The following is a 288,358-nucleotide window of genomic DNA, read 5'->3' on the forward strand; positions in this document are numbered from 1 at the left end:
TGCCACAGTACACAATTGAGCAAATTCTAGAACCAACACAGGAATTTGTTTAGGTAACCAACCTAAATGGGTTAGGTAACCAACCAGAACGGTTAAAGCCATAAGATATTTCAAACATTTGCTTATTCTTCTTTTCATAGGTGAAAAACTTGGGTGCCAACACAGCGGGCAATAATATTAGAAAACATGTAGTTACAGAGTGCATTAGGTTTTTTCTCTTCTTAATGTTCAGATACTTCATTTCATGTTGGATGATTCAAAGTATCCTCTACGTAAAAAGTTTAACTCAAGATCTTGTAGTGTTTTCCAGTGAAGTTGTTTGGCAAAATTTGTTTCTCTGCACAGATATATAATACCCATGCACACAAGAGATTTAATTATTAAAAATATGGAGGATATGGGGAAGGAATTGCATAAAGTTGCCAAGAATTTTGTTGCCTTTTTCCAATAGGCTGCACTTCTTTTAGGACTTAATTCTGCTGGTTGATATTTGTACAATTTGTTATTTGTGCTACACAAAACATGTATTCTTACTATAGCCAAATAAGGCCATTTTATGTGTTATCCATTGCACATACACACAAAGTTTAATGTTCACAACCGTTTTCTTTTCTGCTGCTCGTCTAAGTATTCTTGAGGATATGCCTGTAGATGAAAGATTATCTGCTCAAGAGTAAGTTTGATTTAAGGAAGATTTTAAATTTTACGTGATAAAGTCTAAAGATAAATGAGCTACATAAGCTTTTATATCATTCATATAGATTAGGGTAGAGTTTAAATAAAAACTGGCAACTTTTGCTGTTCAATCCAGTAAAAACGTATTTTGGAATTCTTATATTCTGAATGTCTTACTGTGTTTGCGTCATATTTATTATATTATCCTATCTTGTGCAAGTACTTGCAAGAAGACATCTTACAGATTTTGAGGAATGACCTTACATGTAAGTTGGCTGAAGAATTCCTAAAAATGCATTCGCTTTGGGGAAATGGATGTGTTGAGGAATAAAGGCATTAAAAAATCAGCATAGAAACTTTAATAATTGTTTTAGGGAACTATATCCTAGAAAAAGAGGTAATACTCACACAGAGAATTGTATGATTGTTAGCAAAACAGTGTTTAGACAGGGCAAAGGAAGTACATTGCCAAGGTGAGTAGTAGGCGGTTCCATTTGAATGAGAGTTGAGAGTGCCATTCATAGGGCTAGATCAATCTCCAGTTTTCACTGGGCAATTTATGAACTAGGTCTTACAATGAGTTAACTTAGGCTTGAAGCCTCGCCCCATGGCACATACACAGAGGCAATTTCATCCTTATCACTCTTGCATTTTGAGGCCCCTCATTTCTACTGCTGATGGTTGGCTTCCAAATAGAAAGCATAATTCAGTCAATGTTCAGGAAACCAAGGTGGTTTTGGTTATAAAACACAGTGTGTGAAAGAGCCTGGCCTCTCATGTGTCTTTTTCAAATTTAGTCCTTCGGTGATGTTTTTCTAATTTAAAGCTATTGAAGTAGATTCCAACATGTATTTAAACTGTTAGTTTATTGAATCTGGCAAAAATAAAACTGAATCAATTTTGTAAAGAAAACATATAATTGGACTATTCAGAGATTCCAATGTGTAACCAATCACTTTTTTTTTTTTTTTTTTTTGCCAGCTTTCATTTGCATTTGCTAGCACACATGAATTCTGGACATGTGACAAAAGGTCTGGCTTTGCTCACTGTTTTGACATTTGATACTATAAAAAAGAGAAAAGCTCAAGAACAAGCATCTGTCAGTTAATACGTTGAAGGATCCATCTTTTCCAGCAATAATAGAAGACTACATTCTGTAAATTTACATTTGAAAGCAATCCACCTTTTAAATTCCTGTGTAGTTCTATTAACATATTGGCTTTTGCTGTCGCTGTGCTTGTGTACATACTGTTTGTCATAGCAACATATAGTTATACTACCAGCAGCATTTGATTAATACATAAATTCAACATAATTTCTTTGATACTTAGGGACATAAAAGATGCATGTGGTTTTGCCACAGCCTCTTTTCTTTTCAGAAGTGCTAACAATAGAGTGAAAAATAATGAGCATACTGTTTTAAACAGTAGGTTTACGAAAAGAAAGTAAGTCCATTATCTGCCCAAATTATTCTGAAAGGTCATGATAGTATTTCATACTGGATAGTAATGCACTGCAATTCTAATGTAGCATTACACTAACAAATTAATTGGAAAAGAAAATGAAGTGAGAAAAATCTTTTAGCGCTGTAATAGCTCCCATGTTTCAAGGGGTAGGCATTTCAATGCTTTACTGAAATCTGTAAAAGGTAAGTAAATAATAATCTACTGTTTTCAACAAGGTCAGACTGGCTGATTAGGTGTTGAAAATGTGAGAGTATGGGAATACTTGTGGTTAATCTTAATAGTTATTCAGAAATAAGTATATGACCAGGACTTTCCATGAAAGAAGCCAGACAATCAGACTGCAAAAAGGGTAATCGCTACTTTGCTCTTTGCTCCTGGAATTAAAAAAAGGATATGAACTTTGCAAAGTCTATTATAGCCTTCTCCCCCAAAAAGATTAAATTTACTGTACATTCTAAAACTACATATTTTACAATCAATGTCTAAAGTTCTAGTACTAAATATTTAAAGAAAAAATTTGCCTCGTTCCATTAAGTGCCACATCAGTGCACATAGTTCCACAGCTAATCCTGAGTAACTCAATTTTGTGTAACCTTAAATACAACAGAACCTTAGTAATGTGCTCTTTCTTTTATAATAAAAACAAAACAAACTTCAGCTTCTGTTTTATATGCAAGTTGAGATTCTTTGCAGTAATTCCTTCCACATCTGCTCTCCAGCTTTCAGGTTTATAAAAGCACCATCTTCCAATTTCCTTTCATCAAAATATCCATATGCTGTGTTTTATAGACATGTTGGTACACTTTAACACCAAGGCACTAATTACAACTTGGAATCATATGTTAAGGCTAAGAAAATAAACACGTGGTTATGAGGCATCTAATACTGAAAATCCTGAAATAAAATTACTCAGAGTGATTACTCAGAGCAATAAAAGTACACCTGAAATTATCACAACAGTGTAAAACTAAAATTGAGAGGTAAAAAAAAAAAAAAAAGTAAAAAAAAAGTAAAAAACCCAAAACACAACCACCACCAAATTCTAAACAAATGACCTAAGACCATGTGCAGAAAAGTCGCAATGCAGATTATGAGAGTAAAACTGTTGTTAAAGAACTAAATTGCTCAGGAAAGGGGCTGGAAAGAGAAGAGCATTTTTCCAAAACATAGATTTCTAGTATTTCTGAATCTGTTGTTGGTATCTCCTCCTGATTTCAAGTTTCTCAATTAATAGCGTGTTGTAAATGTCATTGGCTTTCCAGTGAACAGTCCATTGATGGGAGCATTTCAGGGGACAGAGAGTGTAAGATGGATGATCTCCAAGTCACATTAATCTTCACTATATGCAGGATTAGAAGAGTTTTGCATTGTCCTGACCAAAATGCAGTGCTGTATTCCCTTTCCTGTGTGCCGTCACTGCATAGCCAATACTCCTGTGTCCTTGAGAGTACAAGCATAGCAGCCACCCTCCCTTCCGTATCTGACAGATGAGAGTGTAAGCACGACTGAGGAACTGAAGGTAGCCGCTCTTTACAGCAAATTGTATGTAAGCATGGTATGATCTATATAAAAATTAGGGGGGCTAAAAATACCCATTAACCTCAAGACAAAGAGAACTAATCCTTCATGCTTCTGTCTAGAAGTTCCTAATGCATTAAAAATGTTTCAGTAGGAGAAATGAAATGCAAATAATGCTTTCTCATCAATTACCTACCTGGAACATACTTATAAGCATGCATATGAAAGAGTAAGCATGTTTTCTCATAAAAATGGATCAGTAAAGACTGCAAATAAATGTTTTCAACCCTGTAATGAAGCTCTAAATATCCAATAAAAGGAGACAAAAGGCAAATTAGAAAAACATGCTGCAAAATACCTGTGGACATCGCAAACCTTGGAAAGACCAGAGTCCCCTAGAAAATTTATAAGAGCTGAAACAAACTGGAAAGTATATTCCTCTTGAAAACAGTTTGTTGATCAAAACTCTGGCATCTAGAGAGCTACAGTCCAACATAAAGTAGCATCCATCACCTCAAAACCAAGGTTTCCAGGTTTCGACAAAGGCATATTAAAAAAACAAAATTGTGGGCTTAATACTAGTTTTCCTATTTTCTTCCATGCTAACCCTGGGATACAAGCTGTAATCTAAAGCAAGCAACACACTGTCGAGGGTATTCTTACATAATCAGCAGAGAACAAGCTGTTCCTTTTCTTCCTTAAATCTGTACCAAATCACACAGGCAGGGTTCATCAGGATGGTTTTGCCAGTGAGAGAACAAAGATTTTCCCCCAAACTTTGCCTTTGCCTTTCCTCTCCCCTCCCCTTCTAAGTGAAAATGAGATACAGAAGGCTATTCTCTAAAGCTAGGTCAAGATGATTGAAAGGCTACCTTGTTATTTGTAGTCCTCCCATAGAAGATTTCAGATAGTAGTATTTCTTCATCACTCTCCGTTTTTGATAATGAAGAAAATGTTTTGCCATACGGCAAGAGTAAAGAACGTCAGCTAAGTGTTTTCATATGGACTGCCTACATATGTTACTACAAATAGTAGCACATAGGGCCCTATTCATATTACATAAAGATAACGTTTAATGAGAAAATTGAACACACATCTATTACAAGGCATTGGTTGGCATGAAGTATTTCTGGTAAAGTGATATAACCTGCCACAATCTGGATTACTTTAAAAGCATACAACTTTTTCCTTCACTTGCTGATCAAAACTAAATAGCGACTGAACAGTTTTTATGGGAATGTAAAGGAATATTTGTTTTAAGAAATAAATTACAAATGGGAAAGTAAAAAGTAAATACTAATATCTGATTCACAGTGCACTCTACATGAAATAAAATGCACCTGCCACATAGCCTTTCCAAGTAATATTAAATAGGTTTTTCTCTCCTTTAGCATTGCTTAGCTTCCCCAAAACTCTCCAGTACTTCCTATTAAATAGAACACCACCTACCAGTGCCAGCTAACACCAGCAAAAAATCCTCCAGTCAGCCTTCCAATGGAAAACAAGTTAACAAGTATTTTTCCTAGCTCACTGTAGTAGTTAAATGTGTTGCTTCCTCCCTTTCTAACATTTCCCTCTCTTAAATTAAGCTGAAGTTGGACCATACCCAGCTCTATCAGGCTTCAACCATAGTGTGTCTATGCTAAAAAGCCTGCATGACTTCCCCACTTAATTGGCTGGTCTGAAGGAAAAGGCTCTTCCAGCCCACCTGGTCCTGTCCATACCCCTGTGCTGTGGTGACCAGCGCAACACAGTTCCTGGGAAACCCTGGCATTGGAAATATTTGGCGGTAGGACCCCGGACATGAGGTGCTAGAAGATGTATAGAGTCTCCTTGCCTCAGCACCTGCACCAAGAACCTGCTCAAGAAAAGGTAAGAGTCTCACCCCAGCCCCAAAATAAAAATCAGAGTGGAACAGAAAATATTTTTGTAAATCCCCAATCAAACAGAAGAAAAACAGAGGGCAAGAGTTACAACCTGCTGATCAACTCATCAGACAGCATATGTGCTCTATTTTTATGCAAAATCAGAAATAGTAGCCCAAATTAATCCTAACTCCTCACAAATTATCCCAAAGTATTTAATAGCAAGAATGCACTTTTCACTACCCCCACCCCCCCTTTTCTCTGTTTTTTTTAAGAATGCTTAGGTCATACACTAGATATACAGACTGTATCATATCCAGTAACATCATTACCGATGAGATGTCTAATTACATTACAACATATCTCCCAGTTCACTGACGTTCACATGAAGGTGGCAGGCCCACTCTCCCGTTACTCCTCAGGACTTCAGAGGGTTGCCAAAGTCCTTCTATACCTGCTAGAGTGTTTTGCTCTGAGAGGGGGTGCAGGATGCAGTTTAAAACATCAGGAAAGAGTTTAAGAGATTACTCGGGGGTCTGCTGAGCAGCATTCTGTACAGTCATTTAGGTGCTTCAGTAGCGTTTGGACTCCTATTTAAATTCAGGTATTTACACTGTGTACACCACATTGTACTGAAACTTCTACTGTCTAAAACTGTGGATTTGGATTTTTAACAGGGGTTAGTTTAACCTTGTGCATTAAGGAATAAATTAAGAAAGATAGCCCCACCTACTGACGGAGCAGTCACAATACAGGGTGAAAATTAACTTCATACTGACCAGAAAACGTGGTTTCTTTCCAGCTCTTTTTCACTCAGACCCCAGAAACACTTTATACCAGCAGGGCAAGAACTCAAATCCCTCGTTTTCCCTTTACTCAGTACATAAGTTCAGATGACAAAGTAGTTCATCATTATCCTTTTCAGACTCTACTGCTAATTGATAGGATAACATAGCAACTTCATTCAATGGTGTCAGAAATTAGAAGTTCAATACAAAGCTAATTGAAGAATCAAAAGAATTAAGTGAAACCTCTTTGAAAGGTTCATCTGCATATTGTATCGCAGGTACTGCTTCCTGTGCTCAGGACTGTCAGAACACTTACAAAGTCAGCAAGGGGACAACTCACACTGCTCGTAAGTATATTGCAACTTTAGTGAAGTTTGTTTTCCAAGTAATAACAGGAATGCTTTATACTTTCAAACCTTTGACCCCTTTACTCTTTTAGTTTTGCTTGTTTGGGGTTGTGGTGGGGATTTTTTTGTTTTTGTTGTTTTGAGTTTGTTGTTGTTGTTTGAGGGGTTTTGGTTTGGTTTTGGGTTATTTTTGAGTGGGTCAACATAATTCTAGAATTTTGTTTCAACAGTCTTAGTATTTAGCAATAGGCCTCATCTTTTCATGTGCTATGTCACTATCCACTTGTAAATAACAATTTTTATCATTGTCTACCCAAAAAGCTCTTTTCCCCCTTGCATTAAAGCTTAACTTTCTATACAGTTGTTCCAAAGATCCTACAGAAAAGCCAATAGAAAGTTGCAAAGTTTCTCCACAAAATTCTTTCACAATTAGCCTTCTCCTGCCTCTGACCAGCACAGTAAGCTCTCTTGGAAGTACTTTGGTTTCCCTTTACTTTAGAGCCTGAGAAACACATGATTTCAAGTCATCCTACAATGAGTCAACCTTTGAGAAGAGGGTGCTGGATAGACAGGCTAACTAGTAATTCCCTGCTATGTGTTCCCTCATCTATATTTTCCTCTGTAATGCTAAGCCAAGTCACACCCAGAAAAAAAAAAATGCGTTACATGTACAAAGCTGTCAAGCACACTAATACCCTTGTTGCGTTCTATTATCTTCTGCTTTTAAAAAACCAGACAGCACTGCAGGAAGAAGCATGATTATAAGGATAATAATTTCTTTTTTTCTTTTTCTTTTTTTTTTTTTTTTTTTTTAATATTTAGCAATGGTGGTGGTTTTGCAAATGAGATAATTTTTTTTTCTGCTTTTTCCTCTTCGGTGAAAAGTTAATTTAATTACTGACATACTAGATAATGGGAAGCACTAGGATGAATTAAGTATCACCTTGTGATAGAAGGGACATGACTTGAATTAAAATCATGAGGTAAAGAAATAACAAGCACCCAACCAACCAAAAACCCCACAAAAACAAATTGTCACTTGGACACTGGAAAATTTATCTTTACTGACCTCACAATGCCACAGTGCTTCCAGTTAAGAAACTGCTGCATGGAAGCTGATGGAGCTTCTTTTCTCCTCTAGCTTGTTGCAAGGCATAACAAGTGATGCAGCATGTTAACAACAACAGAATTTGATGTATATGTTCCTATTTAACAGGGACTGTTTGATTAACAGTTCTTTCATAAATCTTTTACAATCACTTCATTCAAAATGTGTTCTAATAATCAATGCAAAACCAGAGATTAATTCTTCGGGTTCATTTTATTAGCAATGATGAATATAAATTTCTTACGAAAATATTCTTAACATTTCAATATGTAAGAATTGTCTATAAAAATATACTACTACATAACAAAGCCAGTAACTTCTACAAAACGTATCATCCAACATATATTTAGCAATATATAGGACATAGTAAAAATCCTTTAATTACTTTAGGGTATTTTTACCCCCTTTTTGTCAAACATTAACTCAAACAACATATGAAATTACTCATTCTGATATACAGAAGTGTTATCATCATAGAAGTCTATGTATGTTCCACCTGAAGTTACCTGCATCTGCAGGAACATAAAGCCACAACGTTTCTTTGGATGGACAGGCAGTTATGACCACAAAAACATTCTGCCAGTAACTGCAATGTCCTGCTGATGTCAGTGTTGCACATCTGTTGTCAACATTGCCAATCCTGAATTCATGCAGGGACAGAGGTTGTGGTTCTACTACCCTTGTGGGACTGATGCCACAGATAAGCCTACTACCATGGTTACCATGGTTAGAGAACTGGAAAACAGACTCTTCCTGGTTAACTACTGCTAGTTAGCAAGGAAGTGACTTTTTTTAAAGGCTGCCTCTCTAGAAATAAACTGTCTTCTCACAGACAGCTCTTGAACAAAAGATCAAGGAAGAGAAAAAACTGGGAGGAAGTATTCATACTAAATGATGATCAAGGGTAGTATTATCCATCTTGTCATTATCAATTACAGGAACTGACATCTTAGAACAGTTTTTGGAGCTGGGAAAGACCCTATTTTCAGGTTTCAGAAGAAAAATGACACATTGAACTAGTTATTTCACCAGTGCTGTTATGCTGAGGTTACTTCTCACCTGGTGTTAGACAAACAGAGGAAATCCATTTTAACTAGGTAGACTGCTCTTATCTACACAATGAACTTGTCAAATTCTTAGTGTAGATGTATTTAGAGAGCTTTTAGAGCATACTTTGACAACCAACTTAACCTGAAGAAATTGGCTGCTGCACAGTGACAGTACAAAGCTTTTTTCAGCCATTAGCTTTCTATAGAAGAGTTGGGTATATAAGGCTTAAGGCTTCTAAGTCCCACCGAGGACGACAGATGATTATAGTGTTTTGCATAGTAAAGAACACAAGAAATATGCTTGTTGTTACCAATGCATCGCTAAATTTTTTTACCCTGTGTTTATGTGTAAAACAACCAATAATTAATTATTACTCTTTCTATTCAGGATCCACTGAAATCAGTACATTGAATTCATACATTGAAACTCAAGAGAAATAACTTCATAGCATAGCAGTTGCAACAATATTCCATCATATTACAAAGGAGGGACTTCCTATCAGAAAAGTACATTTATAGAACTTAAAAATACTGTAAAGATCACAACAGGATACTACAGGCGACAAACATTAACATTATGTTTTTGACGCAAAGCTGAGAAAAGTAACATCTGACCCTGAGAAACTTGCAGTATTGAAACTTAAAGCTAAAAAAAAATTTCAAAAGTAGAAATTGTCGAGAAAAAAAGACACACCAGAATCTGAAAGATTCAAGGCTCAGCCAGTTTCATTTCAGATTCTCCTAAAAACCCACAACATTTTACAGTATCCATACTTTTGTATCATTTCATTCTCCTTCATGGCTTCCAACTAAAATTTTGGTTTGCAATCTACATTTGAGAGGAAGAAAAAAAAACCAAAAATTGAGGTGGTTGAAAAAAAAATAAGCTTAAATGTCTTCCATTCCCAGTATCACCTAGAAAAGCTAGTTACAGAAGCTAGCTTGTCATGCTTTATGACTAGAGAAGCCCTAGTCAAGTCCTTCGTTCTCATACAAGTTGAGTAATTCTGTAACACATTGATCAAAATCAAAATAATTTTCCAAAAACTAGTGTTCTCCAACATAGATCTTGTGTAGATTATTACTCAAATAACTTAAATATTTAGGAAGGTTTGGGAACAGCAACAGGAAATAAGTGAAGCCATAAGGAAACCCTATAGGTTTGGACAAAGTAAAAAATAAATAATCTGGGGGGCTTGGCACTACATATATGAAAATATAATGAAAGTTTCTGCAAGAACTTGAGAGAAAAATTACCAATCACTGTATCGAGTTGTTGGTTTCAGGTCAGCTTATTTTCTACACTTACTTACGTGTTAAGGGCAAGAAAAGAGTCATTTCTTCAGCTGCCTGTTCTTCTCCACTAACTGTAAACAAGTTTCATTGAAATCATACGACCTAAAGATTTTTTCGATGTAAGCTTCCACATTATTTTTATTATGTACTGACAAAGCAGCATTCATAAGCTGTAATTTAAACTACTATCTAATTCCCCTTCCTAATGTTTTCACACTGTCATCAAGTTCAGGCTACTCTGGTTTTGCCCTCTCCAACCACCCACTAAAAAGTTACACAGCTGGATCAGCTCCCAGGGCTAGCTCACCACATAACCATGAGCACTGAGCCAGTGGGAGGGAGCAGGACTAGCTCACAACCCAAGTTTACATCAGTCTGATCTGCTTTGGAACCACACCTTTGTGTCAATTCAAACACATGCATATTAAACATGAAGTGAAGCAATAAAAAACGCTGTCTATTTTCCTTCCCTCCCTGAAAGCAGTTGCTCAACACCAATGATGGCTGAGCAGCATAAGAAACAATTCCAGATTACAATTTCAAGTATTAAGTAAAATGGGTGCCAAACTGGAATTTTATTATTACATCAGGCTTTAAAGAGATGCGAAAGCAGTTTCATACTACTCCTGACCTTGTCAGCAGTAGCTGAACTTCAGCCTTCACGAGAAGCAAGGAATGCATGCTATAAGCATGATCTGATTCTATCACTCAAGTGAAATCTGCTCATGTCCATAAACATATACAGATTCAGGGTGCTGGTTTACATACAGGATCTTGCACAAAGAGAGCTTCTCACATCCAGACACATCTCAAAGTACTACACACATTCCAGTCTTTCAGGACTCAAGTTCCAGGATCTGCCCTGCTAGGATGCAATGCTTATTGGCAAAAGAAAAGGTATGTGACTAGACATCTGTAAATCAAAATAAGAAAACATCCACCACCTTTAGTGATTTTGGGGAGGGAAAAAAAAGAAAAAAAGGCACAGCATTCTCTTTTAGAAAAACACTAGAATGAGTAAATAACTGAAAACCTCCTCATGATACAAAGGACCAAATAAAGATCCAAGTTAAAATCTTCTTCTAGCACTACTGACAGGACCCAGAAGTACATTAAGACTCCATGTGGGAAAATACCCTTATCTGACACTAAATGTATATTCCTCCTCAAACATGAAGGATGCTAAGATAAATAACACAAGCCTTTTTTTCTTAGTATTTATTGCTATTACGATAAAGCCCACGGAAGTGAGAAGATGTGCGAGAGAAGTGACTAAATGCAGATTTAAAAAGGCCAGCTAGAAAAATGGGGCTGAAGCTGCCCACTAGCACTGCCTGATGTGGTGTGGATGCCTCCACATCACGAGACGTTTACGCGTAGCTCCATTCTGCCATCAAGCTCTCCCCAAACCTGTTCTGTAGAATCTCTGCTACTACCTTGGCCAACCTACATTTTCTGTGAAACTGCAATTACTCTGCACTCTTGTAAATTCTTAGGAAACAGGCAAAAGCTTTGTGGTAAATCCTCCTAACTTCATGAAGGCCAAGACTTAAACTTGGTCTCATAAAGAACTTTTGTACAGAAGAATCTAAACAAAAGGGTCATAAGCAGCATTTAAAATAACCTGTATTAAATACCTAAAAAATATAATCTTTTGCATAGAATAAAGAAAAGTGCAGCTACAGCATAACATTCCATACCACAAGAAATGGCTAATTTACGAGTGGTATATAATTAACTGTTGTCTCTCATCATTGAGACTGCAGCAACTAAAGACACGCTTATTGGGAAAGTCATGTTAAAAAAAAAAAGAAAAAAAAAGAGGGATTAGGTTATTTCATTATGTCTTTCAAGCAAGTGCAAATATTTAAAATTCTTTTTAAAAGAAAGTAAAGCTGAAGATAATTTTCACAAGTTAATTTTCTCTTGATATAATTTGGAAAGACAAAATAGCCTTTCTTCTTTCAGAATCCAAATTAAAAATAAATCCCCATTTGGCATCTGTTTTGTGTGGGAAAAAAAAAAATAGAAAGCTTGTAAATGCACAAGTTTTATCTGTTCCATAAAAGTTGGATGTTTATAGGATTATAACTCTTTTTTCACTTCTAACTTTTGTACTGCAATCCCTCTGCTAATCAAGCACAGAACAGTATTAAATAAGCCTGGGAGACTGATTTCTACTGCTCAGAAGAACAGAGAAAGGGTCTAAGAACTGAATCAGGAGTTTTAGGAAAATAAAAGCCAAAAAATTATTGTCCACTTTTGATAGGAAGCAAGCAACTTTCAAAATTTTTTCTACTTCTCATATTTGCATGCCTAAGTATGAGAAAGAAAAGTATATACCTAATCAGTTGTTAACACATCTTCGATTTTGTTTTAAAAAAAAAAAAATCAATTTATTGCCTATAATCTGGTACTACAATTTGGTAAATGATATATTTAAAATAAATAAAAATAAATATTGTGTATATATATTTCAAAATTGCTTGTTTTTGTAATGAATTAGTGTCCGCATTGTTAGATTTCATTTTCTTTAGCTTTCTTCAAGGTTTGTCGCCACTTACGAATAGCAGTTCCAGAACTACTCGCTACTACACAAAGGGCACCACCTACGGTCCACCAAGTTGGCAGATGATTGAGAAAAAGAATTTGTAAAATAAAAGCAAACACCACATCCATTGTTTTCATTATGGCTACAGGTCCAGCTTTCTCTATCTGTAATGCTTTTGTGAGAAATATCTGACCCCCTAACCCTAACAAGCCTATTAATATTAGAAGAACCCTATCTTTACCACAGTGTGGTAAATGCCATTCATTCATAACAAACAATGCTATAACACATCCAATTAAACCAATGACAGCATAATACCAAATTGACAAAAAATAATGCACGGATTTTCCCACCTTCCTTAGTATAACAAAAGTCGAAGCTGCAGATACTGTGCTGATAATTGCTGCTATAGTTCCTTTAAGGTGCTCTGTGTAACTTCCTTCAATCCCTGTAACGTTTGACCCAAACAGAAATGGTGGTCTGGCAATAAGAATCACTCCAGTGATGGCAAAGAGGGTAAAAAGAAGATCCCAAATACTGTACTTCTCTTTGAGAAAGATCCATGCCAGCAATGATGTAAAAACAGGACTGCTAAAAGTTATAACGGTGGCATCAGCTAGTGGCATGACTTGGTAAGCATAGTAGAGAAGAATCATTGCGCTAGAGCCAAGGAATCCTCGGAAGAAAAGAAAAACTCTTTTACCTTTTGGTCCCAAAAACCCTGTTCTGAAAAACAGAAAAGTCATATTAATATTGCTGGCTTGCTTATTTCATGACCAACATTCAATCACATTTAAATGTACAGACTCCTCTAGACTGTACACACCTTCCTCGATGAAGGTCTTATCTCAAATATCAAAATATTTTTAACTCTGACCACAGACCAATTTATTCCCATCACCACCCCCAATCACATTCAGAGTCCAGAACCTGTTCTTCTAGTTATTAATTTTTCTGCTTGCAAAATAACCCAAGCATATCTACGAATTACCTTCTATTTTTTAAGAATACCACTTCATGGAAGATCGACACATTTGATATAATCCCCGCAGAAACCTCTACAAATCAGGGAGTCAAAGATTTTCAGTTTCTGAATTATATTCAGAAACTATCAACTGACCCAAAACAATTGCAGCTATGCAACTGAAGTCTGAATTAAAATAATCTTGCAATCTGATTTAAGTGAGTGATAATTCTGGATCTATTTTTAAGAAATTACTTTAACTACTTACTTGTAGTATATTAACCCAGGAAGAACAAATGCCATTTGGAAAATACATCGAAATGCACTCACTTCCACTGAATGTACATCTTCTATTTTTTTAAGAAATAAAGAGGCCACTGAGAAAAGGAAGGCAGACAGTACGGTATAAAACAGACCAAGTCCTGGACATGCAGCTTTCTTCTTTGTTCCTGCAACAGATAAACTCCAGTTAATAACGATCCATTAGAAGATTTCTCAGGTTAATCAGCTCTACATACTGCAGTGCTCCATACATTTGTAGCTATTCTTGTGGCAGAGGACAGGGGAAGCAAAAGAAACAAATGCATATATTATGTGTATTTATGAGACCTGCCTTGAAAATATATTTCACTGACCACCACGGTCTCCTTTTTTTTTTTTAATCTTAAAACAGGAGATAAGAAATGAACTCCAACACTTTGGATGCAAAACTTCTCACATTTCCACATAAGTTAGTCCGCTTTACTTCTTGGATATAGACTAGTTTGGGTGATTCACTGTAGAACTAGTATGATTCTGACCACCACCCAAGGACCAACAAACACAACAGACTGCAAAACAGTCCATAGTCAGATTCTGAAACACTGGAACTTACCACCTTGGGAACTGTCTGATTATTGAGGAAGTTCATAGAATCATAGAATAGTTAGGGTTGGAAAGGACCTTAGGAGTTAATTAAGTTTCACAAGCAACAATAATTTCCTTTCTCACAAATACACACACATAAAAATTGTGTACAGAACCTCACTTTTGTTATATCCCATGTTCATTTTGCACCTAAATCGCCCTAAATTTGACCTAGACCTACAAAAGTTTTATGTAACATTTTTATTTTGCTAAGAATCCAAATATTTTCTTTAAGTAAGTATTATTACATTACCATTAAGTATACCTTTTTTAGCAGAAGAAATTTAAGTGACTAATTTTAAAACATCATAGGCCTGCTTAAAGTACTGATAAAGTTCCATGAAGACCATTTAGAGACTTCCTGAAGTAGTTTCCCAAGCCTAATAGCCTCTATTCAAGCTTCCCCACTGCCTCAGGCTCTCTTCAGAGACATACTCTTCCTTGTTCCACTCATCTTCTCCACCCTCAACTATTCAAACAATAATTAAAGAAAAAGAAGAAAGGCTAACGGAGAGGGTGAACTGCTGCTGACCTCAGCAGCGTCCCCAAAGAAACAGCCTGTTTTGCTATTGCTTTGCTGCATAGGAACAGTCTTTCCACTGAACCTAGAGGTGAACAGTATGGAAGAGAACCCACCTAAAAATCTGAGTGGGATGTTACCTCACTATCTCTTTCTTTCTGCCTGCACATTGGGAGTTATCTTTTCTTCTACAACACCCTCTAAAGCTAAGAACAGGAACTCCATGTCCCTGAGGCATGGATGTTTTGACAACAGGGTACCTCATCTCACATTAGTGTGGGAGCCTGTGGGACTTACGGATCCCCTAAAACACAAAATCAGCAGGGCACTGCTGGGAGTTGCTTAGCAACTAAATATGGGTTTGAGGGGCTTTTTGTTTTGTTTTGGGTGTGTGGTTTTTTTTAAACTAACAAAACTTGTCACAAACCAATTTGATCCTCCTTGAGATGAGCACTCAAGGCTGAGAAACTGCACTCACTACCTAAGAGCTACGTCTGGGCTAATACAGTGTATATAGCATTGGTTCTGGCTTCAACAGTTCTAGAGACCCAGGCTTTACAACCACAACCAGAATTTGAAGTACGCAAAAGGCCTGCTTTTCAAGGAATCCAGCCACACTGCAGCTGAAAATGAATAACAGTTTCTGCCAGAAATATTTCTATTAAGCAACAGCCTCTTACATAAAAGTGACTATAAAAGCCATTACCAACCAACACTGGACTGGGATATCTACCAGCTATGAAACAGAGTGGATTTAAAAAATGTTCGTGAACTACATAACGTCCTAATCCGCACAGTCACGCAACAGAACTACAAAATCAACATCGTCTCTAATATTAAAGCAAGAGGAATCAGACCGGCCTATAACTGAAATGGGAAATCCAAACCCAGGCTGGCTTATGGATGAACACAGCACAAACAGAACTATTAACTTTTATTTCAGGCATGATAACTTGTCTGATTACTACAGAACGCAGCCTATCTAAATAATGGAAGTGTTGAAATGGAAAACCAATCAAATGAAAGTAAGCTGAAAGGATCTTATACCCAGAATTAAGCTTGGGATTTGAAGGAACAAAGAAAAACCAGAAGGAACTCATTTTTGTAAGCTAGCCAATATACCAAACCTATCAGAAACAGTATCTTGTAATTCTAGAATTTGAATCATCAACAGCTCATATTGCCAAAACATATACTCAGTACAATGAGAAAGTGTTTTATTTCCTTTTAAAAATAAAGTGGTACAAGTTCTTCTACCAAAACCAAGAACTGCAATTCTGAAGAGTACTCATTTCAAGATACATTGTAAGGATAAGTTAGGTTAAGATAACATTCCCACCCCACAAAATATTAAGCCTCCAAGCAATAGCCCAATGCCATCAAAATACTCAAGCACTCATGCTTTTTTAAAAAAGTGTAGCAGTCTGAAAATGAAAAAGTTTGAAGTAGCACCCAAGCCCTCTCTGCTGAGTGGCTGCAAATTTGAGGTTTTCCAGTTTTATTCCTTGACCATCTCCACATGTAAGGCTTTCCAAGAATCTTTCACTCCTGTTTTAAGTACTAGTCACAAGCCTCCCACTGCGCACCATTTTCTGTGTAAATTCTTGTTGCCTGTATTTTAATGCCATGCTTTCTTGAAAACAGCTTTTTTAATTGCAAAATGCAGAGAAGAAAATCACACTTCTCACATTACATGCATCTTGAGTATAGTAGCAGAGGCAGAAGAGTACTGGCTGTGGGGAAGGTGGTCACTGAGAAGATGATTATCCCAGACCTTCTGTAAAAGAAGAGAGTGATCCATTCTTCACACTGTAAGAACCAGGTGAACACCTCTCCCACAGACTTTGGGAAAGTGCCATGAGCACAACAGCCTGCGCACGAGCTAACCGTGGTCATGCAGACAAGATCTAGGTGTGATTCATAAAGTTCAGCCATTCAGTTAAAAAAAAAGTTTGATGAATGAAGACGAGTTTCTCAGAATTACAAATGTGGAGGTTTTTTTCCCCAAGCATTGCCTCAGAACTGATGTGAATTTCACTGGTGAAGCATGCTATCTCTTCTGGCTTCTCCACAGCTCACCAGCTAACAAAGACCGGCATTTAATCCATTTTCTGCTGGAAAGTCAATTATAGTCCATATTTAACGAGAAACACATTTTTAGTGAAGTTGTTTAAAAATTACACATGCCAAAGTACTTCAGATAACTTCAAAAACTATTTTAAGACGGCATTTGGGTTTTAAGAGGAAGCCCCATTAAACTACCAAAAACATGTTGTGTATTTCGCAGTAAGTTTGTGGCTTTAACAATTCAAAATGACCAAGAAGTGAAGCACAGATTAAGACAAAATAAAGAGTAACCTCACACTAAAGCAAGGTAAGAATTACCAAGGAAGCCACAGTTACATGGACTTGTTGAACAGCACTCATGCCCCTTCTCAACATATTTACCGCGCCAGAAGTTCATGCCGCTAGAACGCACCTCGATTTACTGAAACCTGTCGAGACTTACTTTAAAACTTCGGCAACAGGAAGGTCTGTTTTCCCAAGGGATAATCGCTACCGAAGCCACAAGCAGCAGCTCGCCCCTGGGTACTGGGAGTGAGCGGGGCGCGGCCAGAGCGCTCGTCCCGCTCCCGGCGGGGCACCGCGTCCTGGTCCTAGCCGAGCCCGGAGTGCAAGCACAGGGGCTAGCGCCATGGAGGACGTCGTTCCTGCCGCTACACTCGATTTCTTCCCCATGGGCTGGCTTGTCCGGTAAAGAGGATGGGAAGGAAGGAGCGAGGCCGCACACGCTCGCAGGCGCCCGGTGTGCCCCGCCGGGCACCAGGTGTGGGCCGCCACAGCCGGGTAGTCTCGGCTGCCGCCTGCCTGCCCCTGCCCGCGGCGCGGCGGGCTCAGGTGCCGGACGCCCTCTGCGGCCGCCCCAGCTCGCTCTGCGCCCCGCCGCCGCGCGCGGTGAGCCCCGGTGCCCTCGGGGCCGCTTCCTCTTCCTCCGCCCCGCCGGCAATGTCACCCCGAGAGCGGGTTGCGCTGCCAGGAAGCCGCTGCGCCCCCGCCCCGCCGGCCAGACTTCCCCTCCTCACCAGGTGCCTTGCAGCAGCGCGGCCAGGACAAGCCCGAGCAGCAGCTACAACCGCGGCGCTCTTCGGCGCCCGCTGCCTCCACGCCGGGCGCCGGGCAGAGGCAAGGCTGCCCTGTACCCGCATCGTCCTCCCGGCTCAGCGGCACCTCCGGCTCCTTCCCGCCCGCTGCCGGAACAGCGGCGGCCTCGCCGCCCTGACACAGCACCATGAGGACGCCGGGCTGCCCGCGGTGGTACCGGCACAGCACAAGCCGGCAGCCACCTGCCCTCCTGCGCATGCGGTGCCACCGCCCAGCGCAGCCCGGCTCCCTCCCGCCCTCCGCCCGCCCCGCGGGTGTACGGCGCTCCGGGGCGCGGGGGCTATGCGAGGTCGCGGCTTAACCACCCCCCAGCCAGGGCCCCGCCTGGAGACAGCCAGGCTGCCAGTCATCCTTCCACAACAGCGACCTGCCTGGGAGCCCGAAGAGAGCCAAGCGCCTCTCCCGGGACAGGAGGCAGCGCCCTGCCGGTCCTTCCCCGGCGTCCCCTTAGCCCGCGGTGGACTCCTGAGAGGGATACGGAGCTCTGCCCGGGCAAGGGGCCTTAGCAGGGACGAGCGAGGCCGCGGTGCCTCGGGAGGGGGAGCTCTCACCCCGCCGGAGAGCGGCGCGGGGCCGGCCCCGCCGGGTGGCTGTTAGGCGCGGCCGGAGCCGCGGGCGGCGGCGCTGGGCTGCGCGGGGTGGCACAGGCCGCGGGTCGTGCTGTTGCCCCGTGTTCCGAGGCGGTGCGCTTGCAGGGAAGTAAAGCTGTGGTAAACGGTGACGCAGAGTTACTTCAGAGGCGTTGCTGCGTCATCTGAGCGCCCGAAATAAAGTGTGTAACTGTTGAGTACGCGGGACTGACACCTCGGGGTACCGGCTGATCGGCCCGAGCGCAGGCAGGATCTGCACGGGGACAGCCGAGATTCATTACAGTCTCTCCACACTCCGTGTCACAGTGTGAAATCCTCCCGGTGCAATCTCTGCACCGATTTAAATACGGCTTTAAAAACATTTAAATACGTTTAAAACCGGCTGCCTTTCAGCGGGCTGTTAATGCGTAATTGCCGTGCCAGGGAGCAGTGGCCGTAGCATCACTGCAAGAGCTGCTGCCTGCACCCGCTGCCCTCACAGAGGTCAGAATGGAGATGGGAACCTGGTGGGTGATTTAGTCATTCTGTGTGCGTAGGAAAACCCTCACAGTGTTGTTGGTAGGGTACAAAAATCATCTAACCGCCTTCCCCTAGTACGTTTTACGTAAAAAACCAGTGCCGCCTCTGTCTTTGGGCAGGGGAATCGGAGAGGGGAGCTGGTGCAAAGATACACAGACCGGCCTCTTTTCCTTACCCATCGAAGACTGCAGAGAAAAAGCAGCGAATAAATTTCAAATGCTAAAATTCTTCCCTTTTTAACAAGTCGAGCTGTTATCAATAATTAGGGAGGAATTTCTATTCAAAGAAGAGATTTATGCTCACACTAATCTTACAGCTGCATAAATTAATCAGTGTTTAGTTCTTTATTCTTAACAAGGGGAAATGTAATGTATAGCTTTAGAAAAATAAGTACTAAATGGTAAATACAAGCCATTTCGCACAGACTATTTCAAACTTCTCCTCAAACTACCTCATAAGAGTTATTTCAAGCTTTCCTTGTCTCTGAGTTAGCACATTTTATAGTCCATGCTAATCCACCAGAGGCCATAAATATTTCATTATCTCAGAGCTAGCATTTGATTAATGTGACCAGAATTATTTCACAAATTATTCTTAACTAAGAATTAGATGTGTTATATCAATTATTAAAAAAGAGAAAATAAATCAATTAAAAAGTTTGTGTTGAAATCAGGATTAATTCTTTCTACAGATTTATATTATCTGAACTCCTCTTGCTAGAAACCAAGAAAATAAGTATCTGCTGCACTAGATATAAATTTTTATTAAAGCTTCTGTCAACATAGTCCTCTACAAAGGCCACATTCAAAGCTCTATGAAGTCTTTCCTTATGGAGATGACATGGCAGCTGCATGTCCCACAAAGAGGAGAATCAGGCCAGCAACATTTCCCAAAGAGACACCCTTAATTACTTCTGCCAGATGCACTTCCCTATCCCTCAGGGTTTGGTTTAATTTAGAGAGGGAGGTGCAAATAAACCTGGCAGCCTGCTGCTTTTCCAAGAAACTTACACTTCTCTGTACTCTGGAGCAGCTTCTACAGGTCACTGTTCCATGAGTAACACAAAGTTAGAGTTGCCCTTCCCCCAGGGGAGTTTTGGTGAAAGACAGCGGTGGAGATCCTGCCTCTCACCAGCCATCCTGGAGTGGCAATCCCGTGGGTCTCTAGGGGAAAGACCCAACACTTCCCTTGGCCAGCAACCGAGAAGCAGGCTTGCAGAGCGCATGCACCCACAAAAAGGCCTGTCCTTGTGGTCACTACATGAGTTACCTCTGTAGTCAGCAGCAGCAGAGCAGCTGGCTCGTTTGAGCTTTTGGTGAAGAAAGCCAGAGCCAAAACATTTAATCTGCAGTACAGACACAGAACAAAGGTTAGTGAGTTCTTATGATTTCTGGCTATTTATTTATATACTTTGTTAAAATGTGCAGATTATGTGTTTTATAATATTGCCACTATGAAACCCAAAGTAAACTTTTTAAGTGCCACAGTGCCAAATACTGTGCTGTAGAGAGTTTCAAAGAGACTCTGCAACAACCCCCTCCACACCCCCCCCACATGTCTGGCTTTGAAAGGGAACATCTAAGGGCAGTGTTTGTTTATGCCAAGATTCATAAAGTGTTCTGTTTGCTCCTGGTCAAACTGCCAGGCTTGCCTCAACTTGAAAGCTTCCAAGTTCTGCTTATAAAGTACAACAGGCTTCTCTGAGTAAGGAGGCAGAGCAATTGCAGCTGCCCAAACCAACCAGTAGGCAAAAGTAATTTGCAGTCACGCTGTCGTAGACTGGAAAATTAAGCAGCTGCATAAATGTGACAGGTCAATGTTTTATGTGGTCCTTTCAAGTACAGATTAAACCTTATCTGTACAATACAGTGCTCAGAACTAGCTGTTCCTTTCTCCAGCACATTGCCAGCTTGCAGCCAATGGCAAAGCAGTAAGGACCTCCTATAGTACCTTCCCTAATTGCAAAGCCCATAAGAAAAAGCTTTAGTCAGCTTGGGCAATCTGACCATTGAGAGGAGTTGGATGAATGTTTGCCCTAAAAGAGTTGTGGTCAATAGCTCCATGTTCAAGTGGAGACCAGTGGCAAGCGGTGTTCCTCAGGGTGGGACCAGTGCTGTCCAACATCTTTGTCAGCAACATGGACAGTGGGATCGAGTGCATCCTCAGCAAGTTTGCTGACGAGACCTTTCCTATGGAGGCTGAGAGAGCTGGTCATGTTAGGCCTGAGAAAGAGAAGGCTCTGGGGAGACCTTATAGCAGCCTTTCACTACCTAAAGAGGACCTACAAAAAAGTTGGAAAGGGACTTTTTACAAGGGCATATAGTGATAGGACAAGGGAGAATGGCTTTAAACTGAAAGAAGGGAGATTTAGATTAGATATTAGGAAAAAATTCTTCACTGTGAGGGTGCTGAGGCACTGGCGTACGTCGCCCAGAGAAGTTGTGGCTGCCCCATCCCTGACAGTGTTCAAGGCCAGGTTGGACGGAGCTTTGAGCAACCTGGTCTACTGGAATGTCCCTGTCCATGGCAGGGGTTTGGAACTAGATGATCTTTAAGGTCCCTCCCAACCCAAACCATTCTATGATTCTAGAATGGCATTTGTCTGGTTTCCATAATATTGTAAGAGCAGAGAGGGAGCCACGTTCTCCTGCATACTTACTACTCAGAGTTTTCTTGGGTTACTCTTTTCAAAGAAGGAATATTCTCATCCTCATCCAGAATTTAAGCAGACAGTTTTGTCATTATAAATGCCAGGAAGTGCTTTGTTGCGGGCTGACCTACAGACCAGACAGGTACTTAGTAAAGTACTGTAATGAGTCTCTGGTTTGGGTCTGTGTGCCTGGTGAGGGATCCTTTGGTGTTTGGTTTCCATCTCCCTGCCTGCAAGTGCTGTCTCTGGCTTGTCAGAGTGGCTTTTCAGAAACTCTTAACTGGCACAAATGACAAAGCAATTACGTGAGTTTTGTGGAGAACCGTGGGAGTTTTCTATGAGATTATAACACCTTTATCCACTATCACATCATTCCTTTAATCCACTGCTGAAATACCCTAATAAGCTTTTTGAAACACTGCTGCCTCTTGGAGGTTTAGTGAGAACTAAATAATATAAGCCCAGGGATCCCTGGAACTGAACAAGCCCTTCCTCACCTCACCTAAGGGCAGCACTAAGGGCTCTGCAGAACACTAGTGGAAAAAAACAGCAGGCTGGATTTCTGGGTTCTGCATGTGGAACACTCTGATGACTTTTATCCCTTATGATGAAGTTTGCTCTTAACACAGCTGTGCCAGCAGTTAGGTATTGCTTAAGCTATAAAAATGATAGAAGATTTAAATCAAACCAGCAATCTGTATTGGTGAATTTTATTCTGTAAAAATGCTAATTTTTTTAAGATCTTGATATGGGATTTAAGTTGTCTAGCAGTAAATTCATTAAAACTAATATAGGCTAGTGCAAAGGAAGTAATTTAAGAAACTTGAATTCATTCCTTTCATTCTGAAAAGGTTAAACAAAAAAATAGGTAAGAATAACTTTATCTGCTTCTGAAATGGATCCAATTCTTAAGTGCATTGTAATAACCATTTACCTCTGCACCTGAATGCCATAAACCAGATGATTATTGCAGCACCAAGGAGTTTCATTGTCCCGGTCATTCATTCAAACTTCTGGTCAACCCAGAGTTGTTTGGGAATCACAGAATAGCTGAGGTTGATGAGCACATCTGGTGTCTTAAAAGGTTGCCTAGTCCAAACTCCCCTGCTCAGAGCAGGGTCAGCTAGAGTTCAGGACTGTGTCTCTTGGTGTTTTAGATATGTCCAAGGACAGAGACTACACCACCTCCTTGGGCAATGTGCTCCAGTGTTCAATCCTCCTCACTCTTAAAAATAAACAAAAGTTTAAAATGAATGAGCCCTTCTAGACTCAGAGCTCAGTGAAGATGTGGTCCATATGAGCTGCTACCACCCTATCAGAATTCCAGTGCATGTCTTAGTGGTTTTTATGTCCATCTCATGTGCTAGAAGAGACACATATTTATCAGCTTCCCTGTTAAGGTGAACAGTGAATGATACTCTGTTTTGCCATCACCACAAATTGTTTCCACATGTATATATACAACTGTTGTACAAAATTTAATCTTATGTCGAGAAACATACTCAGATGATCACGGTTTTCTTCCTCCTGAGTTGGTGGTGGTACTGAATAGTACTATAATAATGGGAGATAGGCGAGAACATTGTAACAATAGGGAATCCTGCAATTACGGTCATAGAATCATAGAATCATAGAATAGTAAGGGTTGGAAAGGACCTTAAGATCATCTAGTTCCAACCCCCCTGCCATGGGCAGGGACACCTTGCACTAAACCACGTGGTCCAAGGCTCTGTCCAACCTGGCCTTGAACACCGCCAGGGATGGAGCATCCACAACCTCCCTGGGCAACCCATTCCAGTGCCTCACCACCCTCACTGTAAAGAACTTCTTCCTTATATCTAATCTAAACTTCCCCTGTTTAAGTTTGAAGCCATTACCCCTTGTCCTACCACTACAGTCCCCAAGGAACAGTCCTTCCCCAGCATCCTTATAGACCCCCTTCAGATACTGGAAGGCTGCTATGAGGTCTCCACGTAGCCTTCTCTTCTCCAGGCTGAACAGCCCCAACTCTCTCAGCCTGTCTTCATACGGGAGGTGCTCCAGCCCTCTTATCATCCTCATGGCCCTCCTCTGGACTCGCTTCAACAGCTCCATGTCCTTTTTATGTTGAGGACACCAGAACTGTACGCAGTACTCCAAGTGAGGTCTCACATGAGCAGAGCAGAGGGGCAGGATCACCTCCTTTGACCTGCTGGTCACGCTTCTTTTGATGCAGCCCAGGATACGGTTGGCTTTCTGGGCTGCAAGCGCACACTGCCGGCTCATGTTAAGCTTCTTATCAACCAACACCCCCAAGTCCTTCTCTGCAGGGCTGCTCTGAATCTCTTCTCTGCCCAACCTGTAGCAGTGCCTGGGATTGCCCCGACCCAGGTGTAGGACCTTACACTTGGCTTGGTCAATATAATGGAGAGATCCTGGGGTTCTTTTTAACTGTATTTTTCAGATTGCACTATTACCAGTTGCTCTTCAGAAGACTGAAAGTACTGAGACAAGTACATCAAGGAAGAAGCAAGGAGTACATGTAACAATAATCTTCAGTGGTTTTCAGAATGAAAGTTTGGGGGTTTTTTATTTCTGAAGAACTGAAAAATAATGGGTAAGCAGAACGATATTGAAATGTTGCTTCTATACTGAAGCTTCCAATCCAGTATTAAAGATGTGCTGCTTAGCACATGGTCACATAAAGGTCATGCAGCATCTATCCTCAGATGGCTTAATTGCACTGCTTGCTAAGCAATCAAGTTTCTGTAGCTAGTATTGATGGGAGGATAAATTAAAAATAATTTTCCACATACACAGAACATTCTAAGTTTTGTGTTTTCTTTCTTGTATTTCTTATAAACTTCTGAAGAATTTATGCAAATCTAGATGGTGATCCTTAAATTAAAAACATTATGAGATTTTTTAGTTCTCTTTAAGCATATGGAAAAGGCTGGGGTTTTTTGGACATCTTGGACAAAAAAAATCTTTTCTTTTAATCTCTTAATAAAAAAACTATCTGATTCTTTCTCTTTCCTTCTCTATAATTTTGTGTCCACTGAAGAACATAAGCATCTAAGCAAACTAATAGAGTGAACTTCTGTAGCTCACTTGAAGACAGGAAAATCCATGGTAGAACTGTTTTTGTTGATCATGAATGTATTTTCCCCAGCCCAGGCTCCTGTAAGTCTTGTAAAGCACAGTGGCAGGTGGCATTCAGATATTCACCCTGGTGCTCAGAGGAAGGAGCAGCACTTGCTGTCTTAACTGCAGTGCAGTTTTACTGATTGTTTTTAACATGTAGCAAGTATATTGTGCTAAAAATGCAAAACTTGACAAGTTAATCTCAATGAACAGAGGTTTTAACCTCATGTGTATCTCAGGTGCATACATATATATGTGTGTGTAGTTATTTTATACTGTGACACAGCGAAGATAATTAACAGAATTCCTGAATGCTTCAAACTAGCAGTGCTTGATAAAACGTATATTGCAAAGCTATTATTTCTACTTCTTTAGGAGAATCTATGTTTTGAATATAAACATGGCAAAGCAACCAGTGTGAAAGCCTGCATTTGGAAAAATCTTTCTGGCAAAAGAAGTGCGGGTGGTGTTTTACTCAGCCATATTTTTTCATTTGGTTGCTTGAAAGTATCTGAGTCCTCATTATTTTTAAGTTGTTTATTGGGGCCATTTAAGCAGTGAAGAGCTTGCAGCCTTGGTATGTTCCCTTTCCCTTACTGTACTTTCTGATATGATGTGTCAGTACTATTGCTAGGAATGCAGAACATCAAGAGATTAGCTATAAACTAACTAAAGCTCTGTGCCCTTTGAATAATTCTTTACTCAGAAAGAGTAAGATTATCCAGTGCATACAGAAATGCACAGTGAACAAAAAAGAAATAAGAGAAAATAAACAAGGAATCCAGAAAAAAATCCAAACCATAACAACACCACCACCAACAAAACCACAAAAAAAACCCCAACCAACCAACCATTGATGTCATTTAATATATGGAAGAGAAGAAGTAAGCATCCCAGCATTTGTGTATGTATTGCCCTGGGAAGGTGCTTCTGGTAAGCATTTCCTCCTGGTAGTTGCTTAAATTTACATATTTCCAAAATAAAATGCTTTCTTTTGGAAATATCTAAATTTAATGTTTTGAGATTTTCAGTCCCCAACATTTTTTTCATTTCAAATTATTTCCTAAACCTGTCCCAATTTCTGGGTAATTTGAAAAATTGTGTTTTGCAATTTTGGTAGCTACATATTTTTTTGTACCTTTTCCTTGGTGGGGTTCTTGGAAATCACCTAGGAACTTGTCCTGTCATTTAGTGCAAATTGCCACTTATGTATGGCAGAGATTACTATCTAAGCTCATTCGGTCCAGCTACCACAGCCAAAGGGCTTGGAAGAGGGAAGGGCAGATACTCTTTGAACTATAGATAGAGAAAACAGGAGTAGGCAGCAGGTATCAGTTGCCATTCTGCAATATGCTTGAATAGAAATAATGTAATCATTAAATACATGCTCTTTCTGAATTACTCAGCAAATTAGTAAGCAGACAAGGGAAGTGTTTTCTTCCTTCTTCATAGCAGTCAGAACTGCGGAGAGAAGAGAAAAAGAAATAAAGAGTTATATAACTTTAAAGTTCATGGCGATTTTCCAGAGATTTCTTTTCTGGCAGGCAGTAGAGCACAGAAATCAGATAGTAGAAGTACAGCTTGAGTGCCATTGAATGTTAGAGCTCCCAAGGAGCAGTGGAGGAAAGTGGAAACTGCTCGCAGTTGCCACTGATAATTTTTGTTTTGTTTTGTTCTCTTCTATTATGCCATTTGTGGCTGTTAAAAAAGATAATTTGCTCAATTAAATTTTTTCACTCTCACCTTAACTGGTTTTTTACAGCAATAGGAATGACTGAATGTCATGGAAGTTTATCTTCATAGAAGGGAACTATTTCAATCAGCTGCATTTCTTGGCACTTGCGCAGTACCTTTCCTATTCCGTAAGATATCTGCCTGGGGCTGCTCTGTAGGGCAGGAAGGGGGAAACTTCCTTGCTTGCAACTATTATCAATTGTTAAGCATTCCTTTACATGCCTTACATGCCTACATCTCCTTGAAGGACACTGTTCTTCCTTGGCTTCTACTTTTCCCCAGAACAAAAAGTACACGCAGTGTACATAAGCTTGTCACAGGTGATGGATCAGTATTAGTGTATTGGGACTCTATCATGCATATATAAATTTATAGATATGAATGATACATTATTTATATAAAATACATTTATGTTCCGTATTTATATAAATATATGATATATAAAACTCTAACATGATTCAGCCTGTGTCCCTCTCATCTTGTTCTGACATGCTAGTGCAATGTCTGCTTCTCTCATTTTACTTGTATTAGTATGTTCAAAGGGGAACGATCTGAAGTGCAACCCTAACTGTTGTTATGGGAGGAAATCCTTGCAACACGGGTTTTAAAGCCCTTTCCAAATGTCAGTCTCAGATATAGGTGGGGTCTTTTTTGTTTTCATTATTTTTTAAGTGAAGTCAGTGCTCCTTCATTACCTCCAGGAGCTGTAATGCAGAACAGCATTCCTCATTATAGAAAAAGCCCCTGCTGCTGCCTTGCATGCAGAATGTACCGATTCTAGGCATTTTGCTGTCCACAAGAATACCTCCTTAAGGCAGGAAGCATGGTTTATTTTCTTCCCTTGCTGGAGGCTGAGAGGGTATCCTGGGAAATCATTGTGCTGTATTTCCCATACTCTTAGTTCTTTATAAGCATCGCTTCTGGCCAAGTAGGCAGGACTTCAGAGCACATAAACCCTGGTCTAACTCCGAATGGTTATTTTTATGTCCCTGTAACCGCAGCTAACTCAGATCCTGCTAACAGTGCCAGTGTGGCAGCCCCTCAGGAACGGGCTGACCAAGCTTTTGCAGAGTGTGCTGATCTCTGCAATCTGTTCCTGGCGCCCCAGCAAGTGGACACTAAGTGAGCTTGGGTTTGATGACACACGCAAGCTGATTACTCCCTCTGAAATACCAGCAAAACTGGGAAAGTTCCGAAATACAAGAGCTGGTGTCCTCAAGACCCTGCTGAGTTGTCCTTGTCTCTGGGAGGAGCACCTCCGGTCCATGGCTGTACTTCAAGGAAATTGTCACTGTTGAGGCACACATGGAGCTTGTTCCCTTCTTCCAAGGGCAGCTTCTGGGCTGTCTGCTCCTTGTGCAGGCATAGGGAGGGTTACAAGGGGCTCTCAGACCAGGAAATGGAACTTTGCAATGTACTGGCGTAAGAGAGCTCTGGTTGTATATGATGATGTAAGTGTAGCATAGTTTACTTGTACTAGTCTTGCCAGGTACACTTTACAGTTCATGTCATTGAATGAACTGATTATTTTGCAATTTAACCTAGTTACATTTTTGTGTACTTTTAGACAAGTCACAACCACCGCAGTAGTAGGATTTTTTGAGAAGCAGTTGAAATTAGCTTCCTTTTGTCTTATTCTTAGATCCCTTGATAATGTCACTGTTCTCAAAATAACTTTACAGAAATTTTGAAATGAGTTGTAATTCTGGAACAAACATTCATTTCCTATTTGGTTCAAGCTAATTCAATGTGATTATTGTACTGCTGTTGTAGCTTGATGTACTCCAGAACCCTGTATAGAAAGGCAGAGCTTTCCTAGTGGCTACTGTATCAGATAATTTTTCTTGGTCTCAGCCTTGAAGTGAGTTTAGTTTGAAGGAGTTACTGTTGTCTTAAATGATGACAAGGAGAAGTTAGAGATAGGGTTTAAGACTGGACTAATGCCAGCACATATGGATTATTTAAAAGCAGTGGACTTTTATTGGTGTTTGCAGTTTATAATCCAGGTAGCTAATGCCTTCAAATGTAAACATTAGAAGGATGTTCTCTTTTCAGTAATGTTCTATATATCAGAAAATTTGGACATCCACAGGTGCAATTAAACTTTCCAAAACCAAACAGATTTCCTGACCACAAGCTATTATTTCTGTTCCAGCTTTGTCCTTTTTCTTCCTTTGTTTTGCACTCTGGAGCAATATACTTACTGGTGTTTTTCGTGAATGGGCAGTATCATTATGTTACTGTATATGGAGGACAAAAGGGAGCAGAATAGGGTTTTCAGATTTCACACATTTTAAAATTGTGAAATTTGGGGTTTTTTCCTTCCTTCCTTCCTTCCTTCCTTCCTTCCTTCCTTCCTTCCTTCCTTCCTTCCTTCCTTCCTTCCTTCCTTCCTTCCTTCCTTCCTTCCTTCCTTCCTTCCTTCCTTCCTTCCTTCCTTCCTTCCTTCCTTCCTTCCTTCCTTCCTTCCTTCCTTCCTTCCTTCCTTCCTTCCTTCCTTCCTTCCTTCCCTCCTTCCTTCCTTCCTTCCTTCCTTCCTTCCTTCCTTCCTTCCTTCCTTCCTTCCTTCCTTCCTTCCTTCCTTCCTTCCTTCCTTCCTTCCTTCCTTCCTTCCTTCCTTCCTTCCTTCCTTCCTTCCTTCCTTCCTTCCTTCCTTCCTTCCTTCCTTCCTTCCTTCCTTCCTTCCTTCCTTCCTTCCCTCCCTCCCTCCCTCCCTCCCTCCCTCCCTCCTTCCCTTCCTTCCTTCCTTCCTTCCTTCCTTCCTTCCTTCCTTCCTTCCTTCCTTCCTTCCTTCCTTCCTTCCTTCCTTCCTTCCTTCCTTCCTTCCTTCCTTCCTTCCTTCCTTCCTTCCTTCCTTCCTTCCTTCCTTCCTTCCTTCCTTCCTTCCTTCCTTCCTTCCTTCCTTCCTTCCTTCCTTCCCTCCCTCCCTCCCTCCCTCCCTCCCTCCCTCCCTCCCTCCCTCCCTCCCTCCTTCCTTCCCTCCTTCCTTCCTTCCTTCCTTCCTTCCTTCCTTCCTTCCTTCCTTCCTTCCTTCCTTCCTTCCTTCCTTCCTTCCTTCCTTCCTTCCTTCCTTCCTTCCTTCCTTCCTTCCTTCCTTCCTTCCTTCCTTCCTTCCTTCCTTCCTTCCTTCCTTCCTTCCTTCCTTCCTTCCTTCCTTCCTTCCTTCCTTCCTTCCTTCCCTCCCTCCCTCCCTCCCTCCCTCCCTCCCTCCCTCCTTCCTTCCTTCCTTCCTTCCTTCCTTTCCTTCCTTCCTTCCTTCCTTCCTTCCTTCCTTCCTTCCTTCCTTCCTTCCTTCCTTCCTTCCTTCCTTCCTTCCTTCCTTCCTTCCTTCCTTCCTTCCTTCCTTCCTTCCTTCCTTCCTTCCCTCCCTCCCTCCCTCCCTCCCTCCCTCCTTCCTTCCTTCCTTCCTTCCTTCCTTCCTTCCTTCCTTTTCCAAAATTGATGATTTGTTCTTGTGTTTTAGAAATTACTCCCTCACAGGACAATACTATTACCTGGTTAATCATAAGGTACTTTGTGACTAATATTTCTGCAGCTCTAATATTCAACTCTTAATAATAAGCTTATAAAAAGGCTGACTTCTGTTCTTCCCATGGAACTCTGTGTCTGTCAGGACTTACATAGCTAAAGCCATAGCTAAAGCCAGCCAAAGTTGTGCAATTACATTTTCAAGCACTTGCAAGTACTTTGCCAAAATTTTCTAATTGTTGACATCTTCAAAATATATGTTGCTGGTATCTTCTAGATTTTTCAGTGTTCATTTTCTCAGTATTGTAAATGCTTCTGAACAGCTAATTCATATGTACATCTTATATATTTGATTTTGTAAATCTCAGCAGCAAAGTTGAGCTGATTTCTGAGCAATGTGTCTCAAGGATTGAAAATAGGAAATGCCACACTGGAGCGCATTCGTTATCCAGCTGCTCGGCTGTCCTCTTGTCCAAAATGGCTACAACCAGATGCTTCTGACAGAAGTGCAAGGAACCTCCTCTTCCCTAATAATTAAAAAAATATTTTAAGCACTAAAAAAAGGAAAATACAGTTTTTATGGAATTTGTCCATGCTTGACCATTGAATGCCACGTGCTTGTTCTCAATGACTGCCTATTGCAATGTATGCCACAGTTTAATTGGGGGAGAGTGGGAAGTATTTTGGTTTATGGCTTGGTGTTTCTTAAAGTCAGGTGTCATCTTGTCCACACTTTCAGTGAGTTTTTCCACATTTATCTGAGTCCTTAATCATTCTGCAGTGTGTTTTTTAAGATGGCTACATTAGCAGTGCATGCAGTATCTCAGCTAAGGCAACAGCATTGGTTTGCCACAACGTGTAGTGTTGTATTCTCCCTACTGTCCTGCTTTTGTCGTAATATCTTGCTTTTTCCTGTAGCTGTATATTGAGATCAATGTCTTGCTGAGTTGTTCACAACAATGTCAAGTTGCCTTTCTCTACTGCTAATTTTAAACCTTGCAAGCATTTCTTGCCCATGGATAATGTTTTGAATTTTTGAATGTCCTGCTTGTTCAGTTACCTACTTTCTCCCGAAAATTTACACTTCAATTTTCGATTATTATTTCAGATATTCAACCAGATATAAATGTGGATCTCAGTGGTCTGAAACTCCAGTGGTTACCCCATGAATTTTTTATAAAAATAGACATGATATTCGTTACTTCCAGTTCTTTTGCACATAAATGGTTTTTAATGAAGGACTGTGTATTCTTAGCAGATCAGCCTGTTTATTCTGAAGCTCTTTCAGCATTCTTGGATATTCACCATCTGGGCAGGTTGACAACTTGCTAACATACTGCTGTCGCTATCCAGGCCTTCGAACAGGAAGTGAGAATGGGTCAGAAAGTCCTTTTTCAATTGAAATAATTCAGTAGGAAGCATAAAGTAAGGCTGAGTTGAAAACAACTTTGGAGAATTCAAAAATTGATTTGATGAATAGGAGATTGGGAACAGTAACATAATTATTGCCATCATCCACTTTAGTTTATTTGGAGAATAAATAAACAATTATATGAGTATAAATATGCATATTCGGAGGCAAATTGCTTTCTACTGCAACAAATTTGAAGACAGAAGTATTACACTAGCATAACTAATTGGAAAAATTTGGAGTCTCAAAGCAGAAATACAACACCACTTCTGTATAGCACACTGGAGGTCTTTGTAGCTATAGTTCATTTCAGGAAAATTCCTGAATAGGAATAGGGTTAGGTTGGCCTCTGAGCACTTTGTTTAAGTGAACTATAAACAGAGACATGCCTGTAACACCAGCCATTAGAATTCAGAGTCATCAGTAATGAAGAAAAGTTGCCATTAGCAATAAGTCAGGCAGCGTACCACAGCTTGGTCTTGAGGAATTGAACTCCTCAAGACCTCAACATTTATTGGTTAGCTCCTGACCACAAAAACATCTTTAGCCATTCTAATCAATAGGAGTCTAAATCACAGCTTTACTACCATGCTCAGGCCTCCAGATCGCCAAGTATGAGAGGAGAAGGCTTGCAGGCCTATGAAAGGTAGCTGCAATTGCAATACTTATTAACAAATTGGAGAGAAAACCTGCTAGACAGTGGGGGAGGCATTAACAGCTGAGTGAATTGAGTGTTCAGGTTTGCGTTTTCCATCTGCTGAACCTGGCTCAACTTCTTTCCTGCCCTGGCAGGTCCCTGGCCCTTTCAGTGAGCAGTAGCCTATTTACTGCCCCATTTGTGTCACCACAAAAAATATCTCCTTGAAAGGGAAGACTCCTGGAGTCTTGAGACTTGAGACTTTTTCTGTCCTTAGTTGTAACATTTTGGGCATGCTGACTTCTCTGCTTTCTCTTGGTGCTATTATCAGTAGTGTTCATCAACAGTCTGAGGACTGTTTGTTACTTCTATGGTTTAAATACTCTTTTATTTTCCACTGAATACTAACACAATATATTGTAATGCTCATATACATAAATACAGCTGTTTGTTAGACATTTAGCTTCCTACTAGAACGTATCAAAGCATATCACACATATTTTTAACTATGTTAATAATTGTTTCCCATTCTCAAGTGTACTTTGAATGGCCATTATCACCCCTTCAAATAAAGTTAAAAAAAATAACCATAAGAGAATTAAGAGAAGTTATAATTAAAATGCAACTCCATACTCCAAAATAATACAATTTCTCCCTATTTCTGTTTGGTTTGTTATCTTACGGAACAAGATTTTTCCTTACTGAATTTTCTTCTTAGTAGGTAGAGTGTCTTTTGGAATATTTTTTCGATGGAAAGTAAGTAGAAACAAAAAACCTGCATGTCCTAGACATTACAACAATTTAAGAAAAGGCTACACATGGTGTAATATCAGGTATTCTGAATGTATTTTATATATCCATTCCAGAGTAGAGAAGTGCATGTTCTTTTGTTTTTGTGGTCCATTAAAAATATAATGAAGTAGTTGTAAGAATACAATATGATTCCATTAACAGCTTTTTCTGTCTTAGACGTTAACATGACTAATCAGCATCAGGGATCAGCAGCATCCATTAATGACCTTCAATACTGTCTTCTATAATACTTTTACATGATCTGTCAGTCATAAACAAAACGATTAGGGAGTTTGGAAAATCCACATCCACAACTACAGAAGACAACCAGTCAGCAACAAGTAACAGGGACTTTGCTGAAAGAAATGGATTATTTAAACAATGTGTAAGAAAAGTATCAACGTATATATGATAAAAAGTTCTATTTTAGTTTTTGTCTGGGACTTCCACTGATACCAGAAGGAATACTGAGCAGAGAAACAGGGCACAATATGGCATTATGCTCAGAGGAGCTGCTAAAATGCCTAGTCTCTGAAATTAGGAAGAAACAGCACAGGGAGCCACCTAATGAGCCTTTACAGTCTTCCACATTAAGAATTATGAGTTCTGTTCTAAAAATATCCCAATTCCTTATGTGGTGCAATGAAATGCTATGCTTGCACAAGAACAAACCGGCTCTAGTCCCTGTGAATCTCAACCTGACATAGAGAAAGGGATTTTCAAAAGAGAACAGGTTTAGACTGAGCATTTTATAGTGGTTAGCTGACCTTCCAAACATGACATAGGCATTAAGAACTTCCCAAATCATTAGTCCTTAGCTACAGGTAAAATTTCCTGAAGGAATAACCAAATTGGCAACACAGTTGCATACTTCAGCAGATTAACCCAGCAGATTTATCTCTTACCAGCCTCCACTGTACTATGGCTAGTTTTACAGGTATCATGAATGTAAAATTCGAGTGACTCACACCCTTGCAGGCTTTTAAGCTCTTCCTTTAAATCCAGGAGTGGGTTCCCATAAATCCATTGTATTATTTCAGAATAAGTTAACTCAGGAAAACAATCATGGCACTGTTATAGCATAGGGCGTGTAGCTGGCTGGCTCTGAAATATAATTCCATGAAACATAACCTTCTCAAGGTATGATTGTGAGGAAATATATTGGGGTATAGTGTTCGTAAATAAATGTTGGTATCAGATTAGCAAGGTTATCCAATTCCAGTTAAATTCAGCCAGACGTCCATAATATGTCCCTAATGAGAAGGATACATAGCCATTATCAACTTAATTTGATCGAGAGTGCATGTAGGCAAGTATAATGGGAGAAATCAGATCAAAATCAGTGCACATAATTCAATAGGACCTTAAGTAAAAGACCAAAACAAAAGACAAGATGAAGTAGGAAGCACTTCATGATTTGCTGGTGGATTGGAGGTTGGTTCCTGACTTTGCATTTCATTCCTTTGCCACGCAGGGTGGATTGAAGATGAAATGGACAAACTGAATTGGCAATCAGAGATGTGCAGGCAACATTGAGAAATAATAAAAGATTATTTAGGTTCATCTGGGGTTTGAAATCATGCTCATATAAAAGCTAAAAATTTATAAAAGAAACCTGTCAAGCTGTCAAGCAAGTGATATTTTATCAAGATGATTTGGGGAAATGTATTTATTAAGAAAAAATTTGGAGGTTTCAACTCTGAAAACCCGTCTAGTCACACTGTGACTACTTAAGATTCTATGACTACTTATGATTCCTACTTATGGAATAGGTAGTTATTAAGCCACATGCTGTCCAGAGCATAGGCAGCTATGGATAAAAAGACATCATAAAAATTAACTTATTAGAGTAGTATTGTTCACATGGGACTTTTTAAATTTTCAAGCAACATTTAATATAAAAGAACTCTATTCTTTATTACAAAAGCATACTATTTAGGAGTGGCTTCTTAAAAAATACATGATGTGTCTTTTTTCTTCATGATTATTTGTCTGCTGCAGGTCCTCTCAGCAGCACCATAACGTTCTGTCAGGGGTCTCTGTGGGTACAGGGAGCAGCCAGCTTGCAGAATCAGCTTGCGTGGTTAGCTGACAGGCACAGAATGCTAAGTCTTATTTGCCAATGAATGTCTGTGAACATTAGAAATGGTAGAAATGGGTATAAAAATACACAGTGTTCATGTGCATATTTTAAAGATGGCACTGGAGCACAAGGCTTCCTAACTTCAGGCGAAGCGCAAAGGTGTCTAAAATCAACTTGAGCTCTCTTCTCGAGCTGCACCAAATGAGCTTCAGCAGCAGTGTGTTTCTCACAAGTGATGTACTAGATGTATGTAAACAAAAGACTATTTTGAGTTTGTCATAGATTTTCATGCCAAATTCAGACTTGGTGTAATTTAACAGATATAGGTAGCTCTCCTGGAGTTGCATATGCTACACCAACTGAATTTGTCCTGCCACGTTCAAAGTTCCCTGAATTTCAGAAGTATCTGTTACTAAACTTCACTGCAGGGTAGTGGAAAAAAATGACTTCACATTCACTAGCTTCATTCAGAATAATGAATAAATTCATTGAAGATTAAGTAATTGCAGTTACAGTGGAAAGACTTGACAGGAACACACAGAATTCATGCAAGTGATGTGTGACAGTTCAGATATAGAAATGATGCTAGCTTAAAAATAAGCTGTGCTTCTAGCTCTCAGCACAGTAACAGCCCCAGTGTTATACCAGAGACTTGATCTGTGCCGCTCCAGCATGAGGTGGAGAAAGACAGATTTTTACATCGTCTTTTATTCTGTTGATTTCTTTGTATATTTTTAGAAAAACAGGTACTTCCAGCTATACACAGTACAAAGCCTCATCCTACAACTGGATCTATTATAACTGAACCCTCCTTCCTACAACCAGATCCATATCAATGAACACATTTTTCTGGGTGGAGTGCTGTTTAAGTGGTTGAAGCCTCAGATAAATGCAAGAATATGTCCAGGTGGTAATTTATAGGATTATTTTTATCAAGAACGTCTTGGTATATCTAACACCCACCTGATCTTCAATATTGTGCGTCTTCCACGCAATACAATACTGCATTGGGCAATATGCCTTCTTGGGTTTATTTTATATGTGTATATTATATACACAAATAAAAGGTATCACCTGCAAATAATATTTGGAATGTGAAAGACACAAAATGTAAACATTTTATTTGGCAGTTGTTTCAAACAGGTGAATAAATAAATGGAAAAGTACATCTTAATATTTTTTATAGCAACAGATGCAGTTGCACACATATTTACATATTGTGGATGCAAAGAACAGTTAATTTAATTTCTTTTTGTTAAAAAATGCAACTTCCAACATCACTAGACTTGACAATTAGAGATGAAGATACTAGTAATACTTTGTTCTAGCAATCGCAACTTTTAAAGGCATTCATTTGGAAGTAAGATAAGAGAGTCATCATGCATTTAGTTCATTTTGTCCACTTATGGTAGAAAGTCTGATGTAATCTCAGAATTATGAGTGTCATGCGCTTAAGTCAACTATGACATGTTTATAAATCAATGTAGTTCCCTTAAAACTTGAAGCAAAGAGAAAATCTCGTTTATCGATGGAGACATGTATGAAAGATCTCGGTGCCTGTACGTTTAATTCTTGAAACTTCACAAATTTTGCCTTTTCAGCATCCCAATAATAGACTTGAGTGAAAGAATAATCACTTCCAAGAATGGCATATTGATAATTACTTATCTGAAGCGGTTGGAATACCATTGACCCTCGGGATGGCATCCTTTGTAAATCCAGAAATGCTGAACCACCCCATTTCATTACTTTAGAGTCCCCAATAAATCTTGTTAAGCAAATGTATACATCCTCTTTCACTTTGAAATGTTTCACTGCATATGCATCTTCCATATCTTGGATATCAAAACGCTTAACAAATTCATTCGTTCCTTTGTTCCACTGATATATTACAGGTCTTTGGGAACTACTTGACAGAATTAAATGTGGTTTGCCAGATATTTCAAGATACTCCACATCAGTATCTCTGTACCAGGCGTGCAGAGACTGATGGGAATAAAATCCATTCCCATTCCATTTGTAAACCGTGGTGAAACCAGCCTTTGAACTGTCTGCAACAACAAAATACCAGTCTTCAGCAATCCTGAAAGTTTCAATGTCATTGGGTTTTCGGATTTTAAGGATTTCAATATCTTGAATTTTTATAAACTTATTAGCAAAAATATCTCTTTTATATATGTGGGAGCCTCCAAACAGCTGTGCGACAATGACATACAGCTGACTCTCAATAACTATGGGTTTACACACAACAGTTGAAGTACCTGTAAAAAGAAAAGTAAAAGACAGGGTTAGCACCACATCTCGGATCAGCTGCCGTAATGTTATTTGTTGAGCAGTGTTCATACCTGTAATGTTGTCATAATTCCTGAACATTACTTCTACATGGTCCCATTCAAGAAAGATGCATTTTCCGGTAAAAGGCTGAGCAATAACCACATGTTCATCATTCATGTATGAGAAAGTATCTACTGACAGAGATTGGTATGGCAGGGATTGATAAACTTCAAATTCTGCAAAAGTGCACACAACATATGATAATCACAGAGATACTTTCCATACTGTACTGAAAAAACGTCTGCTTAACAGATACCATTTTATTACAAATTACAGTATTTCACCACTAGTTTGATTTTCCTGTTGATAAAGGAGCACTGCAATTTGGTTTTTGATCTTTCTCAATTAAAAAAGCTGCTGGTTTATGTCCCAGTTCTCCAAATCTTTATATAGCATATTAAAGTCTGAGTAGAACCTGCAACATAAGACCCCACCTCCCAAGTGATTTGCAAGTCAGACTTATACCTGCACAGAATTCATATTGATTTTAGTGGAAGTTCCATCCATTACTCAGACTTCCTGCAAAAATGGACCTTAGTATAAAAAAAATATAGCTTTGACTTTAATTTAACAAGATTAAATAATTTGAAGCACATTACCTGTAATAATGCAATCAAATTCTTTTGGAGAGAGGCTATTGATTTTGCGCTTCTTATATTCTGGTGGACTTTCACAGTAAATGTCTTCAACTGTTGCGTTGGTGCTGCCCAGCCATTCCACTAACCATTTCAGTTTGCAGTCACAATTAAATGCATTGCCTCTAAGATCTCTACAATAAATAAATCATGCATTGAAAATAAGTATTTAGCTGATGTATTACTCCTTGTAGGACATCAACAAACTAAGCTCTTGTTAAATATGTGCCCTCTTGCTTATTCTCAGTTGATGCCTTCCTGACTTAATTTGTCCAGACCCATAGTTAAATCTACATACCGGAACCCACACAGACTTAATTACATTAAGGTTATCAAGAAGAACTTAACTTGATCAGCAGGAAATTTTTGTTGATTTGTGTATTTACAGATACACAAAAGCCTACCTAATTGTTGGCCCCATATTTTGGGAGGTTGTTTCTTTTGGATTACCCTTTCTCAATAAGAGCATTCTAGATAAAAAAGGTGGAATTAATGTAACCTGATGGTCAGCCAGTCAGTATTTGCTATGTCCTTTACATATACTCATTTAGGGCTTCATGAGACACAAGCAAAGGTGTTCTGTTCAAGTCTTACAGCTGTCTACAGTCACATTTCAGATCGTATGTACAGGAACGAGCAAGTGCCAGGACCAGACTGTGTAACCACCTGGCCATGATCAGTCTTGCCAAGTAATGCTGCCAGATACACTGACCATCTCCACATCTTACTACTGCAGCACCACACTATAAATTCAGCCTACCTTGTTAACACAGGGAGCATGCAAAGGACATTCTGTGCTCATTACCCTACATCAGGTGAACCAGAATTGGTGTGTTGTAAACAGGACATATTTCAGTGAAGCAACTATACGATTTATATGTTTATATTTTGTATTTTTGCTGGTATTTAAGTTATATATTTTTAAAAGTTCGTGTTTTGGTTTGATTGCAGTTAGATTTAGTATGAGATGGTACTTACTAAGACACATGCTTTTGTGATAAAAGATAGCCTTCCCAGAAATTGCTTGCCCATAGAAATGTTACTCCATTAAATACCTTCCACCTTCCCCTCATGCCATGCTCTCTCATGCATCCCTAAGGATACTTCCTTCTTATTCACTATGTCTAAATGAACATGCGGCTCTCTTACACAACTACTAACAATATTACTTATCTTCGTAACTGGTGGAATATTAAAAACTAAAGCAAATTATCAACAGTAGACAAAACCCAAGCCTACCCATATTGGGAAGTAGATCACATTACTGGCTGTCAGTTTGAATGGTTATTCAGAATGTCCTCTAAAAGAATCTCATTATATTTTTAGTATAATTAATAGATTAATTAATTGCTTTCTTACACATTTGTTAAAGAATCCAAGCCTTTGAATATGTCTTTTGGAAGCGACTGGAGGTTATTATTTGCGAGACTCCTGCAAAAGAAGATACTTCAGTATCAGTGCTAGTTCATGAAATTACACATTTTTGCAAGGTGTAATACTGTGTAGGGTTTTTTCTTAAGGTAAAGAACCCTGGTATTCTCCAGCACTTAGTTCTAAAAGATTGCTTTTAAGAACAGCTCATTTACTTTGTGACTTTTCATCCACTAAAATGCCATGCCTCCTTCTGCTTTCTCGCTCTTCAGCAGCCTTGCAGCATTTACAATACTTCACTTAGCAGGGTAAAAAGTGCAATCACCTCTGGTGTTTTGCCAACACCATTATGTTAAAACAATTAGTCATGATTGGATCTACTGATGTTTTCCTTACGAGATACCGATACATGGTGTTCATATTACTGCAATTTTCCCACTTTCTTGTATCTTTTCTGGAAGGGAAATCTGAATACTAGGTTTCATTCAGTGGACTTAGGTTTAGGTCATAATTTTTGGAACTATGCATTAATAGACAAGAAATTGCTGATCAGCATTCATTTCTTTCCTGGAATGTGCATGTGTGTGTTTGAGTATGTGTGTGTGAGACCAGCAAAAACCTGCTGTTAATTCCCAGTTTTTAATGTTGGGAAACCTTGCCTAAATTCAGTGAGTATTCTAGCTAGTAAAAGTGACGAGGAAATGTGAACGGGCTTTGAACAAGCAATATATTACATTTCAGCTAGACATGTCTGTGTGAATCCACTAAAGGTCTGAGTTCTCTGAGATGTCACTGAGGGCATGACAGGAAAAGAGTAATGTAGGTTATAGCTGAGGCCTCTTTTGATTAACAATATTATCTATTACTTACAAGAAGAAATGAAAATAGAAAGAAATCGTTCTAGTTTAAGATCCCTGTTAGAATCTGTAGCTAGTAAGACTTAGTAAGACCTCTTCTGTTGTCGCTTGTAAACATAAAAGTTATTTATTAACTACAATTTCTCTCGCCAAGCAAAACCACTTGGGCATATACTTAATTTCTCGAACAGGCCCAGATATATTAGATCTGCTGCCTCATTTAAAATTGTTTGTCTTATCAGGAATAGTAACTATGAGATGATGCCATTAGTCCATTTTGACTTCACCACTTTCAAAGTACATCTGATTGTAACACTGTTTGGTGTACGTATCATGTGCTTCACTCATGCTTAATTTTACACTCAGGAGCAATTCTTTAGAAGTCAGGTAACTCATATGGAAAAAGCTAAGTAGACGTGCAAGCTGAGGCAGGTTTAATGCCCTATATATTATTTATATATTATCATGCAGCAAACTGACAGGGATGATAGACTTGAAGTAGCAGTGGTTCACCACTGCCATGGGAATGTAACCGACAGAAAAATTTATACGAGGTTTGTGCATTTGCCAATTTTTGGATGAAAATTATTCATTTTATATTCCACTGTTAAAAAGCATACTTATATATTAGGAAACACTGTCTTGCCTAGATGGTGGTGTATCTGGTATTTGGCTTATAATAAGAGAGTAAAGGTTGAACCAAAAATGCAGTTAAACTTATGGTTGCAGTTCTGAAAGAAATGCAATCAAAATTACATATTGTGCATAGAAATTACTGTCCAATCCTAACTAAGATTTTGACATTAAATTAGTAAATTAGTAGAAGAAATACTCTGAGCAGCAACTGAATTGTGTTGCATAACGATAAATACTAGATGGCTCTGTTTTACAACAAGGGCACACTATAATTATCAAAGTTAATTGCATTATAAAAATACAAATGTTTGGATAGCTTACTGCATTGCAAAAGTTATGTTGTGAACAGGAAGTTAACAAAATAAATAGACAAAGTTCATCTTCTCCTCTAACTTCATGGAACTCATTTGCATGCTTATTTACTGTGGTTCTTTCTAATATATTTTACGCACACAAGTACTCTCCTGTTTCTCAAATGAGAGATGCCTCAGGGTGCCAAATGATTATTCGTAATGTGTATGTGCAATTTCCCCCAAAGGGTGGGGAGTGGTTCTGCAAGCAGATTAAACTAGTCACATTCTGTGGTTAATGGACCTGCCTTTGCAGTTATTTTCCGCAAATTTCTCATTGTCTTCATGAATAGCACTCCATGTGCAATAGCAGCATGATGCACAAATCTATGTCCCAAAAATGTGCATGCAACCACATGCAAACCATAGTGGCTCCTCACTCATGGTTCTAGCTTTTGCATATGTTTTCTCTTACGAAACTGCTGAAGCACCCCCAGAATCCAATATAACAGGCAAGACAAGATGTTACTCTTGGACTGTATGCTCTGTATAAAAGAAACTGTGCCTTCCTCTGTGTTAGGAAAGCAATTTGCTCCCTGGCAGTAACAGCTACTAAATAAATAAATGAATATGATCAATAATGTACCAGACCCATTTGTGAATATAAAGCTATTCATGTGCATAAATATTTTGAAGATAGGGTCCCAGTTACCAGCCTTATCCAATTATCTGCCTTTTTTAATAATACTGTAAGTATGCCTATACCTCTAATATGGATTTTTATGGGATGTGCCCAGCCTGTTTGTATACCTTTTTCACTCTCCTTTCTCTTTCCTCTTCCTCAGACACAGAGGTATTCTATAAGTAACTTTATCTACACGAGTAGTCACAGTAGGCTTGGGCTCACAGCTCTGAGTCTTGTCTGTTCTGACCAAAAAGGGAAGAGTAAAGTGTTTTATGGTACATTTACTATGTGGTGAAGAATGTGGTGAACTGCAATTCAGCTATTATATTTATGCATTAACTATTTAAAATGGAACCTTTGCTTTCTCTCCTGTGTCAAAATATATGAAAGAAAAAGTTAAATGACCCTGTTTCAAAATCCTCTTGGAGGTTATTGGGTTAAGGCCAAAAGGTCAGAATCCACTCCCCTGCCTCTGGCACACACCCCAAGATATATGCTTCAGAATGCAAATGCTCAGAGCTGGGTACAAACCCATGTCAGGCACACCCGAGAGGTTTCAGCCTCCTTTTTCTTACAGTATTCTTGTAATTTTTTATGTTTCCTACAGTACATATTGTATTTTCAATAAATTTATTGCTTGCTAAAATAAAATTATTGCTAAAAGATAAACTTAATGTAAAATAAGAGACAAAAGCCTGTCTAAAAACTGTCCTGCTAGCTCAGAGCATGAGTATGCTACTCTTGTGTTTGCAGTGGAATGCTACAGGTATTTGTTGACAATGTGCAGTTTTACCTACTGAGCACAGCATGAGAAATGCCTCCACTGGTGTGAGCATGGGAAGCATTGCTCTGAACAGCCACATTAGCATCCAGAGTGCCTTTGACTAATTTCCACTCTTGGCTAATGCAGCAACGGGGCTGCAGCATATCAGAGGGCAAGGGTTAGGCGTGTTTCCAGGATAGCTGAAGGGCTGAGCAGCAACACGAAGAATGTTAAGAAGTTCCTTGTGTCCGTGCATGACAGATCCTGACCATGGGATGCTCTTGCTCCTGTGCAGGAGAGGACAGGGTGCAGAGCAGGGCTTTGAAGCCAATTCTGCTGGAGTCTAAAAGCTGCTATGCCATACAGTTCAGTGGAAGAAGTGGATCAGTAAGTTATAATAAATGCATCTTATTGCAAAACTTCTATTTAAAAAGGTGGGAAATTTCAAATTTTATTTAGTCAAATTCTGCTAGATACACTTAGTGGCTGAAGTGCACACTACAGACATTGATGGCCTGTCCCAGGAATGGCTGTCATATTCTCCTGGGTCTGTGCCAGACTGGGGTACCTGGGAAGAGGCATGTGTCCACCTTTCAGCCTCTCACCACCGTGGCACGTCAGTGCTGACCACAGCTCCCACCTTCCTCCTCTCCAAGTCCCACTCTGGGACTCCCCTCATTAGTGCCAAGTCCCAATCTGGGACTCCCCTCATTAGTGCCAAATCCCAACGCGTTCTGCTTTCTACCTGCTCCTACATACTCAGCTGGAAATCCCCAGTGCTCTGAGCAGAGAAAGTCAGGGAGCTACTGCCAAATATGTACTGCTTGGAAGCTCTTTGGGTCTTGGCCTTCTACACATACCACAAGTTTGGAAGTCTTTGGTGGAAACACAAAGATTAACATTCTAATTAAAGGACTATTAATACTGCTTAAACAAATGTGAACAGCTGTATATCCAAATGCAAAATTCAACAACACAGTGGTTCCGTTACTATATTAAAAATACCAAGTAATACATTCAACCACTTTACTTACAGGTGAATTAAAGATTTCAGTCCTCTGAAAGTATTTCTTGAAATTGACTTAATGCTGTTGTTCTCTATGAACCTGTAACGGGTCGTAAAGTCATTCTGGTCAAAGCAATGCCTGGAACTTGGAAGCCCACCCACTCTATTCAACAATGCCAGGAAATATACTTTTGTCCACTCACAAATATTCTAGATGAGGAAGGCCCATGAAAGCATCATCACTAATAACATCAAAAGTGTTGGATGTAAACAACCTGCATAAAGAGATGCAAAACAAAAGACCATTAGGCTATTAGCATCTTTAGAGTTCAGCAAGCCATGGTAGGCCAGATTTCCACTGCCTGGTTTCATGTTTTTTTCTGTGGAAGCACTCCAGGACTGTATGGCTGATATATTGCACCATAGTCTGGGTCAAAGGGAAGGGCCCAGCAACTTGTTGCTTTGCTTGCTGGGGCAATCTGATAAAATTCCATTGACTTCTGTGGGATGTAAACATGGGTTTATCATGCCAGTAAAACAATGGGATCATACAAGCGCCATTGGAGACATACTTGGTTGACAATGAAATGTTCAAGTACTATGGAGGTCTAAATTGTCTTGAAGAACACTTATATTTGATGACAATATAGGGAATGTATTCAGCTGGTTAGCCAGACATCAGGTTGAATTCGCATCACTGACAGGCAGGAAAATCCCTTAACTTACGAGTTGAACTTGTGAGCATATTTGACCTGAGGGTACTAAAAAATTACTGAGAAAAAAAAAGGAAAATCTCTTAATTTAATCAGTGTTCAAATCAGAACTATTTTTAAGACCACATTATACCAGCTGGAGATAGTTCTTAGTGCGTGCATGTATTTTTGATCCATCTAGCAGTAAAAATACCAGCAACACATTTAATTTTATGTAATTTTGTAAGCATTAAAAGTGGACCAGTGTGATTTTTTTCCAGCTTTATTTATGCTCATCAGCCATGTTTGCATTTGCCCATTTTACTTCAGCTCTGAACTGCCACACCCTTAATATGTTGAGGCATTGTCAAGTACAATGAACTTTGCCTGGTGGAATACTAGATGCACATCTATATTTTATTCAGTTAAACCTGATGGATAAATAGATTTACACTGTGACATCTTTAGGCATTCAGGAATGCAAGATTTGCAAGTATGAATTAATACACTTAATAAGACAGTTCATCTCTTATTTTGAAATATGCATTAAGAATAAATTGCAGTTGATTTGTTTTCTCACTTAGCTATTGCAGACTGTGCTTTTTCCACTTCAAATATGTAATCTTATATGTGTGAAAAGTATAAGCATGAAAATCTTCCTTTTTGTTAGAAACAATAAATACTTCTCCTTCTTAGAGAAAATAAGTATTTTTGTAAAATCTCTGAATCAGAAGACCAATTTAGTAAATCTGCTGTCTGTAACTAATTTTACTTTTCTGATGTGATTTCACCGGACAATTTTTCCTTTTCTGCACTCTACCCTCCTAAAGAACACGGTGGTATCTTTTTAAATAGTATAGCTATTTTAGAGATTGTCAGGCTTATAGAATAGGTCTTGCACTTGGTGAGCTCATTTGCCTCCCATCTCATACCTTTCCCCAATGGCTGTATCACACATATTTGATGCACAAAGTAGCTTTTCTCCGAGTCACTGACCTCAAACATTAGATTTGCGTGATCTGTGACCCACCAGCCAGCTACTTCTGGGGACAGAAGCTGAAGATACTGCACTGTACCTAGGGACTATACTGCTTAGCAGGAACTGTCCGCTGCTAGCAGGTGCCATGATTACCTCCTTTCTTTCTGTGGGCTTTCATGTCATCAGTTTATAAAAGCACCCTGAGCACGTTGCTGATTCACAGTTACGAGTGCTGGAGATGAGAGCAGGGATATTTTCTCTATATTTAGGGAACACTCCTGCTGGCACTTGTAGGTCCTTTGTATTTTTGTTGTCACATGAAGAGCACAGAGCATACCATCCATACTATTCAAGAAGCTCTTCTGGCCCGGGACTTACACGTAGTGTTTAGCACGAGACCATGATTTTTCCAGAGACCATTGGCACTACTACAGTAAAAATAGTAGTAAATAATAATAGCAGCAGATATATTTCACACTCAGAAATGTGTGACTGTCATACTAGAGATACCAAGTTACACTTGGACTGCAAAAATGTAATGCTGGAGACTATTACATAGAAATATAGGCTGCTAAATTTTGCTATTGGCTAAATTAAACCTACTGATACAGCTAAAGCTAAAACTTAATTAACCTGAATTTTCCATATTCTTATTTCCCTTACTATCTTCTGCCAAAGGTGGAAATTTTCCTTTCCTGTGTACAAACTGGAGTACTGAGCCCACAGATACAATCCTGCCTCCTGTGGTCTGTGTTTAAGGAGTTGTTTGCCTCAGATCAGCAGCCTGACTTCCCAAAGATGGCAAGCAGCTCAGCTACCATGTTAGAAATATATCTGGAAAACAGATCACTCGTTGAAGTCCATAATAGAACAAAACCAGCTTTTCTGGGGTCAGAGCTTTTGTTGCAGCATTTATTAACAGCAGCTTAGAACATGCATTTCAGCCTATGGCAGACCATGCAAATTCTTACCATTACCAAAATGCCATAAGCCATGGCCAGACCCCACTGTGCCAGGCACTATAATAACTCAAAATAAGATGACTGTGTCTGTCCTACTCCACCCTACCCAATTCTGCCTCCCTGGCAGCGGGATCGTTAAGTGTAGGTGGCATATCGTAGCCAAGAGAGACGATGTCCTACTCACTCTCTTCTGATACAAGCTCCATCAATGCTGCTATTTCAGTTTTCCTTCCTTTGAAAGGCCCATTGCAGGAATTATGTGAAATGTGTCCCTTTTGTGATCTGTGACCACCTGGGAAAAGCTCCTCCAGTATAAAGCACTGTGGAAAAGCATTTAGGTTTCCATAGTAACTGCATTTACCTATTTACCCTGTATCCAAAATTGTACAGTATGTCTGCACCTCCTTATCAGCTCCACTTGAGGTAGCAGAGTACAGCTAGGGTCAGGGCTTCAGCTGCCGGTGCACCAGCAGTTTAATCCAACAGCCATAGGGTTCCAATACATTAGCATTACACCTCTGACCACATCTAGAGTGCACGGGAAGTCGGTCCGGGACAGACGTCCAATTTTGGTTTTGATCACATCAGGGAGTCTGTCCTGCCGGATTTTGGAGACAAATCTGGGTGTGTGTCAGGCTGGCAGCACATCCACTATAAACAGTTCAGGTTACACCCCCTCTACTTCTCTATAGCTCACAATTATATAATCCTATGCCCACATTTCCAGGAAAGCCTGTGAGCCTGTAAAAATCCTATCTAGAAATGCATCTAGTAGTTAAACATCCCAAAATATTCTCTCTCTGCATATACCTCATTGCAGTATTTGATTTTGAAATAACTGCTTATTTTTATTTTTTTTTTTAATTGGAAGAAAATCTTCATTACTTTTTTTGCTTTTTTCAAAGAACATGAAATAACAAATAGGGTCAAATCCAGGCGCTATGAAGGCAAAACTCCCACTGAAGTGACTAAACTTCCACAGAAGTCAATGGCAATTTTACATGGAAAAGGACTTCAGGACCTGTCCCACTGCAACGAAGGGTCTGATCTGAGGGGTTCAGAACTCACAGTTGGTGGGAGTTGCAAATGGTCAGCTTTGTATTGGGATCAGGCCCCCTGACTGCAGAAAAGAAACATGAATAGTTGTTGCAATGCCGAAGTCCCTACTGTAATGTTAATTAAAGTATAATGAAGATAGCATACATTCTGTCATCAAAAGCTTCAGCATCTAATCATTCAAAGTAGCACTGACAACAGATAGCCTTGCAAAATACGAAGTAGATAGACTTTGAAAAAATTAAACATGCACTATCCTTCAAATTCCTAAGAAGTCTTGTATTTTGTCATCTAAAGAATCTTCTCTTGCTGTTTCTTATAAAATTAATACTGAGACCCTTTCTAAAATATTTATGGATACATATACATTTCATAAGAAAAATTGTATCATATAAATATTTCTCACAGAAGCTGCAGAGATGGTGTGAGCAAAAAACTCCCTTCTGGGATTTTAGTAAAAGCAGATCTCACAAAGGATCTGGAAAGAAAAAAAAAACAACCTTATATTAATGTAGTCTCATATATCCATGGTTATAATACTGATCTGGTCATCACAGAGAAATTTATTTATGTAAGTAAAAAAAAAGAAAAACCAACCAAAAAAATGAATGTCACAGGTTTCATGTACTATAGAAGAAGGTATAAAATGGGATGTGTGCACATACACAGACAGACAGACAGATGAAAGAGATGTAAAAATCAGGATTCAAGGATGAAGCACAATTTTAACACATTAGCTGATGATTCTGAATGCTGGAGGTACTCCCTGCAGCAAGCATCCTTCTGTATGCACTGAAAACACCACACATCCCAGTTCATTTTAAATCATAAATTAAATAACCAAATGCTTACAGCCCTTACAGTGAGATAACATCAGGCGGAACGCTGCGAGGAATAGATCTGGCATTTTCACATAAAGCATTATCTTTGGTACAAGTACACCAGGCAGGACATTTTGGCTTCACTGGTTTCTTCCCTTCAGTCAGCAAAAGCACAGATAAAAGGCATAAGAAATAAGCAATTCTTCTAAAGGGTCTGCTGGCATTTCCCATTCTTTTGATCCGCTCTCGTTCCAGCCAGTTGAAAGAATATCCCAAAACATGAACAGGGGTTCTTTATTCAGCCATTGGATGTCTTTCTATAAGTCCAGGTCAATATTTGTCTCAGCTTTCTCAACCCTTTTCTTTCTCTTTCACTCTGTTTTTGTAGTCAGAAACCTGCAGCTGATCTGTATGTTTCCACTCACTCAGGCAACGTACTGCTCAGAGAAGAGACCTGCGAGGTGCTGTAAGATGGGGAAAATCCAACTGGCTGAAGGGAGAGAAAAAAAAAAAAAAAAGGGAAAAAAAAAAAAAGACTTGCATCACCACAAAAACACTGAGCACAACACGGCATTAGATTGCAAAGTGATGTAACTGAGAAATACACTGCTTTCTGTTTTCACAGGGAGGCCCTTTCCCTGCTGCCAAAAATAGTACAGCATTATGTTTTGCTGGTGGGTGGGTGAGGGGGTGTGGGGGGAGAAATCAGTCATCTCCTACTGGATCCCTACAACCTCGTGAACCTCTGAGAATTATGCTTCACATATTGCAAGCAGCAGAACTGACGGCAGTATCCACAGGAAAATGAAATCGAGTGAAACCATCAAAAGCCTTGCTGCAAAAGCTGTTAGATTAATTCTTATCCTTAGCCCTTATTGCACATATTTGTATCACTGAAAAACAAGCTGCCACACATGGAAAATATTACAATGTATGAGAGAATGCCTACAACTGTCATTCCTAAACAAAATATTTTCTCATGCAAAATAGACCCCAACTGCCTTTTTTCTTTTTTAATTTTTTTATTTTTTCTTTTTTTAAGAAAAAGAACCATTCTTATTTGTTACATGTTTTCTGAGCTGGTAAAATAAAGTGGATCAAAATGGACAATAATTAAAAGTTCAAGTTAAAAAATGTATTTGCTTGGGACTAGTTTGATCATTTTAGACGGAAGGAAGAAAAAAAAGAAATTTGTTATTTAAACACCAGCTATGTTAAGCCTGTAGTTAAGAACGGACCTTCCTCGAAAAGTGACAGGGTAGGGACAGATCTTGATGGTATAATGAACCTTCATAATACTGCGTGGAGGCTGCAGTTGAAATCAGTGCTAGGTGCAGCATGAACACTGTGAGATAGTCCTCAGCCTGATGACTTTACAGTAAACTACATTAAATATTTTATAGGGAACTTAAGCAGCACCTAAGTGTTATTACATAAAGAATGGTAAGACAAAACTAATGAATGCCAAATAGCTGGAAAGCCATATGGGATTATTTTATTTTTTTCCAACATAGGATTGCTATTAGAAGAGTTTTGCAAACTTTAACAGATCTTGACACTTCCCCGTCAGACTGGCAGCACTGTTTATGTTACACAGATCAAAAGCCTACTAGAGTTGAACCTGTGGTACAGGAGTTTAATACAGTTATGTTCACTATGGGCTCCTTCACGTAGGTGCTGTCTCCTCAACAGAAGATACTTGATCTCCTGATGAGGAGATCCCTCTTGATGGTAGATTTAGGAAGGTAGATATGAGGAATAAATTCTTTACTATGAGGGTGGTGAGGCACTGCAACAGGCTGCCCAGAGAAGTTGTGAATGCCTCATCGCCTCATCCCTGGCAGTGTTCAAGGACAGGCTGGATGGGACTTTGAGCAACCTGGTCTAGTGGGAGATGTCCCTGCCCGTGGCAGGGGGGCTGGAACTACATGATCTTTAAAGTCCCTTCCAACCCAAACCATTCTATGATTCTATGATTCTGGTTACTCCTCCTTTGATTCCACAAGGCCACCTGGCTCTGGCCCATTGCTCCTGCTCTACAGGCCATGGAATCTCAAGACCAACACTGGGCCATGTCTGTCTCCCTCAGGAACAGCGCCAGCAAGGCCCTAGTGCATACTCAGCAATGGGTGCCCAGCAGGAACTTCATATGCTGTGGGTGAAAGATGGCAAGGGGGAACAACACCCTGAAAAACTGCAAGAAACTCAGTGCATAGCTACTAGGCAGGATGCCAGCGTTGCTGAATCCTTGCCCAGGCAGTGGCCTAGGTCTGTCTCCCCGGGATGAGAGGAGACCCACAGAGCTCATGCCATGTGGTGGGACTGCATCCTCTGAGGGACTGGGGATGGCCAGAAATGTCAAGAAAGCTTTCAGAGGCAGAAGGCCACCTCCAGAGGCCATGCTGGGAAAGGACTCCAGTGCCTGTGCATGGGCACGCTCCCTGCCAGGCACCTGTGCCTGCAGAAGAAAGGGCAGCTCACGCTTTCCCAGCTCCCTTGCTCTCTGTGTTGTGTTTTGTAAAGCTCTTTATTAATTTAAGTGCAGGCCCATGTTTCCACTCTTAAGAAAATCTTCCCTGTCAGCAGTCTCTCCTGAAGCAGGACTGACTTCAACTAGGAGTGACACAGAGCTGTGTTACTTCTGAGCCCTTCCACCTTCAATAAGAAAACAGTACAGAATTATAGTAACCAAAGCACTGAAATCATTGTAAAGCAAATACAAATGCCTTCCCCTGGGTATAAAGGTTACTTCTTGCTCTGGAAATGATCTAATTGTACAACGGGGAAAGAAGCTGGACTTGTGGGGCTTGCGTAAGTAGGGTACACCATCTCCTCCGCTCTGAGATGTCCAAAGGCACAGACTTTGGTGAGGTGAGAACAGAAAATTCTCTAACTTTTTTTCTGAAAGAGAAGAAGCCTGTTGTTGTTTGTTTATTCCTGGCAAAGCTACCCATTGCCATGGCAATATTTTGCCATTGATGGTGAAACCCCGTGTTTCATTTCCTTCAGCTCATTCACTGAAACCCGCCATCAATTACTTAAGCATTTCTTTTTAATTAATACTCCAGCCACACTGTGAATCTCCTGAAAACTTTGCAGTGGAGTGGGTTTGGGGTAACGGAAGCACACTCTGCAACAGAGCAGTAATCCAGCTTCACTTTTGTCCACGCAGAGAACTGCCTGGAAGTTAGTCTCCTATTCCAAACTACATGCCAAAACAACCGCTTTTTCCAAAATTGCAAATATTACGAATATTTATAACAGCTCTGTCAAAGGAAAGGCATAAATCACATTTTCCAGGGTCCTTCTGTGCCAAGCTCAGCATCTCATTTCTTGCCATGTAGTAGTTTAAAAAGAAATGGGTTCATGGAATTTCGGTGGCATAGCTCTCTCCAGGCATTCCAAGGTTTGGCTCACCCTTTGCCTAGGCCATCCCTATTGGTTCCTGGCTAAGGGAGCAGGCAGTGCCTTCCTGTGCCCACACCCCTAGGTCCCCAGGTCCCCACCAGCTTGTTTTTGGTGGGTGTTTCAGGTATCAATTAGGCACAATGTGATTCAAACTTATTTATTTCTCTCTCAGCAACGTTTCGGCGGGCGGAAGGGAGGTGTGAGGGAGTTGTGGCTTGCGTTACTCGGTCTGCTCTAGCGGACCAATCTTCACCTCGCCGTGCACCGGCGGTGCTCGCTAGCAAGACATGTTCCAGTGCGGGCAGGGGTACACCGCGCTGCTGGCTCGGTTTCGGTGCCGGGCAAGCCAGCAGGTCCTGAGACGGACCTAAGCGGGACACCCAGCACCACTGCCCCGCGGCCCCGGCGTGCCTGAGGAGGTCGCGGCTGAGGGGACCAGGCGGGGCTGAGGGAGTCGGGGCTGAGAGGGCCGGGCCGGGACTGAGGAGGCCGGGCGGGGCGGAGGGGGCCGGGCGGCGCTGCCCTCACCCGCGCGGTATCCCGGCAACCTGCCCGCCGCAGTCCCGCTCGCTCGCCGCGCCACCTCGGTTTAGCCGGAGCAGGTCCAAGGAAAAGCCCCCAAGGAGAAGGCGCGGAGGTCAGGCGGGGTGCGCCCTTGCCCTGGCTTCCCCTGCGCCTTCCCCATGCTCCTCCGGTGCCCCGCGAGGATTTGTGCCTTCCCGGTAACAACAGGGAGTGACACACCGCTGCCCTGGGCACGGCAGATTTCCGTATTTCCTGCGCTTTAGTACTGTGCTGTGATATCTCACCTCTTTAATTCTGACCAGAGCTAAGCCTTAGTGACTTAGCGACCACATAGGCGCTCTGGACGGTAAGAATCAAATAGCTTATTTCTTCCATTGTCTCCAAACTGTTCGGTAACAAAAATTTTTTATAATAATCATGTAATGACAAGCTTGGTGCAGGTATATGGCAGTCAAAAATAAAGATACTTTAGCTAGCTGTCATTAGCGGTATTCATCACCTACCATTACTCGTGTTCCTTGGTCAGACTTAGCACAACTTTTGTGGCTTGGTTTCTACAGCAAACATAGGCATTTCTTATTATTAATAGTTACTAAAAATACGTTTTTAGCAAGTATTCTCGAGTATCTGGTTAAAATGTGAATACTTCAATGAGTAAACCTGTTTGCTAAAATATTTGAGGAAAGCAAACACAAACGGCCAGGACATTGAGCCAAAATTTTTTTTTTTAATATATTTAATACTATTTTTGAGGGATTAACTCTTCTCCATTGACTATATTTGTATATTTGCCTTAGCCCAATATGTTTTCATTACGAGCATATGACAAAATTTTAATAAGCTTCCCGTGGTTTCATGCTCACTACATTTCCCTTTGCAGACGCATATGCTGTTAGAGTTATCCTTTATTTCACTCTGCTTTCAGAAAACTGTGTTGCCTTTTCTATGCTTGGGATGAGCTGCCTGCATATACGTGGCCTAATCCAAACTCCACTGATGATGAGGGTGAGACTTTACTGAACTTCATTGTGCTTGGTGTTAAGTCCATAATTTCACCCCACACAGATGCACAATAGTCCAAATCACACGCCGATATTCATGAGCCTCCTAAAGAACAAAACATTGTCATTGCTGTGTTACCACTGTGCTTGGAGCAGAAGGATTTTGAGATCAAAGACTCCTACATTTCATGAGTCTGAGTTTTTGCTCTCTCAGTGCCACCCTTTTAAGAAATTCTGCAGCAAATGGCAAATCTGAAGCAGCTGAGACCAAGGCTGTACTTTCAATAAACAGAAGCAAGTCTTCTGAATTCTAAACAGTTCTGAAAAGACTAGGCTTCCTGGTGGATCTGGCACCAAGAGCCATTGCCAGGAAGAGGCCTTCTGCAGGTTAGGCATAATAAAACTCGAGATGCCTTTACAACAGCTCACAGCACAGACCAGCTTGGGAATGATCACAGGGCTGCCCAGAACGTTTTATTTGGAAAGTTCTTCTGACTTTACCCTGTCCTGTTATACAGGTCTGTTATTACGGGTATTCTTCTTTATTACACAACAAGAGTTTCATTAAAAGCAGAACCATCAGGCTGGACCCTGTGTCAAAAAGCTGAGGAAATGGCTACTTTATTGCTGCCAACTTCAGAGGAAAGAAAAACTTGGAGGGTGGCCCCCTTTCTCTTGCATAAAGTAGCCAGTTCACACTTCTCATACGCAAAATTGTATGGTTATGCAGAGCACCTTCTTCACTGAGCACATCCTGGTGACTGTGCAGGTAGCACTAGGACTGCTTGCTGGCTTAGGTACACCAGAATTTGACCAGTGACAAGAGGTATGTCAGGAGAGATGTACTGTTATCTGTACTGTTAGCATTCTCTGAGAAAAACAGATGTGCAATGTATTTCATCCAATGAGAAGCTAGACAAAATTAATCTGTTTAGGTTTTATTTTCTTACAAGCGAGGACTTCCAACATCTTTATGATTCTTGATTCTTTATTTTTTTAATTGCAGGTTTTTAATAGTAAAGAATATTAAATATTACCTCGAAGACACTTTAAAGTGATAGGATTTCTACCCATTGTGATTTTTAAATGGCTCTCTCAGGCTGGGAAGGACCTTGGGAGGATACCTCATGCAACTTCCTGGGTAACTGAGAGTGATAAAGGCTAAGCTAGGTAAGAAGTAGCCAAAATGTACTATGTTTTGATATCACATTACTTTTAAATCACTATCACAAAATATTAAGGACCTAATCCATCATCTTTGAACAGCTGATACTGACAATACTTCTGAAACGAAGTGTGTTTGCATGTTCTGTGGGATACTCATTCATGCCGGTCTGACTATTTTCCAAGGTAGGCAAGTAAGTGCCACAACTCAGTGGCTTTACCTTGTGTAAGTAAAGAACAGAACAAAGTATCAAACAGAAAAATCCATTAACTGTCACTCAGGTCAGACATAGACATAACCTCAGTTATTGGATTGGCCCTTCACTGCGAGAAAGAACCCACAAATCCTATAAATCTTGTTATGTAGTCAGCCCCAGTTTCCTCTGAGGTTGTCTATTCCTGTTTTTCCAAATGAGATTTGATGCCTCTATAAATCCCAGAGCCAGAATTCCTCAGCTCTTCCCCAGCTTGTGCATTGTCTTCCAGCAGAGTGGGACCAGTTTCTTTCTCAGGTTTTTAAAAGGCTCATAGGCTCTGTTACAAAGCAGTGTGCTTTGCAGCACACAATCCAGCAGCCTGAAGTTAACTGCTCTCCTGAATACTAGCCACTTTTCTCCATTCTTAAACAAATAGTTCCTGTTTTGTTTCTATTATCTCTGTTTTGCCTTGAAAATGCTAACAATGGATATTTGGGGAGGAACAGGAAGCATACAAGCTCAAGAGCAAACGAGAGCCCAATTCAAAGATCATGAAGCTGTGCTACTTCAAGGTTCACAGCAGGAACTGGGACCACACCTAATACAAAGGGAAGTATTAAGAAAGGAAATAATAAAAAAGAACACCCGTTTTTCACTTCTTGCAGAAATCTGAACTTTCTCAATCTTTCATGAAAACTTTCAAGAAAATTTGCCTTTAGTTAATTTCTACTCTGATAAGATCAACATCTCATCATGTGTGCAAGGCTGGAAATGGGGATACTTTTCAGCCAGAAAACACGCCTCTCCACTTCAGCGGCTCTAACGTCAGACTCACCACCTAGCATGCATCCTACTGTAGTAGTGCCCTCTATATGAACCTCTCAGGCAGGAAAAGTCATGTTCAAATATGCAAATTACTTTTTTGCCCTTTTTTTCCCCCCTACATAGCCTGATCAGACGTTAAAAGCATGATACTACTCAGAGAAGCTATGCTGAATTTATAATTGGAAATGGTCTGATGACTTCTGAAGAAACTGATGTGGTGATATTGAGAAGGTATTTCTGTGCAATGCTTTCCTTAATGGGACAGTTTCTCACTTCCGCACTCTTCCATGGGCTCTTGGTTCTGCTCTCTTCCACAGGTTGCTACCTGTGCTTCTGGCCCTAATGCTATTCTCTAAACTGGGTTAAATAAATGGTCTGGTAAAAGAACAAAAACCAAACCAAACCCTAAACAAGCCAAAATCCTTCCAAAACAAAACAAGAATTGCTAAAGCAATAGGACAAAATATGAATCTCATAAAATGCCCTAGCATTTAGCTAGTGTTTAAAAGTTATCATCCAACTGGAGGACAGACCCTCAACAGGTGTATATGAACTGCCACTTGATAATTATCATCTCCACTCTGCCAGCCCCTTGCACTATTTATTAATCTAGTAATGTTCATAGGAGGTATCCTTCATGCCTACAGTAAAATTAAGAGGGATAGAAAATCCAGTCCAGTAAGAACCCTGTATCCAAAACAAAATGTCCCAGATTTTCTAGCATGAGCAAGTGCTTTCTACAGACCCAAAACAACATACCACTGTCACTGTAGCTAAATGCCATTTAATTGGCAGCTAGAAAAGTCTATAATACATTTCTTCATGGAAAAATGTTTGAGCTCTTCCAGTTTGCCAAGATGCTAATTAAAAACAGACGGCATGTTATAAAATCCTTTCCTTGACCTGCGCTCTCTTATATTGCCCTTCTGTACTTTTTTCATGGCATTGACTCCCTGCAGAATTATTCTAATCTTCCTAAACTTGTATTTATTTTTCTGTGGACAGCAAAAAAAAATAATGAAATGTTGTTTATTTAAATATACATAGGAAACTTATTTGTTACATGTCAGGCTTTTGAGGAGAGAATCTTTACTTGTTAAAAACAGTTTTCTATATCCTGAATAATTCACAATGAAATAAATCTTAGCACCACAAAGTCACTGAAATAGTTCAACTACAAGCCTCTCTGGAGTGCCACTGACATAATGAATTGCACAATGAGAAAGACGTGCCTCATCAAACACATTATTGTTTCATCAGTGCTAATCAAAATGCTTTACAAAGCAGGAATTTGGATCAGCACTGAAACATTTTAAGGGGTTGGTGGTGGTAGCCCCACAAGTGTATTTTACTACTGTTTTTATTGTTCTTAACAATTCAAGAAATTTGGAAAAAATACCTTATTTTGGTAAGACTTAATCGCTTTTATCTCAAAGAAATACTAGATCTGCTGACATCCCACCCTACCCTACCCTATGGTGAGCACACTGCCACTGCACAAGCCCAGCACAGATTCTCCATCAAATAAGATACTGTATCAAGCTGAACGCCCTGGTCCCTTTTTCTTGTGAACCACATCTCCCTGCAGACGAGACTTTGGAGGGCTGAAGAAGTCTGCCACATCTGCTTGCTCATATGCCAACATGCTATCTACTTGGTAGAGCTTTAAGAAATGTTTTGCTCTTTTGGCTGCTGGCTCTCTCTCTCTGCAGTGGGAGAGCAAAACCAGCACAACATCGTTATCTAAGAACTGGCTGTAGTTTTAAATGTAATTTTCATAGCAACAGGGAGATACATGTTTTAGTTATGACTGCTCAGAAGCTACAGAATTTTCCCTACCTTGAGTATGATAACATTCCCATTTGAGCTTACAATGCTTCCTATAGTTCACTTTTCTAAGACAACAATCCAAATTCCAGCTGCTTAGACACCGATCACTTTCAGGCATCTGCAAGTTTCCACTGTTGCTGCCCTTGTGATTTAGGCAAAGAGTCATTAAAACTGGAGGGCCTAATTCCCAGCCTCAATATAATACATCAGTAGGAAGTAATAAGCTCCTTCATGAAGCAATATAGCTTTCCAGCTAAATAAATGGCACACACTACTGATTAAACAAAGGCACATGTGGATTTTTTTCCTAAACAATTGCTTTTTAAGCAAACAGATGAATATGTAAGAGAAAAAAAGAGAAGGACAAAAAACCAGGAGTAGGAATCCAGAGAGCATCACAGAAACCAAGATGTTGGACCCCAGGCACTGGAAAGGGGGACCTGAAAGATGTTCTTGGAGCAAGTATTGGCTGAAAAGAGCTCGGAGCTGCAAATAATCTCCTGCTGTTCAATTTGCTATTTACTCAGGGAAATGAATGCTATACATTCTTTGCAAATAAAGACTGAATCAAAGATGCCCAATTCCATTAACAATCTATTTTCTATTTTGTATTTTCTATTGTTTTACAGAACAATCTGAAATAATGACTTTTTAGATAATTGCTCAGGTCAGAAGTAGTAATAATGTGCTACTCTATGTTTCTGACACCTCTGTCTCCCCTCAGGGAGGCACATCTCCATATACACATTAAATATATTAAAAGCTCTCTCTCTCTCAAGAGCTATATATAGCTTTTATTCACAGGCGAGCACCAGAACCACTTATTCATTCTTTTCATGCTTTACCTGCTGTTTTCAAGGCTGCCCTGATGCTAAAAATAGCTTCGCATATTAGAGGAGGGTTGCTATAGATTCAGAATGGGTGATGTTAGGAAGACAGCTAAATCCCTCTTGCCAAGGACATGAAAGATCTGTGTGGATGCGGCTGATGGGCAGCTGTATTATTTATTACCTGTGACCTGGGCTGTGGTGCCCTTTCATAAAGACACTCAGGCTCCAAGGCTGGGGTATTTGTGTTGTTCTAAGACCACACTGAACTGCAAATCAACACAAATCATGGATGTCACCAGAAGTTTAAGGCTTTGTTTTTCATAGTGTAGCGTTAGATCACAGTACGACAGTACTGTCGTGTATTAATAGCACATTAGCTTCTTTTTAACTGGGAAAACAATTTAATATTCTGTTACATGGGCATATTTCTCTGCAGGCACTGATGTCTCCAAGAAAGAAAATAAAAAATTCTTCGGTAGCTGTTCTTACTACAGAGTTGAAAGGATGACAATTCATCATCTATCTGATTACTTTTAAGACAGCAGTGAAATCACATAAAAAATTGTACTATGTACGGTTGTTTTGAACTTCTGGCAGCGTGTCCTCTGACAGTGCTGACAAAGCTAATGTTAATTTTGGAAGTTATCTTCCTGTCTACAATTTAATGGATAGTGCAAGTGAAAAACTGCTTATACATAACTTTCCAAGTCATTTACTGCATAAAACAGTGAAGTGTGCTATAGATTTGCGCATTTGATTGTTTAAGGTTCTGAAACCTACATTTTCAAAATCTGTCTGACAAGAATTTTGGAATCATAGGAAAGATTTTGTCAAGCTTGAATATGCAGAAGTTTGAAGACTCTCTCTAGAACATAGTTATCTCTATACTTTGTAATTAAAAATATCTTAAAATATTTTCCACCTTTTAGAAATCACTTTTCTGCATTGGGAGAATATCGCTGGTTGCATCCTTTCAGGATGATGATAATGAGATTAATGGAGATAAGCAAATGCCTGAATAAGACTTACTTTTCCTTCATAACGTAGTAAAATCTTTCCAAGTGGTAGCAATCTGATCTTGATTTTGAAGGCAAGAAAGAACGGATGGTGAAACATTGGTCCTTAAAGTAACTCCTACCTAGAAACACAGGAGTTTTATTCCACCATACACATTAACATGAAGTAGTCAGAAGAATATTTTCATTTTGTTAACTCAGATTACAGAAACCTGCCAAATACGGACTCTGTAAAAGGCTGAGGTTCAAATAAAGTTAGTTGTACAGGGAAAGTGTGGCATGAATTGACTAAACCAAGATTATTTGTATATATTAAAACAAATCCTAATATAACTTTAAATAATACAATCTTTTAACAACTGCATATTTGAGGACAGTATAATGCAAACATAAGAGAAGATTCCTCTATGCTAAAGGAAATGGTTTTTCACTCAAAACTCACTTCACATCCTGACCCTTATCTTTCATGTGGTTACATTTTATTTCCATTCAAGAAAGGCAGTCATCTAGATACATAACTGTTAACATTTTAACATATTGCCTGCAAATTTAATGTGGTTAGAGCAAGTAGCGGAATCTCCCAAGGTACAAGCTGGAGTATTTATTTTTACTTGCTATACTTTCCTCAGCAGTTTTTTGATTCTGCTTTTTACTTCTAGAGTTGTGGATATTGCAGGGCTCACTGTTGCTGGCTATAAGAAAACATAACTTGATATTTGAAACTAAGACTAATTGTTCCCATTTAGTATAGTTATCCTTCCCGTTCCACTTAGGTGCCATGGAATGAAGAGTATCCTGGCAATACTTTCAATAGAAAGGTAGATACTATTTCAGTACTTTATGTGTGAATGATATCTGTGATTAATTAACACAAAATTGTATTTAATTTGAAATATAACCCCTATTATTTCCAAAATCTAGCAATCAGTAGTATACTTTTACTAATGAATGGTCAGTTCTAGCAGAATGGCTGATGGTATTAATTAAACGATGTGTCACAGTGGTACTCTATAAGCAGGTTCATTAAAAAAGTGAAATAGGAATTTTTACTGATCCACCCTACTTGACTGCTCAGAGCAGCCTGTATCCTTCAGTTTTCATTGAATGATCAGCTATAGATCACCTCAACCCAGATGCTTTCAGCCTCTATGTACAGTTACTATTTTACTACATAAGTAATCCCACTGAAATCATAAGGTGATTATATTATTACAACCTATTATGCATTTTTTACCTTATTTTTTTAAATCTGTGATATTTCAAACATTTGACTACACCACTGTATACTGCAAATAAACTCTGCTATGAAGTATTTTCTTATCTTTAGGACAACCAGTGGAAAACACTGTGATGAACATGCCTGACCAGCTACATAGTACAATTTGCAAGACTGACCTTCTTGATTCCTGGATGAAGATCTCAAATTTTGGTTAAGATGCAATACATCTCAATTTTCTGGAACACGTATGGAGGAATGAGACGTTATTTCTCAATTACATGACATCTTAAACTAAGACTCTGAGGCACTGCTCTCCAGGTTTTCTAGAATGCTAGGTACATGAACAGTGATTAACTGCTTCTGTGACTCAGAAGAGAGTGACTCGTCACTCACTTTTTATATAGAAGACTTCAGATTCCATACATTCAATTGGAAATGATTTGTACCTTTCCTCAATTCTCTCCTTAACTGAATATTCTGAATATACATACATGGTAGACATTATGCACAAAAATGCCTATCAGGAAACAAGGGAATGCATATCTTTTCCATTATAGTTTAAAAGTGCAATGGACTGTAATTTTGCTCACATATTATTTTTATTTTCACAAAATAAATCCAGTGTGAAATGATATACTTAAAAAAACCCCAAAAAACCCCAAAACCAAAAGCCAACAAACCAAAACAAATAAATTGCTTGGTTTCAGTTGGTTGTTCTTTATATTTTTGCTTTATTATATTTTCCTTTTCTTACTTATTATTTTCTTTAATTTTTTTCATCTGATATCAAACTAGAAAAAAACAAATTTCCCTTTTTCTTGGATTTATGTATTTCAATGCCATCAGTTGCTTTCCACCATAGCAGATCTAGACATAAAGTAGGATTAGGCATTCTTTGCTTTCTTAGGAAAATGTTCATACTTGGGGTTATTTAAGCATAACACACTTCTAAAATCTCCTCCAATGAAAACTGGAAAATGTTGGAGGACTTAGTTTCTGTATTCCATTTATTTCAATGCAAGTTGATAAAATTAAGAAGTAGTATTTTGTGCATATTGATAATCACTTTTTAATTAAATTCTTGATAGACGTGTTCATGCATGCCTACATGCATGTGTAATCTTTTAGTGTGCTTTGTTCTCAACAGAGCTGCCAAACTGTAAGCTCTGGAGACCAAAATTACCTGCCACACAACAAATATGGCACTAGCAGTAACAATTAAAGGACACCAGACAGGAGTCTACATAATGTATCTCCAGGGGATTTAAATACTTTACTTAAAAAAAATAACCAAAAACCCAAGCACCAAACCTTAGAGATAACATGGGAGGTTGCTTCCAAGATTTTATTTTTTTAAATGAAAATCTGCTTTATTATTTCCATAACTGAATCAGTCTTTCTAAGGTCATACTGGCACTATTTACAATACACATCTTAACAAGGGCTTGCAACCTAGTTTATTTTAATGATATTTTTTGAAGTTAACAGAAATCTCAGGATCAAGGTTGTTGCTATGAATGTTCCCTTAAGTACAACAGAATGAATGAACAAAACAATCTGGTTTTCAAGATATTATGATAAGATTCTTACATAACTCTGTAGTCAGAGTTAAGAAAACTAAAATAGATGTTAAAAATTAAGTTAGTTATTCATGTATCTGTGATTCATTAGTGTGTTAAGAGTGTGAGTGATGCTACCATCAAATAAAGTGTTAAGCATAACTTAAACTACTTCAGACCATGATAATGAAGATTAAGGTTGCTCCTCTGCCAACAGTAACAAAATCATTATTTTGTGAACTGCGCTTAAAGTTGAGAGGCCTTATCTGCATCACAGGAGGTGGGGCTAACGGAATAAATCAGGTTAAACTATATTTTCTAACTCTGTGGCCTAAACTGGGGTTCTATTTACCAAACTGACCAACTAAGAATAAGGGTGCAATTTCCTCATATTTTGCTCCTTGGGAGATTATCATATCAACTGACAGTTTCAACTCCACTTCTAATAAAATCTCTGCATTTTTTTTTTTTTTTTTTTTTTTTTTTTAAATCCTGTTGGCAGAACAAGCTTAATTTGGAATTTGAGATGTGCACTGTCCTCTTCTTGAGCTTTGCCTTAGTGTTTATAAAACTAATTCTCGAAGTTTGGTCTCCAAGTAAGTGCTCTGTAGACGGCCAACAAAACCACTTCTTTAAGATAGTCTGACAGTGCATTAAGCAATAAGTAGTTGTGGAGGTTTGCAGTGATTTCTTCGCCCTAGAAATACAGGAGCCTGGAATAAGAAAAGTCCATGGGTCAAATTCTACTTCACACAGCCTTCTAAAATTCCATCATCTGTTGGGTCTGCCTTTAGTTACACAGAATTGGTGACAGATTTTTAAAAGAACCAAGTTTTCTAAATTGTTTATCATATTGGAAGCCTTAAGTGTTCCAGAAATTCTGTCCCCACACAGTGTATCTCCATTGATCTCCAATGGTGTTAAACAGGAATAATTAAGAGCAAAATTTCCACTGATAATTGGAATTTAGGAAATTCTATACTCCTATAATAGGATTAGATATCATATTATTATATCTATTTTATCTTATTAACAAATACAATGCAATACAATGATTGCAGTTACTTATATAAAGGTCTGAGATTTTGGAACAAGGGAGGAAACTGATGAACAATCAGGTGCTATCTTTTCAAAGGCACTTTTCTAACAATGATTACACACTGAAACAGTAATTGCAACTTCAAAATAGCATAAAACACCACAGCTGCTCTTGAAATAATGGACATAGCACAAGCCTATGATATTTTCTGTAACTGACTCTATACTGGAAAAGATTTTAAATCCAGAAGTGCTTTTATTGAACAAATTACTCTGTCAGCCAAACAAATAAAACTGCATTTGCCTTTTAGCACAGCAACATTGACATCTAGTGGCTAGTTAAACTCCACATTTGATATCCTTTATGACAAAAAAACATGGAAAATACCGTTTACTGAATGTGACAAAATAAACATGCATTGCAACAGCCTGCTCTCTTTACATAGCCTCTAGATGAATACCAAATGATGGTAGCCTTTAATGACCAGTCTGGAGTAACCAGTCCCAGTGAAGAGAACTGGTGAGCATGAGCCATTGCCCCTCAGCACAGCCTCACTGTTTTTTCTTGATCGTCAGCAAGTCTTAGGCTTGGGAGTCAGCTGCCTGACTGAAGTGTAAACCTTGCTCTGGATGCTTGCTGTGAGGCATAGTGCATCTGCAAAGTTTTACCCAGGTACCTCTAAAAGAAGAACTACAATTACTGAACATGATGCTACTGGCATATGTGAATGTCCATTTTTAGTTCTACTTTACTTTCTACAAATTACTAGGGGGCTTCAGAGAGTAGGAGATGAAAATCAGGAACATGACAGATGCTGCGAGACAGTTCGTACTATGAAGACACGAAAATAAATGTTTTGGCAACCTACTTCATAGACATGTAGAAGATAGCAAGGTGCCAACATCAAATAATGTTAGTCTAATTTCCTCATTTTTCAACAAAGTAACTGGCTTAATGGAGAAAGAGGAAAGATAAATCTCAATTTTACTAGCATTCTTGATGGTTCCACATTACTGTCTCATAATCAAACTCAGATGTACATGACAAAAGTACATGGCCCCTACCAGTGGTAGCTGCCTCTTCTGGCCTGCTGGCAAAGCTGCTTGATTTGCTTCATTTAAAATTGGACCCATTTTTTAATTGGCTAACCAAACTAATTTTGACCAAACAAATCAGAGGCTGTTGAGTTTAAGCAACTTTACCAGATCTTAGGAGGCAATAATCTCCTGCAGAAAGGTTGGACTTGATGATCTAAAAGGTCTTTTACAACCTAGTTCATTCTAAGGCTGGGGTATTTCTTCCTAGCTAAATACTTTCAAGGACAAAACAGCTATGCTTAGCATTTATTAAAATATAGAGAGAACTCTGAGCCTGAAGGAGAGCAATAAAACATATAAAAGTTCTCAAAAATGTAACCTATATGGAAAGGTTGAAGTACTTTCATTTCCTTAGATTCAAAAAGGTAAGACTGTGGGCATATATGTCTTCCAATATTTAAAGATTTGTTATTCAAACGATGATAAATTCTTTCTTTCTGTACCAACTAGTGTAGGGCATTAAGAAATTATCTCCAGTAGCAACAAAGGAGATTTATCTTAGCTATTAGGAAAAAAAACTATATACCTAAGAGGTTAATAGATTAAGCTATTTATGCTGTGAAATCTCCTATACTAGAAGATTCTAGGAATGGCTCAGTAAGTATATCAGAAATGATTTTTTGAATTTTGCATCTCCATGATTTAATACCTTCTTTTGGTACATACATGTTGATAAAAGTATTAAGCATTCTGGATACACTAGGTCTCAAACTCAGCCCATTTCTAGATTTAGGGCAGGAATAAAGTAAGAACTACAGTGATGTTGTCTCCTTTGTGGGCCATGAAGTTCAGGGCTACTGTAATTTAAGAGTATAGTTTCACATTACTACTAAGCTGATCTAACAGAGTGCTGCTGCTAAAAGGTCTGCCCTTGTTTCTCACCTTCCCCTTCCCTCCTGTCCCAGTCTTCCATCCCCAACCCTTTTTTTTTGCACCACCACTGTTACTCATCAGACACTACAGCAGGATAGTCAGAAGAGCTAGAATGACAGAAATTAAAAACTGCAGTTCAGCAGAAGTGGTCAGATGAGCACTAGCAACAGTTCAAGAAAAGGAATGCTCTCTTCAGCGGCAGCCAACCCATAGATGTACCTGTTACTGAAAACTGTGCTCCTAAGGTTTGGTCGTAAAATCATTGAAATGCAACTTAAAACCATAGCACCTACCACCCTGCAAAGAGTTATGCCCACCTCTTCTCTTCTTTCAGTGCTGTGGGACTTGTACGAGAGAAGTATCTTTCTTGGCGTCAAAGCATACAGATGCTAGATTTAAACTATGGAGATACTCCCATAGAATCAAACCATAATGCATGTACTAAGGGCTAAGGACAGGTTCAGTTTCAAATTCCAGTTGGCCAGGAGGCCATTTCTGATCCACTTCCCCAGCTATAGCTTACTGCCACCCACATATAAAAAGCAGTTAGGTGATGCCTGAAAGCAACAGTCAGATATCAGAAAAACATAACATAGTAAGATGAAATTATCTAGTTGATATTCTCAAAAGAGCTGTTTAGAAAATAACTGCAGCATCTACAATGGTTGCAACAATTGGACTTACTGCAGAGTTTTCCTCTGTCCAGAAACTTATTTTTTCTATATGCAATCTTTTGCAGACACAGCACAATGCCAAGAGATTCAGGAATTGTAAATCCTTCCTCTACCTTTTCCACTTTTCTTCAAAGTGCATAATCAATGATCTGTTGGCCCAGTTTCCAGAATCATGTCAGGATTCATTCACACTAAAGCAGTCTGTCGTTTCCGTAAGAGAACAACAAAAAGATGCCTGCTATTACAGTTTCGTAGGTATACATTATTTATTTTGAGATATTTAAATTATTAATTAGTATAATTCCATTTTTGCAACAGTCTCTGCTCCTTAGAGGAAACGGGCCACATTCCATAGGATTTCAGCATAACATTGCATACACTCAGATAAGCATATTGCCATACAGTTCCTTTCCACGGGACACTTTAGCATCACCTTTACATCCCTTCAGAGCGATAATAATAAAACGAGTGACACAAATACTAGGTCAGGAGAAAAAAATACTTTTGTTTTTAAAATAGATTCAGTAGCCAAGGTAAAGAAGTACACTATCAACTGTGGCATGTGATTCCCTTACTGTGTAATAGCAAACAGCTACATTTTACAACTTAACGTATTTTACATTAGTAGCATTTCAGTTTTGAAATTTTCCCTGTATTAAGTGTATCTGTGGTTTAAGACTCCAGGAATCAATAACACCACTGGAAAGTCTGATACAGTCCAGAAGAAAATATCTGTGATGAACTAAAGCATTTCAGACCTCAGCAGTCAAAATGCTGGTTCAGGTATTGTGCGCCCTGATCTTTGATGGGAAGCAGTATCAGCACCTTGACAGCTACTTGCTGTATTTGATGACTTAATGTTGAAGATTGGCATTTCCCAGCTAGCTTATGAGAAAACAGTTTTAGCTTACAAAGCTCCTTCCCCTGATGCAACCCACGAGCTCCCAAACTCTATCACCCAGTTGCCATTGGTCCTCACAGAGAAAGTGGGTCACATACTGCCTTTCCCTCTTCTAACTGCGAGATGCGATTGAGAAGAACAGAAACCGTTAAAACATGTGGAAACCAGTGTTACAGATTACCTTGCCGACGCTGCCAGGGCGTTACTGCGGCCGTGCAGGAGGTCTTTGCCGCGCTGAGGGCAGCGCGCACACCTACTGCACGAAGCCCGGCCCCGGGGGACGTCTGGCAGCTCCTGCCACCGAGGAGCATCCACCCAGAGCCCTTCCCTGCCCGAGGGGCCTCCTCCAGAGCGACCCACTCCTCCCCGACCCCTCCCCGCGGGACCCTTTCCGCGGGGCCCCGCCGCCCTGGTGCCCGCAGCCGGCTCTGAGCCGTTACTCGCCCAGCTCAGCTCCTCCTGCGGGACTCCCCTGCCCGAAAGCGCCGGTGGAGGGGCGAAGCAGGACGGGATGGACACAGGCTCGCTAAGACCTCCCTGGAAACCACTACGGCTGGGTCCTACCTTCCCAGAGGCGGAGACCGCCGCAGACGGCGCCGCGCACCGGGCTCCCGGGCAGGGAGACTCCCCTCGCCCCTAAACATGATAAGCGGCTTTCCCCTCCCCTCCCCTGCCGTCGCAGCTCGCCGTCCCCCGCCCGCCAGCGCCCCGCCGCGCTCCGCCGGCTGCCCGCGCCCCTCTGCCCTGCGCTGCGTCGCCCGTCGGCGGCAGCGGCAGGCAGCCGGCGGAGGGGCCGTGCTCCGCCTCTGCCCCCAGTTTCCGGGAGGGGCCCGCGGAGCAGCGCCGCGGTCGGCAAGCAGGGCCGGGCGGCGGAGGACGACGTGGTTCTCGCCCGCGTTCCCAGCCAGCTCTCCCTTCCAGCCGAGCGGCCCGCGCCGCCGCCATGGTGCCCAACCAGCTGCGCCTATCCGCGGCCGTGAGTGGGGCCCGGGAGAGAGAGGGAGGGGGCTCGGGCAGGGGCGGGCGGCGGACAGGCCGCGGCCTCCATGGCCTCCATGGCGGCGGGGGTGGGGCCGGCAGAGGGGCCAGGCCGTGCCTGTGCGGGGAGGGGGCCGTGCGGCGGGCGGGCACTCGGGGGGCCGCTGCTTGTGCCGGGGTCGCCGGCCTGTGCCCCGCGGCCGCCCGAGGGTGGCGGCGGGCCGGGTTTGGCGGGCCGCGGAGCAGGGTTCTTTCGGGGCGTGAGAACAGCTTCGAAGCCGTGTTGGACACACACGGGCCGCTTTTCGGTGTGATTTTTCTCCGTGGAGCCCCACAAAGCTCTAATCCTCACCGTCGTGGTCTGCTGTTACGTGTACTTTACTCCTGCTTCTCCTTCCGTAGCTTGAGAGCTTTAATAAAGGGACAGTATTTTGTATGTGTCTTTTCTCTTTGTTAGGGGTGTTCACTGGGTTGTATATGCAAATACTTCTCATAATTAGTTTTACAAGGAAGAGTAGGTTTGAAGCTAATTGTACTTACTCTCAGGTCTTTTCGCCCAAGTGGGAATTGCGGAGTCTCAAGGTAGGAAGAGTGTTTTTGCAGTGAACGCTGCTGGCCCTCAGCATGGCACCCTTTATCCAGCCAGGACTGCTCCCCAAGCCCTTTTCTCCCTTCAGACCCTCCTAAAGTAGTTTGTTTGTACCAAAATGAGCTGTCAGGTCTGTTTTGGGCCACATCTGGGCTGTGAGCAGACATCAGCAGACCTGTGTGCTGGGCAGATAAAGGGAAGGATGGGAGTGACGCTCGTGCGAGGAGTAGCAAGATTAGGGCTGAGGTCAGGAGGCATGAGTTGGGATTTTGTGTATAGGATTGTTTTGGGGCCCTCTCCCTTTTTTTTTGAACTGCCTTTCTGTTCAGCTTTGTGTTGTGAACGGGAGAGTCAACATGAATTATGACATGTTTGTGTCACTAGTGTGTGTTTATCCCAGTGGATAGGGTTAAAGGAGATGCTTTTTCTGGATGCTGTCCTGGGTTCAGCTGTAGCAGTCATTTTTCTCCTTCTTAGTAGCTGGTGCAGTGCTGTGTTTTCAACTTTAGCCTGACGGATGCACATACCACCTGTAAATGCAGGGCTGTGGAGTCCACAGTGTCCTGTATTGACATCAGCGGTTGACATCTCTGTCCGTTCCCAGTTGCGTACAGTCTTCGTACATTTTTTGGGTTTAAATTGCAGATTTTTAGGATCCCTAAGTTAGTGGGCTTGGTTCTGTCTCCAATTGCTTTGCTGTTAATTAATCCAGGATGTTGGGATTACTTAAATGTGATTGTAATTTGGTTTAGTTTTGTGGTTTCAATTTGTTTTCTTGTTTGGGAAAAAGGAAGTTCAAAGTTGGTGAAACAGACAAAACACACTGTACCATTTAACTTATGTAGCTTTTATTTAGGTTTATGTTTTGACAAAATGTTTAATATTTACCTTACTAACATACTAAAAGTATTCTGTGTTTCTAACAAATCCCATCAAAATGAAGATTATATTAAAGGGTTTATCAAATAGTGAAAGTAGTTATTCTAAATTTTCTTGACAATTTTGCATGTCCATGTCTACATACGCCTGTTAAAATCCACTAGCTTAGGCACAAAACTTTGGAATCTGCTGCTCTTTTACTAGAGTTAAATATTAGGTACATTCTCCTTGTCTGGGATTTTTGTTTGTGTTTTTTTGTGGAGAAGGGGAGAAATCAGTCTTGAAGTTCCACAACATGAAGCAGGTGCCTGTTTACACTGTCCTTCCAAAATGGAAAGATTCATTCATGGATGAGATTCTTTGATAGAGTTCATTTTTATGTTTTACTTAAAAGTAAGGTCATCTTAATGTAAAAGAGCAGCCTCTCAGGACCTAGTCCTTGGCCATGCCTGCCCCTATATTCACAGTCACAGCTTTCCAAAAGGCAGTCAGCAGCTTCTGAGAGCCCTACAATATGACTCTGTTGGAGCAGCACTTTTTTTTTTTTTTTCATTTGAGTCATTCCTGGGATCAGTGGAGCTGCTCAGCAGGTACGTCTGCTGCTTTCCTGGGGCCCATTGTCCAAGGGCATCCACTATGGGAAAATCTCCTTTTATTTGAGCTTTCTCTCTTGCCTGTTTTCATACTTCATCTGTCTCATGTTGACTTTCATGCACGTTGTGTTGGCTTGGACTTTCTCCCCTTTTGTGTGTGTGAAGGAAGCTCTCAGTGTTCATCTGGAAAGCATTACTTTTGCCATTCAAAACATTCCTGGATTGACACGATATTTTTAAAATGTAGAGGTCAAGTGTAAATATATTTGCTGCACACTTGGAATGTATTCAGCCTTTTCCAAAGAACAGATAAGCTTCATTAATAAAAGTAGTGACAGGCTTGCTATGAGAACCACCTCAGGTAGGAGACCTGCATCTGAACTGTGGGTTATCATGCGTCTGTGCTGGAGGCCTTTGCACCATTGCTGCACTTTTGCCAGTGCATGAGGTCCACTTACACTGCCCACTGCAGACATCTGCCACACTTTTTTAGGTAACTGATAATTTTTGTGTCTCCTGGGAAAGTTCTCATTTGCTTTTGTTCAAATTATACACATGTATGACAAGCCAGGTCTTCTTTAGAAGAGTTCAAAAGTGGAAGGAACATCACAGTATTAAAGCAAGGAAAAAAGACACAGATTATTAGTGTTAATGTAAATGAATTAAAAAAAAAATCTTAAAAATCAATCCTTCACCATCAGTGTGAAAAGATAGTGTTTTACATACTCTGCATGATACAGACCAACAAGATACAGCTTGTTGATGTCAACAGAGGATACAGCTGAGTCTTCAGCGTAGCATTGCTGGTAAGCATTTGCAGTAAGAGAAGGCACCTTGTCAAAATCGTCCAGAAGAGATGTGGTTTTTTGGCCGATTTTGCCCTTCTCAGGTTTTTGTCTGAGGAGGAGTATGATTGTAGGTAATATAAGAATCAGCAATGTTGAATCAAATACACTGGTTTTCTAACCCAGTTCCTTTTCTCATCCACAGTCTGAATTACCAAGATACTTCGCAAGCATGCGTCGAACCTTTCCCCATGCAGATGTATAATAACCATCCCTCTTGTTTTTAGCTCAGTTGTGTAAATGTTCCAGTTTGTGAATGATTTTTTGGTGTCGGTGCCAGTTTACGCAGTTGCCAGCTGTGGCTGCTGGCTGGTGTAGCTAGTTGTGGGGCTCTGGATGAACTGTCAGGAAACTTACCTGGGTTAAAATGATCCTTTTTTAGGTAGGATCCTTGGATCCTTTGTAACTTGGGTGAGTTGTTTTATCTGGTTTATGAGTAGTTTCACAATTGTAACTGAGCAAATGGAACGAAGGTACTAGAGTAGGAGTGAGGGAGAGAAGGTGGGATCTGCTTAAGCCATTACTTCTGCTGAAAGAATTGGACATGTAACTATGCTTTTGAAAAATGGAGGTGATCAGTTAGTGCTTAGTCATTTGATGGTATTAAGATATGGGATATTTTGGGTTTCTTATATTCATTAATTTGACATTGTAATCTTAAAGTATGTGGAAAAAAGATTTAATTTCATGGTAGGAATGTTTTGCTGATTAGATGATACATATTTGCAGGCATATTATTATTTTGTATTTTAGTTATCATTTCAACCAGCTTTCCAGCTACCAGTATAAGATCTAATGTAAATTCTGTACCACAGCCCAAGAAACTTTTGTTTCCATCTTTAATAATAATGTGGGCACATTGGTTGCTGTCCTCCAGCCCACTGAATGAGTGGCTCCTGGGGAAAATACTTACCTTTTTCTTATATAAGAGAGATTATTTGAAAATAAAGACCAAAGATGTTTATCATATTTTTGGTTATCTGCATCTATGTGAAGATTAAATATGGGGATATCTACACATAAATTATTTATAAAGTGATCTTTTGACAGACTGATGTCTGTCTTTGCCCTCTATTATTTGGAATATACTCTGCATTTCTATTGGATTTGGTTTGGTGTAGACAGATGTGAGAATTTGCACTTGCTCACTTGCTTTCTGTCTTTTTCGCTTTTATTTATGCATGATGGACAGTACTGATTTCTATTTATTCTGTGTCCATATTACATTAGCAGGTATGTTGACTCTTGTCTATTTTCAGGGACGTGGCCATGGAGGCTATGATTCTGATTTTAGTGATGAGGAGAATGGAGAGAAGTCTGTGCAAAAGGCTAAAAGGTAATGTAGTACAGAATTAACACTTTGAATTATGTGTTGTGTGCAAATGGCCTATTACTGTGTATAGAAGATTATGCCATGGTATGTAAAGCGTGGTGTTGAAATGGTTTGAAATGCTTTTTGAAAAATCAATCTCTGATTCCTGCATCTCCTCATGTCAAGATTGCCAAAGCCTGTTGTCTCCCAGGGGCAGCTGATTAAGGTCCGTTCTGCCACGTCCATCTGGTGCCTACATGCCCCTCAGTCTTGGAGGAGAGTGCTTCATTTTTCTAAGCATTAGTATCAACTGCTGGGGTTTGGCTGCACTGTTCGCTTCACTGTGATCCATCAGGACGCGTAGAACTGCTAAGAGAGCAAGGGAAAAAAGGCCAAATGGCATCAGGCTTTGTAGATATAAAACACCTGCTTGGAGGAAACGAAGAATTGGTGCTGCTGTTTTATCATTTAATTTGTGAAGAGGCCTAGGAATTGGTGAACTGTGTTGTGCTCGATCCTTGGAATGTAACTATACATCTCCTGTTTGAGATGACCTTTGCCAGTTCTTTCAGTGGTTCACACAATTAGTGACCTTGACTTTTGTAGTCTGATCTCACCGTTACTAGTATTTTTATCTATTTATGTATTTATTTTGCTTTGACACCATAGTCCTTTGACACTTTCTGCACCGTACGGAACATTTAGCCTACATTGTGCATATATTTTTCCTACCTTTTTCTGTTTCTCCCTTGCTCTATTACTGGACTTTGAGAAGGCTTTCTGGAAACTTTCCTAGGACTCTTGCATATTTTCCTTTGTAGTAAAATTGAAAGAATGGGCTTTGCAGTGTGTGACTGCATTCTGGGAAAAAAATTTCATGTTTTAATCATTGGAATAATAGCAGGCATTGTGCTGTTCCATTTATTTTATAAATGTAGCTGTTCTCCACTAAAACAGTGACTGGTTTTTTTCAGTTTCTTTATACCATTCCACTTTCTATTCTAGGTGGAATATTAACAGGAGCCTTTCAAAAATATCATCATTACCCTTGTTCTGGCACGCTACTGCTCATTCCCAGTTGGGCTTTTATGTGGGTTCACTGTATCTGGCTATATCCTTTTCTTGCTCTATGAAGATACTTCTTTTCACTTCGTGGAAAATAGTAGTCTAAAGTTTTCTCCATATTCCTGTTTTATGGAGACTCCTTATGGGAATTTTGTGCCTACAGATCCTTTCGAGCAAATGATAAAACCCCTGAGTTTCTAGAGGCCTTATTCCAGAGCTTGAAGTATGAATTCCCTGGCTTGCTTTCTACAGGTTTCTGGCTTCCATTCTTTCTGCCAGCTGATAATTATGGAAAAATCTTTTCTTCACCTCTATGAGGAATGGAACTAACTAAATATACCTTTTAGCTAAAGTGCATCACTTTAAATTTTATTACTTTGTTGAATTCTGAAAGCAGTTTTAGCTACCCACTGACAAGTATGCTTCACAATGCAGTATTAAAGTTTTAAATGAGCGATTCTTTTGATTATACTGAGAGAGGCAGAGTTGTTTAATGAGGTGTTGAGACATTGGCATGAAAGGGTGGGATAAGGTTACTAGCAGTTGCTCTTATTCAGTGAACATACTGTCCTTTCTACTTCCTACTTGGCTGTTAGCTGAGATTTATAGAGCTTTGCATGTGGAGGGAAACTGGGGAATCTTAAGGCTTTTTTCACTGTAGTTTTATAGTGATAATATTGCTAAAAATAAATATTACGAACTGCTGTTTAAAGCAGTTTTCTTTAAATGCTAACTGTAAGCAAATGCCCTTATTATTTTGTTCTACAGATGAAGTAAAGTCTAAGCTAATGTTGGTTCTGAAGTTTGGTTTTATCCCTGTAGAAACTAGCCATATAGCAGGTTTTGTTACTCAAGCTAGTGCAGACTTTGGCATATGCAAATTTTATTGCTTATGTAAAGTTCTTGACTAACTTTTCTTCCTTTATCCTTCCTACCTTTAGTATAAAGGAAGATGGCCTTCTCATAAAGCCATTCCAAAAAGCCAAGCAAGGCAGCGTGGTTCACAGACAATTCGCAGCTGAAGAATGGGATAGGTATGTTCTGTCTGTTGTTTTTGTGAGACATTTTTTCCTTAATGTCAAGACAGCTTTCACTCAAATATATTTGTTATTAACAGGGAAGAAGCAAAAAAAAGAAGATACCACTTGATAGCAATGGATGCCGTATCCTTCTGTTTCATTTTTCTTCAAGTTTGAAGATGGGACACAGATTATCCCTTATGGTGAAATACTGGGATTGCTCAGTTAGCACAGCAGTTGACAGTGTGGCACCAGATACTGAATTGTTCTTAGAATTAGTTTCTTTTTGTTGCTCTGATGACTGAAAATTCTCTAGTCAGTAGAAGCATTGCCAGATTCTTCCTATAAGATCATTTGTCCTGTTTGGGATGAAGTTACACAGTGAATTTTATTTAGACTGGCACAAAGACACTTTGCTGTTTCAGTTGAGTTTATACAGAACGTAATTCTATATAAGGCTGCTATGATCTATGGACAAATACATTTGCACTGGAAATTTAACAATGCATTAGCTAGTTCAAAAGTCTATTCAAAACAGCCTGATCTCCAGTAATATCTTCTACAGCTACTCTAATATAAGCCTGTTTAATATCATGTGAAGGGTTTTTTTAATGTCTTAATCAGATTTCACGCATAATTTTTAACTATTTTTATAACTACTATCTTATTTAGGTTACAACCTTTCTTCTTTCATTCAGTTTTCACCTGGGCCAAGCATTACATGTTTTGACTTCAGTGTATCTGAAATACCATCAGTTCCCTGTTTGTTTAAATAGCTGTTCTTCAGCAGTAACAGTTAATAAATAGGAAAGACTAATTATATATGGAAAGACTTACTTAAATCTGGAAACTGCAGTAAACAGACAGTAACTTCTCCTAACCTGCTTGGGATTTGGCCAGGCACTACGTAAACCATGGTATGTCTGTAAAGGGGACATATCTTAAATCAGTCCCACTGACTTTGTAGACTGTCATTAGCGACAGAAAAGCCTGTATATGCTGGAATGACTATAAAACTTATTAGTAGAGACTTTTATGAGTTTCTGCTAATGTTTTTGAGTGGTTCCTATTTAGAACCTTTACTATTACGCAATTTAACACCTAGTAACTCAAATAGCAGCACAAAATAGCATGTTGTGTTAAATGTGCTGATTTGTGCCAGTTAAATCTTCTGGCCTTGCTTCTCTGTGTCTTCTGTTTGTGGTGGAAAGAGAAAAGAAAAACACATACTGAGGTTAAATTAACTTTTTGAAGGCCTTTGGAAAATAAAATGTTTTCTCAATAAAATTCAAATGCATGTCAGAATAGTAGGTTGATACAGATTATTCAAATTGATGCAGTATTTGCTGGGATCTGTACCAGAAGATGATGTTTCTTAATTCGCTGCTTCAGAAACACCATACAAGTTAATTGAAAATATTTTTAAGTAGCCATATATGATGTTTTTATTTATGAAGACACTTTTTTTCTGAGTAAGTAATTACGTATTTTTGGTCAAATTATGGTAGAAAATGTGTTTCAAATCATGTCTCTGAGGCCAAAATGTTCTACAGCAAGCATTACATACTGTCCCATTAGTTTCATCTCTAAACCAAAGAAGATAACTTTTATTTGAATGCTGATGATAAAATGTAATAAATTATTCCATTTTAGAAGCCAGACTATTTACATAATACAAAAATACAAACCTGTTTTAAACTTAAACTGCAGTATGAAGAAGCTCTTGTCTAACTTACAGCTGAAAAAATGGACCCAGTTTCTATGTATATGCCATACAGAGCATCTTTGATAGAAGTTTATAAAGGTCTGGCAGCTGAATGAGGTTGAAAGATGAAATTGCCTTGAATTCCTGTATTTGGAAAAAACAAAAAACCAAAACCTAACCCTTCTTTCTGTTAAGTATATAAAAAGTTTGTATTTTTTTGTATTATTTTTAAACGATGTTAAAATAAGAGAAAGTTCTGAAACCATCCTTAATTGCTTTATTCAGTATGAAAGACATAAAAAGTTTGTGAAAGACTACATTTTGTACTATGGTGGCAAAATAGAGGATTTCCGACGTTCTGGGTAAGAACCATTGGCAATATTTCCCCTCATGCTCCCAAAGCTCCCCTGTTACGTAAAGCCATTAAACATATATTGTAGCTTTGTGGGGAGAGGGGGGATGTGGCTGTGTATCAAATTACTAATTCTTTTGGTCACAAATAGTAACTGCAGTCACTGTAAATAACCAAAACACAGAATTGCCTAGTTTAATTTTTGGTTTGTTTGGTTTTGTTTGTTGAACTGAATTATTCTTGTTTTGTTATGTAAAAGGAAAGATGACAGGTTAGCATTTATTTTGTGTGGAGGGTACATTGAGAAATATCTGGCAGTAACTTCAAAATAACAATCTGAAATACTTTTGAAATGCGCAGAATTGCTATCCGTTGTCCAGAATAATGATAACCTTCTTTAGGGCTGTCTGTAGCTGCCTTCTAACATTACTGTCTTCAATAAAAAGTATAAAAGGTATTTTCAGGCATGATCAAGTCATCCCATTTCAGTGGCCATTTTCCACTGTGAATTTTTCATTAGGGAAGAGGTATGCCAGGGAATACGTGTTTTGATAGTTTTATTCCATAGCAATATATTCCTTTATGCAGTGAGGTAGACATCACAACTGTGACATACTGGTGTTTACCAAATTGTTATTTGACTGACTTTTCATTTTAATGTTACATTGTACTAAAAAAAAAAATGTGTCCTTTTATAGAGCAAATGACAAGACGGATCTTGATGTTATTAGAGAAAACCATAGATTCCTGTGGAATGAAGATGATGAAGCAGACATGAATTGGTACCTGGAACTGTTATAGAACATGTTGTTTTTAGATCACTTGTACTAAATTTGTGGTGTCCCCTACTAATTAAGAATTACTGTGCATACTTAGTGATAATTCTTTGATCCTTAATGCATTTAAAAATGAAAGATCTCATAAAGGTCAGTGCAAAATTAATTGATGACAGCAAGAACTAAGAAATGTTTATGTGATCTCTGAGATCCAAATGACTGTTTTGAAAACTCTGAAGGAAGCCTAGTTTGAAAAAAATACAGTTTAATTTGTGCTGTAGATGCATTTTAGATGTGTTTTTCCAGTTTTATGGAAATTATCCCTTAGCTCAGTGAGTGTATTTGTGTTGCATTTTTAGGCTTGCAACTTGTGTTCTTCGGATTAAACAACATGTCTTTATCTCGCTAATGTCATTACAATGTAAAACGAATTGTATCATGTTGTGTTTAATAAAAATAATACTTTTTCTTACAGGGAAAAGAGGCTTGCAAAGAAGTATTATGATAAGTTGTTCAAAGAATACTGTATAGGAGATCTCAGCAGATACAAAGAGAATAAGGTACATTTCAGTATTGTAAATCATTTTGGTTTTAAAGTATGCCCTTTTTTAAAAATTGCCTTGACTGTGGATATGTTGTGAATCCAGAATGTTAGTATCCCTACCCTAGAAAGAGAATTGTGAGAACTTGTCAAGTTATTTAATAAGCAGCAGCAGTTTGAATCTAAGCATTGTTGCTGCCCCCAAAATGTGCTTCTGTGGGAAGAGGAGCTTTTCTGTCAGATGGTGTTTTATGAAGAGGTACATTGTGTATAAGGCAGAAAATGCGGAGAGGTTAAGGAGAGAAGGCGATAAAAGTTTGCCTGGAGAGAATCACTAGATGAAGCCTAAAAAAAATCCCTGGGAATGTTACTATTAAGGGGAAAGAAAAAAAAGACATAGTCTAAAAAGAGAGAGTTTTGTACTGGGATGTTGGCAGAAACAATTTTGGAAATGTCTGTTCTAAAACAGTTTCTTTTGCTGGTTGTTCTTTTCTGTTTATGGAAACAGGATTTGTATGTTCCTTGTAAGTAAATAGAATTTAAGAGAAACAGCCCAATTCCAGCACCAGTTTTTCTTAACCAGAACAACCTTTTGTCATTTTGAAGTTTCTGACTGACTAACCTCTCAGTCAAAAAGAATGCATAACATTTCTATTGTGATTTTGCAAAGAATGTTGCTAAACTCAGATGTGTCTTAGTGTTGTTAGCACATAGTAACAACCCAGCCCTGCAAACAGTGGCTATATAAAGTTCTTTGAGACTATTTATAGCATTGAAAATTACGTTCACTGGTAAATGTTTTCAAGGACTGGACATAAACTGTAATATTAGGTAGAAAAGATGACAGCTTTCTAAAGACAATTGGAACAAAAAAAATGCAAAAATTAAATGAAAATTAATAAAAAGTGAAATTCTGAAGAAGTCTTCCCTCCTTTTTTTTTTTTTTTGAGTAAATTTTATTTTATTTTCCTATAGCTGTTTCATATCCCTCAATCTCCAACCCACCCCCCCAGCTGATTTTCCCTTAGCATGCTTACAGATTTTGTTTCTTTCACTACCGTGCCAAGTTTCCATATGTTTGCTGTCTTTTGTGGGAAACAGTTCTGCCCCAGTTTCCTTTTTTTTTTCGTGTGTGTGTGTGTTGTGCAAACAGTGTTTCCCTGACAGACTTAAAATGTGGCTGTCCTAACTCTGAGGTCACTCTGAATTCCTATGTGTGCTCATAAGTCATTACCTATATTTTTGGAAATGCCATGTCAGCATAACTCTGCTGGATCATGTAATTAGTTCTCTTATATTAGGCTATGTTTTCTGTTCTCAAACACGTTCTGAGCATGTCTTTTCTTAGAAATTCTTAGAAAAATGAGAAAAATCTCATTGTTTCTAATTACTGATCTGTCCCTGTCCATGTCCATGTTTGGTACAGCAGGATATCAAAGCAGGTTTTTTTCTTGAAAGTCAGAAATAGGCTGCTGATCCCATTCACACCAATGGAATGCAGTCTGTGCTTTCAGATTTTTTCTGCCTTGATTCTTTTTCTGCATTGCCAGAAACTGGAAGTTGGATATCTTTAGCCTCTTGTGCCTTCTGTTTTGCAGTGCTGGTGCTTTGAGAGGTACAGGGTGTGTTACAAGCTTCTCAGCTGGCCAGCCTTTTGTATGGTAATTGCTGTTGCTTTATATGATGATGCTTCCTCTTAATATAAGGAAGAAATTTTTTACAATGAGAACATTAATTCACTGGAACAACCTCCCCAGTGACGTGGTAGAGTCTCCATCACTGGAGGTTTTCAAGATGTGGTTGAACAGGGTGATATGTAACCTCATCTAGGCTCCCTTTCCCACAAAAGCTTAGACCAGATCATCCTTTGAGGTCCCTTTCCTGGACTGTTCCGTGATTCTATATCCTGCTAAGTGGTGTCAAAGTAAAGTTGGAGACCAGTTTTCTGTGATGTTTTTAATGTATATTGTCCTGGGTTCGGGGCTTAAACAATGACATATATATAGCATAGATTGAGACTTGCATGTACATACCCGTCTGTCTTTTCACAACTGTAATTGGTTTGTTACTGGTCAAAATCTTCTAGCCAGCTAATTCTTTTAAAGACCTCTGCACAGAGATTGTATCTTAGATCTCATGTAGAACTTTTATTCTGAGAAAAAACACTGTTTTCCTAAGTACTGGATGATGATAAGGACCAGTGCTATGCGAGGGGTTCTCTTGAAAAATAAGCAAAGTACCTTGTCAAAGACCACAGCTCAAAAGAAAACAGAAGACCCAAGACATACGAACCCCCAATGCCACAGCTGCTCTTCAGTTGCTTGTTCAGACTGTTTCCCTCACATATGTGCATGCATATACACATATGCACACACAGAGATGGCTGGGACTCCCCTGGTCCCATAGGAGATCCCACTCTGTGCTCTTGTCATTAGAGATACACAGGTGCTTTTGCACCCAGACCTGGCCAGTGGTGACCCATTCACCCTCCTTGCTCCCAGACCACTTCACCTAGCTGACCGCTAGTTTGCCTCAGTCTTCACTAGTGCTCACACACTCATTTGCACACTTGCACTCACCTTGCTGACTGCAGGCAAATGGAACCCTGTGACCCACGGTCCCACTTTTCTTTATGTAGTTAGGACATAAAATTTTTTGCTTCTCTTTTAATGAGAAATGCCAAGGTGACCCTCTGTTGTGAGGCTACTTAGAGACACTGGAAGAGTGTGCTCTGACAGCTCTTGCTTGTGATGGGTCTGTTACTTCTTATATTTTCCCTAAATCAGAATTTTTAGGTCAAGGTTGTCTTTGAACCCTCAGTGTATCTTGTCTGCAAGCTTTGAGGCTGATAAATGACTGTCTGCATTGTCAGATAGTTTAGTTCTATTGTCAGTTTTGCAGTGCAGTAAGGAAGAGTGCTCTGCATGTAAGTTTTACTTCGATACACATTGGACTAGAAATGTTATCTTTGTTGTCTTATTTTCCTAGAAACGTTCTTATTTGCTGTCTCTCTGCTTTGTTTTGTAGCTTAACAGATTGGAAATGTCTCCTATTTGCTAAGAAATGAAATCTGTCTGACACCTGGTCATTAAACAGAATACATTTTATACTTTGTTTTGATTTCCAGATCATTTTCAGATTTCTAGGCAAACTTGTCTTCTACTTGGTAGAAGACACTTTTGCCTTTGTCACTTTTTCAGCATGGAGGCTTTCTTGTGAAAATAAAAATATTTAAAATATAGCATTTTTCCACAGTATTGTCTAAATTCATACATTTCTTTTTTTGTGAAAGAGGTCACTAGACATTAGTTGCTTCTGCAGCCAATGCATATTATACAAGCAATCTATATTTAACTTGGGAATTTTATAGTTTATGGATATTAAATGGCCTTTCACATTGTTAATACTATCATTTCTTACTAAGTTAACCATTTGATACTCTCGTAAAGCATCTGTTTTGATCTGCCTTGTAGAAATAGCTCATTTAGGATCATAGGTCATTTAGGATCTTGATGAACTCATTTAACAAAGAAGATGAGGCAGAATCATAGAATGGTTTTGGTTGGAAGGGACCTTAAAGATCACCCAGTTACAACCCCCCTGCCATGAGCAGGGACACATCCTGCTAGACCAGGTTGCTCAAAGCCTCATGCTGTCTGCTGATGATGCTTTTGCATCCTTAATATTGCAGGCTGACTGTTCAACATTATACCCTAATTTTTATTTTTCTTATACAGTTTAATCTGTTCCTGAGATTTTTAGCTTAGTTAGAGGAATTCAATTGTATTTGATTTTTATTTCATTGTTTCTTCTTAGCCTTGGCCACTCTCTGTCATTTTCATTTAGTTGGTGGAAGAATGATTGGCAAAAATGGATGTAGATGAGGACAACCTTTGTCCTAGGTGTACTTACAGGTGGTTCTGGCTACCTCTTTTATTTTGCTTATTTTTCTTGATATCATTACAGAAATACTCTGTAAGGATACAATATCATTTACATTGTGTTGAGTCAAGTTCAGACTGTGAGGGAAAATCTGCGTAAAAGTCTACTCCAGTAGCAAATAACTTGGTGATTGGTGAAGTAGCAGATGGACTATGAAAAAGCAAACACACAGATAAGGTCAGATTGTTCTTTATTCTTTATTGCCAGCAGCACACATGTTCCAAATTGGTGCCAAAATACTGTTGACATTTAATAGTAAACTTGCAGTATTTTTCAATTGCATCACAAGCTTTTCAGAATTAGAAAACCTTGTAAACCAGCAGATACTCTTTGAAGAGCGAAACCAATTGCCATCACTCTTTGGATGAGCTCGTTCCGTCACTAATTCTACATTCACAGGTGTATTTTACATTCTGTTTTCACTGAACTGTTCAGCACAGTTTTCTCAGCACTTGGTTTTTACAACTGACTTCTTTTTGTTTGACCCAAGCTTGAGTGGTATAATGGTACTTCAGACCACGCTGCAGGTTTGCAGAGTAGGCCAAACACAACCCAATCCAGCCTTAGCAAACTGTCATACACAGTATGATAGCAGAACCTGATCTTCTGTGATTTTTTTTACCAGTGAAAGCAGCAGGTGTGAAAACATTGTTTATGTTATAGTACAAATTCAAAAATTAGTGGACTGATTTAAAGAGGAAAGTATTTTGTTGGTGTACAGATTTTTAGACATCTTCTATGTAATATATTGACTTGGGGACAATCAGTGCTGACAAAATATTTGGCTGCTGATGTCTTTCTGCTAGGTTTTTTTTAGCTTTGTTACTAAGGTTCAAAGCGTGTATATGAAAGTATGGCATATTTTTAAAAGCCAAGACTTTAGTTTATATGGTTTTTTTTTCTGATGTTCTTTGAACCACATACTACTTCATACATGAGAACTCCAAGCGTTGCCCTTCAGATAAAGAATTATTATTGCATATTGAAGTCCACACACAGCAATAGGTACCTGTACTTCTGTAGAGTGTTTAAAACTGAATTGGAAAGATTGAAAATCAGTACAGCATATTGCAGAATTTATACCACTGCATCTACAAAATGCACATTTGTGTGGTTTCAGGCTGTCAGTGCAGCAAGAGAAGGTTCATATTCAAAGGATGCTTTGGAACCTAGGTGCCAAAGATGGCCTTTGCAGCCATTTTTGTACCTCTTGGATTTTGTAACCTTTCTTCTCCCTCTTGCCTGCCTGTCTTTTAACATAAAGTACAGAGTCTTCTGTGCTTTGCTCACAGTGAAGCAATTTTATCTTCTTGTCATCTTGTGTTCATGAATTTTAAATGAAAATACAAAGTAGCCTTTTTTGGAGAAGTTGTATACCTCTTTCTACTTGTTAGTGAGAATATAATTGTTTTTCCAAGCTGTTCACACTCCCATCTTCAATCTTTTCGCTGGGGTACTTGCCATTTTGAGAGGTTGAAGCAAATTCTATTGGAAAACAAAAATAGTAGATGAGTTATCTACAGGTAAAGTTTCTAGGCAATGTAAAGAGAAATACAACTTAGTTGTTGGTTGGTTTGGTTTGAATTTTTTTGCCTTAGAGTGTAAGAGTGATCTATTGATAATGTGCTAATATGACTTTTCAGTATTCCAGTGGTGTTTTCAGTATGGACAAAATTGCAAGGAAGTATCTAGTAAAGCCAGTCTATCCTAATTTCCTATTTGTTCTTCTGCATGCTGTGAAGCCTTTTAGAAAGTTGCTGTTTGAATTGCATGTGTAAATTGAAATCATTCTGGCGAGCAGAGGCAGAGACATATTTTTAATTAACAGAGCAAGAAATGAAATTTTACTAACCAGAATTGAATGGATGAACCACATGCAGGACATCAGTCAACGGAAATTACCCTTACACTGAATGCATTGACTGTTCACAATTTTGGTTCTTATCTTAACAGTTTGGATTTAGATGGCGACATGAGAAAGAAGTAATTTCAGGAAAAGGTAATGCTGTGTTTAGTTTTATATTATTTTTTGCCTTAATGCTTTTCTTGCTGCTTTTTGGCATATTTTTGTCAGACAGTACTGGTAAGTTTATCGCATAATAATGGACAATTAATTGACCTAATTTCTGACTTTGCTGGTGTATGTCACATAGCTCTAGAGTGCACACTGATTAAAATTAAGAGAATGTGTGGTTTACTTTCACAGGGTCACATTTTTAATGAACACCAGCATAATGCATTTGATAATGTAGCTTTTCATGGATATTTTTTTTAGCTGCCTTTCTCCAGGAGTTCTGTTACCTCATTAGTCTTTGATGCCTTTAATTGAAGTTTCTCAATACTTTTCCTCAGGAAATAATTTTCTTAACTGTTTCTCCAGTGCTGTTTTGCAAAATATTTACTTTTTAATTAAAGTTCCATGTGTGATGTCTGGTTTAGGGTAAATTGGTTTTGAAAGCTTTAGTGGGGATGATTGTCATGTCTCCCAATCCTATTTCTAAATCAGTAGCTTATTCTACCTGCTTATGTGTGTGAGTTCTTACTTATGCGTTATGGGGACATTGCACAATGATCCCCATGTCATGGCGTGGGCACATGGAATTTTTGAATTAGCCAAGCAAGGAAGAAAATGATACGATTCTATTGCTGTTCCTGTGGGTAGATCTTCATACACGTGTATGGTTTTCAGAAGTCATGCATGCACACACAAGAAGATTGCATGGAGTGATACTGTTGATCAGAGCAGTTCTGTAAACAGCTCTATTTATTATAATATATTGCAAGAAGTTAGAAATATACTTTTTTTTTTTAAATGTATCACTTCATAGGAGGCAGTATGAACATTATTGGGTGGGGTTTTTAACCTATAAAGATTAAAGCTTCTAAAGATGGTTGTAGTCATCTGTTACATTCAGCATTAAAAGATAGTTACATTTGATATAGATACATGATTTATCGATTGCTTTTTAAAGATAATTAAAATTAAATGAGAAAATAATTTATGAACAATTATGTCTTCGTGCTGAAAAAGAATTTAAAGCTGCATTTACTTTTGATATCTGGTACTCCGTATTTAAGAATGTGGGAGAAGGTGCAGAATTACATGTTTTAAGCTTTTTAATGGAATCTTAATGAAAAGCATACAGTAGCAATATAAGAATTGAGAAACTGTATCTTTCACCACTAAGGGGCGCAAGAATTCAACCTCAGCTCGTGTATTAGATGCTCATTTCAAGTGCAGTTTCAGATGGTCCTTTAAAAAAAGGTGTGAATCTTTAATGCCTTTCTTTTGCTGTTTTAAGTGTAAATCAGTAATATAAATTGCTTTAATTAAATCTAATAAAGCATTAATACCTACCTGTCTGATAATTCATATTTAAAAAAGGAGAGCGGGTGCTTATTGTATCTATGACAATAATAGTTGTGATGAGAACCACTGCTGGTGGACTGCACTGTGTTTTGGGGTATGTTAAGAAGGGAACACAGGAATGGGTTACTCACATTTGATTGCTTTGTTTTCAATGTCTGTCTTCATAAGGTCATGGAGGGGAAGAAGGGTTCAGATGAGTGAAAGGAGCAGCATTACGTGTATATTGTAATAATTGTACATGTAATTCTGTAATGTAATTCTGGCATATTGTAATATAATTCTGGCAATTGTAATGTAATTCTGGTAAATGTAATTCTGGTAAATTCTGGCAATTGTAATGTATTTCTGGCATAATTGTAAATGCCATAATATTTCTCTCCTCTCCTCATCTCCCCTTCTTTCCTCTCTTCTCTTTTCCTCTTCTCTCTTTCTCCTCTCGTCTTCTCTCATAAGAGGTCATATTGGAGATTGCTGTTGTACCTCCTTAAATTTAAAATATAATCTTAATGGTGGTTAATGATGTAATAAATTGATAGTTTCAATAAATGGTTCCACAAAATGGGCATTTTCTTAATTAAAATCTTAAGGTAGAAGCCCTACTTTAAGTTTTATAAATCAGTGAATAGTAGGCACATGATTAGTTAAATTAAAAGCTTTTAAGCTGTTTAAAAAATATATTTGGCATGCCTTCCCAAGTACTTTTTCTCTACTTTCAAAGCATGAATAGTAAGGTATGGCATAACATTTTATAATAAATGGTATTTTAGGCAAAGGACCTAAAATATTTTCAGTAGGAAAATAGGAAGCATTGGGTAGAGGTGGATTAGGACTTTTTCAACAATATACAGAAAGAGTAAAGCTGAACATGTGGGTATATGTGCTATTTTCTACTTATTTGTATTTGTTGATTACATAGTGAAATACTCAAAGCAGCCCTATTATTTGGCAAAATAGGGTTTAATACCTGCAAATTCACCTGCTTTCCATTTTTTTTTCACTATTTCATTGAACTAACATTTCACTTTTAGCATAGTAGTGTCTCTCTTAGCCTATTTTATATATGCATAAATGCACATATAATATACTTTACCTTATTTAAACAAATGTTCTTCCAAACCTGTTTCCATTTATTCTTTCTCAGTAATTTCCTCCATGCAAAATGGGCAGGGTATCAATACCTGGATAGTGCACTGTGTAGCCATATACCAATCTGGTTTTTGTGTTCAAGTGTTAGCGTTGGAGTTGGTTTTACATTGCAGAACTGAAGTATTTGAGGACACTGCCAGTCCATTAGTTAGCAACTTAAGCAGAATGTTCTGAGGTTAATTGTTCACCAGTGGTGCTGCTTGTGAGCCTATTAATACATATCCTTATTGCCAGCTCTGCATACATATCAGTCTTCTGCAAAGGGAATATATGTATCTTCATTACTGCAATATTGGGAACCCAGTGGTGTGAACAACATTATGTGTAAATTGTTTTAAAATTAGTGTTGTATTTAACATAATAAACCCAAGGAAGCTTATAAAGCTGATGTATAATTTCTTACAGACTTGGATTTCCTTTTCTTAAAAGACAAGTAAAGTGTTTATGGCAAGTCATTAGAATACAAATTGTATGTCCAGTATATCAACTGAGCTAGGAAGGTAATAAGAACATGGGCATCTCAATTTTGTACCTACATGATACTTCACTGGTATTAAAGATGCATGTCTGAATCGCACCTCCTGATCCATCACCCTCTGCTAAGTAAGTAATCATATAGGCTATGGAATGTATTTTAGTGACATTCATTTCGTCGGAGTTCAGTATTAGGCTTACTATTTTATAACATATGCCTTCACCTACACATTGTAAAACACAGTTCAAGTTATGCTCTTTCTTTGCTAATATTCAGTACTAAACAATTATGATAGAATGCTTTGCATTATCTGCTATTGTTTCCTTAATCTAGATGTTACTTTTAGATTTGTGCTTTTTCGCTTAGAAAGAAATGGAAAATAAAAAGGAAAAACTGAGCAAAACTGAAAATAACAAGCCCAAACCTATGCATGTTAATCACTGAACCATGGTTTGCTGTTTTTGACTTCTTTAAAGGTCAGTTTTCCTGTGGAAATAAGCACTGTGATGAAAAAGAAGGTCTGAAGAGCTGGGAAGTGAATTTTGGTTACGTTGAACATGGTGAAAAGAGGAATGCACTTGTGAAATTAAGTAAGTCAGCCCTTCAAGGATATGTACATTTAAAAGAAGACACATACCTTGTGCTTTAAAAGCTGTTGAGTGAGACCCGATGATAATGATTATTGGTTCATACAGAATGGAAAATGCTGAATAGGAGATAATTTTGTTATAATAATTACAGGTAGTATGATGGTCCTGATTTAGAGAGAATGGCTATTATCATTATATATGACAAAGTTGTTACAGGTTGAACACTTCATGCTGTATGATCGGTGGTGCCATAAATTAGGATAACGGATTATAAAATGTTTTTTATTCAAGCATGTCTAGTTTTAATGGACAGTACTGTGTTGTAAGGAGGATTTTATCACCATACTTGCTTAATCAGTTAGGTGTCTGAGGATTCCTTAGGGCTTTGGACCAGACAACTTCTTGCACACGTTCAGCTCTACTGATTTTAGTTTCATGTTTTCTTCTAAAAATTCTAACTTTAATTATATCACTTCCTTTTCTATTCTTGCCTCCAGTGGGATTTTCTTATTCAATACTGTGTACATATTGATATGTTCATCAGATAATTAAACTTACCACAGTTTACACAGTTACTTGGCATAAGACAAGCTAATGGTGTATTTTCTTTTGTGCACTTTTGTGCACCATGTGGCAGCACTTGGTCTCTGGCAAAGCTCTAAGAGGCTTGCAGATCTTTGGTATAATTGTAGAACAATTTGGTCTGTCCATGAAGATCCATGCATGTAATAAGAACTGATAACTTTGTTATGAAGAGTTGCCAGTGCTATACCTGTGATCTTTCTCCAGATTTAGTAAAATCTGGGTTTGTACTTGGGTTTCCCAAGTCTTGGAAAGCAGATGCAGGGACTGTGAAAATGAAGACCTTAGGCCCACTGTAGGAGAGGATCGGGTTCAAGACCATATTAAGAACCTGAACGTGCACAAGTCCATGGGATTTCATGAAATCCATCCGCGGGTCCTGAAGGAGCTGGCGAATGAAGTTGCTAAACCACTGTCCATCATATTTGAAAAATCATGGCAGTCAGGTGAAGTTCCTGATGACTGGAAGAAGGGTAATATAACGCCCATTTTCAAGAAGGGGAAGGTGGAAGACCCAGGAAACTACAGACCAGTCAGTCTCACCTCTGGGCCTGGCAAAATCTTGGAGCAGATTCTCCTGGAAAACATGCTAAGGCACATGAAAAACAACAAGGTGGTTGGTGACAGCCAACATGACTTCACTAAGGGGAAATCCTGCCTGACCAATTTGGTGGCCTTCTATGATGGGGCCACAGAACTGATGGACAGGGGCAGAGCAGTTGACATCATCTACTTGGACTTGTGCAAAGCGTTCGACACTGTCCCGCATGACATCCTTGTCTCTAAATTGGAGAGACATCAATTTGATAGATGGACCACTTGGTGGATAAAGAACTGGCTCGATGGCGGCACGCAAAGAGTTGTGCTAAACGGCTCGATGTCCAGTTGGAAAACAGTAACGAGTGGTGTCCCTCAGGGATCAGTGTTGGGACCGGTCCTGTTCAACATCTTTGTCAGCGACAAGGACAGTGGGATTGAGTGCGCCCTCAGCAAGTTTGCCGACGACACCAAGCTGTGTGGTTCGGTTGATACGCTGGAGGGAAGGGATGCCATCCAGAGGGACCTTGACACGCTTGTGAGGTGGGCCGATGCCAACCTTATGAAGTTTAACCAAGCCAAGTGTAAGGTCCTACACCTGGGTCGGGGCAATCCCAGGCACTGCTACAGGTTGGGCAGAGAAGAGATTCAGAGCAGCCCTGCAGAGAAGGTCTTGGGGGTGTTGGTTGATGAGAAGCTTAACATGAGCCGGCAGTGTGCGCTTGCAGCCCAGAAAGCCAACCGCATCCTGGGCTGCATCAAAAGCAGCATGACCAGCAGGTTGAAGGAGGTGATCCTGCTCCTCTACTCTGCTCTCGTGAGACCCCACTTGGAGTACTGCGTACAGTTCTGGTGTCCTCAACATAAAAAGGACACAGAGCTGTTGGAGCGAGTCCAGGGGAGGGCCACGAGGATGATAAGAGGGCTGGAGCACCTCCCGTATGAAGACAGGCTGAGAGAGTTGGGGCTGTTCAGCCTGGAGAAGAGAAGGCTACGTGGAGACCTCATAGCAGCCTTCCAGTATCTGAAGGGGGCCTATAAGGATGCTGTGGAGGGACTCTTCCTTAGGGACTGTAGTGGTAGGACAAAGGGTAATGGCTTCAAACTTAAACAGGGGAAGTTTAGATTAGATATAAGGAAGAAGTTCTTTACAGTGAGGGTGGTGAGGCACTGGAACAGGTTGCCCAGGGAAGTTGTGAATGCTCCATCCCTGGCAGTGTTCAAGGCCAGGTTGGACAGAGCCTTGGGCAACATGGTTTAGTGCAAGATGTCCCTGCCCATGGCAGGGGGGTTGGAACTAGATGATCTTAAGATCCTTTCCAACCCTAACTGTTCTATGTTTCTATGTTTCTGTGTTTCTATGTACTGAACACTTACATCATGGTGTATTTCTCAACCCTGGCTGCAATTACATTGTAACCTTTGTTTTGAAGGAAAAGCTACGGAAATTGGAAGATAGTAGTTCTATCTAGTTTTGTATATGTATTAATGTTTTAATAATCATGCTTGTCAAATACATCGCTGTAATGTTCTCATTCTCTCTTTTTCAGGACTATGTCCAGAATGTTCCCACAAACTAAACTTTCATCACCGGTAATGAAATATTTTGAAAATATGTGGGTTGGATAGATTAAAGTTGTGATGAGCAGCAAACAGGGAGAAAGCTTCAGCCGGATGATAATGAGCTTCATTTATGCTGATTTCAGGTTCTGTTCTGGAGCTCTTACAACGCTACTGGCCTGCCACTGTTGGGAGTTAGATATTGGTGTGCTAATGAAAGTACAGAATCCCTCAAAATGGAAGAATCCCATCCCTACCCCCCCAAAAGTTTCCTTTCCTTAATTTCAGTCCACTGATTATTTTTCTTTTCTGAAAGTTTATGCAAAATACTGTCTTTCTTATTTTACCTCTTGCTGTGTTTTGAGAGCTGGAATGCTTTTTCTATTCTTAAAAATAGTGGGTTTATGTGTGAGTCAAGTGACTGTGCTTTGACATTTTGAATTTGAGTATTTGTTCTTTGAGAATCAGTTATTAATAGGAGAGAAAAATTGTAAATTTTGAACCTGCAAAATGTGTGCATTAAGATTTGATTTGATTTTTTGTTGTAATCTATAACCTTAGTGAATTCCACAACTGTTGGTACTCAGTTTTTATGATTTTTTTGAATCTTGATGTGGCATTAACTTAGTTGCACAGCTCAGTACTTAAGCCATACAGTTACCTGAAAAGCATAAACAGAAAGGGAAACCTTAGAAGTAGGAAACAATGATTTCTTTTCTAAAGTAACAGATCAAAGGTGCATCTAGATGGATATATCCAAGATAGTTAATTAATCCATTTCAAAAGTTAGTTCATATTCAATTTCATTAAAGCACTGTGTAGGCACATATTAAGACGAATTAACTAAATGAGATTACTTTGATTTGTTTGTCTTCTTTTTGGAAGTAAAATTGTAAACTCACTTAAATTCAGAATAAGCATGGTCAAACTTTCTCTTTGTCGCTTGCAGAGTAATACTTAACTTGGAAACAATTTTACTGACTTCTTTGTGCAAAGAAGCAGGAAAAAGTTAACCTGTGTTCATATGATAAGCCTATATAAGTAAGGCTGAAAATAAAGTACATGGGTTGTTGGTTCATAGCAGGTTCTTAGACTTGAGATTCTTCTGCCTCAGGTTTTGTTGCTATCAAATATGAAAACAAATTTTAAGACCTGTATTAACTGTGGTTTTTTTTCATTACATATATAAAAATAGTTTGCTGAAAGAAAAAATAAGGTTTCAGTATAAATAAGACTTTGGCATGTCATAAAATAATTTTCTGTTTTTAATCTTTGATTGCCAATTTACTGTTTTTGTTGCCTGCATCAGTGTCATTTTAGAAGCTTCATAATTCCTGTCCTATGTCTTCAGCTATAGACCTTTGGTGTTTCTAGAGCACTTCTCATTTTAACTAATTTTTTTTTCAGTTTAGTTATAGGTTTCAGAAAAAAATTACAAATATTTGACTGAATTAAGATTTACTGTTGCTTGAGACTACGTATTTTGAAGGTGTGCATTCATTTTTTTAAAGGAGGAAAGAAGTCAAAGCGCACAAGAAAAGAGGCAGAGCTGAACCAAACTCTAAAGAGCCAAAAATTAAGAAGACAAAATTATCTTCAGCAAAAAAGAAGTCCAAAAAAAGGACCCATAAAGGTAAATTTAAATTTTAAACATTTAATTTTTAAAAGCATTCAAATATGTTAGTTGAATCTGAGTTTTGCTATAGCTACATATATATAGAGCTATATGTGTATATATAGATATGTAACTTTCTTGATTGTAACACAGGTAGTCAGAAAGATACATTTCTTAGGTAACATTTCCTCGGTGCACAAAAAAGATGAATTTGGAGAAGAAAAAAAAAAAAGAGACATTTCTGGCATTTACAAAGAGGGAGAACCTTTTGAAAAACATGCATTGCAAGGAAAAATTGTCCAGGAATTGGACATTACATACCAGAAGGGGTTGTGAAGTATGTTATTCCTTGAGGCTTTGGGGTTGAAAGCCTTTTGGACACATTAGATAGCCTTTTTACACTACAGATCTCAGGTAGCATATTTGAGCTCCAACTGATGAACTTTGAACGCATGCAGAAAAAGTCTTTTTACTTTTTGCTTTCTTTGACTGTATGCTGTGTACATGCATGCCCACATGTTTGTGTAATGTATTGTGATAGAAGTACCCTTGTAAACAATTTAAGATAGCAGATAAGTTAACATACACTTACTATTTTTTAAATGGTGTTTCTTTCTAGATGAGGTTTCTTCAGAAGATTCAGATAATTCTGATAAAGGTAAAATATTTGAATATCTTCTGCATTTTATATTTTTGTAATAAATTCTATTATTTCATAGTCATTTTTCATTGGTCTTAGTTTTAATATTTTGTAAGATAAGAATGCTGTATGAAAACAAGCAGAGATGTGAAGGGTCAAAATAATTGCTTGCAAATTCTTGGAGAAAAACTGTAAGGAATTTTAAGAAGGAAATCTTTCAAGTTTAAGGAATAAATATGTGGGCAGATAACAGAACAGAAATAATCTGAAAAGAGTAGAGAGTGCAAAATAGGTACATTGTTAATAATTGCATGGGTTCGGGTATGCAAATATGTGCTGTGTAATTTGTGCTGTGTAAAGAAAGTACTTTTCTGATGTAACAATTACTGCATTTCCCTTGAGGGAACGATACTAATGTGTACTCTACTAAAATAAATCCTAGGCTTTAACTAAAGCTTTTCCAGCTACCACCTGTAGCACCTGTGGGTGGATGCACTGAGTCTCAGTGACTTGCTTCTGTATTTCAGTACTTCCAGTCCTGTTTCTTTTTTGATGAAACAAGCTCCACCTCCTGGTCGTGACAGTTCATGCTGCAGACTATCTAGAAGGGATTGTTTCTACTGATTGCTCTGCTGTGCTATACATTTTTAGGAATGTCCTCAGCTCTTAGCCTTTCCCAGTTAGATACAGGAAGACCTGAAGTGGTTTTCTTACACTTAGACCATATCCAAAGTCTGTCTTGCCAGGAAAACTCTATTGGAAGTTTGGGTTTTTAGGTCAGGGCATCTTTCTGATAACAAGATTTGGGTTTTTTTGTTATCATTCCTTCTGTATACTTACACTAAACAGTTATGCACTAATCCACGGTTTTTGACAGTTTCACTTGCAAGTCACAGTTGAAGTTGTCATTCAAGCAGAAGTAGTTGATTCATTTAATACCATGAGTTGAAACTGAAATTTAATTCTGGGTTTGTGATTACAAACATTTAATTTTAGGAACAAAGTGCTGTGCTGCTGCTTTGTCAAAGACCAGTGATTTGGCATGATTGTTTTTATATTTGGCCAAAATATTAGATCACGATAGCCAAGAGTCTTTTTGGTGTGTATTCAATAACGTTGGAAAATGTTTTCATTTTCACTTTATGCAAAGTACAGCTTTCTTCTTATTCTCATGGTTACAATTAAACGTTGCTCCTAGCAGTGTATCATCTAAATAAAAAAAAATAATTCTTAAAAACTTTATTTCATAAGCACTTTAAATTTTTTAACAGATTCAGATAACAGTGATGTACAAGATGGTCGTTCAGATGCTGACTTCTGGAAAGGTCCTCCACAAGAAGCAGATGAAAAATCACGGTGAGTTTGATGTAATAAACTTGTAGCTAGTAGAACATCCAGTGTCCATTCAGAACTGCAAAGGCAGAGATCTTTCCTGTGTGTTTTAGCGAATATACTGACATTTAAAATTATGTCAAATCTCTTTCCATGTAGCGAACCTAAGAATGTGTTTTTAAACGGGAGACAAATCTGGGAGAGAACTTTTGTCAATCCACTACCATACCACTGCTGTCTTACCCCTTACTATACTGTTAATTATCTTGGAAGTAAATCCCAACGGTTAACTCATTTCTATTGCACAAATAGGAAAATGTAAAGGGTACTGGAATGTAGTGAATAAGTCAAACTGATCCATACCAGCAACAAATTCTAATCAGAAGTCTGCCAAATCTTTTTCAAACAAATATTATCTCCTAGGTACAGATTCAAAGCGGAACTTTCTTTCATGGTTTTTTCTTTTTTTTTTTTTTCTTTTTTTTTTTTTCTTTTTTTTCCTTTAACAGGGAGGAGGAGTTTGATGAGTATTTTCAAGACTTATTTCTCTGAAACTAGAGATGGATGTAGGCTGATTTTCTTCATGGGTTGCCAAGATGAAAGTCTGGAAATTCGGTCATAAGTAGGGACCAGAGACCTTTTTCTGCCAGCATACCTTTTCTACGGTCACTCGTACGGACCATTTGGATAGATTATCTCTGTAGAAAGAAGGCTTCAGGTCTAAAAACTTTCTTTTTTTTGTGGTAGGCTGTATATTCATGAGATAAACAATTTTTTCAGCTCAGTGCAGAAGATACATGACACCCAAACTTAAAAATAGAGAGGGTGTAAATAAATGAGAATATAGTTTATTGATGTTACATCACAGAAGTTGGTTGCTTTTTACTTTGTCCCAAACTTCAGTTATTGCCAGATTTTTGTGAAGGGGCGTTTTGGAAGATCCTGTTACTAGTTTAAAGCCATACACTTTAATATATTCATATTTCTAATTTATTAAACAAGAGTTAATAGTGTTAAATTTATTGGTCATGTAGATGTTATTAGTAAGGTATTAGTCTTTGTAAGTATTTTCAAATGTGGTTGGAGGCCAGTTTTTATCAAATATGTATTTTGCTTGAATTAAATGAAGTATATCTGAAATGTCTCCCCTAATCCTTAAAAAAAATTTAGTTCATTGTGACCTTGTTTTAAATTTTAGTTATAAAGTGATGTGGCTGATAATTCCACTTACAAAAACCTGGTTGATTGGTGAAATTTTTGATGTAAAAAATAAAGCATGTGGCTTTCCACTGGAGATGTACATGTGACTTTTATGTTATCTGTGATTTCCAATCTTCTTAACATTGATTGAACATTAATCTTTCTTTAAAGTGTAATCCTAAATATACAAGTAAAAAACATATATTGCTTGAGAAACTTACCGTATTCGTCTTCCTCTTCAAATTGCAACACAGCTTTAAACATTCTTTAGTTTATGTTTCCAAAGAAATGCACATGAATAGTTACAGTGGCTATTTTCGTTGTTGGATGAAAATTACTTTGGATATAAAGGACAAACTTTTTTAAATGTTTTTTAATTAAATGTTCGTGTTAAACTGAGGAAAGTTAATGTTGTATAAAATGTATTTTTGATAAGTACTTGTCACTGTAGATATATTTATAGAAAGTATTTATAGTAAGTGTTTGATGTGGAAAATGTAACAGCAGAGATGGTTGCAGTGTATTTATGAACATTTTACATGCATTCGTGAATAAGTTGAGAACTCTATTTACAAGTATTACTTAACATAGTTACATTTTAAACAGTTTGTACTTACATAATAGATAACAGTACAAGGACGTATTTAGGGCGTCCTCGAGTAAGAAATAAACGTAGCCTTGCATGAAGGCTTCTTTAGGTAAGAAGGTGGATTTAAAGGTTAATTCTCTGTCGTGTTGCAGGCTTGGTTGAGAGTCAAATCCAATCTGCAGCAATCTACTTACATCTATGCAACTTGCCCAAAAGGGCTTTTGCCAAATGTGTTGCTATATTTGTGGCCTCAAGTATTGCATACTAAGTATGTGTTCTGGATAACTAACTCCTCTTTGGGTCTTTAAAATGCAGTTATAAAAAGGTACAGTATGCATATTAAATACATAGTTTAATACAGTTGGAATAAAATTACATGATCAAACAACCTTGAAATAGCTTTCTTCAGTGTCTGCATTTAATACAGAAAATAATACATGATACCCAGTTTTATGTCATAACTAAGTTTGCATAGAATGTTTGGCCCAATTATAAATAAGGATGTAATAAGCGTGTGTGTGGGGTAGATTCCTTTCATTTTGGGTGGTGGCTGCACAAAGTATCTATGTTCGTAGACCGTTCTTAGGAAAGTATATAATATGGCAAATCGTTCATTCTCCCTTCTCTGTGGATGCTGAGGGCCCTCGAAGAAAATAAAGATATGAGTCTGCTTTTTTTTAAAGGGGGAAGAAAAGTGGCAGGATTGAGTCTTCACATCAAACTTCTTTGTTGTAGGAATTACATTTGGCATCTGTCTCCTCTTAGATTTGGAACTGGTTCCAGTGAATGCTCAGATCCATCCATAATATACTAGCCATTTTCCTTCTTCTGCAGGAGGAGCTGGCTTTGTGGAACCTGAGTAGAAGGTATGGAGCTGACTCTTGTCATTCTTCAAGAACAGGAGGTTTTGGTAGGGAGATGGTTGTTTATGAAGAACTAATTTGTGTGCAGTCTGTCATCTTGGTTGTAAGAAGGGAGGTGATATGAATTTTGATGTGCTCTACTTCTGCTCTCCTCTCCCTCCCAAGATTGAATTGGTGCCAGTTCATTGGGTTTTGAATAATCTACTGCATTTTTAAAAAGGTGCATTGGAAGTGCACGCGTCTTTTAAAACGTTTTTGACTAGATCCTGCTGTAGATATACTGCATAGGTATGTTAGTAAGCTCTTGTATGCAAAGCATAATGTTTACTGACTGCCTTTTTAGATTTTTACAATAAAAGGTGGTCAGTTTAGGAATTGTGGGCAGAGACACTTGCATATGGGCAAAAGAGTGTTTTCTCTGAGCGATGGCTACAATTTAGAGTTTTATTCTTGGTGGTTTTGAAAAAATACTGTGTACTGTGGGCCTGCTTTTTGTAGATATGAGCCAGGGAACTGTGTTGAGCATTCCTGAAGTGAAGGTGATGTTTACTGTAGAACTTTAGTATTGAGAATGAAGGAAAAGAACACTGTTCCAGATTAAGGAAATACACATAATATAAAAATCTAAATGTACAAGTTCACGAAAATGGCAATTTTTTGTTTGAATTGTACATGTAAGACTTCAATCAGTAATTTCATATAAGATCTGTCAAAATTATTCGTATTTTTTCTGGACAGTGTGCAGAAGTTACATATTTTAATAAAAATATTGTATATAAATTGAGTGACATGAAAAAATATCTAAAGCGCACAGTTAACTCATTTTGCACCATTATTTTTTCTTTTCCAGTTTTAATGGTAACTGTTTACTACAATTTAAAATTATTTCCAACAAATGGTGGGTATTAAAGAGGGTTGTTAAGAGATTGACCTATACTATTCTATGCAAAGCAGAAATCCACTGGGGCTCACTGAAGTTCTTTCTAGATGTCTTTTCTGTAGCCGAAAGAGTGTCTGAGACAAACAATTACAAAATTATACATGTTTTGGATTTTCCATCCTCTCCACTTCCGCCACCACCTCCAGCGTCATTTTCAGCTAAAAAACAGAGAAGGAAAGTAAAGTGAGTATTTTCTGTTATTTTTAGCTGCTCTAATTTCTTGTAAAAAGATGTTGCTTTTGTAATATCCATATTATGTGTTTTTGACCTTCTGAAAATTGAATGTGATTTCACTACTTGTCTGGGAAAATGGAAGATGAAACAATAACACATGCTACATATACATATGTGCATATAGTGTAGCAGTTGATATCAACATTTCTTAAAGGACCAAACACGCACTGAACCACTCTTACTGGAAAGTTTCAGTAGTTAATATATATGTGTCCCACGCATACAAAACTGAGATATGCAAGCCATGCAAAAGAAATAAACTCATGATCAATATAATCTGTGAATCTACTATTGAAGCAGATGACACAAAAACTTTAATTTGACCTAATTGTATAAACCTTTATCCACCCCTGCATGAATCCCTTTGTAATTACCAATTGAGAGAGACCCTTCTTATGTTCGTCATCTGTAGCTACCGATTCTTTTACTGTCTCTCTCAAATGATTCCACAGGTGTTCTTTGGTCATAGTTAAGATTCTTTCAATGTAATAACTTGCGTTTCCAGGTTCATTTAAGTTAAGATACCAATATTAGAATTAAAACTTACATTTGAAAGCTGTGGGTCACCATGTTACTAGGTCATTTTCGACCCTTTCCACCTGCATTGAAACATGTCACATAATCAGTGTCCTACCCTCTGTAATTTGTGGATATAATCAACACTATGTTACTAACTACATATTATATTTTCTTAGTTTAATACTGTATTCTGTTTTAGTTTCTATTCTGAACTTTCCACTGTAGTGGTTCAGCAAATATGTATATTTTGTTTTCTGTCTACTGAATGGCTAAGAATAGCCAGGTCAGTGTGATCTAGAGAAACCACTGTGGTTCAGCCTGTATCAAATTATTGTTTGTATGAACTGACTTAACAAACCCATATATTTACATGGCATTGATTTGACAGTGTCAGATCTGTTCTTCACAAATGTGCATGGCCTCATTCACTCCAGTGCATGTGTAAAAAGATTCAAAATAATTCACTTACATTTTGTGATACCAGTTATAATATGCAAAGGCCAGATCAGTCTGTCAGTGCTTGGCTGTGTAAGGTTCCTTGTGGGAAAATACTTCTTAAGTCAACTACTAGGAGATTCCAAAATACCAGTGATGTAAGATGGTCCTAGCTTCAAATGAGAGTAGAAATACCTGACTCTCCTAAATGTATAATTTAATTTTAATTTAAGAAGCTTATGCTTAAGGGCATAGGATGTGACTTCGGTAACTATACTTTTTGCCAAGAAAGCGAATGTAAAGAGGTTTATGTGTAGGTCCCAGGTGTTTTGTGTTTTGTTTTGCTGGTATTTCTGTGAAATTCAGATGCTTAGATTCCAGTGTAAGGAAGGAGTACTTTGTTCATATTCACAACCAGCTAGTTCTCAGCAATAAATTAAATAAATAAGATTATATGATTACTTGCAAAAAAAAAAAAAAAGTCTTTAAAAATAAATTTGGGAGACAACGGGTGGGCATAATTTCTGTGAAAGTGTGTATAAGTGGTATCACAGTGTGAACAGGCCAAAATACTTCTTGTAAATTTATTACAATAACAGTATTTGACCCTTTTTATTAAACTTCTCATTTGAAAATCTACTTTGATAAAATTACATAACTTTAAAAATTACTGTAACCACTTTGCTACAACATTTTTTTAAAATTTTAGCCTAGTGTAATTTATTTTAGGAGCCAATAAGTCTCTAGTTCCACTTCACATTCTGACATTAAATTGATGGGTGGCCTTGAGTAGCCTTGCTTTTGTGTGAAATGTGAAAAATACTCACCTACTGCCCACAGACACTGATTAACAAATTATTCAGTACTCATTTATGTTTTAAAGATATGAAACACACACTTAGAATAAACTAACTTTTCTTCTCCAAACTAGCTGACAATAAATCATTCTACAGTAAACCCATGAGGTTTTGTTTTAATCTCTGAACCTTTTCAGTCATAGCTGATTGGCAGAGCTGTTGACTTGCTCTTCCACATGAAATACAGAATAAAAATAACTGACTTACTTCACTCTTACACTTGAGTGATAGGTTCTCAGTTCCTATAAAATCAGTTTCTTTTCTAGGTTATCTTAACCCGGAACCATATTTTAAATTTTAAGACTTGAGCTATCCTAGGAAGATCAGTGTTAAATTTGTAATATGAGAGAGTCTATTTCAGCCAAGAAACTGAATGTAGGGAACTAGAGCCAAAAGCTTTATCTTGAATTTGGAAGAGAGGCTGGGATTTGCAGTGCTTTTTTATGCTGCAAATGATCACTACCCATTCCCATCTCTTTTCCTTATGCTTTTCGTTTTCAACTTAAAAGCAGTTGAATACATTCGGGGCTGATGCCACGCAGAATTTATATGTCTCTAGTATTTCAGGTGATTGCAGCATTCATAAGTAATTGTTTAATTACATTCAGTTATAAGTCTTAAAAAATTTTACTTCACTTTTGCAATGGTCCTATTTTCTGTAATTCTGCAGTTTGTAAAATGAGGTCAGTGGATTTGTGTAATCTTTAAAGGTTACTCCTCTTCCAAGTAAAGGTAGAGCTAATTGGCTAATTCAGAACTTGCATGCCATTACTATAAAGTTTAACAGAATATTGCACAAGTGCACTACATGAGTGAATTTGAAAGAGAGAGAATATGTTGACTGCCTTACAAATATATATAAATGAAAACCTTAGAAGCTACTTAACCTTTTTTTGCAGCTGCTGCTTCTTCCTTTTTCTTTTGTTCCTCAATGACCTTCATCTTCTCTTCGTATTCATCAGCTCGTGTTTTCCATTCAACCCTGTTGTTTTGAAGACCATCAAACATAGGTGTAATTTCCTTGTGAAACCTTGAGAATTCCTGTACAAGCAATTTAAATTAGTAAATTAGAAACCTGTAACACTGATGATTTGTAAAGTCTGGATTTTTGAAATACTGCTGCTTTACAGAGAGAACATTTAATTTTTTTTCTTAACTCTAATTCAGTATATATGCTAGATTAACTGATTTTATTTGATTTCACATTTTTTTCAAGCACTTGTTCTATCTCTGGTAGTGGCTTTTCTGTAGAAGAGAAAAAATTATAAAAGAACTAGTGTGAGTACCAGCTGGTGCACATTTGAAAGCATGTTCTTGCTCATTCCGTGGTGGCATATTATTCGAAATACCATGTTGAGATAATAATGCCCTTTTGTGCACATAGAAAGATCTGAATTACATACTGCACGTTTTAGTATCTTCCCTAATCCCACATTTGATAGTCTGATACATGTGATACAGCTATAAGTATGATGCATGATATTTTATCGTATGATTATCAGAATATAATAAAAATGTCTAGTATCCTGTAGTAGATTCCAAGCAGATGAAGTTGTATCTGAAGATGTTAAAGTATAACATGTCACTTTTCTGTGTGACATTATGGGATAATACTAAAAGCTAGAGAGGAATTAATAATGTAGACATTTCAGTGCCTTACAGAAGGTACAGAATATCTGTATTTCCACAATATTACGGGTTTCCTATTCCCTTTGCTGTGTCATTAACAGCTTTCTGTAACCATCCGCATGTTGCATACTTAGGTTAAATGGGACTGTGAAGAATCAGACTGGGCTTTCTAACTGAGTCTTTCAAAGCAGTAACAAAACCTCAGAGCCCTCAAGTTTCACTGAGATATTCACTTTTTATGAATTTGCTTCACATCTCTTGAATTTGCTTTGTGGAAGCAATTCTTCTTTGTAACAAAAGACTGAAATATTGTGGTGGTTGTGACAGTTGTTTACCCTGTGACCAAAAGCCCTGCTGCTTTCTTGAGATTTTCACCTGTAACAGTCTGTCACTAACTGGGCCATCAGAAGTGCTGCAGTGGGAAAACAAAAAAACCCAAGTATTCTTACCTTGTACACAAATGTACACACAAAATCTATGAAACCAACTTGGAGCTTAGGAAGTTCATCTCCTTTGTTTCTGTCCATCATAGGCTAGAACAGAATAGTGGTAATTCAGATTACATAGTTATCATGCTTTTTGGTTTAATGATCTAGTAGGCAACATGGCCTATTATCTAATCAATGTTTTAATAGCAGTTAATGTTGCTTAACACAGTTAAATTATTTAGTACTTACAATTGGTTGTTGCTGTAGCACAGTTCGTTCCAGGTCACCTTGCTCCCAAAATTCGTTTGCAACCATGAGGGCAACCTGATAAGCACAGTTCAGTGGAAGTGTCAGCAGAAAGCAGTACATTTAAATTAATAAATAGAAGAAACAAGCTTTGCAGAAAATGTGAAAATGTTGACCGAGAACTGGTATATTACTTTTTACTACTTAACTATTATTGCCAGCTTCCCTTCCACAAAGAGAGAGCTGATTTCTTGCTAGCTGCGTTATCTCTGAGTAGTTTAAAAACTTCTCCAGAAATAGGAAGTTTGGTCAAGCACAGTAGAATTCCACTGTTTAATTCCCATAGAGATAGTCAAGTGCTTCTTTCAAAAATTACAGATACCCTCTGGTGTACTTAAGGCTTTTTCCAGTAAATTATCTCTGCCAATATTATGGTGCATGCTGAGTATATGATAGATCATTGTCAACTGGAACAAGACAGTATTAGCAACATAGCAGTCTTCTAGTACTTGTAATGTGTATTAGTTAAAAGGCTTCACAAGCATCTTAGAGTTGTGTTTTGATTGTATATTGTTAAAACCTATTCCTGTAAGGCTGAGTGATGAGTGTGATGGTCAAAAAGTACCAGAGTACTTGAAGTACTTATGTACAAAGCAGTGTCACGCTGTATAACAGAATTTATTTTTAGCGTGTTTAAGCTGCTTTGCAAAGGCACCAAGATCTACAGAATAGACACAATTCAAATCATACTGTTGTTAAATCTGTACCTTAAAAATATCTGGAAAATAGCGAAAGTTGGATAGCACAAAAATAGCTCAGTGATATTTAAGGGTAGCTAGACAACTGACAGAATCAGGGATGCCAGTTTTAGCTGAAGGACAAGTAGAGAAGGGTGGATCAACTGCAGAGTGGTTGGGGATAGGCATCATGGCATCCTTACACTCTCAGTGACAGAAAAATAGAGGTGGTTTTCTGGAAACACAGTTGCATGCAGATATTAAATGTCAGCTGATAACAAGTAATTTATTTTTTATGATTATGCACCAAATAGGCAGTAAGATAAATGGAAATGCAGTATTGGCTATTCAAAAAGTACCTACCTTACTTTGCACTTCCCAAGGCTTGGTTATTGCAGACAGATCACATCCAGTCATCATCATAGCCCTTTGAAAACATACAACAGGAATATAGTTAGGATGGTAATACGAAAAAAGAGGTCTAGATTTTTTTATTTTTTTTTAAGGTATTTAAATATCTAAGATGTAGATGGATGCACATTTTGCACATTCTGAGATCTATTTCTAATTTAAAATTATTGTTATGCTCATTATTGGACAATAACACCACGTATTAATGTATATGTTTAGATGCCCAAATTCTTTTAAAATTTGGTCTAGATAACTGAATGAAGAGTAAAATATTAACCACCTACATGATGACTTCTTTTTTGGTTGGGTCAATAGATATATATTTGATTGCCTCATCTTCTGTTTCCATTTTTTCAATTGCATCCACAATCTTTTGAAACATAGTTCTTTTCCTGTTAAAACATTCCAATAAACCATATATTAGTGAACAAAAGTTCCTGCATTAAAAATGGAAGTAGAAAACCATATTTCTGATACTTATGCTTTTTCGAAGTAGCATCCTAAGAACAGTGGTACCAAAGTGACACGTTCTTGCAGTTGAACTCAAACTTTTCAGGTAACCTAGCACATTTAGATTTTTCTATATACTACTGACATGTAAAGTATTATGTCAGAATTCATGATGAAGAAACAAATTACTAATTTCCTAACTCTTCATATTAAACTATTTGAGGTGACATTCATATTTCTTTAGTATTACATGTTTGTTGCTTCCTCTAACATAATAAATTGAGAAAAGTGAAGCAAATACTAATAAATGTTATTCGACTCCCTTACCTTAAAAATCCAAAGAAGTGCAAAGACCTGACTGAGAAGAACTTTCAAAAACGTAGATGTGTCTTGGTATTGCTTAATAGATCTTCTGACTTGCATTTAGTGTTAATTAAATAATGGAATTACTCTTCATTAAAATTTAATAACTATTGTTGAATAACTTACTGAATTGTTTCCTGTCTCCTGAGTTTAAATTGTCTCAGTCATAAGACAATTAGAACAAACCAAAACGCTCCAAATACCTTTAAGGAAAATACCCATTATAAAAGTACAGTAAGTCAGTAACTTAGGAATAGGATGGATGATTTGATATTTGGAGGTTTTGGCATCTTTAGCACTGGGATCGGTTGATGTCTGCAGTTTTGTTTTTAAACCAGCATCTTAATTTCCATCTCATAAGCATACTCCTCTTTAGTATGAGTAATCGTAGTATGGTACGCTAAATATCACACATGCACAGTTAAGCTACAGAATCCACACTTGTGAAATACAGTATTTGCTGTAACTAAAAGCATATTTGAATGATCTTCTGCATGTATACTAAGTGTTATATACGTTTATGTGTTCTCTAATTTGAAAGCTTATAATGAATCTAAAAATATCTTGGTTTTTTACAAGAATTAGACTTACAGTGTTAAATATAGCTCTGTACATATAAATAACTAAGAACTACAGTTATAAATTCTATAGGATTGACTTTTTTTCAGTAGGAAGTTATACAGAATTTTGTACTTACTTGAAATACAAAGCCAAGTCAGTTGCTATTATTGCAACTTCAAATAAGTGTAAAACGGTTTCAAACTGGTGCTTATTCAGGTTCTGGAAGATGTTTAAACTCTGCAAGATGGAAAGTTTACTGATTCAGTTCCTTTTATAACACTGTCTTTGGTTTGCACTAGTTGTCTTGTGGAATAGTGTAACAAAATTGGCCAACTGCATTCCCTAAATTAAAATAATGCTACAAATGAAAAATCAGTCTGTTGGTAAAGATGGCCCTTATTCATTGCTAATAAATGGCTAAATAAACTGTGTGACTGGTAGGTGGATCTAAGAGGCTGCCCCCAGAGGCTGCACAAATAAATCCACAGTGACCGATACAGTTGTAAGTCCTGCTATTGCCAAATACAAATTAAAACCAAGGAAACTACCTGTATTCTGTGTAATTAGTAAAGAAATGGCAGTTCTTCATAATTTCTTTACAGTTCACGTTCCATAAACCTGAACTTTTTTTCCGAGACTTTTTAAAGCTTCACAGTAGAAACCTTTTCGTCCTGTTAGCCTGGGCTGGCACAATTGCCTGCAGCGGTATTAGGGGTCTAGCATAGTAAGTGCAATGTCCTTCTCCTCAGGCAAAGGGAATGAGAGCATCGCACAGTATTTTTCTCAGTGTCCTGGTTTTCCTTCCTTCTTTAACTAAGGGGTGATAAGTGGGAGAGCATGGGGCACAGCAATGCCACTGTTGAGAGCCTCCAGAGGTCTGGAAACTGCTCCTGCAAAGAACAGGAGTTAGTCCCTGGCATCACCTTTGAAAACATACATTGCCATCAATAAAGATGAAGGTGGTTTGGGTTGTTTTAAGTCATAAATCTTCTGGGGGTTTATGATCATTGTGCTGCTGGTTAGTGTAAGGATTTATTCTGTGACCTCATGAGGTTAGGAAATAGCAACACCACAGGGATTAGGAAATGAAAAACGAGGGTGGAAATGGCTGCCTGCCACGCTGCTGCAAACAAGTGGGATGGAAGTGGCAAATGTGTTCAAGCCTTGCCTGTTAAACTTCCTATTTCCCCACAAAACATGTAGTAACGAGTTGTAAATAGTCTCTTCCCTTGCAGCCAGGACAGAGCCAGGTGCCGCTGAGGGAAGCATGGCTGACCCCCACTGCAGGAGCAGGGCTCTGGGGACAGAGGGCCCTGGCAGGCTGCGCTGCTGCCGTTTCGTTGAGCCTGAGGAGGCTGCAGTGGGGAGCCTTATCCCTGCGGTTGCTGGGGACGGGCAGCTGAGGATGCCTGCCTGATTCAGGGAAGATTGGTAATGGGAGCTGCAGCAGAGCCTCGTGATACCATAACAAGGTCAGGTCTGTGTGGGGTCTGGCCTGGGGATAAAGGGGACCTTCCACAGACAGCTCTATCCCTGTGTTCCTCAGCTGCCAGAGCTAGCAGCTGAACTCAGACCTCATGAACTAGGGGTGGTGGTTTAATGATAACGTTTTGTAAGTATGTATTGTGTTTTCTGCTTTGGTTTCGACATCAACTGTTTTGTGAAAGTGGAAAGAACCTGAGGAGTGAGGCCTTTCTATCTTGAGTCCATTTCTGGTGGAATTACTGATGTTTGTCTAAGAGTGGACAATGCGTAAGAATTTGGCTTAAACTTCAAATTTTAGCATACTTTCTTAATCTGGACCTAGAGGGATAAATAAGTCATGGTGAAATTTGGAACATCGTAACTTAATTGGATCTTCTGTGTTGATCAGCGTGAGCAGGCGGTTCATGCAGACATACCTCATCTTGCAGTAGAGTTTTACTGTACTCCAGGTGATGCCTTTCTAAAACGGAAGAGCCGTGAAGTTTTGCCAGTGGAGCAGCTGACCTGTTGAAAAAGAAGCAATTCTTTATAGTGTTTTACAGGCAATATTTTTGATTCAGGATTCAGATTTCTTGGTTTATAATACTTCAATAGTTTATATATCTTAACCATTGCTATGATGCAGAGAAAAAAAAAAACCCCACTTGCTTGTCTTCATTCCCTCTTCACTCTGTGACTGAGTAATGATGGAAATTGAAGAGCACTGAGTGTTCAGTGGCCAGTGAAGTCAAAGGCGTGGTTAGATGCCTCAAAACCTGTAGTTTTTAAAACATGCCTCTATTTCATCTTGCATGTTCAGTTTTGCTGTTTGTTTAATCTACACACCTTCTGTATACTTTAAAAGTATTTATCTTTTGGTATTTATTCTTTGGCACGGCTTTTGAACTCTCTGTCTGTAATGTCTGTGGGCCATGTGCCCTGTGATTCTAATTTCCTGTAAGTTAAATCTAAAGTAACAGTATAATGGAATTTAATTCCTCTAATGCCCTTGGTCTCCTCCCTTCCCCCAAAATCACCATTTTATGGATCGCACAAGTCCTGACAGCTCAGGCATGTTCAGACTTATCACAGAGCTCAAAGCATCGCTCTGACTTTGGGCTAAGAGAAAATTCTGCTTCAGACTATGGTAGTGGGAGGAAGATGTAAGTATCCTATCTACGTAGGCTCCAGGGGGTTCTGCGTGTTTAGAAGTGTGTTTTGCTCCTTTCTTCCTGTGGCTAATAACTCTGTTCCTCAGATAACCCAAGGCGGATTGCTGCATGCTACCTGTATTTTCTGACTTGTGATTAGGACTGTCGTAGTAAAGCCTGATAACTTTTATAAATAGCCTTACTGCGTATGACCTCATGTAGAGGGCTTTCAGCTAGGGAAGACCACAGTAGGAAGATTTAAATCCCCCCTTAAACTTGTTTGGATGAGAGGCAGTCTGCTGAATAAGAATCAGCGTCTCATTCTCTGTCTCCTACGTCACCTGGAGAATCCCTGAGAATAATCAGAAAATCCCCTCGTGTCACTGCTCCAGCATGCCGGCTGAAACACCTCTCCTGGGAGGAGTGTAGCCAGGGTCAGAGGAGGAGGATGAATCATTCTGGAGATGCAGTTAGTGGAAACTGTACTCAGAAAACTACAGTTATAATCTTCTGGTACACATGACATTCAGCGAAAACCGTATTCTCCAGCTAGCACATAGAAACATGCCCTAACAGAACATGTAAAAGGCTAAAGGGCAGATTGTTCACTCTTCAGGAGAAGAGTGGGTCTCACCATGATGTAAAGTTGTAGTAAAAAGGTAAGTTTAAACCAAAATTAATTAATATTGTTTTATAACAAGCATCAATTAATATTTCATAAGAAACAAGGGGGGAAAATCACAAAGAAATCCTTTAGAATATTTGCTCGGAACAAAAATGAGCATGAATAGCAAAGCTTAACCTCATGATGCATCACTTAATGGCATGTGGACCCAGTGGCAGAACACAAGCTCTTTAGCTGAGAACCCTGTATAAAACACAAGGAGCTTACACCTCAAGAAAGGATGTACATCAATAAGTAAACCGTGGGGGGAATGACACGGACAACTGAGCTAGTCAAATCAGATAGTAGGAAAAGCAGAGAAAAAGAATGCATCTTAAAACCTGCCTTACTCTAAACTGGCCCTTGTTTATGCCACATCCTGTTTCCCTCTTCAGAAAAGTGCTTACCCCATCTTGAAAAAAAATAATCCAGTTAGGGATTTTAATTTACTTCTCTTACTTCTTTGTGGTCTGATGTGCACGAGGCTCTGCTACAATCCAAGCATTGCTAGACCTTAGTCTCTCTTAAAAACAAATTTGCAGATCCCTTCTAAGATTCTGCTTTTGCATTTTGTCTTTGTGTTTCAGCTGTAATGGCAAATGCTCTGAGGCAGAAATCTTCAGTAGGATAAATGTTTAATCATGCTAGATGAATGTGGAATATAGATCTTAGATTTTTTGTGAGTTCTGACATGGTTTGATTGGGGTTTTTGTTTTTCATTTGCCATTAAAAATACTACTTTTCCATGTATTTGAATATTTGCACTTACTTCATTTGATACAAGTTATTGGTCCCTCTGTGATCGATATCATGGCAGAAAGCAGCAGCAACCATGGCAAAGGCTTCTAGATCAGTATAGTATTTCTTTATTTTGCCTGTCTGTAAAAGAAAAACAGACAATTTGGAGTGTGTACATTCTTGACTTTTCCAGCTGGAACTGAAAGGAAAACTAATGAATGTAAGGTTAATACTAGCAATATTACCATTAGCAGTGTAAACATGGTTTGTCCCACATTGAATCCATGTCGCCAGTTATGGTACGTGATATCTCGATAACCCTTCCTGACTGTGTACATCCATCTTGTAAGGACCTATTATGAACAAAAATTATGAAGACTTTGCAGTTAGTTGAAATAAAATGATGGGATGGCTATAAAATTATTGGAATATATTATGGAATTACTGTAATAATCAAATTCTATGAAAATAATGGCTTTTTATTAAACATGGAAATAGCAATTTTTTCTTAAGTAAATGCCTCTTGATTTAATTCCTTCTATGGCTCACACATTTTTAGGATTAGTTTTAAGTCTTTATGAAAATATGCAAATGTTTAATTAAGAATGGAAGATCGATATCCGTACCGGTAACATTCTAGTACTGCTTACTTCTATATTAAAACACCTACAATCAACTATTTTTCTTCTATCTTAAAATAAATATAAACAAGACAAAATAAATCAGACCTCAGCTGGGACTTTGAACTTTTCAACAACATTTATCTCAAAGAACAGTCGTATTCCACAAGTTATCAGGCCATGCTCTGTAACAGGGAAATCACTGAAGCGGAATTCATACAGTTCCAAATCTTTTGGATCAGGTAATTCTTCCTTCTGAAAAGTCAAAAACACAATGTTTTTTTCTGGCAAGAAAACAGTTAGAAAAAACCTTTAGATTTTCTTTTCTGACTTCAGTCGAAACGTTGCCTAAGGGCAGTATGCTTACTGTATCTTCAAAGGCCTCAGGTTTTGGTACATGCTAACGTATGGTAAGTTATGAAACACAATCTTGATACTGCTGGCTTTCTGCTCAAAGATGATACGTAAAAGTCTTGACCAGATGGTGTTATTTTCCTACTCTGAATTCCAACACAATCTGTTGTGACCACCTCAACATTTCATTAGTTCAGAAATATTAGGCCTTGGAATTTTTCCTTCCTGTTATAAAATTCTGTGACTCTCTCACATTTAGCCTGGTCTGAAGGCTACAGTTCATCTTTTTCACAACTAAAATTATTAAGTGTTCTTCCCTGTTGGATCTTATGGATAGTGATGAATATAGTGATCAAAACTAACCTGTCTAGAACAAAAAATGGTTTATTTTTATCGTAGAATAAAGTAGAACAACAACATCTTTTTTTTTAATAACAGAAGCCTTGTTTTCATGCCTACCTACCCCTAGCCTTGTCTTCTCTTGGAGAGATTATAGGCGAGCAAAAATTCCCGTACCTTTTTTTAATATCTGGAGTGCTGGTGGTTTTTTAATGCTCTACAACCAAGTCTCAAATTTAGTCTGTCTTACCTTGTCTCTTGTGACAGTCTCTTTTTGTCTATGATAGCCTATATTCGCTTAATGGACAAATCTGTATATTTGATTTGGCACATGGAATGTGGACTGGGAAATCCTACAAGGCCAGTTGTAAAAATTCATAAATCTCATTTGTGTTCTCATTTGTCTGCTTGCAGCAGATTCTTCACTGCTTGGCTCTTGAATAATCCCAGTATATGCATAAAGTAAAAATTGTTAAAATGCTTAAATGTACAAAGCATATAGTATTCATGGTTATTATGGCTTCAAATTCCTTAGAGTCATTTACTTTCTAGTGCTGTGACTGGTGGCAATTCTGTGCTAGTAATTCCCTTTCTGTACTTTACAACAGTCTGTTCTGAACAATTCTGACCATTGATGAGAGATCATTCCAGAAGTAGTGGACTGTGTTAATGGCATAATCTTTTCCCCATGTACTAAATTTCACCAGAAGCTGTCTGGATGCCATGCAGTGATTTTTCTCTCCTGAAGAGCAGATACAGAGCTTAAGCCAGCTATTCTTTGTACTAAAGAACCTCCATAAAACATACACTAAATCCTAAAATGCAAAGGATACAGAAGTTAAGAAGTCTGTATTAAATTCCTTATTTTGTATACATTATGTAGATTCACATCGATTAACTGTTAATAGCGATATTAGTGAACTGTTCTATAACACTTCTCATCTGTATATCCCAAAGCCTAGGGAAAGCTAATATATTTTAAAGAATGCAACCCAATCCAAACAAGATTTAATTCAGGGAAGTCTTACGCAATGCTAAAAATAGATTGTGTGATCACAATTACTCCCTTCCTTCATAGTAGTCTATAAATGAGCTGCATTTTATAGAAAAAAGATGACTGAAATCGTGCATGTATTTCAACAAATAATGCTGAACATCCAAAGGTCTTTCCTTCTCCCTAGGATTTTGCTTTATATCTACTCTGATCTGAGGTCAAGGACAAGGAAACCTGGAGCAGTGGTGTTTTAAGACCCATTACTTTGTGAATCATCAGATCTAGAAACACCTGCTTTATCCCATTAGCTATCTGGGATTCCAGGTCTTATAATAGGATAAAGCATTTGCATGTAGCCCTGGCAGTGCAGAAGATATTAGACTTTTGAATTTGTAACGCCATAATGTTGAAAGAACTCATTTTAATTGCTTTGGGAGATTTAAAAATTCATACCAACACTATGTTTTTATATTTGGAGCCTGTACCATAATAATCACTTGTTGCTCTACCAGTAGAGATATTTTATAATATTTATCTAATAATTTTTACAATTCTTCATGCAGCTAAATGAAATTTACCATAAAAGGTATGTGAAGCTGCACACCTTTTGGTTTTTTGGTTTCACCACTTCTTAAGCTGTGTGAGCATTGGTTTTGTGGGAGCCAGTAAAGCCTGAACACCACTGTGTTCCAGCATGCACATGTATATAGCTAAAAATAGTTCAGTGAGATCTTTTCCTTATGCCTATGTCTACATTAGCAAATGTGGTGTAATAGGAGGAAATATGTGAAGTGTTTGTTACTGGAAGTCAACAGATTTGTGTGTATTTGACCTTCTTTCTACAGCCTAGCTCTGTTTCGATCCATTAAAAGTGAGAGTTCATTCAGTGTTTTCCTGGAGCACATCTTTGAGTTTTATTTCAGATAAAGTAAGCCAGTGCATTTGCTCAAGGACTGCTCCACAAAAAGAAAGTAAGTGCACTAACTGGGCACAAAGAGGAATTTTCCTCCAGAAAGACACTCCCTTTCTAGATTGAAATACTAAGGCAACCAGAGGACTGCACAGTCTGGAAAAGAGAGTGGTTCTTTTTTGTTTTACTAGTAGCAGAGTTTTAACTGATTAGGTCAAATCTGTTTTATCAATGTGAAGTCACTGCGATGAAGTCTTTGGAATTCTCTATCAGAAGGAAATGCAGGAAAATTAATCTGAAAGTAGATTAGTTCCACTGGACACTCCTACATGTTCTTTCTTACACAGAATGAAAGTGAACTTCCATCAATGTCCCATTCTTTCATTTTCAAAATTTTCAGTAATTTTAGTTATAGTTTTAGCACTGTCACCATGGACATTTAAATTTTAAATGTTTAAATTTAAATATTAAAGTATTTAAAGAACGCTTTAAATGTTAATTCATATAAATGTTTCTGTGTACTCTGACTATTCAGGTCTGTTGACATATTTGGCACATAGTGTTTCCCTGTAGATAACAGTGGGGTCTGCCCATAGAAGAATCAAAGAGGTAGAGGAAGTTTTACTAAATCAACTCCATCTAGCTTGTGGAACTGAGAGCTAAAATCAATTGTGTTAATCAGGATTTGGCTATACACAACTTGTTCTAAAATGAGGACATATTACTATCTGATTTAAACACACCACCAGAATTTTCAGTTTAATGACTTACCAAAATCCTGATAAGATCCTTTTGATCGCAGTCTTCTATACTATTTACATTTAATTTCTCCTTGTATTTCTAAAAATGAAAGTGAGTAAGAAATTTAGTTTTTATGTAGCAAATTTCCTACTTTGATTTTGTGACTGTGGACAGAAACTTACCAGTATAGATTCAACTTCAGAGGGGGTGGCTTTTGTCTGGTACATAAGCATTTCCTGAGCAATGTCTTTCCTGTTTTCAAGCTTGTTCATTTTGTCATAAGTGTCAGTATTTAAAACAGACCACCCCAGAAACTGTGTGAGAGTCTGGAAGAGAGGCAAGACAAGCGGAGATGACATCATGACAGTAAAATTAAACTCACAGTTTGAATATACTTTTCTTAAACTCCAGATTCTGGTAGTGTTCTTTGAAAAGCAATGTATAACTCTACTTATTAGAGGCTTCGCCTTCCATCAATAGGTTCTGTTAACACTTTACAGTTCTTAATGACATTGTTTGTCTTAACCTAGTAGTTAAGGGCCCATATTCTGATTTTGTATATGGGACTTTGAGGCTTCTGAAGCTCAAGTTAGCTGAGTGGGCTTGAATACACTGTGTAGTATCTTGCCCAAGTGCATGTGATCGTGAGCACCCTGGGAACTCCCATGATCACAGCCATGATATCCATTGTCAAGCTACAAGCCATATCTGCTTACCCACTGCTAATTAGGAGATGCTGATCATCACTAAAAAGTCAAATTATTGAAAATAAGATTATATCTGACTTTTGTTCATTAGTAGAACGTAAAAAATTTCTCATAAATTTTCAGGTTTACAAAGGAAAATAAAATTTCTGATCCTTAAGAAACTATAGTGAAGAAGACAGGCATTTGGTTACCCATTCGAAAATTTTTAGATATTTTAAAATTACTTTTTACAATAACATTTTTATTAATATCATATGACTCCTTAAAGCTTCTACTCCCACCAAGCTTACTTCAATGATCTGTTCATCATACTCGTCAAAAGGTTTTCCATCTTTCCTATTGTAAAATGTTGCAACTCCTACAATTTCTTCCTTTTTGTTGACAATGGGCAATGACAGGACATTTTTGATAACCCATCCGGTCTCATCCACTGGTCCTTTCTGTAGGAAAGCCAAAGAACTGGGTATGTATATTTCTTTGAAAACAGTAACACAGCTACTGATATAGGCAATGTAACTCTGAGACCCATGCATCACAAACAAAGGAGAAATTATTTATGTAATCAACTGCATAACTAATTGGTGGAAAGCATTAACGTATTTTTCTACAATATCTATAATTTTTAACATTACTGGAATTACCTGAAATGTGAAATACTCATCTGCTGGGGCATTCATCATGTTACAAATCTGCAGCATGAAGAAAAGGAGGCATTGTTTAAATGGAATATAAGGTACACCAACGCTTGGCCTGATATTTTAAAAAGGTCTATTTACTTTCTAAGCTAACAATGGTGATCCCACTAGCTAGCTATAGACGTTAAAGCTCTTCCTATTAAATTACACGTGGCTATTCTAACAGACATCATTCCAGAGTGCTTGTAGAAAAGTCCCTCATGTGTGGTGTCATATAGTGCATAAGCATAATGGTTTTAAGAAAATAATTTCCAGATTAAAATGGCATGGGGGTTTATAGAAAGAAATAACTCAGTACTAAAGGCTCTATCCTTACCACTATTAAAAAAGCCATAGGATTATTAGTAACTGTCATACATCACAACTTTGAATTATGTATATCGACTACTCAAGAAAATTTTAGAACTGTGTATATGATTATTTTCTTACTTTGACATTTTGTTGTGAGACTTAGCACACCTGGAAAGTGACATCAGACACGCACATTATTTCCTCCCATGTCATCGCAATCAGAGGGAAATTTTCCTGATGTTTTGCCTGTTTGTGCTGAGGCCGTGTCTCCATCCAGACTACTGACACACATGATTTCATTGGGAACCAATGACACTGGAAGCAGCATGGTATTTTTGTAGAGGTTTTTGGTTGCGGGGAGGTTTGAGAGGTTTTTGTTTAATCAGAAGAGCTGCATCAACTAAAACTTTTAGTTTTTACTTTTACTCTGAACTTACAAATCCATTTTCAGCAACATATGTTGGCAGTCCACTGACAAGACACCAGTGATCTGCTGGAGGTGACCTTTAGAGAGAGAATGAGATTAAATGATTTCTGCAATACAGACATTACTATTCTATCCCAGCAATATATCTAATTACCATGCATTCGCAGGCTGCTAAGGAATACTCACGGAATGACTTTGATTTCTTCTTTTCCATGTAAAATATAGTCGATAATCTTATAAAAGTTGACTTCCTAAATAAAAAGAGGAAAACATGTAAGTGACCTGTACAAGTTTTTAAAATTCAGATTCATAAATAAAAAAGTTAATATCCTCACTCGTCCATCAGGTGTCTTGGGGCCTTTGTAAGGCTCTGCTTCCCCCAGCCGGATTGGCCACTCATCATAGAACTCCTGAGAAAATGATACACAGGTTGTTCATAGATAACATGACATCTGCAGATAGCAATTTTAATTTTCTTTCTCCATAGCTGTACTAAGGTCACATTTAAGACAATATTAAGAAAACATTGTTAAATATATACCAGGCAAGAAATCTTTGGCAGTAAATTACAGGCTAATCTGAAGTTTATCTCTGGATTAGTTGTTTTAAAAGGCAGGTATTTATAATCAGACCTGCACTTCTCCTTCTACCCTTTCTCACATGGAATTGTTAAAATTATTTCAGAATTAGCCTTTTTGTTTATCATGGTTGTATCCTTTGCCATGCTTATGTTTTGCATGTAATTTTTGTGATGTGATTAGATTTTATAGAAATTATCCCAAAGGGTTGGAAAGCATGGTAACTTTCTGCCTTGGAGAGAAGTGCACTAGAAACATGCAGAACAAATGAATTAGAAAGATGGATTTTATAACTGAAAGTTAGGAGTAGCACATTTCTAGCAAGTAGGCAAAATGTTTGTTACCTTCTCTTTAGTCATGTCCAGCAGACCAACAGAGTATCTTTCACAATTCAAATACATTCGAATAGTATACAGTGCTTTGTGAAACTGCCGTTCTATGTCTGTTAGCTCTTCGAATACTTTGTTGGCAGACCACAAAAGCATCTATTTACAACAATAGAGAAAGAGAGTAAATGTTCACAATGATAAGTAAACATAAGCATATGATTCCTAGGCATTCCAGAATAAAATTATAAGGTGCATTACTGTTATCAAACAAAAAAAATTAAATAGACACTATCCTTATTTCAATAAGCTTGCAAGAACATAAAATAGTGGAAATAATAATGGTTTCACACAAAAATGAAGTATTATCATTAATATAATATTCCCTACCTGACTTCTTCGAGATTCAATATTGTAGAGGTATGTTGTATGGTGACTTCTTAGGACCAAAGATATAAAATTGAGGTATTTTTTAAAAACCTAAAAATGAGAAAAAAGCAGAAATAAGACAAAATATCAAATCAAGAGGTAGATTCACTCAAACTACTTGTTGAACTAACAACTGCACTGTTGTGTGACTTTTGAGGTGATTACCTCTTCATCCTCTTTTGAGAATTCAGCGGCATTTAATTTGTTGAGTGCCATCACAACAGCAAGCACCTCTTTACCCTGCACGATTGGGGTTGCCAGCATATTGATTGTTGTGTAACCAGTTTTTTTGTCCAGAAAGTCAGAAAAATGGTTGTTCTGAAAGAAAACAAAGAAAACCAAAACAAATGAAAAACATAACAGTTACCATGTCAAGGGCAAATGATCATTTCAGCCGATAATTTCTGTTTGCAATGCTATGAGCACAGTTTCATAGGGTGGTAAGTTTATACTCACAAAACCCCATTATCATTATTTAACTCAATCTTGCAGTTATATGTATAAGCTTAACTTAGGCATTAGTAGTGAATGTAGCTTCTGAAATCAAGTTCTGTGCAGGTTTTTGTTAGAATGATGAGGAATTACAGATATGGGAAAATCTATAATAAAGGAGAGAGTAATTTGACTTTGAGGCTACCTCTAAGTCTAATACATACGGCTTGCATGTAAGAGAATTATTTCATAGCTATGTTAATATTTTTTATTTAATTATTTCTGTACATAAAAGTCATTACACTGTTCCATCACACAATGTCTAAGACTACCATCTATCCTGCATGTATATGGCTAAAAGTGCCTCTGGCAGAGAGGCATCCCCAGCAGGTATTCATCTGGTGGAGCTGTTTCTTATTTCCTGTCTGACAGACTCCCTTTCCTGCTGCTTCCAGCCCAACATGCTCTTCTCATGAATGGGCAGGTGTAGGATCAGCGGGATCAGGACACAGAGCTGCTTTTGTTAGGTGAGTGATCCTGTGGGAATGAGACCACGTGGCTAATGAATGAGCCACAACTAACTACCCCAGCTTTCCTCCTTGAGACCAAATGCTGAGAAGGGTTTAGTAAAAGCTATTCTTTTAATTCTTTTATGTAAAAAATATTGGGAAGCTAGTTCATGTTTCATGGAAATCTGTTTTATTTCTAAGACATTCTTGGTGCTTTCTTTGTAATGCTTTAGTGTTCATTTTAAGAAATGGGATTTGAAATTTGTCAGGGAAATCTGTTTGTAAAGAGTTGTTGTGTTTCGTGATATTCTTATGATGATATATCTAAATGAGCTGAATTATGAGTTGGGTGATTAGAATCTGTCAATATGTGCATACTGAGAAGTTACATGGTTCTACTAAGCAGCTAAAATAGCCAGACTGTCTTCACTGAGCCTTTCCCATCCACTTGTACCTGTCACTGCTAACAAGTCAGTGCTCAAACTTCTTCGGAGGTGAGCACTCAAGTCCTTGTCTACAGTCAATGGCAGATTCTCCCTGAATTTCCTTTAACAGGTCTGCGCCTGATTTCTCCAGGTGATGAGCAGTTGGTACTAAAAGAGAACGTCAGGAAGTGGTGAGAGGCCTGGTAGCCAGGTAAGGTCAGACTACATTATAACACCATGGATAGGAATGGCAGCCAACTAGAGGGGGGCCAAAGGAGTCCTGTTTTAAGGACACCCACCAAGAACCAAGATTCCCAAACCTTACCAATTCCCTGCTGTTAGCAAATATTTGTGAATCCACTTATAAAGTGACTGACATGTTACTGCATGTCTACCTGCAGAGCTGATGGATATTACTGCGATTAATTACTGCGTTAGCCTAGGCAGCCAAGATCTGCATGGTGGATCTCAAGGTGTCTTCCTTGCTGACGGACTGGAGAATGTTGCAGGATGCTGCATAATGGAATTTCTCCTTTCAGAAATCATACATAAAACTACTTAAACATTTTCTAGGTTGTAAAATCCAGCTAAAAAGACTAGGAAATGCCAGGACTAAAACTGTTTGTCTACTATTTGGATCTTTCTTCTTAATTTCTTTTTTCCCCTCTTCTCTCTAGCAATTGTTTCCAGTGTATGTTGAATTTATAGCATATACAACCCTGAGAAGGTAGACTGGATTTTATTATGTGTTCAGAATGTTAGAGTTCCACCCCCCCCCGCTTCAATTCTTCATAGTCTTTAGATAGCCCATCTTTTACATTTACATTTTAAATTTCCTTCTACGAGTGCATTACTCTGAAAGGAATTAAATGTGTGGAAGTACATCTGAAATCTCTTCTGTATCTACTGGCTGGGCCCTCTTACAGAGAATTGATTCTCTTAAGGACATCCCCATAAATCACATTGAGATGAATAGAAGTAACCAGTATGTTTTCTCTGTAGTTCAATGTATCAGGATGTATTTGAGCCCCTGGAAAGTATAGCCGGTTTTGGCTATACTATCCCGGTGAAGAAATGTTTTTTCTATTTCAGTCAAATTTTCCATGAGTTGTTTTCTGCTTTTCTTGGAGAAAGCTGTAGAGGTGTCTCAACAGACATCCAGGGAAAATGACAGTCAATCTGTCTCTTCTGTGTAAGACTCAAATTATGTCCTGCAGTCTGCTAAGTATGTTATTATGTGGAAATACTTTATTTTCTCTGAGATGTATTGTCTACTGACAAAACCAGTCTGGGTTTGAATGTGGTTTTGGGCTTTGGTTGTAATTTCTGAATCTCTGTTTTAGCCATTCAGAATAAAGTAAGTCAGATAGATAATTTGACCCTCTTTTGTAGTCCCTCTGCCTCCCTGAGACCATCTAGCATAATGGCAAGGCCCAAGTTCCTGGTTCGAGAATGCTGTATGCTCTATGCTGTATGTTTCATTTATGAGGAGATAAATGAAACAGACACTCCTGGATTTTTGAATACTTAAAAGGGACCCATATACACCACGTGAGCTGAATCAGCAGGACACAGCTGCTGACTCCAGACTGAAGGTACAAGCAGTGGTGTTCAGAATTGTTCAGAAGAAGCGCTTTCTCATACGATTTTTGCAGAGGATAGGAAAATTTTAATGCAAGTCTGTGTTAATAAACAGAAAGTTCAGTAACCGCAAGCCATCTTGAGTTGTGCCTAAACAGTGCAATGCAGAAAGATGAAAATACCTCATAGCACACTGCCAACATTCCCACAGCGTGTACAAAGACTCCTATCGCACATGATTTGCATATACAAGAAAAAAATTGTGCTTAGTTTTAGGATTTTCATTATTGAATATTTTGCACATAGTTGCTACAAGTTTTGAAGCCTTTATTTCAAGGTTTTAAAATATTTTCTCTTGAGAACATAAGCTCCTTTTGTTTTCAAAGAAAATAACTTTTCACAATGTCTGGAAAGTCATGTTCATAGACAAGCCAGAAACGTGGTCTGCAGTACCATAGGCAGAAGAGCAGTGATGTGAACTTTTAGCTCTCAGTTAAATCGTAAAATAGGCTTTTTTAAAAAAATGAAGAAAAGGTGATCTGTGATAACTCCCTAATTGTAGTACATTTGTAAGCATTTTCTACTAGCTCCTTTTAAAGCTAAGATACCTAGCTATTTACTGTGCAATGGTCAGGTCTGTAGATATATCCTAAAATGTTCAGCATGTCCTGGATTTGCACTAAGCTAGCACCAGCATACAGGAGTGGAAAATCAGGACACATCTTTGTGTTCATATTTCTGTTGTAGGTGATGGAAGGTGACTGAAGAGGGGTTTGGCAAGATACAATGGATCTAGCCTATACATTTGCAAATTAGTAGCTAATTCATGTTTCCTGATTCTCTAAACCATGACAACAGTTTTATCTCACTGTAACTCACCAGCACTACTAGACATTACCAATATAAACCTCTTACCAATGAAATATCAATATGAAGTTCTACTTTTAGATCATTTGGCCTCAACCTTTCATTTTCTTTAGGGTTTGTAAGCTTATTTGCACCTCATAGCTACCAGTGGAGTTTACTAAATCAGAAGCCACTGTTGTGTAAGCAGCATGATTACGCCTCTGTGAAAGGGAAAAGTAAGGCCTGTCGTTCTAAAAATGACTTTTGTTTTCCTCATATGGCAGTTACACATAAACTTCCTTACTGAGGCTATACCATATCTGATTCTGAATTGTAGCTATAAAACTCTAAGTTCATGTCTGTAATAAGGTAAAAGAAATTTAAACGAGAATAAAATCACTCCCCTGGGAACTGCAGTTATTTCAAGAAGTTACTTTTAAAAGACTACAGGAGCAGATAATACTTTAAGATTATGTAGTTTGTTGTTTTTTTTTTTTTTAAATCAATGTTACTTTATTGTTTCTGGGAAGTTCTTACTGGTGGACTTGCCCAGAAGAAGGAATCATCTTGTGTTCCATCTCTTATTTCATGGCCTTTCCTGAAGATCTCAGTTCCATTCTTGGGAGTGATATGTTCCTCTGTATTTCCTTTTACCAGTTTTTAAAAACCTTATTTCTCTCATGATGATTTCTCCTTCACTGTCTGGTTTTATATTCCCACAATTCTTTAAGTGACTATGAAGAGGAGCTTTGCAAAAATTTCTAACCTTTCACAAGCTTTATTCTATGCCAAGCTTTAAAAAATGATGAAGACCATCATTCCAATGTTTGTGCAACCATCCTACAGTATTTAATAAAGGAAGTATACCTCCCAGTGCATAATGTTATTTTAGGATTTGCTACACCAGAACACCAAATTAAGCCTTGAGCATTTCTGATGGGATTAACAACAAAATGCAGCCTGAGGAAAGTGAGTTTGACACTATTGGAAACTCCAGGTCAAAGTCTGCAGCATGTATTAGTTGTTGAGCGTAAATTTGATCAGAAAATGCAAAAACTATTTTAGTAATGAGATAGTGTAACTCTTGTTAATTTGGTTTCAATTGCACATGCAAAAGTATATAATTTATACAAATTTAGGAAAGAGAGAAATGGAAAGGTGTGAAAAGCAACACAAAAAAAGAGTATAAGGGAACAAGGATCCCTCTTCCCTGTTCAGCTAGTCAGGGTGAAGATTCACTGCTCTGGTTGATTTAAGATAGTAGGAACAGCAGCTCAAAGTTGGTAGTACCAAGGCTTCACGTCTCCAGTACACTTGCATATTCCCAATTGCTTTTAATTTGGCACAACATCAGCATCTTCATTAAACGTGGTTTGACATGTTAGGAAATGAAGCTATCCCATAAACCTTTGCTTAAGCGACTGGTGGCCTTGCTATCAGGCAGCATGATATTGTTTTGTTCATGTTCCACAGATGACGTTTACACCTTGGTTTTCATATGACGATCACTATTGGGCCCATTTAAAAACCTCTTCCTGTTCCTTCCTTCCGTGTTGACTCAGAGTGACCGGTCAGTATCTATTGTGCAGTCTACCTCTCCATTTTGAGTTTGTTGAAGTGCCTCAAATATCACAGTTAAGAAGAAGTGATAAGGCTTAATCCTGCAGCTGAGGTGGTAGTGCCAAGAAAGCAGATGCCTATTTTACTCCACCTCTTTCCTCTTACAAAGCACAGAGGAATAATGGCTTTCTGGGACCCCTGGCAGTTATGGCTACTTTGCTTATATTGGGCTAGCAGTTCTGGGTTGGATAGATTAGCTCAGACTGGTCAAAATACATCATCCTTTGGATGACCAGGTGAGGGTCTGGAGCACTGCTGGAACAGGAACCGCAGGAACCTTTGACATCAGAAGCTGGTGTCACATGCTCATCATTAACACACATTTCTTTGCATCATCTTCACATGCTTCTGTTTCTCTTTCTGGTAGTCCTTCAGTATTTTCTCCTCTTCCTGATATTACGTTCTCCCACTGATTGTCTTAATTGGCTCTGATTTTTCAAACAAAATTTTTAACTCTGAGTAGGTGGTATTGGTGTGCTGCACTGCTTCATCTTACTTCTGCTTGTCCTATTTTCAACTCACAAATATTTTTGTTTCGTAATGATATAATTGAGTATGAATGGAAAATAAAAAACAACTGCTATCAGCTACAAAAATGTCATCAGTCTAATTCAAAACCAAACCCAATTAACTGAGTTGGCCATTCATTAGGCCGCATTCAAAAAATCATGTATTGCCAGGGATGTAAAACAACTGCATTTTGACATGTAACTTCCAAGCATTAGAAAACAAATTGAGATTGATATCTTCAAGATCACTAGAGTTCTGAAACTGAATCAAGTAGTAGTTAATATATATTTAACAGCATTTGGGTTTGAACTTTTCAATCATGTCACTGAAATGTCTGCTTGTTATTTGCTATATGAGGTGGCTACCTTGCAACTTTCTGAAATTGAGTCTGTATTATATTTCAAGTGTTTTTTTCACATAAAACAAGAAAATTAGGATAAAAGGGAGCTTCTCATTTTCATTTTTAATGTTAATTTTTTCCTCATTTTTGGAAGCTTTCCTCTTTTAACACAAATTAGTTCAAGTACAGAATTAAAGCTTTGGGGTTTTCTTCTGGAAGGTGCAGTTAATAGATATTTGTTCCTGTTTCCATTTTTCCAGTTAATATTTTACTGTATTGAGTGTGACTTTTTGACAATCTGGTTTTTATTATCAAGATGATAAGATAAAATGGAGGAACAGACATTAACATTTACAACACAAGTTCTTCTCACATAAAAGGTTGCCTCTCCATTTTTTCCCATTTTGAGTTTTTCTTGGGGTTGTTTCAATTCTCATTGCTTTCCAGACATTCAGAAAGGCAGTACATCTGTGGCATTGTGTATCTTTGCTCTCGTTTCTTCTCGTCTTAATATCAAGTTTGTTTCTCAAGAATTTCCCTCTAAAACTATTTTAACAATCTTCCTCTGGCCTTTGAAGCTTTTTCTAGCATGCTCTGCCTTGTCAATATGTTGGATATTTGGATTTCTTCTCCAAGACCACATTGTGAGGGGAATAGCAGAACGTGAGTTGAGAACTAAGACATCTTATTAGCAAGTGACTGACCTGCTACCAGCTCTACCACAAAGTGACTCCATTCTATCCATTTTCAGAGCAACCAGTTGTGTCATTGACCATCTTGCTGTCTCCTGCACTTTCCCACTGCTTCATATTTTTGACATGGATGTGTCTGATTCCAGCAATGTCTTCCTGCCCTAAGAGGCATTCTAAGACTACCTCCTGGTCACAGGACCACTGCTGTGTGTTACTGGAGCAACTGTTTGCACATAGCAGCTGGACAACAGTTCAGTGCCCGGGTCTCCTCACTGCCACATGGGAGTTTGAACCACTGAGCTGCAAGACCATGCTTCCCTTTGCTCTTTTCTCTCCCCTCTTCAAATAATCTTTATTTTACAATCTGATACAGATTCAAGAAAAGGGACAGAGTGTCTCTTCTTCCTTGTTCCAGGCTCAGACAGCCTGGAGTCTGAGTACTGACACATTTCTGTGAATCTGAAGCTCCTGCCATTTCGGACGGGCCTGGATTTGAAGTCTCTCTGGCCCTTGCATTAAAGAGAACTCCCACAGAAAAAAGATTCATACAAACTGAAGCTGTATCAGTTTACTAAGGGATGATACAAGTGCTTGCAACTTGAAGATATATTTAAGTTGTTTTCTAACATACATTTCCAGTGGTTAAACTAGGTGCCACAATGGTCACTGCTCTTTCTGCTTAATCTGAATTGGAAGCATCAGAATCTCTCCACACTCTGTTGATTCTTCACTGGGGCTTGTGGATTCCAGTGCAGAACCTCTACAAATGAGGGCATGTTCTTCAGCATCAGAACTTTTCAGTCCCTTTATGGGTCTAATCCAAAAGCCTTCACTTCTTTTGAAGCATTTTTTTCACCATTCATATAATTTTAACCTGTACTATAACCATGACTTTCTAATCCTCAGTTAAATCTTTGTCTTCAAATATCTCTGAATTAAAAGGAATACTGCAATAATTTAAATACATGATGGAGCAAATATATATAGTATTTATTATTGGTTCTTACATGCTAAGAATGTAAGATTTTGATTCCCCAGAACAGATGCTCCTTGTTTAACTATTTCTTAGTTTTATTTGGAAATACTGCTGTAGCAAAAGATGTAAGGCTATTGTACTCTTCTTTATCATGTTGTCCATGTTATCAGTTAGTATTTAAAGAATAATAATGGACATATCACATTTTATGTAGTCTATTATTTTAATGTGGAATATTTGTGTCACATACTCTGCCAGACCCTGGGAATAATGTGAAGCAAATTATTAGGGCAATGGTCCTGCCCGGCCTTCTGTTTCTTGTTAAACCCTGGATTAAACATTATTAGCTCTTGAAGTCAACAGGTCTATAATCTTGTGGGGGAGACTGTTCTGGCTACTAAGTTAATTATGGAAAGTCTGTATCTTTTCCTCCGCTTTTCTTTTCTGAAGCATTAGTCAGGATGAGGAGCTTCCTCACTTTTATTGGTACTTTTCCAGGTTGAAGAAGATAATCCCTAAAGAACTGGCTACCACACACTAAAAGTGGAGTCTAAAGTTTTTACAATGATTTATTGCTATTGTGATCTTTCATTACATTCACTCTTGTTATAAAGGGGTGGTGATTGAAGCATAAAAATGTCTCACTGTTGGTTTGTCAATGTTGTCATGTGCTTAAGACTTAAAAACACTATGCCGTTTGGATATGGATTGTGTCAACAATAGAAAGTGGTTAGACATGACATCTTTAAGGTACTATAGTATCTAGAATTATTCATTGTGCATTTTGTATTCTGACAAGGTAATAGGGGCAAAATTTCTCTCTGTCTTAACTCTGCTTGTCATTTTTTGCTCAGGATTTGGGTAGCAGACAATCTAGTTTGAGTGAAGTGCATACGAAATGATCTGAAAAATAATTATCCTTTCAAAAAAGTGATAAAGGCCTCAGCGGCTGCCTCTTTCTGCTGCCATGGACTAACTATATTTCTTAAATGTTACTGACTAAAGTTGCAGTTCTGGGTTCCTTATGGAGAGAGATCTTGGTGACATTAGTGGGAACTTGGCCTGCGTGAGGACTGTCGATTGGCCACCTGAATTTTTGTACAAATAGAATAAAAATGGTGACAATTTTGAGACCTTCAGGGTTGTTTTTAAATAACAAATCTTGGTCCCATAGAAGAGGCTGGGAGTTTTGCAATTAACCTATAAAATGTCAATATTTTGATTACATTCATTTACCAAATGTGGATTAATGGCACCTTGGTTTAACTGCATTTGCAAGTGCGGGCCTAATGGCATAGAACTCAGTAATCCTAAGAGAGTAAAAGGATGCCTAAGTAAAGATTACCTTAGAATGGCTGAATAATAGCTGGACAGATACTCAGCTGACATGGATTAATTTATGAGTGCAAAATGTATACCTAGCAGGATTAGACAGACAGAAAGGTTCTCTTATTTAAGCATATTCAAATTATATTAGTCACAAAATTTTGAGCAAATCCTATTGCAAACACAGAAATATTTGGGCAGCCCTCCTCTGTGCACCTCTCACACATGAAATTAAGGAGCAGTACAGTGTCTGATAGAAGGCATATCTTTCTTGATCCCTCTGATCTTTTCTCATGTAATCAGCCTTATGAATTTAGGATTATCCTCCAATCTCCCAGTATGGTGGTAAGAGCCAGTAAGTCAGATGCTTCCTGTCAGAACAGCAGCCATTGGAGAAAGCATCTTAGTGGTCAGTTAAAAATCAACTGGTTTCTTTTCTCAAATCAGTCATTCTTCTGTTTGTTCCCATCATTCCTACTTCCATCTGAGGTAGTTTACTATATATTGGAATGTTATTTTCACATACATATACATTTTCATTTGTTTCTGAGCTTTTAAAGTAGTTCTTTATTTCTTTCTGTCTGCCAACATGTAACATGATAAAATAAAATACTTTTTGTTTACCTCCTGGAAAACATAGACAATTGCGTAAAGACTTTTGTTATTTATATTGATCTTAAGACACTGAGGTGGTTTCCATCCCTAAAATGGCCCAGAATTTTGGAGCGACTGTATAGGAAATACTGAGGGGCCAGACTGCCAGCTTGTATAATTATCTCAGCACCATTTGGTTATGTTGAGCTTTTCCATAAAACACTAAAAGGAGATGAAGATGTCACTATTTGATAATATAAGGTTATCTATTTTTAAAGAAATCTACAACAATCACAACACATTTGTTTGCCCATGTATTTCAGAGCAGTTTCTAAAAGCAGTTCTCATCATGCATGTTTAATTTCTGTTAGGTTACTCATCATTTTAATTAACATTTGTAATAATCCTTATCAGCATCATAACTAAAGAAGGTGATTCTGTGCGAATTCAACATGAACTTTGAAAATGTCAGAGCAGCTCTGACTCATTAATCTTCTTCTATAGATGGTTCTGAACAAAAGCCCTGGATCTGGACATACTCAAGGTTTGGAGAAATTTTAAATTCAAAGACAGGCTTGAAACTGAGCATATATGTTGACATCATCTTCATCTGACTTCATTCACCTACTTAGAAGGAAGCATCCTCATTACAAAAGCTGCAAATTGATTGTATTCAGAGGTGCATGTATGACAGCACGGAATGATAAGGGAGCACACTTGCAAGCCCATACTGGAAAACAGAATAGGAGCCTGCCTTGTTCAACAGAAATACAAGTACTTATTGGTCTCTATTAATCTAATAGTCTCCTCCCTTATTATAATAAATTACATTACAACTATTGTGCAAGGATACTGGAAATACCTCAATAGACTATATGATGTGATTTTACTGCTGCTTTTCTCATGCTTTTGGTCTGAACTTCTGTTTCTGGGATGTTTCTGAAGAATGACTCCATACCACAAGCGCTGTGCAGGAAGCTGAGTAAGCACATGCACAGAAACCCATTCCCCAAGAGCAGTCACTTACCTTTTTCACATCAGGTATATTAAAAAACTTCTTGGTATGAGCAACCCATCCCGCTATCCCGATGTCCAGAGGAAAAACAGTCTCATTGTCTGGTTTCACCAAATTCTCCTCAAAGCTGGAAGTTGGAGTGACATTGAGAAGCCTGGTGGCCACCTCTGGAATACCATTTCGGGAACGGCAAAGAAACATACTACACCGATCAGCTGCCAGCAGCTGTGCTATCCTCTGTAGGGCCTTGTGCACTATCTTTTCCATATTGCCTCCTTCATCCTGGATTTCTGTTAGCAGCTCAAAAAGTATGTCACACTCCTCCAGCCGGGACATGTCTTTGAAGCTGACTCCTTCCTTCACATCTCCAGGGCTCACTTTAAAGATACTTCCCAGCACTTCTGCTCTCATTTTTCGGTCGAAATACTCCTTGGCAAACTGGGGGTTATTCTCCAAGTATTTTTCAACATCATCTTTATTTACCTCACCCATTTTTGCTGTATTGTTCTTAGGATTTCTTTTAGAACTGCATTACCATCGAAGCAGGAGTGGTAGCAAGAAATCCTAACTTGATACTAGTAAAAAACCAGTACTGTGTACATATTGTATAGCTCACAGGCATAGTACATTCACCTTCCTCTCTGGTTTCCAACCCTTCTGAAACTCTTGAGCTATGACAGAAGGCACTGGCTTAACATCATCTTAGTGTGAGATCTTGGAGACTGCTAAATAAAGAGATGTCAGGACACTAAACCCCTGAGCATTCTTAGCTCATAAATCCAAAGGGAATAATTTTAGCATTTTAAACAAACAAAATAATTCTTAGATCTTATAAAATTGTCTGATGTGTAGTCATGTATACCTGCATGTTACCTCCTTCATTCGCAGTATGTATATTGTACCATACACACAAAAGTTTCCATTGAAATTTAGTACGAGGAATTCCACTTAGGTATTCAGCCCACTTTATACACGTGCACAGATGTACACATGTGTAGTTGTGAGAGGTGCTTACGGGGAGGAAAATGGAATGTTACAGAGAAATTTTAAAATTGCAGAATTTTGTTATCCTCAAAACAGTCAGGAGGTGGTGGAAATTGGATTACTAAAAGTAGTTATGAAGCTATACATGCATAAAATGAGTGAAATCCTAAATACCTGACAAAAGTCTGAGCTTTCTCAAGTGATTTACCCAGATGAAGGTGGAGTAGAAGAATTAGAATTCGACTCAGCACAGCCAGATATGACTTACATATATTTTTATTTATAATTTTTTTTTTTTTTTTACAAAAATAGATAGCCTAAAGGAAAGAGTAAAACCAGAAAATGGCTTGAATTCAGATTGAGTTCAGGAGACAGAAAAATTTTTACTCTACAGGCATAAATAACCAGACGGGGTCCTGCATGTATTTTCTTCTTTGCCTTCTTCAGAAAAAGCAGGAGATGTCTACTCTCTTAAATAGCAGAAAAATGGTAATAACTGTCAGAAAGTGAGCAAAGAGGAAAACTTAAGTCTGGTTGTAGCTTTATAACATGTTTGAAGTTTCCTACCATCAGAAGTTCAGCATCACCCACGTGAATGGAAAAGGTATGATGAAAAATATGTTGAATTTTAGGAACAAACGCCCCTATGCAAGAAGGCTGAGTTAAAGCTGAGTGCCAACTTTAACTCAATGACAGCAAATGATCTGTGTTCACTGAAACAGATCTGAATTTCAGCACAGTAGGAGGGTTGCAATACAATTAATGTTATTTGTATTTGTAGCATCCACATTGATCAGAAGCAGAAAGAGATTCTTGGTTTAGGAATAAAGCACTACATGCCCTTTGGCAATTCTTAATTTGAAAAGAGTAATCTCAAAGTACAACTTTATCTGTCTGCCAGAGAACAGACTGTGTCAACATTAATTTTTATCAACAGATCTAAAAGAATCAACATGGGCAACTGACTCTGATCCTCTGCTGCACAAAGAACAGCTCAGTGACTGGTGTGTAATGACAGCTAACTCAGTAAATTAGTTTTCCCTGACTGTGATATGAAATGCTGTGTAAGACATATATTTTTGCCAGACTGCAGTTGCCATAAGGATTTAAAAATGCACATGAAAACCAGCATTCTATGGCCACATTCTGGCCTGGCTTCTTTTCTCTGGTGGGGTTACTTGCCCCTAGCAGCCTGGGGGACAGGACCCTTCCTGGTGGGTGTGCAAGGTTGCAGTATCTCGTCCTATAATTGTTTGTCATGGTTTAAACCATGCATAATTAAGGCAAACCAAGAAGCTGAAGTGATTTGATAGAAATTATAATGTAGTTTGGAAGTGTTCAAAACACATGTAAATGAGGCCCTTAGTGACATAGTTTAGTGGTGGTCTTGGCAGTCCTGGGGTAATAGTTGGACTTGATGATCTTACAGGTCTTTTCTAACCTAGTTGATTCTATGATTCTATGAATGTACCTTATATTTATGGAAGTCCTCATTTTAAAGTTAGGAAAATACAGTGTATTTGTATTGATAATGTTTTCTTTTTCTCATATTAGTATTCTAATAAGTTTTGTAAATTAGAACATTTAAACTTTTTTGAGTACTAGTTTGGTACTGAATTTTAAAGCTTCTGTGCTGGAATAAGACATTTATTTTCTATTCTAGCTCCTTTCCTCTTCATATTTTCCACACTACTGAGAATTTTATCTTTAGTAATGTTAATTCACATTTCTATTTAAGTTTATTATATGAAACTATATAAAAAAAATTAAATCACATTTCTGGCACTTTAAAATATGATTTTGCTATCATCTTTCCTTACAAATTTTTAGTAAGATCACGTATTAAGAAAACACATTCGGCTTTGATTCTTTTCCGTGCTGAGGTGGTTTGATTTAAAAATACGATGAGCAGGTGCTATATTTTTCAAATTGCTTTAATTTCAGAGAATATCAGAAACATGTGCTTTGTAATTTTAATACATGTGATGTCATTTGTTCATAGTTCGCATCGATGTTCACATTGTTCACATTGATATTCATAGTTACTATAGAAATCAAATTACTTATAGAGTAGTTCTTAGTAGCAGACTATTCCTGAGCCCTTGTGAAACATGGAAACTCCTAAGAAGGATAACTGACAGACATGGTTATTTAAATAGATTCAAGCAGCACGTAAATGTCAAAGGTATTTATAAGATTTCCCAGCACAGTTCAGTGTTTGTGTCTGAAAGTCTCTGTCCATCTAGTGTGGTTCATTCAGTAAAGATTTTCTGAAGAAACACAAATCAAATGCATTCATTTCAACTGCATGGGTTTTGATGTGGATAATTCTGTGGCCACTGCCTGGTCATCAGAGATTTATATTTATAATCCAAGAAATTAATATTCAAAATTTTATTATTTATTCCTAAATTATTGGGTTGGGAGAGTTGATTCTGTAGGTATGTACAACAAGTACTGTGTGACCCTAACAGCCGTTTTTTGGCACTAAAATGTTTTAGTGTCACTGATCTGATGTGTTTTGGGGACCTTTATAAACAACCTGAACTTTTATGTCTCCTCTAAAATAATTTGCTGTCCCTTTTCTTAAAAATGTAATCTTAAAAATGTAAACACTGAAGGTAGTAAGTTAGCTGCTTTTTCCATACAGGTGCAAATTTTCATGGTCCCTTAAAACTACCAGTGGTTAGCTCTGGGGGTTCATGAAATAAGTAGTCAACAGAGATTTTAGATTCTCTGGGAGATTCCCTGAAATAAATGGCCAGTCTAGCATGAAGGGGTTAACCTTGGTTGCCAAATGCACGGTAGCTTTGACCATGAGCACAGGTTTCTTGGTAGCTTGGAATGAATTTTAGTATACAGACTGAGCAAAGGACGGCAGCCTTTTAAGCTCATCCACTCTCACATTTATTCCCTGGTGATCTTAGGTTACCTGACCATTTTTTATTACTGAGAATACTATTCAGCACCACTGAGAAGGGTCTGACTCTCTCTTCTATATTCCCTCCTGCCAGATATTGATATACTTCATAAGATCCTCCAGAGTTGTCTTTTCAGACAGACAGTCTCAGCTCCCTCAGTCACCCCTTTTGTCAGATTCTCTTGTTGCTCAATGATCTCTGTGACTTTTTGCTGGACTTGCGCCAGTATGTCCATGACTTTCATCATTCATTGTTTAAAGCTCTCCTCACCAGGCTGGCCAACCTGTTGGCAAACTTTACATCTTTGTTTCAAGTTGTTTCCATTTTAGTAATACATCTAGAAAAACATTTCAGTTCAGAATCACAATCCTCAAAAAGGTTTGCTAAAGAGAATAAAGGTACTGTTTTAAACTAGGTTTGTTTAAATACTGTTTATAAAGAGCTCAATGTAAATTTACTCCTTAAGCAGCATGTGACGTCATTAAATTACAAAAACAGGTAGCACACAGTCTGGCATGGAGCAAAGGCTAATCTTTTCAATCCCATTCTGTCCTTGACCTCTGTATTCAGACTGCCACCAAGGGGAACAGTTGTGATGGTGACAGTGTACGCAGTTGTCCCTTACAAAGTACATGGAGCTTCTTGGCTCAGCTCATGCCATTTGTTGTCAGCTGTTATTGAGTCTGGTTCCACAGGGCAGTGGCTACACTTGGATCCGCTGCTCTGTGCGCACAACAGTCATTCATTTCCCTGCAAACTGTGCTTCTAAGAGTTTAATACATACCCATGTTCGTGAATGGCACACTATAAACAACCATAAGAAGACTGCAAGAAGTGTTTCAATCTATGTGCAGTCTGGCTGGAAAAGGATGCTACATCTCCTATTGCCAGTTCTTTGAGCCAGCTTTCTCCTAAGAGCAAGAGTTACTCTTGTGACCACAAATAAAATTCTAGTTCTTTTAATATTTAAAGTTTCAATGTAGCAGTGTTCAAAATGTTTTAAATAGTAATTTGATTCTTGTTTCTTCATTTCTATTATGAAGTCATAAATGAAACTCAAATAACTCCTACAATGAAAGCTTTTTTCTGCAATTTCCTTTGAAAATATGACCTTTTCTGTGTATTTTCTGTTGCTATTCCTAATGGAAAATACTGCAGAATTATACAGGCTGTTAATGTAAAAAATACTTCAATCACAGAATCACTTCCAGAAAGGCCAGTTTTTGGCCTTTTGGCACAATTCAAAGGTAGAAGACTTTTCTACCCTTCAATTAGATACGGTTCCAAAAAAAACCTCATACTGACTTTTAAAAATCTTTCTATAATATTAAAAATATGCTGCCAGGTTCAAATGGAATGGGAAGCCATATATGAACTTTATCAAGTATGGTGTTGAACTTAGAACAAGCTTTGTAAATGAATACTTTACATGAGAGGTTATTTGCATGTTTATGCATTATCAATATTTTAATTGTCTGAGATTTCCCAGAATCCAGCAATCATTTGATGCGATTGGCTTGATCTATGCACATTGCTTCGAAAATCAATTGAAATCCTGGCCCAAATTCTGTTATGTTTGCATGAGAAGTACAAATCTCCAAGGAGTGTATCCAGGTTCCAAAGATCTGGATGAGGATCACTTGCTGGCATCATTTCTCAACCGAACCCATAGCCCAAGTCGATCCAAATGATGATTAACTGAGGCAGAGTTTATCCTGTTTATGAGTTTACATAGTTGCGCTGGCACAGCTACATCTGTTAGGACTGCGCAAAATTCACCCTTGAATTGCCATAATAATGGTAGTCTGCCAGCAACCTTCCATCCCTGCCCCACTACACTCCTGATCTAGATGTAACTGTGACATCAAGGAGCCTTTTTGCCCAAAAAGCTTGTCTCATTGAACCAAAGTGTTTTAGCTGTGACAGTAAAAAGACTTCATTAATATAAACCGTGCCTCAGGTGGGCAGAGTTGGAAGTATAGCTAAACCAGAAGAGCCACAGAGCCAAACTTTTACTATGATGTCACCTATGCATTCTACCAACTTGCCCAGGTCTTCTTCTGTAGTCGTTGAAATTTGGCTGGGAAATACCGGTGTGACTTCGCTGTAGCTGCACTCCCACAAATCCACAATGACAGCAGTTCAAAAGAAGAGTTTTCTGAGGTATTACCTAGAGTTCATAGAGATCCCAGACTTGAGGAGGTGAATGAATTGGAAGTTATAATTACTAAGCCTCTGCCAGGCGCGTCCACCAGATATGCGTTGCCAAACATTGCAGAGATCAGCAGAGGCACACAATTAAAGAAATGCTGTGCCATGGCTAATACAAAATTACATGCTTCTGATTTATTTTTGTTGGTGACCTCAGATTAATTTATGACACTGTAATGGCTCTTGCACATATTTAGAACCAATCTTATTAAAAATTATTAACAGAAGCATATTTTTGTTTCAGTGAAACATGGTTTGGTCTCTTGTCTGTAAAACTGCTGAGGACAACCTGCAGTAAATATAATGGTACTGCTGACCTAGATTTTCAGAGGTGGTTAAATCTCATCAGGTTTTGGTTCATTTGGATGAGTGACTGTAGACTCCTTTGAAAACTTATGTAATCAAATTTTCATGGATAATTACGTTATTGAAAAAATTCTGCAGGAATAGATTTGGTCCTGGAAGAATCTGTCTGGGAATATAGAGCAGTATACAGATTTCCAAAGAGGACAAATTTAGGAGAAATAACAATATTTCATGAAGTGGCAGAGAATAAAGCAATAGTTGTTTTCTTTGGTATTAAAGAAAGTAATAGATTTAAAGCTTGTAAATTAAACTATAATCTGTCTTCTTACCATCGGTCATGTGAGACACTGAACAAAGCAAATCCATGTTGATTTTGATCTTGTAAGTATGATAAATTCATACATTAAAAATAGTGACTGTTTTATGAAAGTTTTGTAAAAATACGTAAATACAACTGGCATCAGCATTGCCAGAGGCTGGAGCAAGATTCTAAAAGCCATCAGAGGGATACAAATTGTTGTTTCACTTGAGTCTCTGCGGGAATTAGCAAACTTGAAAATCTCAGTTTAAAAATGGAAAGGTTGGCTTGTTGAAAGATTACTGCTTACAGTTTCAGGACAATTAATATGCATCATCCTTTCTGGTTACCTGTGTTAAATACGTTCTTTATTCCAAATAGAAGCTTTGATATTAAACATAATAGACTCTTCAATGTCTGATGTTATGCAGGGAGTCAAAGGCTTCAGAGCAGGCTTGGAACAGCCCTGAGCATTTGATGTTCGAGAAAGTGGACAAAAATATACTCTTTATGCAAAAAGGCTCCAACACAAAGCAGAAAAGGAAGATAAATCAAACAGATGATTGTGTCACTGTCGGCATTACGTATGAAAAAGATTGTAAAGAGCAGTAACAGTAAAAAGTTTAATATTTTTATGAATATATGAAAGGAATAGAAGGCTGAAAGAAATTTCTGGGAAAGACCATGCTGAATAAATTGTTTTAATTCTGTATGTCCACTACTTTTGAAGTATTTTTTTATACCACATTGGTTTTTTGGGGTTTTTTTGCTTAATACTTAAAGTAATGAACAAAGACCTTTAACTAACAGGCCCCTGCCTCTATTCTTTCAAAATTGGGAGGTAAAAAAAGTAGGTGAATTAGTTCTCTTGGTAACAATCGTTCCTATCGTGCTCTGGTTACATGGCTAGAAAATAATTAACAGGTTTTCTCTAATGCTTCCTAAAGATGTTGAAACTATAGAACAAATATTGACTGAGAGGCAGCAAAACTTGCCTGGACAGGAGAAAATAATGGCTTATGTAACTGAAAACAGTCTGCCAAAAACATAATACAAATTCTGGAAGCTCTGATTTAAAACTGATGTGAAAAGGGCCAGATGTGGTGTGTACATGCACTCGGGTGTTTGCAGGCTGCACATACATCCTGCCACCTTTGCAGTACCACACAAAAGTGCTCTTTTGCCTTCCCGAAGATTTGCAGGGCTCTAGTGCCTGTCCCTGGGAGCAGACCATGAGATTGACACTCAAGCCAGCCTTTGGGAAACAAGAGGGAACTAGTCATGAGCACCCAAAGAAGTTCTGGCATGACCAGGCTTTCAGAAATGTTAGCAGAAACTTGTAAGTATGCTGTTTGCCACTGTTTCTCAGGGGAAAACAGGAAAGGAATTTGGGGAGGAGGTGGAGGAAACAGGTCTGCACCTTGTAACTGGGTTGAGCACATTGGGCAAGAAGGACTTTGGACTGCGGTGTGTAAAATCACATAGGAGGTGGAGGCAGCTAACTCTACCCCATGCAGAGATGGAGTACCTCTCTTCCTTTGTTCTCCCCGCACATGTGCACACCCCTTCTCTCAGGTGCGAGCTCTGCCTCTGGCTTAGGAAAATCAAAGAGAGGCGTTTGTTCCTAGTGCCTGTTTGGCTGAGGGTCGGGGTTAAAGACCACCTGAGCCCATTGGTGTTACGCAAGATGTTGTTATGAAGAGACTCTGCATGCCTGCAGCATGCACCAACCCTCCTCTCTGCTCCCCCTCCAATGCTGGCTTTGTACCTCGGGGGGTTGCGAAAGCCCCAGGACTACATAAAGCATTCCCTGTCTGGGCGCCCCGCCACTGCCATCAACACTTGGGCTCTCAAGAGGCTACAGGGACCAGCACTGTCTGCAAGGGACCCTACTGTGGTGGGCTGGGGACAACCAGGTGCCTTGCCTGTGCATGCATCAGGGAAAGCTGCATAATGCCTGGGGACCTGTCAGGGCAGCCTTCCTCCCTTCCTCACTTGTGTGGCAGAGTCTGTTTCTGATGGTATTCTCTGTTTGCTGTTGCTGCAGGGACGGGATGGCCCATACAGAGAGAGCTTTGCCCTGGCTGCTCCTGTTGGCACTGGCCTTGCTAGGCAGCAGCACAGCACAGCGGGACTGCCGAGTAAGCAGCTTCAAAGTCAAGGAGAACTTCGACAAGAACAGGGTAAATCTTCTTTGTCTCCTGGATCTGTGATGTCTTGCCTAGCTCCTCTTCCCAGGCTACAAAATCTTGCATTCAGTAGCATCAGTGTGTTCACATTTTTACTCAAAGTCACAGACTGCAAAACAGCAGAAGCGCGTGATGTTGCCCACACCTCCGCAGGTGCTGGGTCCTGATGCATCTGATAAGGAATACTGCAGAAACTGAGGTTTAGCAGACTGGTCTCAAACTGTAACAAAAGGAGTGTAGCGACTTGGTCGTTTCTATGAAAAATTAATTCTCTGGTGTTTTCAGACATCATTGCAAGGAAAAATCATCTATACATAGATCTATCAAGATCTGTCAGTTCTTATCCTCTTCCCACCAAATTTTGTATTCGAAATACTGGAGAACTGCAGGTACAAATAACATACAAAAAGAGTCAATTCTTTCGCTATCCCTGGCTGCATTAGGAGATGTTGGTGGGTTTATGCTGCTGCAACAGCTAGACTTGTTTCTTAGGTACAGCTTTGAAGCATGGTGTCAAGTATCTGCATGTCCTCCCCTCTGTAATCCCCCCTAGTATGTAATGTCTGTAATGTTTTCCATACTTCTAGGTCTAACTACAACCTTTCTTCCTTACAGTACAGCGGCATCTGGTATGCCATGGCAAAAAAAGATCCCGAGGGGCTGTTTCTGCAGGACAATGTGGTAGCTGAGTTCACCATAGATGAGAACGGACAAATGACTGCCACTGCAAAGGGCAGAGTCAGACTCTTCAAGTAAGCTGTTTGCAGTCTTCCTCTTGTTCCATTTCACTTCACTTCTGCTTTGCTTACTGGTTCTCTAATCCTACCTGCTATCCCTGTGGTAGTTAGTCATACAGTCACACCGAATTTGTGCTGTTAGGTTTGATTGTGATGTATCCTTTTTCTCTGGCCACAGTAATTGGGATGTCTGTGCTGACATGATTGGCTCTTTCACTGACACAGAGGATCCTGCCAAGTTCAAGATGAAGTACTGGGGTGTTGCCTCTTTCCTGCAGAAAGGAAGTGAGTACTTAGCTGTAGAAGATGCAGAACAACTAGTTATGTTGTATGTCCATCCTGGGGAAAGGAAAAATAGGTTTGGACTTCTCAGACACACTTAAAACATGTAACAACTATCATACAGCAAAGCCTTAATGTGAACAAGGTAATCACTATTTTTCATATGGGACAGCTGGTTGGCTTTCTTTAAACAAGTGAAGACCAGGCCTTTGTATAACTTTGTATTTCTTCTGTTTGTTACCCAACAATATAATCAAAGGTCGCTGTTTGGAAAGAAGTGAAAGGCAGATAAAGTATTTTAAGTCTTGTTTTAGTTCAGAACTTAGTTACTGGATGCTTCTGTTCTCTCTGAAGAGCCTAACATCAGACTTGGCTGAGCAGGGCAGAAGATTTTGCAACTGTTATTTTGCTTGGTTTCATATTTGCAAATGTAGAGATTTATCTGTTTTAAGAAACAAATATGATCCAGTATACATACATTCATATTTTTCTGTCATCTGTCACACCCTGGGCAAAATTAGTTTATTGAGCCAAGTACAGATTCAGACACTTGTAGCTCAAGACATTTCCACGGGTTGTTTCCAAGAGAAGCAGGTGGAATTTGGAAGTGATTTGAGGTCTGTTCTCTCCAAAGACACAGTTACAAAGAATGCTTTGGATGCCAATTGCTTTTGAACTGTTGCCGAATCTCCTCACAGCATGCTGCTGAATCATGTTTTCATGGATAAATCAGGTTGCTGGCTGACCCCAGATTCTACCTTTCTAAAAACTGTGGCCCCCACCCACAGGAGAAATGAGAAAGAGAACGTGCAGTATTGCCTTCACCAGCACAGACATAGCACAAAGGAGGATGTTTTGCTCCAGGAAAGGAAAGTGTAGAGATGACGCTTTTTACTGCAAACACTCAGGTTCACTTCTGTTAGCACAGGGTGTCTCTGTGACCAGCTATTTATGAGATTACCTAGCTAAATAGTTAAGAATTTCCTGAAATTGTCACTATGTTTTGAGAAGAGGGTTTAAGATAGAGCTTTTAGCAAATACACTTCTAACACACATGGAAACTGCATGATAATATTTTTCCGTAAAAACACAGTGTAAGTAACATCCTTGGTAGGAAAATAGTTATGGTTTTGAGTAATCTGGAGCATGGCTAGCATGACCAGGAGTACATTTAGCTTCTCTATTCGCTTTTTTAACTATTTTTTTGTCTGACTGTTCTCCTTTTTTGGTTAAAATAAGAAAACTTAATTTGTACTTCATGATAGCTACTGTCATACATGATCCCTTTTTTTCTTTGTTGCTACATTTTATAATGATGTTCAGGCATGGATTTACAAGGCATTTATTAGCACTTCTTCATGCTGCTCTTGTTCTGAGCCCATGTTAGAGGAGCAGCCAACCATGTTCTCTTTTCTCCATCACTGTCCCTGATAAATATGCTTATTTTATTTATAAAAAGGAAAACTCCCCCCAAAACGTGGGATTAACTACTGGACACAGAATAAACTAAGAGCTTATCTTTTATCACTTATAGCCATTTTCATTGTATTATTTTCTTTAGAGTTATGGCAGCAATCTCTTTAGTTCTACTAAATATTACTTGTGCCTCTAACACCTTTATTTCTTTACTATGATTCCTTCCAGATGATGATCACTGGGTAGTGGACACAGATTATGATACATATGCTCTTCATTACTCCTGCCGCCAGCTGAATGAAGATGGCAGTTGTGCTGATAGCTATTCCTTTGTGTTCTCCCGGGACCCCAAGGGATTGCCTCCAGAGGCACAGAAAATTGTCAGACAAAGGCAGAAAGACCTCTGCTTGGACAGAAAATACAGAGTTATTGTTCATAATGGTAAGAACATTTTTTTCTGAAGAATATTATTTCATGGTTTGATGACTAAAGCACTGGGAGTAGCTTGCTCATTAGCAAGCAAATACATTAAGTCTTTTAGTCAGTGGCTGTAATATCGTCTTTTGAAAACTGGAACTTGTAGTAAGTTATTTCCAACTTTTTCTTCCCTTATCTGGAGGAGAGCTAAGGTGTGTAGCTTTTTATGCAGCATATCACATCAGCTGAAACAATAATTAGAGGAAGTTGTAAAACAATTATATCAATGTAGTATGAGTAAACATAGTAAGGATAAACTTCGTAGTTGCTGTAAAAAGAAGTTGTGTCTCTTTGATCAGAACTCTTTGTCTTTCTCAACAAAATAGTTGTTAAGAGAATAGAATGTATTTTCAAAAACTTCTTTGAAAAATTCTCCATAAAAAGATTTTAAGGAAAATCAGATGTCTTGGAAAGGGTACCTTATAGCAGACGCTTTCTCACAGATCCTCATGCCAACTGTTTCACAAAGAGTGGTGGAAGAGGGACATAGCCCTCATGCTGGTAGTATGATCCTATCTTGAATCATATAGTTAGGCTGAGCTTGCAACACAGGGAAGGATACAGGTTAGCTCACTTCTGCTCAAGTATATTAGAGAAGGCCAAATAGTAATTTATGCTACTTTAATTGATGATCCAAAAGAAAACTTAATATACTTACTGATAAAGATTACACCCAGAATGAAGAATAGTGAAGAATGAAGAAAACAGATCATAATATTTAGGACAAATAAAACAGTAGTGTACCCATCCCCACCTCCCCACCTAAGCATTCTGGAAAACATGGTATCTACAGAAGACTTGACTGGTGAATCAGCTGAATGTGAACTCCCAGTGTAATGCTGGGGCCAAAAGATTCATCCTTGGATTCATAAACCAAGGATGCAAAAGGTGAATTTAAAGACTCATATGAGACTGTTGTGCTTTATACCACAGGATATATATGTTTCCCCAGGAAAGGATACTGAGTTTGAGTTAGAAGCTTCAGAGAAGAGCAGAGAAAATGATTGAAAATTTCTAAAATGTGTCCTCTAGTGAGGACTTCAAAGACCTTGATCTTTTCTCATCAGAAAGAGGTTAAAGGCTGACCTGAGCAAAGTCTATGCTTGCCCACACAAACAATGAGAATTGGATAATAAAGGACTTGCAAACATAGGAATAATAAATTAAAATAGATGGAACTTTAAACTGGACACATTCAGAGCAGAAATAAATAGCCATTTGTTTAACTCCAAAGGTCATTAACCTTTGGAACAGTTTACCAAGAGCTGTTGTATGTTCTTCATCACTGAAATCTGTAAATCAAGATTAAAGGCTTTTCTAAATGACATGTTAGAATAAACTGGAATTGACTGAAGGAACTTTTGTGTATTATAAAGAAAGTCAGAACAGATGAGCACAGTCAGATCTTGTGTCTCTATTACCTGTTCATCTGCTCTATAAACAAAGAGTAATATATTGCCATGTTGTAAAGTAGGTATGCTGATAACAGGGTGCCTGAAAGATCTGCGAAGGTGGGTGGTGTTTAGAATACTGATTAGTGACCTGGAAAAAGTGCTTGACAACAATGGAAACAAAACTTTTGTCTTGAATGAGAATTTGGAGACAGTATAAAAGACAGATGAGATTTAAGGCACTCAAGACTAAGAGACATTATAAATGCAAATGAAATTGGCTTTTGTGAATGATATCTATTGATTGCATAAAGGGTAGGATAGAAAAGAGACCATGTTGTTATATAAATTGATACTTTCTTGTTTTGCATGCCACATTCACTGCTCTTCAAATGAAGTACAGTGAGAATAAAAATTTCTGAAGATGAGAAAACAAAATAATGAGATGATTAGGGTTGTTTCTGTATTAAATCTAAGATAAAGTATAGATATACAGATGTTGTGCTGTGACTTTGAGAGGTGTGTGTTATGGTGGTTCCTTGCATTTCTGCCAGACCCAGAGAAAAAAATCCCACTGTAAAAATCAGGATACTGGGCTAGGCCAAGTACTGGCCTGATTCAGCGTAGTGGAATCTGTTTTTTCTATTATTTCTGCACTATACAAGGCTTGCAAGACAATAAATGTATTGCCAATCTTTGCAAGCATAAACTGAGAAGAAAAACTCAATATGTTGATTTATTCATAATTTGTGATATTACTTGTTAGAATATCTCAGAACTTCTATATAACAGAATGCTTGTATTTTTTTTCTCCACAGGATATAGAAGCAATAGCGTAATTTAAAAGTAAAAGTTCAGAATGTCTTTTGAAAGTTCAGTCCTAAATGTTCTTTGACTTGCTAACCTTAAAAGTTGATCATGCTGCCTCTAGTTTGTTATGGAAATACCAAATCTGCCAAGCTGCGCTGAGTGCTGTGTTCTTTGTCTGCTATCCTAATCTATATTTAGATGTTAAATGTTACTGGTTTTAAATGAAAAATAGTAGCCTAGGTCCTTAATGCTGTCTACTTTTTGTTGAGTTTGTCTTTATGAGCCCAGCACCAAAGATTAAAGTTAAAACCAGCAATTTGCGTTTTTCCCTTACTGTGATCAGGACCTGTAATTACCATAGTGTTAGTTGATTCTGAATTCTCCACTATCATTAAGCCAAAGTTTCTGCAAAGCAAGAACATTTGGGAATGAGAGAATGATCGTGAGCTAAACTGAAAAAAACCTTTATTGAAATTTTATATCTGAAACTCATAAAATTCACTGAATTCCTTAGGAAGCCCTGGTACTTTAGTTTTCATTCTGCTATTAAAAGATACAGAATTAGTACAATTAGATACAAAAAAAGCCAACTTCAATTGTCTGTACTGACCTGCTTTCCGTTGTTACTGTGGTAAAATTCTGACTGACCTTAATAGATGCTGCAAGAATAGGCTTGTATCTGTCTTTAACTGTGCATATTCAGTGTCTTGAAGCTAATTCCCCGTCCCCTCCCAATTTTTCATTAGCTTTTTAAATGAATGCTGTACTCAAAGGACTTAATTTCCCCAAAAAACCAAGTAGATGTGCAAAACTTACCTTGATAGGGAAAAGAAAAAGATCCAAAATACCTGTTCTTTCTATAGTGGCTTTTTAAGGCAAAAGCTTACAAAATGATGAGTTTTTTGATTGTAATTTACATTGTATTTCTGATGGTAGCTCCTTTTGAAGTATGGATCAAGCTATGATATGCTTAGTGTCTCAAACTAATAGCTGAGGTTGCTCTGAGTTATACAAATGTGAGTGTGGGTATCACAGTGGGACTACTTATAAACACAATATGAAGTCATGTCAGTAGAACTGTAAGCTGAATTTGCTGTTAGCATTTGCTAGAGCAAAAATTGTGAATTAAACTTTGGTATATTACCTCAGCTAATTTACTATTGCCATTAGAAGTTTTGGAGGTCAGGAGCATCTTACTTTGTTGAAAGACATCCTTAAATTAATAATTTTTAAAAGGCAAATAATTTGAAGCTTGTTAAAGTAAATAAATGACTTTTTTATCACTGATCTATCCAGTCCCTTATTTGCCAAAGTATTAAAATGCTCAGGACAGGTGTAAGAGATTGGGAAAATTCCTGTTTTGTTCTGGCTTGGAAATTCTTTGAAATTAATGAACTGCAGAGCAAGATAATGGCATTATAATTACACGTAACAGCCTGCTGGACTCAAGAGCATTTTAAAGAAAGTAGATATGTATGCCTTTTAAATTTGGTGAAAGTTTGTATATTTTAGTTTTGTCTAGTGTGCCTGAGAACCAAAATTTTCTTTTTTGTGTTTTTCAGGATTTTGCTCTTAAGGGGATCCAAAACTATGGAAAGAAACCATGCAACAGCACCATGGATGTAAAGTTAACACTTTGATCGAGTGTTCTCTTGAAAACCTTTTAAATGGCTTAATTTAGATTTTGAGTATATTTATCTGAGCTGTGTAGCTCACCTTGTTAATAAACCAATGAAACATTTTAATAAACTTGGATTACAGGGGATTCAAATTGTTTGTATGCAAATCTGTACATATGGAGACATTGGTTTTATTAGTAGACCATTATCTTAATGCACTGTTTTGAATTGGTGACAGATGGCGATAATTAAGAATTTAATTTTTCTTTTTTTTAACAGTTTCAATTTCTGACTTCAGAGTTTTAATTAAAAAGAACCAAAATAAATGTATTTTAATTTATTTTCAATACGATGTCATCTTTTTTTTCTAGGAAATACTGGAAATCATTCCCAATAGCATTTTAGAAAAGAAGAAGAAATTTCAGTGACCCTATATATCACTTATTAACTTTATTATTTACCTACTGAATCCATTAAAAATATACATCTTTTTAAAAGAACTATTTTACACACAACAAGTAAACACTTCTTTATTCTTTATTTATAAACTAGCAGGCATTATGTCCATATTTTTAATTTGAGATGGAATCTAATTGGTCATTCGCTTGGTGATACTACCAAAATTATGCTTATCGTCTGGTTTCCTACATTAAATTGGTCAGTCTGTTCAAACCTATGTTCAGGCAGTCAGTTATCTAAGTGTATAATCAAGTGCCTGTTTTAAATGGGATTGAATAAAAGAGCAGATACTTTCTGAGGATGTACATTTTCACTAGAAAGTTAATCTCGCTTACTTAGTAGAAAATAAGAGTAAAAATGGATCAGGTGCCCTCAATACAAATTCACTATAACTTCATTAAAGTTAATGACAGTTATGCTGACTAAAAATATACCCTCATGGAAATGAATTAATCTGGTAAGTACTTATTTCAACTGTTTAATTACACAAAGTTCACTGCCATATTCCTACCTATTTCAGTGTAAGTGGTGAATTCAATCCATTGGATTAAATTGCCCAAATCTTACTAAGGCAAAGCAGTGAAGTCAAGAGAATTATACCTGCAGGAATCAAAAATACAGATTTTAGCTTTTTTTTCCTTCTCTGGCATATAGTGCTATAACATAGTGACCTATTCAACTTGGGATAACACAGACATATCCAAATATGTCACAGCTCAAACTTTAAATAATTATCTGGAAATGAAAAACAGATTTGGTTGTTCATGGTTACTTTTTCTTGCAGTGGTTTCTGTACCAGCCCCATGCCTTACAATGTTCCCTGTACAACAGAGAAAAATTTCCTGACATTTACGTCTGAAATGGGCAACATTATACAAAATTGGATTGACAGCAGAGTTGGTAAAAGTGAATAACACTATCCAGAAGAAAACTGATGGCAAAATACTTAAATCTTGTTTGTAGTTCTGGACTAAGATTAAAAGAATAATTATTATGATTGGGCTCCACATGATGAAGAAAGAGATCATCAACAAAATGAGGGTTCGGAATAGTTTGTAGTCTTGCTGGGAAACACGAATCTTATGATTTTCTGAGTAGGCTAAACCAGCATTTAAACTCCTTCTTGATGCTTTTGTAATCTGCAGTAAAAGAGAAGAAAGTAACTTTCACTAAAATCTAGGAGAATTATTAACACGTTTTTACAAGCGCAAAAGTAAATCTTGGCACATAATGTTTCTGTTTTGAAAACTGACCACAAAAAGGCCTTTCATAATTCCATTTTTAGTTTTTATCAATGGTTTAATTTCAGATGTACTCATTTTTTTTGTACTCACTAGGGTTTTTTCCTTCCGGCTCTGAGCTCACCTCAGTATTAGTCAGGCTGATTGTTGTCCTTATGGCTCTTTTCCAACCATAAATACTTTTCAGCATAAAACGGAGCCTTAATTACTCATGAAATCCCATTAACTTTAAATTATGACCTCATTTGTTCTATCTAAATAAACCCATCGATTTTTTTTTCACAAATGCAAACTGGAACATAGGTAACAATCCTGTTGATGCACAAGGAGGAACACAATCCAGTTCTCTTACAGCCATGCTGATATAAGGTAGGTATTAGACAGACCATGAATTTATTACAGTAATGAAGTCATTACACATTTTAAACGTGAATGGGATTTTACTTTATTTTTGTGTAAATTTTCAGGTTTTCAGTCAGTAATCAGAATCATTCTCTATGAACTAACCTGAAACCTTACAGATCTTTTTGTCACTAAGAAAGCATGTCTCTTGTAAAAGTACAGTCCAATGTAATAAAACAGACTATGGTAGTTTGGGAATCCAGTATTCATGGAGGTGAATCATCTGCCACCAGGTAGAATACTGAACCCCAATGGCTTGCAGAAAACTCCAAATCTCGTGTACTACCTCCCTGTGTTCACTGAAGTTGGCATGGCACAAGTCTGTTACAATAACATATCTGATGCAAATAAAATAAAATTCAAATATTTAGCATACAAACATTTATACTGAATAATTGAGATGCCATTTTACCCCCTGCATGGGTAAAGAAGGGGAATTTTCAAAAGCCTGGGTCAATTTGGTGTCTAAGTAGGAAAGTCAGAAGGTGTAAGATTCTTCCTGCTACTTTTATGTGTGACAATTCCCTTTAGCAGTAACTAGTGGAAGGATAACACTAATATTAGTAATACTTAGTAGCTTCTTGGTTCAGGTAAGGATCAAAATGGTTATATCTACCTATATATATATATAAAGGGAGCAATTTGTCATTCTTTCTGCAGTTTTCTGAATTGGTCACAGAGAGCAATGGCCTAGAATAAATATTGATTAAGAACCTAGACATTTACCAAAGATTTCAAGAGAATGCAAGTGTGTAAATCAAAACCTGTGATCCAAAAATGGGCTTCTCAGCAGTTGCTGAGCCTGAGAAGGGAACAGTCTGAGTAGCTGCTTCTCTAATTCAAAATGGGCAAAGAATTCTTATGTTTTCAGCATGTAAAACTATTCTAGGCTGATGATCTGCTGCTGTACCCATTTGCAGTCTAGGCTAACTTGGCTAACTCGTCCAAACAATCCAATCCAAGAGCTGGTCTCAGAGGGCACCCAACCTGTCTTAGTAAGAATGAAGGTTTCACAAAATACAAAGGACTAATACCTCCTTCTAATACAAAAGTGGGAAAAGCAAGTTCTGTACCCTGCTCAGCCTCCACTATTCAAAACGGCTACGGAATGTCCATATCAGATATGTTTGTATTTGTCCCATATAAGTACCCGCCATCTTTCCTGCTGGAGTTGCACAGCCTAGAGCTAAAAATGTAAGAATCCTCAGGATTGCAGTAAGCTGCAACTGAATCATAAGGAAGTGCTCAACTGAAATGGGCTGGCAGTTACATGTTTTGGATCCCTTTTTGGTCTGCCTATCATAAGTAAGCTAGATACCTACCGTGGGCATCTGGAACACACTCTGAGAAACAGGAACTTAGAAGTCAGATACATACAAGTACGTAACTTCCAGAACATGAATGTTACTAGTTCTAGCCTCTTATGTAAGTCTTGCCTGTGAGGGGGAACAGTGCAAAACCAAATAACCTAACTACAAATCATGGCTTCTAATCTGACACTTTTACCAGTGCTCTAGGAAGTGTTACATAAAAATAATACTCAGTTTCAGATTAAATTGTGAAGTATACATTTGTAGAGTATATTTGTTAACAAATTGGAGGTCTTATATCTGTACTGAATCATTATCATCACAGATGCTGTGTTACCTGAATACATGTGTGCTCTGAACTGCTTCCAGCAACACTGAGCATTGTACTCTGTGCTCACTGGCATCACAGAGCGTTCTCATGAGGTGAGAGTGAATCTGCCCCTGGGAATGACTTGGGGATTAAGACATTCTCCAGCTGAGTTCTGGCTGCTTCCTGGAGAGCTGTGTGAGAGAGCAGATTCAATTCTAACAGATGGGATCCTGCTACGGGCTCATTATTTTTTCAGTTCAGGAGAAACAGTAGCTCATCTTATCATCTGTGTTATCAAGTTGGGAAAGAAACGTGACCATGGCAGTATGGAGCTGTCTTGTAATCCAGTATTCCAAACACTTTTTCAGGCTTCTAGTTCCCTACATGCCATTTTGTTTCCTAAATTTACTTGTTGTAATCTGGCATCTGCAAGGACAAGAGGAACACCATTCCAGCCCAAGGACTGTGATGTTCCTTGGCCTGCAGTTTTCTGCGGTGGTCTCCAAGGGCTCAGACTCCCCACTGAATTCTGTATCTTCTTTCCCTACAGCAAATAATGAGGTTGCAAAAGGCAGGTGCTTTACCTAATGCATTTGCCTCTAGGTTATAATGAGTTTCCAGCATGTACAGAAACTAAAAGCTGATGATTTTGACTACAAATGTAAGCCTGATCAAGAGGCAAGCACATGCAGAGCCCAGATTCTCAGTCCTATGTTCACTGAAACATGGAGTGCTGCTCTGGTGCATGTACCCACTGCCCCTTGGTGCTCAGCATTTCATCAGTTAATTCCCTGCTCAATAATCTGTGTATTTCATGGTTCCTTTCCAAAACCTGTTATTTGCCTTATATATATACCAGGAGAAGTTCGATTATCTAATACAGTAATCAAGAATCTTTTAGGGGTAGTTACTAAAGATTAGGCATTGCAACTCCCAGTTTGAAGATTTCTAGCTCTTTCTCACTCTGTTTTTGGAAGAGGAAGAGGAAATCAGATGTTTTAAAAGGAATTCAGGTAACTAACATCGTGCTTGCTAGATGAGATTAAAATTGTTACTAGTTAGATTAAAATTCTGTGGTGCTTGGTGTCTTGGCCTACATTTCAGCAGTTAAACAACATCCACTCAGAAAGTGGAAGCAGATTGTTTATGGTTTTTTGTTTGCAAAGTTTGAAATTGTGGAGGAATAAGTATATTCTAATGAGATCTGTGTTCTAAAAATACATGCAGAAGATCAGCAGACCTAAAAGGGGATGGATTTTTACCTAGTCCTGCCTTTCTTTGCTTTCTTACAAATCCCTTGTAACTCTGGAGTTTAGGCTCAAGGAAAGCAAAATCTAGTTTTTCATTACTTCAAATGCTTGACTCTTTCAGCATTCAGCAGATTGACAGTTTAAACATGAACAGCACATAACAGGAGAAGTGTATTAAATACTGTACATAAATCAATACAAACTTTGTGTTGGGCTTCTGGTAACGTGCTCTTCAAGCATGTTCTTAGTTGAAACGTGTAAGCTACTACGTACTGGTTGAAGTGCCTCATTTTATATCAGTACTTACCATTCACTGAGCAAATGATGTCTGTTCTCTTTGGGTATATTTGTATTCAATGACCATATGGTGATGACTAGTGAGTTTACTTCCCTTTGTTCTACAACAAAATTTAAAGGAAAGACATACCTGTAGGATTTTGGAGTAACTGATGACAATGACTAATCCTGGTACCAGAAAGAAAAAAGTGGCAAACGTCACATCCCAAAATATTTCTCCTGCAGTGCTGGGCCAAACCAAGGTGCAAATCTGCTTCTCCTGTTTACAAAAATAGAGAAGAAAATTGACATTTTATCATCATTTTTACTACAAAGTTGTCCTTATCTCCCTCTGTGTCTACAGAGAAAAGGGCTGCAAACTAACCTGAGTTAGTTTGAATCTTTGAAAAGATTCTACTTAGAGCAATTAATGTATTACTTCATGGCCTTAAAAGCCCATACAATTCCAAATAGATGCGTTGTCCACCATCTAAATATTGACACAAATTTCATATCAAATGCTAACAGCAACTTTAAAATTTAAACTTCTAGACCTTAAACTTGGTCATGTATTGGAGTGTCATGTTGGGTGTCATTCTGTATGTATTTCACAATACTACCAGAAAAATCTGTGCTTGCCTGTTTTGTCCAGACCTGTCGCATATTCTGGGCAGCTCTCTCCAGATGCTGAGCCCTCGGTAAGGGGGAAACGTGCTGAAAAGGTTATCTCCGATTCCCTGAGCTCTAGGGGACGGGAGCCCAGCCGATGCCCATTTCCCACCTAACGGGAGGGCCCGCCGGGCGAGCGGGACACGACGGGACGGGAGGGGACGGCGGCGGCGGGCGGGGGTCTCTCGCCGGTCGCTCCTCGGGCAGAGCCTCGGCTCCTGCCCGGAGCACGGACTGCTGCCCACTCTCCAAAGCATTTCCCCGCGCTGACAGGGGCGGGCGACCCTCCTCCCCTGCCCCGACTCCTGCCACCGCCCGTCGCCCCCTCTCCCCCGGCCCGGCCCGGCCGCCCAGCGCCTCGCTGCTGCGAGCCCTGCTCGGTGCTCGCCCTCACCTCGCCGGCGGCGGGCAGCCGCACCACGGAGAAGAAGCAGCAGAGAGGGAGGGTGGCGAGGGCGGCGAAGGCCCAGATGAGGAGGAGGGCGGCGGCCAGCTCCTTGCGGCGGCGGAGGGCGGCTTGCCGCAGCCGGGCGATGCTCACGACGCGCTCCAGGCTGACGGCCGACAGCGAGAGGATGACGACTGTGCCGCTGAGGCTCATCACGTAGAAGAGCATGTGGCAGACGACGTCGCCCAGCACCCAGGACTCGGTCCAGCGCACGACTGCGATGAAGGGGATGGCGGTGATGAAGAGCAGGTCGGCGCAGAAGAGGTTGAGGACGAGGCAGTTGGCAGCAGACAGCCGGTGCTGACGCTGCACCAGCAGGTAGATGCCCCAGATGTTTCCCGCCAAAGCCAGCAGGAAGATGAAGGCCAAGGCAGATGTCTCGCCAATGCGCAGGGCTGTCACATTGTAGTCCCTGAAGTCTGAGAAGAAATGGAAGTAGGACCTGTTCTCCCCTTCTGCAGTCCTGGACCCTGGCATGAGGGTGGCCAGAGGGCATGAGGGACCCACCGGAGGCAGCGGTGCCAGCCCTAGGGGAAGGGCTGTGCTCCCAGCCACCACGGTGGCACTCGGGGTGTCCTCCCGGCACAGAGCAGGGGGCTGGCCGCCATCCCCCTCCCTCCTCTTCCTCCTGCCCGTGCTGCTGAGGACTCGGCAGTGCAGCCAGGTGGTTTATGGCCCTTGCACCAGTGTGGAACAAGGAAGTGGGAGGGCAAACACGGTGCGGCTCACACAAAGGCGGTGTGTGGGGAGGCAGGAAGGGGTGAGCGGGACTTTGGCACCTCCATGCTGAGGGGCCCAGGCCTGGTCACGTTCTCCAGAGCCAGCCCTGCTCTGCTCTACAGGCCAGTTCCTGGGGCACTGGTGACCCAGGCCCAGCCAGCCTGCTCCCTGCGCTGGGGTCTCTACATGGCTTAAAAGAGAGGGATGGCTGTCAGACCACTCCGAGAGCTCTTCTTGGGAGCCTGGGATAACCAGCACTGCTCTGAGGTAAAAATCAGGAATTTATCCATCTCCTCATCTCTTGACAGTGGCTTTTTGAAACAGCAGGCCTGTGTATTGCTTGTGCTAACCGTGGTCTGGCATGGAGGGGAAGTGCCAAAGTGCCACTGTCTTGATTTTTGGGATCTGTTTACTAAGCTGATGCAGAGTGTTACCTGCCTGTGTTATGGGTTCTTGCTGAAGAAGTCTGGTAAATTAAGACTTACCTAGAAAATAACCATCTTTCCTCTGGACAATTCCTGAAAGCACTTGCTCAAATTGTGAATGAAAGTAGGCCTTTCTGCTTACACTCTTCACTCCAGATGATTCGGAAATGATCTGGAAGCAAAGCACATAAATCGTCACAGACTGGCAGATAATGTCTCATGTTTTCGCGAAGTATGTAAACAGCTGCACAACTTTAGGCAGCTCTGGATGAATTTATTTGACTTGGTGCCAGAGCAGGTGCTTAAAGGTGAAGTTACAGGCTTGGCCGTATGGAGCTACATCTTTTGATTAGGTGAGAGTTGTTCCAAACCATTGTGCCAATGGGACCAGGTGATCAGGCGGTGCTTCCACGTACCCTGGGTGTGACCCAGCCATCACCCACTTACGCAATGGCATTAGTGGGGATTCCAGATTAGGGAGATTCCAGAAACAATCTCCTAATGAGGATTGACAAGAGTGAGATCTTTCCTGGACCGCTTCCCATGTCCTTGCCAGAGCAGAATTGATTTTAATTAGCATGTTTTCTCTTGAGCTATAAGTGGTTCTAACTGTCTGTGCTGTCTCATCAAACAGGGAGTTGTCAGGGCAGTTTGAACAGGTGGATGAGATGCTCCTACTAATTCCTGCTGATTGATGACCATATGAATTGTGGGCAGATTTGCTGTTAAGTGGGTGGCTGCTATGAACTATGGACTCAAAGGAAGACAATAAGAAAACTTGCAAAGATTATTTTGGCAGCCAGCAACACAAGTGACTGGCAAGTGTCTCAAAAACCAGATTTTCTTCTACATAATTTGCTGGGAGAAAAAAATCTGCACCCATATGGCAAAAGTTTCAGCAAATTTAGTAGAACTACTGAGGATCATTATCCGTATTTATGACCAAAGCTTGACATATGTAGTCACAATTCATGTTGGCTCTGCTATGGACTGATCCTGTGAAATGATTAGTGAATCCTGAAATACAGTAAAATACTTTTCCAATTGCCACAATCTCACACGTCTAGGTCTTTATGCAAGCTGACAAAGTAGCCGCGAAGTCCTGGACAGCTGGCAGTAGCAGTGATGTGGTCAGCTCTGAACAGAGGCTGGGAAAGAGCCACGTCAGAAGTCTAGATGTACCTGTGTGAAAATTTGGAAGGCATTAACAGATGGGCTTGGGTGGGGGGCAGCTGGAAATGGTAGCACAGATAAATGCAAATTGTGTTGTGAACGAAATCTTTATCCCCTTTGGCATTAGTGGAAAATGAAATTAGAACAGAACAGGGGAAGGAAAACAGGGAGAGGAACATCCAAAGCAGCATTATTGAAGCAATGAGGGTATTTTCAAGCGGGGAAGAAAGGAATGGCATAGAGGAGCAGGTTTGAAAAGGAGACGATGTGTGGAAGTATCTGCATAGACCCTTGATCTTCTTCAGAAAGGATCATCTTTAGCTTTGGTCCTTAGGTGTGCATGAGAACCTCACTTGGCATAAGCCCATTGTTGGCTCAAGAGAACCAAAGCAAAATGCTTCTTTTAGTCTGCTATTAGTGAGTGAGCTTCACATTGACCTGTGTGCAAAATCCTGTGCCTGGGACAGCAGAAGTGTGAAGAAACATGCATGTTTCCAAGGGGGTTTATGAAATGAATGGGAGCTCCTTGCAGGAACAAAACCTGTCTGATTACTCATGGGTCTAATGGATCCATTATCTAAAAAAAATAGTTTTGTTTTCCCTCCCATGAAGTACAAAAGCTGTATTTGCTGTTGGGTAACTACAATTGTAGCAACCATCACAACGTGAAATCTGAGGAAGGGAGGAACCATAACCTCAACAGAGCTACTCTGGCATTACAGTAATAGGTAGATGCTGTGTGCAGTATATACTCCATGTGTGCTTATGACAAGGAAGTGATTAACGGAATGCTTGGAAACCTGTTATGATTGCTTAACCTGTATATTTTTTTCAACCTACCTGTATAATTTTTTCAACCTATGTGCTCTTTTGTGCTCAGAAGTGGCGAAACACGGAGTCAACTCAGGTTTCATTATTCTAGGTTAAATGGAAGTTGCAGGGACCTCTGTGGAGCTGGTTAGCTAGTCTAGCAGGCAAAAATCCTGTTTCCTGTTTTGTTTCATCCTGAATGAAAACCTGAGTCTTTGCCTTGTCTATGGTGGACGAGGGATGTGTTACCCGATACCATAAGTCAAACTCTTTTTTTCAGATTGTGCCCTGACAACCATGAACTGGCACTTTAGGTGGGGATAGTTCAGCTTATTTATTTCTTGAGCATAAGAAATATTCCCAGAGAGAGGAACCTCTTGGGCTAGGTGATTCTGGGAGATGGGGATTCTGGTTCCCTTTGGACATGACCTAGGCAAGGTTTTTACCTTATTTATACATCCTCTTGCGTGTAGATTGGTGCTGAAGTCTTTGGGTCTGTTTTGATGCACCTGTATCACAATGATTAAATAGTACTGACTTCTGTAACAGATGTATTGCGTATTTAATGTTTGCTAAGTGATTTAAATTCATTGCATTAGAAATGTTGACTCTTTGTCTTCACAAAAGAGATTCCAAACTTGTAGGTGACTCAAGCTATGTCTATTTAAGGGTTTTAGCATAAGTGGCAAGCAGGGTTAGCTTTCTCTTTTCACTTTTGCTTTTGCATACCATATTGCAGCTCTTCTGCTTCTGGACACTGTTAATTCTGTGCTTAGAAGTTAGGCTATTTTAAGGTTTGTTTCAAATGCAAATCTGTTTTAGTTTGCTTTTTAGGAAGTGTTCTAACTGCTCACCCGCTGTATACTTTCATATCAGTGAGCTGAAGCATTTGCATCAATGCCTAAGGGACAATTTTAAACTCACAGCGCAAATATAAATGCATGTGTTTGTCTTCATATCGTAGCAAGCTTGCCCTCTCCAGTGTGCACTGAAAATACCAGATGCTTCTATGGATCTGTGTGATTACATCAAGAGCTAATCCCTGTTTCTTCTGGGGAGTCTCATTTTCCTGTGGCCAGTATCCATCAGAAGCTGGCATTGCTTCCTGGGTTATGTGCCAGGGGTGCTGTAGTTTCTAGCTGTAACAGCAGCATTACTGACCAGTGCCTCAGTCAGGAGCAGAGCTGCTGATAATACTCTCAGTAGATGTGCTTCCTAATACTAGCTGGGTCAGCTTTTTGTTGTCAAGACCACCAGAAGTTTTGCCAACAGCAACACTGAACAATTTCCTTATGACTTGCAGTAAGGGAGGGATTTCTTTCTGAACCAAGTGCAAATGTAAGCACATAATCCATCTAACAGAGAACTCCCCTGGAAGGGCATGATCTCCGTTATGCTGCACGATAACCAAGCCTCACCAGGGTGACTCAGCTCCAGCTAGACTGTTCTAAGTGGGGTTGTTTCTTCGCAGTTTTAGACACTGTAGTACACTTTCACACCTAGCCCATGGATTTAGGAAGTTTATCAGTGAATATAGGGTTTGACAATGGTTCATTTGGACATGCAGGATCTGGTAGAACACTCTCACCAAAGAACTGAGACCCTGAGCGAGATTTACATGGAGAATTATAGCCTGATATTTAAGTGCCATTTAAACCTTTATTAACCTTCAGGTGTGCAAAAAGTTACTTAGATTCCTGCTGATGAGCTTTGATGTGAGCCATCAAATCAAATACTATGGTGTGCCTCTGAAGGATTTACAAACAAAACTTGTCACCAGCCTCTCTTGCTCATGAGACGTACTGTGACGTTCCCTGAACACATTGGTCTGCTGGGCTGTGCTCAGTGCAGAGGTCACAGATGTCATTGTTTTCCCTCATGTTCAAAAACCCAGTGATTAGAGAAAGCTCTTACTCATGAGGTTGAAGGAGAATTGTCTTGCTTGCTTTCCCTTGTTTCATTTTAGAAGAGTAACTCGTTGGGAGCAACAGGGGTTCTTCAGGTCAGAATTGGGATAAAAGCTTTACTTTTAAAAGTCAGGCATTTCTGAAATAAGGCCTACAGAGTGCCTGTCTGCTGCAAGGGAATCTGTGCATACTGGAAGGCAAGGCTTGTGCTCAGCTAGCATTAACTGAGGGCTGGAGAAACAGAACAACCATTCTTGCAACACCAGTGAGAGAATGAACAGACAGTGCTTTAAATTCTGCTGTAAACCCTCCTGATTTACCAAACGTAATATGTTGAATGATGTGATTCCCCATACTGTTCATTTTTGTCATTATCAGTGGCTGTTTGAGATGATTGATTGATGAGAAATGACTTAGAGCTTCTTGTAAACCATATCCAGAAAGTATGGATGCCTAACTTAGGCTGTATAGTTTTCTGTCTAGTTGAATGAGATAATACTGACCTGATCACTGTTGTTACATTGATAAACCCATGCTTTTGCTGAGGCAGTGTGCTCATTCACCAGTTTTGAGTTGATCAGGGAAATTAAACCTGGTTGCACTTCTGTCGAGAAGGCAACTGGATATCACTCTGATAAGGTACCAGGCTTGTTTCTTACAGTATATTCTGAGGCACCTCATCTTGCTCTCTCTTTTTGAAGCTAGTAATTCAGTATGAAATACTTTTGGTTGGTCAGAGAGACAGCAAAATGAATCCTTGACTCCTGGTGGGGAGCTCTGTTCCAGGTCTGAAAGGGGACTGTGTGTAAAGGGAGATCCCACTTCATGGATGTGTGTCCTCTTTGAAGTCTGCCTTTTTTGCAAGAAGGGACTGATTTGATGCTAGAAGAGAATTTGCATCTTTGAATCCTCAACAGCACCTCCTTTTGTGCACCTCGCCTTCCTTGAGGAGCCATGTTTCTCACTGGCTGGCTTGGGTAGGTCCTACTCAATACTCTGGCTTCCCAAATCCTCATCCTGGAGCACCCTATGGAGGGCAGCCCAAACTCCCCAGATGCCAAAGAACTGGACAGCATGGCACTGTCCATTAAAACAGTGTGGGAACGAGGCACTTCCCAACACTAGGGAATTAAGTTGCACTTGTGTCATTTATCTTGTTTTCCATGACGGTTTATACATAGAAATGCCAGCAATATTCCAGTTGAGAAACAAGGTGCAGTAAAACTGTTGTGTTGACTTCTGGTGCAGTAGCTGCTAATTTTGCATGGAGCGAAATAACATGAAGAGTCAGTGCAGAGTAACCACTGTTACCTGCTTTTTTTTTTTATGATTTAAATCCTTCAGTGTGTTGTTTGAGGGTCTATAAGTGTCATTAAAAATAGGGCTTGAGGGACCGTGAGCAATCATCTGGCTGATGTACCTGACTCAAGGCAGCCTCACCTGCCAGGAATGGTTTAGGTAGTTACCATAAGTGCTCTGTAAATCTCCAGTGGTGGTGATTTTGCAGCCTCTGTAAGTGATGTGTTTCACTGCTCTAGTCTAACCACCAGAAATATTTTCCTTATGTCAAAATTTCTCCTGCTGCAATTTTGAGACTGTTACTCTTCTCACTGAACATAGGAAGACTACTTCTTCCCTCTGTATGAAATTTCGTCATTTTTCTTCATGGTCTTTTCTAAACTGCATAACCCTGATTCCTTCATGAATTTTTTCAGAAACCTGGAAGACTTCTATTACATTCACATTAGTCTGAGTCACTCTTGAAGTATAATACTCAAAACTGGATACAGTGTTCCAGCTGTCTCATCTGTATTGACTAGAAATGAAAGCTTACATGTAAAACATGTGAGTCCATTCATCATGTTGTAAAACTTTTATTTCCTTACCCACATTTTAAAATCCTACCTATGATGCAGAATTCTCCGACACAATCGCTCAGTGTGCCAACACAATCCTGCACTGCCCTTCCCTGGGAGATACGCAACTGCCTTGCTGCGGCTGGCTGCCTTGACGATAACCCAACCAGACCCCTATACTGACACCATGGCCATGTTTTTAAGACCCAGAGAGACTTTGAGCAGGACCTTCCCTTACTGCAGGGTACCTAATTCTGTCACATTTTAGAGAAAGGAAAAGATTTAGAAATGCTGTAAGTAGTATTCCGAGTTGCATAGTCCCACTGTACATAATGTAGCTTGTATTACTCTATATACCGTATCTTTCTTGTGTGATAGAGATAACTGCTTATCATTTTTAAGGTAAAACCATAGCTACAGCTGTTACTGTAATCTTAACAGTAACAGTTAAGATTACTGTTACTGTAATATTAACAGTTCAGATTATGAGATATGGAAACTAATAGACAGGTTGACCGCCAGATTAATGTGGAAGTGCCCAGAGCTCCTCTACTGCTATGTTTTCATTGCTTGTAAACTTCCCCCTCTCTCTGCTTTGGAGATCCCACAAGACCAATATTCCCCCTAGTTTTCTTGAAGACACCACACCATTTACATTAGTGTTCTCTGCCAGGTAAACAGTGACATCCCATTGTCTCTAAATATTTGTGCTGTTCAGTGTGATTCTTTTACTGCACAACAGGCATGACACCTCCCTGCCACTTTAGCTGCACAGCTAAACGTAAGTGGTTTATTGTATAATTTGCCTAAACATCTGTAGTATGGTTATTGGCACATGGTAAATAACTGCATGAAAGATGGTTATCGAAACCAAGAGGAAAAGAGAAAACTGCACAAGCAAGCAAACAATTAGAAGCTGATCCATTTGATGGAAGGAAAAGAAGAGCCATAATTCAGTTGTTATTCCACAAGCAGCTCTCCTTGTGTAAAAAGTCAGTTGTTATGCAGAGTTAAGCTGTCTTTCCAACCACACCCATAGCATCAAACCCATTTCACTCACTTGCTGTTTACAAAGAACACAGTACGTGACAGCCAGCATTTATAAATATGCTGGCACTGGTGAACACTTGCATTAATCCAGAAGCTTCCCTAGCCCAACATCTTCAAATGATGCAGATTTCACAGAATTTCTGCCAGGCTGAGATTCAATTACTTGAAACGTTCATAACTCAGAAAAAGACTGCTGAAACTATAAACACAAACTGCTTGAAATAACAGCTTTTTAAAAATTACCTCCTGCCTCGTAAAGAACTAAACTTGCAGCTAAATCCTAGCATTAGATGAGCTCATTAGGCACAAACCTTTCTGTCCTACATATACCTAGAGAGAGGAGCAGCAGACCTTTAGACCTTTTTCTTGTTCATTTACTTTCAGGATAAAAAATAATTTCCAGTCTTAGAGAAAAAACAGTGAAACCATCTGCATGCTTTATGGAGTTTTATAGTTGCTTTTAGTCACATGTGACAACAATACAGTTTGTGGTACTGCCTTCAAAATAGTTCTGGTGCACTAGAATGTCATATTGGTAATTTTCAACATATACTACCCTGATGCCATGTATAAATTTATCAGCAAGGGGTTTTTTGTGCTTAGGTCTATTCTTTAGCCAGTAAGGTGCTGAAATGACCAAAACTTTTTAAAGCCTATCACATCATCAGTTTAATGATTCTCCCTCTACAGTACCTGCTTCTAATGAAAAAGTGGTTTCTGCTAATTTAAGAAAGCCACAGAACTACTGAAGACTGCTGGCCTGTAGCAGGCAAACTTATTTCATCTATAATACACAAAAGATCAGAATTTCTTTTTGCAGAAACTATGCCGAGTATGCAACTGGGAATAGAATACCAGCGGACTAATGTATTGTTAAAAGACAACTAACTTGAACTTCCAAAAGTAGTTTAATTAGAGATTAAAAACATTAGGCTGCAATAAAACGCACAGTCATTATCCTGAATTTAAAAAATTATTAATTAAAAAGAAAGACATGAAATTAAGACAGTTTTCTTCATGGCAAAACCTTGAGATTCTGAAGCTTAATTTCTTTTTTACTCATTAGTTCATCGTATCTTTGGTCGAAAAGCTGTAGCTACAGTTGAGCACAAATGTCAAACACAAGACTAGCCTGAGACATGGTCAGTGAAATTGAAAAGTGGATAGATAGTGACTAATAGATTTGGCAAATAAATTTCAGATATAAAGATAAGAGCTTTTAACATTTTCTTTCTCTCTCATGAACACTAGTTTTAATTGACAACAACATCACTTGATATTATAATAGTTACTGAAAACAACTTGGAAGACACCATCATACTTAAGAATAAGGTTTAACCATCAGAGATTAGGGTGAACATTATGGGGTAAAGGCATACAGCTTTGCAGCCAAATGTGATGGAGAAAGCTGATACTAGCTAGCCATCACAATCAGTATGGCAGAGAAAGAGACCTGGGGAATTTCAGTCCTCAGCAAACCATAAAAAAGTGTAAAAGAAGCAAATTTCTCTTAACTAGTGTATCTATCTTTGCAAAATTTTCTCACTTTAATTTTTGTGGAAGGAACTGCTTGTTGGACTTACTTAAGTACGGATGCAAGCAGCAAACTGCTTGCAACAGATCCAGGTTTACAATAGGTGCCAAAGGAAAACAAGACTGTGATTGCAAATCCATAAAGGATTTTTTTTGCCAGTTTTAATTTATTGCAAGAATTTATTGCTGACTTGTTTTCTGTATTAATACCAAAATACAGCAACACTTCAAATCCACTAGAGCAATCTATTAAAAACTGCCCTTTTGAACTAGGATATTTGTCAAATGTAACAGATTGAATAACTGACATTTCCCAACTTTAGCCTCTAAAATATAGAAGTGCAAACAAGTTTACTTCAGCATAATTCTATATACAAACTTCAAAAGCGGTCTCTGCCATTGTTTGAAATACAAGCTTTTTCCAGTACCGAGAAAGTCTGTATTTATTTGCTAGGAATTTTGTTTTCCCAATGAAGTTTTATTTTTTGAAAAGAACTTAAACCTTGGTCAGCATTTTTATATGAGCTCTAAGTCACCTCTGATCATAGTTCAGGAAAATAAGCTACTTGTGATTGATGTTTTCAACATGAAGCTTAAGCAGCAAAGATCTAACATGACCCTCTGGAGTTTTAATATATCAAGATGGTGATACATTACACATGTATGATACATATATAATTATACATAATATGTACACTACATACATGCACACACCCCCTGTATATATAAATATATATAGTTCACCTATGAGGGCCAAAAATCTTCTGCAGCTATTACTGTCAGTTAAGGAACAAGCACAATCATCAGGATTCACCAGCCAAGAACTGGATATGCCAAACATTAAAATAAAGTCTGACACAATAGGTGTGCTTTTACTGCTCCCATTTTTAATAGTGCAAAAAAACATAAGTCAATAGTTTGCTATTTGAAGATATTCTTCATTCTAAAAATACTTCCATTAGCAACCAAAAATGCAGTAGCTGTTTTTTTGCAAAAACATCAGGTAAAATATGTGAGGCAAAATAAATTACTATGATGTTTTTGTGGAACCGTGTTATAAAACTAGTAGTCCTTTATACAACCTTAGGAAAAAAAAAAAGCTTTAAAAAGATCTTTTGCCTTTGTAGAAGAGCACATCGACTGTGTATAAAGCAAATGTATTAAGTCCATTTGGAGCTCAAGCTGTACAGAAGTCAATATGTGCTAATAATTCTCTATGCTGACTTGTTGGATACTGCATTTTACATCTGGGACACTCTAGAAAACTTTCATCAAGAAGGTTGGAATGTTTTGGGGAAGGACTTCTGTCATATGCAATCAGCTTCTCTTCAAACACAACTTGCAAGTCTTCTTGCAGTTCCATACGTCCAGATTCCTGGAGTTTCTGGAAAAGAAGATTTAGTGCAAGGTTGGGGCATGCATGCGCTGACCAGATATTAAGGTTTGATGGCACACAAGCATTGTGTGTGTTACAGTGCTAAGGGTAGAATTTTAAAGATGGCTAAATGCAGCTACACTACTCGTGCTAACAACAGAGGGCCTGTTGTACAATTCTAACACATTTAGATTAGATTGCAGCTAGCTTTTCTGCGGACTATTTAAGACAGGTTTTCCCACAATGTCTGACGGGGAATCCTTCCCCAGCCATTTTCCTAACTGCTCACACACTTCTCTTAATAAAATGATGCCTCAGTCCCCTCTACATAGGATACTGACTAATTACCTTCCCCAAAACTCTGCTGTAATTTCAATTCTCCTTCTGATCTCATGCGTGAAATTTTTGTCATGAAGTCTGTCTCTAACTGCAAAAGGCACCTAGCTGTCCATTTGGCAGCTGCTCCTCCAGCTTCTTAGCACAGAGGAACTCAAAACATATAACTTCCCTGCTCTGCCCAAACTTCTGCTCTACTCCCAGCAGACAGAAGTTTTCCAGTGGTCTCCGCAGGCAGCTGCAGCAGTAACTGCAATCTTAGCAAGTGGGGCTCTCCCAGGGGCAACACATGTTGCAGTGTTGTGAAGTGAGCGAAGAACATCAGAATCTGAGGATTCATTCCATTCCCTTCCTCTTTTGAGAAAATACTTCTAAGTTGCCTACAACTAAAAGGGTGAGCAGTCTGGCAGAGTTGCAGAAGAATCCTCGTCTGCCACGTTAGGAGCTTTTGCATTTATCTCCTTTGTAAAAATCACAGTGGCCCCAGACGTGATCTAATGAGGGACCCAGATTCCATTCTGAAGCTCATTTAAATCTAGAATGCAGTTTTGACAATCCTATTCAGCTATCACCTAATCTTAAAGGTTAAGCAATCCTGGATACAGCAGAGCAAAACAGATCAATGGCTTGCTTAATACTTAATCTTTTCCTATAAATTTGTCCATTAAGTTTAGGGTTCAAGTCTAGGTGGCTTTCTTTGGGCTTACATATTAAGCAGCAAACAAACCACAGTCCTCACAATACAACAAATGTCTTTATTCATTGTAGTAGGGAGCTTGTCTTTTTGTCATGAAAACCCCCGGTTTTAATGACCCACCCATCCTGCATCAGGTGGTGGTGGTGGAGGAATTCAACTTCTATGTTTCAGGATTGTGCCCTATTCACCAGCAGCAAGACTGAATAGAGGCATAATGCAGCTTTGTCGTTGTACAACAGACAAAACCAGATAACACATTGCGATACAAAATACAATTACTTTCCCTGCTCAGGAACTGACCGTTCTGGATGTGCTGTACTAGTTCTCCATGCATGCTGTAGAGAAAAACGATGCCTAGATAGCTGGCACAGGGCTCTGCACCTTGGGAACACATACCTAAAGGATGTAAGGACCTACAGGCTATGTCTGATGACACGAACAGAAAACTTACTACACTTGAAATAAGATCCCCAAGTGAAAAGATGCACATTCATGCAAAATCCCTGACTACATTCAACTGCAAGCTATTCAGTACATACCAGAGGTTCCAGACGGGCTATTTGCTCCTTTGCCTCGCGCAGTTCCTTAAGGACTTCGTTTAACTGATGCTGCAAGTTCTGCTGATCAAGCTTTTTACTCTCAAAGTCTGTGGTGCATATCTGGATTGGGCAATGCCCCAGAGTGAAAGAATTAAGGTCACAATTATTAAGAACTGGGGGAGGGGGTGTCCCCTATATGTATTTAAAGTAAGTTTTAGTGTGTAATCATATTTTAAAATGTAATTTTTTTTAAAAAGAAAATAAATAAGTCCCTTGTTGCTTTCACTACAGTGAAATTCATATATGCCCAATTATGAAAATCTTCTCCCTTAGTAGAGGTGGAATTTGAAGTTATTTTGGTTGGAACACACTTCAAGCTATCCTGCAATTTTAAGCTGAGCATTTTACAGAAAAGTAAAGCATATAGTGTAAGTTCTCATTAAAAATGACAGTTTCTACTCCAGGATCTTTCTTGTATCAAGATAATTTGGACAGGAACTATGGGTAATACTGTATACCCAAGCTTAGCAAATAAACGTAACTTTCTCCCTCCCCCCAATAACATCACTTAGATGTAACAATGAACTTGGAAAAAAAATAGAGAAGATGGAAAACATGGCAATGCAATTATTTGTATAACTTTATAAGAGTATATTACAAAACTTCAATGAGCTGATTGGTTTTAGCATGTTTCCCATACCTAATCTGAGGCTGTACAGTTGAACAAGTGATTGTGGAGAAAACATAGAATCATAGAATAGTCAGGGTCAGAAAGGACCTTAAGATAATCTAGTTCCAACCCCTCTGCTGTGGGCAGGGACACCACACACTAAACCATGTCACCCAAGACTCTGTCCTGTAGAAGGTCTTCGTCTTGACATGTGTCAATTTTTAGAAGCATCAAGAGATTACTAGACATGAATACTCAACTGTGAGTACTACTTCATTTAGTACATTAATCATTCTTAGATTTGAAGTTAGTCTAGAAAGCCCTTGTGTATAATACAAATCAAGTATCAGCATCTTAGTAATTGGATACCTGTTGTTCCAACAAAGCTATCCTAGCATGTTCCTCCTGCTGTTTGAGCAATAATTTACGAAGAAGTTGCACCTACAAGGAAGAAAAACATCTGTAACAAAAAACTTCCATATACAACAGTTAATAAGCTTAACAAATAATGAATCTAAAATGGGGTAAAAGTAAACTTTTATATTTCAACACCAACAGAAAATGTATGCCTGTTATGCAACAGCCAAACCAAATTCAAATGTCTCTACTTCCCTGGGGTTTTCACAGGGAAACATTATTCCATTGAGGAAACAAAAACCTGAACTTTCTTAGGCAATTGCCAGGATGCAGGCAAAAATGTGCACACAAAACTATGTTTGCACTAACACGCCATGATGTTAACAAAAACCAAGCAATGCATTTATTTTTTTTTTCAATAGAAGACAAGTAGTTTAAGACACAGGAAGTACTACACTATAAAAGATTGTGTAAATGTATACAATAAAATATCCTCTATTAACAGCATGCATCAACTTTTATAGTGAATGCTGTTGTTCAGCTAAAAAAAACCCAAAAAACAACAAACACCACCCCCAAAAAACCCAACCCCCTTTTAATCATTATTAACCAGAGAGAACCAGCCTGTGTTTTGAGACCTAAACTGTTGTTCCAGGCACCAAAGTAGGCTAAAACCGGTGAACTTTATTCTCATATTTAAAATTTCAGCTCTACATTGCTTTGTTATTGACCCCAAACTTCTCCAAGTAGCAAGTTTATCTCATTTGGATGCCCTGAGGACAGTCCTTCTAGGAGGACTTTCCCGTTTCTCTTCAGCAGGTGTGTGGTCATGATTCTGTGTCTGGAAGAAGAAACAATAGATATATATATTTTCTATTTTTTTTTGTTAGTATCACCATGCTGATAGGAATATTCCAAGACACCAGACACCACTGTGCCACTGTAACTCTCCACGTAGGGGAAGCGGCAAAGTCCTCATGAGTATTCCAAACAAAAGGAGGGAAGCACCAAATATTTTTAAATACAAACATATAGCACATACATGTCTTCTCCCACTTCTGATCAGCCAGAGATGTTAAAGTCATTGAGCACAAAAAGAGAAGGAACGAAGGAAGGATCAAGAACTTAACAAAACTATTTAACTGAAGTCATCACTGTACTCTCTGGGAACAATTAAAATCTGATGCAAAAGCAGCAGAACAGATCTGGCAACAGCATAAGCCACAGGTATTGAGCAGCCTGACAGGCACTTCTTAGGCTTTATAATTACAGAACTCTGCTCAGTGGTTTCTACCATCGCTGTTTTCAAGACAGTAACAACTTAAGTTCCACCCCTTCTTTCCTTATCTGGCCCTTGCCAGATAATTTTTATCTTTGCTTTTACTTTTCCTTTACCTTAAGGATGAACTAGATTAGAATAAATTATTCTTTTGCTTCTCCCTCGTGTCTCACAAGACCAGGGAAATAAGTGAACAAGTAAGTTCGTTGTTTAAACAAGGGAACTTCACAGTTTGATTTTGATGCAAACCAATATATTAAAGAAAGAATTCAGTTTTAACCAGGACATAAGTCTAGCAATACATAAAGAACAATCACCAGAGTGAGGGATGGTCCATTCTGATTCAGTATGACTTTTCAGCTCTCTTGATTCTTTGCTAATGTATCCTAAACTTCCAAATGCATCCACTTACTTGGCATAGAAGATCTTCAGACTTTTTCTTTTCTTCTCTGACCTGTCCTTTAATAACTTCATTTTCTTGTTTTAGTCTCTGCACTTTCTCTTCTTTCATTTTATTTTCATTTTCTAGAGTCTTGGTTGCAGCAGCCTGTTGTGACTGCAATAAGGCATTTAAACTTGTTATTTCTCGTTGTGTTTCTTCATACTTCTTCTTGCATTTGTTAAGTTCAGATCTCAGCTGGGTTACAGTGCATCTTTCAGTCTCAAGATCAGTCTTAGCAGTTAGTAACAGCTGATCATAATATTTTTGCTTTTCTTCTTGTAGTTGACCTTAAAAAGTCAGAAATAATTCAGATAGTAATGTGGAGAAAAAAACCAAACCAAACCAAAACACACTTAAAATCAGAACACCAAATCCTTGACAGTATTTTAAGACATAATGATAGAAATCAGCATTCTAGGCTATTACACAGCTCAGATTAGCACCAAACTTTAGCTAAAACAGCTTTCGGTACTTCTAACGCAGTAAAGCCTGCTTCCCAATATAGTTACCGGGAAACTGCAACTTGGCTTGTGTATAGTATTGTGCTATAGCTTCCTTCACTAACCCTTATCGCAACAATATATCCTCTGCCCTAACTATACAGTTCCATGTACCACACATAGTTCTTATACAGCCTTATGCATAACACACATGCATGGGAATCAAGGTCCAAAGACACTAGATTCTCACTTCCAGATTTAGGCTTCTTAACCAAGGTTCTGGCATTACTCCCTCCCCAGAGATACCCTGGGGATCTGATGGGCTGTACTTCACCACTGTTGACCAAAGCCAGACAATCCATTACCTTTTGCAGACTATCTTCTTCAAATTCTTTGCCATCATTTACTTCTAAATTGCAAATAGAAAGGACTAGGATAGATTCTTTTATTTAAAAAAGCCTGCTTTGTGGCTAGTGACTGTTACTTCCACCCGAGTTTGAAAAAATTCTGCCTATTGACCCAAGAAAAGTTTAGTAAGTAGGGGGAAAAAAAAAAAGCAAACAAGAGGCAGTCTAGAAATTCAGTGGTAATACAAAATACAACTAGAAGCAGAGCAAGGAATGCAGACTTTCTCAGGATTTGCTGATTTTTGGCACTGTAGATTTCTTGACTTTGTTACTTTTCCTATTGAAGGCTTCCCCTCATTTTCAAAGTGTAATTCACAAGGAAGAGTTTCTTGCTTGACTGTTCTTCCTCCCCTCGACTACAAACTAAGCCTTACCTTCTTATTAGCAATATGTCTTTATAGGGTGGCAAGATCCTCAGATATACATGGAGTTTTTCCAAGGAAAAACTTATCATATCTACTCTCACTTTGTACAGCTAAGTTCTTAGAAACTTGGATTTTTGCAACTATCTAGCTGCTTGAAGAGAGGAACTTTCTTATGCCTTTACTTCTAGTCCCCTGGCTGCTCTGATGACAAAGCTTTGCAATAATTCTGAGTTACATTTCCTGGTGAGCTACTGCAGTCTGCCTCTCTCTAAAATACTGTTCATGGATTTCTAAACAGCACCAAAACAAGATTATGATATTTTACTGCTTTCCATAAAGATTCAAGCAGTAATACAGAAACCAAGCCACTGCACTTGAATTACTAAGTGGCAAGTATCTGTGGGTATACTCTTGCTCCAGATGATGCTAATTCTATTTAGTGAATTCACCTTGCAGGTCAGTTGCAGCATATACAAAATTAAGAATTAGCTAATAAGAAAAGCAAACCAAATCCTTCTGTTTTTTTTGTTCAACGTTAATATTCCATGTGCTGGTCAAGCACAAAGTTAATCTGAATGTGTGGTATGGAGAGGGTGCTCATTATTGAGGAGCTGCATAGCACGGAAGTGAGGTAAGAGGTGGCCAGATGCATATTGCGAAACACTGCTCTGGACACCTGCCAAAATCTATGACGGGTGTTCATGCTCTGTAACAACTGTTCAGGTGAGTAAAGAACCTGGCAGTCTCGAGTCATTTTTATAATATTTATTTTGAAACAAGTAAATTTAAAAAACCTGATCCACACCTAGCTAATAAATCCTTAATGCCTCCATTATGTAGGTGGAAAGTGTACTTTGAAGGATGGGAGACATACATATATATTTGCCTCGACACTTTCCACAAACAGAAAGGTTGCTAATAGAGTGTCAAGGCTGTTAAAAAACATCTCTGAAGTAGATAAGAACATGAAATACTGTTGATCAAGTAACATAGCTAGATAACAAGAAGCAAAGAAATTTTACTTAGCCAAGTTTTACCATTAAACAAAGATGTTGAGAAGAAAGTCTTGATTTTGTTTTATTGTGCTATAATTTGTTTTCAGAAAACTTATTCTATAGGTAATTATGGTTTGGGTCACTTCTGGGGAAAAAATAAAAGTCAATACCTTCAGAATTGACTTCTTTAGATTGTTGTTGGCTACCTATTTCTGGCTTCTGTTCAAGTTCAAAGATCCTTCCAAGCAGGCCCCTGACATATGCTTCACGTTGTTGGTCATACAGTAGCCATTGTTGGTTTTTCTCAAGAGCCTCATGAAAAGGAACAGAAGAACAATGAAAAAGCCTCTGGTCATTTATCAGATTTCAAAAGTATTAGTCTTATTTCTTAATGTTAAAAAGCTACATATTACACAGTTCCAAGATAAGCTAGTTAATTCTGCTGCAAACCGTAGTAATCTTCTCTGTACAATAATTACGGCGCATCTTCATTTGGAAAGATAAGTCAGGTTTCTGAGCACAAGTTAAAATTGCAGCAATATTAAATACTGACTGCCTTACTTCTTGGAATGGGAAAATGACTTAAAAATTAAGATGTCATGAGTTATGCCCAGATTATGAAGAATTAACCTTTCATCCTCAAGCATAAAGTAAATACAAAATAACATATCTCGAAAGTGGAATAAAGTAAAAGAGCACCATTGCAACTTTGAGCTTGTAAGAACAAGGACATGAATTTTACATCTGATTGGATCACAGAATTGTTCAGTTTGGAAATGGCTATGGGAAGTTTCTAATTCAACCTCATGCTACCCCAGTCAGCTCCAAGGCCAGACCAGGTTCCTTGGGCTTCTCTTTTGTCAGCAACCACTTTGTTTGAATATTTCAAGCAAGGTTTTTCAAAGGTGGTGGAAACATTGTCTTTTTTGGGGGGAGGGCGATGGACAAGGTTTTTGGGTTTGTTTTTTGTTCTGTTTTCCTGTGGGTTTTTTACTGTTTGCCTTTTTTTTGTTGTTGTTGATGTTGGTTTTTTAAATAGTCTTGGTACAAAATAATTTTAGACATTGTATTTTAGAGGGAAACATTCCCTCTGAGGTCCCATACTACCTAAAATCATATATGGTGACAATTGACATTCTTATGCATCTTGATGCAGATGATTTTTACTTGCGGTGTTGTACAGGAATACTTACATCTTTCAGTTGTTTTTCAACTTCATGAAGATTAGTTGATGATCCAGTGCTATTTGTTACAGCTTCCTGCAGTCAAAGAACAACTTATTAGTGTTCTTTAAAATGGATGGCTGAAACAGTAAAGCTAGTCCTGTATAATTATTAATCTCACACAAATAGCAGAAGTTTCAAGATTTTCATAGTTTGGTTTTTGGTTTGTTTGTCTGGTTGTTTTAAAAAGGATCCAAGCTATAGAGAAAGTAATTTCATAGATTTAAAATAAAGTCTCCTGCAAGATACATGACAAAGATTTACATTTAATTTATTCCATAACTCTGCAACTCATAGTTACATTAAAACTAAGAAGCCTGTCATGTGTTTTTTTTTTTTTTTGCTGAACTGCTATCTGAGAAGACCTGAAGGGTGGAGGAGAGCTGAAAAATGAAGATAGTTAGGGTATTATTTAAATACACATAAAAAGTGTTTGTTCTATTTTCATATCCTCATACCAGTTACCAGTTTGACAATAAGCCAGACCCATTGGATTGTTGGGGAAAGCTAGAGACCTTGACAACTTCATTGGGATAACAGTAAGATTATAAAGCTCTGGGAAACCAAGCAAGCCTGTCTAGAACCACGAGGACATACTGAGTGATTTTCTGAGACTGATCCACAGCAGATTGCTTAACGTATGAGTCGGAGTTCTTTAGACCCATCTAAAGCTAGAGAGCAGTTAAACAGTTATACTGCTTTCATACTCTGACATGTTCATTCACTGCATGATAGAAAGCTTTTCTGAAATTGTGTAGAAATAAGGGGACTTTAAGAAGAGAAAAAATAGATTACTTCCTAAATCCAAGCTACATTTTTCCAAAATTTTCCTGTGATTTTTTTTAACATAATTTACAACAAGGTTTAGAACTGAATAAAATACAGGAGAACTTTGAATGCAATTATTAAATGTCAGCACTTCCTAATCAAAATAGAATTGGGAGACACTACAATTACTTAGCTTCCTATTTCCATGAAAATCAAAATTCTGCCTCAGTGAAAACTTTCTCAAAATTGTGTCATACAACTGTTGTTTTGATTTCAGAGTGTCCCTGCTGCTTAAGTGCCACCTAGCAGTTTCAAGCGGGATTGCTAGACTTTCAAGTTTTCCAAGTCATCCAGTCAAAACATCGGTCACATTTTGCTGTCCTCTGTTGAAGACAGTTAAAAAATTAAAAGAAAAATTCTGGCTTTAAACTAAAAGATATTTTGGTAGTTCGTTGACGAAACTATTGTGGAAATCTCTTCAATTAACGTACATTTTAAATTCTCTAACAAAGTTCAACTTTTGAAATTGAAAATAACCACGTTGCGTTTGAAGTGGTATTTTCCAAGATACTGCATTAATAGAAGTGACACAGATAGGTATTATCATTGAAAATTAGTAGTTTTCAGATATTTTGCTATGTATTTGGCTAAAGCTGAATTTCTAGAAATTACTCAATTTCCATGCAGCGCACAGAGAACCAGCACCATCTGCAGGTCAAAAGCTGAAAAAGACTTACAGGCACCTATTTTTAGGTACCGACTTCCCTGTGCACCTTACTAAGATACCACTACATTTTCTGTGGAACATTAGGACAAGCAGGAGTGGAAAAACAACTGTAGAAAACTAAAAGCACTTGTAAAAGCTGCCAAGTGCCTGGCATCGTGCCTATTAACCACTTTAAATGAGAGAAGCAACTCCTTACTTGTCTTCTGTCACACTGATTTACTATGTGTGATGTCACGTAGAGTACAGACAACTAGTTTTAACAACTAAGGAGCAAATGAGGATTCGTAAGAGCAGGGAAAAAGATATTCTCATGACTGGAGCTGAATTAGGTGAGGAAATCAGCTTGTCTTTATTAATGCCCCATGTTCCTATTACTGCTGCCTTCTCGGTGTGTTTAATTACTGAGCATACAAATCTGAGAAGAGCACAGTATCTGCTTAACCAACAGTGGATCATTACATGTGGTACCACCAGTCACACCGCTTGCATGTGGGCTTGAAAAGGGACACCGCACTACAGCATTAGAGAATTCCCTCCCCAGCTGCATTGCCTGAAGTTGTGCTCCCTGACCTTCATTTATCATTCAATCTGGATAGCAGCTCTCTTCAAGAATATTTCAGCAGTTGCAACACAACTTTATTAAAAATCCACCCAAAATTTTATAACAGATATTGGTGCTTAGGGAGCACAAGTTCCAATGTTTCTTCAGTGCTTACCTGGGATGCCTGAGAAGTACCAGTTCTGCTTTCAAGCTCAGAACATTTTGCAGTAACAGTGGCTAAATTACATGTTAACCGGTTCATTTCTTCTGATAGAGAACAAATTAACTGATCTTGCCTTTCTGCTTCCTTTGTTTTTTCCTCTAGTCGACTTTGTAATAAGGAGACTTCACTATTCTTGTTTTTGGACTTAAGCCTGTCTTTCAGGTTTTGGATTTCTTTGTCCTTCTCTCCAAGAAGATGGTTGTGTTTTTCCTTTTCTTTTTCAAGGGAAAGTATTTTCTAAATGAAACAGAATAAAAAAAGTGACACAAATGAGTGTCAGTCTATGCAACAAATGCATTAGCAAGTTTACAACAGTTTGAAAAGATATTCACTTTGAAAGGTTCTCTCTTAGCCTTTAATTAGCTGAGAATATTACTTCTTACTCAAAACAGACAATACTACAGTGATCATCTGAAATATTTCAAGTGATAGTAAAACCAGTCTGAGGCAAATGATACAAGGACAGAATGCAAAGAACCAAATTTCACAGACTTGGTAGGTACCGAATTTTGCATATGAATACAGATCACTAAAGTATATGAACCTGAAAACACAAGCAGTACTAGAACTCTCAAACACATCCAGTGAAGAGGTTGGTGATATGTTAGCATTGTTTGGCTTACCTAGTAGCTTTTGAGAAGCAGCAGAGCCTTTTTTCAAACTAAATGACAGTAAGTGAAGTTACAAAAGTGTTATAATGAAGCATTCAGAAGAAGGATCCTGTTTTCCAAATTATCCAGCCTTTCAGTTTCAAAGTGTGCTTTAGCAGACATTTTCAACAGGCACTCTCTTTTCAGTAGGCCTCCAGCACAGGTAATTATTACACAGCATTAGCACTGCATTTGAGATGCCCTGGGGCTCTACCTAAGCTTCTGTTATGATAGCATTTCATTTTCAGGGAGTGGTTGAAGACCTCACAGTGCTCACTAGAATTGAAATACTGACACCAAATAGTACCTAGTATATCTAAACATGCCCATGATATTCCACCTGTAAACCAACCCAGTATTAAGTATCCAACACTGAGCAGGCAGCAGACTTTGCCAGACACAGCATGCTAACACACAAGGAATTTAGCCACAGCAGTACATGATCTCTCTAGCCATAGCTGGTACTTGGGTTAGCACTTCTTTAGTGATGTTGTAGTACAGACACATGAAATACCTTATTGTCAAAATAAGTAGCCTAGAAATATTAGTGTGCCTAGTCTCCATTAATCACATCCTTTGAAAAAGTTCATTTAAAGTTTCCCAGTCCTCTGGGAGACCTCACAGTATGTGACTTGGTCACATACTAAGTCTTGAACTTCTTTATCTAGAACCACAGGCTTACCTCGAATGGAGAAAAAGGCATGGAAATTGCAGTGCCTTGGTTGTAATGGAAGAATGTGGTGAACTGATTACAGTTTTATTTGCCTATAGCTGAGAGAGAACATAGTTCAACCAAATGCTTTGCACCTTTTGGCATGTGTCCTAGGCAACTGTTCACAAACATAATGTTCTTTGTAGGAAGTGCTCAAAATGATTCTCTGAGACCAGCTGTTCCGAACAGCTGGACATGCGAGGACAGGCCTTAACGGACTAATTGGAATCTCTGGCCTCAAGCCTTTATATTTGACAGCCTTGTCAGATGACTGTAATTTTATTAGTTCAGTCATCATTGAAAAATACCAAGCTAAACCAGTATTGACATCAAAGTAAACTAAGCTTTAGATGAAAGACTGGCATCTTGCTTAAATTCGGGCATACTCAGACTGATGTGCACCGTATACAATTCGACCATCAGAGAAGGCACTTCGAGTCAAACATCACCTCACCTCCAGGAGCATGCTCCTTTCCGGATCAGTCATTCTGCTTTTCCCTTTAACGATTTCCTCCATCGATTTCCTCAGGGCAGCGTTCTCCTGCTTGCATTTCTCCAGTTCACCCTCACCTCTGGACCCACCCGACCTCAAGCCCCACTTGCCAATAATTATATCCTTGGCGGTCTTGGAGTTCATCTTTGAGCACCTATAAAAACCCAACCGCAGCGGTATGGTACGGTACGGTGCGGGACGGGACGGCAGCCCGCTCTGCGAGGCAGGACGCAGCACCAGCGCGGGGTTAGGCACGCACGGGCCCGCGGGCGGGGAGCGGCGCTTCCTTCCCCCGGCGGCGGCCGCTCCGCCCGGCCCCGCTTCCGGGAGTTTGAATCCCGCGGCTACCACTACCGTCATTTCCGTCCGGACCGCCGCACAGCCGAAGCGAGAGCTACGGCGTCTCCGATGGGTCAAAAAGAGAGGGCTTGGGTTAAAGAACGCATCCGCCAAGACTAGGGCCGGAGGGGGCCGGGCATGAGCCGCTCGGCGTTGCGCGCCGGTTGCCTGGCGCGGCCGGGCTCCGCGGGGCTCCGGAGAGGAGGGGCGAGATGCGACTGGCCAGTGAATGGGCCTTTCTTCTCCGCGCCTCGGTTCTCTGTGCCCCCGCACGTGCTGGCGGGCGGCCGCCGTCAGGCGAGGGCTGCCCCGGGAGCTGCGACACCCGGCCCGGGGCCGCGTTTGCTTCCCCGCTGAGGGCCATAGTCAGTTCTTTTGGGCGGGTTTCCATTTCATCGCTAATGGGCGGCTGTAGAACGGGTGGTGGCAGATGAGCGCCCCCTCGTGTTGCCTCCCTGCGGCTGGCTCGCCCCGCCCTGCATCGGCTGTTGGGGCAGGGAGGGCAGTGGCACCGGGTGCCGGGGGCACACAGCCTGGCCAGCTGGGGGCTTGTCTGCGAACTGGATGGGCGAGGGCACAACAGTCCATCATGATGCTTCTGCTCTTACGGGTCTCTCAGTGCTGTGCCTTCTGTCTTTATCCTCATGCCTTCCTGAACGTGTTGAATTTAGATGGATATGGAGCACCTCTCCTATGAGGAAAGACTGTAAGAGTTGGGGTTGCTCAGGCTGAAGAAGAGAAGGTTCCGGGGACACCTTAGAGCAGCCTTCCAGTTCTTAAAAGAGTCCTATAAGAAAGATGGGGAGAGATTTTTTTAGCAGGGCCTGTTGTGACAGGACAAGGGGTAATGGTTTTAAACTAAAAGAAGGGAGATTTAAGCTGGATGTGAGGAAAAAATTCTTTATAGTGAGGGTGGTAAAATACTGGAACAGGTTGTCCAGAGAGGTGCTGGATATGCCATTCAAGGCCAGGCTGGATGTGGTTCTGGGCAACCAGATCTAGTTGAAGATGTCCCAGCTCATTGCGGAGGGTTGGACTTGATGAGCTTTGAGGGTCCCTTCCAGCCCAAACTATTCTATGATTCTATATTTTTCTTCCCCAGAAATCCTCTTCCCCAGCTACCAAAAATCTAATCATTTTAGAAAGGAAGCAAGGTCCATCTTGGCTTCAGAAGTATTAACCTGAATATTTCTCATGTGACTATATAAAAGCTAGGCTGAACTTTCTGCACATATGACTCATGTTGCTCCATCTTGCTGGCTTCCCCTCTCATCTCTACTTAAAATTTTGCAGTGGTATGCACTACTTGTTTTTTTACATCTGGTCCACAGCTGTAAAGCTGAGCACGGGCCTGGTTTAATTTCAGTGGAGTCTACTGCATGTGTTTATGTTAAAACAAAATATTTATAGGCATTCAAACAATGTCTTCTCACATTTTTTGCACGTATTTCCTCAATTCTGTTTCATTTCTACTTATGCATATGTATCTCAAAATTTTTTCAAGACCTACTGAATTCAGCACGTTAAATGCAGAACCTGTGTTTGTTCTGCGTAAAACGTCGTTGTCCCAGGGTGCAACTGAAGGGGGAGCGCTTAAACTGTTTTTAAGACTGTAGGTATTCTGTGATGCTAAACTGACACGGAGGCAAGCTAAAAACATTTACAAACAATGAAGTTCTAAAACTTAAGAGGAAAAAAATTATAATCTATGGTTAAATGTCATACCTTGATATACGAAGAAGCAGATGTGATGTACCTTGAGTACTGGATTTGTGCTTAATGTTCATGTTGCTTTATGCTTGTTCTTGCCTTGGTTACGTACGAGAGACTTATCATGCAGCTTGAGAATAAAAGCAACAAAAAAAAATCTACACTCATATTTACACTGTGCCTTTTCTGTTGCCGGATTTCATTAGTGAGCACTGGTTTTGTGCAGCAACACAGAACTTGGTGTCAATTTACAGGTACTTCTTTTTTTTTTTTCATAGCATTGGGTAGCTAGTCCGTCACAGATCCACCCCTAGGCTTTCTTTACTGTAAACCAGCTATTCCGTGCCTCCTCTTCCTGCTAGCGTTTCAGTCCAGAAGTTAAGCAGCTTGAAACTTAAGACTTCTTTGAATTTCCTTGGTAACAATCGACATTTAGTCGAGACTGGAAACGATGCTTCGGGTGATTGTGGAATCTGCTACCAATATCCCTAAAACTAAGTTTGGGAAACCAGATCCTATTGTTTCTGTTATTTTTAAAGGTAAGAAAAACTGTCATAAATGTATTGAGGGAGGAGGTTTTCTGAAGGATCATGCCCTCTGTGAGTATTTGAAAATCTGTGGAAACATGTTTTCCTGAAGTTACATCTGATGTAACTTTAGGGAAGACTTTTTAATTAGAGAGACAGGAGTTACCTGAACAAAGTTTGAGCTGAGTGGAGTGCATTGGTCTTTTCTGGCCAGCAGTGCTTCTGTTTCAGGATCCACATTTTACAAGCTTTGCTTTAAAAACCCAAATCTAATTGCATAAAGAAATCCTCTTTTAATTCTGGTATTGAAAGTTACCTTGTTTTCCATCTGAAAAATCATTCCTCGGTCTTGATTACTTTGCAGAGCCACTGCTCATTGTTACACCAATTTTTGTTGTGACTGGTTTCTTTTTGTTATTACCAGCCTATTGAAAAACAGTAGTATCATTACTGAAGGTGCTTGGGTTTATGTTTTTTCTTTTTTGTTTTGTTTTTACAAACTGGATAGCACTTTAAAATTTTGCCTGTTGACATTATTTAAAGTAAAGATTTAGGAAGGAAGCCACATTTTACACTTTCATTGCTCATCAAATACATATAGGAGAAGGAGAAAACTGTGTGGTAAAATCAGCGTTTATATGTAAAGCCAGTTATATTTTACAGTATATTTTACCTATTGCCAACATTTCCTCACTTGGCTAGAATAAAGGAACTTGATTTCAAATACTGGTTCATCTTTAAGATGCAGAAACCTCCAAGCAGTTTTGGATCATGTAATGCATTAAACCAAACTGTGACAAACGGTCATCTTAATTCCTGGTGACCTGGTTTCCTAACTGTGCACTGAAATTGAAATGGTATTTCCCGAAGTATGAAGAGTCATTGTGGGGGTTTGTCACTTTTAGAAATCAAATCTGAAATCATGACATTTTGCCGGAGGCTGGAAAAGGACAAGGCAATGCACATCCAGTATGTTCCAAAATGAAGAGGTTTTCGATACTTCATTTCAGCATCAGAAAGATGTGATGTCATTCCGTTTCCTTTCTTTTCCTCTTTTTTGAGTTTGTTTTTTTTTTCACCCCCACTGTGTGTTAAGGCAAGTGGCTGAGCCTGTCTCAGTAGTTTTTGGAACTTCCTCATTCTTAAAATATCATTTTATTTGCCATGCAAAAAGTACTGTTACTGGAGTACTGTGAAAATGTGTTACCTCTGTTCCTGCAGTTTCATACTCCAGAGTTGGTTTATGCCTCAAGTGTCTATTTAATTCCTCCTTGTAATCCTCTGTTCCTGCAGTGTGCTCTAATGGAATTCATTTTTACCTAGTAAATACAAGTTACAGATCTGTATTTTTCCGTTTGGATTGCTGGATTTGTTTCTTAGACCTTCATTTATCCAAACAGGAATTGGGCAACAGACATTGATGGAATGAGTTTATATTTATCCTTTATTTATGTGCTATAACTAGGAATTTTAATGTTCACAAACATGTTTAACCATTGTTTTAAATACAGCTTCATAACTGTGACAGTTTTTTTAGTAGGATATTTAATTTCTCATTATAAGTGCCATTTCTTTTTATGTGGTTTTACTGCATACCAACAGTCTGATTTTTTTGCTTTCTGTCCAGAGTGATTCAAGGGGGCCAGAAAATACCGGGCTTTTGCCAGCTATTGAGCAGCTCTGATTGGAGTGAAGTACCTGGTTGCCAGGTGCAAGGGCATAGGGTCATATCTGAAATATGTTGAACTTGTGTCTGTTTATAGATGTTTTTTATATACAGCCTGTGCCCCCTCACCCTGTTAGTGTGATGAGAAACCAGTCTTATTTTTGCGAAGGTGCATGTCAAAGGGCAGCAGTCTTTCACAGTTGTCCATACCCACTGTAGCTCCTGGGGGGATGTAAAAAACACACTTGGGGGTTTATTTTCCGGACTGGGGAAAATTTGGGCATTTTCAGTACTTTGGCTGTAGCTCTGAATACATTTTTATGTCCTTGTTTGACTGGAGTATTCTTGGAGAAGTCTTGGAGAACAGCACTCATTTGACAGAAAATTGCTGTGGAAGTTGACATTTTATTAAACAGTGTTTTGTTTGTTGGCTTTTTCACACTGTAACTTGCATAGCTTTTGCTGATGTCAGCTTCAGCAATTTTAAGACTTCAGTGAAAACACACAGTATCTTTCAGGATTAGACATTTACAGCTATGCTGGGAAGAAAAAGGCCATGATCCTACAACTATTAGTATGTAAGTTACTCTGCACTTTATATGTTAACACACATATGTTAGTATAGTTTCATCTATGACCTAGTCAAATTTGTGTAACTCAGCTAGTTATAGGCTATATAGTCAGTACAATTAATACAGTGACATGTATTAGGTACATATTAAGAGGCAATAGCTGTTTCTGTAGTGTTATCTTATTTACAATAGAGGGTGGTTGTGCCCGCATTTGACTTAGTTTTTTCACACGTTTTCAGTCCAGTGGGATGGAACTTTTATTTACTTTAAGAACAGCTCACTGTTCAAAGAGAACTACACCCTGAGAGTAAACGAGTATTACTGCTTGGAATTGGGGCTGGAACTTTAGAATTCTGAGTTTGTCATCACTCTATGTGAGACAAATTAATATGGAAAACTGTTGCCATTTGCTGAAGTGGCATGAAAGGGTAATGATTAAACCAGTACAATTCTTTGGGTTTGTCAGATATACCAAACTGGAGAAAAATGTGTCAGATTCTTGTCTTTGGGTGTAAAAATTGACAGTTGCTTATATGTGCAGTCAGTACTAGGGTGTTTAGTGCTTTGATCATTCCTTTTGACTGCCTCATTCAGCTTTATGCATTAAAAACTGATGTGAAATGGCATTCAGTTTGATTGGGCCAGCTTGAATAAAATCTCTTTTCCCATTTGTGCTTAATCTCAGAGCTTTCCAGCAGGCCAGCAGTAGCGCATCGCTATAATTTATATTTCAGTGTGTGAAAGGAAAGCATATTAGAGTGCAATTATTCCTTACATTTATGTTTTCTGTTTTTCAGAGAATTAAATTACCCTAGCTTTAATTTCGTGGCTTTGGAGGTCTGCCCATTTGATCCTGCAGTTGCTGCCCCTGTGCAATCTTAATTCTTCATTCACAAAAGTTTTACGGAAATCTTAGCAAACTGAAATGTGATTTTCTCTTTAATCTTAGGCTCAAGACTGTTCTAAAAGATAATGTTTGCTTCTGCTATTCCCCATCTGCTGCAATTGATAAAAATACTAATTATGATAGAAGAAAAAAGTTAAGATGTAAGCATTGGTTGTTTAGCAGTACTGTAATCATCTAATAATGGAACAGTTATTATTTAAACAGCTCATCTTGAATGACTTTTTAACACCATCATCTCATCGACTATCACTAAGTTCTTATTGTGTTCATTTCCAATTGAGATGGTTGAACGATATGTGGTACTATAATGCCTCTATCAAGATAAAGCAAATAATGATTACTTCTACAGTACCAAGGTTATTGTAGATATCCTTTAAAGAAACAAGTATGTGGAGTGTTCTACCTGTACCCATTATCATTTCTTACTCTTTATTTGTTGTTAGGACCAAACTAAAAATGATGACTGGCCCTATTTTACAGTTTATTCCAATGTGATTTGCAGTCCTGGCTACTGTAGCTGGATTTGTTACCAGTAGAAGAAGGCAGCCTGAGGACCTGAAACTTATGTGAGCTCCTGGAATAACTGGGTGATCCATTTTACTCTGCTTGGCAAAGATTTTTTTTTTTGGTGGGAAGAAGAAAGTTCTTTGCCAACAGTTTAAACAAACAAACAAAACCCCACTATTTTATGTGTTAAACAATGATAAAAAGTGTAATTAAAAATGTCAGTAATGTGAAGAAAGTATGTGCTCGGAGAATGTGAATGCTACACTCAGGCTGACTAAATTACAATTAAACCCCAATGTAAGCGGTGTTTTCCAGTGTTTTTCATCCAACTTGCACAGAAATGCATAACACAAAAAGTTTTTTTTCTTAGTATAATCTGGACTATACATATTTTAGTGGAATCATAAATCTTACTTTTGTTTTTATGAAAATGAATAGTCCAGAGTGAAAAATTTTACGCAACGTCTTGACTGTTGTTCAAGTCAGGGCTTTCCTTACCATACAAAGTTACATTTGAGCTTAGGCAGAGTTCATAGGATCACTAGTTCTATCAGGATCAGGTCTGTGATTCACTATCTCCTTTACAAACAGCTGCAACTGTTCCTTTTCTCACCAGCACGTCTTTCCCCTGACTCCCAGCTCCTATTTGTAGGGGAATTTGTAGTATCAGTGCCAAACCCCAGATATTCTGAGATATTGGGGTTTGAAAATGCTTTGTCTCCTATTAGATAACATTAGAAGTTAACTTTCTATCACTAGATGTTAATTAGTTCTTTGTTCTGCAAAATGTGAGTCCACAGCATGGTATGTTATGAAAGCCCTTTCCTTTGTGGTACAATATGAGTCAATATCCTGTATAAATTGAGGACAATTCCTGTTACAGAAGTGAGTCAGTTCTTGCAATTTGCAGTATGGGATGACTTTTCTTCTGCCAGTACATCCCACTCTCATCCAATAAAAAGAAGCACCACAGTCTGCTGCTTGAATAGTGGGTATGTGAACTTCCCCATGTGCTATGTCTTTACTCTTGCATCCCAGGTCTTTGCAACGTTTTCCTCACAAAGTATAACTATAACTCGCAAATAATAAAACTGCTATTACCTTTACTGTAGTCCTTAGATACAAAGAATGTGTCTGAAACTTAGCCGCCTTGTGCTGGCTGAGCATTTTATAGATCAGCAGTTAGTTTACTGACTGTACTTAAATATACTTATTTGTTATCACTAATATTTGCAATTTCTGTTTAGAGAGTTGCATATTTGTCAGTCTTCTTTTGTGCTTCTGAGTGTCATGTGAAGACTTGTTCTCTATCAGAGCTGTATACATACAGCGCAACCAAAAAGTAAAACTAAAGCCATGACATGTTATCTGCTTTGAACCTGTTGTAAGAAAAGGATTTTGTTTTCCTTTATAATAGCTGGAGGGGCTACAAAGGGCTCCTGCAACACCTGAGTTGTATTATTCCTCTCAGGAGAAGGAATTTGAATTCAGTGCCACACTATATATAATTTACACCCCACCCCACTCTCCCATGATTTGTAGGTTGACCAAATGCAAATTTTACCATGAAGTATGGAAAATTTGTAATTTTTGGGCTACAGTAAATGTCAGTTAAGTGATCTGCATAACCTCTAGAAATCATTTTTTTCAGGAAGGACTGCATTTCCTCTTACATGCATATGTATTTCTGCTAATATTTGCTCATTTAAAGGAGAAAGTGCTGACACTGGAAGCAGATCTTAAGATTATTTTTTTCAAAGTGATTTTATTTCAGAGCTACACACTTAAAAGTGTTTTGTAACTTGGATATGGGAAACTTGTAACACATTTTCTTTACTACTGAAGTTCATTACTTTGAGGTTATTGATTGGTTTGATGTCTTTTAGTCTGTCTTCTTTCATCACTACTGAAGTTGCAGTCAAGGGTCATAAAAGATTGAGAAACCTAAACACTAATTTTTTCTTTTCGGGAATACATCTAACAAAACAGAATAAAAAGCCTCAACTACTAAATTGCCCAGGGGACTTTTTGATAGTAAAATGTGCAGCTACTGGAAGAGGCAAAACGAATTGGAACATTTGGTTTAAATCTCGAACTTTCTGTTAGAAAAGTGAAAGGAAAAATTGTAATGTTTGTGTAGTGTGTTAGCAAAAACAGATCATCACACTTTGTTTGTATTTGCAGATGAAAAAAAGAAAACAAAGAAAATTGACAGTGAACTTAACCCTGTCTGGAATGAGGTAATTATTTTTTTTTTTAATCAATTCTTGGTCTTTTTTAAGATAAAACACTTGTAAAATTGGTAGGTCAATTCTACAGTTGTGAATATTGGTTAGAAATGGGAACTAGTGATATGTGTTCTTTCAAGGTCTTAGTAAATACAGGTGAACGGATTCATCTTGTACCATGCATTACAATTCATTAAATAATGTTTTTATGTGGATATCTGGTGAGTTCGTGGCCTGTTTTTGTTCCCTCTGACTTTGAACCAAATGATATTCAGCCATTGCTTAGCTATTATATCCTTTATTATATAATACAAAGAAACACTACAGAATTTGAATCATGTATTGAAGTTTCTCAAGGTTTATTTGTAGGACTGGTAGGACTGTAGGATTTTTTTTATCTTCAGTAATGTTTTTCTTGGAAATAATGTTTTGGTTTTTTTTTTTTCACAACCAAAAATTAAAGATTATTCTTACGTTTTGTAATTAGGAATACAAGAAAACCTACAAATATTTGTCTAAATTTAACAGCAATTATAGTTCAACCAGTATTGCAGGGGAATAGTATCTGATCTTACTGATGGTAAGAAAATACTTATGTTAGTGTAAGTGGAACTGCAAAAGAGGTTATGGCTCAGTACTAAATAATTTAGTTCTTTTTCCATTATTGTTACTAAGAAGTAGAAAATCAAGAATGTACTATGAGCATTTTTAACTTTGTTTTTGCAGATGTAGACTAGTCTTGTCTGTCACTAAATGCAAAATTTATTTCTGAATAATTTTGTTGTATACATTACCCCACTGTTAATTAATTTACACATAAATTGTAATTTGGCTTTGCTCCATTATTTTTGTTCAGATTCTTGAATTCGACTTGAAAGGAATTGCTCTGGATAATTCATCTTCCCTGACAATTATTGTGAAGGATTTTGAAACAATTGGACAAAACAAGTATGTTATTTTTCTTCCCTTTTTTTTTTTCTTTTTTTTTCCTTTTTTTTTCCCCCTAGAATTAAACACAACTTTCCATACAGAAGTCCAGGGAAAAAATTGAACTGATAGTTACTGAGACAAATGATAGATGTAATTAGATGGGTTCTGATGTAATACCTACTTGTAGCCTATTAGCCAGTGAGCTTTCCGTCCCTCACCAGCTGGATTGTTACTCTGAAGCAAAGTGTCAACTTTCTTTTTATGCTTAATTTTACATATGCTGAAGCTAAATGAAAGGAATGTTATAGCCATTTAAGGCAGAATTTGGGTAAAATTTAGATCCTTTCAGCTATTACTGTCATTTGAAAACCACAGCTGCCATATTTTACTTGGTTCTTACTTGTAATAAAGGTCCTTGTGTAACTAGATTTACGCCACTACAGGTACCTGGTGCAGGTTGTCATCTTTCAGAACGGTGCAGATCAGTATCTAAGACTACTATACATAATAATTGTCCAGAAAGTAGTTTTGGAGTGTTCTGAATTGGCATTCTCAGAGCGGAGCTAACAAACCACCACAAATTACAAAATGCAGTTAAAGTTCTTAACTGTCTTTTAAAATCTCCCAGAGAGGCTATATTTTGCATCACTTATTTAATTCTTGCCTAGGAAGAGGGAAGCCTAAGTTCAATTTCCTATCCTGTCTGGAGGGATTGAAGTCCTAGACTTATGTCCTGGGAGAATGGCTTATTCATCAGGATAAATATGTTGGATAAAATACAAAAAGCATCTTGGGAATGGAATCTGGTTTTCTGTATTTTTGAGTGTTCTAGCTAGTGGGGTCTATGGAATGTCTTGTTCCTACTATATTCTTCCTGGTCCAATGAACTATGAGTTCTCTTCACAGTCATTAAAAAGCTTGAACTTGAAAATAAAAATAACTTCCCCAAGATCAGCTTGCAGAACTTTTTTTCGATGTCAAATGTGAGAGTAAATTCTCTCATACTGAGAAGTGAATCTGTCACCAGTTTGGTGAGTGTTGCAAGCCTCAGGCACATTGCATATATGGAAGATTGCTAATGCTTTTGCTAGCTCCTTTTCTGATTATATTTTGAAAACATTGTTTAAAAATGGATTGAGGATTTCCTTCTTTGGTTGGTGGCTTGGTTTTTGTTTGTTTGGTTTGTTGGGTTTTGGTTTTTTTTGAGGAAATACATAGTTTGGTATTAAGAGCATTTTCTGTGAAAAGTAACCTGAATAATCTCAGCAGAGGAAGAAAATGCGTATCTAACTTTCCTTAGAGGAGGACTTTAGAGTTCTAAAACTGGGGTGGGAGGCTGCTGAGAACTGCCTTTTTTGACATTAATTTCTTGGTAAGGAAAGGCAGAGGCTTCTATCGGTGAAGGATTTAGAGTTTAGGTCTTCAGCAGATAAATAGAAATTTTCATGATGCCCCTAAGATTCAGGAATTTATGGCTCTTCTCTCCTGCACCATTTCTGTTTGGTTAGTGCTGTTAGTGCATGTTAGGCTTGAAAACTACCAGTTCAGTATGTATAGCACCTATATATGTAAAATTGGATTCCACATTTTTCAGACATCTAAATGGTTAGTTTTAGTTTTGACAAAATCGGGTTTTATTATTAATTTTAGAGAACTGCAGATACACAAACAGTAGCTGTATCTATGTTTGCCTGGAAGATATAACACAACACATAAATAGCTTTAATAATAATTTTATAAATTTAAAAAAAAACAACCTGTGTAGATGAGGCCCTTAGTGACATGGTTTAGTGGTGGACTTGGCAGTCCTGGGGTAATGGTTGGACTCGATGATCTTAAAGGTCTTTTCCAACCTCGCTGATTCTATGATTTCCTTCAACTAAAAAATGAAAAATATATCTAGTTTTTCCACATATGAAGTAATTACTACAGAAAGGATGCACACAGTGTGTGATTTTCTGGATTGTTTTCTGTTTAATTTTTTTTTAGTTTAATCTTGCTCTTGAAGACACTGAGGAAGGAGCCACCTTGAATTCAGGCTTCTATCTTTATATGAAAGTAGACGACATTATAAATAGGTTTTGAGTACTGAAATGCTGTCAGGTATCCATGTTGGCATTTAAACATTTTTTGTAGCTTTATAAACTTACAGAATAGGATCATGTAGTAAGTAAACGTAGAACTAATTAAGGTGTCTTGTTGAACTAACTTTTAAGAGTAATCTTTGTATTTTTCAAACTTTTTTAACTTTTTTTTTTTTTTTTAGTAAGAACAAATTTGTTCCTGTGAATTTGAGTTGATAGAACCTTTTGACTATGGCCATTGAAAAAGATTGTTGCCATGAAAAATTAAAATGGTAAACGTAGCAACACAGGAATTCAATTAATTCACATTCTATTAAAAAGCATAATAGATAAACTTAGTAAAGCTGGAGGGTACTTTTTGTCATTTTGACCTGGACTTCGAGGTTCCTGCTGTATTTGTGTGATGAAACAAATACATAACGTGGACTTATAACAAGTTTTATGTGGCTCTGAACAGATGATGATACAGATTTAAAAAAATAAAGTATCTATCTGGAGTTTTATAGGATTTAAGCTTTAATTTAATGTCAGAATGGGATGTGTACAGGGTACCATAAAGCAAAAGCATGCAGATCATTTCAGTGATGAAGACATAAATTACTGGCTGAAATTGTTAGCAACCTCTTGTGTTCTTCACGTTGTTTGCATGAAATAAAGCTGGTCCCTAAAATCAACTGCAGGAAAAGAGTAAGGTATTGGGTGGTGGCAAGCTAATCAGAAAGGTTTTCTTTTAGATAATCTACAGCAGGGATAGAGTGTATTATTTTGTGTTGAAACATGCTTGTACTAAAAGCTCTGACAAAGCCTACAAGTTCTTTCTTAACACACACAACAAGATAAAGTTTCATCAATGTGTTTGATCTTTAGCTATCCCATAGTGGTTAAGATCTTCTGCCTATCTCCGCTTAAATTTGTCTGAAAAGGTAAATATATACATTTAGACAAGCATCATAGAGATTTTTCTTAAATCTGTGCAGAAAAAAGAAAAGCTTATCAAAAATGAGATGCCAGTTTGCTAATTCTTTGTAGAAATTCCTAGATTTTAAACAAGGATCTATTTCCCTGTTTGCTGCAGTCCTGTGCTCTCTCTTTTCTGTCAATAGCAAGTAGTGTTGGCTGCTGTCAATTTGAAAGGGAGTATGATATCACATCACCTTCTTTCTTTTTTTTTTTTGGCAAATTTGGATATTTTATGAGACTGAGCCAGGCATATACACTCATGTTTAATGATAGTAGTCCACTTCCAGTGTTAGCTTTACTTTACTACCTTCTGCCTCCTCCTAGTATGTGAATTCAGGTTTTTACGATGCCTCAACAGTTCTGTTGTAAAATCACTGTGAGTCAAGCGGTGCCCTCAGATCTCTCATTCTTGAGATTCCTGTAGGTCAGTAAAGCAGGGATATATTGCATGCCTCTGACTTCAGGGGAATCCCATAAATCAGAGCTTGATACAGGAAAGCTTGCCAGTAATCAGAATTTTGCAATGGATTTTATAATGTGTCAGAAAATAAAGGAAGGTGCTTATCTGAAGCCCTTAAAATGTTTCACTCTGTATATGGGTTCAAAGTTAAGTAGGCATGTGTTGGTTTTTTCCAGCTGTATTTGGACTCATAGTTGTAGCACTTAACCCCCAGCTTGTGCAAATGCCTGTTTGTTTTGCTTGTGGATGTTGTCCACTACTTATTCTGTGTACAATTTAATACGTAAACCAGTAAAATTATTTAGGAAAGTGATTTCCATGTATGGAGCTGTCCAAATATATATATAGTCCATACCAAAGACAGAGCAACACCATCAAAGTAATGCTGTTTCAAAATAAATCCTTGATAACCACCACATATTTGCAGTGTATGATGTGTTTGGAAGGGCTATTGGCAGGGAAACAGGATAAGGGGGTGCGAAGTGGGAAACACATGAACAGGCTTCCTGACTGTAAGATAATAGGAAATGTCATCTTGGATTTCTTTTAAGACACAAAACACTGTAAAAGCGGAAGAGATTGATACTAATAAACATTCACATTTAGACAAAGGACCATATGAAAGAGAGAATTTGGAATAAGTTTTCTACATATTACTTGCATGTATGCATAACCTGTATTTCTGTAGTTACTGATTCTATTTACTAATATGGAGTTTGAGAGAGATTTGGGACTAGCATATCATAGTTTTGCCATTCTTTCACAGTATCCTCTTTTAATACTGAAGAAAAAGTTTGTGGTCAGACACATGCCTGCAGTGCTGCAGCATTGCAAATAGATGCTTGATGGAAAAGTGTGCAAATGACACTCTCTTGCTTTGTGTGTTAGTTCAGGATTGGAAAGACGGAGTACAATGTCTACCTACAGTCCTTGCTACTGAGAGTTCTTATAATGACAGTTTAAAAAAAAAAGGTGGGGGGTAGGGAAGTGAGGGCTGGACAATACTGTATTAATTTTTTCATGTAAATTTGTGGTTAACTGAAGTCTCTCAGAGGTAAATGTCCATTATTTCAGAAACCCAATGTTTGCCATGTGCTTTTGACATTATTCATGAGTAGACCCATTAACTTGGAAGGTGTATTTGGTGTTTAAGCTAAGTGGGATTTGAGTCTAAATCAATAATCTTTCCTTTAGAGAGTCACGGTTTTATATATTTTACTTTAAAGTCTAGATTGAAATTTAGTTTTTGAGTGTATAGGGTACATCTAGGGGACTGAGTCACCCAAGAAAGACCAATGAGGAGAAACTACACCATGTCTTTGGTTTTATCTCCTTTCTTCTGAAGGAAAATAACCAGTGAGGATTGCTACTGTTATTTCAAGGTAAAAACGACTTCTGCTCAAATGTTCTGCTACCATTCTTTGTGGCAGTGTAGACTAGAAGCAGAACAATGTGTTTCTCAACCCAACTCCCTCTCTCTGGCTGCTCACTCACAAAGCTTCTAACTAACACGCACTGCTATTCCATCCAGTGTTACTCCTGGCTAGTTCTGGGCACCTGGTCCATTTGCTGTGCCTAAGTGGTGACTACAGAACCATAATCCCCTCTAGAATAACATAGCAAAAGATTGCAATATAATGCACGATTTGTAACAACTCCTAGAAAGTTATATAGCTGTTCATCCAGCCCGTTCTTGTACTGATGTAGGAGGAGGAGCTCAGTGGATGTTATTCTGTTTTTACACTGTGCCAAAACACTAACTCATTGCTTTGGCATGTTTCTGTAAATAGAGCTAGAAAGAACACTGGAATATTTTTCTGTTTCTTTTTTCCCTGGAGATAGAATTTACTGCTGCATTTACAGGATCACGAAACTTTTGCAGATAGATTAAATGAGTGCTCTTCAAGGCAAAAAGACACAGTCATGGGAAATGATAAATAAAGCAAGCCACACTGACGTGTGCAGCCAGACCATCATAGGAATAAACTCGAGAGAACTCATATGATCCATGCTTAGTTAGATTTTCCAGCATAAAGACATTTGAAAAGAGAACACATCTGTTTTCTATTATGTCTAATAATGTTAGTAGAAAGATTTCAAACTCTCAGGACACAAATCTTTATGCAGCTAAAAACCAAAGAATATAAAACAAAAAAAAAAAAAAAACCCAACCCTGTAACTTCAGTTGTTGCTTTAAAGGTACAAAAACATTAACAGGAAGTTACAGTTGTGTCTGAGTGAAGCGATTTTCATTCTATTTGAAAGAGAGTTGAGATTATGTGTTTCCCCATGTTCTTTGCGTAGTTAGTAACCTAGCGACACAGAGGAAAAACAGATCAGGCACACCCTTTTCTCAAGCAGAAAAATGCAGCCACAAACGAACAGTGCAGCAAAGTATTTAATCATGTTTAAGTATTTTCCATAGTTAAATAATTTCTAGATTGTTTGAATCTTCCTACAGCTGCACCCTTTTGTGTGGATTCTTTTGCATGTCAGTGTGGCTGTGCATAGTTGGAGGTTTTCCTTGCATACATTGTATGCAAGATCCAGCCTGGTTAAGATTCCAGTTTTGCGGTTTTCTGCCTTGTACATAATAGTACCCATGCTTTATTTCTTTTTTAAAGTTTGTTCTTCCAAAAAGTATTATAGAATAACTAAAGAAGATAAAAAATAGTTGGTTTGCTTTTAATAAAAATTTTAAAACACAGTACAAATAGCAGAAGGTGTATGTTGGGTTTTGTAGCATAGACTTTATAATGGAATATATACACTGAGAAAGAAAGGTTGAGTGTAGGTGTAGCAATTATAAATGCAGAGTGGGATCAAGTTTGCTGATGAGAATAATAAATATAAACCTCTGCCAAACTAAACCCTTAAAAATATGTCAAAAGTATTTAAATGCTTGACTTTCATGGGATTAAAATCACTGGGCTTCCAGTAGAAGTAGCATGTAAGCAGCTGGAGGACATGATATGCTAAACAATTTCGTGTAAGTTGCTACCTTCAAACAGAGGAGGAGTACTAAAATGGTACTGTGAGTTAGCATTTCCTGATCCAGGCATGGATGTAAAGTTTCACTTCTCCCGGTTATTTGGGCAGCTAACAGGAAGTGCTAACCATAGTACTAACAGATTACTCAGCTTTGGCACAAATGTGACACTAATAGGTGTTGGTCATCAGTACTTCATTGATTTCAAGCTGATAAATTATTTCCCTTTGACTACGGAGTGGAATGCATCATAGGCCTAGTAGTGAAAAGGTATATTTGAAGTGATTTAAAATCTGCTTTTAAATGTGGACTTGGCTTTTATCTTTGTTGTTTTATTCAGTGGTAGACCAGAATGTTTAAACTGCTTATGGATAAGTTTAAGAGGCATGGCTGACTGGGCACTATATGTATACGAGTCTTAGGGGTGGCCAAAAAGGAAATTAAGCAGAGTTGAAAAGCAGTACTCATTTGCAGTCTACTGCCAAAACAGCTGATGAACAAAAGGTCAGAGGATGTATTGAGTTATTCTGAAAGCTGAAACTACCCCACTTGATGGTGTTAAGAGACCAGCGTGATCAAGCGTAGTCTGCCCAGGCAAGAGGAAGAAAGCTGAAATTGCTCCAGCAAAGGACAGTGTCCTTTGAGGATGAATAGGTGACAGAAAGTCTTTTCAGCTGTGCTGGAAGGAAAGGACTCCTTGTCACCTTGAAAGTCATGACTTCAGTAGGAGATTACACGCAATCCTGCCTGAGAGTAAAAAGTCTTCAGAAGATCACAGCAACTTCATAGTAATAATACAGAGAACTAGTATGTAACTGTCTAGCTACATATCAGAAGTGAGTACAGTTGCAGACCATGCAGCAGAGCATTAAACAGCAATGAACTGTTGATGGACATGGTGTCACAACAGCTGCTGCTATCTGACTTAGCTGACTTGGGCTTACCTGACTTAGGCCAAAGATTAAAGACCAGAGAGAAAACAGCTTCATCTAAGATCTGTACGAGTGACAAAGATGAGATATAGTGATGACCTTGAGGCGTTCCTTGTTAATTTTGAAAATATTACCTTAGCTGTTGAATAGCTGTGTGATCAAAACCAGACTGGACGTGGTCCTGGGCAACCTATTCTAGCTGACTAGCAAAGGGGATGGACTGGATGATGAAGTGGTCCCTTCCAAGCTCATCAGTTCTGTGGTTCTCTCAAGAGAGGGGTGAAATATTACAAATCCAGTGAAAAGGATGACTTTGGGGAAGGCAAAAGACTAACTGCTTAAAGCTTAGAATTTGGCTAAGAGTTAGAAGTAGGTTAAGATAGTGTATAGGCTGAATGTTAGCTTTCTTGCTCTTGCTAGAGTGGAAAAAGACTGGAGGGAATTGTTGCCCAGCCTGTTAAAGAAGGGGGAAACAAAGGACATTAAAAGCAACCAGTAGCAAGCAGTCTATGTAGATATGTAGACTCCCTCTTCAGTCCTCGGAAGGTGACCAGAATGTTAAAACTGATTACTATGCATTCAAATGTGTGCACAGTTATGATCTGCACAGGACAGATGAGGATGTAAAAATGGAAATTTAGGCTGGAAAACTCCAAAAGCACTACTGTGGAACAGCTGTTCTTGAGTTAATGTCTCCAGATCAGAGGGTGTGGTGAACAGTCATCCAGAAATGATTGAAACAGTCATCTTGCTGAAGCAGTCATCCAGATGATTTGAAACTGGGTGACTTCTGAACTGAAGTTCTTTTTGGAGTTTATGTAAGTCACTTCAACTCATATCAAATCAAAATAGCAAATCTACAAATTTTTTCTATAAATGTATATAGGAAAATATTTTCTTTGCCTTTCTCTGTAATCAGGTTTGGCCTAGCTGGTTTTGGGTAGTCTTGTTGGGTTTTTCTCTTCTATGATAACTCAAAATATGTACGTTTCTCTCTCAAATGGGAAGGCATAGCCATGATTGAAGAATTTGGGGAAAATAAGAATATTTGGAATTGCTTAAAGCTTAGAATTTGGTTATGGGTCGGAAGTAGGTTACGATAGCGTTTCCCTAAAGCTGAGAAATGCATGGAGTCAGTGTTTCAGCTAATGTCCAGCTCTGTGCAAGAATTTGTAAGAAGTGAATATGTACTTGGGGTTAATCTAATGCTCACTGAAATAACTAGGTGTATTTCCATAGTTTTTTTAAGAGCACTGGATCAAGACTATAATACCGAATCCAGGTGTCTGTTCAGTAAAGGGAGGAGAGTTAGGTGTTAGAAATGGCATCAGAGCTTCGGTTATGGTCATCTTAATGTTTAGAACAGCTTTGTGCATTTCCTCTGCAGCATGGCCTAATCTTAAAGTGCTTTTCACATGTAGCCCATCCCCTGTGTGTGATGAATATGAGGCATAGATGAAATATTACTGTGCTTTAGCAATTAGGGGAGCAGAAGTGAAAGGCCTGAGAGTGAGTCGAAAATATCAAAAAGACAACTGGGATTGGAGGAGTGAGATGGACTGGGAAAGAGGAGTTGTCTGAGGAGGTGACAGCACCAAAGTAATTCTAATAGGTTGTTCAAACAGGAAGTGTAGTTATTTTTTGTGCACAGCTAAATAAAAGTTTTAATGTGTAATACCTGGAATGCATATTTGCAGGAAATTAATGTTTTATACTTACCTATCCTAATGTACTTTGCAAAAGGTAAATTATGTTCTCATGATGTATCAACTGAGAGCAGCTATAATAATGCTCTTGCTCCATGTCAAAAAATGCCCTTGCCTCCTTAGCTTCTCCATGAAAAAGCACTGTAATCAATTCAAGGGGACCACAGTTAAGTTCTCTGCATACAGATCTTTTTTCCACTTGGGCAGCAAAGCTGGTATTTTGTTTGTAAAACTTGTTCTTTGTAATATTTACAGGGTGAAACTATCTTAGGTTTTTTTCTTCAGCAAAAATCTCAGTTATTCTAATAATCCACTTCAGTATAGGAGTAAACTGTTATTACGTACTATGGGAATGAAATACAGTGCCAGATATCATGAGACCAATGCCCCACTGTTAGAAACTCTGCCTAGAAGAAGTTTCTCAGGTTAAAAGTGCATGCAGTTTTCACTTATTTGAAGAGAACGGGTGTGACAGATATGGTCCCAAAGAAGGCAGAGGTAGCTGAGGACAGTCTACAACATAATGTCACATCCCATGGGTAGCTTCCTTCAGTAGGCCTCTCTAGAGCCATATTGAAACATCCTGAGAATTTAGAGGCAAGGAGAGGAACCTATTCCAAAATGTAGAGTATGAGCCACAAGATTAATTTTGTGAATCCTCTACTAAGCACATTGATTGAATTTGTTCTGTTTCATTGTTTTCATTACAGAGATGTTGTATGCCTTATTGTGAGGACGGGTATATAGGGGAAGAAATCATTACATCAGTTTACCAGTGAGAATTCAATAGGTGAAAAAAGTGACGTGGCTGTTGAAAGTTATATAGATTCTTTTCAAAAATACACATAAAATTTATTGAAATTTTTGCCTAAAACTGTGTCTTCCATAAAGAACACCAACACACTGAAGTGCAATGAAACAGAAAATATAAATTAGCAGTACACAGTCATTAGCTAACATTTGCAATGACCTTTTGTTGTGCAAGTCATGGATTTTCAAGTCATGGCTGGAGTTACTTGATTGACTAACAGACACTAGCCAAAGACAAAAGGTAACTTCTGTTTGATGTATACTTGCATTCTAACCATGATTTTTTTACTTCATTTCAGATTAATTGGCAGTGCATCCGTAGCACTTAAAGATCTTGTAGGTAACCAAAGCAGATCTTTTCCCTTCAAGCTCATACCTCTGCTAAATGAAAGAGGACAAGAAACTGGAGTGAGTGGCTTACATTTCCTTATTTTACTGTATTCTAGATCAAAATTCTTCATCAATAGGGCTAATAGTAAAACAAAAATATTTTCACGTTATTTTTACTGTATAAATTAAATGCTTGAAATTTTGTAGCAAAAGCTTCAGACAAAGAAAATTTGTAACAAGATATAATTATGTCCATACCATCTGAGTTTGTTTAATATCCTTAAAGTTAGATAAATTGTTTTCTGTATATGTATTATGTATTTGTATATATGTGTTATAAATATCATGGGCCACAGACTATGCATGGCCTAGATGTTGAAGAAGAGCATTTTCTGAAGTACCAGATGCAGTTCCCGTGCACACTTTTTTGCTGTATTCTTTCTAATAGCCTCCTATGTCATAGGACTGGTTCTATAAAGCACATAATCTGTACATGTTCACTGCCAGCTCAGTTCAGAAAGTTACACAAGAACTTGTTTAACTTGGTTTTGCACCTGTTTAAATTTAACAGAGTTATTAACTGGTTATTAACTTAGTTATTAATTAAGTAGTTTCTAGAACTGGGACCTTTCTGTGTTTGTGCAGTCTAGCTGTTAAGCCACTTCGTACCGTATTCTAGTACAGTCAACAATAAGAGGCTTTAAGGGTAATTTCAGTATCTCAGCAGCAGTAGTTCAATATCATGGTTACTTGGTCACAGGTTTTTTTTGCTGACTCCTCATGTTACTGTGGCAACTAGGTAAATAATGGTTTATTCAATAATGGAAAACCACAGGCAAGCATAAAAAAAGACAATTCTATAATTAGAATGGAAAATGACTTGGTGTTTTTGTTCCAGGGTGGAGGTAAGAACAAGGAATTAGAAGAGCCAGATAGGAAATTTATTATGATTCAGACTTGAGCCAGATAGGAAAATTTAGTTATGGTTCAGATTTGTTTCACTGCTGGTCAGATCACTGCCTTTGGTTTTCCATCTGCAAATTTAGGATGTCACCTAGTCTGCCATGAGTATTGTGGAACTAAATAAATGAACATTTGTAGAACATCTTATATACTTGCATTGTGACAGATTTTTCTAAATATAGACACACTGATTCCATTTTTTAGATATTATTTTAGAGCCTATTCCATTAACTGCAAATTGTATAATCTTTGTTGCGTTTATCTATATATAGCTTAATAACAGTTTATTAATTTTCTAATAGCTGAAATGTTATTATAAACTGTGCTGTTATGTGAATAGCTAACTGTTCATGTACAGTGTTAGAACAACTTACTGCCCTAAATCAATTGTTGTGAATACTGTGTGTTATATAAAAAACCCTGTGTATTTCTTTATAGGCAACAATCGATTTGGTAGTAGGATATGAGCCACCAGCTGGACCTACAAATCCAAATGATCCAGGAGGGACCAATATACAAGAAGGTATTTCAATCTTTTCTTAGAACATTATAGTTAAAAGATCATGGAAACATTTAAGATAAGGCAAGAAAGTGATTCAACAGCATTGTTCATCAGAAAAAAATGTAACCAGAAGTAAGCATGTCAAGACTGCCAGATAGTGATTTTAAAGAAATTAAGGATGATTCAGAACTGCAGCTAGGAAGAAAGTTGGCATTTCCTGGCATAAAAGGGTTGTTAACATAATTTTCTCCAATAGAATCAGGTTACAAAAGGATAATGTTACTTAAGAGCTCTTCAAAATGGCTTTTGTTTAAGAAAGAAAGGTTTTTGAATGCTCAAAGGAACAGCCGTTACCTGCTGTAATGCTAAGGCTAACCAAAGAGGCACGTTTTTGGAAGAATTTTTCAATTACTTTCAATGTCAGGGAGCTTTGTGAAAGGATTTTCTTAAATGATTAAACTTCTTTTTTTTCCCCTGTAGAATAAGTAAGTTTTGATGGACACTGTTGTACCTTATACCACACTAGATATTTGACTAGCCTATGAAATACTGTGACCAGTAGGGAATATACTTTGATCTCCATATATCATATTAACCAGGCTTTTGCTAAGAGTGTTTTTGAGAACCTGTTTTTCCAGACTCTTGAAAGAACTGTGAAGGTTTTTTGCAGCTGACAGGCAAATAATTACCGTAATATCCAGGATGTGTTTGTACAAAAAGAAGTAAATGTAATAAATGTTACATGTTTGAGGATAAATAACCAGTTTGACCATTATCTGCTAATAGATACTAACATAAGAAGGAAAAAATTGAAATGAGGAGTCTTCTGGGGGGGGGAAATTTTGATTCCACTGACTTCACTGAGAGGTGTTCTTGGGGAGTGGAAGGATAGGTAGTGCAAACACAAAAGCTGTGTTAAATTACTACACTTCAAAATAATTTTATAGAAATACAGACTTGAAGGCTAAAAGTGCAAATTGACTTATATGAGATTATTTTGATAGCTTTAAAAAAATGTATTTGAACTATAAGGTAATACAGGTAAAAAAAAGATGGCAAGTTTTTATCTAGTATCCAGCAACTGCATGAAAATTATCTCATTGCAAATTATCAAACACACCTTAGTTACTTATTGTAAATACCTATTTCCCATGAAATGAAATCACCTCCCCAGCTGAGATTGCCACAGCTTGGTTTCAGAAATTTGAAATTAAGTGCTAAATCCATTTCACGGATCCATTATAGCAGATGGATTTTGAGAGATGTGAAAGAGGTGGGGTCTTTGGGATCATAAAATACATTGTATGGCTATGTCTGTTGTTTCATATGTCTCTTACAAGGATCACAAAGGACTTCATTATGCAAAGTGATCATCACTCTGTGTTGGCAAACTAATTCATAAAGTTAGCAAACATTCTGTTTATGCTAACCATCAGAGGCACAGCTTCTGTAGGTTTTACCATAGTCACCATTCTTCAGTTAAGAAAAGAAGCTGGAAACATTAGGGAGGGTCACACTTTTGTGGTCTGATATTTACGGATCCTGTTTTGCAATACTGGAATCTCACTGTATGATACGGTATTCTAGTGTCACGTGGTTGTATAACAGTCTTCCACAGAGGTGATTTCAGAACTGTCAAAGAGGCTTACTAAGAAACTTGAATTTATTCCACAGTTAAATGCTGTGGAGGAGGATTCAGAGTTTTATTCTGGATGGCAAACTCTAAATGTCTTCATGTTTTCAAGATTCTGAAGAGAAAAACAATGCTATGCTATAGCCTAGTCTTGCTGCTGGGAAACAGCTTCAACTGAAATAAAATTAATCACTTTTGGTGTACTGTGAACTAGTCTGGTGACATTAACAGCTGAAGTGTACTTTGTTAAAACTTCAATTGGTTTCTTCAGAAAAGTGCATGGCAATTGTATTAGATTCTCTGCATCCTGAAGAGTAACAGATTTACAATTATTTTGCTTAGGATATACATTTTTCTTAAGCAGGCTAAAATGACTAGCTTTCAAAAGCAGTTGGAAGCATGTGGTTAGCAGAAAAAATGTTGAAATGAGATAATAATACAGGTTTAGTGGAACTCTTGGATATCAGATTCTTACTCTTGTAACTTTAACATCAAGATGTACTATTTATTAATTGCACTGATTTTTTTACTGTATAAGATGGAGAAGATGATGGTGGTTATGAGGATGGCTTGGATGGTCCAGTTAGTAGTATCACACCAGCAGTTCCAAGTGGCACGAAGGAAGCCCAGCTAGCTAAACGTATCACCAAAGGAAAGAAAACACGGAGAATCCTTTCTAACAAACCACAAGATTTCCAGGTAGTAGATTCATTAGGGACTGTAGTGGTAGGGCAAGGGGTAATGGGTTCAAGCTTAAGCAGGGGAAGTTAAGGTTAGATATAAGGAAGAAGTTCTTTACAGTGAGGGTGGTGAAGCACTGGAATGGGTTGCCCAAGGAAGTTGTGAATGCTCCATCCCTGGCAGTGTTCAAGGCCAGGTTGGATGGAGTCTTGGGCCACATGGTTTAGTGCGAGGTGTCCCTGCCCATGGCAGAGGGGTTGGAACTAGATGATCTTAAGGTCCTTTCCAACCCTACCTATTCTATGATTCTATGATTTATTAAATGTTGCATGTTTGCTTTTCTGCCTGATATGACATTGCTCCTTTCTCACAGCCTGAGCATAATTTAATGTCAGATTATGCAAATCGAATTCACTGTAGAGACAGTCTCTTCATTTGGAAGCCTGTATTTCAAAAGTATTTTTCAAATTTGCGTGTTACAGAGATGTCCAATTTTGTACAGTTCTGACTGAGATCTAGATGAACCTTATTTATCGTATAGTTGTATAGATATCAAACTACAATAGCACCTTTAAAAATAAGTAGTAAAAGCAAGTTAAAAAAAAATTTACTGAAATAATTATCACCAAGTTGTCTTGTAAAATTCAAGTAAAATTATACTTGCTATTATAACTAAGTTTAAAAAGTCAGTCCAATCCATATCCGCCAGCTCCTTCAGGTGGCTAACCTTTTTGGTGATATACTAAGAAATTGTTGGTGATAGATAATATAGGGAATGGATTAATGCAAATGTTTGATTTTTATTTTTTTTTCCCCAGATTCGTGTTAGAGTTATTGAAGGTCGTCAGTTACCTGGAAATAACATAAAACCAGTAGTAAAAGTTCATGTTTGCGGTCAGACACATCGAACAAGAATCAAAAGAGGAAACAACCCATATTTTGATGAAGTGAGTGGTGTAAAGACACTGTAGCCGAAATGTTGATGCTATCAAATGTAGAAAAATAGTTATTATGGCTTTCATTGTGATCAGTGAATAAGAATTTGCTAATATTTAAGGGTAATTGTGGCTAGTATACATTTTGCAGTTCCCAGCCCCTTTGTTTATGTATTCACATCACTAAAAACACATCTCTGTCATTGGCAGTCTTAGCAGATAAAGCCAGCTAGAAGGAAGCCAGATTTCAGCTGAGACATATGGAACATGTTCTTTGATAGAGGTGGCCATGTGACATAATAATGACTTTGAATGGTTGTGTGCAGGTTATAAAAGGACAGAAAAAATAATTAGGAATCATTGCAGTCCTCTCTGGTGCGTGCAGATGAGCTTTCAGTGCAATGCTTTGGGTCAATAAGACTGCCAAACAGGATCTGGAAATGTCATTGCCTTGCTATCTGTGATTTGTAGAAGTACAACTAGCTTGCTTTGTCCAGAAAGGGATTTGTATGTCAAACACACTGAAAAACAGGAGAGAATTCAAAGCCATATAAGGGACGTAAGAATGATCCCATGTCTGGAAGACTAATGTTGCAAAGCTTAAGCTTAATAGAGGGAATGCTGAGGGATAACTGATAACAGTATTGTCTGGACCTGTGTAGAAAATGCAGAAGATTCTGGAACGGGGTGGCAAGCATGTTTAATACATGCAGGCAAAACCAAGGAAGAGATAAAATTTGAGACTCAAACTAAGCTGTAGGTAGCAGCCAAGATTTATGAAGCAGTGGTAAAAAAAGCAAAGGGAGAAAACCATTTGCACCTTACATTGAATCACTTCCTAGGCAGTCTTGGTATCCTGACTAGGCAAAAAATGGAATAGGAAGGGACCATGCTTATGTACTCTTCACTTTTGTTGGCTACAGTACTGATTGAAGTATAGCTGGGCTCAAAGACCAAACTCAGTGAGACGTATACTATTAATAAAACAAATAAGCTAAATAGGATATTTATCTTCAGGCTGTCAAACTATCAGATTTATTCCTGTGGCCTTGAATTTCAAAGATGTAAATCATTAGAATCACTATCACCACTAGCCCTAAACAAGACCTTTTTTGACAGCTACAAGAGGGATGGCCAGACAAGGATTTAATATCCTGGAAAATAAACTACCTTTCCAAAGTTGTTCCCCTGAGGAAAATGTGAAGTGCAGAGCAATGAGCCAGGGCAGTACTGAAAGTTTGCAGCACAGCTAAGCCTGCTGCATTCATTCAAATGGAAGTTGTGACTGTCTTTTGTCTACTTTGTACTGAGTTTATTTACTGAATTTAGTTTTTTATTCTGTGCTGAATTATCATATAATGTGTCCAGCAAGGAGGCAGGGTAAAAGTACTGTAGCAGGCATGCTTCACAAGCCTTTTAAAATAAAGTTTTTTGCATTTTCAGTTCAAAGAATTGTGTGTTTGTCATTTTGAGACAGGTTTTTTGTTTGTTTTTACCTTAACAGATATTTTTCTACAATGTGCACATGACTCCTTTAGAGTTGCTTGATGAAACTGTTAGCATTCGGGTAAGAAAAAATGGTGCATGTTCAAAAGGCTGTTGGATGCATATAGGATTGTTTGGCCATTTCACTACGATGTTTAGAAACTTTCTTGTTTCGTGCTTATCTCTCTTTTTAGGTATATGATTCTTATTCTCTACGAGCAGACTGTCTAATGGGAGAATTTAAGGTGGGTGTGAAACTACTTCTGTATTTTGACTAAGTTAAATAAAATGAGAGAAATTTTTTTTAAGTACTTGTTTTAAATGTTTAAATTTATGCTGCTTTAGGAAAGGCCAAAGAATTACCTGATGGTGTCTTGCTTTTAATGCTAGAAACCATTTGCTTAAAGCACTAGTAAACTGTTTTCTTCTTTTAATAGATTATTGTTAAAGAATATTGTGTTTTATATACCAAGTTCTCTAACTTTCATCCAAGAGAGAAAAATATTTACCAAAAGGTAATTTTTTTCCTTAAAAGGTGAGGTGATTATTTGGTATGAGGTAGGGTTTGAGCAGACAATTTTGTTAGGTAGGTAATAGGCATAATAGTGATATTTGTGGCAGCATAAAGATGTACACTCTCAAGTGATGTGGAAAGGTGTTCCTTTGATCATAAGTTTGTTAAGTAAAAGAGATGGTGGAAAAGTCACTTAGTTAAAGTAAGTTCTGTGGTTCTGATGGTATTAGTGAGATTGTCTTTAATTTCTATTTGTTATGGTCAATACGGGGAGGTAGACATCTGCCTATTGAAAGTATTCCTAAAACAATACAGACAAAGAATTCACCTGGTAATTGTAATGGCTACTGGGATCCCCTACATTTCTAACATCAGTGCTGGTTGTATTTTCTGTTTGCTTATTTTGTACTGCTTAAATTCAGTAGGTCTCTCTAGATCAGTTTTTCATAAAAATATGCAAGTATGGAAGAGTGCTCTTTTCTAAATGAAGCGGTTTCTGCAACAAACCTGGTTGCTTTTGTTTCTCACTGCTTATTATCTATGTAATTTCTAGTGATTCAGAAAGTGGTATATTGTTCTGTGGAGGACTGATCATTTGCTAAGCAGGTGATGGCATGTCATTTACCTACTTTCTGTTCCTGCAGGCACACATTCCAGGAGAAAACCCCAAGGGTAATTCTCTCTAGAAAATCGCCCTTTCAGACTTTGCCTGGAAGGAATACTAGCCTCAATTGCCATGAGCAAACACAGTTACCGTCCTGAACATGTCTGAAATCTGATACAATGAATACAGTCTTGGTATATGTGCACTCTTGTTCAAATTTGGCACAGTGGGGGAAAAAATTGGCCATCGTCTTCATAAAAGAAAGAGGAAATTATTCTTTAAAAAAACAAGCTTCATTTCTGGAACTGAAGGATGAGATGTTGGGCAGGAAATAGAAACAAAAGCATTCTGAAAAGCCTGTCTGAACATAAAATAATGGGGGAACACAGGGAATTCAAGAAGCAGTAAGCTAGCTTCATTTCTGTCTCTGATAAATGAAAAAGCTGGGGATCTGAGAAGAGAAAAAAGTATCTACACCTGTTAGTTCTAATACACCCTTTCTTGCATTTTCTTCTTGGCCTCTGTGTCCATTCAAAATCGCTCATTTTTCAAAAGTAAGTCGTTTTCTCTTTCTCCTCCCAAGAATATATTATGTGAACTTTCTTTTGTTTGTGACAAGAACAATATAGTAGAACTCATTAAAAACTTGAGGGGAGTTGTCCAGCATTTTTCTGGTTTAGCATTTCTTCAGAGGTAATGCCTTTATCTTTCTTTATTTCAGATTGACATTGGCTATGTTTATGATGAGCCTGGTAAGTAACAGTTACTTCAGAGTTTATTTCCTAGCTTGAAGCTTGAAGTTGAAATATTTCACTAAGTGTCTAAAGTAAAAGAAGAAAGTTAATGGAAAGTTATTTGTGATTGCTGCTTTTAGTATTATTTAAAAAAAACAATCAAACAACACAGAATTCCTTTCAGTGGTTTCAAGATGAAGTACAAGCACCCAGAACTTGGATATTAGTTTTTGTATCAAAGACCTAAAATGTGAAAAATAATGCAAAAGTATTTTATAATTATGTCCCTGATTTAGGATGCCACAACATTTGAACACCATTAGATTTCTTATTTTTAATGGCATTATTGTGACATGTACAGGACAGAAAAAAACTGTCAATAATTAGTTTCAGGATAAAGCATGCTTTTGGAATAGTTGGCTTTAATTTTATGATTTCTGCCATTTTGTAATGGATATTACTGGGGGTGAGTGGTGGTATTTGTTTTATTTTAGGCCATGCAGTCATGAGAAAATGGCTTTTGCTGAGTGATCCTGAAGATACAAATTCAGGAGCTAAAGGCTATATGAAAGTCAGCATGTTTGTCCTGGGAACTGGAGATGAGCCACCAGTAAGTTTCATTTAAATGTTTTTCTTCACCTCTCCACCCCATGGATATTTATTCATGTCCCTCTCACACTTTTTCAATGTGTATAATTGACTCTGTGAGCAGTATTTAAAAGTAAGACAAGATTACAAGTTGTTTCAAGGCTAACTAAGTGGCTAACTCAAAGCTTATTTCATTAACCTGTCCAATTAAGCCACCTCTGGACCAGCTCTGGTTGTGTTGATCTACACATCCTGGAAGAAGTAGAGATGTGTTAGCCCGGGTTTGCATGCAAGCCAATATGTAATTTTCCTTAGCATAGCTAATCAGCCTGAGCAACAAATTGATACCAGTTCCAGGACTAAGTCAGGAATGCCTCCACTACCACACGATGTAGACAAGCCCAGAGATAAACCTGAGTACCAGAAAGCTTCAAATAGTATGCCAGGTGAAAATCAAACCCATCAATAATTACAAATTAAGCACAAGTAACTTGATGCATGTGAAAGCAGTAGGTAGTTTTAACAATCCAGTCCTTAACTGTCTGCAGTTCTGCCGAGGTAAAAACAGACCCTCTTTTCTGTGTGATGCTTTTCTTACTTGACCATTGTCTGTAGTTTAACTTTGGCTGTTCTTCCTGCCTGAGATTTTTGCATACTGTTCCTCCTTAGTTAAGTACGATATGGTCCCCAGAACCGTGGAAGATCTTGTTTTATATTAACTCTTCCTTTCTGCTATCCTCATGATTCTTGAAATCACAAGGATATGTCTAGTTATTTGTGGTGAAATTTTGTATTTCCTATTTATTTTAAAAGGAGGAAGCAGTAAGTTCTGGTAAATTAGATCAGATCAGAGTTGCAGTAAGATGCCTTATCGCAATATTCATCTTGAAATGAGTATGAAAATTGCATGAAGTTGGTATTGTACAAATGCCAAAGTCATCATCATCTGATGATGATGATTTTTAAAGTGTGATTATAATTGGCTCCTGCAATTGATTACTTTAGAGATAAAAATGTAAGTAAAAGTGTTTAGGTAAAATTAATTTTTGTGGCTTGATAATTTGATAAAATCTCATTCTTTATAATAAAACAGACAATAGTCTTCTTTCTGAAGAGTATTGTGGGCATCAGTTTAACTAATCACCTTCATTCTGTACTTTACTTTGTCATTATTATATACCATATACTATGTCCCACTATATCTCCCAACAGGTTGAAAAAAGGGAAAGAGATAATGAAAGTGATGATGTGGAGAGCAATCTGTTATTACCTGCTGGAATTGCACTTCGATGGGTCACTTTCCTTCTCAAAATCTACAGAGCTGAGGACATTCCACAAAGTACCTATCTTCTGATTACTGGTCCATTGGTGTATTTGATTACCATTAGAAATATTTGTGTTAGCTGTTCAGAAAAAATCCTTGAACATAAACCATCTTGAGTGTTTTACATAGCCGATTTCAAGTCCTTGGTAACACTCAGTAAGTCTACTTAATTCTCGTAATGGATAACGTAATATGATACCCATTAGATTAGTCACGTTCATCTGTTGCTGAGTGGGCCACGCAACTTCTGGTAGTGGGAAAGGATCATCTTCATTATCCCTTCTCCAATCACAGAAGTTACATGCAAGTAATTGCAAGTAACTAATATTCAAGTACATTTGATCTGCAGATAAGCTGAATGTTCTGTGTATGTCTAGCTTGAGGATACAGTGCATGTGTCAACATCCCAATCCCTGCCTACTTTCAAGAGGTTATCAGGCCCTAGTTCCCTGCAGCCCTCTTCCAAGGCCATTTAGATCCTAGTAGATAAGCAGTACTGCTGATCCCCCCTGCACCTTCCTTTTCCCAGCAATCCATTAACTCTTCTTCATACGTGCTCATAGCAGCAGCTGTTTTGCAATGGGGGAAAGGCCACAGGACTGCTGAAATCAGTCAAGTGCTGCTGTAATGGCCAAGCTAGTTCTGTATTGCCAGCAACCTGCTCCTGAGTGGCCACAGGAAATAAGTAACTAGGAACTGGTTGTATCCCAGAAAGCTACATGCAGTTTGTGGGCTATAAGTTGAGCACCATAAGCTTAAATAAATGGCCTTGGAGGGCAGAGGAGCTTGTAAGCAGTTTGACATTAATTTGTTTAGTGAGATTTTACTAATGTCAACCCTATATTGCTGAGACAAAGGCTCTTTCATTATATGCCATATGTGTTTTCTGGTAGAATATAGGTAGCTTTTTGTCTCTTCTTAGCATAATTGCCTATATCTGTGACAATAAATGACAGTATCCACCGGTACATGCATAATGTTTTTCAAATACAATTATGACTCTAAATTCAGGAGTACATAAGGACTCCTTATGGTGTTTCAAATGTTTATATTCTTGAAATGGCTTCTAAGGAAATGGCTTCTAAGAACAAATTCTCCATTTTTTACCAGCAATACTGTCCAGAATTCTGTGTATCAGATTAGATTTTACCTAGATCTGTAATCTGGTTGATTTTGGTGGGATTGCTATGGACAATTTATTTTTTTAGGATGAATAAATAAATAAAATAAAAATAATAATTAAAAAGCATAAACTTTAATTTTTTCTTTGACACCTTTCCAGTGGATGATGCTTTTTCACAGACTGTCAAGGAAATATTCGGAGGAGAAGCAGACAAGAAAAACCTGGTAGATCCATTTGTAGAAGTTTCTTTTGCTGGGAAAAAGGTAATTTAGTAAATATCTGAATCTTTGCATTCTAGTCATAGTCCTGAGAACAGATTTCATATGCTAGTATAAATTTTTAAGTATACAGAAAATATGGAAATAACAAAGCATTAGCCCTAAAGTTTACTTCATCAGATGAGGACAAACTGCAAGGCACTACAGTAGAATGGGTGTAAACCTCATGACTAATAAAAGGAATGTGTGACTAAATGCTACGAACAGATGCATGCCAGATTGCTTGCCTACCAGTTGTTCCTGATTGCTTCTAATACTGTTGATACAAATATTTCTGGACAGGTTAATTGCATTTGTACATTTTATTACTAATGTGCTCTTTACAATACCAAATTAGAGCAGCAGCACAATTGCACAACCTATAGTCATCGCTAGCCAATCTTTCTTTTTTTTTGTCTTTTTTTTTTTAACTTAAAAAAATGTCAGGCTTTATTAAGTTATATAGTCAGGTTGGCATGCCCAGTAATGTAGAGGATCTTCAGTAGACATGACTAGCAAATAATATACTCTAATTATACTCTAATATCTGCATAGGGCACACAGTGATGAAATAATTCCTTCATCTCATTTCTCTGCTGTCATACAAGAGATCAGTCGTAGTGTGAAAACACATTAAATTGTAGCTAGTGCAAATAACAGGCTTTAATAATTCAATTTAATTGTAGCCAATGGAAATAACGAGTAACTCCATCTCAGGTTTAAACACTATTTCAAAATTTTCTCCTCCTTCCAATAGTCATTAATGTTGCATATACAGACTGGTTTAGCAGTATTTACCAACTGAAAACTAATGGCTTATTGTAGCATAAACCAATCAAGATTCATCATAACTACTACCCCTCATCTTACCAAACAGAATTTGATTTATTCTAAATCATAGCTAGTATATGCTTTTTTTTTAAATCTGTTTTATCTTTGATGTGCTGTATATTTGATTTTATTTTTTGCAGGTTTGCACAAATATAATTGAGAAAAATGCTAATCCAGAGTGGAATCAAATTATTTATCTTCAAATCAAGGTGAGGGATTTTTTTCTTGTTTCTGTAGAAAGCAACTATCTTTTTGGAACTCAGGGCATTAACATTACAGAGGTGAAATAAGTAATGGGTTATTTTATTTCGATTGTTTTCTTTTCAGTTTCCCTCTGTGTGTGAGAAAATAAAACTTGCAGTTGTTGACTGGTGAGTTATGACTTTCAATCAAAATAGTAGACAAAGTAAATCATATTAAGAGAAGAAAAGTCTAGTTCTATAGATGTCAGGTATTTTTCAGTCTATGACCATATTTAAGCAAGAGTTTAAGTATTTTGCTTCATGGGTTCTTCACAAAAGACCTGGTTAATGTAACATGAGAGTGGTGTTAATTTTGTGCAGTGGTGTAAGGGTCAAGTGACTTCTTCATGATACAGCCCACATTTGTAACTAAGCCATTACATCTGTGTCAGTAATATTAAAGCATTCCAGGTGATATAAAATGTGTTTAGTGGTAGCTTGCTTCTATGTAGGATGACCAGCATTATATTTAAATAAAATCTTTTCTTTTTTATTTGTAGGGATCGTCTTACAAAAAATGATGTAGTAGGAACAACATATTTAAGTCTCTCAAAAATTGCTTCTTCAGGAGGAGAAATTGAAGGTAATTGAGCAGTAAATAATTTATTATCTTCTCTTGTGTTGTGAGGAATACCAAAGTTCAGTGTTCTAAGAAAGTATATTTTCCTATAGTTCCTCAGCTCTGTGGCAACAAGATTATCTGTTTCTGGAATTTTCAAAACAATGCTCCTAGAAAATATACTGTCAGACTTGACTTTAAAAAGTATTCCAATTTTAATGTTTAAACCACATCATCATGCAAATAGCAGTAACTAATTAAATATTTAATGTTTTGTTATATATATATAAAGTTAAGGAGTTAATTAAATTTATGAGTACTTTCCCAAATTCAGAATTGTGATATCACAATCTATCATGAGTAAGTTCCTAAATTCAGAAAACTATGTGATATCACTATCTATCATGAGTAAGATATACCAATTTACCAAGATACTTAATAAGACACTTAATTCAAAATCAAACCAGAGTCACTGTTTTAAAAGTTCATTGGGCTCTAGTAGACAAGACTTCTTTTGCCACCTTATAAGCATATCTGTTTTTTCTCTGGGAAGAGAACTTAGAAGCTCGAGAATGTTCCTTAGTCATTAGCCTACAGCAACACTCTAGAGCCACCTGCTCATTTCCTGTATACTACTACGCTGTGTTCAGATGCTGGGAGAACTTGGATCAGTCTCTGCTCTCATCAGTAGCTTACTAGAAATGGGCATTGCATCTCATTGCATGAATGTTCCAAATTACTACTTAGTAACCCTTATTTTAGTAGCTTCAATAAATGAAGATGTTCATTGCAATTCTGTGATCACAGACAGTGAACTTACACGCTTCAATCAGTATAGTTGACTGGATATGTAATTTCATAAAAACTAAAAACTTCATTAACTGCAAAATTTAGTTAGGCAGGGTATGACATTCCTAACATGTTGTACCCATTGGACAATAGCTTTGTGATAAATCTCTTCTTTACAGTATTATAAGGAACATTTATTGTGCCAAGACTTTGGGAAATACGGAGGGCGGGGGGGATGACCTGTTACATTTATAGTCTGATATAATATTATGCTTATTTATTATTTCTTTGTGAATGATATCTATAAACTCCTTTTTATTCATGCAATTGAGCCAGCTCCATGACAAGGATTCTGCATTAATTTGCCAGAAATCTTTTTTAATAAACATAGTATGGCATATTAGTTGTCCATACAGAATTGTAAAATTCATGGCTAAACAGGCTTAACATTTATTTATTGGACTATCTACACTAGATTGATGGACACTGGCTCAAAACCGTTTACACCATTGCCAAAATAAGAATCTAAATTACTATTTTTCCTGTTGTGTTTATTAAATCTTTATGATATGTACTTGCCTGAGACAGACCAGTTTGTCCTTATGTTGATAGCTCTGTCAGGAGCTGTGGCTCCAAGCCTGTAGTGACTTGAGCCAAGCATTTAACTTAACAGATGAAACTGTATTTTCAGTCACATAACTTCCAGTGTATAACAGAGTCTTCTTAGAAGTATACTGCAGTTGAAGTATACCCTCCGCACAACCAGAGGCAAAAGAAAGGGTTACAGAAAAAGGCAATGGGAAATCAAAGACAGAAGGGTTGGGCTGAGGAAAATTCAGCTCTGGAGAGATCACTGCTGCCCACATAAGTGCGTAACGTGAACTGCTGCTGAGTCACAGCTCATTTATACTTCAAACCCAGATACTTAGTAACTGAGAAAATCTTGCTTGGATTCTCTCAATACTGAGGTACTGACATTGGAATAGCCATTTCCATGCAGATTATCTTCTCTTGAGCTCAATGCCATGCCTGAAGCCTGCTCTGGCTTCTAAGGGATTAGGAAATTGAGCTGATCTATGGTCTTCAGTAAATGAAGACATCCTAATGGGCCCTGAAATGTAGTGGTTTTCCTAAATGTTTTTAAGATTTTAAAATAATTTTTAAAATAGAATTTTATTTTGTGAGGAGGAGAACTAGGCAGAGCTGAAACAGAAGCATTAAAACAATGTATTTTGTCAGCTACATGGGGTTTTTTTTCTTCTGAGATTTGAACAGGAAGTGATACCTTCATATTTTAATCAGGAAGCAAGATTGTAGCCCACATTAACTTTATCTTCTCTTGGGCCTCCAACTTTATTTTAAAAGCAGATTGCTTTGTGTTGTACTTGTTTTTAAAATGCTATTGTCACTTGTCATGTAACTTCTTCTCTTTTCATAATGTAGAATTTTCATCTTCAGGAACAGGGGCTTCATCATATGAAGGTTTATATCTTTGTCTGCTACTGATTTTACTTTCCATTGCCCAAACTGAGAAGTCTTACCTAAAAAACCCCATCATCTTAAAAAACATTTTTTAATAATTACTTGTGTAAAAGACTTCACCACTACAATTAAAGAGTATCACACATAACTAACTGTATAAAACAGTTTTGGCACTGGAAGTGGTTTGAAAATATTTCTGTTTGGCTGGTGCTTCAAGCTATGTTTAGAGTTGAGCATGCAGTTGCTTCAATTATAAAGCGCTTGGTCTAACAATGGCTTGCAATTTTTAATCTAGCTATGAGACTGCAACTATATTTGCAGCTTCAGAGCCCTGCAGAAGTAAATAACTATCTAAAATAATTAATGCTGTTGTGCTTATGCTTAGCTAGCTATATAAATAAAGTCTGAAAAATGAAGTCTGATTCTGTTAAAACCTGGAGAGACAGCTTTTTACATACCTGTCAATGTTGACATCCAGTTTTGGAAGACTTTGTGGTAAATATTTGTGAGTGAGAAATAAATACAATTTGAGTGCAGTTGAAAGGTAAAAAACATTCATCTGCATAAATCCTTACTATCTTTCTCAATAAAGTAATATTACATCAAAGGCTGAAATAATTTTTCAGAATTGCTTTCTGTAATATGGGATCATCAGCCTCCTAAATGCAAACAATTGAATTTTAAATGTAAAAAACCCTACAAAAATATTCTTTTTATTCCAGGCTTGGGAGGGCTTTTTTGTTTGTTTTCTTTTAAAATTTATATTCTGTTTCATTTATTAGCAGCAGTAAGTCATGAATATATTAATTCAACACAGATCTGTACCTTGAATCGAGTCATATTGAGATCTGATGTGAGCAATTCAGTGTTAGACTTTTTTAAAAATCAGACAGTATTCCATCAAGAATGTGAGTGATTTTCCATTCAATGTTTTATCCGTTTCTGATTCCGATGTAAGGATGTGAAAGTATCCAAATGCAAAATAGAGAACTGCAAATCTTTATATTTTGCAGATTTTATATGACTTCGTGTTGACAGGAAATGACATCAACACATCACAATTTATATTATGCATTTGTGTCACTCAGTGGTAACAGTGGCGAAGTCATACAAGGCATAACCCTTTATTTTCAATTTCTTACCTCAGCCATCCTTTCCTATGATAAATATTGCAGATCACTGAAAGTGGTATCTGTTGCAAGGTTTAGAACCCGATTCTCGTCTTTTTTTATACCAGGATCATTTGTTCAAATACAAAAGCTAGGATACAAGAAGGAAAAGAATATAGAATCTTTCCTGTTTGCTCAAAACTATGCAGTATTTTTCTGCATGTGTGTTGCTCACCTTGTTCCAGTTCTCTGCAGTACTCATCAAATTTATCAGTCAGTAGCCTTGGCATATATTTGATTATTACTGAAAGAACAATTAAATCCCTTAAATATAAATTTTAATTTGCTCTAAAATGAGCTTTTTAGAATCTCATTCATCTAATAAATTTGCAAGGCATGAATGCAAACCCAAAAGATAACAGCAGTAATATAACTGACTTCCCTATATATATTTTTCTGCTAAAAAACAGAACACTGCTGAAAAATAAAAAGTTATGACAGTAAGTGTTAGAAATGAAAACATGCTTTCAAGTTCTTAGATATCTTAAATATCTGTAAATAGACAATAGCTTTGGTGTGCAGTTTCCTAGCTTAGTTATTGTAACTGACAAAAATATCTAAATCCCTATTAATATTTTTTAGCTGGATTAAGACATTTGGAAATTTTAATTTGTTAGTCATGGAATAAGAATAATATCCAAATTGGAGTTTATTGTAATCGGAATTAACTAAGATTTAACTGAGTTTGCAGACTTTGTCTTGTATGAATTTTAGCTTACTGAAAAGGGAGTGTGAGAAACAATGCACTGTGGCAGTTATCATTAGAGTTTGCAGTAGTTTGTGTTTTACCCTGAAGAACAACCACAGAAAAATTACACTAAAAATTAAAACAGTAAGATCAACTATGGTAAACAGTAGGGCTTTTCCCACTATGTTGTGCGTCTTTTTTGTAGCTGTTTAGCTAGAACAATGGCCTGTGCATTTAAATGATTGCAAATGTTGTTTTACTCAGTTTCATTTGTTTCTAGAAAATCTGTTTTCTGTTAACATAGAGTGTATTACTCTTTCACATAAATGAAAACCTGATATTTGGAGTGGGGCAGAAGTTCTGTTTATTCTGTGGGTTTTTTTACTGCATGAAGTAGTGTCTAGTAAATATTGTACAGTGGAGGAGGTTAGGAAAAAGAACAATCATGGCTGTAATTACTTTAAATTCATATAGTATACCCAGAGAATAAAGTGTTCTTACTTTACTAATAACTAACTAATATCTAACAACTGTTCTACTGTAATGTTAATTGTTTTTCTGGCTCTGAATGGTAATTAACAAAGATATATTGGTTATGTTTCCTGTTAGCAAACACTGGAGAAGCTGAAGTTGGCTTTTTACCAACATTTGGGCCTTGTTACCTAAACTTTTACGGAAGTCCAAGAGAATACACTGGATTCCCAGACCCATATGACGAATTAAACTTTGGAAAGGTCAATTTTTTTACTCATTGTTTTTAATAAAAGGATTAAACCCAATTGGTTTTAACAAATTAATGCTTGGAGTTTTTTGTTTCACATTACACTCCTTTTGGTGTTTCTTTTTGAATAATATTTTATATTTATGATTAAGAAGGAAGTATGATAATATTTTCCATTCTTATCAGATTTTGTTTTAAAGGTGTTTTTGAAGGAGCAGCAGTTTCTTGATGTTTTTCACTATCTGTATCTCTGCATGCATTTGTATGTATTATTTCCTTGTTTCTGTAAATATATATTTTTTCGCTTCTACCATTAATTAAAGCCAACTGCTTTATTTCATTTGTTCAAATACGTACATCCATGCCTCCAAAGAAGTTTTTGGAACAGTTAAGTGAAGCCAGAATAATGTACAGCTAAGGAAAAAGTATGCTACTTTAGGAGAAATATATAAAATTGGATTCAATGTATAATTATGTTGCAGGGAGAAGGAGTTGCTTACAGAGGGAGAATTCTGGTTGAACTATCTACAATACTTGAAAGCAAACCTGTTAACAACAAAAAATTAGAGATGATTCCTAACGATGACTTACTGGTTGTTGAGGTAAATCCTTGTTTTATCGTCAGTGTTGGTAATAGAGATATGCCTCGGCTGGTCATTTTTGGAGAATGATCTAACTTACTAAAATTGAAAAAATTGAGCTGAATCTCAGAATTGAGAGAGTTGGTTATTGATGATGTGGCTACAAAAATGTCATACCCTGGTAGCATGAAGTATTAATTTGAAATATTTTTATAATCTCAAATACAGTAATTTATTATATACATATTATATCTTTTTGGTTGCTTCTCACCAAAGTAGTAAAAGTAATAACATTTTTATTTCCATTTAAAAATTGCTATTGTTTTCTATAGCTGTGGATTCTGCTTAACAAATATTGAAATGCAGCTAAAAAGTTTCTTCTTGTAGAAATACCAGCGCAGACGAAAGTTCTGCTTGGCTGCTGTGTTTCATTCTGCTACCATGCTGCAAGACACTGGTGAGCCTATCCAGTTTGAAGTTAGCATTGGTAACTATGGCAACAAGTTTGATACCACCTGTAAACCTTTGGCATCAACAACTCAGTATAGTCGTGCTGTTTTTGATGGTAAGGATGCTACTGGTATGGGGATAAAATAATGTAAAATTTTCTTTTTGAGGTGCTATTTTATGGCTTTGGAATGACAACCCTGACTGTACTAAAAATTATTGAAAAACATGACAGAAAAGATCATGTGGCTCTTCACGACTTTTGAGATTAAGTTTCATTTATGGAATATATGCTACAAAGCCTACAGAGTTTATTAAAGAAATTTTCACAGAATTCAGTGAAACCTTTTGACTGTGTACTAAATGTGCACAGGAAAATTGGCAAGAAAAAGGTATCTAAAAACTAAGGATTAAATAGGGAAAAATTGAACATTCTAATGAACATTCTAATTGAGAATAAAATAAAAACTTAGTTTTCAACCAGATGTCAGGCAGCCTAGAAGAAAACAGCCTAGCTAAATCACAGGAGAATATATTTTGGGTATAACTTTTTTATTAACTGCAAACAGTAAGGGGAGGGGTTGGTGTCTATGCATTAAATGAAGTAATCAGGTTTACTCTGGAAAATAAGTATTTGAATATTTTATTTCAGATATACACTTAATATGCTATCTACATCGATAAGTTATGAGAAAAAAGAATGAACATGTTAACAGATAATTTATTGGAAAAAATCCATTGGATTTTGAAACAATTTGAAGTAAAATTTTACCATCCAACAGACGCTGCACTGACTGAAAAATACAAATCCTTTGACATGCTTGGAGTCGCTTGTATGTTCTAAATAAATTGTAGTACATAAATGAAATAAATATAGCAACTTGTGCAGTGTACAGTATGTATTCCTGCCATGAATTCTAACTCTAACATACAAATGTTTCACACCAGGTAATTATTATTACTACTTGCCATGGGCAAACACAAAGCCAGTTGTTACACTGACTTCCTTTTGGGAGGACATAAGTCATAGATTAGACCCTGTGAATGTAATCCTAAACATGGCTGAAAGACTGGTAAGACATTTAAGATCTTTTTTTTGCTGATATGCTTTTATATCTACTTTTTTCACTTAGAGGTATAATCAAAAACTGACTTTTTGACCAAATTATGAAACAGTTTTCTGAAAACTTTTCCCTCCTTTTTTCCTATTCAAAATTAAGCATAGCTCAGTGTAACAAATGGCATTAATATTTGTAGGTCTGTATTCAGGCGAGGCCCAACACACTCCTGCTTGAATCTGCAGGGAATTCCCACAGGAAGAGTCCGCGGTAGTCCTTGGTTAGGGGCATGTTAAGTTTGAAGAACTGTTATTTGCTTTGGAAGCTAGGTGCAATATCATATATTGTTAAATACATTGAAAAAGAACATGGGAATAGTGCTGTTAAATATGAATCAAGTTTGAGCATCTGAGTCTTTTTTTTATTTGGTCTTTCTACATCCAAATAAATAAGTTAAAGTCTTGAAACTCATATTGACCATATATACCACAATTGAAGCTTATAAATGCAAATCCTTTTCTTTTAAATTCCTCAGCAAACCAACTTAGCCACCTTAAAATCAGGAATGCAGGCTAAAATTTCTGAAAACCAATTAGCTGAAATGTGGTTGAAGCTGGTTGATGAACTTACAGAAGATATGAGGTAAAAGTACCTTTTTTATCTCTTATGTAATCATTCTAGGCCTGCTCAGAATCTTTTCTATTGCCTTTGCTAAGTCAGAAAACAAATCCTAAGCACAATAAAACTGATTACCCTTCTGAACTAGCCTGAGAGCTGGAATTCCAAAAGTCTCTGAAAGTGGTAAAACAGCATGGATATTGCCAATGAAGTCACTGTCTGGTTTTGTAATTCTCCCTTATCTTAGTCACAGACAGTAATAAAACAGCATCTCTTGAAAAAAATCTAAGGCAGGACTGTTCTGAAAATGTGAAATTGTGAATCTCTGCTGCTTTTTACCATCTTGCCTTCTTTAGACTTGCTTATGTACCTTTTGCTTGCCCATGTTTCAATCTTATTTCTGAAACTGAAGAGGGAAGAAATTCTATAATTTACTGGTAAGCCCAGAATAAAAAATCTAAAAGCTATTTAGAGCTTAAGGGCCATTAAGATTATGTTTTTGAATAAGCCTTTAATCGACATGTCTGTATGTATTGGAGTGTTCAGAGAAGGCAATAGGAGTCAGCTTCTGAAGGAGAATAAGTTTTAAATAGAGAGGAAAGAATCATATGAGAAAGAGATATTAATAGAAGGAAACATCAAGCTGGGGAGAGGCACTTGAAAAACATTAAACAGGTGGGTAGTGAAACAGCACAGGAAAAGGAAAATGAGCAAACAGTTATTATCCATTCGAGGAAATAACAGCATGAAATGAGAGAACAAATTTATCAAGTTGTAGAGCTAATATGAAAGTGAACAAAGGGAAAAGCAAACAGTGGAGATCAGTGTATACTAACAAAGAATTATATGATAGAAACTTTATGTCAAAATATAGACTAGTAATTTGATAGAATACCTGCTGTAATCTGGAAGAAAGCAGAAAGAACTGACATACTTCAGGAAAGCAAAACGTGAAGGGCAAACTCTAGTCGCATGGAGCCATCTAGCGAGTACAGGAACTTTAGGGTTTATATCAATTATGCCAACTCATCCTCCTGACACACATCTGCACTTTATTAATTCAGTCTGTTATTTTGTAAAATATCTTATTACTCAACAATTATTGAGCAATAGCACCTAGATATATCAACCAAATGAACTTTCTATTGTTCATATAATTCTCCTTATGGGTTTTTTTCAGCAAACTTCTAAAAGCTCTGTCAAAGACATAATTCCCTGTATTGAATTCCTAGAACAGTTTTCCTTGCCATGCTAAAGTTTAAATGACCTAGGAGTTTGAGAGAGTTTTCAGTGCACTATTTAAACTTAAAATAAGGTGACTTTCTGGAAGTTCTGATCTGCTACATTTGCTTCATGTGTAAGTACTTGCACCCAGGGCAGGTGGCACTTGCATTCAGATTAGTAGAACTAAATACAATGAAGGCATAAGTCAGTATCAAGGTCTTGCAGAATCAAAGCCCTTAGAAGTGCATCAGTTGTCATTAAAAATAGGTCAGAGAAGAGTCAGTCTTCTCAAACTAGGCAGTGTCCATGGAATTTATTGTTTGGGGTTTTTTTAGTATCATATTAAAGACTTCTCAGTGAACTCAGTTAAAGGGCTATCCCTTTATCCCTAGTCATTGGTCTTTGAAAAGTCACCTTGTCCTCAAACATCCACCAACTCAAAAAAGCTCATTTTTCCTGGGCTCTACTGTGATGCTATAGGATTTTTTGGTTCCCTTGAAGAGTTATTCTGCCCTCTGGTGACTCAGAAATTCTATGTCATGGATTTCTTTTAAGAGTTCTTTGATGTTTTCATGCCAGAGGGTTAGATAACTATAGACGTAGACACAAGCCATATTTGTATATTGAGTTTCTGAGAATTTACAGTTGCCAGTGAAGGAAAGCAACCTAATCTTGGTCTGAAGGCAGTGATTTCATCTTTCAGAGGTACATACTCAGACAATAATTTTCTATTTTGAATATATAGGGAAATGAGTTTTGCTTTGTTTGGTTATCAGCAATTAGACTAAAGCATACACCTGAAGCTGTTCTACACTGTTGCTTGTTACATAAGCACAGTCTTTCCCTTGCTTACTGTAAACACTTTGTCAGGTGGAAATCCTGCAGAAAGAGATGCTATAGCACTATTCTAGTGGTTTTCAATCGCAGGAAATAATAGCACCCAATCTGTTTTCACAGTATGCATATCTGTGTTTAGTGTGTGGCTAAATAAAATTCACTTAGATTATTAACCATAATAAATATTCTCTTTTCAGTAAACCATTTCCCCTCATAGAAGGCAGATCTAATATTACAGTCCTTGACACTCAGATTGAAAAACTGCGTTTGAGGTCTCTCAAACAGATCGGAGAAGCAGCAGCAAGGATGAGAAATGAAGCTACTGATGTGAAAGCCACTCTGATGGAAATTGAGGATTGGTTGGATAGATTAATGCAACTGAGTGAAGAGGTTAGTACTACATAATACAAGTGATTCGGTTAGTTTAGAAATAGCTGTCTGACACAAACTGGTGTAATGTTCACTGCTGATCAGGCAATATCCACTCTCCTTAGAACAGTCATTTTAGATGCTTTGAAAGTAAACAAGTTCCTCTCTGTAATTAGGATTTACTTAAATATAACGTTCTAGTGTGTTTGCTGTCAGCGAATGCATGTTGGGAAATAACTACTCTTTGAATTGTAGAATAGACTCCATTCTGTTTAAAGTAACAGTACTTTGTCCTTTCCTTCCAGATTTGCAAGTCACAGGGCTGGTTCAAAGGCTGCAGAGTATATGTTGTACTTCCGCAGCTTGTTACCCGTAGTAATTGACTTCCAACATAGTTAAATCTGTTCGTTTCTGTGTCAGTTTTCTTTTTTAAATTTTCAGCAACATCTTCAGGTTTTATGTATCTTGGTTATCTCGGAATTGGCTTTCACAACACTGTTGAAAAGTTTTGTCTTTGTCACTTTTGCCTTGAAAAGTTACTGATTAAAAAAAAAAAAGAGCAGTTAATTTGGCAGACTTGCACCTCGCATAGAAGGGTATACATGAAGCTGCAAAAAGACAGTAGGCTGTTTCTGCCTTCTGCTAAAAGGCTTATGGTGACCTTCCTCTAATGTGGAAGCACTACAAGCACTTAAATATGTTGCAGGTCAATCCAAAGCATTAGCATTTGTGATCGGATCAGTCACTTTAGTCATCATATAGGAATTGAGATTCAAAACGTGTCTAGAAAAATTGGCAAGAGATAGAAGAACTGGGATTTTTTAATAGAACTTATTTGCTTTCCAACAGTCTTAATGGTATTTTAATAATTATTTCAGAACTATATATTGTGTAACTTGCAAAGTAAAACAATTTTCTCTGTTTGTCATAAATCCATATTAGTTATTGATTCTAAGTGATAAATCCTTCAACATAAATCCTAATTTATGTTTCTAAGCATTAGACTAGTTTAGCATCTATTAATTACTGGTTTTAACTTTCTTTTCCCCACAAATAATCCACAGCCACAAAACAGTATGCCTGATGTAATCATATGGATGGTCCGAGGGGAGAAAAGACTGGCTTATGCTCGTGTTCCTGCACACCAAGTGCTGTATTCCACAACTAGCCCGGAATCATCTGGTAAATATTGTGGAAAGACCCAAACAATCTTCTTGAAGGTACTTCTTTTTCCCCCCCCCCCCCTTAGAAATTAATTAACTTTAACTCCCTAAACTGTGATTCCTTCTGCCATGAGCATGAAACATGCAAACAAACTATGAACAATGAGGTGTCAAAACTCAAGACAGATTAAAAGCCAACTGCATATAGCTTCTTCACAATATCACAAATTGTAATGTCAAGTTCATCATAAGCCAGTTAGAACCAGAATCAGACCCTAACTGAGACTTTTCTGAAAGAGCTCAGAATTGTGATAGGACTTTTAAAGTGTTACTGGGGTTGGTGGTTAGGGGCTGGACATGAATGGAGACTTTTATAGGGAATAGTTAGTGTAAGTCAGAGAAGTTCTAAAAACCTATTCAAAGTTTTGGATGGCTTTCTGCAAGTAATACAGAGCGCGTCTACACCCAAAAGTTCCATAGCGTGTCTCTCTGCATCGAGTAGCACTCTTAAATAGGAATGTCTTTCTCCATTTAAGTTTGTATTGTCTTCAATTGGACTAAACTTAAGCAGAAAAAAAAAGGCAATCTGGCTGTAGAACAATAGCATTTACAGAGTTTGTCAGCGTACTGGTAGTTAGATTGATTCAATGCAGACAAACCTACATCATGTTCTTTATGCAAGCCCCCTTATCATGCATGTTATGATGCATTGCTTCCACATTTAGTGAACCATTCTGACTAACCTCTGCATTTCCAGAGTCTCCTGATGAGAAACACTAACATCCACATTGAAGTTTTAAGTTTGGTCAGAAGTAAAAACTCACTGCTGGATAAAACTTGGGAGAGAATATACAGGAACAGGGGTGATGCTACTGTTACTGTGTTTGGTTTTGACATGCCCTAGGCAGGTATCATTTAAAGAATGTTTCCTTCCTTCGCTGTTTATTACTGGCTTTTGAGGAAATGCAGTACAAGAAGAGATAAATAAATCATGTACTATTACTCATATCTCTATGTTACTGTGTATATTTTACTGAAAGCTGCAATACCTGCATAACATAACAAAGAGTAACTTTTTTTGTTCATGTGCCAGTACCCACAGGACAAGACCAAAGATGTCAAAATGCCTGTGGAGTTGCGAATTAACATTTGGCTTGGGCTCAGTGCAGTTGAAAAAAAGTTTAATAGCTTCGCAGAGGGAATATTCAGTGTTTTTGCAGAAATGGTACGTCCATCATTGCTTTCTTACTTTAAACCCGGATGCGAGTGTAAGGGATTCAATTAAATTGGAGCTCTTTTGATTTTTTCTCTTTTTTTTTTTTTTTTTTTTTTTTTTTCTTTTTTGCATGCTGGGCAGAAGGGGAGAGTAGTATTTATTAAACCAAAACAAGTAGACCCCATTCAAAGCAATTAATGATCAAGTCCATTGTGCCTACCAGATGAACTTCAGCACACCAGATGCTGAACTGGTTAACTCAGTGATTTCAAAGACATTTCTTTTAGATTTTTATCAGTGTAATTAAGATCGGGATCTAGACTATAATGTTTTGGCATGTGAATAACCCTTTTATTTTAATTGCTTCTTCACGTCTACAAATGATACTGGATACAAGTGGTTTTGCTTAATAATGGTTCTTTTGTACAGTAGAAAATCTACTGTTACAGGAAAAGCTGGTCAAAACCAGTAGATTTTGCTGACAAAAGGCTATAATATAATAACGTTTCAATGTAAGAATTAACAAATTTGGAATAAAAATGCTTGAAATAGTCCCAAGCATATAATAGAGATTTTGAATGATAATGGTAAGCAGCAGGTGTCTTCTGTATGCCACATCACCTAATGGTGCATATAATCCAATATCAGTATAATAGCTAACGAAACGAGACATTTTTAGAGATGCATGTGTTGCCATTGTCCCTAAGCTTAAGAATTTAGTAGTGCTGTAGTAGGTCACTTAAAATAGTCAATGGATGTTCAAAGCCATTAAGTATAAAGAACTATTGAATATCTCATTTTTTGCTCTTCACATATCAATCCCACAATTTTACAGGAATAAGAGTAGAAAACTCAAGACCATTGCAAGTTACAAATAATCCCATTAGCATAAAAGGAAATATACTGTATAAACTGACATCAGAATCATGGGCTGACATCAGAATCATGCCCCTGGTAGCTTCCATGATAAGACTATAAATCAGTTTTACATGTTATGAAAGAAAAGATTATAAATAGGAGGAGATTTGAGATGGAAAAGAATGAAAGCATATACATTTAGGGAACAGAATAAGCTTGTTTGAATAATGTTATGGAATTCTATTTAACAAAGCTTTAATTTGGAGGAAGTTTGACTGTAGTTGTACAGAGGCATTAAACTGAGAAGACAGTTTTGTTTAGCAGTGGAATCATTGCTTGCCAGACAGCGTAGAAGAAAAAGAAAGAAATTAATGATGACATTGCAGAGTAATGTGAGGAGTACTGAATTTCAGAGAAGGGAAAGGTATAGTAGAATGTTTCAGTTTAAACAGTTACATAAACGTCTTGTCCTTTTTTTTTTTTTTTTTTTTATCCTTCCTAAAAGCTTTTAATTATTCCAAAAGTTTTTCTTTCTTGTTAAACAGTATGAAAATCAGGCTCTTCTCTTTGGAAAGTGGGGTACCTCAGGACTTGTTGGTCGCCACAAGTTTTCTGATGTCACAGGAAAAATCAAGCTGAAAAGAGAGTACTTTCTACCCCCAAAGGGCTGGGAGTGGGAAGGAGAATGGATGGTTGATCCTGAAAGAAGGTCAGATTTTTTTAATTTCACGCAGGCAGTAATAAAGGAGTTTAATCTCAGAGTGTAGAGTAGAAAGCTCATCTCTGTTTTCTTGGCTGAGAAAGAGGTTTTAAGCTGATCTTTCCAGGACACCAAATGCCAGCCAATAATCAAAGGTAGTTAATAACCTTCTAAAAAAGTAAAATAACACCATTACAGGATTGCATGGTCATTCACATACAGTGGATTGTTTTTGTATTTATTTCACTAAATGTTAAGAATTTCCACTGCCCTCATTAAACAACTGTCACAGGTTATTTCTAAAACTGACTCAAGGCAATGGTTGTTTTCAGAGCCTGAGGCTGTGGTGCTTGCCATATGATAATTCCTCTCCTGGCAGACTGAATTCATAAGTTGTTAATCCTCCCCCAGCTGTAGCAGGTTCAGTCTTGCTCTGTCAGAGGTTTTCACCTCCTAAGTGTTTAGCTATTTGTGTCGCCACACTTTAAACCACTGAGTAAATTATTAGTTTCATAAACAAAAGCCAGCATGAGAAAGAGATTGTTTTCTGTTTTCTTAACAGGTTCAGCCTATTTTAAATTATGTGTCCTGATGGTAAAAAAAAAAAATACAGGACTTTTGTTACAGGAAAAACTGTGCAGGAAAATACGTGCTATTATTTGATCAATTTTAAAATAGTATCAGTTTGTAGATATGAATGGATGGGTTTATTTTCATATTCAATGAATAGCTTTTATTTCAATGAGTAATCTGACATGAAGAAAAGCAATAACAGACGTGAAGATATTTTCTCAGATAATGGAAATAAACCTTACTGTTAAAATGCATAAGCATTTCATCTGCTTTTATTGAAAAATAATCTGCATGGCTTTATTTCACCAGCAGATGGCATTTTAGAACATCCTTTAGTGCTTTCTGAATCCCAGTTAAGTGGAAATCAAGGCTATTTCATCTGATTTAATGTTCTCTTATTTCTTTTACTTGCAAGTTAGAAAAATACTAGAAAACTGATTGCTTGCCTTTTCCACAGCATAAAGGGGAACGAAATTAAGTACATTGCCAAATTTTAGTGCATAGTTAGATGTATAAAAATCAGAGATGCATATAAATCTTGTGTGCAGTCTGGATTTTCCTTAACTCACACTTAAATATGTGATTTTTTTTTTTTTTTTCTTTTTCCAAGAGGAATTGTTGAAAGCAGATCCTGAATAACACAGCAGTTAAAATACTCCTGCTGTCATTCATTCTTATGAGTAATGTTCCTCCTATTGTTTACTACTACTGGAGTTGCTTCAGTTTTAGGAAGACAATGTAAGGAAATAAGTAGCCATCATATAGATGAGGGATACACTGTACTCTGTTAATAAATAGAACTTCACAAAGATGGACAATCCATAATTGCAGCACATGTGCACATTCTGTAGTTTGTTTCTATCTGTTCTCTGTAGCTAACTAAAATGATTTGGTTTAGTACTATATTTGCTTTGGACTTGCAGTTTGTTAACTGAAGCTGATGCTGGCCATACTGAATTTACTGACGAAGTATATGAAAACGAAAGTCGCTATCCTGGAGGTGAATGGAAAGCAGCTGAAGAAAGTTACACAGATGTGGTGAGACTGATACTTTTCAATGGATAAGTAGAAGTTTAGGAGAAGGAGTTCTAGGATTTGCTACACAGTGTATTTCATCTGCTAATGCACAGAACTGTTATGTTTTCCCTACATAAAAGAATGGAGAAAAAGCTCCACCGCCACGTGAGTTCACATGTCCTCTTGGATGGATGTGGGAAGATGATGCTTGGAAATCAGATTTAAATCGAGCAGTGGATGAGCATGGTAAGATTTACTATTTATCTGCTGATTATTAGGACAATCTGTCATAGTCTATGCTGACCCCCCCAAGACTGTACCAATGAATACAACAGTGGTTGCCCTATGGAAGAACATCCAGGAAATATTTGGATAACAGTTGCTTAAGGAATCAGATAAAATTACATTTGGAAAGTGTTCTCTGTAGGCATCTTTTTCTATTTCCATTTTAAACACTGTTCGATCAAACTCACTGTTCTCATTGAGGCTTTTTTGGGTCAAAAAGGACCAGTATTTTGAACAGTCTATGTAATAAATACATTTATAAGTGCCTACTAGAGAGAGAATCACATATTCTAAGAAACTGTACATTGGTCTTAACTGCAGCAGCAGATGACAATTTTGAGCCAAAAGCTTTGAAAATTAAAAAAAAAAAAAAAAGCTGATGCAAACAACAGTGTATGAGAGATTCCAGTTGAGAAAACACTGTGTATAAACAGTGTGCTTGGAAATAGAACCCATCCTTGTTTTAAATAAGTTTCCAAAATGTTTTTCCCAAGGCCAAAGTTGATGCAGTCCAGTGGTTAGGATCAGGCCTGTAAGATGTGGATTAGTAGCAATAATTGGTTTCCTTTTTTAGAGAAGTCATGCTTTTCTTCTTTCTATCTATCTTGCTTGTGTTTCTGAAATCTACCAACTAATCAATTCTGTTTCAGGATGGGAATATGGAATTACTATTCCTCCAGCCACTAAACCAAAGTCATGGGTGGCTGCAGAGAAAATGTACCATACACATCGACGACGAAGACTGGTGCGGAAACGTAAGAGGGATCCAGCTCAACCAGTAACAGCAGGAAGGGTAAGCAGAAGAGAGATGCAGTCAGAGACTTGCTCATTGTTACAGTCAGTTTCTTTAAAAAAAACCTCAACTATATGAGATTACTAATTTCCTGAATAAAGAAAAGTTGTAACGCCAACGCCACAAAAAAATCTAGAACAACTTTGTATGTTTTCATTATATTCCTTTTCTTCCTCTTTTTGTAAATTGATGTTTCCAGCTTTGGTTTATAAGGGGATTATTATGCCTGTCAGAGGAAGTGCTGAGTTTTTTTCATTGCATTTATAAAAGGATTGTTGTGGTTTAACCCCAACTGGCAACTAAGTAACATGCAGCCACCCGTTCACTCCCTTACCCTGTGGGATGGGAAGGAGAATTGCAAAAAAAAGTGTTAAAACCCATGGGTTGAGATAAGAGCAGTTTAATAATTGAAATAAAAGTAAAATGTAGTAATAGTGATACAAGAATAACAACAACAATAATAATGAAATAAAAAGAGAGGAAGGAATAAGCCCCCCCCCCAAAAAATAAAACAAGTGGCGCACAGTACAATTGTTCACGACCCACTGACTGATACCCAAGCAGTGATCAGTCCCTTCCAGGTAACTCCCCCCAGTTTATATGCTGGGCATGACATGCTGTGGTATGGAAAATCCCTTTTGCTAGTTTGGGTCAGCTGTCCTAGCTGTGCTCCCTCCCAGCTTCCTGTGCCGCTCCTCACTGGCAGAGCATGAGAGACTGAAAAGTCTTTGACTTAGGGTAAGCGCTACTTAGCAATAACTAAAACATCGGTGTGTTATCAGCATTATTCTCAAACCAAAACACAGCACTGCACCAGCTACTGAGAAGGAAAATAACTATATCCCAGCCAAAACCAGGACACCACCACTGTGAATAACAAAGATTTATGCCTTCCAGGGAATGCCATCATATGAAGATCAAGAAGGATGGGAATACGCTTCCTTGATTGGCTGGAAATTTCACTGGAAACAACGCAGTTCTGATACTTTCCGTCGAAGACGATGGAGACGAAAAATGGCTCCCTCAGAGACACATGGCGCAGCAGCTATCTTTAAACTTGAAGGTGCTTTGGTAAGCAACAGAGTATCAAAAAAGACTTCAAAAGCTCAATCTGTTAATATACAGTAAATAAACAATTACATGTATCAGCTATTTTAGTCCCGGAATTGTTAGACTGATACATGAGGAACTAACAGAGTTTATATTGTTTAAATTGTTTAGAGTCTGAAAGGGACCATGAAAGTCAGAGTAGAGACTCCTGCATAACATGCTTATTACTTTATTTTTCAAAATATTTTTAGTATTACATGAGATTTAAAGCAAAAGGCCAAATTACTACATGAGCCTTCTGTAAAGTGAAAAGCTGAAGCTTTTCACACATAGGATTTGGATGTATTAACATCAACACAAGAAAGAACAGGCACTGAGATAGCTGCCCCTGGTTAATATTTGTATATATAAACAACCAAACACAGGAAAGGATAGCAAAGCGCTGGAGAAATCAGAACACCATACATCATAAATAGATGATCATAATGTAATTATTCCTCAAGTTTTCAGGTTAACACAGCTTCATAGATAAGCTCTATTTACCAAAATACAAACTGGGGCAAATAATGAGAAGCCTACTTTGTTTTTCTAAAATAATGATTCTGATAGTATAGCATTAACAAAACTTTGCACTTTTTTTCTTGGTTTGTTTCTCCTTTTTTTGCACCAAATGGCAATCCATGATTCACCGATAGCATTTTCCTTCTCCACTTAATTTGGTTCCAGAGTTCACAAGTTCCTATTTCAGTTTCTCTTCTGACTATATTTCCTGGGCTATTGCTAGGTTAAAGACATTTTGGAAAGTAAGCTTAAATGACTGGCTCTGATTTCTGCACAGCTTCAATGACATCAAGAAATTACCTTTGGACATGAGTAAACATCTTCTAAAGTACATTTACTCAGGAAAGTAAATTTCTCCTTGTCCTAGAGGAGAGACTGAAATCAATATATTCCCACACACAGTCCACTTTAATCAGTTTCCTTCTATGTTTGTAAATACTCAGTAACTTTTTTTTCTGTATATAACTTCAGGGAGCAGACAATAGCGTTGATGATGGAGAAGGGAAGAGTTCAGAAAAAACCAAGGATTCAGCAACAAAGGTGTTTGGTGCCAACACACCACTTGTTTCCTGCTACTTTGACAGTAGGTTCTTTAACAATTCCTATTAAAAATCATGTCCATTTCTTCCTGGTCTCAAACAGAATTGTAATTATTTGTGTTTCACATCTAGGTTTATATACCTTCTGTTACCATTACTATCTAGTCCTTGATTGGGCCCTATTTAGACTACTAAAAGAATAATTTCAGTTAGTCATTTCAGTATTTCAGCCCACTGTCATGCAGACATTTTTAAAACCTGTATGGGACAGGAATTTTAAAGCTAACTATTGCAGCACCTGGATTTTAGGCTTTCTCAAATGATGCATTTTTAGCATTAGGGTCCCTCCATAACAATACAGGGAGTTAAGCCAGCAGAGAAGATGTATGAATGGTTAATTTATTGCTGGTTTAGCTCACTTAACCAGCTCAATGCAGGATCAGATAAATGCCTAACCAGAGGAAGCAGTAAGACCATGTAGTTGAGTTGGCAAAGTGAACAGAACTGTAACTTTGCCAACCTGGACTGGCTTTAAATGCCTTGGAAACACCCTAATGGGATTCACAAAAGCAGGGACACTGAGATGGGAGCCACCAGTGTTAGTTAACAAGAATAGAAGCCAAGCCAATCCACTCCTAAGGCTTGTCTTTGTTTGGACTGCAGAACTTGGTCTCCCTGCTGGGAATGGGTGCCTAGATCTTAAATCTTGTTTTTCAGAAGCTGAGGAAGATTATTACGGTTTCTTTTTAATAACAAACACAATAGGAAGAAAATGGCACCTTTTCCTGCCAGAGTTCAGAGGTTTCAACTCATTGAGGCTATGAGCAGCTCAGATTTCCTGAAGGGCTGAAAACATTGTAGCTGACATCATCTAAAGAAAACCTGTAGTAATTTAGCCACATGCTGTCCTGGGTTTGGGCCACTCTTACATCTTCTTGTTTAATCTGTTCCACCTTGCCTTTTTCTTTTTTTTTTTTTTTTTTAATCTTTTAGCCAAAGAGGCAGAGTTACAATTGGAATAATTTTCTAGATCTAATAGCTAAAAATGTGAAACTCCCAGGTCTTTGCAAGTGCTGTAGTGAACACTTAAATCAAGCACAGAAATGCCTTGTTCTTGATTCTCTTTGGAGAAGCTGGATTATCACATCGTTTCAAACAGGAATCTTTGAATAGAAGGATTTTTGATGATCATGGTGAAAAATAGCAGTAGTGTTTGGTTTGGTTTTTCTTCATTTCTGCTTTAAGTTGTGTTGGAACAAATGTTCTCAGGTGCTAGCTTGTTGGTATTAGTACACTTGTCAGTAGAAAAAAATAAAGCAGAAATGTTGCTACAGTGCTTGTGCTTATGTTAAAATGAGTAAGGCATTTATATAAACTCAAAATTTTTTCATTATGGAAAAGAAGCCTGTATAACGCAGTTGAACTCTTTATTTATTTGATACAGGAGTATATACTTACCACCTTCGCTGTTACATCTACCAGGCAAGAAACCTCATGGCTTTAGACAAAGACAGTTTTTCAGGTATGGAAAAATCCTCCTAATGATGCAGAAAACCCAATTCTGCAATGAACTAGCAATTTGATTTAGCTGTAAAATATCTTAAATCCATAAGGTCTGTGCTGCTGAAACTATGCCATAAAGGAAGTCTCAGCTTCATTACGTATGATCCAGATTTGGTTAGTACTGCCCTAAAGTGTAACAAAAAGAAGTGCTCTGAATATGCAGCACCTGCTGCTGCCAGTGAACTCTCAATATGGGAATGGGAACACAAGTCATAGAATCATTGAATCATGGAATCATAGAATAGTAAGGGTTGGAAAGGACCTTAAGATCATGTAGTTCCAACCCCCCTGCCATGGGCAGGGACACCTCGCACTAAACCATGTGGCCGAAGGCTCTGTCCAACCTGGCCTTGAACACCACCAGGGATGGAGCATCCGCAACCTCCCTGGGCAACCCATTCCAGTGCTTCACCACCCTCACTGTAAAGAACTTCCTCCTTATATCTAATCTAAACTTCCCCTGTTTAAGTTTGAACCCATTACCCCTTGTCCTACCACTACAGTCCCGAAGGAAGAGTCCTTCCCCAGCATCCTTGTAGACCCCCTTCAGATACTGGAAGGCTGCTATGAGGTCTCCACGCAGCCTTCTCTTCTCAAGGCTGAATAGCCCCAACTCTCTCAGCCTGTCTTCATACAGGAGGTGCTCTAGCCCTCTTATCATCCTCGTGGCCCTCTGAATCCCATGACCAATCCCTTCCCTATGCCTTAGTTTCTCCTTCTAACCAAAGCCTATGTACGGTTCCTAAGCCATCCTAAAGGAAGCTTGCATAAAAGCAAGGAGGAAGAAAGCTGGATGGCTGCTATGTCACCAACTGCTTCCCTGTGTTCAGTATTTTCTATTAATTAGCACTGGGATGACCTTGTAGAAAACTACACTCTGCCTTACTAATAAGTATGGCTTTTGTTTGTTTACACAAGTGTACCTGTTGCCCTTTCATTTCCACATCTTAGGTATTCCAGCAGTGTTGTATCCATTTGGCATCTTTGCAGTCAGGCTAATTCAATACTCAGGTTACCAAGTATTTAACTTTTGCTAATTAGAATTAAAATTCCACTGGGAAATCAGAGAGCAAATTGAAATTAGATTCTGTAAGTATATGATTTTACACTTTAAAGAAGTTCATCCAAAGATACAGATGAAATGGGCAGCTGAGAACTTTTCTTTCCCCAAAAACCCCCATTTGCAGCCTTCTTTTTTCCCTGTTTTAATTAATAATTGAGTAAGTGTAATGCATTTGTTAATTTGTTACAGAAGATAGAAACCTATAGATATTTTAGTGCTGTTTTCTGAAATAAGGGGTTTTTTGTACAGCTGCCTGTGTGTATTTAGCCTTACTTCAATGCACAGCACTTCAAAGCAATACAAAGAAACAATAATAAATGACACTAATTTGCATATGTAGAATTCAGATGCAGTCACACATAAACTAGCAGATCTACTTTATTTTCCTCTAAAGTTAGTTTGAAGAGTTAGCCAAATTTTGTAAAACTCTGATCAGGTACCTAGCCAGAAGCTGTTGAAACTGACCTAAAGATAACCTTTAAAACAGCCTCTAGTCCTTAGTAATTGCAATTTGTACAGGAAACGTTAATGACCATCATCAGGTACCTTCTACAGAGCTCTTGATGATTTAAAGACCTGCCAAACACTGGGCCTAGACCACTTTAATCATTCAGCTGTTTCACAAGAAAAGGTTGCTATAAATAAGCGTGTTTGAAACTAAAGCTTGATCTGAGCAATATAGCCTGGGAGCATTTGCTGTTTAGCAACTAGTCAGAACTAGAATTATATCTTTGTATTATTTATGAGGCTGTACAGTTGTATATCAGTGGAGAAAACAACAACAAAAAAATGTTTCTACAGACAGTATTTGAAATTTGTATAGCCAGTGTTTCACTTTAGTTTTCAGGTTCTCTTTCTGATTTGCAAGCTGTATTATCATTTTCATTTATTACTATTAATCAAGACTTGTATAAAGGAAGCTATTTAGTAATCAAATGGAATTTCCACTATTAAAGGTAAATTATGTGCACATGTGGGCTTTTGTTTTACATAGAATGGCTTATAGAACTGGTAATGACAAAGGAAAAATAACATACTATATTTGATAAAATTGTGCTGTGTGCCTTATGGCTTGATGGGATTTTGTTTGTCTATAACACTATGCTTTTAATCTTTGTATGACATTTCAGACCCATATGCTCATGTTTCCTTCCTCCATCAAAGCAAAACAACTGAGATCATTCATTCAACTCTAAATCCTACATGGGACCAAACTCTCATATTTAATGAAATTGAGATCTATGGGGACCCACAGACAGTTGCCCAAAACCCACCTAATGTTGTTATTGAACTTTTTGACAGTGACCAAGTGGTAGGTGAATGCTTTTTACCCTGATTGCTTTTTATTTATTTGTATTGATTGAGAATAACATTAATGTCTATGATTGCTATTTTTGGTTGCAGGGTAAAGACGAATTCCTTGGAAGAAGCATTTGTTCCCCTATGGTCAAGTTAATCCCGGAAGAGGACATCACACCAAAACTGCTCTGGTATCCTGTAACAAATAATGGCAAAGCTAGTGGAGACATTCTTTTTGCTGCAGAACTTATTTTGAGGGACAAGGTATATACATCTTACATATCCTTTTTGTGTGTATGTATATATATATCATATGATATATATCCTTTTGCAGTGAGTCACAATGGGAAGAATTGTCTTAATACTTGGTATTAAGACAAGTTATTTCATTTAAGGAAGATGACAAACTAATACTCATGTTTGTGTCTTAACAGGGTGGCGCCAACCTTCCAATTCTTCCATCACAAAGAGCACCAAAGCTTTACATGGTACCTCAAGGTATCAGACCAGTAGTTCAACTCACTGCTGTTGAGGTTGGTTTATTTTTTAAACTAACTGAATACAATTACAGTCATCTTATCCTCTAGATAGTATATTTGTGTATTTGCTTCAAGAAAAAAGAAATTTCATAGTAAGAAATATGGGGGATTTTTTTCTTTAAGCGTCTTTGAGTTTCATTTTTTCCATTAATTTTCCTAGAACAAAAAGATTGAAATATTTTGCCAGTCACATTTTATTAGTGGAAAGACTTCACATCCTCTTTCCTACTTTTTCAGTATCATATTAAGCATATTGATATCTCACTCACTTCTGCTGACACTGGATTTTATTTTACAGATTCTGGCCTGGGGGCTTCGGAACATGAAAAACTATCAACTAGCCCCTGTTATGTCTCCAAGTCTTATTGTGGAATGTGGGGGTGAAATGGTGGAATCTGTAGTGATCAAAAACCTCAAAAAGACACCAAATTTTCCATCTTCTGTTCTCTTCATGAAAGTTGTACGTTGCAAAAAAACTATATACTAGTTATCTATAGCAAAATCAGTTATCCCATACTTTTAAAGGTCAAGGATTTGTTATGCAAGAATAAGCAGAAAAACTTACACAGCCTTTTTGACTTACCATGAGCAATTTACTGAGCCTGAAAATTATAATAAAGATCATGTAAACATGTTTGTACAGTCATTGATAAATTATACAATTTTTATATATACAATCCAGTGCAGTGTATATATATTTATTTGAAAAGGCATCAATTTACCTTTGTAATAGATGTGTGGCTACTTTCCTTCAGCTAGGGTGGGAGCTGTGCAAGAGTCAAGAAAGTTCAAGATTTGATGCAATTAGAATTATTCTTACTGACTTTTATTGAATCATAATCTAAGGTTAGAAATTTTCATTCACCATACAGCCATAGAACATAAAAGTTCAATATTAAATAAATGAAGTAACGGGTCTAATTTAGGGGGGAAATCTTTATTCTTAATTTTCCTTCCGTTTGAATTATAAACAAACTCTAACCTTTCATTTTTAGCTTTTGCCAAAAGAGGAGTTATACAGTCCATCTCTAGTTATTAAAGTAATAGACCACAGACCATTTGGACGAAAGCCCATTGTGGGACAGTGTACTATTAATTTACTGGAAAGCTTTCGCTGTGACCCCTACACTACTAAAGAAGACATTGCACCACAACTGAAAGGTAGATAGCTGGAAAATTAAAAGTTCTAGTTTCTTACGACATGCTAGAATAACCTATCTTCAGTGTTTACTCTGCATATGGTATTAATGAATAGCCATCTTGTTTTGTGTACTTACTTGGAGATAATGTGATCTGAAAGGGAAAAAAAAAATCTAACTCACAGTATTAATTAGTGCAATATTCTGTGAAGCATAAGAGGACAGGAGGTAAAGGCAAGGCCTCAGACTTAGTGTGCTGGTTCCCTGAAGTTCCTCTTTAGCATGAACTTGGAATTCAACTACCTACAGATTACTCCTGCACTGAGTGCCAAAGTAATGATCCAGTATTCCAGCAAGAATGCTCTGAATATAATGTTCATATTTATATATATATATTTTCTAAGTTTGTCTTTTTTTTTTTAATTCTATATAAGAAATGTTTGCATACCCTGCACTAAAATAGATTGTATATTTTAGCAAAAAATGGCAACTAATTGCTTTCCTTAGAGGATCAGACATACAGCCAGTGAATTATTTTGCATCTTCTGCAACTGTTTGGATTTCAAATCTGATTAAAATGTTTAGTAAGTTATTTTTCCTACACCATATTGCCTTAATAAAATTTTTGGCTTACAGTTAGTCTGCTCTCTGCTGCACCTCACCGGGATACAGTAATTGAAATGGAAGACACCCAGCCACTCCTAACAGCTCAGGTAATCTTTGAAATCTGATACTTGAATTTCTTCTTTAGATCTGTGATTTCAGAAAAACTATCTAGACAGCAAAACTGTCAGAAACATATGCAACCTTCTGGAAAGGCAGATGGAACAAAGTTATTTTGTGACAGGAAAGCAAATGAAATATGTTAATAATTTTAACCTCTGTTTTCATATAGTAAACATCAAACTATAGCTTTTTATGCACGGTAAAGTTCACCCAGTAGCTTAAGAATGAATTCACTTGCCCAGTAGCTGCTGACAGCATATGACAGAACATTACCCAGTTGCCCACTGGTGATGGTATAGCAGCCTGATCTTGCACAGACTGAGCAGTTAGAAATCAGGGAGGTAGAAGGAGGTGTATGCTTTGGTGGGTACAGAATCAAAGCCATGGTAACACAGACCTTCAGCCGTCCATTTTATCACATTCTTGACTGACATGAAGTCATCCAAAACTGACACCACTGAAACATTTTTTTCTGCACTAACACATCTTTTCTTTCCTTTTCTGCTGTGCCTACTGCTCTGATTCTTTCAGGACCACCACAATACAATTTTACTTTCCAGGTAAAAAATAATTCAGCTTGCAGAATTTTACTCTTGAGTTGAAACATGAATGAAGACAACTTCCAGACAGAACATTTTCAAGGAAAAATTTTCATTTATTTTAAGACTGTTCCCCTTGCGTAGAAGGTGTTTTCATAAATTTCTGATAGCCTATTATTTTAAAGGAAGCACAAAAGTTATGCCTTTTAATAGGGTAATTTTGCAGGCTCTTAATCTATGACTTTGACTTTTCAAAAATGCAGAATTTTTTATTTTGTTACAGAAGTCCCAAAGTAAATACTACTGAATTTAAACTTTTGAACTCTCACTGCTATTTAAGTATATTATTGATTACACTGTTCCTCCTTCATTTCTTCTTCTTTATCTTCGTGCTATTATTTTCAGACTCTAATTTACCATATTCTTGTATTTACTTTCATCATACATGTATTTGTTCTTAATATTTAATTTAGAACAGTGTCTAACTTTTATCCGAATTAGGCCTTCTATTCTAATATAAATGCTTTATAACTGGTACAGAGAATTTTTATTTCCTTTAAAAGAAATAAGAGATTTAAAAAATACAGAAAACAGCACTTTGAACTCACTGGCAAAAATTATTGAATTTGTGTAGTTGATCTCAACTATAAGGGGGAAATTTTTAAATGCTACATAAGGTGAAACACAATTTCTTTTAGAGTTTGACATCATGAGCCAAATATTTTATAACACTAGATACAGCGATAGCATCCATATGAAAGAGGAAAGAATATTCAAAACAATTCAAATTTAAAGAAGTACAACTGTGGAAAGTGTAAGTGATATGCAGAGAACACTCTGAGGACACAAAATGCCAAAATTTCATCCATTACATTCCAATTTCCAGTGTTTAAGCAGTATGTCAACAGCACTCAGCAAAATGGCTTCTCCAACAACAGTACATGTATGTATGTACCGAGCTAATGCATGGAGATGACCAGAACAGGGTTGGATGGGGGAAGAATGTTGATGTGATGTGGTCACGAGGCTGTACTTCTCTTGGCAATTATTCCATAGAGAGATTTTGGAGGAGATGATACTCCTAAGTCTAGTGTTATTAGTTACAAATATTAAGGTATCCTTCTTCCAAAAGTCTTGCTACGTGTGTACAATATGTATGAACTATTGAAAACTTTTTGTGTTTGTCAGCTAAAAGCACCAAAATCACCAGGAATTCTTTAGCCACACTATTAAACTCTGTTTCAAAGCCTGCTTCCTGGAGAATAAAATAAATCTACAGTAAATAAAATTCTAATTCTAACTCTTCTAGGGATCCACTGTAGCTCTTAATTTTTTTCCATAATTTCAAGATGTTCAGGAAGTTAATAGTTCAATGTTAGTGTCTTGAAAATTCCATGTGTAACAATCTACAAAAAAGTCACTGGGCACATAAAAAAAAAAAAATACAGTAACTGTTACATCATCTTTACCATGAGAATATTTCACTCCAAAATCTCAAACTAATCATATGGCATTTTATTCTGTTTGTTGGTGTTCTGTGAGCACATCCTGCTTACAAGTGTTAGTAACAATAACATCAAAATATTGAAGAGTCATTATTTGCTTTGGGAATTTTTAAAGACAGCCTTAAGGTTTTGATTTTTTTTCTTAACCTCTTCTTTCCAAAACTAACAAGTGCATTATTTGAAGAGACATTTGAAGGTATATCAAGGGAAAAATAAAACTAAACTAAACTAAAAACCAAAACCAAACCCACAAAGCCTAATTTAAACTCTTCCAACATTATGCTTTGATGAAAGATTCGGAGTTCTACACTATATATTTTGTAAAAAGGCTTTAAATTAGGAATTTAAATTATTATTGCATAATTATGCAAGCTACCCTTTATGCTGTCAACATTACAAACCAGTGTTTAAATAAAGTCAGATTTAAATACGGCAAAGTATTCAACATTACCTCATGAATTCTGCCTCTAAGTTTTGCAAATCACTAATGACATGGTTTCTCAGAATAAATTACTCCAATTGCCTTTAGAAAACCTGACAATCCCATGCAAATGTGAAAAAATTATGCTGTATTTCTGATTTGAAGTTAGACAAGACTGCAAAAATACAGTAGACAACCTCCCAGCAAGACAGTTACTTATAGAATAGAAATGGGAGTAAATGAGTATGATATACCATAGCGATGTCCTGAGCAATTGATGCATTTGGCTTGTATTCATAAAATGTTTTGCATATTTCTTCTGCTTTGCACAAAAATTGATGGATTATGCCTTTAAATTAAAGCACAAGGTATGATATATAAACGCTAGCAACACTAGCACAAATAACATTTGCTAATCCTGGCTTCTAAACAGGGATGCATGATGCTTGCTCTTAAGGGGCTATCGGGTCATAATTATGGTATCTGTGATTTAACAGGTGAAGCATTTTGGATTGTGCAGATTGTTATTACACTTATGTAGATAAATTATAGACATATATACTGGTTGCTACTGTACTTTATAATTCTTCACTATTTTTCAGAGTCCTGAAAATCCACAGCTTGTAAACAATTGACAAACAATAGTAGAAGGAAAAGGATGTTGAACATTCAAATTTTTTTATAAAGAAGTAAATATTCAGAAAGGGCAAAAATATCGCATTAATTTTATGTAAGTGAAATTTGTTTGGAAAAGAATGCCTGGAATAGACTCAGTTTTGTAAGTGCTCTTAAAAACATTTTTCGTCTCAAACCAGATCCAGTGCTTTCTGCAACCACAGCTAAAGCAGGGAATGATGCTACTGTGGAAATCAATAAATAGAATCCAGAGTGTAACACTGCAATGATACAAAAAGAAAATCAAGTTTCTCTCAGTTTTGCTTTGTTATGTAAAGAACAAAGCACAGGGTGATAATGTCTTAGAGTCCTGAGAACTTGCTTTTTAAAATTTTTATACATATATGCTCCAGTTTAAGATCTAGGACATACTGACAGCCGCAAAATATAAAAAACTTAAACACATGGTGTCCAAATAGGCTTCAAAAGTATTCATAAATTATTGATGTTACTAACTTACTTTACATACCTACTATATACAAAACCCTAACCTTTTAAAACATATTTAACTGCATGCAATTCTACAAATCATATTCTTACCATTGTTTTTATTTTGCTCTTTTTTTATGAATTGATCCTCATGAGCAGCTTACGGAAAAGGTAATGTATACTACTATGGTTTAGTATGCTTAGTTGTTCATTGTTTCTGCTGTACAGCATGATATAAAAGAGGCTTTATCTCCCAATAAAAGGCTTTCATTTGCTTTTCTTTAAGGAGGAAGAAATTGTTGATTGGTGGAGCAAATTTTATGCTTCAGTAGGAGAACATGAAAAATGTGGACAGTATATTACAAAAGGATATGATACTTTAAAGGTATTATTCAGAATAAAATAAATGAACATTCTCAATGTTTATAGGCCCAAAACCTGATTAGAGCAGTGCCTTTTGGTTTTTTAAATGCTCTTAAAAATGAAACTGTACATAATTTCTGTAAAGGTCCATTACTAATTCATGTGGTGAATGAAGTTCTTAAGAAGATACCTTTGCTTCTTTTCTACTTAACTACACTTATTGAGAGATGTATTGAGTTTAATCTAACCTTTAGTCAAATGGAATTTTACTCTTGACTGCTTTGGGTGCCAGGCAGATCCTAAATAAATATACACACTCAGTAAGTACGAACCCAGAGGATCTGGAACTTTCTTTTGTTTAGTTGAAGTTCCAAAAGCTTTGGTTCCTTAAGACATTCCAATAAACATACAGTATACTTTGCAATGCCCCAGTGGTGGAGCCAATATGTATGATAATTTCTAAGCTGCACTTCTTTAATTTTCCTTTTTCTTTTCTTTAAGGTGTATGACTGTGAATTGGAAAAAGTACCTGAATTTAATAGCTTAACAGACTTCTGTGATACATTTAAACTATACAGAGGCAAATCTGAGGACAGTGATGATCCATCAGTGGTTGGGGAATTCAAGGTAAATTTAAAATAATGGGCAACAACCAAATGCTAGGTGCAGTCTTTTGTATGTAAGTGGCTATCATTTAAGTAAGTCTACATGCAAGCATTGCAGCTTAAATATGGATGCGTGTGTCAATTGGGGCAACAGATGCTCATAGCTACCTAGGTACAGGCCCTTCTTTTCCAAGGAAGGTACACACTAAACATGATACCTGGTAATTTAAAATAATTTATCATCCCTGCTAAAGTGATCTCCTTTGGTACCTATGAAACCAAACCTTCCCATCCTGCAGATGTTCTGAGTGAAGTGCATTTCTAGAATAAATTTGGATAAGATATTTTTTATTATTTCTGTCACTGTGTCTATGACTTCTAAAGATTAGAATAATGTTAATGTTGTATGTAAAAAAAACCAAAACCAAAACCCAACCCCCCAAAACCAGAAAACACAAACAAACATTAAATGATGCTTTTGGAGAGGGAAACAAATATAAAGTATTTGTTACATATTCTCAACTGGAGCAAATTGAGTAGTTGTGTTGAAATCAAAGCAGCTGTATTGATTTAAAGTGACCAAGGGTATAGACTTAGCTGTGTAGTAAGTCTTACGCAAAACCCACTAAAGTAAAACAAAAGACTTCAAAGTGACTGTGGATCAAGCTATAATTTTGCTATTCCTGTATAAAACAGAGTGTGTATGTGTAGGATAAATAAGAAAAACCAAACCTAGCAGAATGACTTTTCTACATTTATACTGACTGAGGCTTTATATTATTTTTTAGGGATCCTTTAAAATCTATGCATTACCTGATGATCCCACTATTCCAGCTCCTCCTCGCCAGTTCCGTGAGCTACCAGACAGTGGGCCTCAGGAGTGTATTGTGCGAATTTATATTGTTCGAGCTTTGCAGCTTCAACCCCAGGATAATAATGGGCTGGTGAGACTTTTTGCTTTTGGAATGTCTGTGAGGTAACTCTGCTGTGGTATATTCTAAATGAAGCTGGTCTTGATAACTATTTCTTAACATTTTTTTCTTATTTTAAATAGTGTGATCCTTATATAAAAATATCGCTAAGTAAAAAAGTCATTGAAGACAGAGATAATTATGTGCCTAATACTCTCAACCCAATTTTTGGCAGGTAACAAACTTTTCTGTATTTTCAATTTATTGTATTTTAGAATGTTTCCCTATTTTTTAAGATAAAGCATTGTTTGAGATATCCAGTGGTCTATTCATAATTACACACTGGCAGTGAACTGGAGTAAAATTGCATAAGACATTTCTCTTTGAAATCAAGGGACTACACAGGCATTTGGCTAGTCTGTAGATTTTCTGTATCACAGGAATAAATTGCACAAAGTCAACAATGTATATATATATTGTATGAACCGCTGTGTGTTATGCATCAATAACAACAAAGTACACTTATAGAATATGGAAAAAGTTTTAACTGAAAACTACTTGGATGTCACAATGAGCAATCATCTTAACATGTATTCCCATTACACTAGTCTTTCCTTCAAAGGCTAATGATGTCTTTGAAATATATGAATAGAAAAATACTAATTAGGAATAGAGAGGTTACATCATCTTTATAATTACTAATGAAATTCTGGGTCTGGTTTGGTGTCCAGAATTAGAGGAGGATTTTGATAAATTAGAAACTTGGGAGAGGAGGACTAGAAGGATTATAAAAAGTTTGGAAAGCATACTTTGCGATGATGTGCTACAGGATTTCAATTGTTCACATCATGCAAAGAAACAGACAGCAAAGAGACGATTACAGGTACAAAGTACCTTCAAAATTCCAAGTTTTTTCAGAATGATTCTGGAAGTCAAAGTTAAAAAGTTAGACTAGAAATAAAACAAACAAAAAGATGCCAAGAATAATTAACCGTGGAATACTTTACCTCAAGAGTAATGGATTCAGCAGCAGTGGAAACCATGGGGCTCCGTATCTAGAAAGTGAATTTGGAGAATTTGAGAAAACTCTACAGTCTGTGGAGTTTCTAATAATACAGAAACTATGGATTGAACATCCACCCTTTTTACAGAGTAGCTGGCAGAGCCATACTGCTTTCTTTCTCAGTCCCAATTCAAGCTGCCACAGCGAAAACATCTAAGTGATACTTTGTGCAGAAAGGAAGGATGTAATATCTATAGGAGTACAAATGGAATTATTAATAAGTGCAAATAAAAACTGGAGCATGAGTGGTAACTACTACTAGATTTATCAGCTTTTGAAGCATCCCTTTAATATCTTGTAAAGGCTTTAAAATAAACTAAAAAGGGAATTATTTTTTTTAAGGGTTTGGGTTATTTGGTTGGGGTTTTTTTAGTTTAAAACAAAAAGCATTGCTCAGAAGAGCAATAGTGTTAACTGGATATTTTTGTGTTTAGAATGTATGAACTCAGCTGCTTCTTGCCTCAAGAAAAGGATCTGAAAATTTCAGTCTATGACTATGACACATTGACACGTGACGAAAAAGTGGGTGAAACCATAATTGATCTTGAGAACAGATTCCTTTCTCGTTACGGATCTCACTGTGGCATCCCACAGCAGTACTGGATGTAAGTCATTTTGTCTATTGAAAATCTTTATCTGTGAGATCTAGTACTGAGTCTCGCTAAAAAATCTGGGCTTCCTTCATCTTAATCATATGGTGCAAAAAACAATGCTAGGGCTTCTCATGGGTGTTTGTTGTGCTCACTCTTGTCATCTGAATTCCAAGTTAAGCTGCAAAGTCTTCAGAAGAGCCTTGACTGAAAACCATGATGTCAAACATTTTAATATTCTCTTTATATGGTAATGTGTGTTATTTCTATCCAGAGAATGCATGCTTAGCAGAGTTTTCTGACCTACTCCTGGAAATAAGCATGAAAGCATTTGTTGGTGTAAGTTATTTTGATATGTAAAGAAAAAAAAAGCACTCTGTCTTGGAAGGTAATTGAGCTGGTACAAAGTTATGTTACTGTATCAAACTCAACTGGCCTCAATCTAGACAGTTACAGTGGCTGCCCTTTCTGATTTAGTTTAATAAATATATTTTACATGACATGTAAATGCCCTGAATGGTGAATAACTTTAGGATGTGTTTCTGTTGCTTTCCTAAAAGATCAGGTGTGAATACCTGGCGTGATCAACTAAAACCAACCCAGTTATTACAAAATGTAGCCAGGTTTAAAGGCTATGCTCCTCCTGTCCTCTCTGAGAATGGTAAAAGGATTAACTATGGCGGAAGAGACTATACTTTGGAGGAAGCTGGTGAGCTTGTTCACTTATTTTATATTTCTGTCTTAAATTCATATTGATACAAATATAAAACTTTTCAATTATTATGGAAAATTAGACAAAATCTTTGGGGTTTTTTTAACATTGAGCAGTTTTCTCCTCAATTTTAAATATCTGGTTTTGCATTTTTTTTAAGAGTTCAAATGCAAATTCTGGTTTATGACCGCCTGTTCTTTTTCTGCTTCTTTTATTACAGAAGCTAACAAAATTTTGCATCAGCATCTTGGTCCAGGTGAAGAGCGGCTAGCCCTTCATATCCTCAGAACCCAGGGTTTGGTACCTGAACATGTGGAGACAAGGACTTTATATAGCACCTTCCAGCCCAACATCTCCCAGGTACTATGAACCAGTTTACTTCTGGTTTCTGGAATACAGAAATGGAGCATTTCCGCATTTATATTGTGTTGTCAACAGAGTGGTATTACTCAGGGGGAAGAGGGCTACAAATTAACATTGCAGGTTAGTTTACAAACATAACAAAACACAGTAATGTTCTGCCATTAAGACCCCCAAATGACACCCTTAACACTGACAGTGGAAATTGGGAAAGACTTATTTATTTATTTGTTACTGAAATAACCTGGAATATGTGTTTAATACCTCACCAACAATAAAGCAGACAGCCTGGTTCAAGAGCTTCCTAGCTACGTTCAACAAATTAGACCAAACTTCTCATTTCTCTACAAGGTCCAGGGGTGCTAGTTTAAACATGAAGTCTTATATTGGGTCTCTCTATTAGAAAGGCACAAAGACTAACATTTTTCTAGCATTTACTAACTCACCAGCAGTTGTTTGTTTAAGAAAGTTTCTGCAGCAACCAGAAAACTTGTCTGCAAAAATAAAGGAGCTTACATTTGAAATAGTGTATAATATCTGCAGTGGTTGCTTTACTTCAGCCTAGTTAAGGGAACTGGCCATCTACACTGGGTAGGCCACTAGCGACAAACTATCAGCCACACGTATGACACTATACTTCATACCACCTCTGGGAAAACAGAAACTTGTACCTACAGAATGAGAACTATTTAGGCACCTAACTTGCACTGACTTCACTAGGAATTAACATCCCTACCATCTTCTGAATTCTTGGCATTGTTCACTTTAAGAAGCTTGTAGAACATGAAGGATTGGATATGCTTCTATCTGAAGTCTGTCAAAGTTCTGACATTGGTAACAAGTGAGGTCTGCTCTGTGGCTAAAATTAGTACCTGGCATGTCAATAAGCAGTTCCATAGAATTATCATGACAAACCTGTATGTAACAAACAATCCCTCATTCATCTTCTCCACTGCTACAGGGAAAGCTCCAGATGTGGGTTGATGTTTTCCCCAAAAGCTTAGGACCACCAGGCCCTCCCTTCAACATCACTCCTCGAAAAGCCAAGAAGTGAGTATCTGTATATACTACACACCATGTGGCAGCGCTGACAAAGGCAATTCGATTATCTTTCCCCAAATACCTTCTCTCTTAGGTACATCTTGCGGGTGATTGTCTGGAACACCAAAGATGTCCTTCTGGATGAAAAGAGCATCACAGGGGAAGAAATGAGTGACATTTACGTGAAGGGGTAAGAGCATCCTGTCATGTAACACTTACAAATGAATGACATTCCGAATGTACTGAGAATCCCTAGACCTTGAGTTCCAAAGATGCTTTAGTTCAGCTAAGTGAATGCACACTACAACCTTTGAAATAGTGGTAACTTAGAATACAGAAGTCATATGAGATAAAGCATGACCAGTTAACATGCACTGAGAGATCCCAGAAGTTCATCTCTTGAGATGGGAAGCAAATGAAAAGACAGGGTATTAGCTTTGGTGCTGTACAACCTGGATGCTTACTTTTTACATTTCCTAGTCTTAATGTAAAAAAAAAATCAATAGAAATCAGAGAAATATACTACTAGACTATTGATCTAATTCCTCCTTAAAAAGAAATAAAAAATCCCGCCAACAACTCAGCACTGATAAAGTACTGGCAGATCAGAATTCAGTTCAGATGTCCCTATTTACAGTGCCAAAATGGAACCAAACTGACAAAAGGTGTGAAAGACGCGCTAGCCTTCTGTGGGCAGCTCTGACGACTTGTTTGAACCACTTAATGACATGGTTACAGTACAAACAACCACTGACGTAGTTTCATGCAAACAGCAGACACATCTTTCTGTGTTTGCAGATGGATGCCTGGAAATGAAGAAAATAAGCAGAAAACCGATGTTCACTACCGATCATTGGATGGTGAAGGGAACTTCAACTGGAGATTTGTTTTTCCGTTTGACTATCTCCCAGCTGAGCAGCTCTGTGTAATTTCCAAAAAGGTAAGTATTTCTAAGGATTTCAATACTTAGAATACAAATTGTAGTCAGTCTGATAATTTTGTACCTACATATTGAAAGAGATGGTTTGGCTCAGATCTGCATACCTTTTTCAAACTGCTATTGTGAACAGATTCAATTTTGCCTTTGAACCAGGAACACCAAATGGGCAACAAACAGCAGTCTCCTCTTACCAAGGGCAAGATTAGATCTTTAATACTTCCACTAACCCCAGAATTCACAAGTACTAACAGAACACAGCTTTGAATTTTCTTAAGTAATTTTAAAAATGTTCTTGGTTTGGTCTTTTTTTTTTTTTTTTTTTTAATCTTAGGAACATTTTTGGAGTCTTGATAAGACAGAGTTCAGAATCCCACCCAAACTGATAATTCAAATATGGGATAATGACAAGTTCTCCTTGGATGACTATTTGGGTAAGAATTCTAAGAAAAAAAATATTGTTGTCTCAAAGACATTTTAAATTGTCACAGAAGGATTGTGTTTACAAAGTGAGTCACTGAGCATTCAATACACTCCTCCTTTCCCATGTGGTGGAGGGTTACTTGCGCTCGTGAATGAATGCATGAATATTCCCTCAGTAAAGGCCTATTACAGGTAAACCAAGATACTTCTCATTCAGGTACACCCTATCACAAAGTCCATGAAATGATAATGTGCATGAAAATTACTTTGCTTCTTTCTTTAAGTAGAATTACTTAAAACAAGAGTACTCAATTCTAAGTAAGAGTATTGATATAAGGCTGTAATTTAGGTTAAGTGATCTACTTCATGCCATTATTAATTCTACTTCACACCATTATTAATACCTACTTTTTGTAGAGATATTGCTCTCCAGAAGATTCTCTGCCCGGTGTTAAGACAGCTCCAAAGTCTTTAGCTTACATGCAAACCATATAGGCCTTGAAATCTAAAAACAACTAATCGATTTATAACTCTTAGGGTTAAACAGCTAAACAGATAAATCGTGCATTTAACCATCAGAAATTACATTAGTGTTACCTTGCTGTATTTGAATATCTACTCTTCAGGTGTGTGGGGAAAAAAAAACCTCTATTAAAAATCAAGTGATCTTGCATTAAAAAAGGGGGACAAGAGCTTGCTAATTCCAATTTAGTACCACCAGCACTTTGAACATTAGCAAGATGGTCATAAAAACAGCCTTATGTGTCCCATTTCCCTGTCGCACAACATCATTAGACAAACAAGAATGTAATGTGTATGTTGATTGTTTTTCCTGTATAACATGTCTGGAGATAGGAAAGGTTAATGTTGAACCACTCTGCTGTATGGTTGGTTTTGTTATGCAGCATTTATTTTTTTATCCATCTCCTAGGCTTTGTGGAACTTGATTTACATAAAACAATCATTCCAGCAAAAGTTCCAGAGAAGTGTAATATAGACATGATTCCAGAATACAAGGCAGACAGTTCTCAGAAGGCTCCCAAGACCGCCTCTCTCTTTGAACAGAAATCCATGAAAGGATGGTGGCCATGTTATGTTGAAAAGGATGGCTCCCGTGTTTTAGCGGTATGATTATTACCTCTTTAAAAAGTACTTAAAATGTGCTCACCTTGCTTTTCAAATTACAAAGAAAGACTGTAAAGAGTCCCCGGCTTTGCTATTAGCTTTCAGTAGATAGAACAGGGGTAAAGAAAACATTCCATACACAAGTTTAAGAATTTTGCTTCATCAGCAATTTTTTGTTTATTTTAAAGTGTGAGTTTAATACTTAAATTTATTTATTTTGGTTTTAATGCTGTTTAATTCGAAGGACTCTGGCGTCAGATTGAGTCATGTTATCTCACCAAAGCAGCCAATAGAGTTATTGTGTGAATGAATTTATCACATTATTGCTTAGGGAAACATGAGCTATCCTAAATGTGTTAAAGACTACAGAAAAAAAGTTTAACTGCAAAGCATCTTAAGGTCCTTTCCAACCCTAACTATTCTATGATTCTATGATTTTTGTACACAGCAAATACAATTTATATTCTGAGAAATCTGACTAGCTTAATGATGATGAGGGCAATCAGAAGACCCAAAGCATTTTAACCTGTTCTATGAAGAATATAAATGTGTATTTATCACTTGCTAGAATATTAAGCTTTTCAAGTGTGTCTGCTGCTTCTTTATGATGTTTTTTCCTTTAAACTTTATTACTGGAACTTAATAAATGAGAAAAAATATTCAGAAACATATGTCAGCCACAGCAATATAAAAAATTAGATGCTTAGTCATTTGGAAAAGAAGCAGTCCTTGAGTTGTTCTTGAAAGAAGAGAAGAAGTGGTTTTGTTTTGCTATATTGGAAAAAATTGCTTAAGACAATATGAATTAGCAGAATGATTTTATGTACTGTGATTTTTTTTTTTTTTAATATTTGTCATTTTCTGATACTGTGTTGTGACATTGTCATAGTGCAGAAATAAGTGTATTTTGAGAAGGAAATAAAAAACATGCAGGTGAACACAACAAGCTGATCCCAAACTCTGCTGTACTAAGTACCAAGCAAGTACTAATAGTGCTGCTTCAATAAGATGTTTGTCTCATGCCATATGTTTTCTGAAGGGTAAAGTTGAAATGACACTGGAAGTTGTCAATGAAAAAGAAGCTGAGGAAAGGCCAGCTGGTAAAGGAAGAGATGAACCCAACATGAACCCCAAACTAGATCTACCAAAGTAAGATATTCTTCTCCCACTAGCTTGAGAAATATATAATATCTAGCCACTCTAATGTTCTTGACAAAAATCTGCATGCAGTAAAGGATCTATTAGACATCAATTATCCTTTGCAAAACTTCATTTATGAAAGCCAGACTTGTTTCCTTCTGCAAGCATAGGATAAAATGCAAGGTGGATTCAGTATTAATGGCATACATTTACCAAAGCTGCTGTCTTACATTACAAAACTATCCATATTTTCTTCAAACTCCAAACCAGACTGTTTCCATGTGCTGTACTCTCATGCGTAAGTGTTCACTGTTTTCATAGTATGAGTAATATTTGTTTCTTTCAAAACGCAGCCGACCAGACACTTCCTTCCTTTGGTTTACAAATCCCTGCAAGACAATGAAATTTATTGTGTGGCGCAGGTTTAAATGGCTTTTTCTGGGCCTTATCATCTTGCTGATTTTACTCTTGTTTGTAGCAGTACTCCTCTACTCATTGCCGGTAAGAATTTTTCCATGTTTCTGTTCTTCAGCTGTGGTATGAAGCTAGCTTATATCTGAGTCATCAACAGGACACTCTCCTTGCTCAAACAAGATTCTATCAATCAACTCAATTTTAGCAGAGAGACAGGGATTGTATCCTTACAGCGATAAACAATTTTAACTGATTTTTATTGAGAAACATTATGTTAAAACTAACCTATTGACTAAAGATGGAGCAAATGAGTGCTTTAGCAATATTCATAACCTACACAATTAAAAATAGTTAATAGATGGTCTAGAGTCTGGATTTCAGGCTACTTTAATCTGAAATATCTTACTCATTTTTACTGTCTTTTAACTGAAATTACCATACCTTGAATACACTCTGATCCATTTTAATATCTTAAATGTGTTTTACAAAACTACACTGAAGTATTTTGTGTACATCTTTTTACCTCTATTGTTTTCTTCCCTCCTCCCCCAACAGAACTACTTGTCAATGAAGATCGTGAAACCAATTTAAGAAGAGTTTTTTACTTCATCTTTTTAAATAGTAACAAGGTTTTGCCTCAGGCCATGGACCAAATTCAGCAAGGCTCTTCATCCTTTTCATCTGCTAGTATTTGGAACTGTAAAATAGATAAGTAAGAATTTAACCAAGGTTAGCCAAGGTTCAAGAGGTCATGAGAGGTATTCTTAAAAAACAAAAGATAAACTCCTTCACGTTTCATGTACTTTTTTTTTACTTCAGTAGTATCTTCACATGGTAAACTTCTGACTTCCTTGCTTTTAAACTATATTTTTCATAAAAATCACTCAGGAGGCTGCCTGCTGTTGCTATTTTTTTAATGGATACTTCCTTTCGAGAATTCCTTTCTACTAGGCACACTTTGAAACCTTGTTTTTAACTTAATGAAAAACAAGCACTACTTATAACTGTGTATACCAAAGAAACCTCATCGTGCAGTCAAAGAAGGGTCATTGTTTCTAGAAAAGTTTTAATCATCATGCTGCTTAAAATTTTTACTTATTGCACTGTAGACTTGACAACTCTATATATGTATCTTGACAACAACTGCATGCACATAGAAATAAATAAGATACTGTTTACTTAGTATGATTTACAAATGTTTAAATAAACTTATCTACAAGTAAAATGCAAGTTTTCAGTTTTGTTTATCTATTGCAAAACTACGATGCATTAGGTATTGTAAAGTGTGTATCAGAGGATGTAAGGCCACAAACCTGGAATTGAAGGTATTTTACTGTTACCTTTACAGTGAAAAAAAAAGGAAATACTTCTGCACAAAGTTCTAATGGATTTTGTCATTAATTAGGAAACCAATAAATAAAGTAAATTTGTTTAATAATTTCACTATACTCTTTCTATTTAGAGATGACCTTGAATCAAAACATACATAAGAGGATACACAACCCAGATTCAACCCTTGTTTGAAATCTGATCTGCACATGGAAAGTGTTTCATTTAGTCTCAGTCTCCTCTCCCTAGGCACAGTAAAATATAATCTACATTGAAAATCAGGTTATACTCTAGGATTCCACCTCACTTTTATGGCAGGACAAAGCAGAAACCTCTCTCTGAACATCCTTTGGTGCTTGAAACGTAGGAAATCTGCAGCAGAACCTGAAATCAGCATTTTGTATGATTGTCATACTTTTGACTGGCTAAAGACTTCAGCTGTCTTTAAAAAGATTACAAAAGTAACTGCAAGAATTGGTCTTGACAAATCTCTGTCATTGTATTTTGTGGCTCACTTAACTCTTTCTTGTAACACAGAACTGCAAAATAAGCAGTTGTCAGACAGGATAAGTAAATTATACTGACTTAACTCTGTTGAACAAGTAGAGTAATGGTATTACATGAAATAATTTCCAGAATGTGAAGTCCCATTGGCTGGAGGGGAGCAAGCAGCAGTCATCCTGTCAAAAAGATAACAACGCCCTTGTTTTTTGGTTGTTAAGAAACTCTCAAGCATCTTGACCTATGAACGAGAGCTCAGAGCTGGAACTAATCACCATCCAGATGGATTGTCCCTTCACTAATGATGAAATAGCACTCCAGAAATCACTGGCAATTTGCATGAGCTAATGTTTGATCATCCACTATTAAAATCTGTCTCAATCAATGCCATGAATCTGACAGACGGTAAAAATCACAGCAGCGTTATTTTCATTATAAGACAAAAAAGTATGTTGCTTTTAGGGCTGTAATTAGAAAGCATTTAACTTGAAAGAGCATTCCCCAGAAAACAATTGTGAAACGGAGCAGAGATCTGAGCAAGCCTGTTCACCTAGCATTTGAAGAGTGGCAGGTTCACCCTCTTCCAGATGCCTTTTTGTCCAAGCATGCATAGGCTTGATAGTTTCACTACAATTAGGCAATGCTATTAAAAACATAACTGAAAAGTCTGAGCAGCCACTCTGTCTCCCAGGCTGCTCCAATAACAGACAAAAGAAAACACATGTTCACAAGAAAGAAGATGTGATCACTAATATTTACATACAATGCTAGTCAAATCTGTAATCCCTGGTGTAGCTGCTGTGCATGACTCCAACATACAATAGCTTTTTGCCTAGTTCAACAGTTAGCAAAGATTTAGCCCTGCGTAGGGAACAGCTTTATGCTGCTCTCGCTCTGCACTCACTACTGGGATGTTCACTTTGGCCAGGACAGCTCTTTACTGCTCCAGTTGCCAGCAACTGAGCCAAACACCCTTTGAGCACACAGAAAAAAGGGCAGAATGTAGATGTGCCCAATATCACTCTTCCTTATAACAGGAAATCACTTAACCCCAGGAATTCCTTCTCCTATGAGTCTGCTTTACCTAAACTGATAAAATGACAAATATTTTGGCCTGTGAGCTGGTGTGGCCAGTTCAGCTGCCTCCCTGTCCCTAAGTGCCCAGTGTACAGGCTCTGTGCTTCACAGGAGAGATTATCTGGGTCTAAAGTGACTTCTCTGTCTGGGAAAAGAAAACATTTGATGAGGTTACCTTCTCTGCACCTGCATGTCTTTCAAACCTGAGATGCAACCTGCTGAAACAGCTAGGGAAAAGCTAAACAGCAAGTGCTTTTAACAAAAAATGGCTAAACAACAGCACTGTGTCACCAGCCGTTTGTCAGGGTCCTTCTATCTCTGACATTGTGTAGGTTCATACAACAGATGCACTCTAATACACTTAGGTATCCAAGCAGCCTGTGACTTCCTATCCGTTGCTTGCTGCAGTCAGCCCAAACCTTGACTACTGGAATGGCCTGTAAGCAAGTTAACAGCTACTGGCATGTACTCTACAACTCGGCAGATTGTACAAAAAAGAATCATCAAGAAGAAAAGATTTACACCTAATCCAGTTCAGCATAAAATAAAGAGGCAGTGAACTCATCACCTACAGGCTGTTCTTGCATTTCTTTGAACAACCACAAGATGACATCCCAAGTCTCATGTGTTCACAACATCCTTCCAGTACTTCTGTTTTATTTCTATCCTAAACACATCCCACATATGGAAATGAACAACAAGCTATAATTAATAAGGGAAGAAACAGTCCTATAAAAGTCCATTGCTTTCAAGTGCATTTGGAAAGCACAGCTATAAGCCCCATGCAGACCTGCCTACAAAGAGAAAGCTCAGATCTAGTCCCCACTGACTTCAATGCTGTTGCCTAAGTATGATTTCCTCTCTATGCCACTGAATGCAAAGTATCTATTTAGCAACTTGAAAGCAGTACCAAGGAGTGAGATGGCAGCATTCAGTGCTGAATCTTCTGTCAATACTAGCTCGGGTAGTAAACGGTTTTTACACAGCACTTTCCTTTGCTCAGAGTTGTGTGTGTCATGTATACAGCCAGGTTGTCATATATACAGGCAGAGACCTGAACTAGACAGACAATTCTCTAAAGAAGAAAAACTAGAAAATTCTTTAAAAAGCCATACGCAGAAAAGAAATTGGGAATACATATTATGTCTGTTGAGTCTGACCATGCACTTATACTTCACTGCATCCCATGCTCACTGTCAGGAACCCCCAAAATTATTCCACTCACATACAGCTCTGTGCAACCAGGAGCAGGATTATACACTCCCAAGGTATGAGAGATGCCCTTCCTTGCAGAATTCCCAAGTTTTCTAGCCTTGAGTGCATACTCCTTACTGCTCAGGTTATCACATAAACTACCACAAAGATGTGATCTCTAAAGATCTTAGGCCAGCTTCAGAGTCACCATGCCAGTGGGGCCATGGCTTTGCAACCCACTGGCATTGGTGGCATTACTAACTTCAGATATTTATTCCTATTCACTACCATGTCCTTGACTAATAAAACCAGACTTAGAAGAAAACCTCTTCCTCCACCCTTTCTGATTTTTTTTAGTGTGGGACTATTGTCTTATTTGCTCCAAACCATAGCATTATGGTGTGTTGAAACAAATCATGGGCTACAGCCTTGAGAAGAATATCTTAAGCTGATGTAGTCATCAAACAAAATATTCTCAAACTGAGTCGTCAGCAAGTTCCTTTGCCCCAAGGCTCTGTTTCAGGACTCCGGGCATATTCAGGGAGACAAGAATACATTAATTGCACAGGAGTGACCTGCAGAAAAAATTATTTGCTCATAGCAGGACCAATACAATAGGGAAAATAAAAATAAATTTAAATAAAAATAAAAGTAACAAAAAAGTACTTGGCTGCCAAAGCATACATGTACGAAAAATGAGTATGGACATTGCAAATATGACAACTTATCAGCCAAGATAAAGAATCCTTTAAGAAGCCCAACACTTATGTAAAAGACAAATACTAGCATATACTAAAATAATAACAGCTCCAGTTAGAAGCAAAACATTAGACATCGCTATCTTGGAGAAAAGCATCAGGCTTTTGCAGCAAAATTCCAGATTTCTGATTTCAACGGGATAAACTTTGCAGAAGTATCTTGTATATTAATCTGCTCTGCTTTTACTCCCGGATACACAAAGCCTTTGTTTTAGATAATGTCATTAACAAATGTTTTGTGCAGATAGCTATCTGGCTGAGAACTGATAGCACAGTTAATTAGTGTCTTCACTTCTGCCTTATGCCCTTAATTCTCGGGTGCAAGAAACACACACTGGCCTCCAAAGGCTACTTGAGGCCTCGGCACCTCTGGGACTCCAGTGATGAGCTCCTGCTCTGGACCTCTGACACTTCCTGGCCTGGCAGAGGAGATCAATTTCAGTGGGCTTTTTTCAAAGCTAAAGAGTTCCCATTTCAGAGCAGGAGACAGCCAATTAAACTTTTAAAGCTAATCCTGCCCACATTAGATCAGTGTAGCCCAAAATACACACATTCTACCATATAATCCATCTGCCCATGTGCAAAAGCCTGCACGTATATACACGTATATACATATATGCACTATATAACTGCTCTGATAGAATATTAAGAAAGAAAGAAAGAAAAAAAAAAAAAGACTGGGATAAGTATTTATGCAAGAAAGAAAGGAACTAGAACACCTGGTAAGATCTACATCTGGTGTTGCCATACAGGGGCTCTGTTATCGGGGACTTATTCCAGTTTTTGGTTCTCTTTCTTGCCTTGAAAAACCCTGAAACAAAATGGGATGGTCCCACTGTGCTGTGAGTTTAACACACAAAAAAAAGTAGACAGGTAGCAGCAATCAAGCCTGAGAAAGGATTTACTTTTACTTCAATTGCACAAGTATATGTGCGTGCTTTTAATTAGAAATAAGATGTCTCCACTCATCTTGCTCTGATCCATGCTGTGCCAACTTAAACCCTGCCAATGAATCTGAATAGTCAAACAAACCTCTGTCACTCCCCAAACATCCACCATTCACATTAAATAAAACATGTAACAATGGAGGGAAATATAGACCTGAAAAGAGCTGATTTCCAAATGTAAAGGTCTAACCTGAGGATAGCTATTTTCATGCAAATCTGAATTCTTCTTGCTCATATACATGAACCAAGAATTATCTGTTCATTTAACATTCTAAGCTTCTCTTATGAGATTAACAGGGAGGAGCAAATTAAAGGAAAATGGAATGGAAATCCCCCAAAGCAATGAAGAGGACAGTACCTCCCCTGCTCCCAACTAGCAAAAGACCCAGAAAGCAAACTTGTGCACTCAGAGCAATAAGGAGGGAAGAAAATGGGTTGGAACCCCAAATCCATCTTGCACAGCAGAAGCCAGACCAACTTGCCAAATCATGGGAGGGTTCTGCTGTTAGCATCAGTTCCAATGACTGATCTGCTCTTTGTCCCTTTTGGAGCACATGGGAAAACGTCTTCCAAGAATTCAGCCAGCCTCCAAGTCAGTCTTACCTTGGCCAAGCTGACGCAGTACAGATGCTGATGCACCTCTGAAATGCCTTCCCACAGCAATTGTTCAGCATGTGGCCACCTGCTCCATAAAATTTCAGCTGTATTATACATATCCACGGCTGCATGTCACTACTGGTTTAAAAGCTGAGTTTCCAGTTTGGAAACTAGAAATACAAAATTTCACCCCCAGTATTTATTTTTTCTTTTTTTTATCTGAATGCAATGAAAAAACATAAATTGCTCTGAAAATGTGGTGTGAAAGCAATTAAAAGGGGGTAGAGAAAAAAATCCATTGCCCATTTGTGAAAATCGCATGCGTGTTGGTTTTACCATGAATAGCAGTTTCAATGAAAAGCTGCAGAAAGCTACCAGAATTGCCTGTGGTAGCAGGAGCTACATCTACACTGGGCAGAGGAACCTACAAGTCCAGTGCAGTTCTGGAGCTGCTACGAGCTCTCAGGCAGATGGGCCAGGCTGTAATAGACCCCTGTATCTGCAAAAAAAGAACAAACCCCCACCTCAACTGAAATTTCAAGCTCAATGAACTTATATTTCCTTTTTACGCATAAAGAAGTAATTACATTTTAACTTGTTTATCTGAATCAGAAATAACCTTTCTACTGGTGGCTCCAAGCAAATAAGCTACTCCAAGCCTTGCATAAGGTAGAAACTGTTCCTATTACTTCACAGAGGCAAGGCCAGGTGAATTAGCTACTAATTTAAGCCCTAGCCCTTTTTTCTTACTATTATTAAATTTTTTTCATTGTTCATGAGTATGTCCAGGATTAAGGCAGGGCTCCACATTTTCAATGGTACGTATATAAAAGATCCGACCCACACTAACATTCACAAGGATTACACAAGTTACTGTAATTTTAACCAGAAACGCCTAGACTTTATGACAATGAGATGAAACACTAGCCAGAATATCATGGACTGTCTACTCTTAACACGCCCTGTACTACTCCAGTCATAAGACAATGGCAAAACCCCATATGGAAATAGCTGGCAGACGCAACACCATTGAATGAATGAACTGCGATGTGAAAGCCAAGTGCTAACATGAAGACACCAGCTCCAGAGATCTCAGCGAACTGTAGTCTCATCGGGTCAGCATTTTTCATATGAGTTATTTATAAACGTCTTTCATCTTTGCATTCAATAAGCAAGGGAATGAGTAACAAGGCAGGAATCAAAAGGAGACACAAATTAGCAATATACTGAATTATGCTATAGAAGCCACTGCCTTGTAATAATGTGGCTTTACAGAATTTTCATGCTTTGTGATGCTAGTAAGAAGATATATTAGGAAAACACCAACAATCTATGTTCCTGGAGAAAAAAAAGCAACACTGGAAAGCAGTGATCTGGTGAGAATAACATTATTCAGTGAACATGACTGCTTCTATGGACTACTCTCATAGAGTAGTTTGGGTTAGAAGAGACTTCTAAAGGTCATCTAGTCCTATGCCCCTGCAATGAGCAGGGACATCTTCAACTACATCAGGTTGCTCAGAGCCCTGCCCAACCTGACCTTTAATATTTCCAGGCATGGGGCATCCACAACTTTCTTGGCAACCTGTTCTAGTGTTTCACCACCCTAATTGTAAAAAATTTCTTCCTTATGCCAATCTAAATATCTCCTCTTTTAGTCTAAAACCGTTATCCCTTGTCCTATCATAACACGCCCCACTAAAAAGCCTTTCCCCATCTTTCTTATAAGCCCCTTTAGGTACTGGAAAGCTGCTCTAAGGTCTCCCCTGAGCCTTCTCCTCTTCAGGCTGAGCAAGCCCAACTCTCAGCCACTCCTCATAGGAGAGGTGCTCCAGCTCTGATCATTTTTGTGGCCTCCTCTGGGTCCACTGCAACAGGTCCATCAAAGGACTCTTTCTCAAAAATCTTCTTTTCCAAAAATTGACATCACTCATCCTAACAGTTAAAGAGGAAAGATCACAGCACACCAAGCTTCTTACAAATGTAACGCTTCTTTGACAGAGTTACAGCAAGAGAGACCCTATCTCCTCTTTATGTACAATGCATTTCTCATTGCAAAGCAGATATGCCAGTACAGGAAGCAGTGGGATACTTATTAGTACTTACTATGGCATATAAGCAAGTTCTCATCTCGGAGGATAGATCATTCAGACTGTGGATTCATCAGCTCCTACCTCCCCTCAGTAAAACTTGTCTGCAGCCTCAACCTTGAGCATGTCATACAGAGCTCATGATGCTCCACTAAGCTGGAAGATCCTGGGAAATCCTCACAAAGAGTTGCCTATGGCAAGCAAAGGCTCATCTGCTAATTTTGTTCCTTTGACACAAACATTATCTATGATTTCTGTTACACACAGTATCCTCCCTGCACTCTCTGGATTTTAGAAAGCTAACAGTAATTCCATTTTGCCATGAGGGGAAGGAAAGGAAAGCATCATTCTTAGACTGTGCTAAGTGCTCTGGTAATAGGTAAATGCAGGCTTAATCTAGCTGTCAGTAAAAATGGGTAAGACCCTCCTAGACAGTGTCAATAAATGCTTTATATGTGTATTTTAAAACAGTATCTCCAGACTATAAAAACACTGATTATCAAATTAAATATATTATGCTTTAAAAATCCATTATGTGCATTTCAAGGCAAAGAAATTTCACTGCAACAAATACACCATTAAAATGCTTCTGAGGTACAAACATCTCATCCCCAGTTCTTTCAGAAAACAAATAATCAGTCCTTCTGAACTCCAGAATCTGTAGTCTGTAGTTAATGTGATGTTACTAATGCATTTATAAACACCAGGCTCCAAAGCCAACACTGAGATATTCTATCATAATTTAGATCTCTCATTAACTTCACCACCCTAACCAACATGCTGTCACTGGCAGAGTGTTTGACAGTTTACATTACCTGCAGACATGAGCTCGTGTCAATTCAATTAAGAAAGATTAATTCCAGAACTGACAATGCATAAATATTTTTAAATTACACCTGGCCTTGTTGGCAGTGCTTACTCCAAGACTGTCTTTAGAAAAGAGAACATGTCTTTAGCCTCCTGGGCAGACAGGGAAACTAGAAGGAAGGTGAAAGAAAGAATTTATTATGAATTCAGTATTCCATCATACTGTCCAAATTATCTTTTTTAATCCCCTCTGCCTTCCCCTCCCAATAGTTAAACAAGCTTAGCTCTCACTGTCTGTTATGGAATGAAAGGAAACAGGAAAGATTCGATCCAAACAGCCACTGCCAGAAAATTGTCAGCAACATCTTTATGCTGATCATTTGCTGACTGGTTTAGGTCTAATTTGTGTACGTTATTGCTTTGGAAGGCATTCAGATACCATGCTGATAGACACCATATGAGAATGCAGATAGATAACATTTGACATTTATCTTCATGAACGAAGATCTGGGTAACTCCCCACTGATTGCACTTCTGATGCGTGAAGATAAATGTCACATCAGACTAAGCCATCTCATATTCTAGTGAAACATTTTTACTCTTAGCTCTGGTGTGTAAAAGTATCTAGCTTCAGTGCATATGAACAGGCTTCTCTAGGTAAGCATCAAACATAGGGTGATAAAATTATTTGCTCACTGTCATCAAACAGATCAGGAGCCAGAGGAGCCACATTTATTAAGTTCTGGTCCATGGTTTAATCTACTAGAAAAAGATTTCTCTGAGATTTCAATATAACAATTATACAGCCATTGCCTGAAAAGAGCATTTTAAAAAGCAAAAAGTCCCTACCACTACAGCCAAATCAATGCCATATCCAAATAAATTAACTCTGTTTAGAAAGAGTGCAGTCCTACAAGAATATCACCAGTATCCTGCTTTCAGGACCAGGGCTTTACCTTTGTGCTAAATTATACTGAACTATGCAGATGCACCAACTTCAGTGATACTAACATTGGCTGATGCTAAACAAGGCAGATGTTCTTAGTGCAGCAGGAGTGGGAATCTCTACTAAAATACAAAGGGAGCATTCAGCTAGTGATGGGAAAGGAAGGAAGAGGTAACACACTCCTACCATTTTTAAGCTGATGGCTTGTCCCATGGACTGTCTCTTCTGAATGAGCTTGGTATTGAGGTTAAATGGGACAAAAGAAACCACGGAATCCAGAACCACCTGACATAAGCTTTCAAGATTCTGATGCTTAGACATGGCTTTTCTAATTTTTCTGTACCCACCAGTTGAAAAGATAGATTGAGTAGCTTGCAAGGTACCTTTAACTCATCAAATTTGAGTACTTATACACTAACCAACATGAGGCAGCATAAAAAAAATAAAAGACAAGAAAAAACAAACCTGGAAAGTAATAATGTTTTGAGATCCTTTCTAAGGTACAGGTTTGAGCATATGTTAAAAGAGTGGCCAATTCAGGGGTTTAGCTTGATTTCCTGAGAAATGAAGGCTTATGCTACCATTATTTGTCCACCTCTCTCTCATCAGTTCTTTCTTAATGAGGCTTGGAGCTGCTGGCCAGGCTCCATCTCACACACACAAGGCTTCTAGATGACTAGCGGCATATAACAAAATTCAGGATGGATCCAAGATGTAAGCGCTTTTACGTTGGACACCTCGCAGATCTTATTATGAGGTGCCTTTATTCCCTACGAAGTGTGCAGAGCAAAGTAGATGACACAAAATCAAAGCCAAATTGGCCAGCACATGGAGCAGTCTACACCTGACCAACAGGGAAGCACTCAGAGCAGGAGTGTCTGAAATTCACCCTCTGCAGGGCTTAGCTTTCTTCATAGACATGAAGCCTCCCCTGTGGATATAGGATGACACTAAGATTGATGCTTAGCCCACAGAATTTTAGCCCTCAAAGACTGTTCCTCATTTTATCCAATGATTATTTTGTCTAAACGTGCTGCTCTAACCGTTTTTTTCTCAATATTTTGTTTTATTTTTAAATCCTGGATTGTATTTGCAACAGTATTAATTATTTGCCACTACTGTTACCATAAGGTACACAAACAACACATTTCCAGATTCTGTCACCAACTTATGGGGGAACTTTCCATTCTGTTTAGAATATACTTTTTTTTCCCCCAAAGGCTGATGATTTTTAGGATGTGCCGGGAGAAACAAAATGTTTCAGAAGCTAAACCTTTTTTAAGTCATTTCAGGATTAAGTCCAAAGAGAAATGCCAAAAACACCTTAAAAAAAAAATAAAAAAAATAAAAAATAGTGGTCCCAAATGCCACCAAGGCAGCATCTGTCTGTTCACATATTCAACCTCACACCTCCCAGAAAAACCTAACACAATGGGGGGACTGGGGAAGAGGGGGAGGGGGAGTAGTCCATGTGAGACTACAGCAGTGGGCTTCTGTATGAACCAGCAATGGTTATAGTATCTGGAAAACCAGCTACATACAAGCACATTACAGCTCCCACTTACCCAATCAAGCTTTACTACAACATACTACATCTGAACTGGTCACCACACATATCAAAGCTATTTTCACCAGACTCTGTTATCCTGTCTGACAAAGGCACCCGCCTGTGGATTTCCTGCTTGTGGTGAACATAGACTTGGCCTTTTGAGCACTGAAATTCATTAATCTTAGCAAAGCGGAGAGACCTACAGCTGAATGCAATGTCTCTGGAGGTTCTTCATTAGAGCAAGATTTAATGCATTTGTATTCTTAATTCCAGAAGTGCACAAAAAAATCTTGGACTTACTGAAATTTTATGAAAATAAATTTGAAAACAAGAGCACCTACACCAAAAGACAGTGCCAGGTCATTAGAAATCTGTAGCTATATTATGAAGAAAAAGTGTTAAAAACATCATTGTGATCCTAGGAACTGCTGTCATTGGAAACAACATTTCTATGTGGAATGGGAAAAGACAGTCATAAACCGCAGTGAAGCCATAGAGGACAATGCTTTATGGAAGTTACTAGTTCAGAAGGCACACTACACAAGAACAGGTGGCATTTCCTGTGAGAGTTTTGAGTTCAGCCCCCTATTAAATAATTTCATATTCTTTCATCTAATCTCTTGGTTTAACATAACAACTATTTCACAATCAGTGCTAAAGGATGTTGAATTTCAAATGTCTCTAACCAATTTGTAATCCTACTGGCGCTATATTCTCCCATCTCAGCTTTGGAGGAAAGGTGTTTCAGATTGAATAATATTTTTATGATATTTATTGATTTCATATTTTTGTTTAATTTTTAGTGTGGATGTTTTGAGTTTGGTTTGGTATTTTTGGGGTTCGGGGTTTGGTTGGTTTGGGTGGGGTTTTTTTGACTTTTTTTTTTTCTTTTTTTTTTCCAAGCCATATTTTCTTCAAACCAATCTCCTCCAGTGGAGGGATAGTAAGTTTGGGATCTAATGGAAAAACTGTTGAGGCAATTCTTAGGGGGAAGTCAGAATAAAACTATTAAAGAATCTGTATTAAAATAACAGATTTTATTTTTATGTGAGACAACATTCTCTATTCTCAACCTTTCTTCCTTTCTAACTCAGCCATTTTTAGGCAGCTGACTGGCTTAACTATGTTATCTTTCCATGGAATATTGCCTCAGCTGGAGGAGAGCCAGCATCACCACTTATGTCTCAAGGAAAGTGGGGTGGCTTACACTATGATTTCTCTCAAGGATCAATAGCAAGGCAAAACCCGCATCTTCAGGTAGTTGAAAACCTGCTGATCGGAGCTTTCGGCCAGAAGTCTTGACTCATACCAGATTTGTCCTACAGCTGGTGAAGCAAAATAGCTGTTAAGTCTCTTCTTTGATTTAAAATCTTTTTAAGAAGGTTGGGTTTTGTTTGGTTGGTTGGTTTGTTTGGGGTGGGGAGGATGAGGTTGTTTGGGGTTTTTTTAAGGACTCCTGAGTTCTGGACCTTTTTGCATGCAATTTCCACTCACACTGCTCCCTCCACTGCATAGCCTGTTTTCTTTCCACACAGAAAAAAAGTGATTAAAAAGAAAATAAATATATATATACATATTAAAAAAAAAAAAAGGACAGCAGAGGTGCAGTAGCAAAAACTAAGTCAAAGCCTTTAGGTTTAAACCAGTTCACAGATCTTGAATGCAGAGCTGAAACACAGCTTTCCCAGATGTAATTGAGTAAATGACAGAACAACTTCAGAACAATAAGAGTTTGATAATTTTCAGAATGGTGTGACTTTTATATAGTGGAGACAACAAAAAAAAGGTTTCTTTCTTTGAGAGTCCATTCAGTGAGATTATGAAATAAATGGGTAGCAACTGAAGAACACTGCAGTAGCTGTTAGCTTTGGGTCCAACTATCAATATTTCTTCATATACTTCATTGTTTTTTCAAATTAGATTAGCTAAAGAAACAAGTGGCAGCTAAAATAACAAGGACAGAATGACTTACGTTCTCCTCCTCTGCAAATAATCTGCCTGGTTAAAAAGGGTGAATTGCAAGAACTAGTGTCTGCATTCTTCCTTAGTTCTCTGTAACCACAGGGGAGATAGAAGTCCACTGCACTTTCCTTCTTAGGGACAAGATACCTAGTGGGTATGGCATAGCAAGATCACTACCAGACAAATCAGCATTTTTAACAAGAACTTAAGTGCTAGAGAGTCTCCCAAATACCTGGGACAACCAAACAGTTTGAAGCAGAATGCAAACTAATTGTGTTTTACAGCTGAAAGAAATATTTGTACACAAGTGTGAAAACAGAAGAAAGCTAGAAGGAAATGGGAAAACTCATAAAAGTTGTATGATAGATTAAGAAAGGCTTACACAAGAGACAAGGTACATGTGTGCAATTGAAAAAAATACCCAGTAGCTACAAAAAACAGCTAGAAAATAGAGTAGCTACATAAAACAGCAGAATGGGAAAACCAAAATAATAAAAAGGGCAAGCAGAAATAAATAAAAATGTCCTTCCTCCCTTTGTATCCTATTTGTTTAACTTGTAAGATCTTTAGGCACAGTGCTACCTTCTTATGTGTTTCTAACACCCATAGCACAAACTTTCAGACACTACAGAAATAAATAAATACATCAAGAGAATCACAGTGTAGCATGTGACAGATGGTGCAGTTCCAGAACAAAGAAGGCACTGAAAGGCTAATACATTTAAAGTATCTTATATTTTGGTTTTGGTCATGGAGGAGTGGTTTTGTTCTGACTTTCTTTGAAAAAGGATATAATCTACACTACTACATGAGCAGCCTCTGCATCGGGCAACAGAAGACCTCCCTCTGAGATGTTTAGACCCCTCTATGTTTTCCTGAGTCAATCCAATATGACCACAGGGAAATCTAAGTTCCCTAAAAGAAAGGCCATGAATGACATCAAACAGCACACTTCACTGCTAGTTTTGAAAGCAGCTACACCGGGTTTTAGTACAGGTTTTATTTGATTATATTTTTTAACAGTAATGAATGGCTGTGGATAACTTTTTGCACTTACCAGTTTACAAAGTCTCAACATGTTACAAAGTCCCTAAAAATAATACATTAATACTGTCCCTCACATTTTAAACCAGTTTCTCATCTGCATGAGCCATATCTAAATAGCAACTTCCAAATAGAGACGATCTTCGGAATGTTTTTTAAAGTCCATTCTAGGCCATGCTGAGATGACCAGGTTTTGTTGATTTTTAAGCCTAAGGAGAAAAAATATGTCTACTTTGTTCCTTGTACTTCTCAGTTTTGCAGAATTTGCTTTTTAAACTGCAGACATTTTGTGTGTTTCTAAAACATGCCAGAGCCAGAGTCACATGTCAATAGCTGCTTTAAAATATCATGCTAATTAAATAAGGCCAAAAGACCTACCTTAAAATGAAATAGGCAGGAAATTAAAAGCTACATCTGACACTTCATCTTTAACTCAGACCACTGAATAAAGGACAAAGATCCTTTCATCTATGAAATTAATCTAGGAGACTGAAGAGTGAGACAGAAGGTGGTAGACTGTCTGCAAGTTGTGCCATCACACAATCACCTAAATAGTTTACCGTCAACCTGGACAGACAAGAGAACACACAGGACAATCCAGGATGCTGTAAGCACTGTAAGCAGGTGGTACTACTCCCACCAGGTGAGAGAGATGCTCACTTACCAAAAGCATCTTAGCAATTTGGGTCCCTATCTTAACAGTAAGTTTGCTTAGACACTTCTAGCTGAGCAGATATCCAGAAAGGAATCCAGTCTCCCCAGTGAAAAGCCAATATACTTTGCTAACTCATTTCATAGACAGGTAACAAAAGCGTGTAATAAACCACAATATATGCCTGGAACCATAAAACTTCATTAAGTGGAAGTGCTGCCCTAACAGTTAATAGACCATGAAGAAATATCCAAAGGGTTATGGGTGAGCTCGGCATTTTCCTTAAGTGGAAGACAGAGATCATTAAGTCTTCAGTTGCCTTTGCTCTTTTCCTTCTGTAGGACTTCCTCACCCACATATAGATATGATTACAGACACATGGGTGATATTAAGCAGCTGCAGTGGATCCAATGGACACATTTTTGTGGGGATAAATAAAGAGGTATGGGGATGAAATTGGGAGCATCCATAGCTTTTTCACATTGGTGGCCAGCAGAGCCTGGTCGTTGCAGGGTATGGTCAGAGTTTAACAGTGTCCCCTCTAGCAGGGCCAAGAATATTGATGTGATGCTGCTTAGACCCACAGAACTCAGCACACCTGAGAAGCAGCTAGTGACATTCTGGGCCAGAAATGCATCTACCCTGAAAGCAGAGCATTTGGACTTACCTTCACCAAAATGAAGTAGGATGACTTGAACAGATTATTGCTGCAAGCTAAGATTCACAACCAAAGCTATTAACAGAATTTGCCCCAGGTTTTGTGCGTTTGGGTTTTTTCCCCAGCAGGCATTTACATGGGCTGAAGACTGAGAATAAAACAGCGGCAAACAATAGCAGGACCAAAATCTTCATGATTTCTCTACATGACAGTTCTTCAGCAGAATGTTTTATCCCCCGGGCAGCTGAGAGAAGTGAAATCATGCTAGACATACTCCACCTGCACTGAACGTGAGGGAGAGAAGAGCATGAACACACACCTTCCACATGAGAGCAAAAAATTGGTCAGTCTTAGGAGCAACAGCACTGCACACTTGCAGTGTAAATGTACTTTCAGACTATCACTTCAGAAAGATCACAGCTGGGTCCAAATATCAGACATTATATATAGGATCCTGTATAACACTCAAGGTAGACATACTTCGCTCAGAATCATGCCACTTAATAATTGAAAAGATGAAATCTGAAATATTTTCACTTTAAATAAAATACACAATAAGAATTGACAGCACTGTGACCAGAGAGGAAAGAAAACCAGAAAATCTGTCTTGAAAGCAGAGAAGTCAGAATTTCAAAATCATACAAGAAAGGCCCATAATAGTAAAGACCTATAACACAAGAAAGAAGAAAGGGCGCAACTATATGGAGTGAGAGTCCAGCAGCTAAACAGAAACATGCCGAGTGAAGATGAAAACAGGATACATGCAACATGTGGGAGAGGTTTGTCCCTAAGACAGAGAGAAGAGCCGTCATATTTTGCAGTAGACAGCTATGGTCTGTGTTGAACATGACTCCATGTAGCATAGTCAGAACTGCTCAATCTCCCGCCCTCCCTTCCTCTTTCTTCTCTGCTTAGACTCTGGCTGACTTTGCAGCAGTAGGACAGTAACTTATGAATTAAAAGAGAGAGTTAAAAGAAAAAAAGCCTAGATTAGTGGGATTCTGACCTTTTCTATGTGTAAAGGCTCCCTGGTAAGGCTCCCTGGTCCTCTGGCAAGCAGGCGTGAGTAATCTTATGGAGTCACAGGGTGATGGGATCAAATCAAACTGTGGAATTAGTAAAACTGTGATATGAAAGTTAGGTGGTCTCCTTGTGGCTTCTTTACAGGAAGGTCAGGGGATAGACCTGGACAAAGACTAAATGGAATTCTACTGAATAGGAAAGAAGACACTGAATAGGGAAGAAGACACTGCATGCAATGCACACGAGCGACCTTCCCTCAAGATGACACTTCAACAGAAGTGCTTTTTGCTTTCCTAAAATTCAAAGATTAGACAGTTTAAAGAAACCTCATCTTTCGTAAAAGCACCTCTCAAAATCTGTGGCCAAAGGAAATCAACACATTTTCTGCAGATTAATAATGCAAGTCAAACACCACAAGTGCTTCAATGTGAGAACAAAGCATAAGGAAAACTATCTATTGATGGAAGATATTATCAGCCTATCTCAAAACAATATTATACATCTCCATCCAGCAGATTTCTAAGCACAGGAGAACAGCTTTGCTTTTTTCTTTTTTAGCTTTTTCCCTTCCGCAGCAATTTCTTAGGACACTTCCATATAGCATATAAAAAGCCCAGAGATACATTCCCATTACCAAGTTTTTAACATTCCCGCAAGAACACCAGGTCAGAATGCTAAAAAAATTGTTTGAACACAGTTATAATATGAGGAAGAATTCCAGTTTACTGAACAAGTATCATTAATATTGCTATTATTTGATGAATATTGTATTTCACTCTGACTCAAAAGTTTTTTGCTCCAGATCAGTGTAATTAAAGGTATCATGGCAAACATACACATTCATAAAGAATCTTCTATTTGTACTTTATTGTGAAATCTGAGGAACTCTGCATAGTACTCCAGTAAATAGTGAAAGATCTTATCTCTAAGTCTCATTATATGGGTCATGAATAACATTAGAAAGGATTGCTGTGTCTCAAAATTGGACAACAACAAACAAGGGAGCTACAGAAGAGGGATAACAAACACAATAGACCAAAAGAGAGAAACATACATCCAAGGCACTATGTCACTGCCCTACTTCATTTATAAAAGAGTTGGCTAGTAATGAGCATTAATCTAGGTTATGTTTTTTAATGGTATGTCATTCTAGGCATACATCTTCAGTCAAACAGACTAGTGCACATTAGCTTACTTTTGTTAGGTTTACATCCAATATAATTCCAAAAATAGCTAAAAAGCAAAACCAGGAAAGATTTGAAACTCAAATAGGACACACACAAGGAAAATCTGTTTTAATGACACAATTTACTAAAAAAAGTGTAAAATCAACATAAACAGGTCCATTTTCATCTTGACTCTCTGTAAATGTTTAATATGAAAAAATGTGATAATTAACGTTTCTATACTCTTATGCTTAAGGAGTCATTACAATCAGCCTTTGTTTGCTACAGAGTTGGCAGCACAGACCTGCTGCATTTGAGAAGGGAATGTTTTAGGGTCATTTAACATTATATCACTCTTGGTGATCCAAGAGCTGCTATAATTCTGCCAAAGAGTATAGAGGGTTTCCCAGTCAAGTTTCATCCTGATTTTGATTATTGTTTATCTCTAGTCCACGTCTGAATAGTTGTAGTAAAATAGAGGAAGTTTTACTCCTGAATTTGAGGTCAGCTTGTAATGAACCATGGTTTCAATCGCATGAACAGCTGCTTCTTTTATAAGCAAAAAGGGTTCACTTACAGTTCAGGGTAACACAGTAATAATTTAAGGAACAAGGAAGCTTCTATTCATTTCTTTATTTTTTATATGGTTTTGAAACATTTTGACATCTGAGTGCCTATAGTGGACTTGTCTGAATAGAATGTAATATTGACACTACTCTGCTTTACAAAAAAATGAACAAAGTGAATTTTAAAACTAGAGATACAGTAGACCTATCAATCATCATATAAAAGCCTTTTTCATTGAGAACTTCATTTTTCATAGCAAGAAAAACTATTATTGAACTTCTAAAACTTTGTAACTCAAGTTAACAGGGACACAGTAAATCAGGTATGCTCTCTGAAAACAGGACTCAAGATATCAGGAAATGACAACAAACCAAAGGGGAAAACATCCAAAAAACCAAGACATTACTAAAGTCAGTGGGGCATAAAATTTCTTAATTAACCAAGACCTTGACAGAAATAAAAAGGGTTGGGGTTTTGGCTGGGTTTTTATGAGGGTTTTTTTCACAATCTAATTTGCAAATATTCTCCTGAATAAGCAGGAATAATTTTTATGAATTACAGAACTACCTACAGAGAAGAAGATTAACGAGGAATTTTACATTTGTTCTCTTTTGCTCATTTGTCCAACTAAGAAAACACTCTGTCGGCAGACACAGAATTAAGCCATTGCCCCCACTCACAGCTGTCCTGAAGAGAACTTCCAGTTCTCCTTCCCAACCTTTACTGGAGACTTTACCCTCCCTGCTCCTGCCACTATGACTTCGATTCAGCATGGACTTCTCCAAGCTATTCCATACCTGCGCAACTCTGTTCAGTGGACCTGCTCCTTTTTTATAGCAACTGAAAAGGTGAACAGAGCCTGGTACTTTTACTTTACCTGACTCATTTCATTACTCAGCCATAAACACACATTCTTCCAGTGTGAATTTACTGATACAGCACATCTCGATTTCCACCAGTCCTTTTAAATAAGATTTTACTAGCCAATACCAGCACACCCACTCACATCATGCTCTCCCACTTACAGGCATTCATTTAAAGGTATCCAACTGCTTTGCAATACACTTGAATTTCTGCTTATTTCTCTTCTTTGTTTATCAAGTAGCCATCATCAAGTATGAATATTGCTAGCAGTGATTTCACAGGTTACTAAAGGCTCACTAAAATTTAGTGGTCCTGAGGCTGGTTTCTTTGTAATGTATTTTAGCATGGTGATAGCCAGGCAAATCCAAACCCAGGTGTCTGAGAGTTTTATTTTAGCTAGAAGACAAAGCTTTGTTAACTTTCATCTCACCTGAAGGATAACTGTCACAAAGTATTCTAAAACATAAACCCACTTCTAAATGGGCCAATATCCTGAATTTAGAGGACAGGAGGAAAGAAATGAGAACATTACAACATAGAAAAGGGTACATAGCCATCAGGCTGCGCCTTTAGTCCTCTCCCATGGCTGACCTGTTACTTATCTGATAACTCGAACAGGCTGTTGGCTCCTTTCTGAAGTGGCTGAGGCAGGGATGAGCTAATTCAGCATTTTACATGACCTAATTCAGAAAATATGTAGCTATTCCACTACAGCATACACTGTTCTGCAAAGTTATTTTATTCATGTCTATGTATTTCTAAGGATTTGGAACACTTGGATACTTACATTTCTGAAACCTGCTGCTCTCCACATGCCCTCCTTCCTCCTTAACACTTGCTGTAATTCACCTATTTACCAGATGAAATAGTAACTGATTGGTCAGTGTACACTAAACCTCAGGGTCCTTGCTGGATTGGCCATTTGTAAAATGTCATGGAGGAATGGCAGGACACACTTCCTACCTTACATTCAATGGCATAAAACACTACAAAGAATAAACAGCATGATGAAAACAACCTCTCCAGGTCTCCTATCCTAACAACAATTCTTGCCAATCCTTGAAGCACATGCTTGTGGCCACTGGATTAATGCAAATCCCATATTTGAAAGCTTTTTTATTCTTTCATTTTCAGTGGAGAAAAAGTCTTAGGAATCCTGACATTTCTAACTCACACCATTGCTTCTTTTCATGCCCAATTAGATTTGTTTCCATTATTCTTCTTCCTAGTCTCTCATTTTTCTATTTTTGATGCTTCAAAAGTACAGGACGACTCCCTGAAGCAGAAGTATGACCAGCAAAGCAATACTGCTCACAATGAAATGGAGACCTAAAGAAGAGGTAAGATGCTGACTGCCAACAAATATGTATTTAGTTATTTAATGGATGTTATTAACCACTCTACATTACTGAATCCTACATAGCTGGTCAGCCTCTAAAGAAGTCATTCATAAACAATTCTAAATCCAATAAGAGGGAAGTAAGCACTAACTAAAGTTATTAACAAAACCAGCCTACTTTGTAGTATGCCACAAAATAGCCTCCATTTTTAAGGTTTCAAAATGGCAAAGGCACATTAGGCGCCTTGAGAGGGTTGGTAAGATTTAGACACATGTATTTCTTAAGCCTTTGACAGCCTCCCTCACAACTTGGTTGACAAACCACTTCATCACAACTCCAGCAGTAACACAAACCTTTCTGCCTCTGTGTTTCCATCAAAAATTGAATCAAGATAAAAGGTGAAGCTACTGGTTGTCACAGCCCCCAGTCATCTAGGAATTGTGAAGAGAAAATAATCAAAATTTATGTTTTGCTGCTTCCTTACAACATGCGACCTGTTCTTTAGGAGATCATCACTTTTAGGCAGCAAAACCACACTCTCTAAGACGTCCAGTTCACATACAGAAGTAAACTTCTAATCATATTCCGAAAAGGAGAAATACAGCAAACACATCTTAGATGAGATCTACCTATTAAGTACATGTAACATTTTAATTAATAAAGGAACTGTTTATTTCTCAAAGTCAATGATAAATAGCATACTACAAAGCAAAAAAAAGTGTCCGTGGGATCCAATGCACAGTGTAGTGAAATGCTTTTATTTCCACCTTGAATCAGTCTGCATTTTTGAGCTAGGTTAAACCTTCGTGTGTTTGTAACAATTCCTACTAAAAGAAAAACACCTCTGCAAGTAGTTACTAATCACAGTTCACCACTTAACAGAACTATTTTAGAGTTACAAAAAACAGTGAATCTACTGCTTTACCAGGTGGCATCTCTTTGTTTCATTGAGATGTTTGTAATAGCAAGTCATTAGCTAAAACCATATCCATCACATTAACCCAAAACAGTATTAAGACTCATCACTCATTCTTCTTTTCCTCTTTCAGCTGCAAAGCTTACTACTGCCTTTAGTTCTTCTATTTCCCTTACCATTTGCTTTTCATATTAATAGTACTTTGATACAGCATTCCTCTGAAGCTCTGTTTTTTCTAAGTTAGTGCTGAGGTCGATAGCTGTTATTTTGAGGATGCAATTTACAATCAGGGATTAGGAATTGTGCAAGGGGACAAAGCAAGTAAGCCTGAAGAAAACAGAATGCAAGCTAACCAAAAAAAGGGAGTAGTGCTGGTGTGCTAGTAATAGAAAGTGACAGAATGCTATTACAAATAACTAGAAGAAAACACCAGAGAAATTTCAGGTTCCAAAACGGTGCAAAGGGGCACTACACTGTGAACTCTGATGCTGGAATTCAGACAGCTTCACTGTACTCTGCTCTCAAAGCACATAGCACATGATATCAAGCAAGGGATGCATGTATCTGACAGAGCAGGGATAGTTTTTTAAACTAACCATAGAACATCAAACAAGATTTAGACACCAAATAGAATCACGAAGGAAAACCAGCAATGCTAAAAATGTAAGGGTGAAAAGGAAACTTCAATCATGTTCTATGTCCATAGGAAGAAAGTGTCAAGCATGGTACTTCCATATCATGTCAAACACAGATTCCTCGGGATTTTTAAGAGATGAACAGTAAACACACACCCACATACAAACATAAGAATGTTTTAATCACTTACAAAGGTGGAGACTTAAAGAAATAGATGCTAAAGTCTCGGTGCAGCAAGTGACAAAGTAACTACTGAGCACAGGGTTTGCTTTCTTTGCTTTTTAACATTGGATGTTTCTATCCTGGTTACAAGCAAATCCAACTACCATTTGTGTTAAACCAAGGAAACAGCACATCACTGAATTTCCAAGTGGAAATCCACAGGAGAGTTAACAAGACTTCCAGAAGCTCTGATTCTGGTACCTTCCTTCACACTGATTATTACTATTAAAAAACAACTTAAAAACAAGCAAGCAAACAAACAAATAAGCAAGACACAGGCAACAAAACTTCCAAGTATGATAGAGATTAGCTTTCTTATGGTTCTTATGGACCAATGTGAACTCGCAGCCCCACCTTGGCCCAGTACAAACATTCTTCAGTCAGATGATGCTTCATTTATATGCCTGCACTAAAGAGGAGTTTCCTTTTCACACAGACAAGACTGCAGCGTGTGCATGTACGTATGTGTGCATATGCATAATGGCATGCATCTCAGCCATGGAAATCCCATCAGACTGTAAAGGTTTATGAATGAAATCCAGAGGCCCCACAGAACGCCATCAATGATGGGCCATTTTATAGACTGGGAAAAAACAAGAAGACTTAAAAAAAAAAAAGAAAAAGAAAAAAAAGGAATGGAATCTGTAGTCAGAGACACACTAATGTAAAACAGACTGCTTCTTGAATTGCACACTTGATAGAACCAGTTTGAAACATTCTCTTGATAGAACCACAGCAGAACCATTCTCCACAAACTATGCTCAGGGATAGGCACTACTGTTTAGAAAAATCAAATCAGCTCTAGACATAGCAGCAACTGCCAGTGTGCCTTATGCAGCTATAACAGTTTAAAAAAAATAAAATTACTAGAAGGACTGGTGTTACCATACTTTGCTCTCCCAACCTGCCTAAACTCATAAAACTGTGAATTATGTGCAAAAGATGACAGTTGAACTTCTGGGGATACACTCAGGCTACCCAAACCCAGCTTTCTGCCAACATATTTCAGTAACTATTGTGTAAATTCAAGTACTGTCCCGTCACTCTGATCTGTTTTAGAAATACAAAATTACTAAACCAGGACTCAGCTATGACTTTCTTTAGGGTTGTCAAATTACATAAGGAGGAATAGAGACACTTGATGTAACTTAATACTAGCTGAAATAAACGGCAAGTTTCTTTGTTTAAACAGGTCAAATCCCATGGTCAGCATTCAGAAAAATTCAGAATGAAGTTAATGGGATTCCTCCCTAGACAGTTATAGCAAATTGGCCCCTGTGATAATGAAAATAAATTAATTCTGCAATTTCAACAATTTGAAGCAGATTAGAACAAGCAGGATATGTTTCTTCTATTTCCATCTTAATATACACTCAATTGCATTATATTTAGAGGATGACTGTTTCTTCAAGGAACTTTCTCAAAGTTACAGTAAAACATGACAACATTCGCCCCTGTTTCAGTCACTAGTCACACTATTTTATTCTACATTATTTACCGGATCACAATGATCATATCCTTCTTTTGACCCCAAACCTTGGAATAAATACCACAGACTGTTAAAATACTTACAGTAAAAGCATCCAACTAATCTTTCTACTGGAGCAAAACAGTATGCTCTATCAGGAATGAAAAACTGGTTTCACTGAGGCTCACTTGACATAGGAATGAACCCACTGAGTATGGAAGGTAAAGACAAAGGGTGTTAAAATAGGAGTGAAATGTTGCAAGGAGCGTTTCCCCTTAATGAATTAGTGGGAGATTTGTAGCAGGCCAGCCAGGGTAAGTCTTTCAGCATGTGTATCCAGAAGTGTCATGGACTTGCTGCACTATATCGTTGCTGCCCTTTCCATGAACTGGGCAGTTTCCTTTCACCAGTTTATTTTCACTTCTATTCTGGCAGCTGTCTACAGCAGTAGGCATTTATCTTAAATAATTTGCTACTTGTTGAAGAATTCATTTGGGGAGGGGGATGGGAAGAGGGAAATAGCCGTTCTTGGTGCACCATGTCATAACTGATTAAAAAGAAAATTCAATAAAGATAAAACAGATTTCCCACAGATTTTTTCCCCCACTTCAGAGGAGATCTTATACATCTAGGTATGCTAGCCCTCCCCCAAGCAAAACACTACCAGAACTTGATGAATTTAGCTTTCCAATTATTGTAAGTAGCAAAATTTGTGGAAGCTGTTTGCTTTTACTGAAATCCTCCAAAGGACTTTCCTTACAGAAAAAAGCTCAGTGACAACTGCAGTAAAAAATAAACCTACTAATAAAAAAGTGAGAATAAGGGCTTTTCCTTTCTCTTTCACAATACTAACCTCTTGCAATAATGAGACAGAGCCTTTGGTGCAAACTACCTGTCCTATGTTCAGCAACTTGCCTCAAGAGCAGAGTTTCTGGAAGGGAAAGATAGGACAGTAGAAATTCAAAGGCAAGAGCAGGATTTAGTGGGGATTTTGCTGAAATGTACTTTAATTTCTGTATCATGAGCAAAACGATCTGCTTCCCCAGTTTTTAGAGTACTTTGGAAGAAAGAAGAAATGTCAATGTAAAGTGCTATTGGCAATATAAAGGGCTGTTCCAAGCTGGGGGGGGGGGGGGTGGGGGTGGGTGGGGAATGAAAAGAAAGAAAAAAGTAAACATTTCCATTCTCCTTACTGGCTACAGTTATGGGAGGCTGGCAAAGCACATTGCAAAACAGACCTTACAAAGCATTTGGTAATTTTTATTAAATAGGAGTGAAAGCAAAATGGGAAAGAGTAAAATTACATTCTTGTGTTGCATATATGAAACCCAAGGGAGCAACTGGTATTCCAAGCACTGGTTGTTACAAATTATTTGATGAAAGACCAGTAGCTGTTAAACTTTAATGCTTTTCTAGGCTTTATACAAATTCTGTGAAGTCAGAAGTTCACTGCAGCAGGTGAAAAACCAGGCAAGCCTCCCCAACCTTCATTTTCTCTCATTTGAATGCAACAGTTTACACTGCAAGTTTGCATACTGTAGTCCCACAACAAAGTAAGCAGAACTGTAATTTGCTATTTAGAGTAGCTCATCTTTCCAGACTGAGCTAGCACTAGAACTAACCACTTCGCAGTTGCAGAGCTAAAAAAACCCAACCAAAACCGAAACATCAAAACAAAACACCATTGCTTACATAACACATTTGTTATATTTACAGAATGCATACAGTTCCTGTTCCACTATCACAGAGAAATTTCAAAAGCAGAAAAACAACAATGTTGAAAACAAAATATTTTCACCATGAAGTCTGAGTAGTAACTAACTGGCATTCTCCAAATGGAGATTAACAATGTTGAACCAGATGTTCTCCATTTCACAAGTGTCTATGTCTCAAAAATACCCAAGACAGATATCCTTTTGGAAAATCCTAGCTCCAGAGTTCAAACTCAAGCTTAAACAAAACAAAACAAAACTAAACTGAATCAACATCCCCCCCCAACCTCCACAGCATACAACTCTTCCTCACTCTGTGTATATCAGTACATACCAATAAATAAAATTAGTTTAAAGTTGTGTGTGTACATGATTATGTCTGTTAGAGAGACAACCTCAACTGTAATGCCCTGATTCACCTGTCAGCAGAAAATTAACTTCAGCTATGCAAGTGAGTCTCCTTGAAGTTGTCCAATACTGAACCAACAGCTTTGACACCAGTTAAAAAACAAAGCCAGACAGATTTACTCCAGTTCTAGTCTGTTAGGAGTTGGTTGAAATTTTCATGAGAATAGGAATTTCCAGGTGGGTTGAATTTCAAAGAGCAGACATCTTATAAGAATTGCTAACCTTGAAATATTTTCCTTGGAATCTTACAGCATGTGGATGCCATTTCATCTGTGCCCATTTTTTCAATGCAACCTTATATTGCACTGGACCTAAACCTATTTACTCAATATTTTTAGGGAGGCACTAGTGAGAGTGACATCGGTATTTTCCCCTGCATAGAGGCTTAAAAAACTATTCAAATTTTAAATTTAAATTTAAATTAAAACCTAGGAAGCTGGTTAATTTGCATGTGTGGTGGAAGCATCTCAGATCTGCTACAGCCATATTTACCTAGGAGAGAGAATCTGCAGGGAAATTAATATTGTTACTGAATTTATAAATTCTGAAGATCATACAAAACATTTGACACAGGAACCAGACATCTCCAGTAATCTGCTTAGCTGACGAAAAGCAGTGTGACATCATCAGACTTAGGTACTTTCAAAACTAGATTAGCTTCTGTATTTTAAATATCTGGCAAAGTGCTACATAATGTATCATCAGGAGCGCTGTTATCTTTGGTTTATAGTAATACAAATACACAAGTCAAAGCACTACTGAGAAATTTGACAGTATTCTAGGATTAAAAGTGAATTTAGCTCTAAACACCTATGAGGTGACAAATGAGGAGGCATCAGACAGCAGCCTGTATGTCATTCAAAAGAAAATAGGAAATACAAAGTCAGAGCACAGGTACCTAGCAAAATTAGTGCAGTCTATGAATCAAGTTTTATTTTCTTCATAACTCAGCCTGATGGCCATATTGATAATGTAACAATGGCTGTTGACAAACTAAGATGGCATTGTCAGCTTCATTTTATTCACAGCTGATTTAGCAAAAGCTAAGGTTATCCAATATTTTGCATTATTAAAGTTTCTTTTCAACTGCTTATAATTTTGCAACTCTCCAACCCATTAATCTGAACATTCCCATTCCTCTTATCTGCCCTGGGACACTCTTCTGGAGAACTTCAGTGCAACTGTGCCACTGCTCCCTGAAATGAGAATAACTTTGCCCCATCAATACATTCAGATGAAAATACCTAGCACTGTAATGCTTAAGAACAAGGATGTAAGACTTGGCTGGGGAGACCACTATTTCACACTTGTATAAAATCAGATTGGAGACTAGGATGAGGTGCCAGTGGATGGGGAAAGAAAACAGAAAAGGTTCGATCAGACCTCAGCAAAAGAATTCATGTCTGCAGACTAATTACTTCCTCACTGAGTAGACAATAAGCTACAGGTGCCCCCAGTCCAAAACCTGTGACAGAAGTCTCTGTGACACCAACTCTGTGAAATTATGTCTTGTGGAAATACATTGATGTTCACAAACAAGTGATTTTTGTATTCAGTTTTCTTTAAAAAATAACCAGCCAGTAATAGCCAAAATCCATTAAAGCTTAAGCAACATAATTTCTTTTCCCCGATAAATCAGGTCTAAACACCTCAGACTTGAGTCACGAACTTAAACTCCTCCACCAACTTCCCTGATTTTTTATCATGCTTTATAAAATGGGGGCCCCATCATTCTGTGGATCTGCTGTGAAAACAAAATGTCTTAACTAAGATCTCTGAGGCCTACGTGCTCCAGAAGTCATCCTTGAAAAAAACAGAGGAGGGTTTGAATTATAAACAGCAGTATGCACAAATTAAATATAAGAAGCACCCAACTGTAATTGCAGGCAACTACAAAAGGAGTCAGTCTGTCCAAAATCATAGCTACAGTTAGGCCAGACATTTCTAGATTTCTTCCTCTTCATGTTTTGCTTCCCGCATTACTTGCTGATAAAAAACATTTTGCCATTACTTAGCTGGGCAGAGAAAGAGACAAAGCCAAAACCCAAAAAGCTGTTACATGGTTTATTTACTTAAAAAAACATATTTTCATTGTAATCTGAACAAGGGTCAATAACTACATTCTGGGAATTAAAGATTCAAACTCATTGTTCCTAATTGGTATTTTTCCATAGAGCCAAGGCTTTCAGAGATGCTGCATGGTCTAGTGGTGGCCAGAGAAGACTGGAAGTCTTTATGATACTGGGTCCTAGTCCAAATTCACAGCACTGACTCATAGTCTGGGACATGTCACTTGACCTCCTATGCATCAAACAGTCCAGCTGGAAAATACAGAAAGAAAAGCAGCAACCCTGAATGAGAAACAGTTATTATGACTAAGATCAGCTCCTGGATAAATCAAACATCAAATAAAATGTGTTTTCCATATGGAAGCTGCTTTTCTAAAGTGGAATAAAATGTAAATGCCTGTCAATTATAATGATCGAGAGGCAAATGGTGAGAAAAGCAGCTCTGTGACAGACCAACAGGAAAGACTCAGCTTGGAATGAAGGCCAGTTTTTGAGGTGCAGAGACATGGTAGACAGAAGTTAGTCAGGCATCTGGCAGCAACAAAGGTGAAACCATGATTTGAGGAGGTCAGAGACAACAATGTATCTGAGTCAGAAAAGGTCACTTATTCAATATTCCAGCTGTAAGATGAAAGAATGCCAGTGGAGGTTTTTCAGAGCAGAGATCACAGAGGCAAGAACATCTAAAAGGTGGACTGTTATTTGAAAGTGCCACTGACAGATATGATGAATACATCGTCTTAGGCCAATTTCTCATCAACTCTTGATTTTACCTTTCCCTTCTCCTCTCTTGCACTTTTCTAACCAGTCATCCCTGTTTCCGTCAGTTTCTATCCTGCCCAGAAATCCAGTCTTTTCACTAAATTTCAATAGGCTACACCTAACCTTAATAATACTGCACTGCTCTAAATATTGGACCACCTGAAAAATTGTGATCCTTTACAGTTCTGCTAAAACCCTCACATCACAGAAGTACCAGTACAAAGAGATGAGATATTCTCTAGGAAACAGTGCTGCCAGGTCTCCGAGTTGCATCTCCGAGTTGCATCTCCGAGTTGCTCCGGAGACCATCTGTTTTCCCACAGATCCAAATGCTGCTCATGCAAAAAAGATCACAAAAAAAAAAAAAAGTCAGCAAGACCTCTTTCTGCTGCCAGAAGGACATCATCATGGAAACCTGAGATAGAAAACTATGCTTTATTTCCATATAGAAGATGAGCCTCTAGCCCAGGTACTTCACCTGTCCTAGAGCACACGCTAGCCCACCAGCATTCAAGCAAGATTGCTCCAAGCATGTCTGTGAGAAGCTAACCAGCTCCTGAAGTAAAGTCACAATAAAGATGACATTTCCTCTGTTCTGCCTCTTCGGAGCTATGTTTTCTATATGTTTTTGTGACAGAAAGTCATTCAATTCAAATACACTGGTTTTGAAAAATAAGTGTATTTCCTATACTAACAGAACAGACGAAGTAACAGTATCATTCCTTATTGGTATTTACGCGAGGCTCATATGGAGGTGAATACATAAGACTGCTAGTAAAACAGATGAGTTTGAAAAAAATTAATACCTTCTAGATGCACACAGAATCCAAACTGCAAAAGAAATATGTACAGCATCTTTTGAACTTGGAATAGACGCTGATCTCCAGCATAGAATCATAGAATCATTTAGCTTGAAAAAGAGCTTTAAGCTTATCACGTCTACAAACTTTCAGATTCACCAGCTGAGAATTCATGATTTTAGAGAAAACAACAAATTGAAAAAGGTCAGATGTCCTTGAAGCAAAACATAGGCTGAACAGTCAGTGACAGTAAGGAACTGTGAACCAAGCGAAAGAGCTAGAGTCTGAGAGACAGCCACCAACAGATTGCACAGTAAACTGTTTAAACAAAGAAACTTATTTCCTTGATTGACTTTACAGAGCCAAAACAAATTATGAAATTGTTGTACAAACACCACTATCCAGTTCAAGTTGGAAGCAATGCCACCAGCAAGTTCACCGATACAACTGACCAAAGCAGCAGCTCCTCTGCAGATTGGTAAAGCTTGTTCAAACATTAAAAAGGAAACACATGCAGAACTTGAGTTTAAAGAACCGGCCATATCAGAAACCCGCAAAAGTGGATGCCCTGACAATGTACAAGCATTTTCATTACAGTGATTTGTTAACCCTCTGGAGTTTTTACTGGGTGGGATAACCTTCTAGGACACAGGACAAGCCAACAAGCAGTTATGGCATACGTACAAACCAGCAAGGAGTGCCACTTTACCATGTAGCCTCAGGCACATCCACAGGGTACAAAACGCACTCTGGCAGCTTCCTACAATAGTACAACTTCCAAAATACTGCGGTGAAAACTGTCAGTAGCACATAGTCTTTTATGGGCTGTGAAGTCAGTACTGACAGTTTGTCACTTTCATGCAGCCAGGAAAAAGTTGAGGTTAAAAAAACCCACTTTTAACAGTTACAGTAAAAGCAATTTAAAGCAGAATAGAGAAAGAGAGGGTAGTAGCGGAGTAACCGGCCGAAGGCTAAAGGCGGCAGTGCAGAAGGCCTAGGCAACCTACACTCTTGCAGTCAGCAAACAATACAAAGAATTAGACTTGCTAAGCACAACTTGGCCAGGTACCTGATCTAAGGAGGAGGATATGAAACATGGAATGATGTTAACTTACGGTTAGCCTGCTGTCAGTGACTCTCCTTTGACAGGAAAATGGGAATTATTCTGTGAGCTCAAATTAAAGCTCTCTCTTGACAGTATCCTTAGCTGGATGTCAAAGAAAACACTTGAGAATCCCAATCCCAGACAAAAAAACAAGACAAACTTCTTGTTGGAATTATTAGAACTGAACATACTCATTTGTCAGCCAGTGGCAAAACTGAAACTATTGCAGCTACCATCTTTTAACCCAAACTAGTGCGAGGCTTGACAACACTGACTGAGAGCGGGGACTGCAGTTTACCACTTCCCTGTTCCCTCCTGGGAACACACTGTCCTGGGTTCAGCTGTAACAGTTGTTTTTCTCCTTCTTAGTATAATACTGAATTATTTTCATACTTCTGAGCAGTCAGAGGATCAGGTTCTTACACCTTTTGGCATGCTTTCTGTTCACACAGTAAACACATGCACTAGTGCACAAGCCCTTTCTCTGTGGTCTCAGTGTCAGTCTCAGCTTTTCTGCTGTTCAGCCCTTATTTTAAGTGACTTCAGCTTAAACTCCATGTCAGCCCCAAGAAGACTGGTGAATCTAGTAATTAACCAACGTAATGACGCATTTACGTAGTCAAAATGTAACTACGTAATGCTTATTCTTAAAGGATACTATTTGAAAAAGAAGTTCAAAGCCTCTACTGCATTGTATGGATAAGATCAAGAAACACTGAATTAGTAATGGTTCAACCACTTTGGGAAAAATGGACAAATTCTCCACCATTGTCATCCAAAAAATATTTTTAACGTTTTTATGTCAAGTTTGGACAGAACATTTCTGAAATCACTTTAATGATTTTTGGATCTTACATATCTTGCAAGCAGAGCCAAAAGCCAAAATACCACTGAAAATTCTCTTCCCCAAATACATGCAAATGGTTAATAGAAATCAACTTTTTGTTTCAGGTTTTCCAGTCAACATCTGAAGTCTCAAGAAGCTTGGGAAAATTAACACCATTTTAGGTGCTTAAATCAATAAAACCCAGAATATCAGCATTTTTGAAGCAGACAATGTGCTTTCTTTCTATGCTGACACACTGTCAGTATATCAATATAAGTAAAATTGTGTATATAATTATAATAAAAACAAATGTAGCAGATTTGTCATATTTAATAATGTTATAACAAACAAGAAATTATAATCAATAATTAGAAAAATCTAGTAATTCAAGCATTCATAAGCAATACAATGCCTATGCCTTCCTTTCTCCCATACTAGAGTTATGACCATTCACTAAATAATCTGATCAATTAACAGCAGCCTGAATAGAAGAATGTATTGTCTTTATCACCAATATTATCCTATTTCAGTCAATACAAGAGATTAATACAGTCTAATTTATGATTTGCTACTGTATGAGTTTGACCATTTTTACATAGCTTTAGTAATGAATCTCGGTGCCTATCATTTTGAGATGACCTATAGGAAGAAACATCTAACGAAAAAAAACCCCAAAAAATAGTTGCACTTGGTTTTTTATTAATATTTTTATTTTCCTGTTATAACTAAAATACATTAAATGCACTGCATAACAATTACTATACATTGAGGAGAACTCATGATAAAAACAAGAGACCTATTTAGAAGTTTTCACCTGTTAGGGCCTGCCACAATGAATTAAACCCTGAACATCTATTTATGCAAGAGATATCTATAAGAAAAGAAATAATGCTCTTCTATTGTCTCACTGAAGTTGATTAAAACAGACAATAAAAAGTAGTGTAGTGCATGAACATTAATAGTGCTGCAGCCTGGTTTCAGTAGAATATTCTTCAGGAAAATGCATGTTCCCAAAAGGAAAAAGAAAATAATGTTTAAAACCACTGGCCATGTTCAGAATAGGAGAAAAACAACCTGTTCTTCCTAGCTCTTCATCTGCTATACCAGCCTCAAAAACTGGAAGCAATGAAGGGCCACTTCAGCCCTTCAGTTTGAAGTTTACAGAGGACTCTGGCCTAAACTGTACCTTGCAAAAACAAACAAACCAACCAACCACCACCCACCACCCCTGAAATTCTCTTCAGCTCACAGGTTATACAGTGCTTTAGGAAGATTGTACATATGCTGTATCTCTACATGGATTCACAAAGAGCTCTCAGAAAAGGGACAAAATGCTCAATTGGCTGAAAGCCCTCTCTGTGCCTTCTCTGATACTAGGCTACATCACAGTGTCTAAGGTCACTTGCTGACGTTACAGAAGGCTGTCCAGATGTGATGCAACCTATGGCTTTAATATCCAGTGACTCTTCTACCACCAACCTATCTCCAGAAGTGCTAGAAGAGAGGGCAGGAGAGGTCTCAGAAGACAGCCTTCCTCACCTAGACCTAGAATTCTGAAAGCTTCTTGTACTGCTCTGTGATTTTTAAACAGGATAAAGGAGTAAGGAAAGCCTTACATGTACATGTATAAATTAGGTTATAACCAAACCTTCAGAGAAGATCTATAGCTCATGCTGCAGATCACTGATGTGGTATGTAATGCTTCCTGCCAGCATTAATAGGAATCTATTGCCACTGAAATGCACTGCGCATGTTCTGGAAATTGTACCTTTTCTTCCCTAGCTTCTTCCCACAACAGCCTAAAAGCAGGAAGAAAACTCATGCTTGCTGCAGCAGAGCTAGCCTCATGAGTTACGTATCACAAACTCCTAGAATATGTGAACTTGGTTAAGATACTGCAGCAGAACTGCCCAAGATAGTGAACACTTGCAACAATCAGACAAGACATGCAATGCACTCTTTCTTACAATGTGTATTTTTTCCATCTAGCAGACTCAAGCCTTCAGAAAGAGGGAGGAGATAGGGTAGTGATCCTAATAGTCACAACTCATGTCACAAGCTTGATCACAATTTCAACTGCAACTATGGTCTTAGCAGGACAGATTTTGACCTGTTGCAGATGTCCACCAAATTTGACATTTCCTCATTCTCCTTTCTTTGTTGGTCACAAAGGACAGGATTGCTAATTCCTTCCCTATCTGTTCTTTGCTGAGTAATGCAAGATTGGCAATTAATTATTTCAAACAATTAAGTGACTCCTTCTGCAAAGAGCACATGCCTTATACAGAGAGAAAATAGAGCAATTGTAACAAAAATCGGTATTTTATGTTTTCCTTAAATGAGAAGTTCCCAGAGCGTTGTAATTACAGAAGCCCCCAAAACAAGGTCCCAGCACTTACACAACGTAAAGTTCAAAAAAATCAAACTTTTCTAATTTAAAATCAGAAAATATATGTGATACTAAAAAATACATTTCAGATAATGTCATGCTGGGTTTGTTGTTTCTTTCTTTTTAAACAGATGTAGCAATTCTGGGGAGCCCTGAATTACAATTTTTGAACAGTCAGGGACAACAGCCTTAAATCAGTTGTTGATTCCAATTCCAAATTTAAGTCTGAAAAAGAAATGCTGCTTCTTCCTGATAGATCGAGTCTCCAGATCTACTAGGAGGAAGGAGAGAAGAGGTATCAGGAATTCCTTTTCACGGAAAGGCAGCTGAATTTATTACAGGCTCTTCAGTTTCTGGTAAGTTTCCACATTTAAAAAACAGTATAGCACAAACTGGTTTTGCCCACACACTTTTTTTTCTTATCTAATAAGTAGGTGAAAATTGCACTGATTTTTCATTCCTAACAGTCTTATACTTCCCATAGGCTTGTAAAACCTGCTCAACTCAAGACTATCATGAGATGACATAGATTCAAACTTTAAACAAATACATAAAGCCATGACCCATTTGTTTTGATATTCTGCAATGTATCAGACAGGGAGAAAAGCCATCACTGAAACCATGAGACATAGAAGACTTCACAATTTATTAAGAAGATTAGCTGGGTTTAGTTTGTGCAGTAATGATTAGTCACTGAATATGTGTTGGTTTGAAAGCCTAAAAGGTCAGGGATCAAGGAATTATTTGGCTTAATTGTGTTTAGGTTTTTTTCACCTTTTAAATAGTTAAAAGCTTCTTTAAGTCAACCAGAAGTTTGCAAGCGCGGAACTCCAAGTATATTCCACACAAAACAACAAATGCACCTTAAATATCGCATGTTTTTTCACTTTCCGATTATATTTGTAGAGCTGCCTGCTGTGAAATGACAAAGTTCATGGTTCATCTGAACTTTTGAACTCAAGTGAGTATTTGACACAGCAAAACAATCTAAATGAACCTAACACAAAGTTTTCATAGTTTAAACCTAGCTTTCAGGCCTTTGTCTGGGGCAATTGGGTAGGAAAGTTCTTTATTGATGTTGTAAAAACTACCAGTTTAATAACAGGCAGAGAGAGCGGAGAGATCAGTGGAAAGAGCACCTTAGCATTTCTGAAATAGTGCTGGTTTGGTAGTTCATTGAACTTTACCTGACCCCATTACGAAGGCTTCCCCAGGACAAGCTGTAGCTGCATTTGTGACAAGACTGAAGCTTCCTATCTTATTTCAAATAGGCTCCAGGGCTGGGAGTTCACAGATAAAGTTAGTTTAAAAAAAAAAAAAAAAAAAAAATGTACCCTGCACACATGAATTCACTTGGCTCCCTGCACTGCTATTTCATTTTTATGTTCAGGCTGGGTTCTCTTTATTATGGAGAAGTTTAAATCTTTTGTTCCCAAGAGGAAAAAGTTTGTCACCTGCATTCCTGACATATACCAGAGAGAGTCCTTAAATAAATGGGAAAACACAGTCCATTTAGGATTCTTAGGCTGATGCTCCTCACAGACCCTAAATCTCAGCCTGCTTGCACATGATTGTTGTGACCCCTTCTTAACATCACTAAAATTTCCACAGCAGTCTCAATTCATGCATTATCAATTTTAGACCTATCAACCGAACAAAACTTGGAAAATATTTCAAGGCATTTAAAAATAGTTTTAAAACCCTACAATGTCCTGTACTTCAAGTTCACAACCAGTTTAATAACTCACTAGCACATATGAATGACAACAATTTCTGACCACGTTAGAAGTGCTGCCTGCACACTACATAGGGTTCCAATGAGCCTTGCAGTATCAACAAATGGGTGATAAAACCCTTCAACTGTTCAGTCCCCTAAATTCCCTGTGGAAATAACTGGACCGCACAAGAACCTGTATTTCACCAGCCTGTAGGAGTGGAGGCACTCACTACTTCCTTCTATCCAAAAGAGAGAGGAAAAAAAAAAAAAACCAAAAACCCAACCCAGTGATTACTTACAGAGAGCAGCTGTAATAGTCACTAACAATATGACAGTTAGTGTCACGTCCCTGATGCAGCTTACTAACAAAGTTATATATATTTTTTTATTCAGCTGAACTATGACAGGAAGACAGATTCAAGGATTAGAAAATTCCTAAAGCAATTTAACGGGCATTTGGTATTACTAACTTTCTTTTCCAACTGAATCTTCCAAATTTACTATTTAACATCAAAGCCTACTTATACAGCTCTATTTCTACCCCTTCCACTTCGTTTGTTGGTAAGTTTTACTTCCAGGATACCTGCTCAGTTTTCTGTTCACCCAAGAGAAGAGCATTCTGCAGGAACGAAAAAAGGAAACCTCTATCTTGCTGCATTTAAATAAACGGGGGGGGGCGGTAGGGTGGGGAGAGGGGGCGGAATAGTCCCTGGCCACTGCGCCAGCTCCTGGGAACGCAGCGGCGCACCGTTGACCAGACGGGCATGCACCGGATGGCGTTTAAGCCGCTTCCCCTGCGGCCGGCTGGCTCACGCTGCGGTTTGAGAGGCGCGATTTGCCACTCAAATTGCGATGTGCGCAACCCAAGTATGAGCATGTGTCACCTACCAGAGGCTCCTTCACAGTAAATTAAGCAAGCTGCACCCTCTGGGGCCGCTCCCTGGGAGTCTCACTCCGCTCCTGATCACGCAATTAACAGGTTATACAGATGCAAATAAATTGGGGAAGACCTTCAGCTGGCACGCAGCGTCAACTGCAGACCCACTTGATTTCAAACAGCTGGACAAAGGGAGGTCTTGTACCTGCCGTTAACAGTCCTGGTATCTTCTTACATCACTTGTAAAAGGTACTAGACCTGCGAGGCTTTTACAAGAGAGGGCAACCACCTCAGGCCTGTCGCGGAGGCAGGCACCGGCTGTGCTTGCAGCCGAGGCGGCCGGCTCCCCGCAGGGAACGGAACGGCAGCGCAGGAACGAGCCCGTCGGCGAGGAGAGGACAGCACCGCCGCTATGCCAGCCGGCAAACGGGGCCCCGGACCCGAACCAGTGTCTCACGGGCGAGGCTCTGACAGCGCGGCGAAGCGTGCGGCGCGGCCCGCGGCGCCTCGAGGGGCTGCTCGGAAACGCCCATCCCTGAGGCCGGCAGCCGGCTCCCCCGAGGCGTGCAGCAGCGTTGCCTGGTAAAGCTTGTGGCACCCGCAGTTTCAGTCCAGCCCTCCCTCTTAACCAGGGCGATGGCAGAAGCTGGTTTTAAATATACTTATTTTCAATTTCAGGACCCACCTGTGCTCTGCAGAGTCCTAAAATAAGGGAAGTAGCTGACGGTGAGTCTCTGGCTCACCATTTGAGGGGCAACACCCTACTGAAATTCCATATAGGGACCTGATATAAACCAGTATCAGTTCGTACACTCCACTACTTGAGTGATCAGATCTGAAAAATAATGACCTGAATCATTGCTTGATTAGTTCTATATAATCTCCATGAAGAATCTAAAGTCACACCCTGGATGCTCTATGAATGAACCTTCTGAACTTTTCAAGAGATCATAGAATCACAGAATGGTTTGGGCTGGAAGGGACCTCAAAGCTCATCTAGTTCCAACCCCTTTGCCGTGGACAGTGGCACCTTCTACTAGACCAGGTTGCTCAAAGCCCCATCCAGCCTGACCTTGAACACTTCCACTAAAGGAGTAGCTGTTGGCACCCATTTTGTGATCCAGGGAGAAAGTTACCTCTGGCATCTGGAATAATGGATAGGAAAGATTTTGCTGCCAGCCCCTGCTGAGGCTGCTGTTACCTTACAGTGACAGGTGTGGATGACCAATATGTGTTTAATCCTTCAGATCCCCTTGCCTTTCTTCTGGGAAGTTCAGAACAGTATATCAAACCCGTTCCCCAACTGAAACACTGAACTCTGAGACTTAGGAAGTTGACCCTTGCTCTGTAGACCCTGTGTGTGCCCCTGCTCTCCCATTTCTTTCTAATTTGTTGTAGGACTTGTACTGGCAACCTATTACAGAAGCATCAATCAAATCAGCTCCTAAAATGGCTTGTTAGACTGCTGTGTTGATGCATGCATTAAGAGATTTGAAGGGAGGAAGTTTAGAAGAAAGCAGTGCCACTGAAATTGGCTGGGGCCAGTTTTATTGATTCTGCAGAAGCAACGTAGTAAGTACACACTGTGCAGTGTTTGAAACTATGCAGCAAATGCCACATGCTTTTGAAAAGTCTGTGTTTAGATGCAACATCTTTAATCACTCAGAATGTCCCTGCTTGACGCTAAAGGAAGGTCAGGTGTACAGGACAATTCAAGATAGCCAGTAGGTCATGCAAAAGTGAAGTCTTCCATTTATGAGCTGTTGCATGTAGCTATTTCATAAGCTACAGGGTAGAAGCAAATAACTCCAGATTCTGGGAGACATAATTTTTACAGAGTGTTGTTAATTCTATTCTAACTATTCTATGATTCTATGAATTGTTCTGTTGCCATCACTGCAGATCCTAACAGTGTTGCATAAATGCAGAGCAGAAAAAGTCCCCAAGCCCCTGCCCCAAAGAGCTCTATTATCAAATAAAAGAGGAGAAATTACAACAGAGCTTTATAACAGAACACCAGAACAATACTCATCAGCTTGAAGAGCAGGCGTCTCAGGACCCCAGCAGCCTGTTGTAGGCAATTTTTTTGTAGGCATTGTATCTAAGGGCAATGAAGACAAATAGGTTGCACTTCTTTAGAAGTTCTGAATGGAGCTTCTGCCAAATATATGGATGAAAGCACTATGGTGCTCTTTTGAAAATGTAACAAGTGGAAAATAGACACTGGCATCATTAACAGATTAAAAATAGGAGTCGCCCTTTAGATGCTGGATGAGAAGCTCATATAAGCTATGAAACTCCTTAAAAGAAAAGACAAATCACTTCTGCTGACTTGGACTGTGGAGAGAATAAATGTGAGACAGAGGTGAGTGAAATAACAGTCTAGGAAAACAATTTTTAGCCATTTTTCTGAACAGAAATGAATGGAGAAGAATCAAATTTGTAAAAACTAGGCCAAAAGATGTGTTAGAAACTGAGATATAAGTGGATAAGAGTTTCATAAAAAGGTTTTAGCTGTGTAGGTATCTGGAGGTCATGGATGAGGAAGAATTTATAAGACATAGTGCCATGGTCAACACTGATACCAACCCGAGTTATGCAGTGTTATGCAGTCAGATGGGTGAGGGTTTATTACATGGGAATCAACTGGTACACATGGCCTGTGGACCAGTTCCTTGAACCAGACTCCAGCTGTGATCATCTCTTTGGCAAGTAATCACAATGATTTGTTCTTCAGATTGGATATTGCCCTGGGCATTTGGTTTTTCTCTACTGGTTTCGAACCATTTTGGACAATATTAAAGGTTAAAGTGTTAACAAAGGTAGGAATATGGACTTGGCACTCAAATAGTTATAGGCTATAACCTCCAGGGCAAAGACTATTATGTTTCATAACCATAGCAATGTTTTTTATGACTAGAATTTGAAAGAATGTATGTTAGGTTTGTACTCAGATTTGTCTGAAAAATAAAACTCTGAAAAACATCAGATAGCAACTAATTATTTGGTTTCTTCCACTGATTTCATTGCATTTCTCTAATCACCAATTACACCTTTTATTTAGTTAGGTTAGATGTAACTTCATCATGCTCTAAGCCCATTATTCTAAAGCACAGGATCAGTACATTAGGGAAGATGTAAAGAAATGCATTACGATGGTTATCACTGTAACTACAAAGATGCATTTTTCATACATTTAAACCAAAGGACATTTTTTTATCTTCTCTTTCTGGTATTTCCTGTACTGCTTTTGTGTAATCGGTACCAGCTGTATTGTTAATACAGCTCTCAGCAGTGTAGATTTCCAGCTCAAATAATTGACAGCTTTCTCCACTGACCTCATCCTCTGTTGAGGTATCGTCTCTAAAACGCTTTCCACAGACACACTCTTACTGTTTGCATACTCTTAACTCCTGTCTCTGGTTACTGTACTGTCAGATTACACTTGGGTCTCTGTTCATCCATTGATCTGAAGTTTCTGGAAATTAACATGGTGATATTGCTAAAGTGTTATTAAATGTTTTCTTGGCCATTCAGTCATCTATTGTAAGATCATAATTTTTGCAGAGCATCCTTTTTATTTAATGTTCACACTTGTTTTGTCACTAACTGTCATTCCTCTGCCAGGACAGAGAAGTACTGCTCTTGTATTGCAATCTTAATAAAAACTCAGGGATCTATACAGGCCACTAAGTTGTTAGTGAAATGCCTGTTGTCTTTAGCCAATTTGTGGTCTCGTCTATTGATTTTGTTCCAATTGCCGCTCGCCTAATTCTCTCAGGGGCATGGTTACTCACTTAAGCACATACTCTGCTGACCAAGGTCTGCCCTCCAAAGGTAACATTGCAGTCCCTTCAAACTCTCTATTTGTGGGTGGTGTCAGGACTGCCCTTGCTGTGACCATACTGCCCTGACATGCTCTCAGATAAAACTCTTAAGAATCCATGAGGTAGCCCCAGTAGTTCCTCTGCCCAATCATTCTGCAAAGATTTCCCTCAAGATATCTTCCATCTTTTATCTGTACTGGTGCAACTGCCTCTCCTAACTTGTTTGTGGCAGTACCTTTTCCTTTAAGGGCTTTGGCTTATACATTTTATTTGTTTCACATATCTCCATCTGATCATGTTTGCTTTCAAATCTGTGTGCAGTCTTTAGAAGTTGTGTGTCATTAAAACCAGCCAGTACCAATCACTGTTAACTGCTGCCTCCTTTTGCAATGAGGCATGCTGTGCTACCTCTGGATCTATTGCACCAATAAACACCACATCTGTGACCTCAGCTCATTCTTTTCTATGGACTTCTGTGTTTCTCTCTTGGGAAGCACATTTTTTGCAGAGGGTTGGTTTTTGTTATTTTTTCACCTTTTAACACAGTTTACCATAGTTTACCATGTGCTGGCAGTTTTGCTTTAATGGGATGATTGGTGCTCCATTACTCACACTCCTTCCCGGTTCTCTTCCCTCTGGGCTCAATGTGCAGTTTGTACTCTACCAAACCTTGCACTTCCTTCTCTCTTCTAAAGCAACATCTCCTTCAATGGATGATGGATCCTAGGATGATACCTTTCTACCAGGCAAAACAAAACAGAAAAAAAATCCAAAGTGTTTTGTGAACAGACCTATGAAAGCTATAGCATGCATATGTAACATTACTTTTCATGTAACAGAATGTACTTTGATCCATGGGCTCTAAGCTGTCTTGGCACTACTGAAGCTGGACTTTGTTGTGAAATTTGTGCCAGGGATACAGATTACGCAGTAGGATGAACATCTTGTCTTACAACCTCTGCAGCATTGCTTAAAGATAGCAGGAGCGCATTATGGCATTACCTAGGGACTACAACTTTCACTCTTATGAACTTCTAGTGAAGTACATGGGATTACTCACTTGAGTAACATAAGCAGAATTCATTCTCAAATGAATGTTTTCAACAGATCTGTAAGCTTGACTTCACAAAAGACTGACATTTTTTCAATAAATATCCATCATTGACTGAACGTATTTTGCTGCTGGATTTTCTGCTTAATTTTAAAATTTTCTGTTTAGTATTTTAACATTTTTAGTCTACCCAAAAGTAAACAAAGGAAGAGGTGAAGGTGTTTCACGGGCACAATTGCTTCAGGCAACTGTCAAATGTAAAATTCAGTGGAAAGCTTCAGCATGTCTCTAGTTTAACTTAGTTGAGGAATGCTGCAAAAACAGGTGTTGTCTGACACAAGCAATAATTATCTTTCACCTTGATGGATGTTAGTTTAATCTGTTTTTTACATGGAAGCTAGGTCTTAGCTGGGTTAATGCGAGAAAGCAGATGAGATGTTTTGCGTACTTTGTATATGGCAATACCCCGGACAGGTTTTACTCCCCTTTTTTATTTATCATATGGAACAGTTTTAATAGTCTCAGTGGCTTATCCATTAAATTTTAACTCTAGATTCTATTTATGTTACACTATCAATGTATTTTAAATGAGCTCCTAATTAAACCTTTGGCTGTTGAGTACTTTACTGGGAGAAAAGAGGCTAATGAACAGAGTATGCTTCTAAAATATGGATGGCTACCGATGCAAGATTCACAAAGCAAAATGGCTTATAGAACAAGGTTAGAGGAACAAACTTCAAACTTAAAAAAAAAAAGGTTGTCATTCCTTTGCTTATATTTAAACTAAAGGAAAAAACTCTTTAAGTTCGATCTTTAGTCCCAAATTCTTTATTACTTTCTAGTATCCAGTGATTACATTACATCCTTCATCATACTAAGCCATTCCAAACTAGACTACACCCTTCCTATGCCCTTGGGCAGACTTTCTAGCCCTGAGGGCATGGGAATGGTCCATAAACCATGCTAACGTTGAACTTGGCACAATTTCAGGGATTCTCTCTGCATAAACATAAACAGTGTTTTAACAGTTTCTTCAAGGTGTTAGGCAATAAATACAGCAAGTTAAACAAAAGGCACGCAGGGCCTCCTGGTTTGGCAATGTTTTCTACAGAGCTTAAATTAATAGATGTGTGGTATACCACCTCTGATGTAAGATTTTTGGGGGTATTTCTTGCTTGTGCACACACCTGATGTTGTATGTTGGAATTATAACAAACTAGCACTCATACTAGTCACAGCTGGCTGGTGACTGATACAAAAATGTGTACAAGCATGTGCTGATTTCCACCAGATTATGTTGTCCAATCAAGTGTCCTCTGTTTCTTATGAACCCCCGATGGGTAAATGTTCCGAACGCCTTTTGCAAATCAGCTACCTTCAGGAAGGAGAAAAGGTCAACATTCAATAGTGCTGCACTGCTTCTCTAATTTACATTCCACCTCTGAATAGCTCTCACATGACACAGAATTTCAGCATGACAGTAGCCTTATGCACTGAAAATAGTAGATTAATACTAGCAGCATTGGCTGCCTCTGAACACCCTACTTCTCCCACTGTGCAGGACAGCCAATAGTTTAAGCACACTCTTTGTAATACAAACGTTTTGTTGCATGTGAAGGCTATGAAGCTTGTTTAGCTGGCATTAAAAATTTACTTTTATCTTTCAGCTTCCTAATTCTCTCTCTAAAGGACACTTGAGTTTAAAGTTTTGAAAAGTTTGGCATACATATTCTTCTCTCCATAGTCTTCATGCCCTAAGATTCTCACTCATTTCACATGCTGAAGACAACTGTGATTACTCTGGTGTTACAGTATTAGGCTAAAACAATATGAAAACACCTTTCCAAAGGACAGCGTATAGCAGGAGCAGAAGACATGACTACCTGAAAACCTGTGTTGAAAGCAGACTGTGGTCTGCAGAGCTTACGTATACACAGGGGAAATTTGTCCTAAAGTTATATTTCTGAAAGAGACTATTAAAAAGGTTTTCTGGTTTTCTTAGCCCCCATGAAAGCAAAATACTGAAGGAACATGGATAAGTCTCTATAAAGAGTTACCAGTAAATTTGAATGCTCTAGGCTGGCGGTAAATTTGAAACTATGCAGTTTGCATCAGAGAAAACAGAAGTCTGGTAATACAGATGAAAAGATCACAAAGTGCAAAAAACATTACAAGACTGACCTACATAGGAAGGCAGAAGCCTATCCATTCATCGTAGAACAGGAAACCAGAAAAATAACAGAGCAACCTTCAAAGTTAAGGAATTTTATTTCGGTTGGGTACTGTTAGGCAAAAAAAAAAATGGAAGTATCATTGAGTTATTTAAAAATCCTATCCCATGTATGTTTTCATTCCTTACTATTAAAACATAAGTAATACTTTTTCTCTAATATACTCATTATAATATAATGAGTATATAATATAAAAACTAATATGCTTCTCCAGCAGGAAATGATACCAGGATTATGTTTTAATTTTTAAAGAACAGCTCAAAACAAAAAAAAAGTGCCTGCACTCGATGGCAGCAGCTTTATGTATTGGATATACAAACATAGTTTCAGAGTTGTACATCCATTTTTCATCTTTCAGGTTCCCCATTTTAACATGACCCTCAAAGCACAAGCCTTTCACAGAGTACAATGCATGGCAGATGATTTTACACTCTACAGAAAAGAAACAAAAGATAAAAAAAGATGACCACGTATGCTTAGGTATTTAATAAAAATACTTATGGATATCTTTTAATTAAAAGTGAAGAGTAAGTCTTATAACAGGTGCCCAGGAATTTCTGTGAAAGACATTCATATGAAAGATTGGCCAGCTTTCAATATGGAATCTGGTTCTATTTTGTCAATGTTTTTAAGATGGCATTATGATTTATTTAGCAGCAGCTGGAGATATCATTACTAACATGTGTGCCCCTCCCAGGGTAAGTGTCGGAAACGCTCAGCAGGCACCTCAGATACAATATTAATGTTTTTGGATGTCGCTACAATAGACAGAGAAAGTCCATACGTGTGAGGCAAGAGAAGAAAGAACCCTGCACCCGTGTAGATAGAAAATACCACAAAGCAGAAGGACTCAAATTTGTACAACAATTCACGAGCATTTTTCATCCAAAACCTCTGGAATTTCAGTCTGTGTAGAATCCTATGTTTTTAAAGAGTTTTCCTTTAAAAGGTTGAGATTGAAACCATGCATAAAGCCCAGTAACCACACTAAAAATCCAGTAGTTAAGACATGAGTTGAGCAGTTGAAAATCCATGCTGAAGTATGTAATTCACCAGAAGACTGTGGCAGTTACAAAGTGAAGTATGCTGAACCATACATGAAATGGGAATAGTAACACTTTCCTCATTAAAATGCAAAGAATCAGACTGCAGTATTCGAGTATTATATTCACAGTGACTACACACAGGACAGACCAATTTTAAAATACAGTACAGATGGTGCTGTTCAGGAACCTTCTTAGTAGTTTGGGAGTGAAAATTGCAAAAGAATGATTTAGCTCTGTATAGTCATGGTACGGAAGTGCAGCCATGCTCACTGAATTAATACATCTCCTCCAGGTAGAGATGGCAAACATGGAGGAGTTACAAACCTCTCAAGAGCCTATAAAAATATTTAACTTTAGACAGATATTAAAAAAAATTATCCAAACCCTGGAAAAATGCCATCCTTTGTGCCAGAATGACATGAATAAAAGAGTTAACAGAATCAGAGAGCTCTGGGTAAAATCTTTTAAAAAATAAGGAGTAGCAAGAGGACAAATAAAAGGAAATACGGCACCTTTTCTTAAATTCTTTTAAATAGAAGTTAAGGACCCAAGGAAGAAGGAAGACCAAATACCATTTAGAGATTTACTTTAGGGAACTCAGAACATATGGTAGAAATACACAATCATTAAAGTTGATGAAGAGTAGAAGAAAAGATCAATGTGAGACAGATGATTTTTCATATGTATAAAACCACAAAGAACTAGAACGTACTGTCAAGATGATGCTATTCTGCACACTGTTTAAAGGAAAACTCAGAAAATCCTTCACTCAAAATTAGAATGGGAGGGGACACACGTTGTTTCCAACATTGTTCTAAACAACACAAGGACTGTCAAAAATAAACAATAACTAATAATTGTGGAAAAAAGCCAAAAGTTGAACTGCAAAATGAAATTATTTTTTTCCCTCTCCCACTCAGTAGGCCAAAAGAAATTGGAGACCTGGAGATTTCCGTAAGGAAATAGAGCTAAAAAACACCTTCCCAGTGCAGAAGCAATACTGGGAGAAGCAATGTAGCCTGTCCTGATTGCTACTGCATGTTTGGATGCATGTGCTGTGCCGAAAGTTGACTACTATCCCTGGTTATATCTTAACATAACTTAACTGTTGAATAACAGCTGCTGAGTGAGTGGTCTCAAAACTTTAGAGGCAACTTTGAGAAATTCCAGAAAAGGAGTAGATCTCCTCCTCCAGCACACCTAGACTGACATGACTGTACTGTTAAAAGTACTTTAGGCTTATATGGGATAGAGAAGCTCTATAGAAATGATACAAGACCAACAAGCTCAAACTTTTTTTGGGAGGGGAGAAGATGACCATGAGCTGTTTTCTTCTTTTTCTCTTGGACATAGTGGTTAACATCAATCTTTCTCCTTTTCACTGAACAATGAACTTTCATTGTTGGAAATGGATGAGAAGTAGATTTTTCAGCTATGCTGCTCAGAAGACCACATTCAACACACCACTGCCTTTCTGTAGTCTTCAGTAAGCATCATGTCACTAACATGTCTAAAATGGAGAGAGTATAGAACAATCAAAGCTGAACCGTAATCTAGTTAGATTTGACAGGATTCAACGTATATAACGTACTCCCTTTCTCCTTCCTCTTGTCCACCCCCCCCCCCCCCAATTCTACCCTCCCAAAGCCATGTACTGGAATATGTAAAAAATTAATTGGAAGAAATTTTGACAGCAGGCAGATGTTATCTTCAGTTTTGTGAAGCGATTAGATCTATGATCTTGGAATAGTATCTATGTTTTAGGAAGACAGTCTCTCCCTTCCTGTATAGCTAGTCTACAATTCAGATTTGAATTAGACTTTTTGATGTGATACAGCTGATGCGGGCTACTACCTTGTTTTGTTTCCCACCGTTTAAAGAGATGTAT

General features: G+C 38.0%; 8 protein-coding genes and 1 long non-coding RNA gene across 19 annotated transcripts; 4 read left to right on the plus strand and 5 right to left on the minus strand.

The window, feature by feature from the left end:
• Positions 1–7,703: 7,703 nt before the first annotated feature.
• Positions 7,704–18,413, minus strand: SLC35G1 (solute carrier family 35 member G1). The gene is made up of 3 exons (XM_030488543.1): positions 18,137–18,413; positions 13,896–14,076; positions 7,704–13,389 (listed from the first exon to the last, which is right to left on the minus strand). The coding sequence occupies exons 1-3, from the start codon at positions 18,411–18,413 to the stop codon at positions 12,630–12,632; spliced, it is 1,218 nt and encodes a 405-aa protein (XP_030344403.1). The 3' UTR covers positions 7,704–12,629.
• Positions 18,414–36,308: 17,895 nt separating this feature from the next.
• On the minus strand, positions 36,309–67,169 carry LGI1 (leucine rich glioma inactivated 1). 5 transcript variants are annotated; one of them, XM_030488975.1, is made up of 9 exons: positions 67,032–67,169; positions 48,350–48,799; positions 47,895–47,966; positions 44,003–44,074; positions 43,828–43,899; positions 39,551–39,622; positions 38,156–38,325; positions 37,568–37,732; positions 36,309–37,483 (listed from the first exon to the last, which is right to left on the minus strand). In XM_030488975.1, exons 2-9 carry the CDS (start codon positions 48,538–48,540, stop codon positions 36,666–36,668), a joined length of 1,632 nt encoding a protein of 543 aa, XP_030344835.1. In that variant the 5' UTR covers positions 48,541–48,799; positions 67,032–67,169; the 3' UTR covers positions 36,309–36,665. The 5 variants fall into 5 exon arrangements, with proteins under 5 accessions (XP_030344835.1, XP_030344834.1, XP_030344836.1 ...); XM_030488974.1 differs by lacking the exon at positions 67,032–67,169 and adding an exon at positions 66,649–66,850; XM_030488976.1 differs by lacking the exons at positions 43,828–43,899; positions 67,032–67,169 and adding an exon at positions 66,649–66,850.
• LOC115609141 (protein FRA10AC1) lies at positions 66,868–95,946 on the plus strand. Its single transcript, XM_030488982.1, has 14 exons — positions 66,868–67,443; positions 71,611–71,687; positions 73,670–73,762; positions 73,846–73,891; positions 75,738–75,814; positions 76,503–76,586; positions 77,056–77,140; positions 83,017–83,062; positions 86,531–86,644; positions 89,314–89,356; positions 90,835–90,956; positions 91,558–91,596; positions 92,850–92,934; positions 93,420–95,946. Exons 1-14 carry the CDS (start codon positions 67,411–67,413, stop codon positions 93,460–93,462), a joined length of 987 nt encoding a protein of 328 aa, XP_030344842.1. The 5' UTR covers positions 66,868–67,410; the 3' UTR covers positions 93,463–95,946.
• Positions 95,038–126,349, minus strand: PDE6C (phosphodiesterase 6C). The gene is made up of 22 exons (XM_030488973.1): positions 125,679–126,349; positions 114,966–115,118; positions 114,762–114,851; positions 114,390–114,530; positions 113,803–113,877; positions 113,654–113,718; positions 113,478–113,544; positions 112,696–112,743; positions 112,345–112,494; positions 111,530–111,673; positions 111,378–111,446; positions 108,118–108,264; positions 107,635–107,742; positions 107,421–107,530; positions 105,274–105,361; positions 103,509–103,609; positions 102,283–102,390; positions 101,951–102,014; positions 100,854–100,928; positions 100,626–100,709; positions 99,435–99,588; positions 95,038–96,660 (listed from the first exon to the last, which is right to left on the minus strand). The coding sequence occupies exons 1-22, from the start codon at positions 126,156–126,158 to the stop codon at positions 96,590–96,592; spliced, it is 2,592 nt and encodes an 863-aa protein (XP_030344833.1). The 5' UTR covers positions 126,159–126,349; the 3' UTR covers positions 95,038–96,589.
• Positions 115,622–133,720, plus strand: LOC115609143. The gene is made up of 3 exons (XR_003991760.1): positions 115,622–115,759; positions 116,297–116,377; positions 133,581–133,720. It is a non-coding gene; the product is annotated as an uncharacterized LOC115609143 (long non-coding RNA).
• A 404-nt stretch (positions 133,721–134,124) lies between these two features.
• RBP4 (retinol binding protein 4) lies at positions 134,125–141,459 on the plus strand. 3 transcript variants are annotated; one of them, XM_030488983.1, is made up of 6 exons: positions 134,125–134,315; positions 134,434–134,569; positions 135,191–135,327; positions 135,491–135,597; positions 137,239–137,451; positions 141,251–141,459. In XM_030488983.1, exons 1-6 carry the CDS (start codon positions 134,140–134,142, stop codon positions 141,262–141,264), a joined length of 783 nt encoding a protein of 260 aa, XP_030344843.1. In that variant the 5' UTR covers positions 134,125–134,139; the 3' UTR covers positions 141,265–141,459. The 3 variants fall into 3 exon arrangements, with proteins under 3 accessions (XP_030344843.1, XP_030344844.1, XP_030344845.1); XM_030488984.1 differs by having other exon boundaries at positions 134,125–134,261; XM_030488985.1 differs by having other exon boundaries at positions 134,189–134,265.
• Positions 141,460–142,395: 936 nt separating this feature from the next.
• On the minus strand, positions 142,396–148,168 carry FFAR4 (free fatty acid receptor 4). 2 transcript variants are annotated; one of them, XM_030488981.1, is made up of 3 exons: positions 147,715–148,168; positions 146,707–146,829; positions 142,396–142,905 (listed from the first exon to the last, which is right to left on the minus strand). In XM_030488981.1, the coding sequence occupies exons 1-3, from the start codon at positions 148,147–148,149 to the stop codon at positions 142,498–142,500; spliced, it is 966 nt and encodes a 321-aa protein (XP_030344841.1). In that variant the 5' UTR covers positions 148,150–148,168; the 3' UTR covers positions 142,396–142,497. The 2 variants fall into 2 exon arrangements, with proteins under 2 accessions (XP_030344841.1, XP_030344840.1); XM_030488980.1 differs by having other exon boundaries at positions 146,707–146,835; positions 147,619–148,168.
• Positions 148,169–158,013: 9,845 nt separating this feature from the next.
• Positions 158,014–170,700, minus strand: CEP55 (centrosomal protein 55). Its single transcript, XM_030488988.2, has 8 exons — positions 170,347–170,700; positions 168,483–168,767; positions 166,242–166,307; positions 165,219–165,360; positions 162,812–163,128; positions 161,133–161,204; positions 160,094–160,213; positions 158,014–158,530 (listed from the first exon to the last, which is right to left on the minus strand). Exons 1-8 carry the CDS (start codon positions 170,527–170,529, stop codon positions 158,324–158,326), a joined length of 1,392 nt encoding a protein of 463 aa, XP_030344848.1. The 5' UTR covers positions 170,530–170,700; the 3' UTR covers positions 158,014–158,323.
• Positions 170,701–172,778: 2,078 nt separating this feature from the next.
• On the plus strand, positions 172,779–242,775 carry MYOF (myoferlin). 4 transcript variants are annotated; one of them, XM_030488991.1, is made up of 56 exons: positions 174,268–176,246; positions 176,587–176,672; positions 177,524–177,605; positions 178,798–178,853; positions 179,698–179,789; positions 190,012–190,120; positions 191,444–191,528; positions 193,679–193,839; positions 194,640–194,768; positions 196,261–196,323; positions 196,436–196,486; positions 198,081–198,111; positions 198,588–198,703; positions 199,894–200,020; positions 201,288–201,391; positions 202,357–202,425; positions 202,544–202,587; positions 202,959–203,041; positions 205,250–205,288; positions 207,755–207,879; positions 208,349–208,468; positions 208,835–209,012; positions 209,843–209,967; positions 210,488–210,594; positions 212,829–213,021; positions 214,065–214,220; positions 215,257–215,388; positions 216,783–216,946; positions 218,434–218,548; positions 218,668–218,773; positions 219,463–219,605; positions 220,503–220,676; positions 221,688–221,799; positions 223,200–223,277; positions 225,512–225,693; positions 225,786–225,944; positions 226,115–226,213; positions 226,518–226,679; positions 227,215–227,380; positions 227,995–228,071; positions 231,813–231,824; positions 231,940–232,038; positions 232,518–232,643; positions 233,410–233,565; positions 233,676–233,767; positions 235,030–235,200; positions 235,746–235,894; positions 236,118–236,257; positions 237,219–237,307; positions 237,393–237,488; positions 238,097–238,238; positions 238,570–238,669; positions 239,590–239,783; positions 240,823–240,932; positions 241,277–241,424; positions 241,893–242,775. In XM_030488991.1, the coding sequence occupies exons 10-56, from the start codon at positions 196,282–196,284 to the stop codon at positions 241,926–241,928; spliced, it is 5,439 nt and encodes a 1,812-aa protein (XP_030344851.1). In that variant the 5' UTR covers positions 174,268–176,246; positions 176,587–176,672; positions 177,524–177,605; positions 178,798–178,853; positions 179,698–179,789; positions 190,012–190,120; positions 191,444–191,528; positions 193,679–193,839; positions 194,640–194,768; positions 196,261–196,281; the 3' UTR covers positions 241,929–242,775. The 4 variants fall into 4 exon arrangements, with proteins under 4 accessions (XP_030344852.1, XP_030344849.1, XP_030344850.1 ...); XM_030488989.1 differs by lacking the exons at positions 174,268–176,246; positions 176,587–176,672; positions 177,524–177,605 and adding an exon at positions 172,782–172,973; XM_030488990.1 differs by lacking the exons at positions 174,268–176,246; positions 176,587–176,672; positions 177,524–177,605; positions 231,813–231,824 and adding an exon at positions 172,782–172,973.
• Positions 242,776–288,358: the final 45,583 nt, after the last annotated feature.

The sequence above is a fragment of the Strigops habroptila genome, chromosome 5, assembly GCF_004027225.2.
Source record: "Strigops habroptila isolate Jane chromosome 5, bStrHab1.2.pri, whole genome shotgun sequence".
Lineage (NCBI taxonomy): Eukaryota > Metazoa > Chordata > Aves > Psittaciformes > Psittacidae > Strigops > Strigops habroptila.

Coding starts and splice junctions, on each gene's coding strand:
- SLC35G1 (XM_030488543.1), bottom strand. CDS start 18,413: ATGCGCAGGAGGGCAGGTGGCTGCCGGCTTGTGCTGTGCCGGTACCAC. Junction 14,077..18,136: donor GCGCTGCTGCAAGGCACCTG/GTGAGGAGGGGA, acceptor TATCTGTTGCAG/GAACAAAGAAGAAAGCTGCA. Junction 13,390..13,895: donor CCTGGGTTAATATACTACAA/GTAAGTAGTTAA, acceptor TCTGTTTTTCAG/AACAGGGTTTTTGGGACCAA.
- LGI1 (XM_030488975.1), bottom strand. CDS start 48,540: ATGGGAAATGCCAGCAGACCCTTTAGAAGAATTGCTTATTTCTTATGC. Junction 43,900..44,002: donor CTTCCTCATCTAGAATATTT/GTGAGTGGACAA, acceptor GACCCGTTACAG/GTTCATAGAGAACAACAGCA. Junction 37,484..37,567: donor GAATTATGACAACATTACAG/GTATGAACACTG, acceptor TTCTTTTTACAG/GTACTTCAACTGTTGTGTGT.
- LOC115609141 (XM_030488982.1), top strand. CDS start 67,411: ATGGTGCCCAACCAGCTGCGCCTATCCGCGGCC. Junction 77,141..83,016: donor GCAGATACAAAGAGAATAAG/GTACATTTCAGT, acceptor TTATCTTAACAG/TTTGGATTTAGATGGCGACA. Junction 92,935..93,419: donor GAAGCAGATGAAAAATCACG/GTGAGTTTGATG, acceptor TTCCTTTAACAG/GGAGGAGGAGTTTGATGAGT.
- PDE6C (XM_030488973.1), bottom strand. CDS start 126,158: ATGGGTGAGGTAAATAAAGATGATGTTGAAAAATACTTGGAGAATAAC. Junction 113,545..113,653: donor GAAGAAATCAAAGTCATTCC/GTGAGTATTCCT, acceptor CTCTCTCTAAAG/GTCACCTCCAGCAGATCACT. Junction 100,929..101,950: donor CTTGGGAAGTGCAAAGTAAG/GTAGGTACTTTT, acceptor TGTGCTTATCAG/GTTGCCCTCATGGTTGCAAA.
- RBP4 (XM_030488983.1), top strand. CDS start 134,140: ATGCTGGCTTTGTACCTCGGGGGGTTGCGAAAGCCCCAGGACTACATA. Junction 134,570..135,190: donor AGAACTTCGACAAGAACAGG/GTAAATCTTCTT, acceptor TCTTCCTTACAG/TACAGCGGCATCTGGTATGC. Junction 135,328..135,490: donor GGCAGAGTCAGACTCTTCAA/GTAAGCTGTTTG, acceptor CTCTGGCCACAG/TAATTGGGATGTCTGTGCTG.
- FFAR4 (XM_030488980.1), bottom strand. CDS start 148,149: ATGCCAGGGTCCAGGACTGCAGAAGGGGAGAACAGGTCCTACTTCCAT. Junction 146,836..147,618: donor GGCTGCCCGCCGCCGGCGAG/GTGAGGGCGAGC, acceptor TTTTGTAAACAG/GAGAAGCAGATTTGCACCTT. Junction 142,906..146,706: donor GTTACTCCAAAATCCTACAG/GTATGTCTTTCC, acceptor CTTTTACTGCAG/ATTACAAAAGCATCAAGAAG.
- CEP55 (XM_030488988.2), bottom strand. CDS start 170,529: ATGAACTCCAAGACCGCCAAGGATATAATTATTGGCAAGTGGGGCTTG. Junction 168,768..170,346: donor AAAGGAGCATGCTCCTGGAG/GTGAGGTGATGT, acceptor TGTTTCATTTAG/AAAATACTTTCCCTTGAAAA. Junction 166,308..168,482: donor GTACTTCTCAGGCATCCCAG/GTAAGCACTGAA, acceptor CTTTGACTGCAG/GAAGCTGTAACAAATAGCAC.
- MYOF (XM_030488989.1), top strand. CDS start 172,886: ATGCTTCGGGTGATTGTGGAATCTGCTACCAATATCCCTAAAACTAAG. Junction 202,426..202,543: donor TTATTTATCTTCAAATCAAG/GTGAGGGATTTT, acceptor TTTTCTTTTCAG/TTTCCCTCTGTGTGTGAGAA. Junction 203,042..205,249: donor TTCAGGAGGAGAAATTGAAG/GTAATTGAGCAG, acceptor TTCATAATGTAG/AATTTTCATCTTCAGGAACA.